This window comes from Dromaius novaehollandiae, chromosome Z (assembly GCF_036370855.1).
Source record: "Dromaius novaehollandiae isolate bDroNov1 chromosome Z, bDroNov1.hap1, whole genome shotgun sequence".
In the NCBI taxonomy this organism is placed as follows: Eukaryota; Metazoa; Chordata; class Aves; order Casuariiformes; family Dromaiidae; genus Dromaius; species Dromaius novaehollandiae.
Genome location: NC_088132.1, coordinates 85390369 through 85673060, shown reverse-complemented (window position 1 = coordinate 85673060; position 282692 = coordinate 85390369). Strand labels below are relative to the sequence as shown.

General features: G+C 51.8%; 6 protein-coding genes across 25 annotated transcripts; 3 read left to right on the top strand and 3 right to left on the bottom strand.

Annotated features, from left to right (window-relative positions):
- Window positions 1-119291: 119291 nt before the first annotated feature.
- On the top strand, window positions 119292-141478 carry LOC135325075 (protein ERGIC-53-like). Its single transcript, XM_064502544.1, has 13 exons — window positions 119292-119592; window positions 120800-120954; window positions 121044-121151; window positions 123957-124018; window positions 124732-124831; window positions 126417-126540; window positions 127305-127363; window positions 128021-128153; window positions 129288-129478; window positions 129586-129656; window positions 135545-135698; window positions 136632-136753; window positions 138524-141478. The coding sequence occupies exons 1-13, from the start codon at window positions 119361-119363 to the stop codon at window positions 138558-138560; spliced, it is 1548 nt and encodes a 515-aa protein (XP_064358614.1). The 5' UTR covers window positions 119292-119360; the 3' UTR covers window positions 138561-141478.
- An 897-nt stretch (window positions 141479-142375) lies between these two features.
- Window positions 142376-162713, top strand: CPLX4 (complexin 4). The gene is made up of 4 exons (XM_064502049.1): window positions 142376-144010; window positions 146535-146704; window positions 149450-149537; window positions 162207-162713. The coding sequence occupies exons 2-4, from the start codon at window positions 146538-146540 to the stop codon at window positions 162432-162434; spliced, it is 483 nt and encodes a 160-aa protein (XP_064358119.1). The 5' UTR covers window positions 142376-144010; window positions 146535-146537; the 3' UTR covers window positions 162435-162713.
- A 7649-nt stretch (window positions 162714-170362) lies between these two features.
- On the top strand, window positions 170363-172457 carry LOC135324831 (retinal homeobox protein Rx2-like). The gene is made up of 3 exons (XM_064501792.1): window positions 170363-170630; window positions 170741-170970; window positions 171695-172457. Exons 1-3 carry the CDS (start codon window positions 170363-170365, stop codon window positions 172145-172147), a joined length of 951 nt encoding a protein of 316 aa, XP_064357862.1. The 3' UTR covers window positions 172148-172457.
- Window positions 172458-179919: 7462 nt separating this feature from the next.
- On the bottom strand, window positions 179920-184674 carry LOC135324623 (gastrin-releasing peptide-like). The gene is made up of 3 exons (XM_064501273.1): window positions 184402-184674; window positions 183511-183761; window positions 179920-180311 (listed from the first exon to the last, which is right to left on the bottom strand). Exons 1-3 carry the CDS (start codon window positions 184556-184558, stop codon window positions 180258-180260), a joined length of 462 nt encoding a protein of 153 aa, XP_064357343.1. The 5' UTR covers window positions 184559-184674; the 3' UTR covers window positions 179920-180257.
- Window positions 184675-196152: 11478 nt separating this feature from the next.
- LOC135324622 (signal peptidase complex catalytic subunit SEC11C) lies at window positions 196153-203657 on the bottom strand. 2 transcript variants are annotated; one of them, XM_064501272.1, is made up of 6 exons: window positions 203472-203657; window positions 201776-201885; window positions 200390-200539; window positions 198160-198279; window positions 196794-196851; window positions 196153-196372 (listed from the first exon to the last, which is right to left on the bottom strand). In XM_064501272.1, the coding sequence occupies exons 2-6, from the start codon at window positions 201856-201858 to the stop codon at window positions 196319-196321; spliced, it is 465 nt and encodes a 154-aa protein (XP_064357342.1). In that variant the 5' UTR covers window positions 201859-201885; window positions 203472-203657; the 3' UTR covers window positions 196153-196318. The 2 variants fall into 2 exon arrangements, with proteins under 2 accessions (XP_064357342.1, XP_064357341.1); XM_064501271.1 differs by having other exon boundaries at window positions 203468-203654.
- A 12918-nt stretch (window positions 203658-216575) lies between these two features.
- LOC135324946 (zinc finger protein 532) lies at window positions 216576-276210 on the bottom strand. 19 transcript variants are annotated; one of them, XM_064502105.1, is made up of 14 exons: window positions 274323-274639; window positions 273779-273887; window positions 268615-271904; window positions 267626-267723; window positions 259282-259408; window positions 255753-258115; window positions 249000-249181; window positions 245823-245999; window positions 238504-238666; window positions 235047-235325; window positions 233352-233402; window positions 221989-222101; window positions 220116-220263; window positions 216576-218820 (listed from the first exon to the last, which is right to left on the bottom strand). In XM_064502105.1, the coding sequence occupies exons 6-14, from the start codon at window positions 258093-258095 to the stop codon at window positions 218326-218328; spliced, it is 3951 nt and encodes a 1316-aa protein (XP_064358175.1). In that variant the 5' UTR covers window positions 258096-258115; window positions 259282-259408; window positions 267626-267723; window positions 268615-271904; window positions 273779-273887; window positions 274323-274639; the 3' UTR covers window positions 216576-218325. The 19 variants fall into 19 exon arrangements, with proteins under 19 accessions (XP_064358175.1, XP_064358179.1, XP_064358173.1 ...); XM_064502109.1 differs by lacking the exon at window positions 268615-271904 and having other exon boundaries at window positions 259253-259408; XM_064502103.1 differs by lacking the exon at window positions 268615-271904.
- Between the last annotated feature and the right edge of the window lie 6482 nt (window positions 276211-282692).

Sequence of the window (282692 nt, the reverse complement as noted above, 5' to 3'; positions counted from 1 at the left end):
CCCCTCCACGACCCTCCTCCCCCCGCTCCCCGACACGCTCCCGAGCTGACACAGGAGACCCCCCCCCCCCCCCCCCGCGCTCCTCCGACCGCGCAGTAAACCGCACCACAGCCCCGGCGCACCCCCTTCCTCCCCCCGCCTCCGTGGCCCCGGGACGCTCCCAGCCGCCGGGACCCCCGGCACATGCGGGACCCGCAGCCTGCAGTGCGCCTCCCCCGGCCCCGCTCACCTCCTCCGCGGGGCGGCCGCCGGGCTGGTCCCGAAGGGCCGTGCTCCGTGGCAGCTCCGCTGCCCAGCTCCTGCCCCAGCGCCAGCTCCCCCCAACTGCAGCCCCAGCCCCCAAATGTGGGCCTGCCCTTGCCATCAGCCCCACCTGGGGCCTGTCCTGCCACCCAGCTCCCCCTGGCATTCATCCCAGCCCCAGGGCCCGCAGCTGTGGGCCTGCAGGAACTGGGCAGGGGGCCTGGCCATCAGCCCCTTCAGGGACAGCTGGGGCTGCCAGGGCAGCAGAGGCACCCCCACTCTCCTGACAGCAGCTTGCTGAGAGCTGAAGGGAGAGCCCTGCCTGGGGTGTAGAGTGCGGAAAGGGGAGTATGCGGAGCACAAGAGAACAAATCGAGAGCTCTGGGTGCAACACAAGTCAAGAAAAAAAAAAAAAACCAACAACGATAGAGCAAACAGAGTGACTCGGGGGGCACCAAAAGGAGGGCCCTGGGGCACACCCAGAAGCACCCAGAAAACTCCAGGACAGGAGAAAAAGCTAAACAGAGACCTCTGCGGCGTGCCGCAAAACACACACGGGGCCACGGGGCGCACCGAAAGGCACGTAGAGGGCTCGGGGGCAACCCAGAATGTGAACTGAGGGGTCCTGAGGGCATCAGAGGGCAAGTGCAGGGCTCTGGGGCAGACCAAAATACAGAGGAAGGGCCTTGGCGCACACCAGAGGGGTCACCAGGCACGCCGCAGGGCTCAACGCGGCTGACAGGATGGCGCCTGCAGGCTGCCCCAGGCACACGAGCGACACTGCGGAGTGCCAAAAGCAAATCCGGGAGCGGTTCGGGGACCTCACGCAGCCCTGGAGGGGCTCTGGCAGCCCTCGCGATGAGGGGAAACACCCCCAAGAGCCCCGAGGGTCCAGGCAACGCAAGGGAAATTCCCCGCAGCTCTGGGAACAGCACCGGGCACCCTGGCAAGCGCAGGCACTCCCAAGTACATGGGACTCGGGGACCAGCTCCCAGCCCCGGACACAATGCATAACCTCCTGCCTCAGGCATCGTGTTCAGGCAAACCGCCCTGGAGCTCGGCACCAGCGTGCCTCCCCTTACCTACGATATCCAAAGAGTCACCGCCGCACCAGCGTCTGTCCGTACGTCTGTCCGTCGGGGAAGGGTCAGCTCCTGCCCCTGCCCTCGACATGGCAGGTGTCCGAGTAGCCTCCCCCCAGTGCTTTTTCCTTCAGGGCTAGGATTCAGCTCGCAGAGCTGAGAGGAAAATGCCTGATCCCGCCTGCCTGCACTTCTGCCCCAACCCAGGCCAGAGCCCCTCAGGTTACTTAGTCCTCATCGCTGCCTCGGGAAGGCCGAAATAACTGCTAACGGTCATTAGCCATACTTACCCTAGTTACCCGTGCCAGAACGCCTCCTCCTGTAGCAGTTCCTGGTGATATCGAGGGGCCGCTGCATTCTGGCTTCCTTGTTTCATCCCGTCCCTTCGGTATTAACCGCAAGCAAACGCTCGTCCGTCTCTTCTCCTCGTCAGCATTTGCTGTCCTTGGTTCCACCTCTGTAAGGAAGCGATAAACTCGCGTTTTACTTCCAGTGAAACGCTTAGGTTTATGCATGATCTTTTTCTCTTTACCCTGTTTTCTTTTTCCCCCTTTTTTTTCTTTTTTTCTTCTTCTTTTCCTTAAGGGAAAGGTCTTAATACGGCACTTTGCACCATACGTTGCAGGGTAAACGGTCTGGAAACGTTACACACAGCAATTAGGGCTAGGTTATTAGGCAGGCGGGCACGTCGCCTAATACCTTCCTAACGCCATCTTCCACGAAACCTTATTTTTATTCCGCTTCAGTGTTATTGTTACTGTTCGCAAACCCTCGTATGCATGCGCTTAACCGACAACTCTCTCGGTCTTTAACTACGTGGAGGAACGACAGCCCTCGATTTGCCTGTCTCCCTTTCAGACCTATTACCTTTTTGAGACTGCTCCTAGCTTCCTCTTACTCTTGCATGCTGGCCTCACAGGCGACGACCAAAATGAACCACCGGATCCCCAGGTCTTGCTGCTTCTCTTCGAGATGTCCCCCTTCGGTGGGCTACCCTGCCAAACAAACCAAAAAGACTGCCGAGGCCGCGAGGGTACCAGATTTTCAGACCGCTTCTCCGAGGCTTTCGGGGTGACTGACGTCACCGCTTCGCTTCACGTTACTCACAGCTACCTTCGTCTATTACTTAGGGCTAAACCTGTTTCTGTTTGCAGAGGGGCTTGTTGCTTCTTTAAACTTGACATATAGTCCATAACCTGCTCTGCATGCTCCCTAGTCCCTTCTGCTTTTGCAACACTTGTGGTAATTCAAGGCGGTAATTAAGAGTCCCCATTGCCCCATAGGCTGGAGCGAGACATTGCTGCTGCTCTGAGGAGGTGCCTAAAAGCCACGCTGTTTTCGCTAGCATCACTGGGGCTTCCCAGAGCCCATCGGTGTTCTCTTTGGCTCTTCCCGAGCCTTTTAGGTTTTTTAGGCTATTCCTTAGCCCTCCATTTTAGGGCAATGTTCTCCTTAAGCACTGCGCACAGCACGATTATCCCAGATCAGCCACATCGTGCACACACAGAGGCTTCTGAGAGGCGGCTCAGAAGAAAAGAGAGAAAAGTCTCTTTGTCATCCGCACATTCACCCGTCAACACTCTTCACCAGGAAGTGCTCTAAGTTCCTGTTTCTCTAAAGCGGGACTGAGTCGAGGCGGAGACGCAGATCGCACCCCATCTTTGTTAGAACGCCTCACTGCTGCGGGCACTGGGTCTGGCAGCAGTTTGAGGAATGTTTGGGGCCTTGCACAGAGTGCAGGGGAAGGTCTGGAGTCAGTGACAACATTGCGGCAGGGCTCGGAGGCGTTTTGGGGCCTGTGGGGGTGTTGGGGCAGGATTTGTGGGTGGTTGAGTGGGTGGTTTAATGGCTCTGGGGGGGCTGGTTGCAGGAAGGGTGGGACTCTGCGGGGCCCTCAGGGCAGGGGTGCCATCCCAGATGCGTAGTGAGCACACAGGGGTGCCCTACGTGGCTCTCAGCTCGGCGGGAGCAGCCACCGGTCTCCCACCCCACCAGACAGGGGACCGGGGCGGGGGGAGGAGGTGGAGGGATCTATGAGCTCGCAGAGAACGCCAGAGGAGGCAGCAGGGAACTCCCCAAGGACCCCGCGTCCCAGACGAGAGGAGGCATCAGGCTGCCGTGCCGCTGCTAGAGACATCCAGACCCCCGCGCAGACACCCCCCCCACACTCCTCCAGGCTGCGTCCGCAGGGGCGAGCGCACGCCCCGGCCCGCGCTGGGGAGGAACCGGGGCCCTACAGGCGACACACGCAAAAGGGAGAGTCAGAGCCGCGCTCCGGCAGACCCGGCGCCGCGCAGACCCGGCGCGGCGCGGCGCGGCGCGGCCCCCGGCCCGACTCCCCCCCCCCGCCCCGCCGCCTCCACGCAGCGACGGCCCCGGCTGGCAGGACACAGCCCGACACCCGCGGCCACCCGAAGACGCACGCTCGCCTCACCTCGCCTCACCGCGGCCCCCACATGCTCGACTCCAGCCCGCCTCTGCCCTCGCCCGCCGCCGTCCAGCCAAAACACCCGCCCTGCTCGCCGCCATCTTGCCCGCCGCCGCACCGCGCGTGCGCCGGCCGCCCAGGGCTCGCGCCGCCGCACCGCGCGTGCGCCGGCCGCCCAGGGCTCGCGCCGCCGCACCGCGCGTGCGCCGGCCGCCCAGGGCTCGCGCCGCCGCACCGCGCGTGCGCCGGCCGCCCAGGGCTCGCGCCGCCGCACCGCGCGTGCGCCGGCCGCCCAGGGCTCGCGCCGCCGCACCGCGCGTGCGGCGGCCGCCCAGGGCTCGCGCCGCCGCACCGCGCGTGCGGCGGCCGCCCAGGGCTCGCGCCGCCGCACCGCGCGTGCGGCGGCCGCCCAGGGCTCGCGCCGCCGCACCGCGCGTGCGGCGGCCCAGGACCGCGCGAGAGGGGCGGGGGGAGCGCAGCGCGAGGGGCGGGGGGAGCGCAGCGCGAGGGGCGGGGGGAGCGCAGCGCGAGGCAGCCCAGACCCGCAATGGCCCCACCCTCGCGTGGTCGCAGCGCCGCGCTGCAGCCGGCCGGCTCCCGCGCGCCAACCGCAGCCCGCCGCGCCACCCCGGCGCTCAGGCCGAGCAGCGAGCGCCCCGAGGCTGCTCTGCCCGCGCCCGAGAGAGCGGCGGGCTTCAGCGAGCGGGCGCTGGGGCTGCCCCGGGGAGAGAGCGCCGCGGAGCAGCTCCGAGACGGCACTGCCCGTCCCCGCGCCCCCAGGAAGCACCGAGAAGGAAAAGCCCTCTCGGGAAAAGCGCTCCCGGTCCGTGAGCACCGGGCAGGGGGCACGAGCGCGGCCCCTGCGCTTACCCGTCCCCGAGAGAGCGCAGAATAGCGGCCAACGCGGCGACCGGCAGCGCGCACGTGTGCGCCGGCTGCCCGCAACGGTCTCCGTACGCAGCGGTGGCCGCCGGCGGCTGCAGTGCTGCCTTGTCGACACGCGAGGGCAGCCGTGAGCGCGCCGGAACGCAATGCGCATGCGCGCCCCCCCTCCCGCGTGCAGTGCCGCCTTTCAGACACGCGAGGGCAGCAAGGAGCAGGGCGCAGCGCTTTCCTGCCCCCCTTGCAAAATACTCGCTAGACAAAAGTGGCTTGGGCTCCTCCCGAACGCTTACCTGGCTTCATTACTACAGCTATTAGGAACCGAAGTGCATAGCCTTCTAGCAAAGGGAACGACCGTCTTTTCAAAACTTCCCGCGACTCCCCAGAATTGTCACTGCCTTGCATCAGCAGCCAGCTTCTTCCAACCCAGCCGCAAGAAACATTTTGCCTTCCCGGCAGAACTTTCTGCTCCCCGGGGGGTCCAAAGGAAACCCGTCACTCACTACTGTCTGTCAAAACGTACCGGAAGCCCTCAAATACAGGACAAGACGCCTTCTCTAAGGAAGCTGACTACTAGGTCTGCTTCACGGCAGCTTCTCCCCAGTATCAGGGTCCACTCAATAAACAAAATAGGACGAGAAATGTCTTAATCTGCTCCAAGTGCTTTCGTATAAGAGAACAACATCAAAACGAGGTATTATTGCATTTAGCCTCCACTACACGTGCTACCCCAGCGCCACGGACTTGCTTTAAAGCATCAGTGACGTACGCGGTCTGGCAGTAATTAATATTCACAGAATGAATACGCACTCGATCGAGTACGGGTGTTCATAAAAAGCTTTGCCAGTGCGTCGCTAGGTAACAAACCTAGACAAGCAGCTATTTGCCCTGATCCTTCGGCTTACATTTCTTCTGCCGGATGTAGTCAAACGTACCTGAACGCAGTGGCCTTGCGAGGCAGTGACACGGTGTCCGTGGGGTGGCTGTTCCAGGGTCTCTCGGGCTGTTCCAGGGTCCTCGGACAGCAACGGTGCTGGTCGACTTTCCCTTGCGCTGCACAGCAGGACAGCTCTGCACCGTGCCCTCCCAGCACCGCTACTCCTCCCAGCAGCTGCCTAACCGGCCCCAATCCTGAGCAAAGCTACGACCCCCAGGAGCCCGCAGCACCCCTCCTACTCTTCCCACCCTCCCCATTTCCAAGAGGGACAGCCACAGCCCCCGGGGACAACCCTGCCTGGTCACGCTGCTGTCCGAAAAGCGGATTCGTTGCCCGCTGTGCACTAAGCCAATAATGACACGCTCAGGAGAGACATTTGCTTATTTATTTCAGTTGTGCAAGCCTGGCTGCTCGGTGTTTTCCCCACAAATCAAGCGCAACTTCCCCCCCCCGCCCCGGCTTTCCAAGTAGCATTTATACAAGTTGCAAGGTTTGCAACTTTCCCTCTTACACCGGTTGGTTAGTGATTTACATACAATTCTAATATTGCTTACACACCATTTTAAAACTACGCATGCTCAGGGGAGGGGTCTTCACCCGGGCACAGGTCTTTCTGACCTATGGGCGTGATTTTCTTGTATTATAATGAGGACAGTTCAGTTCGGGGATACCTCGAATTCCTTTGCTAAATTGGCAACGTCTACATAGAAAACAAAACATTTTGATTTACTATTTCTTTAAGGCTTTAGCACTTCTAGCATGGCCTTGATTAAAGAATTATTTCCTCCCAGGAAATGGGGGGGGGGGGGGGTTCCTCCTCATCTGCCTAGTTTAAACAGCAGGAACACTCTTTCTGAGCTTCCAAGGTTGTCTTGCAACACCATCGGAGATGGAAAACACTTCCTGCCCTGTACCGGGGAAAAACAGGGGCATTCCACTGTCCCCCGTGACCTGTGGGGACTCAGGCGTGAGTGACACACGTCCAGTAAGGAACAGACCCAGCGGGCACTACAGCTCCTGGCCTGCCACGCGGCCACCCGCTGGGAACCCCGCTGGCAGGGACCTGCCGCCGCCGCCCCCCCCGCGGGGCCACCTCGAGAGGCGCAGCATGGTCACCCAGTAGCCCCGCCTGAGAAGACTACACCTCCCAGCATACCGTGCACGCGAAAAGGGCGGCCCGGAAGCCCAGTGCCGGAAGACTACTGCTCCCGGCATGCCATGCCAAGCAACATGGCCGCCCGGAAGCCCAGTGCCGGAAGACTACCGCTCCCAGCATGCCGCGCTCAGAACAAACAGGCCCCACCGGAAGCCCAGTGCCGGAAGACTACTGCTCCCGGCATGCCGCGCCGAAAGCTACGGCTCCCCGCAGTCCCGCACCCCAACGCCCGCCCCCCACCCGCAGCGCTGGGGCACCTTTGACCCTCGGCACATTCCGTTCCTTTCCGTCCCGCCCCCCTTCCCCTTCCCCCCTGTCCCCCCGGAAACGGCCGCAGAGCCCCGAGCGCGGCCCCGCCGGCCCCACCACCGGCCCGGGGCTCCCCCGACACCCCCGCGACCGGCCCCGCCTCAGCTCCGACACTGCCCCCGCCCCTCCACGACCCTCCTCCCCCCGCTCCCCGACACGCTCCCGAGCTGACACAGGAGACCCCCCCCCCCCCCCCCCGCGCTCCTCCGACCGCGCAGTAAACCGCACCACAGCCCCGGCGCACCCCCTTCCTCCCCCCGCCTCCGTGGCCCCGGGACGCTCCCAGCCGCCGGGACCCCCGGCACATGCGGGACCCGCAGCCTGCAGTGCGCCTCCCCCGGCCCCGCTCACCTCCTCCGCGGGGCGGCCGCCGGGCTGGTCCCGAAGGGCCGTGCTCCGTGGCAGCTCCGCTGCCCAGCTCCTGCCCCAGCGCCAGCTCCCCCCAACTGCAGCCCCAGCCCCCAAATGTGGGCCTGCCCTTGCCATCAGCCCCACCTGGGGCCTGTCCTGCCACCCAGCTCCCCCTGGCATTCATCCCAGCCCCAGGGCCCGCAGCTGTGGGCCTGCAGGAACTGGGCAGGGGGCCTGGCCATCAGCCCCTTCAGGGACAGCTGGGGCTGCCAGGGCAGCAGAGGCACCCCCACTCTCCTGACAGCAGCTTGCTGAGAGCTGAAGGGAGAGCCCTGCCTGGGGTGTAGAGTGCGGAAAGGGGAGTATGCGGAGCACAAGAGAACAAATCGAGAGCTCTGGGTGCAACACAAGTCAAGAAAAAAAAAAAAAAACCAACAACGATAGAGCAAACAGAGTGACTCGGGGGGCACCAAAAGGAGGGCCCTGGGGCACACCCAGAAGCACCCAGAAAACTCCAGGACAGGAGAAAAAGCTAAACAGAGACCTCTGCGGCGTGCCGCAAAACACACACGGGGCCACGGGGCGCACCGAAAGGCACGTAGAGGGCTCGGGGGCAACCCAGAATGTGAACTGAGGGGTCCTGAGGGCATCAGAGGGCAAGTGCAGGGCTCTGGGGCAGACCAAAATACAGAGGAAGGGCCTTGGCGCACACCAGAGGGGTCACCAGGCACGCCGCAGGGCTCAACGCGGCTGACAGGATGGCGCCTGCAGGCTGCCCCAGGCACACGAGCGACACTGCGGAGTGCCAAAAGCAAATCCGGGAGCGGTTCGGGGACCTCACGCAGCCCTGGAGGGGCTCTGGCAGCCCTCGCGATGAGGGGAAACACCCCCAAGAGCCCCGAGGGTCCAGGCAACGCAAGGGAAATTCCCCGCAGCTCTGGGAACAGCACCGGGCACCCTGGCAAGCGCAGGCACTCCCAAGTACATGGGACTCGGGGACCAGCTCCCAGCCCCGGACACAATGCATAACCTCCTGCCTCAGGCATCGTGTTCAGGCAAACCGCCCTGGAGCTCGGCACCAGCGTGCCTCCCCTTACCTACGATATCCAAAGAGTCACCGCCGCACCAGCGTCTGTCCGTACGTCTGTCCGTCGGGGAAGGGTCAGCTCCTGCCCCTGCCCTCGACATGGCAGGTGTCCGAGTAGCCTCCCCCCAGTGCTTTTTCCTTCAGGGCTAGGATTCAGCTCGCAGAGCTGAGAGGAAAATGCCTGATCCCGCCTGCCTGCACTTCTGCCCCAACCCAGGCCAGAGCCCCTCAGGTTACTTAGTCCTCATCGCTGCCTCGGGAAGGCCGAAATAACTGCTAACGGTCATTAGCCATACTTACCCTAGTTACCCGTGCCAGAACGCCTCCTCCTGTAGCAGTTCCTGGTGATATCGAGGGGCCGCTGCATTCTGGCTTCCTTGTTTCATCCCGTCCCTTCGGTATTAACCGCAAGCAAACGCTCGTCCGTCTCTTCTCCTCGTCAGCATTTGCTGTCCTTGGTTCCACCTCTGTAAGGAAGCGATAAACTCGCGTTTTACTTCCAGTGAAACGCTTAGGTTTATGCATGATCTTTTTCTCTTTACCCTGTTTTCTTTTTCCCCCTTTTTTTTCTTTTTTTCTTCTTCTTTTCCTTAAGGGAAAGGTCTTAATACGGCACTTTGCACCATACGTTGCAGGGTAAACGGTCTGGAAACGTTACACACAGCAATTAGGGCTAGGTTATTAGGCAGGCGGGCACGTCGCCTAATACCTTCCTAACGCCATCTTCCACGAAACCTTATTTTTATTCCGCTTCAGTGTTATTGTTACTGTTCGCAAACCCTCGTATGCATGCGCTTAACCGACAACTCTCTCGGTCTTTAACTACGTGGAGGAACGACAGCCCTCGATTTGCCTGTCTCCCTTTCAGACCTATTACCTTTTTGAGACTGCTCCTAGCTTCCTCTTACTCTTGCATGCTGGCCTCACAGGCGACGACCAAAACGAACAACTGCATCGCTAGGTCTAGCCCCCTCTCTTCAAGATGTGCCCCTTCGCGGCTTACGTTTCTTGGTCTCTTCAACTTCAGCCGTGGCAATTAATCTAAAAAAGTAAGTATGACATCTATTCCTTTCCGTAGCTGCGTGTACGATAACAAAACAAAAGAGAAACAGCCAAAGCAAAGCTAAGGCAGATACAGGCAACAGCAGCCACAGGGCAGGAACGGGTTACTCAGTCCTCAGCGCTGCCTCGGGGAGGCCAAAATAACTGCTAACGGTCATTAGCCATACTTACCCTAGTTACCCGTGCCAGAACGCCTCCTCCTGTAGCAGTTCCTGGTGATATCGAGGGGCCGCTGCATTCTGGCTTCCTTGTTTCATCCCGTCCCTTCGGTATTAACCGCAAGCAAACGCTCGTCCGTCTCTTCTCCTCGTCAGCATTTGCTGTCCTTGGTTCCACCTCTGTAAGGAAGCGATAAACTCGCGTTTTACTTCCAGTGAAACGCTTAGGTTTATGCATGATCTTTTTCTCTTTACCCTGTTTTCTTTTTCCCCCTTTTTTTTCTTTTTTTCTTCTTCTTTTCCTTAAGGGAAAGGTCTTAATACGGCACTTTGCACCATACGTTGCAGGGTAAACGGTCTGGAAACGTTACACACAGCAATTAGGGCTAGGTTATTAGGCAGGCGGGCACGTCGCCTAATACCTTCCTAACGCCATCTTCCACGAAACCTTATTTTTATTCCGCTTCAGTGTTATTGTTACTGTTCGCAAACCCTCGTATGCATGCGCTTAACCGACAACTCTCTCGGTCTTTAACTACGTGGAGGAACGACAGCCCTCGATTTGCCTGTCTCCCTTTCAAACCTATTACCTTTTTGAGACTGCTCCTAGCTTCCTCTTACTCTTGCATGCTGGCCTCACAGGCGACGACCAAAACGAACAACTGCATCGCTAGGTCTAGCCCCCTCTCTTCAAGATGTGCCCCTTCGCGGCTTACGTTTCTTGGTCTCTTCAACTTCAGCCGTGGCAATTAATCTAAAAAAGTAAGTATGACATCTATTCCTTTCCGTAGCTGCGTGTACGATAACAAAACAAAAGAGAAACAGCCAAAGCAAAGCTAAGGCAGATACAGGCAACAGCAGCCACAGGGCAGGAACGGGTTACTCAGTCCTCAGCGCTGCCTCGGGAAGGCCGAAATAACTGCTAACGGTCATTAGCCATACTTACCCTAGTTACCCGTGCCAGAACGCCTCCTCCTGTAGCAGTTCCTGGTGATATCGAGGGGCCGCTGCATTCTGGCTTCCTTGTTTCATCCCGTCCCTTCGGTATTAACCGCAAGCAAACGCTCGTCCGTCTCTTCTCCTCGTCAGCATTTGCTGTCCTTGGTTCCACCTCTGTAAGGAAGCGATAAACTCGCGTTTTACTTCCAGTGAAACGCTTAGGTTTATGCATGATCTTTTTCTCTTTACCCTGTTTTCTTTTTCCCCCTTTTTTTTCTTTTTTTCTTCTTCTTTTCCTTAAGGGAAAGGTCTTAATACGGCACTTTGCACCATACGTTGCAGGGTAAACGGTCTGGAAACGTTACACACAGCAATTAGGGCTAGGTTATTAGGCAGGCGGGCACGTCGCCTAATACCTTCCTAACGCCATCTTCCACGAAACCTTATTTTTATTCCGCTTCAGTGTTATTGTTACTGTTCGCAAACCCTCGTATGCATGCGCTTAACCGACAACTCTCTCGGTCTTTAACTACGTGGAGGAACGACAGCCCTCGATTTGCCTGTCTCCCTTTCAGACCTATTACCTTTTTGAGACTGCTCCTAGCTTCCTCTTACTCTTGCATGCTGGCCTCACAGGCGACGACCAAAACGAACAACTGCATCGCTAGGTCTAGCCCCCTCTCTTCAAGATGTGCCCCTTCGCGGCTTACGTTTCTTGGTCTCTTCAACTTCAGCCGTGGCAATTAATCTAAAAAAGTAAGTATGACATCTATTCCTTTCCGTAGCTGCGTGTACGATAACAAAACAAAAGAGAAACAGCCAAAGCAAAGCTAAGGCAGATACAGGCAACAGCAGCCACAGGGCAGGAACGGGTTACTCAGTCCTCAGCGCTGCCTCGGGAAGGCCGAAATAACTGCTAACGGTCATTAGCCATACTTACCCTAGTTACCCGTGCCAGAACGCCTCCTCCTGTAGCAGTTCCTGGTGATATCGAGGGGCCGCTGCATTCTGGCTTCCTTGTTTCATCCCGTCCCTTCGGTATTAACCGCAAGCAAACGCTCGTCCGTCTCTTCTCCTCGTCAGCATTTGCTGTCCTTGGTTCCACCTCTGTAAGGAAGCGATAAACTCGCGTTTTACTTCCAGTGAAACGCTTAGGTTTATGCATGATCTTTTTCTCTTTACCCTGTTTTCTTTTTCCCCCTTTTTTTTCTTTTTTTCTTCTTCTTTTCCTTAAGGGAAAGGTCTTAATACGGCACTTTGCACCATACGTTGCAGGGTAAACGGTCTGGAAACGTTACACACAGCAATTAGGGCTAGGTTATTAGGCAGGCGGGCACGTCGCCTAATACCTTCCTAACGCCATCTTCCACGAAACCTTATTTTTATTCCGCTTCAGTGTTATTGTTACTGTTCGCAAACCCTCGTATGCATGCGCTTAACCGACAACTCTCTCGGTCTTTAACTACGTGGAGGAACGACAGCCCTCGATTTGCCTGTCTCCCTTTCAGACCTATTACCTTTTTGAGACTGCTCCTAGCTTCCTCTTACTCTTGCATGCTGGCCTCACAGGCGACGACCAAAATGAACCACCGGATCCCCAGGTCTTGCTGCTTCTCTTCGAGATGTCCCCCTTCGGTGGGCTACCCTGCCAAACAAACCAAAAAGACTGCCGAGGCCGCGAGGGTACCAGATTTTCAGACCGCTTCTCCGAGGCTTTCGGGGTGACTGACGTCACCGCTTCGCTTCACGTTACTCACAGCTACCTTCGTCTATTACTTAGGGCTAAACCTGTTTCTGTTTGCAGAGGGGCTTGTTGCTTCTTTAAACTTGACATATAGTCCATAACCTGCTCTGCATGCTCCCTAGTCCCTTCTGCTTTTGCAACACTTGTGGTAATTCAAGGCGGTAATTAAGAGTCCCCATTGCCCCACAGGCTGGAGCGAGACATTGCTGCTGCTCTGAGGAGGTGCCTAAAAGCCACGCTGTTTTCGCTAGCATCACTGGGGCTTCTCAGAGCCCATCGGTGCTCTCTTTGGCTCTTCCCGAGCCTTTTAGGTTTTTTAGGCTATTCCTTAGCCCTCCATTTTAGGGCAATGTTCTCCTTAAGCACTGCGCACAGCACGATTATCCCAGATCAGCCACATCGTGCACACACAGAGGCTTCTGAGAGGCGGCTCAGAAGAAAAGAGAGAAAAGTCTCTTTGTCATCCGCACATTCACCCGTCAACACTCTTCACCAGGAAGTGCTGTAAGTTCCTGTTTCTCTAAAGCGGGACTGAGTCGAGGCGGAGACGCAGATCGCACCCCATCTTTGTTAGAACGCCTCACTGCTGCGGGCACTGGGTCTGGCAGCAGTTTGAGGAATGTTTGGGGCCTTGCACAGAGTGCAGGGGAAGGTCTGGAGTCAGTGACAACATTGCGGCAGGGCTCGGAGGCGTTTTGGGGCCTGTGGGGGTGTTGGGGCAGGATTTGTGGGTGGTTTAGTGGGTGGCTTAATGGCTCTGGGGGGGCTGGTTGCAGGAAGGGTGGGACTCTGTGGGGCCCTCAGGGCAGGGGTGCCATCCCAGATGCGTAGTGAGCACACAGGGGTGCCCTACGTGGCTCTCAGCTCGGCGGGAGCAGCCACCGGTCTCCCACCCCACCAGACAGGGGAGCGGGGCGGGGGGGGGGGGGGGGAGGAGAGGAGGTGGAGGGATCTATGAGCTCGCAGAGAACGCCAGAGGAGGCAGCAGGGAACTCCCCAAGGACCCCGCGTCCCAGACGAGAGGAGGCATCAGGCTGCCGTGCCGCTGCTAGAGACATCCAGACCCCCGCGCAGACACCCCCCACACACTCCTCCAGGCTGCGTCCGCAGGGGCGAGCGCACGCCCCGGCCCGCGCTGGGGAGGAACCGGGGCCCTACAGGCGACACACGCAAAAGGGAGAGTCAGAGCCGCGCTCCGGCAGACCCGGCGCCGCGCAGACCCGGCGCGGCGCGGCGCGGCGCGGCGCGGCCCCCGGCCCGACTCCCCCCCCCCGCCCCGCCGCCTCCACGCAGCGACGGCCCCGGCTGGCAGGACACAGCCCGACACCCGCGGCCACCCGAAGACGCACGCTCGCCTCACCTCGCCTCACCGCGGCCCCCACATGCTCGACTCCAGCCCGCCTCTGCCCTCGCCCGCCGCCGTCCAGCCAAAACACCCGCCCTGCTCGCCGCCATCTTGCCCGCCGCCGCACCGCGCGTGCGCCGGCCGCCCAGGGCTCGCGCCGCCGCACCGCGCGTGCGCCGGCCGCCCAGGGCTCGCGCCGCCGCACCGCGCGTGCGCCGGCCGCCCAGGGCTCGCGCCGCCGCACCGCGCGTGCGCCGGCCGCCCAGGGCTCGCGCCGCCGCACCGCGCGTGCGCCGGCCGCCCAGGGCTCGCGCCGCCGCACCGCGCGTGCGCCGGCCGCCCAGGGCTCGCGCCGCCGCACCGCGCGTGCGCCGGCCGCCCAGGGCTCGCGCCGCCGCACCGCGCGTGCGCCGGCCGCCCAGGGCTCGCGCCGCCGCACCGCGCGTGCGCCGGCCGCCCAGGGCTCGCGCCGCCGCACCGCGCGTGCGCCGGCCGCCCAGGGCTCGCGCCGCCGCACCGCGCGTGCGCCGGCCGCCCAGGGCTCGCGCCGCCGCACCGCGCGTGCGCCGGCCGCCCAGGGCTCGCGCCGCCGCACCGCGCGTGCGCCGGCCGCCCAGGGCTCGCGCCGCCGCACCGCGCGTGCGCCGGCCGCCCAGGGCTCGCGCCGCCGCACCGCGCGTGCGCCGGCCCAGGACCGCGCGAGAGGGGCGGGGGGAGCGCAGCGCGAGGGGCGGGGGGAGCGCAGCGCGAGGGGCGGGGGGAGCGCAGCGCGAGGGGCGGGGGGGAGCGCAGCGCGAGGGGCGGGGGGAGCGCAGCGCGAGGGGCGGGGGGAGCGCAGCGCGAGGGGCGGGGGGGAGCGCAGCGCGAGGCAGCCCAGACCCGCAATGGCCCCACCCTCGCGTGGTCGCAGCGCCGCGCTGCAGCCGGCCGGCTCCCGCGCGCCAACCGCAGCCCGCCGCGCCACCCCGGCGCTCAGGCCGAGCAGCGAGCGCCCCGAGGCTGCTCTGCCCGCGCCCGAGAGAGCGGCGGGCTTCAGCGAGCGGGCGCTGGGGCTGCCCCGGGGAGAGAGCGCCGCGGAGCAGCTCCGAGACGGCACTGCCCGTCCCCGCGCCCCCAGGAAGCACCGAGAAGGAAAAGCCCTCTCGGGAAAAGCGCTCCCGGTCCGTGAGCACCGGGCAGGGGGCACGAGCGCGGCCCCTGCGCTTACCCGTCCCCGAGAGAGCGCAGAGTAGCGGCCAACGCGGCGACCGGCAGCGCGCACGTGTGCGCCGGCTGCCCGCAACGGTCTCCGTACGCAGCGGTGGCCGCCGGCGGCTGCAGTGCTGCCTTGTCGACACGCGAGGGCAGCCGTGAGCGCGCCGGAACGCAATGCGCATGCGCGCCCCCCCTCCCGCGTGCAGTGCCGCCTTTCAGACACGCGAGGGCAGCAAGGAGCAGGGCGCAGCGCTTTCCTGCCCCCCTTGCAAAATACTCGCTAGACAAAAGTGGCTTGGGCTCCTCCCGAACGCTTACCTGGCTTCATTACTACAGCTATTAGGAACCGAAGTGCATAGCCTTCTAGCAAAGGGAACGACCGTCTTTTCAAAACTTCCCGCGACTCCCCAGAATTGTCACTGCCTTGCATCAGCAGCCAGCTTCTTCCAACCCAGCCGCAAGAAACATTTTGCCTTCCCGGCAGAACTTTCTGCTCCCTGGGGGGTCCAAAGGAAACCCGTCACTCACTACTGTCTGTCAAAACGTACCGGAAGCCCTCAAATACAGGACAAGACGCCTTCTCTAAGGAAGCTGACTACTAGGTCTGCTTCACGGCAGCTTCTCCCCAGTATCAGGGTCCACTCAATAAACAAAATAGGACGAGAAATGTCTTAATCTGCTCCAAGTGCTTTCGTATAAGAGAACAACATCAAAACGAGGTATTATTGCATTTAGCCTCCACTACACGTGCTACCCCAGCGCCACGGACTTGCTTTAAAGCATCAGTGACGTACGCGGTCTGGCAGTAATTAATATTCACAGAATGAATACGCACTCGATCGAGTACGGGTGTTCATAAAAAGCTTTGCCAGTGCGTCGCTAGGTAACAAACCTAGACAAGCAGCTATTTGCCCTGATCCTTCGGCTTACATTTCTTCTGCCGGATGTAGTCAAACGTACCTGAACGCAGTGGCCTTGCGAGGCAGTGACACGGTGTCCGTGGGGTGGCTGTTCCAGGGTCTCTCGGGCTGTTCCAGGGTCCTCGGACAGCAACGGTGCTGGTCGACTTTCCCTTGCGCTGCACAGCAGGACAGCTCTGCACCGTGCCCTCCCAGCACCGCTACTCCTCCCAGCAGCTGCCTAACCGGCCCCAATCCTGAGCAAAGCTACGACCCCCAGGAGCCCGCAGCACCCCTCCTACTCTTCCCGCCCTCCCCATTTCCAAGAGGGACAGCCACAGCCCCCGGGGACAACCCTGCCTGGTCACGCTGCTGTCCGAAAAGCGGATTCGTTGCCCGCTGTGCACTAAGCCAATAATGACACGCTCAGGAGAGACATTTGCTTATTTATTTCAGTTGTGCAAGCCTGGCTGCTCGGTGTTTTCCCCACAAATCAAGCGCAACTTCCCCCCCCCGCCCCGGCTTTCCAAGTAGCATTTATACAAGTTGCAAGGTTTGCAACTTTCCCTCTTACACCGGTTGGTTAGTGATTTACATACAATTCTAATATTGCTTACACACCATTTTAAAACTACGCATGCTCAGGGGAGGGGTCTTCACCCGGGCACAGGTCTTTCTGACCTATGGGCGTGATTTTCTTGTATTATAATGAGGACAGTTCAGTTCGGGGATACCTCGAATTCCTTTGCTAAATTGGCAACGTCTACATAGAAAACAAAACATTTTGATTTACTATTTCTTTAAGGCTTTAGCACTTCTAGCATGGCCTTGATTAAAGAATTATTTCCTCCCAGGAAATGGGGGGGGGGGGGGGGTTCCTCCTCATCTGCCTAGTTTAAACAGCAGGAACACTCTTTCTGAGCTTCCAAGGTTGTCTTGCAACACCATCGGAGATGGAAAACACTTCCTGCCCTGTACCGGGGAAAAACAGGGGCATTCCACTGTCCCCCGTGACCTGTGGGGACTCAGGCGTGAGTGACACACGTCCAGTAAGGAACAGACCCAGCGGGCACTACAGCTCCTGGCCTGCCACGCGGCCACCCGCTGGGAACCCCGCTGGCAGGGACCTGCCGCCGCCGCCCCCCCCGCGGGGCCACCTCGAGAGGCGCAGCATGGTCACCCAGTAGCCCCGCCTGAGAAGACTACACCTCCCAGCATACCGTGCACGCGAAAAGGGCGGCCCGGAAGCCCAGTGCCGGAAGACTACTGCTCCCGGCATGCCATGCCAAGCAACATGGCCGCCCGGAAGCCCAGTGCCGGAAGACTACCGCTCCCAGCATGCCGCGCTCAGAACAAACAGGCCCCACCGGAAGCCCAGTGCCGGAAGACTACTGCTCCCGGCATGCCGCGCCGAAAGCTACGGCTCCCCGCATTCTCGCACCCCAACTCCCGCCCCCCACCCGCAGCGCTGGGGCACCTTTGACCCTCGGCACATTCCGTTCCTTTCCGTCCCGCCCCCCTTCCCCTTCCCCCCTGTCCCCCCGGAAACGGCCGCAGAGCCCCGAGCGCGGCCCCGCCGGCCCCACCACCGGCCCGGGGCTCCCCCGACACCCCCGCGACCGGCCCCGCCTCAGCTCCGACACTGCCCCCGCCCCTCCACGACCCTCCTCCCCCCGCTCCCCGACACGCTCCCGAGCTGACACAGGAGACCCCCCCCCCCCCCCCCCCCCCCCCCCCCCGCGCTCCTCCGACCGCGCAGTAAACCGCACCACAGCCCCGGCGCACCCCCTTCCTCCCCCCGCCTCCGTGGCCCCGGGACGCTCCCAGCCGCCGGGACCCCCGGCACATGCGGGACCCGCAGCCTGCAGTGCGCCTCCCCCGGCCCCGCTCACCTCCTCCGCGGGGCGGCCGCCGGGCTGGTCCCGAAGGGCCGTGCTCCGTGGCAGCTCCGCTGCCCAGCTCCTGCCCCAGCGCCAGCTCCCCCCAACTGCAGCCCCAGCCCCCAAATGTGGGCCTGCCCTTGCCATCAGCCCCACCTGGGGCCTGTCCTGCCACCCAGCTCCCCCTGGCATTCATCCCAGCCCCAGGGCCCGCAGCTGTGGGCCTGCAGGAACTGGGCAGGGGGCCTGGCCATCAGCCCCTTCAGGGACAGCTGGGGCTGCCAGGGCAGCAGAGGCACCCCCACTCTCCTGACAGCAGCTTGCTGAGAGCTGAAGGGAGAGCCCTGCCTGGGGTGTAGAGTGCGGAAAGGGGAGTATGCGGAGCACAAGAGAACAAATCGAGAGCTCTGGGTGCAACACAAGTCAAGAAAAAAAAAAAAAAACCAACAACGATAGAGCAAACAGAGTGACTCGGGGGGCACCAAAAGGAGGGCCCTGGGGCACACCCAGAAGCACCCAGAAAACTCCAGGACAGGAGAAAAAGCTAAACAGAGACCTCTGCGGCGTGCCGCAAAACACACACGGGGCCACGGGGCGCACCGAAAGGCACGTAGAGGGCTCGGGGGCAACCCAGAATGTGAACTGAGGGGTCCTGAGGGCATCAGAGGGCAAGTGCAGGGCTCTGGGGCAGACCAAAATACAGAGGAAGGGCCTTGGCGCACACCAGAGGGGTCACCAGGCACGCCGCAGGGCTCAACGCGGCTGACAGGATGGCGCCTGCAGGCTGCCCCAGGCACACGAGCGACACTGCGGAGTGCCAAAAGCAAATCCGGGAGCGGTTCGGGGACCTCACGCAGCCCTGGAGGGGCTCTGGCAGCCCTCGCGATGAGGGGAAACACCCCCAAGAGCCCCGAGGGTCCAGGCAACGCAAGGGAAATTCCCCGCAGCTCTGGGAACAGCACCGGGCACCCTGGCAAGCGCAGGCACTCCCAAGTACATGGGACTCGGGGACCAGCTCCCAGCCCCGGACACAATGCATAACCTCCTGCCTCAGGCATCGTGTTCAGGCAAACCGCCCTGGAGCTCGGCACCAGCGTGCCTCCCCTTACCTACGATATCCAAAGAGTCACCGCCGCACCAGCGTCTGTCCGTACGTCCGTCCGTCGGGGAAGGGTCAGCTCCTGCCCCTGCCCTCGACATGGCAGGTGTCCGAGTAGCCTCCCCCCAGTGCTTTTTCCTTCAGGGCTAGGATTCAGCTCGCAGAGCTGAGAGGAAAATGCCTGATCCCGCCTGCCTGCACTTCTGCCCCAACCCAGGCCAGAGCCCCTCAGGTTACTTAGTCCTCATCGCTGCCTCGGGAAGGCCGAAATAACTGCTAACGGTCATTAGCCATACTTACCCTAGTTACCCGTGCCAGAACGCCTCCTCCTGTAGCAGTTCCTGGTGATATCGAGGGGCCGCTGCATTCTGGCTTCCTTGTTTCATCCCGTCCCTTCGGTATTAACCGCAAGCAAACGCTCGTCCGTCTCTTCTCCTCGTCAGCATTTGCTGTCCTTGGTTCCACCTCTGTAAGGAAGCGATAAACTCGCGTTTTACTTCCAGTGAAACGCTTAGGTTTATGCATGATCTTTTTCTCTTTACCCTGTTTTCTTTTTCCCCCTTTTTTTTCTTTTTTTCTTCTTCTTTTCCTTAAGGGAAAGGTCTTAATACGGCACTTTGCACCATACGTTGCAGGGTAAACGGTCTGGAAACGTTACACACAGCAATTAGGGCTAGGTTATTAGGCAGGCGGGCACGTCGCCTAATACCTTCCTAACGCCATCTTCCACGAAACCTTATTTTTATTCCGCTTCAGTGTTATTGTTACTGTTCGCAAACCCTCGTATGCATGCGCTTAACCGACAACTCTCTCGGTCTTTAACTACGTGGAGGAACGACAGCCCTCGATTTGCCTGTCTCCCTTTCAAACCTATTACCTTTTTGAGACTGCTCCTAGCTTCCTCTTACTCTTGCATGCTGGCCTCACAGGCGACGACCAAAACGAACAACTGCATCGCTAGGTCTAGCCCCCTCTCTTCAAGATGTGCCCCTTCGCGGCTTACGTTTCTTGGTCTCTTCAACTTCAGCCGTGGCAATTAATCTAAAAAAGTAAGTATGACATCTATTCCTTTCCGTAGCTGCGTGTACGATAACAAAACAAAAGAGAAACAGCCAAAGCAAAGCTAAGGCAGATACAGGCAACAGCAGCCACAGGGCAGGAACGGGTTACTCAGGCCTCAGCGCTGCCTCGGGGAGGCCAAAATAACTGCTAACGGTCATTAGCCATACTTACCCTAGTTACCCGTGCCAGAACGCCTCCTCCTGTAGCAGTTCCTGGTGATATCGAGGGGCCGCTGCATTCTGGCTTCCTTGTTTCATCCCGTCCCTTCGGTATTAACCGCAAGCAAACGCTCGTCCGTCTCTTCTCCTCGTCAGCGTTTGCTGTCCTTGGTTCCATCTCTGTAAGGAAGCGATAAACTCGCGTTTTACTTCCAGTGAAACGCTTAGGTTTATGCATGATCTTTTTCTCTTTACCCTGTTTTCTTTTTCCCCCTTTTTTTTCTTTTTTTCTTCTTCTTTTCCTTAAGGGAAAGGTCTTAATACGGCACTTTGCACCATACGTTGCAGGGTAAACGGTCTGGAAACGTTACACACAGCAATTAGGGCTAGGTTATTAGGCAGGCGGGCACGTCGCCTAATACCTTCCTAACGCCATCTTCCACGAAACCTTATTTTTATTCCGCTTCAGTGTTATTGTTACTGTTCGCAAACCCTCGTATGCATGCGCTTAACCGACAACTCTCTCGGTCTTTAACTACGTGGAGGAACGACAGCCCTCGATTTGCCTGTCTCCCTTTCAGACCTATTACCTTTTTGAGACTGCTCCTAGCTTCCTCTTACTCTTGCATGCTGGCCTCACAGGCGACGACCAAAACGAACAACTGCATCGCTAGGTCTAGCCCCCTCTCTTCAAGATGTGCCCCTTCGCGGCTTACGTTTCTTGGTCTCTTCAACTTCAGCCGTGGCAATTAATCTAAAAAAGTAAGTATGACATCTATTCCTTTCCGTAGCTGCGTGTACGATAACAAAACAAAAGAGAAACAGCCAAAGCAAAGCTAAGGCAGATACAGGCAACAGCAGCCACAGGGCAGGAACGGGTTACTCAGTCCTCAGCGCTGCCTCGGGGAGGCCAAAATAACTGCTAACGGTCATTAGCCATACTTACCCTAGTTACCCGTGCCAGAACGCCTCCTCCTGTAGCAGTTCCTGGTGATATCGAGGGGCCGCTGCATTCTGGCTTCCTTGTTTCATCCCGTCCCTTCGGTATTAACCGCAAGCAAACGCTCGTCCGTCTCTTCTCCTCGTCAGCGTTTGCTGTCCTTGGTTCCATCTCTGTAAGGAAGCGATAAACTCGCGTTTTACTTCCAGTGAAACGCTTAGGTTTATGCATGATCTTTTTCTCTTTACCCTGTTTTCTTTTTCCCCCTTTTTTTTCTTTTTTTCTTCTTCTTTTCCTTAAGGGAAAGGTCTTAATACGGCACTTTGCACCATACGTTGCAGGGTAAACGGTCTGGAAACGTTACACACAGCAATTAGGGCTAGGTTATTAGGCAGGCGGGCACGTCGCCTAATACCTTCCTAACGCCATCTTCCACGAAACCTTATTTTTATTCCGCTTCAGTGTTATTGTTACTGTTCGCAAACCCTCGTATGCATGCGCTTAACCGACAACTCTCTCGGTCTTTAACTACGTGGAGGAACGACAGCCCTCGATTTGCCTGTCTCCCTTTCAGACCTATTACCTTTTTGAGACTGCTCCTAGCTTCCTCTTACTCTTGCATGCTGGCCTCACAGGCGACGACCAAAACGAACAACTGCATCGCTAGGTCTAGCCCCCTCTCTTCAAGATGTGCCCCTTCGCGGCTTACGTTTCTTGGTCTCTTCAACTTCAGCCGTGGCAATTAATCTAAAAAAGTAAGTATGACATCTATTCCTTTCCGTAGCTGCGTGTACGATAACAAAACAAAAGAGAAACAGCCAAAGCAAAGCTAAGGCAGATACAGGCAACAGCAGCCACAGGGCAGGAACGGGTTACTCAGTCCTCAGCGCTGCCTCGGGGAGGCCAAAATAACTGCTAACGGTCATTAGCCATACTTACCCTAGTTACCCGTGCCAGAACGCCTCCTCCTGTAGCAGTTCCTGGTGATATCGAGGGGCCGCTGCATTCTGGCTTCCTTGTTTCATCCCGTCCCTTCGGTATTAACCGCAAGCAAACGCTCGTCCGTCTCTTCTCCTCGTCAGCATTTGCTGTCCTTGGTTCCATCTCTGTAAGGAAGCGATAAACTCGCGTTTTACTTCCAGTGAAACGCTTAGGTTTATGCATGATCTTTTTCTCTTTACCCTGTTTTCTTTTTCCCCCTTTTTTTTCTTTTTTTCTTCTTCTTTTCCTTAAGGGAAAGGTCTTAATACGGCACTTTGCACCATACGTTGCAGGGTAAACGGTCTGGAAACGTTACACACAGCAATTAGGGCTAGGTTATTAGGCAGGCGGGCACGTCGCCTAATACCTTCCTAACGCCATCTTCCACGAAACCTTATTTTTATTCCGCTTCAGTGTTATTGTTACTGTTCGCAAACCCTCGTATGCATGCGCTTAACCGACAACTCTCTCGGTCTTTAACTACGTGGAGGAACGACAGCCCTCGATTTGCCTGTCTCCCTTTCAGACCTATTACCTTTTTGAGACTGCTCCTAGCTTCCTCTTACTCTTGCATGCTGGCCTCACAGGCGACGACCAAAACGAACCACCGGATCCCCAGGTCTTGCTGCTTCTCTTCGAGATGTGCCCCTTCGCGGCTTACGTTTCTTGGTCTCTTCAACTTCAGCCGTGGCAATTAATCTAAAAAAGTAAGTATGACATCTATTCCTTTCCGTAGCTGCGTGTACGATAACAAAACAAAAGAGAAACAGCCAAAGCAAAGCTAAGGCAGATACAGGCAACAGCAGCCACAGGGCAGGAACGGGTTACTCAGGCCTCAGCGCTGCCTCGGGGAGGCCAAAATAACTGCTAACGGTCATTAGCCATACTTACCCTAGTTACCCGTGCCAGAACGCCTCCTCCTGTAGCAGTTCCTGGTGATATCGAGGGGCCGCTGCATTCTGGCTTCCTTGTTTCATCCCGTCCCTTCGGTATTAACCGCAAGCAAACGCTCGTCCGTCTCTTCTCCTCGTCAGCGTTTGCTGTCCTTGGTTCCATCTCTGTAAGGAAGCGATAAACTCGCGTTTTACTTCCAGTGAAACGCTTAGGTTTATGCATGATCTTTTTCTCTTTACCCTGTTTTCTTTTTCCCCCTTTTTTTTCTTTTTTTCTTCTTCTTTTCCTTAAGGGAAAGGTCTTAATACGGCACTTTGCACCATACGTTGCAGGGTAAACGGTCTGGAAACGTTACACACAGCAATTAGGGCTAGGTTATTAGGCAGGCGGGCACGTCGCCTAATACCTTCCTAACGCCATCTTCCACGAAACCTTATTTTTATTCCGCTTCAGTGTTATTGTTACTGTTCGCAAACCCTCGTATGCATGCGCTTAACCGACAACTCTCTCGGTCTTTAACTACGTGGAGGAACGACAGCCCTCGATTTGCCTGTCTCCCTTTCAGACCTATTACCTTTTTGAGACTGCTCCTAGCTTCCTCTTACTCTTGCATGCTGGCCTCACAGGCGACGACCAAAACGAACAACTGCATCGCTAGGTCTAGCCCCCTCTCTTCAAGATGTGCCCCTTCGCGGCTTACGTTTCTTGGTCTCTTCAACTTCAGCCGTGGCAATTAATCTAAAAAAGTAAGTATGACATCTATTCCTTTCCGTAGCTGCGTGTACGATAACAAAACAAAAGAGAAACAGCCAAAGCAAAGCTAAGGCAGATACAGGCAACAGCAGCCACAGGGCAGGAACGGGTTACTCAGGCCTCAGCGCTGCCTCGGGGAGGCCAAAATAACTGCTAACGGTCATTAGCCATACTTACCCTAGTTACCCGTGCCAGAACGCCTCCTCCTGTAGCAGTTCCTGGTGATATCGAGGGGCCGCTGCATTCTGGCTTCCTTGTTTCATCCCGTCCCTTCGGTATTAACCGCAAGCAAACGCTCGTCCGTCTCTTCTCCTCGTCAGCGTTTGCTGTCCTTGGTTCCATCTCTGTAAGGAAGCGATAAACTCGCGTTTTACTTCCAGTGAAACGCTTAGGTTTATGCATGATCTTTTTCTCTTTACCCTGTTTTCTTTTTCCCCCTTTTTTTTCTTTTTTTCTTCTTCTTTTCCTTAAGGGAAAGGTCTTAATACGGCACTTTGCACCATACGTTGCAGGGTAAACGGTCTGGAAACGTTACACACAGCAATTAGGGCTAGGTTATTAGGCAGGCGGGCACGTCGCCTAATACCTTCCTAACGCCATCTTCCACGAAACCTTATTTTTATTCCGCTTCAGTGTTATTGTTACTGTTCGCAAACCCTCGTATGCATGCGCTTAACCGACAACTCTCTCGGTCTTTAACTACGTGGAGGAACGACAGCCCTCGATTTGCCTGTCTCCCTTTCAGACCTATTACCTTTTTGAGACTGCTCCTAGCTTCCTCTTACTCTTGCATGCTGGCCTCACAGGCGACGACCAAAACGAACAACTGCATCGCTAGGTCTAGCCCCCTCTCTTCAAGATGTGCCCCTTCGCGGCTTACGTTTCTTGGTCTCTTCAACTTCAGCCGTGGCAATTAATCTAAAAAAGTAAGTATGACATCTATTCCTTTCCGTAGCTGCGTGTACGATAACAAAACAAAAGAGAAACAGCCAAAGCAAAGCTAAGGCAGATACAGGCAACAGCAGCCACAGGGCAGGAACAGGTTACTCAGGCCTCAGCGCTGCCTCGGGGAGGCCAAAATAACTGCTAACGGTCATTAGCCATACTTACCCTAGTTACCCGTGCCAGAACGCCTCCTCCTGTAGCAGTTCCTGGTGATATCGAGGGGCCGCTGCATTCTGGCTTCCTTGTTTCATCCCGTCCCTTCGGTATTAACCGCAAGCAAACGCTCGTCCGTCTCTTCTCCTCGTCAGCGTTTGCTGTCCTTGGTTCCATCTCTGTAAGGAAGCGATAAACTCGCGTTTTACTTCCAGTGAAACGCTTAGGTTTATGCATGATCTTTTTCTCTTTACCCTGTTTTCTTTTTCCCCCTTTTTTTTCTTTTTTTCTTCTTCTTTTCCTTAAGGGAAAGGTCTTAATACGGCACTTTGCACCATACGTTGCAGGGTAAACGGTCTGGAAACGTTACACACAGCAATTAGGGCTAGGTTATTAGGCAGGCGGGCACGTCGCCTAATACCTTCCTAACGCCATCTTCCACGAAACCTTATTTTTATTCCGCTTCAGTGTTATTGTTACTGTTCGCAAACCCTCGTATGCATGCGCTTAACCGACAACTCTCTCGGTCTTTAACTACGTGGAGGAACGACAGCCCTCGATTTGCCTGTCTCCCTTTCAGACCTATTACCTTTTTGAGACTGCTCCTAGCTTCCTCTTACTCTTGCATGCTGGCCTCACAGGCGACGACCAAAACGAACAACTGCATCGCTAGGTCTAGCCCCCTCTCTTCAAGATGTGCCCCTTCGCGGCTTACGTTTCTTGGTCTCTTCAACTTCAGCCGTGGCAATTAATCTAAAAAAGTAAGTATGACATCTATTCCTTTCCGTAGCTGCGTGTACGATAACAAAACAAAAGAGAAACAGCCAAAGCAAAGCTAAGGCAGATACAGGCAACAGCAGCCACAGGGCAGGAACGGGTTACTCAGTCCTCAGCGCTGCCTCGGGGAGGCCAAAATAACTGCTAACGGTCATTAGCCATACTTACCCTAGTTACCCGTGCCAGAACGCCTCCTCCTGTAGCAGTTCCTGGTGATATCGAGGGGCCGCTGCATTCTGGCTTCCTTGTTTCATCCCGTCCCTTCGGTATTAACCGCAAGCAAACGCTCGTCCGTCTCTTCTCCTCGTCAGCATTTGCTGTCCTTGGTTCCATCTCTGTAAGGAAGCGATAAACTCGCGTTTTACTTCCAGTGAAACGCTTAGGTTTATGCATGATCTTTTTCTCTTTACCCTGTTTTCTTTTTCCCCCTTTTTTTTCTTTTTTTCTTCTTCTTTTCCTTAAGGGAAAGGTCTTAATACGGCACTTTGCACCATACGTTGCAGGGTAAACGGTCTGGAAACGTTACACACAGCAATTAGGGCTAGGTTATTAGGCAGGCGGGCACGTCGCCTAATACCTTCCTAACGCCATCTTCCACGAAACCTTATTTTTATTCCGCTTCAGTGTTATTGTTACTGTTCGCAAACCCTCGTATGCATGCGCTTAACCGACAACTCTCTCGGTCTTTAACTACGTGGAGGAACGACAGCCCTCGATTTGCCTGTCTCCCTTTCAGACCTATTACCTTTTTGAGACTGCTCCTAGCTTCCTCTTACTCTTGCATGCTGGCCTCACAGGCGACGACCAAAACGAACCACCGGATCCCCAGGTCTTGCTGCTTCTCTTCGAGATGTGCCCCTTCGCGGCTTACGTTTCTTGGTCTCTTCAACTTCAGCCGTGGCAATTAATCTAAAAAAGTAAGTATGACATCTATTCCTTTCCGTAGCTGCGTGTACGATAACAAAACAAAAGAGAAACAGCCAAAGCAAAGCTAAGGCAGATACAGGCAACAGCAGCCACAGGGCAGGAACGGGTTACTCAGGCCTCAGCGCTGCCTCGGGGAGGCCAAAATAACTGCTAACGGTCATTAGCCATACTTACCCTAGTTACCCGTGCCAGAACGCCTCCTCCTGTAGCAGTTCCTGGTGATATCGAGGGGCCGCTGCATTCTGGCTTCCTTGTTTCATCCCGTCCCTTCGGTATTAACCGCAAGCAAACGCTCGTCCGTCTCTTCTCCTCGTCAGCGTTTGCTGTCCTTGGTTCCATCTCTGTAAGGAAGCGATAAACTCGCGTTTTACTTCCAGTGAAACGCTTAGGTTTATGCATGATCTTTTTCTCTTTACCCTGTTTTCTTTTTCCCCCTTTTTTTTCTTTTTTTCTTCTTCTTTTCCTTAAGGGAAAGGTCTTAATACGGCACTTTGCACCATACGTTGCAGGGTAAACGGTCTGGAAACGTTACACACAGCAATTAGGGCTAGGTTATTAGGCAGGCGGGCACGTCGCCTAATACCTTCCTAACGCCATCTTCCACGAAACCTTATTTTTATTCCGCTTCAGTGTTATTGTTACTGTTCGCAAACCCTCGTATGCATGCGCTTAACCGACAACTCTCTCGGTCTTTAACTACGTGGAGGAACGACAGCCCTCGATTTGCCTGTCTCCCTTTCAGACCTATTACCTTTTTGAGACTGCTCCTAGCTTCCTCTTACTCTTGCATGCTGGCCTCACAGGCGACGACCAAAACGAACAACTGCATCGCTAGGTCTAGCCCCCTCTCTTCAAGATGTGCCCCTTCGCGGCTTACGTTTCTTGGTCTCTTCAACTTCAGCCGTGGCAATTAATCTAAAAAAGTAAGTATGACATCTATTCCTTTCCGTAGCTGCGTGTACGATAACAAAACAAAAGAGAAACAGCCAAAGCAAAGCTAAGGCAGATACAGGCAACAGCAGCCACAGGGCAGGAACAGGTTACTCAGGCCTCAGCGCTGCCTCGGGGAGGCCAAAATAACTGCTAACGGTCATTAGCCATACTTACCCTAGTTACCCGTGCCAGAACGCCTCCTCCTGTAGCAGTTCCTGGTGATATCGAGGGGCCGCTGCATTCTGGCTTCCTTGTTTCATCCCGTCCCTTCGGTATTAACCGCAAGCAAACGCTCGTCCGTCTCTTCTCCTCGTCAGCGTTTGCTGTCCTTGGTTCCATCTCTGTAAGGAAGCGATAAACTCGCGTTTTACTTCCAGTGAAACGCTTAGGTTTATGCATGATCTTTTTCTCTTTACCCTGTTTTCTTTTTCCCCCTTTTTTTTCTTTTTTTCTTCTTCTTTTCCTTAAGGGAAAGGTCTTAATACGGCACTTTGCACCATACGTTGCAGGGTAAACGGTCTGGAAACGTTACACACAGCAATTAGGGCTAGGTTATTAGGCAGGCGGGCACGTCGCCTAATACCTTCCTAACGCCATCTTCCACGAAACCTTATTTTTATTCCGCTTCAGTGTTATTGTTACTGTTCGCAAACCCTCGTATGCATGCGCTTAACCGACAACTCTCTCGGTCTTTAACTACGTGGAGGAACGACAGCCCTCGATTTGCCTGTCTCCCTTTCAGACCTATTACCTTTTTGAGACTGCTCCTAGCTTCCTCTTACTCTTGCATGCTGGCCTCACAGGCGACGACCAAAATGAACCACCGGATCCCCAGGTCTTGCTGCTTCTCTTCGAGATGTCCCCCTTCGGTGGGCTACCCTGCCAAACAAACCAAAAAGACTGCCGAGGCCGCGAGGGTACCAGATTTTCAGACCGCTTCTCCGAGGCTTTCGGGGTGACTGACGTCACCGCTTCGCTTCACGTTACTCACAGCTACCTTCGTCTATTACTTAGGGCTAAACCTGTTTCTGTTTGCAGAGGGGCTTGTTGCTTCTTTAAACTTGACATATAGTCCATAACCTGCTCTGCATGCTCCCTAGTCCCTTCTGCTTTTGCAACACTTGTGGTAATTCAAGGCGGTAATTAAGAGTCCCCATTGCCCCACAGGCTGGAGCGAGACATTGCTGCTGCTCTGAGGAGGTGCCTAAAAGCCACGCTGTTTTCGCTAGCATCACTGGGGCTTCTCAGAGCCCATCGGTGTTCTCTTTGGCTCTTCCCGAGCCTTTTAGGTTTTTTAGGCTATTCCTTAGCCCTCCATTTTAGGGCAATGTTCTCCTTAAGCACTGCGCACAGCACGATTATCCCAGATCAGCCACATCGTGCACACACAGAGGCTTCTGAGAGGCGGCTCAGAAGAAAAGAGAGAAAAGTCTCTTTGTCATCCGCACATTCACCCGTCAACACTCTTCACCAGGAAGTGCTGTAAGTTCCTGTTTCTCTAAAGCGGGACTGAGTCGAGGCGGAGACGCAGATCGCACCCCATCTTTGTTAGAACGCCTCACTGCTGCGGGCACTGGGTCTGGCAGCAGTTTGAGGAATGTTTGGGGCCTTGCACAGAGTGCAGGGGAAGGTCTGGAGTCAGTGACAACATTGCGGCAGGGCTCGGAGGCGTTTTGGGGCCTGTGGGGGTGTTGGGGCAGGATTTGTGGGTGGTTGAGTGGGTGGTTTAATGGCTCTGGGGGGGCTGGTTGCAGGAAGGGTGGGACTCTGCGGGGCCCTCAGGGCAGGGGTGCCATCCCAGATGCGTAGTGAGCACACAGGGGTGCCCTACGTGGCTCTCAGCTCGGCGGGAGCAGCCACCGGTCTCCCACCCCACCAGACAGGGGAGCGGGGCGGGGGGGGGGAGGAGAGGAGGTGGAGGGATCTATGAGCTCGCAGAGAACGCCAGAGGAGGCAGCAGGGAACTCCCCAAGGACCCCGCGTCCCAGACGAGAGGAGGCATCAGGCTGCCGTGCCGCTGCTAGAGACATCCAGACCCCCGCGCAGACACCCCCCACACACTCCTCCAGGCTGCGTCCGCAGGGGCGAGCGCACGCCCCGGCCCGCGCTGGGGAGGAACCGGGGCCCTACAGGCGACACACGCAAAAGGGAGAGTCAGAGCCGCGCTCCGGCAGACCCGGCGCCGCGCAGACCCGGCGCGGCGCGGCCCCCGGCCCGACTCCCCCCCCCCGCCCCGCCGCCTCCACGCAGCGACGGCCCCGGCTGGCAGGACACAGCCCGACACCCGCGGCCACCCGAAGACGCACGCTCGCCTCACCTCGCCTCACCGCGGCCCCCACATGCTCGACTCCAGCCCGCCTCTGCCCTCGCCCGCCGCCGTCCAGCCAAAACACCCGCCCTGCTCGCCGCCATCTTGCCCGCCGCCGCACCGCGCGTGCGCCGGCCGCCCAGGGCTCGCGCCGCCGCACCGCGCGTGCGCCGGCCGCCCAGGGCTCGCGCCGCCGCACCGCGCGTGCGCCGGCCGCCCAGGGCTCGCGCCGCCGCACCGCGCGTGCGCCGGCCGCCCAGGGCTCGCGCCGCCGCACCGCGCGTGCGCCGGCCGCCCAGGGCTCGCGCCGCCGCACCGCGCGTGCGCCGGCCGCCCAGGGCTCGCGCCGCCGCACCGCGCGTGCGCCGGCCGCCCAGGGCTCGCGCCGCCGCACCGCGCGTGCGCCGGCCGCCCAGGGCTCGCGCCGCCGCACCGCGCGTGCGCCGGCCGCCCAGGGCTCGCGCCGCCGCACCGCGCGTGCGCCGGCCGCCCAGGGCTCGCGCCGCCGCACCGCGCGTGCGCCGGCCGCCCAGGGCTCGCGCCGCCGCACCGCGCGTGCGCCGGCCCAGGACCGCGGGAGAGGGGCGGGGGGAGCGCGAGAGGCGGGGGGAGCGCAGCGCGAGGGGCGGGGGGAGCGCAGCGCGAGGGGCGGGGGGAGCGCAGCGCGAGGCAGGCCAGACCCGCAATGGCCCCACCCTCGCGTGGTCGCAGCGCCGCGCTGCAGCCGGCCGGCTCCCGCGCGCCAACCGCAGCCCGCCGCGCCACCCCGGCGCTCAGGCCGAGCAGCGAGCGCCCCGAGGCTGCTCTGCCCGCGCCCGAGAGAGCGGCGGGCTTCAGCGAGCGGGCGCTGGGGCTGCCCCGGGGAGAGAGCGCCGCGGAGCAGCTCCGAGACGGCACTGCCCGTCCCCGCGCCCCCAGGAAGCACCGAGAAGGAAAAGCCCTCTCGGGAAAAGCGCTCCCGGTCCGTGAGCACCGGGCAGGGGGCACGAGCGCGGCCCCTGCGCTTACCCGTCCCCGAGAGAGCGCAGAGTAGCGGCCAACGCGGCGACCGGCAGCGCGCACGTGTGCGCCGGCTGCCCGCAACGGTCTCCGTACGCAGCGGTGGCCGCCGGCGGCTGCAGTGCTGCCTTGTCGACACGCGAGGGCAGCCGTGAGCGCGCCGGAACGCAATGCGCATGCGCGCCCCCCCTCCCGCGTGCAGTGCCGCCTTTCAGACACGCGAGGGCAGCAAGGAGCAGGGCGCAGCGCTTTCCTGCCCCCCTTGCAAAATACTCGCTAGGCAAAAGTGGCTTGGGCTCCTCCCGAACGCTTACCTGGCTTCATTACTACAGCTATTAGGAACCGAAGTGCATAGCCTTCTAGCAAAGGGAACGACCGTCTTTTCAAAACTTCCCGCGACTCCCCAGAATTGTCACTGCCTTGCATCAGCAGCCAGCTTCTTCCAACCCAGCCGCAAGAAACATTTTGCCTTCCCGGCAGAACTTTCTGCTCCCTGGGGGGTCCAAAGGAAACCCGTCACTCACTACTGTCTGTCAAAACGTACCGGAAGCCCTCAAATACAGGACAAGACGCCTTCTCTAAGGAAGCTGACTACTAGGTCTGCTTCACGGCAGCTTCTCCCCAGTATCAGGGTCCACTCAATAAACAAAATAGGACGAGAAATGTCTTAATCTGCTCCAAGTGCTTTCGTATAAGAGAACAACATCAAAACGAGGTATTATTGCATTTAGCCTCCACTACACGTGCTACCCCAGCGCCACGGACTTGCTTTAAAGCATCAGTGACGTACGCGGTCTGGCAGTAATTAATATTCACAGAATGAATACGCACTCGATCGAGTACGGGTGTTCATAAAAAGCTTTGCCAGTGCGTCGCTAGGTAACAAACCTAGACAAGCAGCTATTTGCCCTGATCCTTCGGCTTACATTTCTTCTGCCGGATGTAGTCAAACGTACCTGAACGCAGTGGCCTTGCGAGGCAGTGACACGGTGTCCGTGGGGTGGCTGTTCCAGGGTCTCTCGGGCTGTTCCAGGGTCCTCGGACAGCAACGGTGCTGGTCGACTTTCCCTTGCGCTGCACAGCAGGACAGCTCTGCACCGTGCCCTCCCAGCACCGCTACTCCTCCCAGCAGCTGCCTAACCGGCCCCAATCCTGAGCAAAGCTACGACCCCCAGGAGCCCGCAGCACCCCTCCTACTCTTCCCGCCCTCCCCATTTCCAAGAGGGACAGCCACAGCCCCCGGGGACAACCCTGCCTGGTCACGCTGCTGTCCGAAAAGCGGATTCGTTGCCCGCTGTGCACTAAGCCAATAATGACACGCTCAGGAGAGACATTTGCTTATTTATTTCAGTTGTGCAAGCCTGGCTGCTCGGTGTTTTCCCCACAAATCAAGCGCAACTTCCCCCCCCCGCCCCGGCTTTCCAAGTAGCATTTATACAAGTTGCAAGGTTTGCAACTTTCCCTCTTACACCGGTTGGTTAGTGATTTACATACAATTCTAATATTGCTTACACACCATTTTAAAACTACGCATGCTCAGGGGAGGGGTCTTCACCCGGGCACAGGTCTTTCTGACCTATGGGCGTGATTTTCTTGTATTATAATGAGGACAGTTCAGTTCGGGGATACCTCGAATTCCTTTGCTAAATTGGCAACGTCTACATAGTAAATCAAAATGTTTTGTTTTCTATTTCTTTAAGGCTTTAGCACTTCTAGCATGGCCTTGATTAAAGAATTATTTCCTCCCAGGAAATGGGGGGGGGGGGGGTTCCTCCTCATCTGCCTAGTTTAAACAGCAGGAACACTCTTTCTGAGCCTCCAAGGTTGTCTTGCAACACCATCGGAGATGGAAAACACTTCCTGCCCTGTACCGGGGAAAAACAGGGGCATTCCACTGTCCCCCGTGACCTGTGGGGACTCAGGCGTGAGTGACACACGTCCAGTAAGGAACAGACCCAGCGGGCACTACAGCTCCTGGCCTGCCACGCGGCCACCCGCTGGGAACCCCGCTGGCAGGGACCTGCCGCCGCCGCCCCCCCCGCGGGGCCACCTCGAGAGGCGCAGCATGGTCACCCAGTAGCCCCGCCTGAGAAGACTACACCTCCCAGCATACCGTGCACGCGAAAAGGGCGGCCCGGAAGCCCAGTGCCGGAAGACTACTGCTCCCGGCATGCCATGCCAAGCAACATGGCCGCCCGGAAGCCCAGTGCCGGAAGACTACCGCTCCCAGCATGCCGCGCTCAGAACAAACAGGCCCCACCGGAAGCCCAGTGCCGGAAGACTACTGCTCCCGGCATGCCGCGCCGAAAGCTACGGCTCCCCGCATTCTCGCACCCCAACTCCCGCCCCCCACCCGCAGCGCTGGGGCACCTTTGACCCTCGGCACATTCCGTTCCTTTCCGTCCCGCCCCCCTTCCCCTTCCCCCCTGTCCCCCCGGAAACGGCCGCAGAGCCCCGAGCGCGGCCCCGCCGGCCCCACCACCGGCCCGGGGCTCCCCCGACACCCCCGCGACCGGCCCCGCCTCAGCTCCGACACTGCCCCCGCCCCTCCACGACCCTCCTCCCCCCGCTCCCCGACACGCTCCCGAGCTGACACAGGAGACCCCCCCCCCCCCCCCCCGCGCTCCTCCGACCGCGCAGTAAACCGCACCACAGCCCCGGCGCACCCCCTTCCTCCCCCCGCCTCCGTGGCCCCGGGACGCTCCCAGCCGCCGGGACCCCCGGCACATGCGGGACCCGCAGCCTGCAGTGCGCCTCCCCCGGCCCCGCTCACCTCCTCCGCGGGGCGGCCGCCGGGCTGGTCCCGAAGGGCCGTGCTCCGTGGCAGCTCCGCTGCCCAGCTCCTGCCCCAGCGCCAGCTCCCCCCAACTGCAGCCCCAGCCCCCAAATGTGGGCCTGCCCTTGCCATCAGCCCCACCTGGGGCCTGTCCTGCCACCCAGCTCCCCCTGGCATTCATCCCAGCCCCAGGGCCCGCAGCTGTGGGCCTGCAGGAACTGGGCAGGGGGCCTGGCCATCAGCCCCTTCAGGGACAGCTGGGGCTGCCAGGGCAGCAGAGGCACCCCCACTCTCCTGACAGCAGCTTGCTGAGAGCTGAAGGGAGAGCCCTGCCTGGGGTGTAGAGTGCGGAAAGGGGAGTATGCGGAGCACAAGAGAACAAATCGAGAGCTCTGGGTGCAACACAAGTCAAGAAAAAAAAAAAAAAACCAACAACGATAGAGCAAACAGAGTGACTCGGGGGGCACCAAAAGGAGGGCCCTGGGGCACACCCAGAAGCACCCAGAAAACTCCAGGACAGGAGAAAAAGCTAAACAGAGACCTCTGCGGCGTGCCGCAAAACACACACGGGGCCACGGGGCGCACCGAAAGGCACGTAGAGGGCTCGGGGGCAACCCAGAATGTGAACTGAGGGGTCCTGAGGGCATCAGAGGGCAAGTGCAGGGCTCTGGGGCAGACCAAAATACAGAGGAAGGGCCTTGGCGCACACCAGAGGGGTCACCAGGCACGCCGCAGGGCTCAACGCGGCTGACAGGATGGCGCCTGCAGGCTGCCCCAGGCACACGAGCGACACTGCGGAGTGCCAAAAGCAAATCCGGGAGCGGTTCGGGGACCTCACGCAGCCCTGGAGGGGCTCTGGCAGCCCTCGCGATGAGGGGAAACACCCCCAAGAGCCCCGAGGGTCCAGGCAACGCAAGGGAAATTCCCCGCAGCTCTGGGAACAGCACCGGGCACCCTGGCAAGCGCAGGCACTCCCAAGTACATGGGACTCGGGGACCAGCTCCCAGCCCCGGACACAATGCATAACCTCCTGCCTCAGGCATCGTGTTCAGGCAAACCGCCCTGGAGCTCGGCACCAGCGTGCCTCCCCTTACCTACGATATCCAAAGAGTCACCGCCGCACCAGCGTCTGTCCGTCCGTCCGTCCGTCGGGGAAGGGTCAGCTCCTGCCCCTGCCCTCGACATGGCAGGTGTCCGAGTAGCCTCCCCCCAGTGCTTTTTCCTTCAGGGCTAGGATTCAGCTCGCAGAGCTGAGAGGAAAATGCCTGATCCCGCCTGCCTGCACTTCTGCCCCAACCCAGGCCAGAGCCCCTCAGGTTACTTAGTCCTCATCGCTGCCTCGGGAAGGCCGAAATAACTGCTAACGGTCATTAGCCATACTTACCCTAGTTACCCGTGCCAGAACGCCTCCTCCTGTAGCAGTTCCTGGTGATATCGAGGGGCCGCTGCATTCTGGCTTCCTTGTTTCATCCCGTCCCTTCGGTATTAACCGCAAGCAAACGCTCGTCCGTCTCTTCTCCTCGTCAGCATTTGCTGTCCTTGGTTCCACCTCTGTAAGGAAGCGATAAACTCGCGTTTTACTTCCAGTGAAACGCTTAGGTTTATGCATGATCTTTTTCTCTTTACCCTGTTTTCTTTTTCCCCCTTTTTTTTCTTTTTTTCTTCTTCTTTTCCTTAAGGGAAAGGTCTTAATACGGCACTTTGCACCATACGTTGCAGGGTAAACGGTCTGGAAACGTTACACACAGCAATTAGGGCTAGGTTATTAGGCAGGCGGGCACGTCGCCTAATACCTTCCTAACGCCATCTTCCACGAAACCTTATTTTTATTCCGCTTCAGTGTTATTGTTACTGTTCGCAAACCCTCGTATGCATGCGCTTAACCGACAACTCTCTCGGTCTTTAACTACGTGGAGGAACGACAGCCCTCGATTTGCCTGTCTCCCTTTCAAACCTATTACCTTTTTGAGACTGCTCCTAGCTTCCTCTTACTCTTGCATGCTGGCCTCACAGGCGACGACCAAAACGAACAACTGCATCGCTAGGTCTAGCCCCCTCTCTTCAAGATGTGCCCCTTCGCGGCTTACGTTTCTTGGTCTCTTCAACTTCAGCCGTGGCAATTAATCTAAAAAAGTAAGTATGACATCTATTCCTTTCCGTAGCTGCGTGTACGATAACAAAACAAAAGAGAAACAGCCAAAGCAAAGCTAAGGCAGATACAGGCAACAGCAGCCACAGGGCAGGAACGGGTTACTCAGGCCTCATCGCTGCCTCGGGGAGGCCAAAATAACTGCTAACGGTCATTAGCCATACTTACCCTAGTTACCCGTGCCAGAACGCCTCCTCCTGTAGCAGTTCCTGGTGATATCGAGGGGCCGCTGCATTCTGGCTTCCTTGTTTCATCCCGTCCCTTCGGTATTAACCGCAAGCAAACGCTCGTCCGTCTCTTCTCCTCGTCAGCGTTTGCTGTCCTTGGTTCCATCTCTGTAAGGAAGCGATAAACTCGCGTTTTACTTCCAGTGAAACGCTTAGGTTTATGCATGATCTTTTTCTCTTTACCCTGTTTTCTTTTTCCCCCTTTTTTTTCTTTTTTTCTTCTTCTTTTCCTTAAGGGAAAGGTCTTAATACGGCACTTTGCACCATACGTTGCAGGGTAAACGGTCTGGAAACGTTACACACAGCAATTAGGGCTAGGTTATTAGGCAGGCGGGCACGTCGCCTAATACCTTCCTAACGCCATCTTCCACGAAACCTTATTTTTATTCCGCTTCAGTGTTATTGTTACTGTTCGCAAACCCTCGTATGCATGCGCTTAACCGACAACTCTCTCGGTCTTTAACTACGTGGAGGAACGACAGCCCTCGATTTGCCTGTCTCCCTTTCAGACCTATTACCTTTTTGAGACTGCTCCTAGCTTCCTCTTACTCTTGCATGCTGGCCTCACAGGCGACGACCAAAACGAACAACTGCATCGCTAGGTCTAGCCCCCTCTCTTCAAGATGTGCCCCTTCGCGGCTTACGTTTCTTGGTCTCTTCAACTTCAGCCGTGGCAATTAATCTAAAAAAGTAAGTATGACATCTATTCCTTTCCGTAGCTGCGTGTACGATAACAAAACAAAAGAGAAACAGCCAAAGCAAAGCTAAGGCAGATACAGGCAACAGCAGCCACAGGGCAGGAACGGGTTACTCAGTCCTCAGCGCTGCCTCGGGGAGGCCAAAATAACTGCTAACGGTCATTAGCCATACTTACCCTAGTTACCCGTGCCAGAACGCCTCCTCCTGTAGCAGTTCCTGGTGATATCGAGGGGCCGCTGCATTCTGGCTTCCTTGTTTCATCCCGTCCCTTCGGTATTAACCGCAAGCAAACGCTCGTCCGTCTCTTCTCCTCGTCAGCGTTTGCTGTCCTTGGTTCCATCTCTGTAAGGAAGCGATAAACTCGCGTTTTACTTCCAGTGAAACGCTTAGGTTTATGCATGATCTTTTTCTCTTTACCCTGTTTTCTTTTTCCCCCTTTTTTTTCTTTTTTTCTTCTTCTTTTCCTTAAGGGAAAGGTCTTAATACGGCACTTTGCACCATACGTTGCAGGGTAAACGGTCTGGAAACGTTACACACAGCAATTAGGGCTAGGTTATTAGGCAGGCGGGCACGTCGCCTAATACCTTCCTAACGCCATCTTCCACGAAACCTTATTTTTATTCCGCTTCAGTGTTATTGTTACTGTTCGCAAACCCTCGTATGCATGCGCTTAACCGACAACTCTCTCGGTCTTTAACTACGTGGAGGAACGACAGCCCTCGATTTGCCTGTCTCCCTTTCAGACCTATTACCTTTTTGAGACTGCTCCTAGCTTCCTCTTACTCTTGCATGCTGGCCTCACAGGCGACGACCAAAATGAACCACCGGATCCCCAGGTCTTGCTGCTTCTCTTCGAGATGTGCCCCTTCGCGGCTTACGTTTCTTGGTCTCTTCAACTTCAGCCGTGGCAATTAATCTAAAAAAGTAAGTATGACATCTATTCCTTTCCGTAGCTGCGTGTACGATAACAAAACAAAAGAGAAACAGCCAAAGCAAAGCTAAGGCAGATACAGGCAACAGCAGCCACAGGGCAGGAACAGGTTACTCAGGCCTCAGCGCTGCCTCGGGGAGGCCAAAATAACTGCTAACGGTCATTAGCCATACTTACCCTAGTTACCCGTGCCAGAACGCCTCCTCCTGTAGCAGTTCCTGGTGATATCGAGGGGCCGCTGCATTCTGGCTTCCTTGTTTCATCCCGTCCCTTCGGTATTAACCGCAAGCAAACGCTCGTCCGTCTCTTCTCCTCGTCAGCGTTTGCTGTCCTTGGTTCCATCTCTGTAAGGAAGCGATAAACTCGCGTTTTACTTCCAGTGAAACGCTTAGGTTTATGCATGATCTTTTTCTCTTTACCCTGTTTTCTTTTTCCCCCTTTTTTTTCTTTTTTTCTTCTTCTTTTCCTTAAGGGAAAGGTCTTAATACGGCACTTTGCACCATACGTTGCAGGGTAAACGGTCTGGAAACGTTACACACAGCAATTAGGGCTAGGTTATTAGGCAGGCGGGCACGTCGCCTAATACCTTCCTAACGCCATCTTCCACGAAACCTTATTTTTATTCCGCTTCAGTGTTATTGTTACTGTTCGCAAACCCTCGTATGCATGCGCTTAACCGACAACTCTCTCGGTCTTTAACTACGTGGAGGAACGACAGCCCTCGATTTGCCTGTCTCCCTTTCAGACCTATTACCTTTTTGAGACTGCTCCTAGCTTCCTCTTACTCTTGCATGCTGGCCTCACAGGCGACGACCAAAACGAACAACTGCATCGCTAGGTCTAGCCCCCTCTCTTCAAGATGTGCCCCTTCGCGGCTTACGTTTCTTGGTCTCTTCAACTTCAGCCGTGGCAATTAATCTAAAAAAGTAAGTATGACATCTATTCCTTTCCGTAGCTGCGTGTACGATAACAAAACAAAAGAGAAACAGCCAAAGCAAAGCTAAGGCAGATACAGGCAACAGCAGCCACAGGGCAGGAACAGGTTACTCAGGCCTCAGCGCTGCCTCGGGGAGGCCAAAATAACTGCTAACGGTCATTAGCCATACTTACCCTAGTTACCCGTGCCAGAACGCCTCCTCCTGTAGCAGTTCCTGGTGATATCGAGGGGCCGCTGCATTCTGGCTTCCTTGTTTCATCCCGTCCCTTCGGTATTAACCGCAAGCAAACGCTCGTCCGTCTCTTCTCCTCGTCAGCGTTTGCTGTCCTTGGTTCCATCTCTGTAAGGAAGCGATAAACTCGCGTTTTACTTCCAGTGAAACGCTTAGGTTTATGCATGATCTTTTTCTCTTTACCCTGTTTTCTTTTTCCCCCTTTTTTTTCTTTTTTTCTTCTTCTTTTCCTTAAGGGAAAGGTCTTAATACGGCACTTTGCACCATACGTTGCAGGGTAAACGGTCTGGAAACGTTACACACAGCAATTAGGGCTAGGTTATTAGGCAGGCGGGCACGTCGCCTAATACCTTCCTAACGCCATCTTCCACGAAACCTTATTTTTATTCCGCTTCAGTGTTATTGTTACTGTTCGCAAACCCTCGTATGCATGCGCTTAACCGACAACTCTCTCGGTCTTTAACTACGTGGAGGAACGACAGCCCTCGATTTGCCTGTCTCCCTTTCAGACCTATTACCTTTTTGAGACTGCTCCTAGCTTCCTCTTACTCTTGCATGCTGGCCTCACAGGCGACGACCAAAATGAACCACCGGATCCCCAGGTCTTGCTGCTTCTCTTCGAGATGTCCCCCTTCGGTGGGCTACCCTGCCAAACAAACCAAAAAGACTGCCGAGGCCGCGAGGGTACCAGATTTTCAGACCGCTTCTCCGAGGCTTTCGGGGTGACTGACGTCACCGCTTCGCTTCACGTTACTCACAGCTACCTTCGTCTATTACTTAGGGCTAAACCTGTTTCTGTTTGCAGAGGGGCTTGTTGCTTCTTTAAACTTGACATATAGTCCATAACCTGCTCTGCATGCTCCCTAGTCCCTTCTGCTTTTGCAACACTTGTGGTAATTCAAGGCGGTAATTAAGAGTCCCCATTGCCCCACAGGCTGGAGCGAGACATTGCTGCTGCTCTGAGGAGGTGCCTAAAAGCCACGCTGTTTTCGCTAGCATCACTGGGGCTTCTCAGAGCCCATCGGTGTTCTCTTTGGCTCTTCCCGAGCCTTTTAGGTTTTTTAGGCTATTCCTTAGCCCTCCATTTTAGGGCAATGTTCTCCTTAAGCACTGCGCACAGCACGATTATCCCAGATCAGCCACATCGTGCACACACAGAGGCTTCTGAGAGGCGGCTCAGAAGAAAAGAGAGAAAAGTCTCTTTGTCATCCGCACATTCACCCGTCAACACTCTTCACCAGGAAGTGCTGTAAGTTCCTGTTTCTCTAAAGCGGGACTGAGTCGAGGCGGAGACGCAGATCGCACCCCATCTTTGTTAGAACGCCTCACTGCTGCGGGCACTGGGTCTGGCAGCAGTTTGAGGAATGTTTGGGGCCTTGCACAGAGTGCAGGGGAAGGTCTGGAGTCAGTGACAACATTGCGGCAGGGCTCGGAGGCGTTTTGGGGCCTGTGGGGGTGTTGGGGCAGGATTTGTGGGTGGTTTAGTGGGTGGTTTAATGGCTCTGGGGGGGCTGGTTGCAGGAAGGGTGGGACTCTGTGGGGCCCTCAGGGCAGGGGTGCCATCCCAGATGCGTAGTGAGCATACAGGGGTGCCCTACGTGGCTCTCAGCTCGGCGGGAGCAGCCACCGGTCTCCCACCCCACCAGACAGGGGAGCGGGGCGGGGGGGGGGGAGGAGAGGAGGTGGAGGGATCTATGAGCTCGCAGAGAACGCCAGAGGAGGCAGCAGGGAACTCCCCAAGGACCCCGCGTCCCAGACGAGAGGAGGCATCAGGCTGCCGTGCCGCTGCTAGAGACATCCAGACCCCCGCGCAGACACCCCCCACACACTCCTCCAGGCTGCGTCCGCAGGGGCGAGCGCACGCCCCGGCCCGCGCTGGGGAGGAACCGGGGCCCTACAGGCGACACACGCAAAAGGGAGAGTCAGAGCCGCGCTCCGGCAGACCCGGCGCCGCGCAGACCCGGCGCGGCCCCCGGCCCGACTCCCCCCCCCCGCCCCGCCGCCTCCACGCAGCGACGGCCCCGGCTGGCAGGACACAGCCCGACACCCGCGGCCACCCGAAGACGCACGCTCGCCTCACCTCGCCTCGCCTCACCGCGGCCCCCACATGCTCGACTCCAGCCCGCCTCTGCCCTCGCCCGCCGCCGTCCAGCCAAAACACCCGCCCTGCTCGCCGCCATCTTGCCCGCCGCCGCACCGCGCGTGCGCCGGCCGCCCAGGGCTCGCGCCGCCGCACCGCGCGTGCGCCGGCCGCCCAGGGCTCGCGCCGCCGCACCGCGCGTGCGCCGGCCGCCCAGGGCTCGCGCCGCCGCACCGCGCGTGCGCCGGCCGCCCAGGGCTCGCGCCGCCGCACCGCGCGTGCGCCGGCCGCCCAGGGCTCGCGCCGCCGCACCGCGCGTGCGCCGGCCGCCCAGGGCTCGCGCCGCCGCACCGCGCGTGCGCCGGCCGCCCAGGGCTCGCGCCGCCGCACCGCGCGTGCGCCGGCCGCCCAGGGCTCGCGCCGCCGCACCGCGCGTGCGCCGGCCGCCCAGGGCTCGCGCCGCCGCACCGCGCGTGCGCCGGCCGCCCAGGGCTCGCGCCGCCGCACCGCGCGTGCGCCGGCCGCCCAGGGCTCGCGCCGCCGCACCGCGCGTGCGCCGGCCGCCCAGGGCTCGCGCCGCCGCACCGCGCGTGCGCCGGCCGCCCAGGGCTCGCGCCGCCGCACCGCGCGTGCGCCGGCCCAGGACCGCGGGAGAGGGGCGGGGGGAGCGCGAGAGGCGGGGGGAGCGCAGCGCGAGGGGCGGGGGGAGCGCAGCGCGAGGGGCGGGGGGAGCGCAGCGCGAGGCAGCCCAGACCCGCAATGGCCCCACCCTCGCGTGGTCGCAGCGCCGCGCTGCAGCCGGCCGGCTCCCGCGCGCCAACCGCAGCCCGCCGCGCCACCCCGGCGCTCAGGCCGAGCAGCGAGCGCCCCGAGGCTGCTCTGCCCGCGCCCGAGAGAGCGGCGGGCTTCAGCGAGCGGGCGCTGGGGCTGCCCCGGGGAGAGAGCGCCGCGGAGCAGCTCCGAGACGGCACTGCCCGTCCCCGCGCCCCCAGGAAGCACCGAGAAGGAAAAGCCCTCTCGGGAAAAGCGCTCCCGGTCCGTGAGCACCGGGCAGGGGGCACGAGCGCGGCCCCTGCGCTTACCCGTCCCCGAGAGAGCGCAGAGTAGCGGCCAACGCGGCGACCGGCAGCGCGCACGTGTGCGCCGGCTGCCCGCAACGGTCTCCGTACGCAGCGGTGGCCGCCGGCGGCTGCAGTGCTGCCTTGTCGACACGCGAGGGCAGCCGTGAGCGCGCCGGAACGCAATGCGCATGCGCGCCCCCCCTCCCGCGTGCAGTGCCGCCTTTCAGACACGCGAGGGCAGCAAGGAGCAGGGCGCAGCGCTTTCCTGCCCCCCTTGCAAAATACTCGCTAGACAAAAGTGGCTTGGGCTCCTCCCGAACGCTTACCTGGCTTCATTACTACAGCTATTAGGAACCGAAGTGCATAGCCTTCTAGCAAAGGGAACGACCGTCTTTTCAAAACTTCCCGCGACTCCCCAGAATTGTCACTGCCTTGCATCAGCAGCCAGCTTCTTCCAACCCAGCCGCAAGAAACATTTTGCCTTCCCGGCAGAACTTTCTGCTCCCCGGGGGGTCCAAAGGAAACCCGTCACTCACTACTGTCTGTCAAAACGTACCGGAAGCCCTCAAATACAGGACAAGACGCCTTCTCTAAGGAAGCTGACTACTAGGTCTGCTTCACGGCAGCTTCTCCCCAGTATCAGGGTCCACTCAATAAACAAAATAGGACGAGAAATGTCTTAATCTGCTCCAAGTGCTTTCGTATAAGAGAACAACATCAAAACGAGGTATTATTGCATTTAGCCTCCACTACACGTGCTACCCCAGCGCCACGGACTTGCTTTAAAGCATCAGTGACGTACGCGGTCTGGCAGTAATTAATATTCACAGAATGAATACGCACTCGATCGAGTACGGGTGTTCATAAAAAGCTTTGCCAGTGCGTCGCTAGGTAACAAACCTAGACAAGCAGCTATTTGCCCTGATCCTTCGGCTTACATTTCTTCTGCCGGATGTAGTCAAACGTACCTGAACGCAGTGGCCTTGCGAGGCAGTGACACGGTGTCCGTGGGGTGGCTGTTCCAGGGTCTCTCGGGCTGTTCCAGGGTCCTCGGACAGCAACGGTGCTGGTCGACTTTCCCTTGCGCTGCACAGCAGGACAGCTCTGCACCGTGCCCTCCCAGCACCGCTACTCCTCCCAGCAGCTGCCTAACCGGCCCCAATCCTGAGCAAAGCTACGACCCCCAGGAGCCCGCAGCACCCCTCCTACTCTTCCCGCCCTCCCCATTTCCAAGAGGGACAGCCACAGCCCCCGGGGACAACCCTGCCTGGTCACGCTGCTGTCCGAAAAGCGGATTCGTTGCCCGCTGTGCACTAAGCCAATAATGACACGCTCAGGAGAGACATTTGCTTATTTATTTCAGTTGTGCAAGCCTGGCTGCTCGGTGTTTTCCCCACAAATCAAGCGCAACTTCCCCCCCCTGCCCCGGCTTTCCAAGTAGCATTTATACAAGTTGCAAGGTTTGCAACTTTCCCTCTTACACCGGTTGGTTAGTGATTTACATACAATTCTAATATTGCTTACACACCATTTTAAAACTACGCATGCTCAGGGGAGGGGTCTTCACCCGGGCACAGGTCTTTCTGACCTATGGGCGTGATTTTCTTGTATTATAATGAGGACAGTTCAGTTCGGGGATACCTCGAATTCCTTTGCTAAATTGGCAACGTCTACATAGTAAATCAAAATGTTTTGTTTTCTATTTCTTTAAGGCTTTAGCACTTCTAGCATGGCCTTGATTAAAGAATTATTTCCTCCCAGGAAATGGGGGGGGGGGGGGGTTCCTCCTCATCTGCCTAGTTTAAACAGCAGGAACACTCTTTCTGAGCTTCCAAGGTTGTCTTGCAACACCATCGGAGATGGAAAACACTTCCTGCCCTGTACCGGGGAAAAACAGGGGCATTCCACTGTCCCCCGTGACCTGTGGGGACTCAGGCGTGAGTGACACACGTCCAGTAAGGAACAGACCCAGCGGGCACTACAGCTCCTGGCCTGCCACGCGGCCACCCGCTGGGAACCCCGCTGGCAGGGACCTGCCGCCGCCGCCCCCCCCGCGGGGCCACCTCGAGAGGCGCAGCATGGTCACCCAGTAGCCCCGCCTGAGAAGACTACACCTCCCAGCATACCGTGCACGCGAAAAGGGCGGCCCGGAAGCCCAGTGCCGGAAGACTACTGCTCCCGGCATGCCATGCCAAGCAACATGGCCGCCCGGAAGCCCAGTGCCGGAAGACTACCGCTCCCAGCATGCCGCGCTCAGAACAAACAGGCCCCACCGGAAGCCCAGTGCCGGAAGACTACTGCTCCCGGCATGCCGCGCCGAAAGCTACGGCTCCCCGCATTCTCGCACCCCAACTCCCGCCCCCCACCCGCAGCGCTGGGGCACCTTTGACCCTCGGCACATTCCGTTCCTTTCCGTCCCGCCCCCCTTCCCCTTCCCCCCTGTCCCCCCGGAAACGGCCGCAGAGCCCCGAGCGCGGCCCCGCCGGCCCCACCACCGGCCCGGGGCTCCCCCGACACCCCCGCGACCGGCCCCGCCTCAGCTCCGACACTGCCCCCGCCCCTCCACGACCCTCCTCCCCCCGCTCCCCGACACGCTCCCGAGCTGACACAGGAGACCCCCCCCCCCCCCCCCCCGCGCTCCTCCGACCGCGCAGTAAACCGCACCACAGCCCCGGCGCACCCCCTTCCTCCCCCCGCCTCCGTGGCCCCGGGACGCTCCCAGCCGCCGGGACCCCCGGCACATGCGGGACCCGCAGCCTGCAGTGCGCCTCCCCCGGCCCCGCTCACCTCCTCCGCGGGGCGGCCGCCGGGCTGGTCCCGAAGGGCCGTGCTCCGTGGCAGCTCCGCTGCCCAGCTCCTGCCCCAGCGCCAGCTCCCCCCAACTGCAGCCCCAGCCCCCAAATGTGGGCCTGCCCTTGCCATCAGCCCCACCTGGGGCCTGTCCTGCCACCCAGCTCCCCCTGGCATTCATCCCAGCCCCAGGGCCCGCAGCTGTGGGCCTGCAGGAACTGGGCAGGGGGCCTGGCCATCAGCCCCTTCAGGGACAGCTGGGGCTGCCAGGGCAGCAGAGGCACCCCCACTCTCCTGACAGCAGCTTGCTGAGAGCTGAAGGGAGAGCCCTGCCTGGGGTGTAGAGTGCGGAAAGGGGAGTATGCGGAGCACAAGAGAACAAATCGAGAGCTCTGGGTGCAACACAAGTCAAGAAAAAAAAAAAAAAACCAACAACGATAGAGCAAACAGAGTGACTCGGGGGGCACCAAAAGGAGGGCCCTGGGGCACACCCAGAAGCACCCAGAAAACTCCAGGACAGGAGAAAAAGCTAAACAGAGACCTCTGCGGCGTGCCGCAAAACACACACGGGGCCACGGGGCGCACCGAAAGGCACGTAGAGGGCTCGGGGGCAACCCAGAATGTGAACTGAGGGGTCCTGAGGGCATCAGAGGGCAAGTGCAGGGCTCTGGGGCAGACCAAAATACAGAGGAAGGGCCTTGGCGCACACCAGAGGGGTCACCAGGCACGCCGCAGGGCTCAACGCGGCTGACAGGATGGCGCCTGCAGGCTGCCCCAGGCACACGAGCGACACTGCGGAGTGCCAAAAGCAAATCCGGGAGCGGTTCGGGGACCTCACGCAGCCCTGGAGGGGCTCTGGCAGCCCTCGCGATGAGGGGAAACACCCCCAAGAGCCCCGAGGGTCCAGGCAACGCAAGGGAAATTCCCCGCAGCTCTGGGAACAGCACCGGGCTCCCTGGCAAGCGCAGGCACTCCCAAGTACATGGGACTCGGGGACCAGCTCCCAGCCCCGGACACAATGCATAACCTCCTGCCTCAGGCATCGTGTTCAGGCAAACCGCCCTGGAGCTCGGCACCAGCGTGCCTCCCCTTACCTACGATATCCAAAGAGTCACCGCCGCACCAGCGTCTGTCCGTACGTCTGTCCGTCGGGGAAGGGTCAGCTCCTGCCCCTGCCCTCGACATGGCAGGTGTCCGAGTAGCCTCCCCCCAGTGCTTTTTCCTTCAGGGCTAGGATTCAGCTCGCAGAGCTGAGAGGAAAATGCCTGATCCCGCCTGCCTGCACTTCTGCCCCAACCCAGGCCAGAGCCCCTCAGGTTACTTAGTCCTCATCGCTGCCTCGGGAAGGCCGAAATAACTGCTAACGGTCATTAGCCATACTTACCCTAGTTACCCGTGCCAGAACGCCTCCTCCTGTAGCAGTTCCTGGTGATATCGAGGGGCCGCTGCATTCTGGCTTCCTTGTTTCATCCCGTCCCTTCGGTATTAACCGCAAGCAAACGCTCGTCCGTCTCTTCTCCTCGTCAGCATTTGCTGTCCTTGGTTCCACCTCTGTAAGGAAGCGATAAACTCGCGTTTTACTTCCAGTGAAACGCTTAGGTTTATGCATGATCTTTTTCTCTTTACCCTGTTTTCTTTTTCCCCCTTTTTTTTCTTTTTTTCTTCTTCTTTTCCTTAAGGGAAAGGTCTTAATACGGCACTTTGCACCATACGTTGCAGGGTAAACGGTCTGGAAACGTTACACACAGCAATTAGGGCTAGGTTATTAGGCAGGCGGGCACGTCGCCTAATACCTTCCTAACGCCATCTTCCACGAAACCTTATTTTTATTCCGCTTCAGTGTTATTGTTACTGTTCGCAAACCCTCGTATGCATGCGCTTAACCGACAACTCTCTCGGTCTTTAACTACGTGGAGGAACGACAGCCCTCGATTTGCCTGTCTCCCTTTCAAACCTATTACCTTTTTGAGACTGCTCCTAGCTTCCTCTTACTCTTGCATGCTGGCCTCACAGGCGACGACCAAAACGAACAACTGCATCGCTAGGTCTAGCCCCCTCTCTTCAAGATGTGCCCCTTCGCGGCTTACGTTTCTTGGTCTCTTCAACTTCAGCCGTGGCAATTAATCTAAAAAAGTAAGTATGACATCTATTCCTTTCCGTAGCTGCGTGTACGATAACAAAACAAAAGAGAAACAGCCAAAGCAAAGCTAAGGCAGATACAGGCAACAGCAGCCACAGGGCAGGAACGGGTTACTCAGGCCTCAGCGCTGCCTCGGGGAGGCCAAAATAACTGCTAACGGTCATTAGCCATACTTACCCTAGTTACCCGTGCCAGAACGCCTCCTCCTGTAGCAGTTCCTGGTGATATCGAGGGGCCGCTGCATTCTGGCTTCCTTGTTTCATCCCGTCCCTTCGGTATTAACCGCAAGCAAACGCTCGTCCGTCTCTTCTCCTCGTCAGCGTTTGCTGTCCTTGGTTCCATCTCTGTAAGGAAGCGATAAACTCGCGTTTTACTTCCAGTGAAACGCTTAGGTTTATGCATGATCTTTTTCTCTTTACCCTGTTTTCTTTTTCCCCCTTTTTTTTCTTTTTTTCTTCTTCTTTTCCTTAAGGGAAAGGTCTTAATACGGCACTTTGCACCATACGTTGCAGGGTAAACGGTCTGGAAACGTTACACACAGCAATTAGGGCTAGGTTATTAGGCAGGCGGGCACGTCGCCTAATACCTTCCTAACGCCATCTTCCACGAAACCTTATTTTTATTCCGCTTCAGTGTTATTGTTACTGTTCGCAAACCCTCGTATGCATGCGCTTAACCGACAACTCTCTCGGTCTTTAACTACGTGGAGGAACGACAGCCCTCGATTTGCCTGTCTCCCTTTCAGACCTATTACCTTTTTGAGACTGCTCCTAGCTTCCTCTTACTCTTGCATGCTGGCCTCACAGGCGACGACCAAAACGAACAACTGCATCGCTAGGTCTAGCCCCCTCTCTTCAAGATGTGCCCCTTCGCGGCTTACGTTTCTTGGTCTCTTCAACTTCAGCCGTGGCAATTAATCTAAAAAAGTAAGTATGACATCTATTCCTTTCCGTAGCTGCGTGTACGATAACAAAACAAAAGAGAAACAGCCAAAGCAAAGCTAAGGCAGATACAGGCAACAGCAGCCACAGGGCAGGAACGGGTTACTCAGTCCTCAGCGCTGCCTCGGGGAGGCCGAAATAACTGCTAACGGTCATTAGCCATACTTACCCTAGTTACCCGTGCCAGAACGCCTCCTCCTGTAGCAGTTCCTGGTGATATCGAGGGGCCGCTGCATTCTGGCTTCCTTGTTTCATCCCGTCCCTTCGGTATTAACCGCAAGCAAACGCTCGTCCGTCTCTTCTCCTCGTCAGCGTTTGCTGTCCTTGGTTCCATCTCTGTAAGGAAGCGATAAACTCGCGTTTTACTTCCAGTGAAACGCTTAGGTTTATGCATGATCTTTTTCTCTTTACCCTGTTTTCTTTTTCCCCCTTTTTTTTCTTTTTTTCTTCTTCTTTTCCTTAAGGGAAAGGTCTTAATACGGCACTTTGCACCATACGTTGCAGGGTAAACGGTCTGGAAACGTTACACACAGCAATTAGGGCTAGGTTATTAGGCAGGCGGGCACGTCGCCTAATACCTTCCTAACGCCATCTTCCACGAAACCTTATTTTTATTCCGCTTCAGTGTTATTGTTACTGTTCGCAAACCCTCGTATGCATGCGCTTAACCGACAACTCTCTCGGTCTTTAACTACGTGGAGGAACGACAGCCCTCGATTTGCCTGTCTCCCTTTCAGACCTATTACCTTTTTGAGACTGCTCCTAGCTTCCTCTTACTCTTGCATGCTGGCCTCACAGGCGACGACCAAAACGAACAACTGCATCGCTAGGTCTAGCCCCCTCTCTTCAAGATGTGCCCCTTCGCGGCTTACGTTTCTTGGTCTCTTCAACTTCAGCCGTGGCAATTAATCTAAAAAAGTAAGTATGACATCTATTCCTTTCCGTAGCTGCGTGTACGATAACAAAACAAAAGAGAAACAGCCAAAGCAAAGCTAAGGCAGATACAGGCAACAGCAGCCACAGGGCAGGAACGGGTTACTCAGTCCTCAGCGCTGCCTCGGGGAGGCCAAAATAACTGCTAACGGTCATTAGCCATACTTACCCTAGTTACCCGTGCCAGAACGCCTCCTCCTGTAGCAGTTCCTGGTGATATCGAGGGGCCGCTGCATTCTGGCTTCCTTGTTTCATCCCGTCCCTTCGGTATTAACCGCAAGCAAACGCTCGTCCGTCTCTTCTCCTCGTCAGCGTTTGCTGTCCTTGGTTCCATCTCTGTAAGGAAGCGATAAACTCGCGTTTTACTTCCAGTGAAACGCTTAGGTTTATGCATGATCTTTTTCTCTTTACCCTGTTTTCTTTTTCCCCCTTTTTTTTCTTTTTTTCTTCTTCTTTTCCTTAAGGGAAAGGTCTTAATACGGCACTTTGCACCATACGTTGCAGGGTAAACGGTCTGGAAACGTTACACACAGCAATTAGGGCTAGGTTATTAGGCAGGCGGGCACGTCGCCTAATACCTTCCTAACGCCATCTTCCACGAAACCTTATTTTTATTCCGCTTCAGTGTTATTGTTACTGTTCGCAAACCCTCGTATGCATGCGCTTAACCGACAACTCTCTCGGTCTTTAACTACGTGGAGGAACGACAGCCCTCGATTTGCCTGTCTCCCTTTCAGACCTATTACCTTTTTGAGACTGCTCCTAGCTTCCTCTTACTCTTGCATGCTGGCCTCACAGGCGACGACCAAAATGAACCACCGGATCCCCAGGTCTTGCTGCTTCTCTTCGAGATGTGCCCCTTCGCGGCTTACGTTTCTTGGTCTCTTCAACTTCAGCCGTGGCAATTAATCTAAAAAAGTAAGTATGACATCTATTCCTTTCCGTAGCTGCGTGTACGATAACAAAACAAAAGAGAAACAGCCAAAGCAAAGCTAAGGCAGATACAGGCAACAGCAGCCACAGGGCAGGAACAGGTTACTCAGGCCTCAGCGCTGCCTCGGGGAGGCCAAAATAACTGCTAACGGTCATTAGCCATACTTACCCTAGTTACCCGTGCCAGAACGCCTCCTCCTGTAGCAGTTCCTGGTGATATCGAGGGGCCGCTGCATTCTGGCTTCCTTGTTTCATCCCGTCCCTTCGGTATTAACCGCAAGCAAACGCTCGTCCGTCTCTTCTCCTCGTCAGCGTTTGCTGTCCTTGGTTCCATCTCTGTAAGGAAGCGATAAACTCGCGTTTTACTTCCAGTGAAACGCTTAGGTTTATGCATGATCTTTTTCTCTTTACCCTGTTTTCTTTTTCCCCCTTTTTTTTCTTTTTTTCTTCTTCTTTTCCTTAAGGGAAAGGTCTTAATACGGCACTTTGCACCATACGTTGCAGGGTAAACGGTCTGGAAACGTTACACACAGCAATTAGGGCTAGGTTATTAGGCAGGCGGGCACGTCGCCTAATACCTTCCTAACGCCATCTTCCACGAAACCTTATTTTTATTCCGCTTCAGTGTTATTGTTACTGTTCGCAAACCCTCGTATGCATGCGCTTAACCGACAACTCTCTCGGTCTTTAACTACGTGGAGGAACGACAGCCCTCGATTTGCCTGTCTCCCTTTCAGACCTATTACCTTTTTGAGACTGCTCCTAGCTTCCTCTTACTCTTGCATGCTGGCCTCACAGGCGACGACCAAAACGAACAACTGCATCGCTAGGTCTAGCCCCCTCTCTTCAAGATGTGCCCCTTCGCGGCTTACGTTTCTTGGTCTCTTCAACTTCAGCCGTGGCAATTAATCTAAAAAAGTAAGTATGACATCTATTCCTTTCCGTAGCTGCGTGTACGATAACAAAACAAAAGAGAAACAGCCAAAGCAAAGCTAAGGCAGATACAGGCAACAGCAGCCACAGGGCAGGAACAGGTTACTCAGGCCTCAGCGCTGCCTCGGGGAGGCCAAAATAACTGCTAACGGTCATTAGCCATACTTACCCTAGTTACCCGTGCCAGAACGCCTCCTCCTGTAGCAGTTCCTGGTGATATCGAGGGGCCGCTGCATTCTGGCTTCCTTGTTTCATCCCGTCCCTTCGGTATTAACCGCAAGCAAACGCTCGTCCGTCTCTTCTCCTCGTCAGCGTTTGCTGTCCTTGGTTCCATCTCTGTAAGGAAGCGATAAACTCGCGTTTTACTTCCAGTGAAACGCTTAGGTTTATGCATGATCTTTTTCTCTTTACCCTGTTTTCTTTTTCCCCCTTTTTTTTCTTTTTTTCTTCTTCTTTTCCTTAAGGGAAAGGTCTTAATACGGCACTTTGCACCATACGTTGCAGGGTAAACGGTCTGGAAACGTTACACACAGCAATTAGGGCTAGGTTATTAGGCAGGCGGGCACGTCGCCTAATACCTTCCTAACGCCATCTTCCACGAAACCTTATTTTTATTCCGCTTCAGTGTTATTGTTACTGTTCGCAAACCCTCGTATGCATGCGCTTAACCGACAACTCTCTCGGTCTTTAACTACGTGGAGGAACGACAGCCCTCGATTTGCCTGTCTCCCTTTCAGACCTATTACCTTTTTGAGACTGCTCCTAGCTTCCTCTTACTCTTGCATGCTGGCCTCACAGGCGACGACCAAAATGAACCACCGGATCCCCAGGTCTTGCTGCTTCTCTTCGAGATGTCCCCCTTCGGTGGGCTACCCTGCCAAACAAACCAAAAAGACTGCCGAGGCCGCAAGGGTACCAGATTTTCAGACCGCTTCTCCGAGGCTTTCGGGGTGACTGACGTCACCGCTTCGCTTCACGTTACTCACAGCTACCTTCGTCTATTACTTAGGGCTAAACCTGTTTCTGTTTGCAGAGGGGCTTGTTGCTTCTTTAAACTTGACATATAGTCCATAACCTGCTCTGCATGCTCCCTAGTCCCTTCTGCTTTTGCAACACTTGTGGTAATTCAAGGCGGTAATTAAGAGTCCCCATTGCCCCACAGGCTGGAGCGAGACATTGCTGCTGCTCTGAGGAGGTGCCTAAAAGCCACGCTGTTTTCGCTAGCATCACTGGGGCTTCTCAGAGCCCATCGGTGTTCTCTTTGGCTCTTCCCGAGCCTTTTAGGTTTTTTAGGCTATTCCTTAGCCCTCCATTTTAGGGCAATGTTCTCCTTAAGCACTGCGCACAGCACGATTATCCCAGATCAGCCACATCGTGCACACACAGAGGCTTCTGAGAGGCGGCTCAGAAGAAAAGAGAGAAAAGTCTCTTTGTCATCCGCACATTCACCCGTCAACACTCTTCACCAGGAAGTGCTGTAAGTTCCTGTTTCTCTAAAGCGGGACTGAGTCGAGGCGGAGACGCAGATCGCACCCCATCTTTGTTAGAACGCCTCACTGCTGCGGGCACTGGGTCTGGCAGCAGTTTGAGGAATGTTTGGGGCCTTGCACAGAGTGCAGGGGAAGGTCTGGAGTCAGTGACAACATTGCGGCAGGGCTCGGAGGCGTTTTGGGGCCTGTGGGGGTGTTGGGGCAGGATTTGTGGGTGGTTTAGTGGGTGGTTTAATGGCTCTGGGGGGGCTGGTTGCAGGAAGGGTGGGACTCTGTGGGGCCCTCAGGGCAGGGGTGCCATCCCAGATGCGTAGTGAGCATACAGGGGTGCCCTACGTGGCTCTCAGCTCGGCGGGAGCAGCCACCGGTCTCCCACCCCACCAGACAGGGGAGCGGGGCGGGGGGGGGGGAGGAGAGGAGGTGGAGGGATCTATGAGCTCGCAGAGAACGCCAGAGGAGGCAGCAGGGAACTCCCCAAGGACCCCGCGTCCCAGACGAGAGGAGGCATCAGGCTGCCGTGCCGCTGCTAGAGACATCCAGACCCCCGCGCAGACACCCCCCACACACTCCTCCAGGCTGCGTCCGCAGGGGCGAGCGCACGCCCCGGCCCGCGCTGGGGAGGAACCGGGGCCCTACAGGCGACACACGCAAAAGGGAGAGTCAGAGCCGCGCTCCGGCAGACCCGGCGCCGCGCAGACCCGGCGCGGCCCCCGGCCCGACTCCCCCCCCCCGCCCCGCCGCCTCCACGCAGCGACGGCCCCGGCTGGCAGGACACAGCCCGACACCCGCGGCCACCCGAAGACGCACGCTCGCCTCACCTCGCCTCGCCTCACCGCGGCCCCCACATGCTCGACTCCAGCCCGCCTCTGCCCTCGCCCGCCGCCGTCCAGCCAAAACACCCGCCCTGCTCGCCGCCATCTTGCCCGCCGCCGCACCGCGCGTGCGCCGGCCGCCCAGGGCTCGCGCCGCCGCACCGCGCGTGCGCCGGCCGCCCAGGGCTCGCGCCGCCGCACCGCGCGTGCGCCGGCCGCCCAGGGCTCGCGCCGCCGCACCGCGCGTGCGCCGGCCGCCCAGGGCTCGCGCCGCCGCACCGCGCGTGCGCCGGCCGCCCAGGGCTCGCGCCGCCGCACCGCGCGTGCGCCGGCCGCCCAGGGCTCGCGCCGCCGCACCGCGCGTGCGCCGGCCGCCCAGGGCTCGCGCCGCCGCACCGCGCGTGCGCCGGCCCAGGACCGCGCGAGAGGGGCGGGGGGAGCGCGAGAGGCGGGGGGAGCGCAGCGCGAGGGGCGGGGGGAGCGCAGCGCGAGGGGCGGGGGGAGCGCAGCGCGAGGCAGCCCAGACCCGCAATGGCCCCACCCTCGCGTGGTCGCAGCGCCGCGCTGCAGCCGGCCGGCTCCCGCGCGCCAACCGCAGCCCGCCGCGCCACCCCGGCGCTCAGGCCGAGCAGCGAGCGCCCCGAGGCTGCTCTGCCCGCGCCCGAGAGAGCGGCGGGCTTCAGCGAGCGGGCGCTGGGGCTGCCCCGGGGAGAGAGCGCCGCGGAGCAGCTCCGAGACGGCACTGCCCGTCCCCGCGCCCCCAGGAAGCACCGAGAAGGAAAAGCCCTCTCGGGAAAAGCGCTCCCGGTCCGTGAGCACCGGGCAGGGGGCACGAGCGCGGCCCCTGCGCTTACCCGTCCCCGAGAGAGCGCAGAGTAGCGGCCAACGCGGCGACCGGCAGCGCGCACGTGTGCGCCGGCTGCCCGCAACGGTCTCCGTACGCAGCGGTGGCCGCCGGCGGCTGCAGTGCTGCCTTGTCGACACGCGAGGGCAGCCGTGAGCGCGCCGGAACGCAATGCGCATGCGCGCCCCCCCTCCCGCGTGCAGTGCCGCCTTTCAGACACGCGAGGGCAGCAAGGAGCAGGGCGCAGCGCTTTCCTGCCCCCCTTGCAAAATACTCGCTAGACAAAAGTGGCTTGGGCTCCTCCCGAACGCTTACCTGGCTTCATTACTACAGCTATTAGGAACCGAAGTGCATAGCCTTCTAGCAAAGGGAACGACCGTCTTTTCAAAACTTCCCGCGACTCCCCAGAATTGTCACTGCCTTGCATCAGCAGCCAGCTTCTTCCAACCCAGCCGCAAGAAACATTTTGCCTTCCCGGCAGAACTTTCTGCTCCCCGGGGGGTCCAAAGGAAACCCGTCACTCACTACTGTCTGTCAAAACGTACCGGAAGCCCTCAAATACAGGACAAGACGCCTTCTCTAAGGAAGCTGACTACTAGGTCTGCTTCACGGCAGCTTCTCCCCAGTATCAGGGTCCACTCAATAAACAAAATAGGACGAGAAATGTCTTAATCTGCTCCAAGTGCTTTCGTATAAGAGAACAACATCAAAACGAGGTATTATTGCATTTAGCCTCCACTACACGTGCTACCCCAGCGCCACGGACTTGCTTTAAAGCATCAGTGACGTACGCGGTCTGGCAGTAATTAATATTCACAGAATGAATACGCACTCGATCGAGTACGGGTGTTCATAAAAAGCTTTGCCAGTGCGTCGCTAGGTAACAAACCTAGACAAGCAGCTATTTGCCCTGATCCTTCGGCTTACATTTCTTCTGCCGGATGTAGTCAAACGTACCTGAACGCAGTGGCCTTGCGAGGCAGTGACACGGTGTCCGTGGGGTGGCTGTTCCAGGGTCTCTCGGGCTGTTCCAGGGTCCTCGGACAGCAACGGTGCTGGTCGACTTTCCCTTGCGCTGCACAGCAGGACAGCTCTGCACCGTGCCCTCCCAGCACCGCTACTCCTCCCAGCAGCTGCCTAACCGGCCCCAATCCTGAGCAAAGCTACGACCCCCAGGAGCCCGCAGCACCCCTCCTACTCTTCCCGCCCTCCCCATTTCCAAGAGGGACAGCCACAGCCCCCGGGGACAACCCTGCCTGGTCACGCTGCTGTCCGAAAAGCGGATTCGTTGCCCGCTGTGCACTAAGCCAATAATGACACGCTCAGGAGAGACATTTGCTTATTTATTTCAGTTGTGCAAGCCTGGCTGCTCGGTGTTTTCCCCACAAATCAAGCGCAACTTCCCCCCCCTGCCCCGGCTTTCCAAGTAGCATTTATACAAGTTGCAAGGTTTGCAACTTTCCCTCTTACACCGGTTGGTTAGTGATTTACATACAATTCTAATATTGCTTACACACCATTTTAAAACTACGCATGCTCAGGGGAGGGGTCTTCACCCGGGCACAGGTCTTTCTGACCTATGGGCGTGATTTTCTTGTATTATAATGAGGACAGTTCAGTTCGGGGATACCTCGAATTCCTTTGCTAAATTGGCAACGTCTACATAGTAAATCAAAATGTTTTGTTTTCTATTTCTTTAAGGCTTTAGCACTTCTAGCATGGCCTTGATTAAAGAATTATTTCCTCCCAGGAAATGGGGGGGGGGGGGGGTTCCTCCTCATCTGCCTAGTTTAAACAGCAGGAACACTCTTTCTGAGCTTCCAAGGTTGTCTTGCAACACCATCGGAGATGGAAAACACTTCCTGCCCTGTACCGGGGAAAAACAGGGGCATTCCACTGTCCCCCGTGACCTGTGGGGACTCAGGCGTGAGTGACACACGTCCAGTAAGGAACAGACCCAGCGGGCACTACAGCTCCTGGCCTGCCACGCGGCCACCCGCTGGGAACCCCGCTGGCAGGGACCTGCCGCCGCCGCCCCCCCCGCGGGGCCACCTCGAGAGGCGCAGCATGGTCACCCAGTAGCCCCGCCTGAGAAGACTACACCTCCCAGCATACCGTGCACGCGAAAAGGGCGGCCCGGAAGCCCAGTGCCGGAAGACTACTGCTCCCGGCATGCCATGCCAAGCAACATGGCCGCCCGGAAGCCCAGTGCCGGAAGACTACCGCTCCCAGCATGCCGCGCTCAGAACAAACAGGCCCCACCGGAAGCCCAGTGCCGGAAGACTACTGCTCCCGGCATGCCGCGCCGAAAGCTACGGCTCCCCGCATTCTCGCACCCCAACTCCCGCCCCCCACCCGCAGCGCTGGGGCACCTTTGACCCTCGGCACATTCCGTTCCTTTCCGTCCCGCCCCCCTTCCCCTTCCCCCCTGTCCCCCCGGAAACGGCCGCAGAGCCCCGAGCGCGGCCCCGCCGGCCCCACCACCGGCCCGGGGCTCCCCCGACACCCCCGCGACCGGCCCCGCCTCAGCTCCGACACTGCCCCCGCCCCTCCACGACCCTCCTCCCCCCGCTCCCCGACACGCTCCCGAGCTGACACAGGAGACCCCCCCCCCCCCCCCCCCCCGCGCTCCTCCGACCGCGCAGTAAACCGCACCACAGCCCCGGCGCACCCCCTTCCTCCCCCCGCCTCCGTGGCCCCGGGACGCTCCCAGCCGCCGGGACCCCCGGCACATGCGGGACCCGCAGCCTGCAGTGCGCCTCCCCCGGCCCCGCTCACCTCCTCCGCGGGGCGGCCGCCGGGCTGGTCCCGAAGGGCCGTGCTCCGTGGCAGCTCCGCTGCCCAGCTCCTGCCCCAGCGCCAGCTCCCCCCAACTGCAGCCCCAGCCCCCAAATGTGGGCCTGCCCTTGCCATCAGCCCCACCTGGGGCCTGTCCTGCCACCCAGCTCCCCCTGGCATTCATCCCAGCCCCAGGGCCCGCAGCTGTGGGCCTGCAGGAACTGGGCAGGGGGCCTGGCCATCAGCCCCTTCAGGGACAGCTGGGGCTGCCAGGGCAGCAGAGGCACCCCCACTCTCCTGACAGCAGCTTGCTGAGAGCTGAAGGGAGAGCCCTGCCTGGGGTGTAGAGTGCGGAAAGGGGAGTATGCGGAGCACAAGAGAACAAATCGAGAGCTCTGGGTGCAACACAAGTCAAGAAAAAAAAAAAAAAACCAACAACGATAGAGCAAACAGAGTGACTCGGGGGGCACCAAAAGGAGGGCCCTGGGGCACACCCAGAAGCACCCAGAAAACTCCAGGACAGGAGAAAAAGCTAAACAGAGACCTCTGCGGCGTGCCGCAAAACACACACGGGGCCACGGGGCGCACCGAAAGGCACGTAGAGGGCTCGGGGGCAACCCAGAATGTGAACTGAGGGGTCCTGAGGGCATCAGAGGGCAAGTGCAGGGCTCTGGGGCAGACCAAAATACAGAGGAAGGGCCTTGGCGCACACCAGAGGGGTCACCAGGCACGCCGCAGGGCTCAACGCGGCTGACAGGATGGCGCCTGCAGGCTGCCCCAGGCACACGAGCGACACTGCGGAGTGCCAAAAGCAAATCCGGGAGCGGTTCGGGGACCTCACGCAGCCCTGGAGGGGCTCTGGCAGCCCTCGCGATGAGGGGAAACACCCCCAAGAGCCCCGAGGGTCCAGGCAACGCAAGGGAAATTCCCCGCAGCTCTGGGAACAGCACCGGGCTCCCTGGCAAGCGCAGGCACTCCCAAGTACATGGGACTCGGGGACCAGCTCCCAGCCCCGGACACAATGCATAACCTCCTGCCTCAGGCATCGTGTTCAGGCAAACCGCCCTGGAGCTCGGCACCAGCGTGCCTCCCCTTACCTACGATATCCAAAGAGTCACCGCCGCACCAGCGTCTGTCCGTACGTCTGTCCGTCGGGGAAGGGTCAGCTCCTGCCCCTGCCCTCGACATGGCAGGTGTCCGAGTAGCCTCCCCCCAGTGCTTTTTCCTTCAGGGCTAGGATTCAGCTCGCAGAGCTGAGAGGAAAATGCCTGATCCCGCCTGCCTGCACTTCTGCCCCAACCCAGGCCAGAGCCCCTCAGGTTACTTAGTCCTCATCGCTGCCTCGGGAAGGCCGAAATAACTGCTAACGGTCATTAGCCATACTTACCCTAGTTACCCGTGCCAGAACGCCTCCTCCTGTAGCAGTTCCTGGTGATATCGAGGGGCCGCTGCATTCTGGCTTCCTTGTTTCATCCCGTCCCTTCGGTATTAACCGCAAGCAAACGCTCGTCCGTCTCTTCTCCTCGTCAGCATTTGCTGTCCTTGGTTCCACCTCTGTAAGGAAGCGATAAACTCGCGTTTTACTTCCAGTGAAACGCTTAGGTTTATGCATGATCTTTTTCTCTTTACCCTGTTTTCTTTTTCCCCCTTTTTTTTCTTTTTTTCTTCTTCTTTTCCTTAAGGGAAAGGTCTTAATACGGCACTTTGCACCATACGTTGCAGGGTAAACGGTCTGGAAACGTTACACACAGCAATTAGGGCTAGGTTATTAGGCAGGCGGGCACGTCGCCTAATACCTTCCTAACGCCATCTTCCACGAAACCTTATTTTTATTCCGCTTCAGTGTTATTGTTACTGTTCGCAAACCCTCGTATGCATGCGCTTAACCGACAACTCTCTCGGTCTTTAACTACGTGGAGGAACGACAGCCCTCGATTTGCCTGTCTCCCTTTCAAACCTATTACCTTTTTGAGACTGCTCCTAGCTTCCTCTTACTCTTGCATGCTGGCCTCACAGGCGACGACCAAAACGAACAACTGCATCGCTAGGTCTAGCCCCCTCTCTTCAAGATGTGCCCCTTCGCGGCTTACGTTTCTTGGTCTCTTCAACTTCAGCCGTGGCAATTAATCTAAAAAAGTAAGTATGACATCTATTCCTTTCCGTAGCTGCGTGTACGATAACAAAACAAAAGAGAAACAGCCAAAGCAAAGCTAAGGCAGATACAGGCAACAGCAGCCACAGGGCAGGAACGGGTTACTCAGGCCTCAGCGCTGCCTCGGGGAGGCCAAAATAACTGCTAACGGTCATTAGCCATACTTACCCTAGTTACCCGTGCCAGAACGCCTCCTCCTGTAGCAGTTCCTGGTGATATCGAGGGGCCGCTGCATTCTGGCTTCCTTGTTTCATCCCGTCCCTTCGGTATTAACCGCAAGCAAACGCTCGTCCGTCTCTTCTCCTCGTCAGCGTTTGCTGTCCTTGGTTCCATCTCTGTAAGGAAGCGATAAACTCGCGTTTTACTTCCAGTGAAACGCTTAGGTTTATGCATGATCTTTTTCTCTTTACCCTGTTTTCTTTTTCCCCCTTTTTTTTCTTTTTTTCTTCTTCTTTTCCTTAAGGGAAAGGTCTTAATACGGCACTTTGCACCATACGTTGCAGGGTAAACGGTCTGGAAACGTTACACACAGCAATTAGGGCTAGGTTATTAGGCAGGCGGGCACGTCGCCTAATACCTTCCTAACGCCATCTTCCACGAAACCTTATTTTTATTCCGCTTCAGTGTTATTGTTACTGTTCGCAAACCCTCGTATGCATGCGCTTAACCGACAACTCTCTCGGTCTTTAACTACGTGGAGGAACGACAGCCCTCGATTTGCCTGTCTCCCTTTCAGACCTATTACCTTTTTGAGACTGCTCCTAGCTTCCTCTTACTCTTGCATGCTGGCCTCACAGGCGACGACCAAAACGAACAACTGCATCGCTAGGTCTAGCCCCCTCTCTTCAAGATGTGCCCCTTCGCGGCTTACGTTTCTTGGTCTCTTCAACTTCAGCCGTGGCAATTAATCTAAAAAAGTAAGTATGACATCTATTCCTTTCCGTAGCTGCGTGTACGATAACAAAACAAAAGAGAAACAGCCAAAGCAAAGCTAAGGCAGATACAGGCAACAGCAGCCACAGGGCAGGAACGGGTTACTCAGTCCTCAGCGCTGCCTCGGGGAGGCCGAAATAACTGCTAACGGTCATTAGCCATACTTACCCTAGTTACCCGTGCCAGAACGCCTCCTCCTGTAGCAGTTCCTGGTGATATCGAGGGGCCGCTGCATTCTGGCTTCCTTGTTTCATCCCGTCCCTTCGGTATTAACCGCAAGCAAACGCTCGTCCGTCTCTTCTCCTCGTCAGCGTTTGCTGTCCTTGGTTCCATCTCTGTAAGGAAGCGATAAACTCGCGTTTTACTTCCAGTGAAACGCTTAGGTTTATGCATGATCTTTTTCTCTTTACCCTGTTTTCTTTTTCCCCCTTTTTTTTCTTTTTTTCTTCTTCTTTTCCTTAAGGGAAAGGTCTTAATACGGCACTTTGCACCATACGTTGCAGGGTAAACGGTCTGGAAACGTTACACACAGCAATTAGGGCTAGGTTATTAGGCAGGCGGGCACGTCGCCTAATACCTTCCTAACGCCATCTTCCACGAAACCTTATTTTTATTCCGCTTCAGTGTTATTGTTACTGTTCGCAAACCCTCGTATGCATGCGCTTAACCGACAACTCTCTCGGTCTTTAACTACGTGGAGGAACGACAGCCCTCGATTTGCCTGTCTCCCTTTCAGACCTATTACCTTTTTGAGACTGCTCCTAGCTTCCTCTTACTCTTGCATGCTGGCCTCACAGGCGACGACCAAAATGAACCACCGGATCCCCAGGTCTTGCTGCTTCTCTTCGAGATGTGCCCCTTCGCGGCTTACGTTTCTTGGTCTCTTCAACTTCAGCCGTGGCAATTAATCTAAAAAAGTAAGTATGACATCTATTCCTTTCCGTAGCTGCGTGTACGATAACAAAACAAAAGAGAAACAGCCAAAGCAAAGCTAAGGCAGATACAGGCAACAGCAGCCACAGGGCAGGAACGGGTTACTCAGGCCTCAGCGCTGCCTCGGGGAGGCCAAAATAACTGCTAACGGTCATTAGCCATACTTACCCTAGTTACCCGTGCCAGAACGCCTCCTCCTGTAGCAGTTCCTGGTGATATCGAGGGGCCGCTGCATTCTGGCTTCCTTGTTTCATCCCGTCCCTTCGGTATTAACCGCAAGCAAACGCTCGTCCGTCTCTTCTCCTCGTCAGCGTTTGCTGTCCTTGGTTCCATCTCTGTAAGGAAGCGATAAACTCGCGTTTTACTTCCAGTGAAACGCTTAGGTTTATGCATGATCTTTTTCTCTTTACCCTGTTTTCTTTTTCCCCCTTTTTTTTCTTTTTTTCTTCTTCTTTTCCTTAAGGGAAAGGTCTTAATACGGCACTTTGCACCATACGTTGCAGGGTAAACGGTCTGGAAACGTTACACACAGCAATTAGGGCTAGGTTATTAGGCAGGCGGGCACGTCGCCTAATACCTTCCTAACGCCATCTTCCACGAAACCTTATTTTTATTCCGCTTCAGTGTTATTGTTACTGTTCGCAAACCCTCGTATGCATGCGCTTAACCGACAACTCTCTCGGTCTTTAACTACGTGGAGGAACGACAGCCCTCGATTTGCCTGTCTCCCTTTCAGACCTATTACCTTTTTGAGACTGCTCCTAGCTTCCTCTTACTCTTGCATGCTGGCCTCACAGGCGACGACCAAAACGAACAACTGCATCGCTAGGTCTAGCCCCCTCTCTTCAAGATGTGCCCCTTCGCGGCTTACGTTTCTTGGTCTCTTCAACTTCAGCCGTGGCAATTAATCTAAAAAAGTAAGTATGACATCTATTCCTTTCCGTAGCTGCGTGTACGATAACAAAACAAAAGAGAAACAGCCAAAGCAAAGCTAAGGCAGATACAGGCAACAGCAGCCACAGGGCAGGAACGGGTTACTCAGGCCTCAGCGCTGCCTCGGGGAGGCCAAAATAACTGCTAACGGTCATTAGCCATACTTACCCTAGTTACCCGTGCCAGAACGCCTCCTCCTGTAGCAGTTCCTGGTGATATCGAGGGGCCGCTGCATTCTGGCTTCCTTGTTTCATCCCGTCCCTTCGGTATTAACCGCAAGCAAACGCTCGTCCGTCTCTTCTCCTCGTCAGCGTTTGCTGTCCTTGGTTCCATCTCTGTAAGGAAGCGATAAACTCGCGTTTTACTTCCAGTGAAACGCTTAGGTTTATGCATGATCTTTTTCTCTTTACCCTGTTTTCTTTTTCCCCCTTTTTTTTCTTTTTTTCTTCTTCTTTTCCTTAAGGGAAAGGTCTTAATACGGCACTTTGCACCATACGTTGCAGGGTAAACGGTCTGGAAACGTTACACACAGCAATTAGGGCTAGGTTATTAGGCAGGCGGGCACGTCGCCTAATACCTTCCTAACGCCATCTTCCACGAAACCTTATTTTTATTCCGCTTCAGTGTTATTGTTACTGTTCGCAAACCCTCGTATGCATGCGCTTAACCGACAACTCTCTCGGTCTTTAACTACGTGGAGGAACGACAGCCCTCGATTTGCCTGTCTCCCTTTCAGACCTATTACCTTTTTGAGACTGCTCCTAGCTTCCTCTTACTCTTGCATGCTGGCCTCACAGGCGACGACCAAAATGAACCACCGGATCCCCAGGTCTTGCTGCTTCTCTTCGAGATGTCCCCCTTCGGTGGGCTACCCTGCCAAACAAACCAAAAAGACTGCCGAGGCCGCGAGGGTACCAGATTTTCAGACCGCTTCTCCGAGGCTTTCGGGGTGACTGACGTCACCGCTTCGCTTCACGTTACTCACAGCTACCTTCGTCTATTACTTAGGGCTAAACCTGTTTCTGTTTGCAGAGGGGCTTGTTGCTTCTTTAAACTTGACATATAGTCCATAACCTGCTCTGCATGCTCCCTAGTCCCTTCTGCTTTTGCAACACTTGTGGTAATTCAAGGCGGTAATTAAGAGTCCCCATTGCCCCACAGGCTGGAGCGAGACATTGCTGCTGCTCTGAGGAGGTGCCTAAAAGCCACGCTGTTTTCGCTAGCATCACTGGGGCTTCTCAGAGCCCATCGGTGTTCTCTTTGGCTCTTCCCGAGCCTTTTAGGTTTTTTAGGCTATTCCTTAGCCCTCCATTTTAGGGCAATGTTCTCCTTAAGCACTGCGCACAGCACGATTATCCCAGATCAGCCACATCGTGCACACACAGAGGCTTCTGAGAGGCGGCTCAGAAGAAAAGAGAGAAAAGTCTCTTTGTCATCCGCACATTCACCCGTCAACACTCTTCACCAGGAAGTGCTGTAAGTTCCTGTTTCTCTAAAGCGGGACTGAGTCGAGGCGGAGACGCAGATCGCACCCCATCTTTGTTAGAACGCCTCACTGCTGCGGGCACTGGGTCTGGCAGCAGTTTGAGGAATGTTTGGGGCCTTGCACAGAGTGCAGGGGAAGGTCTGGAGTCAGTGACAACATTGCGGCAGGGCTCGGAGGCGTTTTGGGGCCTGTGGGGGTGTTGGGGCAGGATTTGTGGGTGGTTGAGTGGGTGGTTTAATGGCTCTGGGGGGGCTGGTTGCAGGAAGGGTGGGACTCTGCGGGGCCCTCAGGGCAGGGGTGCCATCCCAGATGCGTAGTGAGCATACAGGGGTGCCCTACGTGGCTCTCAGCTCGGCGGGAGCAGCCACCGGTCTCCCACCCCACCAGACAGGGGAGCGGGGCGGGGGGGGGGGAGGAGAGGAGGTGGAGGGATCTATGAGCTCGCAGAGAACGCCAGAGGAGGCAGCAGGGAACTCCCCAAGGACCCCGCGTCCCAGACGAGAGGAGGCATCAGGCTGCCGTGCCGCTGCTAGAGACATCCAGACCCCCGCGCAGACACCCCCCACACACTCCTCCAGGCTGCGTCCGCAGGGGCGAGCGCACGCCCCGGCCCGCGCTGGGGAGGAACCGGGGCCCTACAGGCGACACACGCAAAAGGGAGAGTCAGAGCCGCGCTCCGGCAGACCCGGCGCCGCGCAGACCCGGCGCGGCGCGGCCCCCGGCCCGACTCCCCCCCCCCGCCCCGCCGCCTCCACGCAGCGACGGCCCCGGCTGGCAGGACACAGCCCGACACCCGCGGCCACCCGAAGACGCACGCTCGCCTCACCTCGCCTCACCGCGGCCCCCACATGCTCGACTCCAGCCCGCCTCTGCCCTCGCCCGCCGCCGTCCAGCCAAAACACCCGCCCTGCTCGCCGCCATCTTGCCCGCCGCCGCACCGCGCGTGCGCCGGCCGCCCAGGGCTCGCGCCGCCGCACCGCGCGTGCGCCGGCCGCCCAGGGCTCGCGCCGCCGCACCGCGCGTGCGCCGGCCGCCCAGGGCTCGCGCCGCCGCACCGCGCGTGCGCCGGCCGCCCAGGGCTCGCGCCGCCGCACCGCGCGTGCGCCGGCCGCCCAGGGCTCGCGCCGCCGCACCGCGCGTGCGCCGGCCGCCCAGGGCTCGCGCCGCCGCACCGCGCGTGCGCCGGCCGCCCAGGGCTCGCGCCGCCGCACCGCGCGTGCGCCGGCCGCCCAGGGCTCGCGCCGCCGCACCGCGCGTGCGCCGGCCGCCCAGGGCTCGCGCCGCCGCACCGCGCGTGCGCCGGCCCAGGACCGCGGGAGAGGGGCGGGGGGAGCGCGAGGGGCGGGGGGAGCGCAGCGCGAGGGGCGGGGGGAGCGCAGCGCGAGGGGCGGGGGGAGCGCAGCGCGAGGGGCGGGGGGAGCGCAGCGCGAGGGGCGGGGGGAGCGCGAGGGGCGGGGGGAGCGCAGCGCGAGGCAGCCCAGACCCGCAATGGCCCCACCCTCGCGTGGTCGCAGCGCCGCGCTGCAGCCGGCCGGCTCCCGCGCGCCAACCGCAGCCCGCCGCGCCACCCCGGCGCTCAGGCCGAGCAGCGAGCGCCCCGAGGCTGCTCTGCCCGCGCCCGAGAGAGCGGCGGGCTTCAGCGAGCGGGCGCTGGGGCTGCCCCGGGGAGAGAGCGCCGCGGAGCAGCTCCGAGACGGCACTGCCCGTCCCCGCGCCCCCAGGAAGCACCGAGAAGGAAAAGCCCTCTCGGGAAAAGCGCTCCCGGTCCGTGAGCACCGGGCAGGGGGCACGAGCGCGGCCCCTGCGCTTACCCGTCCCCGAGAGAGCGCAGAGTAGCGGCCAACGCGGCGACCGGCAGCGCGCACGTGTGCGCCGGCTGCCCGCAACGGTCTCCGTACGCAGCGGTGGCCGCCGGCGGCTGCAGTGCTGCCTTGTCGACACGCGAGGGCAGCCGTGAGCGCGCCCCCTCCCGCGTGCAGTGCCGCCTTTCAGACACGCGAGGGCAGCAAGGAGCAGGGCGCAGCGCTTTCCTGCCCCCCTTGCAAAATACTCGCTAGACAAAAGTGGCTTGGGCTCCTCCCGAACGCTTACCTGGCTTCATTACTACAGCTATTAGGAACCGAAGTGCATAGCCTTCTAGCAAAGGGAACGACCGTCTTTTCAAAACTTCCCGCGACTCCCCAGAATTGTCACTGCCTTGCATCAGCAGCCAGCTTCTTCCAACCCAGCCGCAAGAAACATTTTGCCTTCCCGGCAGAACTTTCTGCTCCCTGGGGGGTCCAAAGGAAACCCGTCACTCACTACTGTCTGTCAAAACGTACCGGAAGCCCTCAAATACAGGACAAGACGCCTTCTCTAAGGAAGCTGACTACTAGGTCTGCTTCACGGCAGCTTCTCCCCAGTATCAGGGTCCACTCAATAAACAAAATAGGACGAGAAATGTCTTAATCTGCTCCAAGTGCTTTCGTATAAGAGAACAACATCAAAACGAGGTATTATTGCATTTAGCCTCCACTACACGTGCTACCCCAGCGCCACGGACTTGCTTTAAAGCATCAGTGACGTACGCGGTCTGGCAGTAATTAATATTCACAGAATGAATACGCACTCGATCGAGTACGGGTGTTCATAAAAAGCTTTGCCAGTGCGTCGCTAGGTAACAAACCTAGACAAGCAGCTATTTGCCCTGATCCTTCGGCTTACATTTCTTCTGCCGGATGTAGTCAAACGTACCTGCATGCAGTGGCCTTGCGAGGCAGTGACACGGTGTCCGTGGGGTGGCTGTTCCAGGGTCTCTCGGGCTGTTCCAGGGTCCTCGGACAGCAACGATGCTGGTCGACTTTCCCTTGCGCTGCACAGCAGGACAGCTCTGCACCGTGCCCTCCCAGCACCGCTACTCCTCCCAGCAGCTGCCTAACCGGCCCCAATCCTGAGCAAAGCTACGACCCCCAGGAGCCCGCAGCACCCCTCCTACTCTTCCCGCCCTCCCCATTTCCAAGAGGGACAGCCACAGCCCCCGGGGACAACCCTGCCTGGTCACGCTGCTGTCCGAAAAGCGGATTCGTTGCCCGCTGTGCACTAAGCCAATAATGACACGCTCAGGAGAGACATTTGCTTATTTATTTCAGTTGTGCAAGCCTGGCTGCTCGGTGTTTTCCCCACAAATCAAGCGCAACTTCCCCCCCCCGCCCCGGCTTTCCAAGTAGCATTTATACAAGTTGCAAGGTTTGCAACTTTCCCTCTTACACCGGTTGGTTAGTGATTTACATACAATTCTAATATTGCTTACACACCATTTTAAAACTACGCATGCTCAGGGGAGGGGTCTTCACCCGGGCACAGGTCTTTCTGACCTATGGGCGTGATTTTCTTGTATTATAATGAGGACAGTTCAGTTCGGGGATACCTCGAATTCCTTTGCTAAATTGGCAACGTCTACATAGTAAATCAAAATGTTTTGTTTTCTATTTCTTTAAGGCTTTAGCACTTCTAGCATGGCCTTGATTAAAGAATTATTTCCTCCCAGGAAATAGGGGGGGGGGGGGGAGTTCCTCCTCATCTGCCTAGTTTAAACAGCAGGAACACTCTTTCTGAGCTTCCAAGGTTGTCTTGCAACACCATCGGAGATGGAAAACACTTCCTGCCCTGTACCGGGGAAAAACAGGGGCATTCCACTGTCCCCCGTGACCTGTGGGGACTCAGGCGTGAGTGACACACGTCCAGTAAGGAACAGACCCAGCGGGCACTACAGCTCCTGGCCTGCCACGCGGCCACCCGCTGGGAACCCCGCTGGCAGGGACCTGCCGCCGCCGCCCCCCCCGCGGGGCCACCTCGAGAGGCGCAGCATGGTCACCCAGTAGCCCCGCCTGAGAAGACTACACCTCCCAGCATACCGTGCACGCGAAAAGGGCGGCCCGGAAGCCCAGTGCCGGAAGACTACTGCTCCCGGCATGCCATGCCAAGCAACATGGCCGCCCGGAAGCCCAGTGCCGGAAGACTACCGCTCCCAGCATGCCGCGCTCAGAACAAACAGGCCCCACCGGAAGCCCAGTGCCGGAAGACTACTGCTCCCGGCATGCCGCGCCGAAAGCTACGGCTCCCCGCATTCTCGCACCCCAACTCCCGCCCCCCACCCGCAGCGCTGGGGCACCTTTGACCCTCGGCACATTCCGTTCCTTTCCGTCCCGCCCCCCTTCCCCTTCCCCCCTGTCCCCCCGGAAACGGCCGCAGAGCCCCGAGCGCGGCCCCGCCGGCCCCACCACCGGCCCGGGGCTCCCCCGACACCCCCGCCACCGGCCCCGCCTCAGCTCCGACACTGCCCCCGCCCCTCCACGACCCTCCTCCCCCCGCTCCCCGACACGCTCCCGAGCTGACACAGGAGACCCCCCCCCCCCCCCCGCGCTCCTCCGACCGCGCAGTAAACCGCACCACAGCCCCGGCGCACCCCCTTCCTCCCCCCGCCTCCGTGGCCCCGGGACGCTCCCAGCCGCCGGGACCCCCGGCACATGCGGGACCCGCAGCCTGCAGTGCGCCTCCCCCGGCCCCGCTCACCTCCTCCGCGGGGCGGCCGCCGGGCTGGTCCCGAAGGGCCGTGCTCCGTGGCAGCTCCGCTGCCCAGCTCCTGCCCCAGCGCCAGCTCCCCCCAACTGCAGCCCCAGCCCCCAAATGTGGGCCTGCCCTTGCCATCAGCCCCACCTGGGGCCTGTCCTGCCACCCAGCTCCCCCTGGCATTCATCCCAGCCCCAGGGCCCGCAGCTGTGGGCCTGCAGGAACTGGGCAGGGGGCCTGGCCATCAGCCCCTTCAGGGACAGCTGGGGCTGCCAGGGCAGCAGAGGCACCCCCACTCTCCTGACAGCAGCTTGCTGAGAGCTGAAGGGAGAGCCCTGCCTGGGGTGTAGAGTGCGGAAAGGGGAGTATGCGGAGCACAAGAGAACAAATCGAGAGCTCTGGGTGCAACACAAGTCAAGAAAAAAAAAAAAAAAAAAAAAGAACAACGATAGAGCAAACAGAGTGACTCGGGGGGCACCAAAAGGAGGGCCCTGGGGCACACCCAGAAGCACCCAGAAAACTCCAGGACAGGAGAAAAAGCTAAACAGAGACCTCTGCGGCGTGCCGCAAAACACACACGGGGCCACGGGGCGCACCGAAAGGCACGCAGAGGGCTCGGGGGCAACCCAGAATGTGAACTGAGGGGTCCTGAGGGCATCAGAGGGCAAGTGCAGGGCTCTGGGGCAGACCAAAATACAGAGGAAGGGCCTTGGCGCACACCAGAGGGGTCACCAGGCACGCCGCAGGGCTCAACGCGGCTGACAGGATGGCGCCTGCAGGCTGCCCCAGGCACACGAGCGACACTGTGGAGTGCCAAAAGCAAATCCGGGAGCGGTTCGGGGACCTCACGCAGCCCTGGAGGGGCTCTGGCAGCCCTCGCGATGAGGGGAAACACCCCCAAGAGCCCCGAGGGTCCAGGCAACGCAAGGGAAATTCCCCGCAGCTCTGGGAACAGCACCGGGCTCCCTGGCAAGTGCAGGCACTCCCAAGTACATGGGACTCGGGGACCAGCTCCCAGCCCCGGACACAATGCATAACCTCCTGCCTCAGGCATCGTGTTCAGGCAAACCGCCCTGGAGCTCGGCACCAGCGTGCCTCCCCTTACCTACGATATCCAAAGAGTCACCGCCGCACCAGCGTCTGTCCGTACGTCCGTCCGTCGGGGAAGGGTCAGCTCCTGCCCCTGCCCTCGACATGGCAGGTGTCCGAGTAGCCTCCCCCCAGTGCTTTTTCCTTCAGGGCTAGGATTCAGCTCGGAGAGCTGAGAGGAAAATGCCTGATCCCGCCTGCCTGCACTTCTGCCCCAACCCAGGCCAGAGCCCCTCAGGTTACTTAGTCCTCAGCGCTGCCTCGGGAAGGCCGAAATAACTGCTAACGGTCATTAGCCATACTTACCCTAGTTACCCGTGCCAGAACGCCTCCTCCTGTAGCAGTTCCTGGTGATATCGAGGGGCCGCTGCATTCTGGCTTCCTTGTTTCATCCCGTCCCTTCGGTATTAACCGCAAGCAAACGCTCGTCCGTCTCTTCTCCTCGTCAGCGTTTGCTGTCCTTGGTTCCATCTCTGTAAGGAAGCGATAAACTCGCGTTTTACTTCCAGTGAAACGCTTAGGTTTATGCATGATCTTTTTCTCTTTACCCTGTTTTCTTTTTCCCCCTTTTTTTTCTTTTTTTCTTCTTCTTTTCCTTAAGGGAAAGGTCTTAATACGGCACTTTGCACCATACGTTGCAGGGTAAACGGTCTGGAAACGTTACACACAGCAATTAGGGCTAGGTTATTAGGCAGGCGGGCACGTCGCCTAATACCTTCCTAACGCCATCTTCCACGAAACCTTATTTTTATTCCGCTTCAGTGTTATTGTTACTGTTCGCAAACCCTCGTATGCATGCGCTTAACCGACAACTCTCTCGGTCTTTAACTACGTGGAGGAACGACAGCCCTCGATTTGCCTGTCTCCCTTTCAGACCTATTACCTTTTTGAGACTGCTCCTAGCTTCCTCTTACTCTTGCATGCTGGCCTCACAGGCGACGACCAAAACGAACAACTGCATCGCTAGGTCTAGCCCCCTCTCTTCAAGATGTGCCCCTTCGCGGCTTACGTTTCTTGGTCTCTTCAACTTCAGCCGTGGCAATTAATCTAAAAAAGTAAGTATGACATCTATTCCTTTCCGTAGCTGCGTGTACGATAACAAAACAAAAGAGAAACAGCCAAAGCAAAGCTAAGGCAGATACAGGCAACAGCAGCCACAGGGCAGGAACGGGTTACTCAGGCCTCAGCGCTGCCTCGGGGAGGCCAAAATAACTGCTAACGGTCATTAGCCATACTTACCCTAGTTACCCGTGCCAGAACGCCTCCTCCTGTAGCAGTTCCTGGTGATATCGAGGGGCCGCTGCATTCTGGCTTCCTTGTTTCATCCCGTCCCTTCGGTATTAACCGCAAGCAAACGCTCGTCCGTCTCTTCTCCTCGTCAGCATTTGCTGTCCTTGGTTCCATCTCTGTAAGGAAGCGATAAACTCGCGTTTTACTTCCAGTGAAACGCTTAGGTTTATGCATGATCTTTTTCTCTTTACCCTGTTTTCTTTTTCCCCCTTTTTTTTCTTTTTTTCTTCTTCTTTTCCTTAAGGGAAAGGTCTTAATACGGCACTTTGCACCATACGTTGCAGGGTAAACGGTCTGGAAACGTTACACACAGCAATTAGGGCTAGGTTATTAGGCAGGCGGGCACGTCGCCTAATACCTTCCTAACGCCATCTTCCACGAAACCTTATTTTTATTCCGCTTCAGTGTTATTGTTACTGTTCGCAAACCCTCGTATGCATGCGCTTAACCGACAACTCTCTCGGTCTTTAACTACGTGGAGGAACGACAGCCCTCGATTTGCCTGTCTCCCTTTCAGACCTATTACCTTTTTGAGACTGCTCCTAGCTTCCTCTTACTCTTGCATGCTGACCTCACAGGCGACGACCAAAACGAACAACTGCATCGCTAGGTCTAGCCCCCTCTCTTCAAGATGTGCCCCTTCGCGGCTTACGTTTCTTGGTCTCTTCAACTTCAGCCGTGGCAATTAATCTAAAAAAGTAAGTATGACATCTATTCCTTTCCGTAGCTGCGTGTACGATAACAAAACAAAAGAGAAACAGCCAAAGCAAAGCTAAGGCAGATACAGGCAACAGCAGCCACAGGGCAGGAACGGGTTACTCAGGCCTCAGCGCTGCCTCGGGGAGGCCAAAATAACTGCTAACGGTCATTAGCCATACTTACCCTAGTTACCCGTGCCAGAACGCCTCCTCCTGTAGCAGTTCCTGGTGATATCGAGGGGCCGCTGCATTCTGGCTTCCTTGTTTCATCCCGTCCCTTCGGTATTAACCGCAAGCAAACGCTCGTCCGTCTCTTCTCCTCGTCAGCGTTTGCTGTCCTTGGTTCCATCTCTGTAAGGAAGCGATAAACTCGCGTTTTACTTCCAGTGAAACGCTTAGGTTTATGCATGATCTTTTTCTCTTTACCCTGTTTTCTTTTTCCCCCTTTTTTTTCTTTTTTTCTTCTTCTTTTCCTTAAGGGAAAGGTCTTAATACGGCACTTTGCACCATACGTTGCAGGGTAAACGGTCTGGAAACGTTACACACAGCAATTAGGGCTAGGTTATTAGGCAGGCGGGCACGTCGCCTAATACCTTCCTAACGCCATCTTCCACGAAACCTTATTTTTATTCCGCTTCAGTGTTATTGTTACTGTTCGCAAACCCTCGTATGCATGCGCTTAACCGACAACTCTCTCGGTCTTTAACTACGTGGAGGAACGACAGCCCTCGATTTGCCTGTCTCCCTTTCAGACCTATTACCTTTTTGAGACTGCTCCTAGCTTCCTCTTACTCTTGCATGCTGGCCTCACAGGCGACGACCAAAACGAACAACTGCATCGCTAGGTCTAGCCCCCTCTCTTCAAGATGTGCCCCTTCGCGGCTTACGTTTCTTGGTCTCTTCAACTTCAGCCGTGGCAATTAATCTAAAAAAGTAAGTATGACATCTATTCCTTTCCGTAGCTGCGTGTACGATAACAAAACAAAAGAGAAACAGCCAAAGCAAAGCTAAGGCAGATACAGGCAACAGCAGCCACAGGGCAGGAACGGGTTACTCAGGCCTCAGCGCTGCCTCGGGGAGGCCAAAATAACTGCTAACGGTCATTAGCCATACTTACCCTAGTTACCCGTGCCAGAACGCCTCCTCCTGTAGCAGTTCCTGGTGATATCGAGGGGCCGCTGCATTCTGGCTTCCTTGTTTCATCCCGTCCCTTCGGTATTAACCGCAAGCAAACGCTCGTCCGTCTCTTCTCCTCGTCAGCGTTTGCTGTCCTTGGTTCCATCTCTGTAAGGAAGCGATAAACTCGCGTTTTACTTCCAGTGAAACGCTTAGGTTTATGCATGATCTTTTTCTCTTTACCCTGTTTTCTTTTTCCCCCTTTTTTTTCTTTTTTTCTTCTTCTTTTCCTTAAGGGAAAGGTCTTAATACGGCACTTTGCACCATACGTTGCAGGGTAAACGGTCTGGAAACGTTACACACAGCAATTAGGGCTAGGTTATTAGGCAGGCGGGCACGTCGCCTAATACCTTCCTAACGCCATCTTCCACGAAACCTTATTTTTATTCCGCTTCAGTGTTATTGTTACTGTTCGCAAACCCTCGTATGCATGCGCTTAACCGACAACTCTCTCGGTCTTTAACTACGTGGAGGAACGACAGCCCTCGATTTGCCTGTCTCCCTTTCAGACCTATTACCTTTTTGAGACTGCTCCTAGCTTCCTCTTACTCTTGCATGCTGGCCTCACAGGCGACGACCAAAACGAACAACTGCATCGCTAGGTCTAGCCCCCTCTCTTCAAGATGTGCCCCTTCGCGGCTTACGTTTCTTGGTTTCTTCAACTTCAGCCGTGGCAATTAATCTAAAAAAGTAAGTATGACATCTATTCCTTTCCGTAGCTGCGTGTACGATAACAAAACAAAAGAGAAACAGCCAAAGCAAAGCTAAGGCAGATACAGGCAACAGCAGCCACAGGGCAGGAACGGGTTACTCAGTCCTCAGCGCTGCCTCGGGGAGGCCGAAATAACTGCTAACGGTCATTAGCCATACTTACCCTAGTTACCCGTGCCAGAACGCCTCCTCCTGTAGCAGTTCCTGGTGATATCGAGGGGCCGCTGCATTCTGGCTTCCTTGTTTCATCCCGTCCCTTCGGTATTAACCGCAAGCAAACGCTCGTCCGTCTCTTCTCCTCGTCAGCGTTTGCTGTCCTTGGTTCCATCTCTGTAAGGAAGCGATAAACTCGCGTTTTACTTCCAGTGAAACGCTTAGGTTTATGCATGATCTTTTTCTCTTTACCCTGTTTTCTTTTTCCCCCTTTTTTTTCTTTTTTTCTTCTTCTTTTCCTTAAGGGAAAGGTCTTAATACGGCACTTTGCACCATACGTTGCAGGGTAAACGGTCTGGAAACGTTACACACAGCAATTAGGGCTAGGTTATTAGGCAGGCGGGCACGTCGCCTAATACCTTCCTAACGCCATCTTCCACGAAACCTTATTTTTATTCCGCTTCAGTGTTATTGTTACTGTTCGCAAACCCTCGTATGCATGCGCTTAACCGACAACTCTCTCGGTCTTTAACTACGTGGAGGAACGACAGCCCTCGATTTGCCTGTCTCCCTTTCAGACCTATTACCTTTTTGAGACTGCTCCTAGCTTCCTCTTACTCTTGCATGCTGGCCTCACAGGCGACGACCAAAACGAACAACTGCATCGCTAGGTCTAGCCCCCTCTCTTCAAGATGTGCCCCTTCGCGGCTTACGTTTCTTGGTCTCTTCAACTTCAGCCGTGGCAATTAATCTAAAAAAGTAAGTATGACATCTATTCCTTTCCGTAGCTGCGTGTACGATAACAAAACAAAAGAGAAACAGCCAAAGCAAAGCTAAGGCAGATACAGGGAACAGCAGCCACAGGGCAGGAACGGGTTACTCAGGCCTCAGCGCTGCCTCAGGGAGGCCAAAATAACTGCTAACGGTCATTAGCCATACTTACCCTAGTTACCCGTGCCAGAACGCCTCCTCCTGTAGCAGTTCCTGGTGATATCGAGGGGCCGCTGCATTCTGGCTTCCTTGTTTCATCCCGTCCCTTCGGTATTAACCGCAAGCAAACGCTCGTCCGTCTCTTCTCCTCGTCAGCGTTTGCTGTCCTTGGTTCCATCTCTGTAAGGAAGCGATAAACTCGCGTTTTACTTCCAGTGAAACGCTTAGGTTTATGCATGATCTTTTTCTCTTTACCCTGTTTTCTTTTTCCCCCTTTTTTTTCTTTTTTTCTTCTTCTTTTCCTTAAGGGAAAGGTCTTAATACGGCACTTTGCACCATACGTTGCAGGGTAAACGGTCTGGAAACGTTACACACAGCAATTAGGGCTAGGTTATTAGGCAGGCGGGCACGTCGCCTAATACCTTCCTAACGCCATCTTCCACGAAACCTTATTTTTATTCCGCTTCAGTGTTATTGTTACTGTTCGCAAACCCTCGTATGCATGCGCTTAACCGACAACTCTCTCGGTCTTTAACTACGTGGAGGAACGACAGCCCTCGATTTGCCTGTCTCCCTTTCAGACCTATTACCTTTTTGAGACTGCTCCTAGCTTCCTCTTACTCTTGCATGCTGGCCTCACAGGCGACGACCAAAATGAACCACCGGATCCCCAGGTCTTGCTGCTTCTCTTCGAGATGTCCCCCTTCGGTGGGCTACCCTGCCAAACAAACCAAAAAGACTGCCGAGGCCGCGAGGGTACCAGATTTTCAGACCGCTTCTCCGAGGCTTTCGGGGTGACTGACGTCACCGCTTCGCTTCACGTTACTCACAGCTACCTTCGTCTATTACTTAGGGCTAAACCTGTTTCTGTTTGCAGAGGGGCTTGTTGCTTCTTTAAACTTGACATATAGTCCATAACCTGCTCTGCATGCTCCCTAGTCCCTTCTGCTTTTGCAACACTTGTGGTAATTCAAGGCGGTAATTAAGAGTCCCCATTGCCCCACAGGCTGGAGCGAGACATTGCTGCTGCTCTGAGGAGGTGCCTAAAAGCCACGCTGTTTTCGCTAGCATCACTGGGGCTTCTCAGAGCCCATCGGTGTTCTCTTTGGCTCTTCCCGAGCCTTTTAGGTTTTTTAGGCTATTCCTTAGCCCTCCATTTTAGGGCAATGTTCTCCTTAAGCACTGCGCACAGCACGATTATCCCAGATCAGCCACATCGTGCACACACAGAGGCTTCTGAGAGGCGGCTCAGAAGAAAAGAGAGAAAAGTCTCTTTGTCATCCGCACATTCACCCGTCAACACTCTTCACCAGGAAGTGCTGTAAGTTCCTGTTTCTCTAAAGCGGGACTGAGTCGAGGCGGAGACGCAGATCGCACCCCATCTTTGTTAGAACGCCTCACTGCTGCGGGCACTGGGTCTGGCAGCAGTTTGAGGAATGTTTGGGGCCTTGCACAGAGTGCAGGGGAAGGTCTGGAGTCAGTGACAACATTGCGGCAGGGCTCGGAGGCGTTTTGGGGCCTGTGGGGGTGTTGGGGCAGGATTTGTGGGTGGTTTAGTGGGTGGTTTAATGGCTCTGGGGGGGCTGGTTGCAGGAAGGGTGGGACTCTGTGGGGCCCTCAGGGCAGGGGTGCCATCCCAGATGCGTAGTGAGCACACAGGGGTGCCCTACGTGGCTCTCAGCTCGGCGGGAGCAGCCACCGGTCTCCCACCCCACCAGACAGGGGAGCGGGGCGGGGGGGGGGGGGGGGGAGGAGAGGAGGTGGAGGGATCTATGAGCTCGCAGAGAACGCCAGAGGAGGCAGCAGGGAACTCCCCAAGGACCCCGCGTCCCAGACGAGAGGAGGCATCAGGCTGCCGTGCCGCTGCTAGAGACATCCAGACCCCCGCGCAGACACCCCCCCCACACTCCTCCAGGCTGCGTCCGCAGGGGCGAGCGCACGCCCCGGCCCGCGCTGGGGAGGAACCGGGGCCCTACAGGCGACACACGCAAAAGGGAGAGTCAGAGCCGCGCTCCGGCAGACCCGGCGCCGCGCAGACCCGGCGCGGCCCCCGGCCCGACTCCCCCCCCCCGCCCCGCCGCCTCCACGCAGCGACGGCCCCGGCTGGCAGGACACAGCCCGACACCCGCGGCCACCCGAAGGCGCACGCTCGCCTCACCTCGCCTCACCGCGGCCCCCACATGCTCGACTCCAGCCCGCCTCTGCCCTCGCCCGCCGCCGTCCAGCCAAAACACCCGCCCTGCTCGCCGCCATCTTGCCCGCCGCCGCACCGCGCGTGCGCCGGCCGCCCAGGGCTCGCGCCGCCGCACCGCGCGTGCGCCGGCCGCCCAGGGCTCGCGCCGCCGCACCGCGCGTGCGCCGGCCGCCCAGGGCTCGCGCCGCCGCACCGCGCGTGCGCCGGCCGCCCAGGGCTCGCGCCGCCGCACCGCGCGTGCGCCGGCCGCCCAGGGCTCGCGCCGCCGCACCGCGCGTGCGCCGGCCGCCCAGGGCTCGCGCCGCCGCACCGCGCGTGCGCCGGCCGCCCAGGGCTCGCGCCGCCGCACCGCGCGTGCGCCGGCCGCCCAGGGCTCGCGCCGCCGCACCGCGCGTGCGCCGGCCGCCCAGGGCTCGCGCCGCCGCACCGCGCGTGCGCCGGCCGCCCAGGGCTCGCGCCGCCGCACCGCGCGTGCGCCGGCCGCCCAGGGCTCGCGCCGCCGCACCGCGCGTGCGCCGGCCGCCCAGGGCTCGCGCCGCCGCACCGCGCGTGCGCCGGCCGCCCAGGGCTCGCGCCGCCGCACCGCGCGTGCGCCGGCCGCCCAGGGCTCGCGCCGCCGCACCGCGCGTGCGCCGGCCGCCCAGGGCTCGCGCCGCCGCACCGCGCGTGCGCCGGCCGCCCAGGGCTCGCGCCGCCGCACCGCGCGTGCGCCGGCCGCCCAGGGCTCGCGCCGCCGCACCGCGCGTGCGCCGGCCGCCCAGGGCTCGCGCCGCCGCACCGCGCGTGCGGCGGCCGCCCAGGGCTCGCGCCGCCGCACCGCGCGTGCGGCGGCCCAGGACCGCGGGAGAGGGGCGGGGGGAGCGCGAGGGGCGGGGGGAGCGCGAGGGGCGGGGGAGCGCGAGGGGCGGGGGGAGCGCGAGGGGCGGGGGGAGCGCAGCGCGAGGCAGCCCAGACCCGCAATGGCCCCACCCTCGCGTGGTCGCAGCGCCGCGCTGCAGCCGGCCGGCTCCCGCGCGCCAACCGCAGCCCGCCGCGCCACCCCGGCGCTCAGGCCGAGCAGCGAGCGCCCCGAGGCTGCTCTGCCCGCGCCCGAGAGAGCGGCGGGCTTCAGCGAGCGGGCGCTGGGGCTGCCCCGGGGAGAGAGCGCCGCGGAGCAGCTCCGAGACGGCACTGCCCGTCCCCGCGCCCCCAGGAAGCACCGAGAAGGAAAAGCCCTCTCGGGAAAAGCGCTCCCGGTCCGTGAGCACCGGGCAGGGGGCACGAGCGCGGCCCCTGCGCTTACCCGTCCCCGAGAGAGCGCAGAGTAGCGGCCAACGCGGCGACCGGCAGCGCGCACGTGTGCGCCGGCTGCCCGCAACGGTCTCCGTACGCAGCGGTGGCCGCCGGCGGCTGCAGTGCTGCCTTGTCGACACGCGAGGGCAGCCGTGAGCGCGCCGGAACGCAATGCGCATGCGCGCCCCCCCTCCCGCGTGCAGTGCCGCCTTTCAGACACGCGAGGGCAGCAAGGAGCAGGGCGCAGCGCTTTCCTGCCCCCCTTGCAAAATACTCGCTAGACAAAAGTGGCTTGGGCTCCTCCCGAACGCTTACCTGGCTTCATTACTACAGCTATTAGGAACCGAAGTGCATAGCCTTCTAGCAAAGGGAACGACCGTCTTTTCAAAACTTCCCGCGACTCCCCAGAATTGTCACTGCCTTGCATCAGCAGCCAGCTTCTTCCAACCCAGCCGCAAGAAACATTTGGCCTTCCCGGCAGAACTTTCTGCTCCCTGGGGGGTCCAAAGGAAACCCGTCACTCACTACTGTCTGTCAAAACGTACCGGAAGCCCTCAAATACAGGACAAGACGCCTTCTCTAAGGAAGCTGACTACTAGGTCTGCTTCACGGCAGCTTCTCCCCAGTATCAGGGTCCACTCAATAAACAAAATAGGACGAGAAATGTCTTAATCTGCTCCAAGTGCTTTCGTATAAGAGAACAACATCAAAACGAGGTATTATTGCATTTAGCCTCCACTACACGTGCTACCCCAGCGCCACGGACTTGCTTTAAAGCATCAGTGACGTACGCGATCTGGCAGTAATTAATATTCACAGAATGAATACGCACTCGATCGAGTACGGGTGTTCATAAAAAGCTTTGCCAGTGCGTCGCTAGGTAACAAACCTAGACAAGCAGCTATTTGCCCTGATCCTTCGGCTTACATTTCTTCTGCCGGATGTAGTCAAACGTACCTGCATGCAGTGGCCTTGCGAGGCAGTGACACGGTGTCCGTGGGGTGGCTGTTCCAGGGTCTCTCGGGCTGTTCCAGGGTCCTCGGACAGCAACGGTGCTGGTCGACTTTCCCTTGCGCTGCACAGCAGGACAGCTCTGCACCGTGCCCTCCCAGCACCGCCACTCCTCCCAGCAGCTGCCTAACCGGCCCCAATCCTGAGCAAAGCTACGACCCCCAGGAGCCCGCAGCACCCCTCCTACTCTTCCCGCCCTCCCCATTTCCAAGAGGGACAGCCCCAGCCCCCGGGGACAACCCTGCCTGGTCACGCTGCTGTCCAAAAAGCGGATTCGTTGCCCGCTGTGCACTAAGCCAATAATGACACGCTCAGGAGAGACATTTGCTTATTTATTTCAGAGTTGTGCAAGCCTGGCTGCTCGGTGTTTTCCCCACAAATCAAGCGCAACTTCCCCCCCCCGCCCCGGCTTTCCAAGTAGCATTTATACAAGTTGCAAGGTTTGCAACTTTTCCTCTTACACCGGTTGGTTAGTGATTTACATACAATTCTAATATTGCTTACACACCATTTTAAAACTACGCATGCTCAGGGGAGGAGTCTTCACCCGGGCACAGGTCTTTCTGACCTATGGGCGTGATTTTCTTGTATTATAATGAGGACAGTTCAGTTCGGGGATACCTCGAATTCCTTTGCTAAATTGGCAACGTCTACATAGAAAACAAAACATTTTGATTTACTATTTCTTTAAGGCTTTAGCACTTCTAGCATGGCCTTGATTAAAGAATTATTTCCTCCCAGGAAATGGGGGGGGGGGGGGTTCCTCCTCATCTGCCTAGTTTAAACAGCAGGAACACTCTTTCTGAGCTTCCAAGGTTGTCTTGCAACACCATCGGAGATGGAAAACACTTCCTGCCCTGTACCGGGGAAAAACAGGGGCATTCCACTGTCCCCCGTGACCTGTGGGGACTCAGGCGTGAGTGACACACGTCCAGTAAGGAACAGACCCAGCGGGCACTACAGCTCCTGGCCTGCCACGCGGCCACCCGCTGGGAACCCCGCTGGCAGGGACCTGCCGCCGCCGCCCCCCCCGCGGGGCCACCTCGAGAGGCGCAGCATGGTCACCCAGTAGCCCCGCCTGAGAAGACTACACCTCCCAGCATACCGTGCACGCGAAAAGGGCGGCCCGGAAGCCCAGTGCCGGAAGACTACTGCTCCCGGCATGCCATGCCAAGCAACATGGCCGCCCGGAAGCCCAGTGCCGGAAGACTACTGCTCCCGGCATGCCGCGCCGAAAGCTACGGCTCCCCGCATTCCCGCACCCCAACTCCCGCCCCCCACCCGCAGCGCTGGGGCACCTTTGACCCTCGGCACATTCCGTTCCTTTCCGTCCCGCCCCCCTTCCCCTTCCCCCCTGTCCCCCCGGAAACGGCCGCAGAGCCCCGAGCGCGGCCCCGCCGGCCCCACCACCGGCCCGGGGCTCCCCCGACACCCCCGCGACCGGCCCCGCCTCAGCTCCGACACTGCCCCCGCCCCTCCACGACCCTCCTCCCCCCGCTCCCCGACACGCTCCCGAGCTGACACAGGAGACCCCCCCCCACCCCCCGCGCTCCTCCGACCGCGCAGTAAACCGCACCACAGCCCCGGCGCACCCCCTTCCTCCCCCCGCCTCCGTGGCCCCGGGACGCTCCCAGCCGCCGGGACCCCCGGCACATGCGGGACCCGCAGCCTGCAGTGCGCCTCCCCCGGCCCCGCTCACCTCCTCCGCGGGGCGGCCGCCGGGCTGGGCCCGAAGGGCCGTGCTCCGTGGCAGCTCCGCTGCCCAGCTCCTGCCCCAGCGCCAGCTCCCCCCAACTGCAGCCCCAGCCCCCAAATGTGGGCCTGCCCTTGCCATCAGCCCCACCTGGGGCCTGTCCTGCCACCCAGCTCCCCCTGGCATTCATCCCAGCCCCAGGGCCCGCAGCTGTGGGCCTGCAGGAACTGGGCAGGGGGCCTGGCCATCAGACCCTTCAGGGACAGCTGGGGCTGCCAGGGCAGCAGAGGCACCCCCACTCTCCTGACAGCAGCTTGCTGAGAGCTGAAGGGAGAGCCCTGCCTGGGGTGTAGAGTGCGGAAAGGGGAGTATGCGGAGCACAAGAGAACAAATCGAGAGCTCTGGGTGCAACACAAGTCAAGAAAAAAAAAAAAAAAAAAAAAAGAACAACGATAGAGCAAACAGAGTGACTCGGGGGGCACCAAAAGGAGGGCCCTGGGGCACACCCAGAAGCACCCAGAAAACTCCAGGACAGGAGAAAAAGCTAAACAGAGACCTCTGCGGCGTGCCGCAAAACACACACGGGGCCACGGGGCGCACCGAAAGGCACGCAGAGGGCTCGGGGGCAACCCAGAATGTGAACTGAGGGGTCCTGAGGGCATCAGAGGGCAAGTGCAGGGCTCTGGGGCAGACCAAAATACAGAGGAAGGGCCTTGGCGCACACCAGAGGGGTCACCAGGCACGCCGCAGGGCTCAACGCGGCTGACAGGATGGCGCCTGCAGGCTGCCCCAGGCACACGAGCGACACTGCGGAGTGCCAAAAGCAAATCCGGGAGCGGTTCGGGGACCTCACGCAGCCCTGGAGGGGCTCTGGCAGCCCTCGCGATGAGGGGAAACACCCCCAAGAGCCCCGAGGGTCCAGGCAACGCAAGGGAAATTCCCCGCAGCTCTGGGAACAGCACCGGGCTCCCTGGCAAGTGCAGGCACTCCCAAGTACATGGGACTCGGGGACCAGCTCCCAGCCCCGGACACAATGCATAACCTCCTGCCTCAGGCATCGTGTTCAGGCAAACCGCCCTGGAGCTCGGCACCAGCGTGCCTCCCCTTACCTACGATATCCAAAGAGTCACCGCCGCACCAGCGTCTGTCCGTACGTCCGTCCGTCGGGGAAGGGTCAGCTCCTGCCCCTGCCCTCGACATGGCAGGTGTCCGAGTAGCCTCCCCCCAGTGCTTTTTCCTTCAGGGCTAGGATTCAGCTCGGAGAGCTGAGAGGAAAATGCCTGATCCCGCCTGCCTGCACTTCTGCCCCAACCCAGGCCAGAGCCCCTCAGGTTACTTAGTCCTCAGCGCTGCCTCGGGGAGGCCGAAATAACTGCTAACGGTCATTAGCCATACTTACCCTAGTTACCCGTGCCAGAACGCCTCCTCCTGTAGCAGTTCCTGGTGATATCGAGGGGCCGCTGCATTCTGGCTTCCTTGTTTCATCCCGTCCCTTCGGTATTAACCGCAAGCAAACGCTCGTCCGTCTCTTCTCCTCGTCAGCATTTGCTGTCCTTGGTTCCATCTCTGTAAGGAAGCGATAAACTCGCGTTTTACTTCCAGTGAAACGCTTAGGTTTATGCATGATCTTTTTCTCTTTACCCTGTTTTCTTTTTCCCCCTTTTTTTTCTTTTTTTCTTCTTCTTTTCCTTAAGGGAAAGGTCTTAATACGGCACTTTGCACCATACGTTGCAGGGTAAACGGTCTGGAAACGTTACACACAGCAATTAGGGCTAGGTTATTAGGCAGGCGGGCACGTCGCCTAATACCTTCCTAACGCCATCTTCCACGAAACCTTATTTTTATTCCGCTTCAGTGTTATTGTTACTGTTCGCAAACCCTCGTATGCATGCGCTTAACCGACAACTCTCTCGGTCTTTAACTACGTGGAGGAACGACAGCCCTCGATTTGCCTGTCTCCCTTTCAGACCTATTACCTTTTTGAGACTGCTCCTAGCTTCCTCTTACTCTTGCATGCTGGCCTCACAGGCGACGACCAAAATGAACCACCGGATCCCCAGGTCTTGCTGCTTCTCTTCGAGATGTCCCCCTTCGGTGGGCTACCCTGCCAAACAAACCAAAAAGACTGCCGAGGCCGCGAGGGTACCAGATTTTCAGACCGCTTCTCCGAGGCTTTCGGGGTGACTGACGTCACCGCTTCGCTTCACGTTACTCACAGCTACCTTCGTCTATTACTTAGGGCTAAACCTGTTTCTGTTTGCAGAGGGGCTTGTTGCTTCTTTAAACTTGACATATAGTCCATAACCTGCTCTGCATGCTCCCTAGTCCCTTCTGCTTTTGCAACACTTGTGGTAATTCAAGGCGGTAATTAAGAGTCCCCATTGCCCCATAGGCTGGAGCGAGACATTGCTGCTGCTCTGAGGAGGTGCCTAAAAGCCACGCTGTTTTCGCTAGCATCACTGGGGCTTCTCAGAGCCCATCGGTGTTCTCTTTGGCTCTTCCCGAGCCTTTTAGGTTTTTTAGGCTATTCCTTAGCCCTCCATTTTAGGGCAGTGTTCTCCTTAAGCACTGCGCACAGCACGATTATCCCAGATCAGCCACATCATGCACACACAGAGGCTTCTGAGAGGCGGCTCAGAAGAAAAGAGAGAAAAGTCTCTTTGTCATCCGCACATTCACCCGTCAACACTCTTCACCAGGAAGTGCTGTAAGTTCCTGTTTCTCTAAAGCGGGACTGAGTCGAGGCGGAGACGCAGATCGCACCCCATCTTTGTTAGAACGCCTCACTGCTGTGGGCACTGGGTCTGGCAGCAGTTTGAGGAATGTTTGGGGCCTTGCACAGAGTGCAGGGGAAGGTCTGGAGTCAGTGACAACATTGCGGCAGGGCTCGGAGGCGTTTTGGGGCCTGTGGGGGTGTTGGGGCAGGATTTGTGGGTGGTTTAGTGGGTGGTTTAATGGCTCTGGGGGGGCTGGTTGCAGGAAGGGTGGGACTCTGCGGGGCCCTCAGGGCAGGGGTGCCATCCCAGATGCGTAGTGAGCACACAGGGGTGCCCTACGTGGCTCTCAGCTCGGCGGGAGCAGCCACCGGTCTCCCACCCCACCAGACAGGGGAGCGGGGCGGGGGGGGGGAGGAGAGGAGGTGGAGGGATCTATGAGCTCGCAGAGAACGCCAGAGGAGGCAGCAGGGAACTCCCCAAGGACCCCGCGTCCCAGACGAGAGGAGGCATCAGGCTGCCGTGCCGCTGCTAGAGACATCCAGACCCCCGCGCAGACACCCCCCACACACTCCTCCAGGCTGCGTCCGCAGGGGCGAGCGCACGCCCCGGCCCGCGCTGGGGAGGAACCGGGGCCCTACAGGCGACACACGCAAAAGGGAGAGTCAGAGCCGCGCTCCGGCAGACCCGGCGCCGCGCAGACCCGGCGCGGCGCGGCGCGGCCCCCGGCCCGACTCCCCCCCCCCCGCCCCGCCGCCTCCACGCAGCGACGGCCCCGGCTGGCAGGACACAGCCCGACACCCGCGGCCACCCGAAGGCGCACGCTCGCCTCACCTCGCCTCACCGCGGCCCCCACATGCTCGACTCCAGCCCGCCTCTGCCCTCGCCCGCCGCCGTCCAGCGAAAACACCCGCCCTGCTCGCCGCCATCTTGCCCGCCGCCGCACCGCGCGTGCGCCGGCCGCCCAGGGCTCGCGCCGCCGCACCGCGCGTGCGCCGGCCGCCCAGGGCTCGCGCCGCCGCACCGCGCGTGCGCCGGCCGCCCAGGGCTCGCGCCGCCGCACCGCGCGTGCGCCGGCCGCCCAGGGCTCGCGCCGCCGCACCGCGCGTGCGCCGGCCGCCCAGGGCTCGCGCCGCCGCACCGCGCGTGCGCCGGCCGCCCAGGGCTCGCGCCGCCGCACCGCGCGTGCGCCGGCCGCCCAGGGCTCGCGCCGCCGCACCGCGCGTGCGCCGGCCGCCCAGGGCTCGCGCCGCCGCACCGCGCGTGCGCCGGCCCAGGACCGCGCGAGAGGGGCGGGGGGAGCGCGAGGGGCGGGGGGAGCGCGAGGGGCGGGGGAGCGCGAGGGGCGGGGGGAGCGCGAGGGGCGGGGGGAGCGCGAGGGGCGGGGGGAGCGGAGCGCGAGGGGCGGGGGGAGCGGAGCGCGAGGGGCGGGGGGAGCGCGAGGGGCGGGGGGAGCGCGAGGGGCGGGGGGAGCGGAGCGCGAGGGGCGGGGGGAGCGGAGCGCGAGGGGCGGGGGGAGCGCGAGGGGCGGGGGGAGCGCAGCGCGAGGGGCGGGGGGAGCGCAGCGCGAGGGGCGGGGGGAGCGCAGCGCGAGGCAGCCCAGACCCGCAATGGCCCCACCCTCGCGTGGTCGCAGCGCCGCGCTGCAGCCGGCCGGCTCCCGCGCGCCAACCGCAGCCCGCCGCGCCACCCCGGCGCTCAGGCCGAGCAGCGAGCGCCCCGAGGCTGCTCTGCCCGCGCCCGAGAGAGCGGCGGGCTTCAGCGAGCGGGCGCTGGGGCTGCCCCGGGGAGAGAGCGCCGCGGAGCAGCTCCGAGACGGCACTGCCCGTCCCCGCGCCCCCAGGAAGCACCGAGAAGGAAAAGCCCTCTCGGGAAAAGCGCTCCCGGTCCGTGAGCACCGGGCAGGGGGCACGAGCGCGGCCCCTGCGCTTACCCGTCCCCGAGAGAGCGCAGAATAGCGGCCAACGCGGCGACCGGCAGCGCGCACGTGTGCGCCGGCTGCCCGCAACGGTCTCCGTACGCAGCGGTGGCCGCCGGCGGCTGCAGTGCTGCCTTGTCGACACGCGAGGGCAGCCGTGAGCGCGCCGGAACGCAATGCGCATGCGCGCCCCCCCTCCCGCGTGCAGTGCCGCCTTTCAGACACGCGAGGGCAGCAAGGAGCAGGGCGCAGCGCTTTCCTGCCCCCCTCGCAAAATACTCGCTAGACAAAAGTGGCTTGGGCTCCTCCCGAACGCTTACCTGGCTTCATTACTACAGCTATTAGGAACCGAAGTGCATAGCCTTCTAGCAAAGGGAACGACCGTCTTTTCAAAACTTCCCGCGACTCCCCAGAATTGTCACTGCCTTGCATCAGCAGCCAGCTTCTTCCAACCCAGCCGCAAGAAACATTTTGCCTTCCCGGCAGAACTTTCTGCTCCCCGGGGGGTCCAAAGGAAACCCGTCACTCACTACTGTCTGTCAAAACGTACCGGAAGCCCTCAAATACAGGACAAGACGCCTTCTCTAAGGAAGCTGACTACTAGGTCTGCTTCACGGCAGCTTCTCCCCAGTATCAGGGTCCACTCAATAAACAAAATAGGACGAGAAATGTCTTAATCTGCTCCAAGTGCTTTCGTATAAGAGAACAACATCAAAACGAGGTATTATTGCATTTAGCCTCCACTACACGTGCTACCCCAGCGCCACGGACTTGCTTTAAAGCATCAGTGACGTACGCGGTCTGGCAGTAATTAATATTCACAGAATGAATACGCACTCGATCGAGTACGGGTGTTCATAAAAAGCTTTGCCAGTGCGTCGCTAGGTAACAAACCTAGACAAGCAGCTATTTGCCCTGATCCTTCGGCTTACATTTCTTCTGCCGGATGTAGTCAAACGTACCTGCATGCAGTGGCCTTGCGAGGCAGTGACACGGTGTCCGTGGGGTGGCTGTTCCAGGGTCTCTCGGGCTGTTCCAGGGTCCTCGGACAGCAACGGTGCTGGTCGACTTTCCCTTGCGCTGCACAGCAGGACAGCTCCGCACCGTGCCCTCCCAGCACCGCCACTCCTCCCAGCAGCTGCCTAACCGGCCCCAATCCTGAGCAAAGCTACGACCCCCAGGAGCCCGCAGCACCCCTCCTACTCTTCCCGCCCTCCCCATTTCCAAGAGGGACAGCCACAGCCCCCGGGGACAACCCTGCCTGGTCACGCTGCTGTCCGAAAAGCGGATTCGTTGCCCGCTGTGCACTAAGCCAATAATGACACGCTCAGGAGAGACATTTGCTTATTTATTTCAGTTGTGCAAGCCTGGCTGCTCGGTGTTTTCCCCACAAATCAAGCGCAACTTCCCCCCCCCGCCCCGGCTTTCCAAGTAGCATTTATACAAGTTGCAAGGTTTGCAACTTTTCCTCTTACACCGGTTGGTTAGTGATTTACATACAATTCTAATATTGCTTACACACCATTTTAAAACTACGCATGCTCAGGGGAGGGGTCTTCACCCGGGCACAGGTCTTTCTGACCTATGGGCGTGATTTTCTTGTATTATAATGAGGACAGTTCAGTTCGGGGATACCTCGAATTCCTTTGCTAAATCGGCAACGTCTACATAGAAAACAAAACATTTTGATTTACTATTTCTTTAAGGCTTTAGCACTTCTAGCATGGCCTTGATTAAAGAATTATTTCCTCCCAGGAAATGGGGGGGGGGGGGGGGTTCTCCTCATCTGCCTAGTTTAAACAGCAGGAACACTCTTTCTGAGCTTCCAAGGTTGTCTTGCAACACCATCGGAGATGGAAAACACTTCCTGCCCTGTACCGGGGAAAAACAGGGGCATTCCACTGTCCCCCGTGACCTGTGGGGACTCAGGCGTGAGTGACACATGTCCAGTAAGGAACAGACCCAGCGGGCACTACAGCTCCTGGCCTGCCACGCGGCCACCCGCTGGGAACCCCGCTGGCAGGGACCTGCCGCCGCCGCCCCCCCCGCGGGGCCACCTCGAGGGGCGCAGCATGGTCACCCAGTAGCCCCGCCTGAGAAGACTACACCTCCCAGCATACCGTGCACGCGAAAAGGGCGGCCCGGAAGCCCAGTGCCGGAAGACTACTGCTCCCGGCATGCCATGCCAAGCAACATGGCCGCCCGGAAGCCCAGTGCCGGAAGACTACCGCTCCCAGCATGCCGCGCTCAGAACAAACATGCCCGACCGGAAGCCCAGTGCCGGAAGACTACTGCTCCCGGCATGCCGCGGCGATGTCAAACATGGCCGCCCGGAAGCCCAGTACCGGAAGACTACTGCTCCCGGCATGCCATGCCAAGCAACATGGCCGCCCGGAAGCCCAGTGCCGGAAGACTACCTCTCCCAGCATGCCGCGCTCAGAACAAACACGCCCAACCGGAAGCCCAGTGCCGGAAGACTACTGCTCCCGGCATGCCGCGCCAAGAGCTACGGCTCCCTGCATTCCCGCCCCCCAACTCCCGCCCTGCACCCGCTGCGCTGGGCCACCTGCCACGTCGAGGGCGCTACGCACGCGCACGCGGCGGGAGCGATCCCGGCACTCCCCGCGCCTCCCGCTCTTTGCGTAACCCGGGCCCCGAGGGCCGCGCTGCGCGTGCGGTCCGGCCCGGCCGCCCCCTCTCCGGCAACAGAATGCGACGTTGACGTCACCGCGCGTCCGCGTCTCCGGGGCAACCCCATCCCTTCCGCCCATCTCAGGGCGGAGACTGATTGGCTGAACCGGACCAAGAAAGGGGGAGCGAGAAGAGCGCTTCCCATTGGCCCGTGCGGCCCCTCCCGGCGCCGGGCGGGGCGGGGCAGGGCAGGGCGGGGCCGGGGGGAGCGGCGGCCCCTGCCGGGGGAGGCGCTTGGTCCCGGGCCGGGGGGGGGCGCAGCGGCCCCGTCCGCCTCCCGCCGGTGCTGCGACTGCGGCGGGGTCCTTTTGCCTTCGAGTCCGGGGGCAGGGTTGGGGGGGCCCGGGGGCCGACGCGAGCTTTGGGGAAAGGTTTGGGTGTTCGGGGTCCGGGGGGGGGTTGGGGGTGCTGAGGGCGGGAGCCGGGGGTGCTTGGGGGCTGCTCAGGCTGGGTTTTGGCATGGCTTTGAGGTCTGCGGCTTTAGAGGCTGGCGATGCTGTTAGGGCATGGGGCTAGGGGCTTTTGGGGGGTGGTTGGGGGGGCGTCTTCATGGCCATTGAAGGAGGGTTTTGCAGGCAGGGGGTCAGCGTGGTGGTCCTGTCCCAGGGGGGTGCTGGTTCCCATGGGGGACCCTGGAGGAGGAGGAGTCCGCAGTGACTTTGCTGGGGATGAAGAGCGTGTGCCCCGTATTCCTTCTCCCTATCCTCTCTGTCCCTGTTCGCCCCAGACCGGACATCCCAGAAGAGCCCTCACCCTGCTCCAGTCCCCCTCACTCCCCACCCACCAAGCACGCAGGGCTCCCCCCGCACTGGTGTGCACCTGCTCTGTCCAGAGGCCCCGTGCCCAAAACCTGCTTGCGGGGCTACCTGCTCGCCTCCGCACATTTCTGCGTTTGCAAGTGTCTGCATTTGCAGGAACGAGGGCACATGCACCAGCCCAGACTGGAAAGCAGCCTTGGGTTCAATCGCTGTATTTTGCTGTTTCTTGTACATTATCCCCACTCAGACTTTCATATGCACATGCTTAATGTCCAAATCTTTCAGCCCTTAGCAACTTCAGTCACTCATGGAACTTAGTTTTTCCTCTCTGTCAAACCTTTCTTGCTCTCTCCTTTCGTTTGCTACCCCTCCTAGGCCCCTTCTGTATTTGCTTGCTTCCTTAAAACAGCATCACTGAAAACAACAGAACGGGTCAAGCTGCTTCTCTTCGAGTTGTTGGCCCTCGGGGGATTATCCTGCAAACGAATCAAACTACTAAGTCATTGTGCAATTCTCATTTTAGAGCATTTTTCCAAAGCTGGAGGTGTGGTTCCCTGTTAGCTTATATGATAAAAAGTTTATCTTCACTTACACAAAGGAGCAAGGAGTGCAGAGGAGCAATTGCAGGTGAGGGAGCTGGAATAATACCCATCGCAGGGCCGTCATAGGAGAGAGATCAACCATAAAGGCCCCCTCGCACGGAGGAGCCCGGCGGCGCGGTGACAGGCAGGGCAGCCCCAATAAGGCGGTCAGAGAAGTGAAGCCGGCCCCCCGGGCTGTCCCAGGAGACCATCAGCCCCACGGGCCGGGGACACCCCCGCGAGGGGTCCCAGGAGAGGCCTCCGGATCCGCCCACGGACCGAGGGGGTCGCAGCCGAGGGTGCGGGACGCAGGGGACAGCGTTTGGGGAGCCCACAGGACTTGCTGTGGGAGGCTGAGGGCAGAAGCAAAGGAGAGGGGACAGGGGGGATCAGGGCAGTTTGGGGAGGAACAGGCGTGGGAAAATGGAGGGATGAGGGGCTAAAAGGGGCTGGTGGCCTGCAACAGGCTGCGGGTCAGTAAGCTTGTGTGGCCGTGCCCTGCGCTTGGTCGGTCTGTCCTGTCTGCTCGGTAAACTCCATTTCCAGCTGTTTTCCTGGGTGAGGGGTCCTCTATTCGTGTGCGCGTATGTGTGCATGTGTGTGTGCGTGCGTGTGTGTGTCTCTGAGGGCGAGACAGCTGGAGGAGTTGGCTGCTGGAGGGACCAGAAGGTCCAGGCCAACTGCTGGAGAGACCATAAGCTTTGGGGTCAGCTGAGAGACCTATACGTGTGTGCGTCTCTGCAGGAGGCACCTGGGAAGAGCAAGGACCTAGGGGCAGCTACTGGAGGGACTGTGTGTCTAAGTCCAGCTCCTGGGGGGATCCACACTGTGTGTGTGTTTGTGCGTGTGTGCGAGGGGGCCTGTACCTGCAGCTGCCGTGGGGCTGTGGGCCTTGGGGGCAGCTGGGGAGAGCGGGGATCCCGGGGCAGCTGCTGGGCAGGTGGGTGTCCAGGGCCGGCGGCTGGGCGATCCGCACTGCACGTGTGTGCACGTAGGTATCTGTGACTCTCCAGAAGGTTAGCTCTTTGCGCCCCATGCTTTAATCCGGTGTAGGAAGGGCTGTCAGGCTGCTGAAGAGATTAACCACGAAAGAGAAGATCTGTATGAGCTGCGAGGCAGAACCGAGGGGTGATATCCTAGACCACTGAAGTCAGGGACCTCACTGGCATCACCATTTTGTCCACAGACATTTTGCCGAATGCTGTGCTGGTGAAAGCAGGCAACTGGCAACTTAGTGAGATATTTCCAGGCCGAAGGGAGGGGAGCGGAGGCTGTAGAGGAAATCCCAGGTTCTTGTGCTGGCTAAGCCACTTAAAGGTATTCTTGGAGGCATTTGCTGCAGGCTGGAGGTGTCAGTATTGCTTACATCCCAACTCAGTCAGGAACGAAGGCCTGGTCCTTAAGGAGCAAATGTGTGAACACAGTTAAGTTTCTAAACGTGTGGATAAGCGCTTGCTGGTGCCGAATAGTCTTTGCTGTAACGGCCGGTGGTTTTGGTGTTGCCCCCGCCGCGGCCAGTCACCCCGCTGTGCAGGCAGGAGGGAGAGCTGGCCGTGCTTCACTTGGGTGCATCGCTCCGGGACACTAGGGATGCCTTCACGTTTAAGTGCTCGGTACATCTGTCGTGGCTCCAAACGCTGCAAATTAGTTAGATTTTACATCTTGCTATGTTTGGCGTCTCTCAGTGCTTAAAATAACAATATAACGAGGAAAAGTGCAACAGATAAATCGCCCCCTGCCCCAACAGACACCTGTCTAACAGCATCCTAAATGAGAGGTACCTCTATGCAGGCAATTTGTTAAAAATGTGCCACCTTCCATCACTGAAGCATAACCTATGCGTGTAGGGGGGGAAGGTGTCTTATTTACATAGTCTTTTTTTCATACGTATTTACTTTTTTTACTTAACAGTGCATACCTTGTCTGGTACTGTTTCCTCTCTGTTTCTTTAAGGCATTTGATCCTTTAAAGAAGGCTTTTTTATGCCAGTGTGATAAGCCCATGTGACGGCTTAATCATGTAGATTTTCTCCGCTCATTTTCTTTCCTTTATGGGTGTTGCTCTGGCTCCCCGATGAAGTTCTTCAAAAACAATACGCACGGAGTCTTTTTAAAGCAGGAGCCATCACCCTGTAGCTAGCTAGTTTCCTCCAAGGCCGCGGCTGTTGCTCTCCTTTAGGATGACGGCTGTTTGGTGCAGTTCCAGCTCTATCACTTGCTGCCTCTGTTAGCCCCCACGTATTTCACACGTAAGTACATAAACCACAGACCCTTCACACAAAAGCATTGCATTAATCGCTAGCTTTCTTCTCCCGCAGTCACTCAGCCCACCAGTTCTGGACAGGTTAGATTATGTTCTTTTAGCAGTAGGTGCAAATTTTCAACCTGCTTTCACCGTAACCACCTTATTGTTGGGACGCTGGGGCTAGGGAGAGCACTACAGTTCCTGCACATTTATGGCTCTATGCAGAACACAGCTGACCTGCTTACAAAGAGCAGGCATGTCTTTATGTCCTGACTTATCCCTACAAAGAATCTTTTCCTCTTCTTTCATCCCATTTAGTTCCCACAGGCCTTCATTATTAAGATTTCAATTGATTGCTGCTGACGTACACTTGAATCCAAATATTTGTGCTATTCATAGTGAAATGCTCATTCAGCTAAATGCTTTGTTGTGTCAGGACTCTTTTGATCAAACTGAATGCAAGGCTTGACCAGGTATTCTATATAGCCCCAGGTCATATATAGGAATTCAACAATGTGGGGACCACATGCAGTAACAAAATTTCCTCTGAAGTATCGAGCGTAGACAACATCCAGGTTTCCAGTGCACAGAAGGAAAGATTCTGCCAGGGCAGGACTTTATCTGCCTTTAGAAGCCCTTAAGGGCTAAGGCAGAGAGAGGTAGCTAAGCGCATCCTAGTAAGAAGATGCTTGTAATCCCACGAGTGGAGTGCAGGCTCCACACAGACACATTACTCATCATTCTGAATACTCAATTTTGTCTGCTTTCCTAGGGAGGACTGTAGAGAAATTTGGTGTTGTATTTAACTCCCATCACCTGTCTCAGTGATGGGATATCTCAGTTGTAGGATACACGCTGCCTTTCAGCCTCAGTGTCCCCACAGCTCCTGGGTCCCCTTCCCACAGGGAGCAGCCAGCCCTCGACACTCTTGGGCACCCTCATCCAGAAGCTGTGGAGGCTGGGGAACGTGGAGGACAGGGCAGTGGAGACCAGCTGGGCCACGTGCTCCCCTCAGCAGAACCGCCTGTTGTCCCATCAGACAGGCATTTCCCATATTCTCATGGTATGTGGCAGAGATACGTCATTTCTTTTCAGTCTCTTTGCTGTGCCTGAGCAATACATACCCCTAGATCCTTCTGATACTGTACTTCCAGCCATTTTTTTGGCCAGACTAACACACCAAGAGCTTCCGCCTGCTCACCTTTCTGCCCCGTTGTTGCATGTGTCTCTTGATTTTCCTTGCTCTGTTCTTCCAGTATTAGTGCTTCCTAACAGACCCACCCGGCTTCCTCAGCATCCCTTGTACCTGCCACTTTTTCCACTGTAAAAGTCAGCTCTCAACGCTGTGAAGCCTTTCTGCTGTATACAATTCCTTTACAGCTCTTAAAGTCTCGTTAGAGCAAAAGGGGGCAATCATGCACCGCGGTCTCCTCTGTATGGGCTACATTAGCTTAATAAATGCTCTCACTGCCTGGAATATAAGAGCTCCCTTCAGTCTGCATTTATCACTGTGTACTTAATTTTCCAGTTTGCAGCTGACCGCCTATGTTAAGAACCCCTCTTCTAAAATAGATAGCAAAGATGGGCTCCTGAGGTGTGTGTCCTTCCTTAAAGCTGCTTTGAAGTCTCTCCTGCTCAAGGATAGACAAACATTTCCATCAATGGTTAAGACACTTTCAGCCTGTCTCATCCTTCCCCACTGTTTCTTCTGCTTCCTCCTACTCAGCAATGCTGCTACACGCACAGGGGGACCATGCAGGGAACTCGATCAAGAAACTCCAAATTAAACTATCAAACAGGAGCGGGGAATATTTTTAACATCGCTCGGTTCCCTCATTTAATTCATTGCTCGGCTTCACAATCAGTTGAATAGCACGAAGGTGGAAGCTGTCAGGCAGCATGCAGCACGTCCGCGCAGTGAAGCACTGGCCGCACTCTTCCCTCCAAACGTGTGCTGTGGGCCAGCAGCAGCAGACCCAGGCCATCCCTGCCTGCTGCCATCTCTTCTGGCCAGCACAGGGTTTCCCCGAGACCCCTGGGCCCAGCCCGTTGCCTGGGAGCTCTGCCGGCCCCTTACGCTGCGTACGCCCTTCCCTCGCTTTGGACACGGGCTTTCCCCTTGTCCCTGCCCTGTAGGCCAGGACTGTGCTGTTGCTTTTCACTCCCACACTTGCTGAGGAATGAGTGTGTTCAAACTGTCACTGCAGTTTTTTGTTGTGTCTTTTTGGTTGCGATTCCTGCTGCTCGTACCTACTGTTTCCTTTCATCTGCTTAAGCTTCTGCCTGAGCATAAGATCAGGCATCCCTTAAAGGTTACGTCTGTGTGTCTTACGGTGTCTTTAGGCTGTGGCAAGTTAGGCTTGAGATCAGCAGTCATACTGAGCCCCGTTGTTCACAAAGCCACTATCTGTAGCCACTTGGGTTCACCTCTAACTTGCTCTTTTGGTGAACAAGTTTCCTGGCTGCTTTCCGGGTCTGATACCTGCCCTGGACTAGAGGGAGCAGAAGCCAAACTGATCGTGGTATCGTGAAGCAAGGACACTCACCTGGGAGAGAGGACTCCTGGTTGCTGATTTCAGGGACAGTTCTTGGAGCAGAGACCAAATGTAGCTCCAGATCACAGCCTGAGGGTCTTGTCTGCCTTTTCTGACTCTTTTCTGCATAATGCCCTTTTTCAAAAGGGAAGATGGGGGTGTCAAGAGCCATTCCTTCACCCTTCTCCTAGAAAGACGTGGAGCGATGATTTGAAATATGCATATTTTGTAGAGGTGAGGAGAGAACTGAAGCGGCTCTCCCACTTCCCGAGCACATGCTTCAGCCACTAGACGAATCTGGAGCTGGTGGAGAACGCCAGCCCACGTTTGGCAGCACACGTTATGCTGAGAAGGCCTTCTGGGCTGGAGCCCTCGCGTGACTTAGAGAAACACTCAGTGTTTGGACTGGGGCTAGCTCTGCGTAAGCCACCCATGCTGTTCTTTGCTGAGCTACAACAGAAGCAGGACTTTAAGGCACGTTCTTACTGCAAAATAAGACAAAGCCAGAGAGCTAGCTCAGCTGTTGGACCCTGCCACCGATACTGCCTAACTGCTGGTACAGCTGCTAGCACAGTTCTGGCCCCTGCTCGGCAGCAATTTGCGAGCGTACGCGGTACACCGCAGAGGAGAGATGGGCGCTGGGGCTCCCTGGCGCCGGACGGGGCAGTGCGACTGCCTCCGAACGCTTTCCCAGCACTCTTCGCAGCCTTCTGCACGATTTGTGCCCCCAAGCAGCACTTCCACCCTGCTGTCACACGGCCCAGCAGGCGATGCACGCTCCCCAGCCCCACCTGCGCAAGCACGGCTGGCTCAGGCTGCGCCGCGGCCCTCGCTCTCTCTCAGGCGCTCTGAACTGCAGAAGCACACGTGTGTGCGCACACACACACACACACACACACACCCACACACACCCCGCTCTGCCTCAGGGCTCCAGGGGCCTCGCACAGGCCCAGCGGAAATCCCAGGCTAAGAGTCAGGTCCCGGGGATGTGTCCGATCCGTGCCGCTTGGCGTCCGGGCAGAGCGCGGTCCCTGGCCCTGTTTCACTGGAAGTGCCGGTGTCGCCGACGCACCTTCTGAACCAAAAGGCCAAACAAACCCGTCCCAAAGCGCCACAAAGGGTGGGTGGTAGCCGAGGGGATTTTCTGAAGGGCAGCGCAGGGATCAAGCCCGTCAGTTCCCCTTCGCCTCCTCTCAGGCGCACACAGCCATCCCGGCTATGTCCTCGCTCCACGCAAGGCGAGACCTGGGTGTACAGACTCCATGGGAAGAGTAAACCTGAGACGACAGCGCAGACTTTTCTCAGAGGTGCAAGGTGACAGGACGAGAGATGATGGTGACAAGTTAGAACATTACATACTTCATATAATTATATTGTTTAAATAAAATAGGAATGAAAATATAACAATTGTGTAATATATACTGTAATATATTATGTGTTATAATGCATTATATAGTATAGTATAACAAATTATAATATGATAATTAATGATACAATAATTTCCTTATAATTATTTTCCTATACAAGGAAAATTTTTCACCTTGCTGGTGGGTAAATGCTGCAGCAGGGGCCCAGAGAGGCTGTGGGATCTCCATCCTTGGAGACATTCAAAACGTGACGGGCAAGGCCCTAAGCAAGCTGATGCAGTCGTACCTACTTTGAGTAGAGCTCGCCAGAGGTCCTGTCTGTGACTGCACCTCTGGGAGCAGGGCAGCCACACCGGGACCTGTATCATATCCACCTGCCAGGCAGGCTGGAGATTGCTCAAGTCTTCTGACATACATGTTTTTCCAACATATCTCCAATATTTTGTGACCTGTAAATAAAAGGAAGAAGAAGAGAGGGATTTAAAGATCAAGGGCCAGATTTAAAATTCTGCTCTGTCAGTTGCTGGTATCAAAAGAGTTTGTAAGTGTGCATTCACCAGTAACACTGGCCACACTTTGTGCCACTGTACTCTGCAGGCAAACAATCTTCTAACTGATCCTAACTGTGCCTGTATGTGAACCAAAGACCTGCAGCAGGAATTGCTTGTATCTGTAGAAATGTGAATGCAATTACTGTTTTATGTAAGCCTTAAAGCAAAGCAATGGTTAAAGCCGGACTGAAATTTTACACAAAAATCCTTATTAAAAACATTTACCCTAAGATGTGTCCGTTGCGTACTTCCTACGATGCTGTCAGAAGGCTGGCCCCTCTTTCAGAAACTGTTTCTGAAGAATAAAACCCAAAGACTTCCACTTACTTGTTCTTTCCTGGGATGAAACAAGCCAGGAATCCTCATCCTTAGAGAAACGTAGCACTTTAGATCAGTTTACCAGTGTACCAACATTAAACAGTTAATAATAAAATAATGAAGAAGGGCTTAATTCAAAATCTGCTGGAGTTAATGGAGTTCTCAGCAGCCAGGGATCAAGCTTCTCATAACCCGGAACAGCAGAGGAAACGTGAGAGTTGCCACAGTTTTGTCCATAGAAATGACCCCTTTGGGATAGGACTGACACGTGCGGGGAGGGCAAGCGGCACTGCAGCTCCCCAGGCTGCGTATTTCCCATCCGGACCGAGAACGGCCAGACCTGCCTCACCACCGTGTCTGCAGGGAAGGACTCCCACAGGAAGCGAAGCGATGCGAACGGTCTGAGATCCCGCTCCATTTTGTGCACAGGAAAGCATTGCTGGGCAAATACATTCATTTTCCATACTGCCACAGAGGGGAACTTTTCAATATCTCTTCTTCATTTCTTTTGTAATTTTTATGCAATTTTGTTCTGGGTGAGATTGTCCCCACGTCTGGAAAATGCTGAGATCCGTGCCCAGAACGTATAGCACAAGCGTGGCGGAGGGGAAGAGCGAGGCCAAACGCAGGGTTTCCTCTTGACTCTTAAGAACCGAGTGGTTCTTGCAAATGAAAGGCCTTATCCTGTTTGCCATACGTAGCCAAGTCTCCGGCTAGACGTTGCGCGACTGTGGAGGACAGGATGAGACCCTGCGTTAGCGGCAGCGGCCAAGTGATGAGGTCAGTATAGGATAATGGGAAAACCTGAACTCTGCTGCAACCACACGTCATGTTGATAACTGCAACTCCACTGGTTTTTATAAACAAAATTAAACTTAATTTGCTTCACAGTAGCTAAGGTGCCGTTAATTCAAAACCCACAGAATAACTCGCTGGACACAGTTAATAGTCAGTAGACTACATAGGCCAGGCTTTGAAAGCATTTAACATTCACTGAAGTGCTGCTTGTATCCAATTATAACTCACTACTTGCCATCTTAATAATTTAAATCTGTCCACTCTTTACAGAGAAAAAAACGCACTAATCAAAGACATGAATGCACCTTTTGCTTTTGACAGCATTAAATTAAAACTAAATGGTAGATCTTGAATGAGTTACTCCGCAAGAATAAAGGCATTAATGAGGTAATTTCATTATAGAGGCTCATCCAAGCCTATGTGAAAACAAGGGAAGTAAATGGAGAGGAAAGCTGCTGAGGAAATTAGGGTTCCTTCCACACTAATTAATGTTTGGGGGCATTTAGTACAGGCACCAAATTAACTGCTCCAAAGAACTCCATTGAAAAAAACACATTGTTGCCCCGCCGTGTAATTAGAAGACAGTGCAAGCGGAGCACTTAACGAGGACAAAGCCGCCCTTCAGCTCGCCCGGCCCGGCCCGGCCTCAGAAGGCGCCATTGTGCGGCCGGCCCGAGGCAGCCCCGCGCGCCCCACAATGCCGGGCCGCCCCACAATGCCGGGCCGCCCGCCCGCCCCGCCCCGTCCCGTCCCGCCCAGCGCGGCGCAGGTAGCGCGGCCGGGCCGCTGGGACCCGCGGGGGGCCCCGCTTCCCAGCGGGGGGGGCCGGCGCCCCGGCCCGAGCAGGGGTGGCCAGGCCGGGGCCGGGGCCTGCCGCGGCCGGCGGGGCGCTCGCTGCGCGCCGCTGTCTTAAGCGATTACACGATGTCGGGCCACCCCCTCTCATCGAGTTATCTTTACACTGCCTTTGTCTCCTCTAATTGGAGCTGATGAGGTGCTAATTGGTTGCTTTCTTAAAAAAGCACTGCTTAAGCGCTGGCAAACAGAGTGAGACAGCATGAGTGGAGTTAATGAGGGCTGGGGGGATGGACCCCCCCCCCCATCTGTGCGCACACACACACGGGCACTTGCATGGGCTCCTGCCGGTAGAGCACCAGCTCCACGGGCGATGTCTGAAATCAGGTGGCGTTTATGGGAGAAAAGGGGCAGTACCACGAATAGATAGATGCCCTCGGCCCCCTCGGTAGTGTGCGGGAGTGCGCTGCTTCCCGGTGGGGTTACCTGCGAGCCCCCGTGCCGTGCCGTGCCACACCGCTCCATGCCATGACGTGCTACACCATGCCACGCTATGCCGCACTGTGCCGTGCCATGCCATGCCGTACCATGCCACACCACCCCGTGCCATGCCACGCCATGCCATGCCACCCCATGTTGTGCTACACCGTGCCGTGCTGAGCCGTGCCGTGCTGAGCCGTGCCGTGGCGCACGGTGCCACCCCACGCCATGCCATGCCACCCCATGTTGTGCTACACCGTGCCGTGCTGAGCCGTGCCGTGCTGAGCCGTGCCGTGGCGCACGGTGCCACCCCACGCCATGCCATGCCACCCCATGTTGTGCTACACCGTGCCGTGCTGAGCCGTGCCATACTGCACCATGCCGTGGCGCACGGTGCCACCCCACGCCATGCCATGCCACACCGTGCCTGCAGGGCTCCTGCCGTTTGCTGCGGCGCCACGCCCTGCGCACCGGCCCGTGGGGTAACACCGCCTGCCTGCCACCAGTGCTGCCAGCCCAGCCTGCCACTGCGTGGGCCCTGCCGTGGGGGACGGCCCCACCACGGCCTGGGTGGCAGCAGGCGCCTGCTCGGCACGGGCTCGCGTCGAGACCGGGCTCAGGCCGGTGCCGCCAGCCGGGCCGCGGTGCTGTGCAGTGAGACGCGGGTGCCCGTGCTGCCGAGGCCCATCCCGCGCGGTCAGCGCCGGCGGCAGGCTCTGCCTCTGGCAGAGGGGCTGAGGGGAGGCTTCCACCGGCCCCAGAAAAGTGCCATGGGCCAGGGGGAGGGTGTGCTGGACGCCTGCCACGCGGGATGGCTGTGCCAGGGCTGTGGTGGACACCCACCTCACGAGGTGGCCCTGGCTGGGCTGTGGTGGACACCTGCCACGCGGGATGGCCGTGCCAGGGCTGTGCTGGACACCCACCTCACGAGGTGGCCCTGGCAGGGCTGCGGTGGACAGCTGGCACGTGGGGTGGCCCTGGCAGGGCTGCGGTGGACAGCTGGCACGTGGGGTGGCCCTGGCAGGGCTGTGGTGGACACCCACCTCACGAGGTGGCCCTGGCAGGGCTGCGGTGGACAGCTGGCACGTGGGGTGGCCCTGCCAGGGCTGTGGTGGACACCTGCCACGCGGGATGGCCATGCCAGGGCTGCGGTGGACACCTGCCACGTGGGGTGGCCCTGGCAGGGCTGTGGTGGACACCTGCCACGTGGGATGGCCCTGGCAGGGCTGTGGTGGACACCTGCCACGTGGGGTGGCCCTGCCAGGGCTGTGGTGGACACCTGCCACGTGGGGTGGCCCTGGCAGGGCTGCGGTGGACACCTGCCACGCGGGATGGCCCTGGCAGGGCTGCGGTGGACACCTGCCACGTGGGATGGCCCTGGCAGGGCTGCGGTGGACACCTGCCACGCGGGATGGCCCTGGCAGGGCTGCGGTGGACACCTGCCACGCGGGATGGCCCTGGCAGGGCTGCGGTGGACACCTGCCACGCGGGATGGCCCTGGCAGGGCTGTGGTGGACAGCTGGCACGTGGGGTGGCCCTGGCAGGGCTGCGGTGGACACCTGCCACGCGGGATGGCCCTGGCAGGGCTGTGGTGGACAGCTGGCACGTGGGGTGGCCCTGGCAGGGCTGCGGTGGACAGCTGGCACGTGGGGTGGCCCTGGCAGGGCTGCGGTGGACACCTGCCACGCGGGATGGCCCTGGCAGGGCTGTGGTGGACAGCTGGCACGTGGGGTGGCCCTGGCAGGGCTGCGGTGGACACCTGCCACGCGGGATGGCCCTGGCAGGGCTGTGGTGGACAGCTGGCACGTGGGGTGGCCCTGGCAGGGCTGCGGTGGACACCTGCCACGTGGGGTGGCCCTGGCAGGGCTGCGGTGGACACCTGCCACGCGGGATGGCCCTGGCAGGGCTGCGGTGGACACCTGCCACGTGGGGTGGCCCTGGCAGGGCTGCGGTGGACACCTGCCACGCGGGATGGCCCTGGCAGGGCTGTGGTGGACAGCTGGCACGTGGGGTGGCCCTGGCAGGGCTGCGGTGGACAGCTGGCACGTGGGGTGGCCCTGGCAGGGCTGCGGTGGACAGCTGGCACGGCAGCGCAGCAGAGAGGGGTGCCCAGGCGAGGCGACCACGCCACGTGCCCGCTCCATCTTTGCAGATGACGCACCATGAAACCACGGCCTCGCACGTTAGACTTGTGTCTTAGACTAGGCTGAAAAGGTTTCTAGTTCCAAGTAACTGTGTTTCTTTGTTTTTAAATCCAGGTAGAAGCAGGTTAGCGAGAGTCAGCCACGACACCTACGACACATGTACCAGCTGTGACCTGCCGTCCAGGCCGTGCTGCAGAAGACGCTCCGAGGCCGGCTGAGGCTGCTGCCCGCAGCTGGCTGGGTGAGCGCTGCCTGCCCTGCCCTGCCCTGCTCTCCCTGGCACGGGAGCCTTCTGCCCCCCGCTTTACGGCTTGGCGAAGCTCGCCCAAGGGGGCCTTGGAGGCGAGCTGCACCGATGGCCGCCACCGGAGCCGCCTCCCTCGCTGGGACGGGCGCTGCCGCGGCTCGTGGCCCTCGGCCCCCGCCGCCGCTGAGCCAGGCGAAGGGCCGTGTGTGTTCCCTGAAAAGGGTTTCGAGTAACGCCGGGTACTCTGTGTCTTACCCCTGTTTTATAGGTGGGCTGATATTGCCTGCTGCGTTTTTAGACTGGTTCTGAAGTTTCCTGCTCCTGAAAGTGCTCCGAGTCCTCAAGGGAGAACGCAGAAAGCAAAGTCTGCTGCTGGTGTTGCCTGGAGTGGGCAAAAATAGTTCTGCAAGGTTTTTGGAAATGACACTGCAAATGCCGATGCTAAACACAGTCTTCTGCCGTGTCTGAATTTCTTTATTACGTATGGTGCACACAGACATGTAGGCACAGAACGATCTTTTAGTAGCTGCAAGTCTGCATTTTTTACAAGCAAGTTTTAGCTTTGGGGCTCCAGGGAAAGGATGGCCAATAGTGACAAATGTGTCCTCTCTGTCACGGGCTCAGTACCACCAGGCCATGCTCTAATTCCTTTACAACTGCTTTGCTGAACAGTTTCACACTGGAAAAAAGGAGACGACGAAGGAGTTTTAACTATAAAACATACAGTGATCAGCTTAGGAAGACAAAGCATCTTTTATTAGGACAGTTCAGAGTATTTATTTATGTTGAAGAGAAATTAACAATCAAATCCCCCCTTTCCCCATGTTTATTCTTTTTTCTTTTTTGCCTATATGTAACCACAGTTAGAAAAAACAGTTAGTTTGCGACAGCCAGTTACTCGATATGTGTTTATTCCCGGTGATTTGTACCTCTATTCACATTCTAAACAGGATTCCTTTCACTCATGCATAGGCACTTGCTTTTCTTTTGGTTGTCATGAAAACGAGGGATTTTTGGCTAGCTGGCAGTAAGAAACTTCCTAATGAACAAAGTTACAATTAATTCCCCGAAATGTGTTCCTATAGCCACGTATCTATAAAATAAACACCAAAGCAGACACCTGTGCTTTGAACGGTCCCAAAAGAAAAAGCTAGATTGCCTTTAACGCTAATTGACCAAGTATCAGCTTTTTAATGATTCATACACTTAAAATATTGATGTGCTTTTCGAGGCAGGTGTGATTCCACCTGCAGAGGTCTGCGCTCTCGTCGCTGCTGCCTGCTAAGTTGCTGTGTTCCCACCGGCTGCTTGCGGGGGGCTGTCCCTGCCTTTCCTTTGTTTCCCACGGGGTTCATGCCCTCTGGTTTCCCACAAGCCAGCGTGACGTGGGGTGTAAAATCGCATGCTGTGGAGTGCGAGGTCACCGCCGTACATTTCCCATGGCCGGATGTCATCCTTAAACGTGTCCTAGCTTCTGCCCATTTCCTCCCCCAGGCTGCTGCTTGCCCTGCTGCTGCTGGGAAAGGTGCTTCCCAGTCCCCTTCCCCCTTCTAAGGAGCACGGTCAGTTATGCACCCGTTTAAACAGGAGCAACCATCACTTTCTGGAGGGGAAAGTGATCCTGTGCTTAAGGCACAAAGAGGCAAGAGAACCCCCGGGGCCCTTCCCCGGCTCCCAGGGCTCCCTGTCCTCCGGACCGCTGCTCGTCGGCCAGAGCTTGGTGGCACGCACACGGGGTGGACGAGGCCCCGCCGCACCTGAGGAGGGGGGAAAGGGAGGGAGCACTCGGCTGAGCCCGTGAGGTGGCATAGCTCATCCGCTGCTGCTGGTGAGAGGACCAAAGATGCCTAAACCACCTCCTACGCTGGTGGTAGGTTAGGGCCTGGGAGCCATCCCTCTCCCCGCAGGAGACATGCGTAGCTTAGGGGTTGCAAAGTGCAGGGAATAGATGTCACACAGCAAAGGCAAAATCATGTCTGTGTTTAGTGCTGTACCTGTCAGAAGAGAAGCATCTTGCAGTTCCTCTTGGGGCTTGTTCCCAAGCACAGTCTCAGACCACCTCACCTGGGCCAGGGGCTCCTGCCATCAGCGAAGAGTCTCTTTTCTCCGACCTGGGAGGGAGCTCGCCGGCCGTCTCTGAAGGAGCGGTAGTAGATGCCAGCATATTCCCGGTGCAGTGGCACAGCCGCCTGCGGAAAGATGACCGTCAAAGCTGCTTGCCCGCCACTGCTGCCATCGTTACCATTCACAGGGAGAGCAAGCAGCGGAGGAGAGACGGGTGAGTGTCCTCCCTGCCTCCCCCCTCTGTCCTTCGTCCTGCCCTCTGTCCCCCGGAGGCTGAAACTGGCTCTCCTCATGCTGGTCCCTCAGGAAATGTTAGTTCAGCACAACTTCACTTGGACTAATGTTACGTGATTAAGCCCTCTCCAACGGCAGTAAAGCTTGTTTTCAAAGTTCATGTGAAAGGAAAAGGCACAGGGGGGTGACAGATCCCAGTGGCCAAAGGCAAGACCTCAAAGGTACCACAGAAGGCTCAGAAAACACCGCGGGTTGGAAGGAAACGTTCCTAGGGAAGAGCGGGTGGGTTTTCACTCCTGTCCCTTCAACCCCTCTTCTGCGCGGGCTGCCCAAGGCAGAGGAGAGCTGGGCCCGCGTGCTGCGGGCAGGCTGCTCGCTGTGCCGTCGGACACCGCAGTGAGCACCTGGGAGAGCTGCAGGACTGACGGGGACGGTGACGCGGCGAGCTGGACTAACTGGCTTTAGAGGAAGGCATATGAGCGTGGGCTGCCTGAAACCTAAACAGACGAAGAGCAAAAGAAACAGTGTACTGGCAATAAAGCATGCAAAGCAAAAAGCACCTGATTTTCAGGATCCAGCGTCTTTCTGTATGTCAGCTAAGCCCACTGGGGTAGTATCTCCGCGCAGGCTGATGAGTGCTCACTTTTTCACTACCTGCCTTTCCTGGAGGTTAAGTCCAGCACCAGGCAGTGCTGTTAGAGACTCCTCCTTTGCTTGTGACAGCTGGAAACTAATGGACGCACCAGTAATGAGGAATATCCCGTAGCTCAGGGATCTGATTCTCTGGGATGCTTTTCCCTGTGTACGAGTGTGTGCTTCCCCCGATCCTGCACATTTCCCCCTCCTGTTTCAGAGAGCTAGTCTCAGTAAAGCTTAATTCCATGACCACACCATCTTGACCAAAAAAAAAAAAAAAAAAAAGTCTGACCTTCTAGACCGGACTTTTCAACATGCCATTTTCACTTTCTGGGTAGGGATGGGCTCAGACTTCCTTCCTTCTTTCCTGGCACTGTTTTACTTCAAATACAGGTATTGCCTGTGCCCCTACTGACCTGCAAAGCTAAACTGGCATGGCCCTGCGTGCCTGCAGTCGATGGCCGGGATCTGAGCTGGTACAGACAGCGATCCCTTCTTTGGGGCCAAAAGCATCACAGCAGAAGCATGAGAGCCGAAGCTCTTCCCTTGGCTCATACGTTTAACGGAGTTCCTGGGATATGGATTACTTGCTGTTGGTAAAATGACCTGAGTATAAAACAAACACAGAAGAATGTGACTGTATAACTGAAGAAACATAGCATCTCTTTATACTGGGAAAGACAGTAATTAGCACCACTTACAAATGCGCTGAAAAGAGCACAGCAAGAAAGGTAAGGTGCCCTCACTGCCTCTTCCTGAGTTGTGACTGTTGGTTTCAAAGTGTTCAGATTTGAGCTGCAGGAAGTTTTCTGTTCCTTTCGGAATTGTTCTTGTTGTAGTAGGCAATCAAGTTAATGAGCATACGTCTCACAAGTCATCAGGGCTGCAGCATGAAAGCTTTTTCATGGAGTGACTTCTGGGCACACCTAAAGGCACAACCAGGAAAACAAAAATATTTGAAAAACTGGAGAATTCCTTGTTGTCATCCAGAAACAATGTCAGCAATTGTATATCCTAAATGCTTACTGTGCTCCAGTTCTTCTGGAAACTGATCCTGGAGCTGGGTTTCTTTAACATGTGAATGCAACAGGTACATTTTCACCACAGAAAATAGGCAGATTCTGCCTTTGTAGCTAAGATGGTAGAACTGTGCTTCCAGAAAAGCAGAAAGAACATTCCCTGCAAAGAATACAGGATTTTGCTATCTAATCTGCTCCAGCCCTTGTGCTGCCCTCAGCCCCTGAACAGATACATGAAAATGTATCTGCTATTTAATATACGAAAGTAACGCAGCAGCAAGGTGCGAGTAAGATGGATCACAACAAAATGATCAGGGAGCTGGTAGTAACCTCCTTTCGAAATGCTTTAGCAGCAGTGGGTATGCCGTGTGCCTGGGAGCTGCTGCCAGCCGTCCGCTCGGAGAGCAAGGCCGACCCTCGTGGACCGCGTTGAAACGGGAGAGAGGGAGCGGGAGTCTGAGCTGCATCTGCAAAGAGGCTCGGTGGGCAGCAGCGTACAGGTGTGTTAATGGGCTGGGCACAGCTGTACGTTCGGAGGGTGACCGCGACGCGCTCGCAGCGATTTGCCCGTGGGCACATACATGTTAGCGCTGCAGAACTGCCTGCTTAAGAAACAGCAAAATCAGCCGAGCACCTCGACACGCTGATTCTTTTCAACACCTGGCAGCCGCAGGAGGCTCCAGCGACGATGGAGCCGTGTGAGCCATCACGTGTTGCCCTGACCCCCCGATGCCAGTGTGGGGAGCAGGCCGGGTGCTCACTGACTTCTCCTGCCCCTGTGAACTCAGCGGAAGCTCTGCGTCGTGCTGCCCCAAGCTGCAGTGCCGGCATGTCCTCACCGTGACTCGCCTGGGGTTACGGCAGAGTCTCTGCTGCTGCAAAGCGGCGAACTCTGGCATTTAACGGGCCTGTCTCGTACCGGGTCTTGGACGACTTTCCCTTTGAGAGGCCCCAGAAGCCTGAACTCGGCGGGGCTGTTCCTCCATACAGCTGCCACGCTCGTGCCGTAGCACCAAGCTCTGTTGCTGCAGGAGTGAAAGGCCTGAGGCGCTGGCGCTGCAGCAGGGCCAGCCCCGTTCCGTCCTGCGGGGCTGCCGACTTTACTGGGGCGCTGGGACTGGCCGGGCAGGGAAACTCATCCGGGCGGTGTCACGGGAGGCGGCGGCCCAGCTCTGCCAGCCGTGTTCGGCGGGGTGACAGCGGCACCGCTACGCCGAGAGCTGGTGCGCATCTGCAGGTGAGCACACGCGGTGCTCCAGGCCGCGCTGGCACGCGGCACCCGACGCTTTCCCACCGCGCCGGGGCTGCCCTGAGCTGGGCCCCGTGCTGCCGGCTGAGCTCCCGTCGCTCCGGCCGGGCGTTCGGCGCCGCCGGCCTCGTTCAGCGGGCGGTGCAGCCCGGGGCCTGCGGGACCCCGGCGAAGGGTCTGTGCTGGCAGGAGGCGGTGACACCCCGGGGCCTGCGGGCAGGGGGAGGCACAGGGGCAGGTGGCCCGTTAGCAGAGGGCAGGCTGTGCCAAGAGCGGACGGAGGGAGGGAGGGAGGGAGGGGTGGGGGTTGGACACAGCGGCGTCAGGAGCGTCTCTTCATTTCCCCAAGTTTAAAGGAAACTTTAGTGTCTGGGAAATTTGGGTTTTCAGTTTCACATGTTATTACTTGCAGAAGTACTGAAGAGGAATGCTGTGCACATCGAAGCTTTCTGCGTGCGCAGCAGAGACTGCCTATCTCTGCTTTCCAGGGCTTTTGGGATATTAGAAATCAGTCATTTTCTGTGACATCATATGTAAAAATAATTCCGTATCAGAGATATTTTTTTTGTACCTCCCCACAGAAGGGAATTCCTAAGCAAGCTTGAGGGAATTTGCATTTCAAGGCATGGTTCCTGATTTAGTGAGTACTCGTGTAATACACGCAAAATCCCTTGCTTTGTATTAGTTCAATTCGAGGCTTGGTCTTGTTTCCCTGAATGAAAAAGGAGAAAAGCATTGGCATTTAAAGGAGCTGTTCCAAGTAATTCGGCTGATGCTTTAGGGATCTTCCTAACCTTGGCCTGCCCATTGAGGCAGCTGTATTGCATCAGGACAGGAATGCAGTACCCGAAAGCCTGTCCAGCTGCTGGCGGCAGCCTTGTTGTCGGGGCGGCCGGTAAATATAGCGGAGGAAGAGAACAAGAACGAGGAGAGAGATGACACCTGACAAGCAAGAAGAGCTTCTCAAGGAGATAGAAAAAAGGTAGCAGTGAGAAAGCTGGGCAGCTGGAGTTGGGCAGTGCTCCGGATCACATGGGCAGCTTCCCCAGAGGCTGCACTCAAGGAGCCAAAGTTCAAAGCCTGGGATGCTTCCATGGTTTTCACGGTTCACTTCCAGGTCATTTGCTTTAAAAGATTCTGGATTCCGCAGCTTCTAATGTTCAAAGACGTTCTGATGTTTTAAAATCATTTTAGCTCATCCCTGCTTGAGATAAACACGAAGGGGTCAGTTGTTCATTTGAATGAAATTCAACTCCAGCACAGCCATCCAGAGCTGCAGGAGAGGGAGTTAAGCAGTGACAGAGCAAAGTAAGGCTGTTCAGCGTTCAGACTGCTCTGCAAAGCCTGTGAAGAACTGGCTGCACGTTGGCACTCTGCAGCCCCAGACTCCAGTAAAGCACAGAAAGGGGAGGTAAGGCTGAGACAGAGCCTGAGCTGCTGTGCAGCTCTGCTTGCCCTGGGGGGGTCGAAAAGAATTCTTGCATGGTGATATATTCTCACCGGTTTCCAGTACATGTTTCTGAAGGCTAAAATTACCAAAATACAAACCACTACCATTGGCTGTAGTCCAAATTTAGGTTGTAGTTTGATTTTTTCCAAACATGCTAAGCTCTCAGCAGCTCATTTATTCAGGTGCCTATGGATTTGGCCATCTCATTCAGGCATCTTTTTGAAATCTAGCATCCTATATTAAGTGGTTTATAGAAGGACTGATGCCTTTTATTAGTTAATGAGTAGGCATTATGTCTTAGCTTTAGTCCTGCTCTGGAAATCATAATTAGCAAATCGTGTCTCCTAAAAAAAAAAACTAGCTGTGATGGCTTCCCTGAACTACTGGGCAAGAAGGATGTGCCTTGCTGTTATCTCATACTCAGGTCACTCAGTTAGCAAATCAGTGTTTTCTTGTGGGAATCAAAACAAATATGAACACAAAGCTTTCTGCACAGGGAAAAGCACTTGTTTCCATTTCTATGGAACGCCAGCATTAACAGCATTTCCTTAATAAAACTGCTGAAAAGAAAAAGACTGGAATCATTTGGGAAGTCAAGAGTTTGCTGAATACTGATGCGCGCGTGGAAGCTCCAAAGTCTGATCACAACCCCGCTTGAGCATTTTCTGCTACTTAATTTGTGGAGTGTCTTGATTAATTCCAGGGTTAATTTGTTACCCTTGGTGAAATTTTGGCAGGCATATCTGCCAAATCAAACGCTGCACTGAGACTTGCCAGGAGTCAGGTTAAGTTAAATGCCTTCTTTTATCTAACTCTTTAAGTGGTGCTGAGATTTTGAGACTGCATAAATATGCTAATAAGATTTAGAGAAGATAGATACCAAAATTACTTTGCAGCCTGAGCTCTGTTAAGTCAGGAGATTACTTCTGTTTGCTCCTGATCTAGATAAATTCATACCGCAGAACCTCCAAGCGGTTTTTGGCACGGCTGAGAGCTTTGCCGGGGCTTGCTCGGCAGCCACCTGCGATGGAGCGTCGTGCACCGCAGCGCGGTGCGAGGGACGCTCGCCGCCAAGGGCTCTGCCGCAGGATGCTCTCTGCAGCAGAATGGCTTCATCGTGCTGCCCAAACCAGGACGCTTTATTTTAGAAACCTGGACGTTAGTCCAGGCTGGGGGAGCCACAGACATAGCACGGTCCTTGGCTTTTCCAAGCACCACATGAACTCTTTGTCCACATACATGTCTTGTACAGTCACTTTTGATTCTTTACAGCCAGAATAACCAGAAGAAGGATGTCCTTCGGCCCTGTCTAAACCGGCACAGCATTTTCACGTGCAGGCAGGTTATCACCGCCAGCACTGCTCGAGCCCTGTGGCTGTACTGTGGAAACCACTTGAGGATGATGCTGAGTTAGATACTGCCGGGATTTTTTTAGCCTGGGACAGAGAAATGTGAACAATAAAGCAGAGCACGGACTGTGACAGAGAGCAGGAGGGAAGGAGGACCCGGAGAGGCCGTGTGTCCTGCCCGGCCACGTGTCCCGGGCCGGCGCAGCAGCACGCAGAGGGGCCGCGGCATCCTCGGCACACGCTCCCGGTACGCGGCCGTCGGAGCAAATACAGTTTCCCCTAATATTTTGCTTAAATTCTCCTTGCCACAGTTTAAACCTATTATTTATTTAAGGCTATTATCTTTTTTCCTATTACCCGTGGACACAGAAGGTAAATCCCCTCCTGGTTTTTTTTGTTTTGCTTTGTTTTAACAACTACTTTTCTGTCCGAAGGGCTGTGCTGTGCTTCCTTCGTCTCTCCTCTGCTGATGTAACAGCTCGACCTTGTTTTCCAGCTCCCACCTCGTTCCAGCGCTCCCCTTCGGTCGTGGCTTTCTGCGCACATCGGCACGAGTAACGCTCACCGGGGACCCGCAGGGGCAGCCGCTGCCGTGAACTGCCCCAGCGAGCCGGCGTCACCCGCCGCCAGCCTCACGCAGCACAGCCGCCTTCCCGCTGCGCGTGCCGCGGCCTGGGCTGCAGAGAGCATCACCCTGCGCGGTGGGGCAGGGCGGCGACGGGCTGGGGCAGCACCATCCGCTCTTAGGCAAAGGATGCACGTGACAAATGTGGAGAAGACAGCACCAAAAGTTGCCTTAACCTGTATATCCACAACGGCTATGCGTTTCCAAAAGGCATGTCCCAAAGCCTGGCAAACCTGTGTTCCAGACTCAAGTGTGGCCCAACTGTTAAAGTGTGTTTTAAGGCACTAATGCTGTCCGATTGTAGCAGAAGGTTGGGAGTGCTTGTTTTAAAGCAGGCTTTCAAAAACACCCGTGCAGGTCTTCCTCTCCCCGGGCACAGTCATAGCACAAGTGACCCGAGAAAGCGTTTCAGAGCTGACGGGTCACTTCCACTCTCCGTACCCTATAATGTTTCTGTTGTGCTGCTTTATAGCACAATAATCTGATTCCCAAATGTTTCATACATTGCGTATGTGTGTATGTCAGCATATTAACAGAAAATTTTAACTTATTTGCTTATTGAAAAGAGTCATGGAAAATTTATGTATTTTTATAGGAGTAAAATCCATGAGAAAAAGGGAATTTCTAAAATTGGGGGAGTTCACTTTAAGTTAGCTCAAAATCTGAAAATTTCTCTGGAATGAAAATGTTCGTTTTGATTTCAAGGTTAAAAATACTGAATTTCTACAATGTCCCTTTGGTTAATACACGATATTAAAATTCCGTACATATAGATAATATTGATACTAAAATGCAACATATAAACTTTAAATAACCCACTTTGAAATATTAGCGTTAATAAGTTTTTTGCCTTCTAACGAAGTAAGTCAAAATATCATTGCCATCATCCACACTGAAATAAATCACTTTCAAAAGCATTCATTTTTGCAAAACGACATTTTCCCCCGGAAACCGTGGTTGCAGGTGCTCTGGTTACTCCCAACGGAAAGCGTTTTGCGTCTCCCGGCCTGCTGCCGTGCTGGTGCACCACGTCCCGCGGGATCTCCGCGGCCGGCACGGGGGTGCTGCGGCCCGATACGGGCAGCGCCTCGCCGGGGCGCGCGGGCCCCGCGGCCGCCGTAGCGGGGGGGAGGGGGGGGCGCGCGGGAGCGGCGGCGGCTTGCGCAGGCGCCGGGGGCCTCGCGCCGAGCGCGGTGAGAGGCGGGGGCGGGGCCGACGTGGTGCGGCTCGGGCAGAGGCGAGGCGAGGCGAGGCGAGGCCGCCCGGGTCCCTGCTGCGCGCTCGTCCCGACCTCGCCGAGCGGAGCGCTCCCGCCGCCGCCTCGGGCTCCGGGATGGCCGGCGCCGTGAGCGCTTGTGTCCTGCCGCCGGCTCGTTACGTGGCCACGTAATTGCTGTGCCCCTGTCCCCGGTGCCAGGGCGTCTTGCAGCCGGCGACCGTTCCCAGTTCATTAACGGGCTGACCTCAGCGCCGACACCCCTCTGCCGCGGTTGCCGTGGAGACAAAGCTTCCTGTGCGTAATCCAAGCTTATCTGGCTCTTTATCCTACATGTGACCCTTAATTACTTGCTAAATTAGAATGGTTTTCTGAAAATCACAAGAGGAGGTTAATATGTTCTTCCAGAGCTGGTCAAGCTGAGATGACACTAAATTCGCGGGGAATTCAGATTACCTGATCCCTGAAGGCGTCTCCTCCGGGGGAAGATGGCCTTTCCCAGCGGGAGCCGGTGTGCCGGCATAAAGCCCCTGCCACTCACTTTCCTTGCCCGCTTGTCTGCTGCAGCTTAATCCGCTGTGAGCAATGCGCTAAGTAAATATCAGGTTGATTAATTACGGTGCAAGACTCAGTAGCCGTTTGTCCTCTATAATTAATACTGTAATTGAAATTAAGTAATACACTTCATACCCTGATTTCTGGGCTAGGAGGAGGGACGAGGGAGGATCCTCAAGGCCGGGGTCAGGAAAATAAGAAATAAAAATGGGGTCAAAATACTAATTGTATCTTTAAAATTTTGGTACATTTTAAGATACTCTTCAGTCAAAACGTTAAAAAAGTGCCTCTAACAGTGCCTTACGTGCGCGGCACTGTCATGTTTGTGGAGATGAATAGTCTGTGGATGCAGTCGCGCGTCTCGGAGCGCTCAGGGGAACGCCCGGGGTCTCAGGCTGCCCTGAGGACACGTCGGCGTGCGTCTCTGCTGCTCTGGCCTGTGCTCAGCTTGCAGCCAGTCTGTGCTCAGCTTTTCTTGCCCAGAAATCCCACCCGCCCGCAGGCAGGATCCCGACTCACCGTCCGACGGTAGAAGCGAGCCCCTGGGCTCGCCGATGCAGTCTGCTGGGCCCGGCGCTGTGGTCCCTCCTCGTGACGTGGGTCTGGGGGAATGTACCACGCTCGTTTTCTGCCTCAAGTGCCTTGTGGAAATACCCTTTCTTTGCAGGTCTCCAAGGAGCAGCACTCGGACACCGTGTCAGCAGGAGCTAGTGGAATGCCTCGGTTTCGCAAAGGTCGCAGGAACAACACCATTTAATGGCGCTTTTCCGTCTGACACACACATTCCCCCTCTGCTCAGCAGTAGCACGCTTGGGGCCTTGCAGACCCGTTTTCCAAAACAGAAGTCAATGAGAAGAGTTGTGATGCAGCCTGAGAGAAAAACAAACATAAGTCCTGGAACAAGCAGTTGTCTTCTTCAGGCCCTCCAAAAATTCATGCGTCTCGGTATTACGATTAGTGACCAGAATTCCCGGAATGTGCTCGGGAGGTGTCAACATCTGTATCATCACTGATCTACGTAGCCCTTTCACCAGGAGTCTGATGTCTGGTTTAGCAATTACGGGTTTCTCCTAGCTAGTCACAGATTCTTTCCACACAACATGTCATTCACTATGCCTATATTTAAGCACAGATGATGCAAAAGTACAGTCTGTCTCAGCATGCCCCTTTTTATCGTGAAAGGCTAGATAATTTGGGTCTATGTATATATGCTTGCATGGATACATATAAAATGAGGGACTAACCATTAAGATGGGGAGAGAGCGCAGACAGATAAGAAGTGCAGTCCACCTGAGAAATCTAAAGGTTTCTCTTTGGGAAAGACATATTTGTATTCTACAGGATTGGGCTGGAGTCCATGATACCTCAGTTACAGCTACAGCCGCCGCATTGCTGCTCCAAATTCCTCAATTCCACACAAGATGCCTCAGAAGTTAGGAGCAGTTGTCAGCATACTAACAACACATGGCCTCTTCAGTGCCTCTGACGGCTCACAGCTTTGCAGGACGAGGGACAGGTTCACGGGTATACTGTATATCCACAGGATCCCTGATTTCCCTGCTGAGACGTCCAGAAAACATGCTGGCATTTTTCTGAGAACGTTGTCAAAGAAACCTATCCCTTCTATTGCTCGGCAGGACCTGAAACAGTTAAACGTATTTCAATTCATTATGATTATACAGAGCTTATTGTCCTGCCAGTGGATCCCTGCCCAAGGAAGTATTGTATGGAGGTGCATTTCCAGATGTGTGAGATAGATTAGTGGGCACTGTATACTCGCATGGGCTTTGGCTTCTCTGCTGAAACTTCCAGCAAACATGATTGTGTTTTCCCGAGTGAGCATCTGTCCTCTGGTGACTGGACTGGACTGACGATGGCAAATCTTTCCTCAAATGGAAAAGGCTGTCAGTCACTGCTGATCCAAGCAGGTTTTAGGCCAGTGAGCCATTTCTGCTCTCCCTTTGCTGAACCATCCCTTCCCAGTTAGCGTATTTGCTTTCGAATGTAATATTCTGGGCAGAATTCAAGAAAGTTCTTACAAATGAGAAACATTTTTGTTTCCTATAGCAAGCTCATATAGGCAAAACCGCTTGAAGAGGGAGTTCCACTTCTCAACTGCTAATTTGTGTGGTTGGAGAGTCTCTGGATGCGTGCGTCACGGCGGGTTGCGGGGCAGCGTCCTGTGCTTGGAAAGAAAGGTTTTTAAAGGAGCGAATTCCCATTTTCAGATGAGTTCTTAAAAATCCTCCATGCACAATTGTTAATACAGCTTGGGAGCCATGATAAAGTCTTTGGATGCCATCCAGGTTCTTGAAAGCCACCTAGGCACTCACGTGAGTGCACGCATGCAAATAGGCATGCACCCTTTCTGCCTCCCTTAGAGTATTACACTTAACGCATTTTATCGTCACTGAACAAAATCATCATTGCCAGGAATCGGTGAGCCCCACGAGATTTGAGGCAGGTGGGCTTTTCAAGCATTTTTCTGAAAGTTTTCATTTCACAGGAGCACAGAAAGTTTTTTAAGACATATACCCCAGAAATCCACCCCTCTCTTCTTTCAGTCTCTGCATTCAAGGTATGGAGAATTACAGGGCTGGAAAACTGGATGACTGCTGTTCATCCACCTGCCCCCTCCCCTGCAGCCTCCCGTGGCACCAGGAGCAGGGCAGCAAGCGTCCCGGGGCTGCTGCCCTCTTTTCCTACGGGCTTTTGAGAAGGGTCAGTTCAGAAACACGGGCCTGATCTTCAGTTCGCGGCAGTAACCCCATGACTACCATAAGAAAACAGACAAAAAGAAAAAACACGGTGCTGAAGAGGCAGGGAGAAATGGAGGCACTGGGGCCTGGCAGCCCGAGGTAGGTCTGGCCCAGGTTCCCGGGGCGCGAAGGAAAGGAACAACCACCTTCACCTCTCGGTCTGGTGGAAACGTGCGGAGGCACCAGAGAAGTGACGTGTCCTCTCTTCTCCCTTTGTTTAGGGAAGACAGGAGGAAAAGCAGGGAGAATATGCTGCCTCCAAAAAAGTCTTTGCAAGTGCTGAGCTGTCAGGTTGCAGCAAGCTGCAGTCGGCTCCTCTGCCGCTTTGACCCTAGCAGAACCAGGAGGGGAATCAAGGTATCTGAATAAGAGATCACCGCTAAAAATACCAACTTTGTTTTATAATTAAACTGACATCACTACATGGAATTGAAATAATCAAGTCTAAAACAAACCCTAGAGATCCCAAACACTCGATATTTGTGTCCGGCTGCTCTTGAACTACTTCATCTCTGTCCCCAGTTTATTGCAGTGCTTAATTCCTTTCTTTTGACCTCTATCTTGGACCAAGATAAAAAAAGTTGTACAATAATGCCTTATAATCTACGGTATTTTCCATTTGAGGACCCTAACACAAGGTAAACGATGTATATATAGGAATAGTTTCACTCTAGGTTGCGACAGAAAAGCTTTTCATGTCCCTGTGGCGAAACTGAGCAGAACAGTCCAGCACAAGCGAGAATAACCCGGCAAATACAGACTGCTTGAGGGATTTTGGTAGGCAGTCAGCAAGATCCTTCATCTACCTCATCCTGGCACGTAACCCAGCGCTAACAGTACCTCACCTCGCAGAAGCGTCTTAGGGGTGATCACCGCAGCCCCAGCGGGGACCGGACAGGGCTGCATACGGGCACCCCAGCTGCTCCAGCTCTCAGCCCAGCACGCGATTTCAGGCCTGGCTTTGTCAGCACTTCTCTATAAGGGACGTCTTTGCAGCTCGAGCACACCCTCCTTTTGGTCAGCCCCCCAGAGGCATCGTGTCTTCGAGGGCCAGAGGAAGCTTGCCCGGGGGCTAGGGCATTTGCTCAGGACTAACATTTTTCACGGCTAAAATAGATCACGTAAGCTGTGATGCTGAAATATTTCTGTTTTGTAACACATGCAACAACAGTTCGCTGCTGGCTTCAGTTCAAGCCAATAGCAAAAATCCCACTGTTTTTGGTGGGAGCATGGTCTCATCAACTGTAATTCCTTATGTTGTTGCTAAGTATTGTTGTTGGAAAGTTGTAGGAGCTTTCCATCCAAAGTAAGTAGGTTAATCCTGTAATTAATGTTAAGAACTAAGTCTTGCCAGCTGTTAATCGTAAGAACTATTTTCCCCTGAATTTTAAGGAGCCTGCTAGTGATCTAACTGAAGCATTAGGAAGGATATGCCAGCCACAAATTGAAAAAGCCACATACTGTTTAATCCAGGAAGAGAAAATATAAATTGTTGCTATTTAAATGGATAAAATATTTGCAATCCTGATCAGGCGTTAATTTACCGGGGGCAGGAGGAACTAATTGCTTCGTTGCCCCTTTTCCCGGTGGCCTCTCCCAGTGGGGAACGCATGCCACATTTATACTGCTCTTTACATTATAAAGAAGCACTGAGAAACATGAGGAAGAATTATAAGTATGTAGAGTTTTGGTTGGTAGACTAACGATATGAAAGCATATTGCATGCGCAGCTCCTCTGGTGTAAATCCGTTACGTCGTCTCTGATGTAATTCACTGGTATAGCTGAGATCCACCTTTTTCTCACCATATGCTTCCTCCCACCATAGATGAGTCACATGTAAGATTGCGTGGTGGGGGAGCAGAAGCAGCATATTTACACAGGTTTAGGTTGCTTTGATATAATACATGGGCTGGACCAATATTTAGGAATATTGCTTATGAACTAGAAAAAGATCAGGACCTTAACTCAGAGGTGTCCAAGCAAAAGCTCCGCCTAGGGATCTCCACCGGAGATCTGTCACATCTCCAGACCGTTCGGTAGCTGTGCTGCAGGCGCTGCCCGGGAAGCTAGTCCACCTGCCAGGTTCTGAGATGACGCCTATGGCAGGGCGAAGTAAGAGGCAGCCACGAACCCTTCATATCTCTGAAACGACTTGGGAGCGCAGACCCTGTGACTTACAAGGACTCTTTCTCGCAGAAGGCCTCATCTCAGTCGGAGGAGTTTTCTCTGCTGGCTTCCACTGGCTCTGCATCCGACTCCCAGTGCCCTGCTCTGACTGCAGTGATGGTCGAGGCTCCTCACCACTTCGTGGCTCAAGAGGTTGTTCAGCCCCTTGTAAGCTCAGACTTGCTATGAAGAGTGCAATATTTTATGGGAGGTCACCCCTCCACAGACGGCTGGGTGAACATGTCAGTTGGCAGAATAACTAGGCTGCAAATCCGTTACAAAAGATTTTCATCTAACCAATAAATCCCTGTAACTTTCTATAAAGCGGCAAGCTCTGAAATATTGCTGCTAGCTCTCTTAGCATAATAGCTGCAGAGGGCTTGACATACTAGCATCAATCTTTTGGTCTGTCAGCAGACAGCTTTTGATTAAATTCTACTTGATAAGGATTAATCAGTTCTTTAAAGAAGTTTAGGATTTATTTGTTGATTTGTCGCTCAGCAGACGCTGCTGTCTTCTGGGTAAAAAGCGAAGTTTCCAGTCCTTGGGCTGCACTCCATTTGCAGAAGGGGCTTAAAATTAGTATTGTATTTAGGACTATTGAGCTCTGACTCTTTATCTTCAGCTCGTTTAGAGAAAAGCCTAGGAAACAGATCCACTTTCTCCTTCTAGATGCAATAGGGCTAAGAATGGAAGTGAGAGTGTGTACAAGGTAAGTAGTGAAAATTGGATTGTTTGTGATACTCCATATTTTGAACATTTAAAGCTTAAGCTGTGCTGTTCTGGCGTTGCCTTATTGATTGTGTAAACCACAGGGTTTTGTTTCTGTTCTTGGATTGGATGGACACAAATTTTAAATCAGGAGAAAAGCTAAGAAGCCATGAGAATACCGCTCATAGGAAAAGCAGTCTGTGATATGTTTCAGATAAGCAGGATTAGCAATTACTCTTCCCTTCTCGATAACATGGGTTCTGCGTGGAGCATAATTGCTGGGGAAGGGGTATTTTTTTATAAGAAAGAAAAATTTTAAAATACCCCCAAATCCTATTCCTGAAGCACCTCAGTCACTTTGGCTTCTAACTAACAGAACTGCAGAAGTATTTATATGTCTGTAAAAGAGTAGGATTTAGACACCTACACTCCTCAAGCCTCAGAGCTGAAAGTCTCTGCGAGTTTTAAAGGATGTGGATTCCCAAGTAGCTCAAGTACTTTTGGAAATATTAACTTTTATAATAATAACAATAACTTTTATTAGATCCAAAGTTTAAAGTTACTCTTCTGCTGTGAAATTACTATCAAGAAACATTGTACATGTCTGTGCCTGGGAAGATTCAGTCAAGCCTTGTGAAAAGCCTTCCAGTCAAAGCCTTCCAAAAAACTGCAAATATTTTGGGGAATTCTGTTCTGCCTTTGCAGAGCCACGCACATAAAGCTCGTCAAGAACACTGGTCTATCATTTGCAGCCATTACCATAGCCACCGACAGAGAGCGACTGAAATGCCTGCACGTGTTTTCTCCGCAGTCCTCAGCTGTTTACACCTCCACATGGAAAATTCCCTGTCTGAAAGCTGGCAAATGATCAAAGCCTGGCTACTGGAGCGTCCTTGGCTGCTTGGAAGCAAACTGAGGGCTCGTCTAACAGCCGAAACAAACTCTTATTTTGTGTGAGAAAATATAGATAATATTGACAAGTATTTTCCTGACCATGGGTCGGAACGGCAACAAGCAGAAAACTTTGCAAAGAGTGATATTGCTGAGGAACGGTGAGACAGGGAGAGGTGGGATTACCTATCAGGCCATTTGGTGTGAGATTCTGCTTAAACGGAGGCATTCGTGATAGAGGCGTGTATGACCGATAAGAAGAAAGGGGTAATTCTAGGGTGCAGTTGGCTTGACATCTGTTAGGCATCTGCTTAAGATGAACTGACTCTTGACTTAGAAGTGGTCATTTCTCTACACTGATTATTCAAAGAGCCCAGGATGATCATAGCAGATTCGCAGGCCTGTCCTGTAGATGTAATGTCTGAAGTGAGATGAAATTTATCTGCTCTATGTAACCATGGGCAAGCCACTCATTACCTACCGTAGGCTAGGAATACACTCTGAAATTGTACCTGTATTACTGACAAATGCGATGAAGTCATGCCCTCAACCAATATTTGTGCTGGCCCGCCTTTCTATGTATGCACAATTTTAACCTGCAAAAAAATTCTTTTGCTGAGTTTGCAAAGTTTGTGCTGTTGAAGATGGCTGACATGTATTGGTAGAAGAATCCTTTCTGCTGGTATATATTGTGTATAGATTTGTGTATTCTGTAGAAATAGGGGTGGAGGAATGCCTTTACAGGGTCGGTACGATGATAAATGGGTCCATGTTCACAGAACATTACATGAAGTGCAGCGTATACTTGTAAAACTAGCCTGCTGGGAGACATCTCTGGCAGAGATTATATTTTCTATTTATGAAATAAAAGTTATCTCGGTGAGACCACAGTTATTTTGACTACTTATTTTAACCACCGTGGACTTTAATGAAGACTGTGCACTCCACATTTTTGGGGCTTCCCAGAATAGCTATGCTGTTACATACATTAAGGTTCACACCTACCTGGCACCAGCAGGGCTGAGAGTTTAACTAGAAATGCAAACATGTGGCAGCTATTCTGAAGGCCACAAAGGGAAGCAGCGAAGAAAATTGTTCACTCGCTGCCTTTTTAAAAGAAATATATCAAAGTCGGATTTCTGTAGAGTTTCTGCAACTTGGCCCATGTATGTGTACATAAATATGTATGTGCATGTTCGTATGTGTGTGCATGTGTGTGTGTGTGTGTGTACATATAGCTTGATTACTTCATTTTCTTCTTCAGCTGAGGGAAATGAATAGCTGAACTGAGATATTTATTCCAGGAGCCAGTTACACGGTGATTATACAAGCTAAGTGGAGTTTTCCTTATTGACAATATGCCAATTAAGAAATAACCATATGGCGATCTGGGAAATCCTGCTCCCTGACTGAGGACTGCTGCCAGGCAGCCTGCCGTTTTGCATGCTCTGCAGCAGCTGTGAAATAAGCACGAGGCAGTGTGTAAAACAAGGGGCACTATCAGCCAAGTGGCAGGTGAACTGATAGCAAGAATGACATATGTAAGAGTAACTGCACGACAGTTCTGTTTTACTTATTTATAGGCTGAGACAATTTTATATAACATTATAAAGTTATGCGGTACAGTGACTGTTCTCTTAATTCAGAAATTGCTTCTATGCTGGTGCCTCTGTGTGGCAGAATTTCGGACCTGTTTATGCACACGGGTGGGTAAGAGAGGAACTTGGTTCAAGGCTAGTGCTTCTGTTCTATTATTCTCCAAAATTACTGCCAAATGTATGATGCAGACAGGATAGGGCTTCATGCTGTGCTGTTCGGATCTCTGGCACATACTCCATTTTATCCTCTTGAAGTGACTGCAGCCTACTGTATAGCCTAAGCGCTCCAGAATTTTACCTGAAAAATTGCATTTGGATCTTTAGAGACTGGAAAAAAAGCTGAGTTTTCTGTGTCTGCCTAGCTGCCAAGAAAAGACTAATAATTCGCTGAGTATCTCCCACAGATGTACTCTAAAGGACAAAACTTATTGTTAACTTATTTAGAGATATTTTAGAATACAGTTGTATGGAAAACACTGTGCAAAACAAAATATTAAATACTTCTTTCTCCATATTAACAAACCTTAAGTTATCAAGAATACTTAGTTATCTAAGTTCTTTTAAAATTTATCTCAGAAATACTTTGCCTGCATATACCATCTGGTCAACATATTTGCTTAGTCCTTTGTGTAACTGAGAAAGACAGTGTATCCTTCCCACTTCACGGGAAAGGTTTATACTTTCGTTCCCGGTGAGGTAGATGTGCGTTATTTCAAAAAAGAACTTAATCTCTCCTAAGTGACTCCAAGATCCTCCTCCTCCTCTTTACCACGCTGTGAACCCACTCACTGCCTCTCAAACCACTCGCGCTCACGGAGGAGGTGAGCGGACACCGAGGCCTCCCGCGCAGCGCCCGCAACCCCGCCACCCGCCTCCACGGCCCCGCGGGACGGGCTCCCCGCCGCCGCCCTGCCACAGCCCGGCGCCCCCCGCACGGCGGCCTCCGCAGCTCCCGGGCCCCTCCGCCGCGCGGAGCGGCGGGCGGGCAGCGACGGCCCCGCTCGGGCCGCGCCCCCAGCGGCGGGGAGGTGCGTGCGGGCGGGCGGCCCGGCCCGGCGGGCCCGAGGGAGGCGAGGCCCGGCCCGGCCCACCCCGCCCGGCCCTGCCCTTCGCCCGGCCCCCGCGCGCGGCCAATCCGGCGGCGCCCTGTTGGCTGAGCCCGGCGCCCCGCAGCACGGCCCAAGATGGCGGCGCGCGCGCAGCGGGGCGGCCCCGCGGCGGCTACGGCCCTGCTCGCCGCCGCGCTGCTGGCGCTCGGCCGCCCGCCGCTCGCGCTCGGCCAGGCGGCGGCGGCGGCGGAGGAGGAGAGCCCGGCGGCGGCCGCGCCGCACCGCCGCTTCGAGTACAAGTACAGCTTCAAGGGGCCGCACCTGGTGCAGGCGGACGGGACGGTGCCCTTCTGGGCGCACACGGGCAGTAAGTGCCGGCGGGGGCTGCGGCGGCCCCGCGGGGCGCGATCCCGAGGGCGCCGGCTGCGGGGCGGGCGGGCGGGCGGCTGCCGGGGCGGGAGCCCCGTGCCCGGCCCGTTGCGCCGAGGGCGGCCCGGGCGCCGCTCGCTGCCGGCCTGGCGGGGTCGGCGGCGGAGCTCCCTCCCCCCCGGCGGGTGGCGGAGCGCGGGAGCGCCGGGCCCGTGCCGCGCTGGCAGCCGCCGCGGCGCGAAACCCGTGTGGGGAGCGATGATGTGTCACTGCCGGCCGGGGCGGCGCTGGCGCGCGGGAGCCGCGCTGCGTTTCCTCACGCAGAGACTTCGGACGCGCCGCGTCCCGGCAGATGCCCGTTGCTGAGCGGGGTTTGTGCGGCTTAAGTCGTTTGCGGCGGCGGGTAAAGACCCCGCTGTGCTCCCGGGCAGCGTCACCTGCGCTCCGAGGAGTTCTGCTCCACCGGCACCTGGCGAAACACGTTGGTTCTGAGCGCAGAGCTTCGTTGCAGCTTCTCTGCAGTGCTGCTGCCGGGTCTCGGTGTTCTGGCAGAACTTAGTTTAATTTATTTTGGTTAGCTCCTGGGCACAGATAGTAAGTTTTGTCTCTGAGGATTTTTTGACATTATGCTACATTATTTCTACAGAAAGAAACTCTCCCTAGGTTAGCTGTCCCCCCCCCCCCCCAGCAGATGGTCCCCCAAATAAATGTTATTTAATACAAGTGGATGAATGTATCAAAACTTATGCCCCATTATTCTTTTGAACTGCTAAACTGGAAACTAGAGCATTGCATCTCTTTTAAAGAGAAAGAGGAAAAGCAGTGATTTCTGCAAAAATCATGTGGGATGCTTATGGCAGGAAATTGAACCTTTTGGATTTTTTTTGCTTGATTTTTGTTTTTCAATAAGTACGGTACCTTAACAGCAAGACGAATGTTCTATTGAAGCCTTACATTTTAGTCCCATATGGCAGGTAAAGAAGTCCTCTGTAGAACAGCAGTAATTAAGTTGTTAAAAATAAGATATGCTTTTTTTTTTAATTCACAACTGTTTGAATTCTCTATTATAATGTTGTTCTGAAAACAGCCCTCTAGCTGAGGACAGCAGGAGATTTTGTGAGTTTAGAGGGTTAATTAGTTGACTAGTCAAGCAATTGCCATACATGTTATCTTGAATATTCAGCATTGGTTTCTCTCCTTTCTAGATGCCATACCGAGTGCAGATCAGATTCGTATAACAACGTCTTTGAAAAGCCAGAGAGGATCAGTGTGGACAAAGAACAAATCAGTCTTTGAACACTGGGAAATTGAGGTGACGTTTCGAGTTACAGGAAGAGGCCGCATTGGAGCTGATGGACTGGTATTAAGAATTTGATATAACTTAAAAAATAAGCATGCTATAAAAAAGTGAATCTTAACTTATGACTCTTACTTGTTTTCTCTAAATAGGCAATCTGGTTTACAGAAGAGCAAGGCTTGGAAGGTCCTGTTTTTGGGGCAGCTGATAAATGGAATGGTGTTGGAATTTTCTTTGATTCTTTTGACAATGATGGAAAGGTTAGTTGGAAGCAAACGCTTCTTGCAAAGATTGCAAATGCATTTCTTGCCTGTTTCTAGTACTTGCAGCTTTGTGATGAAATACAGTGGGTTTTTTAGCCTTTTTTTCCCCTCTTTCACTTAGAAGAGATAAATTAAAATATGCCATCTTACAGAATCTGACCTGGGCTTCTTTTTCACATAAACTTTTTTGTTTAAATTGGTTCAAGTTTGAAAGTTAATGCTATCACATAAATTAATCTCCACTGTGTATTGATTCATCTGTTCGGTTTGGAGGGGAAATAGCTTTGACACGTGTACAAGCTGAAATTTGAAATGTCCATGCACAGTCTGAAATGTTGTTACATCTGAAGGCTTATGCTTTGGAAGAAGCATATTGCATCAGTCTATGCCACTGCGGAAATACGAGTTTGTGTCTTTCTTCAGGGATGCTCTTTTTCTTGGAACAGATCTGTCTTCAGCAGTTCTGCAACAAAAATCTTGTAGCAGATGGGATGAAAGTTGCTGTTTGTTTTTTCTCCTGAATCTAAAATTCAGTAACTTGGTGATAAATACCCACTTTGGATTTTTAACCTTCCAACCGTCCAAAATGATCCTGGGTAGCTTTAATAATATGTAGTTGGTCTGTTTTGCTTTTTCTGTACTTCTTTGGCTTGCTTTTGGATGTTTCAGCTATATTTTTGTAGGTGTACAAGCCTTCCTTTTACAGTTTGCTTTCAATATACAGCAAACTTCATATATAAAAGTTTTAAAAATGAAGGGGACTTGTTTCTGCTCTTTAAAGGCAAGGCATAGAATTGGAACGTTGCTCAACTTACAAAGAATTATTCCCCCCCCCCCCACACACTTCTTCTGGCTTGTGGCATGAATAGGGACCCTGGCTGAAGATGGAGTCTATTAAAAGTTGCCTATGGAAAACACTGTTTGCCAAAGCTTTGATAGCACTGGGACTCCTCTTGTGACAAGTTCAGTCAGTGTGCTGTGAAACGCTTTTTTGAAAGCGATGATGTGTCACTTCTAGGCAAAACAGAAGTCTATCTCATGCCTGTGTTAGTTCTGACCTGTATTAAAGAGTCTTATGAGCTCCAATATTGAAATGACTGCTTGTTACTTTCTTCAGTCCTAGTACGGAGAAGTTCCTCTTGCTACTGTTTTTGGTGTATTCAGTGGAAGATGTTTGAGGCTGTAACTGGTCCTCAGCATAATGCACAGCATCCATAAGTGGACTTCACCTAGTACTGCCAACTTAAAGCATCCTAATTACGATGTTGGTTTAAAAACTGCAAAGCTTCCCCCCCCCCCCCCAACCCCCCGCTTCCAAAGCTATATGTTGTACTAGAGTTGAATTCATTATTTATGTATTTATTTCTCTGGTGTATTTATTTCTCTGTATTTATTTCTCTGTTGACAGTTTTTATTTAAAACTAAAGTCTTAATATTTTTCATAGTTCTGAACAGCTGAAGTTGCAAGAACCACACTAAATCTCTCAAGGATTTATAGCACATCTTCTTTCTGTAATCGTTTGGAGGCAAAAAAATTGAGAACTCATTCTCTGCTTTGGATTCTGTAGTTGCTTTTAAGATTTTTGTATATGTTTTCACTGTTCAAATCTTTGTTCCAGACGTGATCCACAACCGAAACTGGGCTGCCCATTGACAATCAGTATTGAATACTTCTTGTTAGTAGCTGTCTGCTATGGTCTGAGAGAGATTAGGCTTGTGTTGCATTCATTAATGCTTTGAAATTGAACTGTTGTATGCACCTGGTGCAAAATATATGCAAATATGCTCTGATTTAATTCAATATTACTATTGTTAAACTGAAATAAACAGTAAGAAGGTGACATTTAAAGTATTGCAGTGGCACAGAGCAGGTAATACTGATGTTGAAGCTAACTCTGAAGTCCACGTTTGGGAAGTAGTAGCACTGGTGCATATCTGTATACCAGAGTACTGTTCTCTCGTGTTGTCAAAATCTATATGATGAAGGTACACAGTTTGGTTGTCATGTTTCTTAGAGCATTAAAGAAAAAAAAGTTCACCCCGCACCCCAAACACTGTGAATTGAGAATGACATTGTTTCTTGAATTCTTCGAGTGAGTCTTGTTTCTTTTCTTAAGAGTTTGCCCTCTCTCCAGTGGAACAACATATTCCTCTGGGAGACGATGACTTAAAGTTTTGAAGGGGGAGGGAAGATTACCTCTGAAAACCTGTGTTCCTGTAAAATCTGGGGTTCATTTCCTAAATGCTTGGAGGCAACCAGATGTGAATCTATTTGCTCATGATCATTTTAGCTTGTTCTCACTTTCTAGCAACTTAAACAACCTGGGATGTATTCAACAAAGCTTGTTTAGTTCCTCAGGGTTTTCTAATGACTGAGGTAAGGTCAGCAGAGTGCCAACACACTGTCTGTTCAGCTGTTTTTCCTAGTGATGTGTATCTGAAGTCAGATGTACTAACTCCTCCATTATTTTTAAGGTCTATGTCTTCACTGGATATGAATTTCTCCTAACTATGGTTTTAATATTTATGTATTTGTCAAGTGATGGTAATTAGTAGTATATCCATGACCTTGATTTGTTTTTCACCCTTAGCTATACAAAGAATGTAGCCATCTCTTGCAAAGCGCACAGCCTGACACAGCTATTTCAGTCCTTTTTCTTTCTGTGCATCAAGATGATGTAGGAATAAAACACCTGTAGTGTTTCCGTAGCCCAATGTCTTTATATGCTGTAATCACAGAAAGGCTATCAGTGATTCTGCATATTATCGTCTCACTTTGATTTTTTTTTTTTTTTTTAACAGAAAAACAATCCTGGTGTGGTTGTTGTGGGCAACAATGGAAGACTTCTGTATGACCATCAGAAGTAAGTTTATTTTCAATGTTAGCTTAATGGTGGATATTTGGTTTGGACGGTGAAATGTTATGTGAGACTCTGGGTGTTCTTTGCACAAATAATAAAGTTAGGTAATGTGTTCCATGCATAGGAGTATCAGTATTTAGTAGGTACTGATGAGAAACTGCATTCTGAAAGCACAGATTTTCTTCTTCATGGAAAAATTGTAAAGGTTTCTTTTATATAAAATGTTGTTGCTCATCTGCATTCCTTAAATTTGAGGTTTTATTTTAATTAAAACACTGTCTTGGCAGTGACAGCACAGAAATGAGCAACTGATGGATATTTAAATGGTATGTATTCTTAGGGATGTGTTAACTTAGATAAATGGAGGTATAGATTTTTGGCCTTTTTGCTGCTTATTGGTATCCACATGCTGCTAATAACTACAGAGAATGACTAGCTGAAATCTGATTCCTTGTTAGTGAAATATATTCGTTTAATTTTGGCCTCTAATGGTTTATTGACAACAGCACAATCAACATCTCTTTGGACTTTCTGAGAAGAGATGTGTCTAGCTTACTACTTTTGATCCCAGACCCTTAGAAAAGCTCAGTGCACTTGTGGAATAGCTTCTGCATTTTGAAAAGTTAGCATGGTGCTTCTTACTGATACATTGATGCTTTTTGTCTTAGCTGATAAATCGTAAGTTGTGGGTTTATGCAAGTTGTTGTCTTTTGTAGTGATGGTTCCACACAAGCATTGGCATACTGTCAAAGGGACTTTCGTAACAAGCCCTATCCTGTCCGAGCAAAGATTACATACTACCAAAAATTACTGACTGTAAGTACTCTTGAAATAACATAATAACTCATGTCTCTCAGCTTTTTAAGTGTGTGATCGTTGTAACTCTTTCAAAACCCGAAATAACCCCATATGTTAATTGCAGTATTTTTGAAAATGTTGAGCTCAGTAGTAGAAGTTGGAGCAGAGTGTAGTATGTCCAAATACTGCACAAATTCTTTCAGCTATACTAGTGCATCTGTAGTTTCCTGAGCTGTTATGTCAGGTATTGCTGATCTCTTGGTTTTTGATCTTTTGATGTTGCTTACAGGTCAGTCCTGCTAGTGTACCCATGCATCCTTAGACCCTTCCGTTGCTGTTGACTGGCCTATAGAGGTGTCCTAAAGCCAGCATCTGTTCCTAAGCTTGCAAGTGGTCAGCAGTCCCTGAACTAGAACAGTATTTCTCGTGCTGGTCTGAGAGTTGCTGAGGCTTTGTCAGCTGATTGTAAGAGGTTCCTGAAACGCGGCTAAGAAAATGAAGCTCGTTGGCAGTAGATTTAAATTTGCTATTTGAGGCTTCCTGCCTCCAAGAAATACCAGGGCTTTGAACATTGGAAAACATGGAAAATCCCTAGTGTAGGGGAGTGCCCAAGACTTTTCAAAAACTATTCAGACTGTTGTGAATGCTGTCCAGAAAAGGACAGAAAAATATGTAGTGCTGAGCTGAGACAGCTATAAAATTAAATGTTTCTTTTCTGCCTTCTGATATCTGCTGGAAACATGCTATTTATAGGTATTAGCCCATTAAAACAGACATCTGTCATTTTGTGGTAAAAGTTTCCCTAAAAGTAAACAAGAGGGCATCTAAGAGAAGATGGACTTTGTACTATGTTGTAATGGTCTAGGCTGTTTGTTACTCGTGCATGATAATATAACATTTGAGACTCAGGTTTGTGTGTGGTTTTTTGTTGGTTTTCTTTCTTTTTTTTTCTTTTCTTTTTTTTTTTTTTTTTTTTGGCATATGTGCCTTGTCCTTGATGCTTTATCTAGGAACTCGTGACCCAAACAGTGCTGCTAACCTTAGCAGTTCTGTGACTGCATCTGTGGAGGAAGAGAGACCCTGTCTAAGCTTAGAGTCAAAGTAAGAACATTAAGAGTGACTCTACTAGATTAGACCAAATGTCTGTGTTGGCCAGTGTCTTATACAAATGCGTCCCTGACAGACTGGCCTTCAGTGATCTGCGAGTCAGGGATTTCTTGAACCAAAATTGATAATATTAGAACTTGATCAGTTTTCCACATGTGAATTTGTTTTGCTGCTGCTTATAACTGAGAAGAATATCTTTGTATACATCTCTGAATTTTACGCAGTATGTGCTCTTAAGTGAAGAATAGAAAATGTTGAGTTTTGTTCATGTTAAACTTTGAAACAGGCCTTTTTTTCCTCTTCTTTTTTTTTTCTTAAGGCAAGCTTATGTATTTTATTTTTAAAAAGTGCATTTTTGAAAATAAATAATTCTTGGTTTCTAGCATTAGCTGCTAGGTTGCCTAATAAGTTGTATTTTTGTCCATTGCTCTACATGGACAAAGCAATTAACACAAATGGATTTATGCATTAAAATTACATGCATTTTTCTTTCCAGGTGTTAATTAACAATGGCTTTACTCCAGATAAAGAAGACTATGAATTTTGTGCAAAAGTGGAAGATATGGTGTTGCCACCACAAGGATATTTTGGAATATCTGCAGCCACAGGGGGACTTGCAGGTAACATAGCTCCTCATTGAATTTTTCGGGCGCTGCATTAGGTTAGCTACAAAACAAATAAGAAGATATGTACATCTAAAGTTTTTAGTAAAATACTCTTTAGCAACTGATGTTTAAAATTTCAGTGGACCTTGTCAGTGATAAGATGTTTGATGTGGAATAATGTCGCTGGGTTAAGAGCAAAAACCTGGCCACCCTGACAGTAAATGTTTGGCATGGATAAAATGAATTAGTGATCTCTTTCTAGGACTTGACAAACAACTGTCCACACTGCAGAGACATCATTGTGATGCTGTTACATGTGTTATGTTTTGCGTGTGAGCCTTAAACTGATTTCAATCAGTTCTGCCCCAAAGCTCTTAAGTAACTCTGGAGATCAATTTTCTAGGTGGAGAGAAAATGTTCAGAATTGGGCCAAACTGTGTTGAGATTTGCAAGGCTTGCAAAAGAGTTTTTTTACTGCTAGTGTTGCTCCATTATAGTGATTTTGGTCCATAATAGAGTAACTAATCCTCGCCCCTTTCCAGAATACATGCTCAGGCCTTTTCCTGGCCAGAGCAGAAATACTTTGTATCTCCTGACAGAGACGTTGTGCAGTCTCATTCCCTACTGCATAAACTTTTGAGAGGACTTTGGGAACATGCTATTGGCTGAAGATCCTTTGCAAGTACAGGCTTAACTTGGGAATCTGAAGGGAATGAATGAAAGTAACGTTTTTAACATGTAGCAGTATCAATTAACAAGTTATTCATTTTTTAATACAGATGACCATGATGTCCTGTCTTTCCTGACCTTCCAGCTGACTGAACCTGGCAAGGAAGTAGTAAGTATCTTTACATGTAATCAGTAAAAGATGTTGTGTTTTTTTTTTTTTTTTTTTTTTTTTTTTTTTTTTACATGTAGCACCATATTATGGCATTTCTTCTGAAATCATACTTAGCTGTGCTTTTCTTGGGGGGGGTAAGGGGAAGCATGTAGCTGTGCTGTCATCTATTCTGGAAAAATTAGACGAATACTGTAGTGTTTCAGTGATATTTTAGTTATATTTTCAAGATTAGAATTCTTGAAGCAACGCTGCATCAACAAAACAAATTCTGCTGTTAAATTAAAACAAAATATGCAAAGAAAACAAACTAAAAGTATACTTTTATATAGTATACTTTGGACAGTTAATCTGTTTTGCTTTTAGCTTCCCATTCCTCTAGAACAATTATGTACTGCTAAACAGCATCTCTCCTTGTAAAACTTCATTTCTTTATGATCACAGAAAGTGATGCATCAGGAAAAAGCTATGGGTCTCCATGGAAACTTCTGATTCCACAATTCAGCTTAATATTAATGTGCTCCACTAATCTGATATTTCTCTTCAAATCTGAAATCTAGACATTCTTGCTGGAGAATAAATCATATAGGAGTCTTTGAGAGCTTTAATGATTGGTAGTAGTAAAAATCTCTTTTTCCTTTTGATAATGCTTTAAAGCCTACACCAGATGCAGAAATTCCTCAAAAAGATAAAGAGAAGTATCAAGAAGAGTTTGAACACTTTCAGCAAGAATTGGATAAAAAGAAAGAGGAATTTCAAAAGGAACATCCTGATGTGCAAGGACAGCCAGGCAAGTTATTTGAGCAGTTTTTCAATTGTCAAGGAAAACCTGTGTTTTCCAGGGTACTCCAAACTAGGGCTTGGTACTGTGAAATGCTGATCTTGCTAAGCTCCTGTTGATGTCATTTACCTTATTTTAAAATCTTTGGTCTTTTGCAAAGTGCTTTCTGAAATACAATGTTCCTTTGGTCGTGTCTGGATTGAGAACAAAACAAATGAAACAATGAGAATGATGAGGATCTGTATGGGACAGTAGGAGGGAGAGGTCATGTAGCCCCTTTGTAAAGTGGTGATTAAGGGAGCGTGGCTTTTTTGGTTATTTGAAGAAGTATTTGAAAGCTAATCTTACTGGTCTGCTGTTTCTGTGTTGTTGTGGTTTTCTTTGTTTGGTTGGGTTTTTTTGGTGGATTGAATTAGCCATATTTAAATGCACACATACGTGGAACATACTTTAGGCATCTAGACCTGAAATTTCAGGTTGTCAGAATTAATTTTTGTAGTTAAGGTGGTAAGTTATGACTGTTCTTTCCTGCATTAAATTTCTTGTCTCGCTTTAGAGGTTCTGCACCGTTCTCACTTCATCTGTGTTGGAAATACTGTCCTGCTGAGATATTGTCCAGCCTTGCTTTGTTAATAAATAGTTGTCTTTTTGCCACAAAGCCTTTTGGGCTTTTCTTTCTCATGTTGTTGAAGCTGGGAAAGAACTCACTCAAAATGTGCAAGGTCATCTCTTTATCTCAAGCTACTTTTTAAAAAAGTTTCTGTCACTTAATACCTACAGATCTGTTCTGAGAGACACTTGATGTTAATAGGATACTAGCTTGTACAAAGGTGGCTGTCTCCTAATAATAACAGCATCCCACCTGCATTTTGTGTTGCATTTTATCTGAATATTAGAAGAGGAACTCTGTAAGGTGGAGTCTGGGTTTGAATGTGTGTGGTTTTCTCTGCTCAGTCACTCTAATCCCATTTTTGTATCCTTAGCCTTGACAATGGTGATAAATAGCCACTGCAGAAGTAGTGTATTAACTTACTGGAAAAATTATATCTATATGGAAACTTTAAGGTACAAGAAAAATCATAAAATGCAACATATAAGGAATGCATATATATAAGGATTACCTGTTCTTTTTTTTCTTGTCAGCGGATGATCTTTTTGAAACTGTGAGTGATCGTGAACTGAGGCAAATCTTTGAAGGACAGAATCGGATTCATCTTGAAATCAAACAGCTTAATAGACAATTGAATATGATTCTGGATGAGCAGAGGAGATATGTCTCTGCAGTGACAGATGAGTTTGCCAGAAGAGCTGGTGTTCCAGATCAACAAGGACAGGTGAATTCCAAAAATATACCATGGTTGAGAGCTCAACCTAATTTCAAAAGCATTATCAGTTGCTTTTCCCAAGATATGTTGATCTTTACTACTTCCCCCCTGCCCAGATTTCTCAGCAAGAGATTGATAGAGTTGTGAAAACTCAAGAAGAGGTCCTTAGACAAGTGAATGACATGAGGTAAACACTTTCTAAATATTAAGGCCTTATTTTGCATTTTGTATTATTTTCTACCTTTTTAATCCCATTTATTATTTCACTAGGAGAGTTTTGACAAACTTGAAATGTCTGTGTGTCAGTTCCTTAGTGGCAACAAGTTCAGTATTTAAAAAAAAAAAAAAAGTGTGTGTGTGTGCACGTGTGTGTGTGTCCATGTATACACATATACAATATGCCTCATTTAGCATGAGGTTCAACCTCAACAATCAAGTACGGGGTCTCTAGGAACAGTCAGTTTCTGCAGAACTGCTGGTGTGATAACATGTTACCTCACAGAAACTTCTTCCTCTGGTTTTGGAGCATTGTTAACAATGTGAACATAAATGCTGTCAACTTGTAGCCAGCGAACTTTTTTTTTTTTTTTAAAAAAAAAAGCATTGTAGTATCTTGTCCATGTACCCTATCAATTCTTTTGATATAATAACACAAAAACACTCGCATAAAGACGTTTACTGTAAATAAGGCCACACAAACCTGTTAAGGCTTGTAGGTAATTCTGAGAAGTAGTTCTGCCCAAATAAAAGTGTCTGCACAGGTGGTAGAGTTATTGAGACTTACTGATTGAGATGTGTGTGTGCGTGCATGCGCATGTGTATTTAAGTATCCTTTTTCTTTTTTAAAGAGCAAGTTCTCTTCTTTCCTCCATCTAGACACATAAATAAAGTACTGGGTTTTTTTGGCTTTTTTCCTGTTTTTGCTACATCTGCCTGAAGTACACATGTTTATTATGTTCCACGGTGGTCTGTCAGTTATTGATTTGTATACCACAGAAACTATCTGCGGTTGTTCTGTGTTAATAGCCAAGTCTCTTTGAATTCCCAGATCTGCACAAGTGTTGGAGAGGTCTTATTTCTTATTTCCATTGTAGATCAAATTTTGTGTGTAATTAAAATAACAACAGAAAACCTGCCCCACAGTTCTCCAATAGGAGTAGGGATAGGCCTTAAGAGCACATTGTCTGTTAAAGGCATTTGAAACAAGAGCCAGATCTGGAAAATGCTTCATGTCCTCTCTCTCTCTCCAAAAAAAAAAAAAAAAAAAAAAAAAAAAAAAAAAGTGCAGTTTCCATTTTCACTGGGAATTCTTGCATGGGATACTTGAAAAGTATTTTCAAGTACTTCTGAGAGTTTGGGAGTGGGGGGAGGCTGAAATCATTAGAAAAACCTGACTGAACTGCCAGGCTCAAAGGGTTGTGATCAGCAGCAGAGAATCCAGTTGGAGGCCAGTCACTAGTGGTGTCCCCCAGGAGCCACTCCTGTTTAGCATCTTCATTAATTACCTAGATGGTGGGATCGAGTGCACCCTCAGCAGGTTCACAGACTATGAAGAGCTGGGAGGAGAGGTTGATGCACCAGAGGCTCGTGTTGCCGTTCAGAGAGAGGACCTCGACAGGCTGGAGAAATGGGCACAGAGGAACCTCATGAAGTTCAACAAGTGCAAAGTCCTGCGCACAGGGAGGAGTAACCCCCTGAACCAGTACGGGCTGGGAGCCGACCAGCTGGACAGCAGCTTCGCAGGAAAGGACCTGGGGGTCCTGGTGGACAAGAGGTCGGACGTGGGTCAGCAATGTTCCTTTGCAGCAAAGGCGGCCAACAGTATCCGGGCTGCATTAGGAAAAGGCTGAGGCCAGCAGGTTGAGGGAGGTGACTTTTTCCCCCCCCTCTGCTCAGCCCTGGTGAAGCCACACCTGGATTGCTGTGTCCAGTTCTGGTCTCCCAGTACAAGAAAGTCGTGGACATACTGGAGCGAGTCCAGCAAAGGGCCGCAAAGATGCTTAAGGGACCGGCACATTTGTCATAGGCTGAGGGAGCTGGGTTTGTTTAGCCTGGAGAGGAGAAGGCCCGGGGGGATCTTCGCAATGGGTGTAACTACCTGAAGGTGGGGGGGAGAGGGTAAAGGAGACTGAGCCAGACTCTCATCAGTGACGTCCAGTGACAGAGTGGTAGGCAACAGGCACAAATTGCAATATAGAAAATTCCACTTAGCCATAAGAAAACTTTTTTATTGTGGGAGTGGTTGAACACTGGAATAGGTTGCCCAGAGAGGTTGTGAGTCTCCATCCTTGGACGTACTCAAAAACCTGACTATGACTGAAAATTCCTCGCCTTGTTATAAGAGAAATTTTCTTATGGCACTTTTACAATAAAAATATTACACAGAAAAGAGCACTTTAGTAATAAATTACTTTCATTTACGTTGTCTCGTGAAGGCAGGCTGCTTCCCCTCTCCCCCCCCCTCCCATGTGCCATTGTATTGTGTAGACCCTTTTATTAATCTTGTCCTGATTTCTTGTAGGGTAGATTAAAAACAGTAAAGTGTTTTAAAACTGTACTGTGGTGGAAGTACCTGTCCTTTACATAAGTGCTGCATGCTCTCATTTTACTGTTTAGGAATAATTTTTGTTGTTCTAAGAGTGAATATTTTATGGTCTAAATTTATTTGTGAAGGATGTGTCTGTCACTGATGCATCAATATTTTTTGCTCCAGGTTGCAGACCTGGTTCCTTGCCTAGAGGAATTCAGTTGTGTGACAGTCTTATGTAACTAGTTGGAATCTAATTGTGCTAGATTAAGACCGTCATATTCTTTTGTCAGAGGACATTTTTGCCAGTTAACTCTCAGGAAACTTCTGTATCTGTAGGGACACTTGTAAGTCTCTAAGCGCTTGATAGTTTTGATTTTTAAGATGCAGTTATTTCAGAATGATTGTTTCAAAGATACGCTGTACATTTTCAAACTAAGTTACTACTTGATGTACAGATCTTAACCTTGTAGGTTATATGCTGGTAAAATGTATGAACCTCAGAAAATTTCTGTCTTTGAAAGGAAAGTTTGTATACTGCATTGAGAATGTTTTACAATTATTCTTTTTAGCTGAAATTTCTTTAAGTTGGTTTAACCCTTTATTTACAGTAGTTCAAACATTCATTATCTTTGGTTTAAGAAAAAAAAATTCCTATAACTTCATGTAGTAGTATATAAGCAATTGTGGGGTTTTTTTTTTTTTCCAGCATTAGTTCAAAGGCAGCCTCTTGTGATTCATTTAAGTAGGTCAGGTTTTTGTAGAATGAAGATTAGAGTGCTTCCATTTTTTGCACTTGTTCTTCCAGGAAAGCTCTTACGTTAATATTCTTGACAAATCTTTATACCTAGCAAGCAAATTAGATTTTCTTGTTAACATTGGCAGTCTGCCCTTTTAGTGACTACTTATTAGGTATGAGTTTGCGTAACATCATCTTAATATTTTTCTTAGATTAAAGAAACGTTTTATTTATAGATAGAAATGAACAGCCCACTGTTGCCTTGCTGGTCATCCCGGAGGAAAAGGACTTACTAAGTAATTTTCTTGTCAAGATTTGTGGATTTCTTAATCATCTGATTACAGAAGAATGTCGCATGTTTATACAGTAGAAACTAACTGCATGGTATTGTTTATGTAAGAGTAACATAAATTAAATTTGATATAGAGCGTGTCTATTTAGGGAAATTATTTTGTTTTTAACAACAAAAGTGGATGAGTCTGGGGGAAGGTAGGTGTGCAGATTTCGGTTCATTACATAGCAGGTGATATTAGAAGTAGGGAGAAGTACAAATTCGGAATCATGTAATTGTACTCTAGCGCTGAAAATTGTGGGGAAAATAAATGTGATGGTTGTGGAGGGGCGTACTTACTGTCAGCGTTTTATTAGACAATGGTCCTGATGGCGGCTGGGTACAGATTGCACGGGTTATTTAAAACAAAACAAAACCCAAACTTTCCTAGAGTGAAAACTTTCTTCTAAAATAGGTTATGACAACCCTAATTCAAAGCACAGGTAAATATTACACAATTGACTTCAAATATTCTATACAATGACAATAATACATAAATAAGTTCCTGGATGAAGTATATGCTAATTTAGCTCAGCGTAGTTGGTTTTTTGCCTTCATTCTGCATGTATAAACACTACTGATGCAAAGCCAGAACTGTAGAATGAGAGGAGGCAGGAGAGCTGCTTTGACAGGTTTGGTTCGCAGTGGCCTGCAGAAGCAGACGTGGTTTTTTGGTAATTCTGCAACATTAAAAACGAACTTAATGAGCTAAATACTGAAAGTTTTGCAGAAATTCATGGCTGTCTGGCCTACAGTGCACTACATTATCTGTAATCACTGGAAATGTAACTGTGGAAAGTGGTTGATCTTCTAGTTCCTGCTGTGAATGGGGTTGAGCTTTCATAAACATGAAAGGAAAAGGGGAGTTCCTGGATCTTTTTGTTCCGCAAGTGAGGAGAGCTTTCTTTGTTATACTGGAAATGTGCCGAGTAGTGGAAGTGCAGTATGTTAAATTGATTTGTGTGTCTGTGTGGGATTTTCATGAGAAAAATGAGTCATCTTCAGCTTGAAGAAAAGTTTATTGTTAATCCAACCTTTAGCAGGGACTGTAATTACCAAGTTTGCTGAAGTGGTGTATCTGCAACCTGACGGAATTGTGAAGTGTAAGTTAATTCAGTGGGTAGCTCTGCTTTGGTATGAAGCTGCTTCAGGTAGCTGAAACATGCTGCGTTGCTGTCCCATTGGAGAGACAGCTGCTGTGAACTAATCTAACAACATATCTATGCCTTGCCATCTTTACTTTTAGAGAGCTGACATAGTGCCTTCTAATATATATATAGCACCTTCACTGTTTTTTTTCTTTCTTCCTGTTTTTTTTTTCCTAAATGGAATTGAGTTGATATTTAATGGCACAAAGAGCAAGTGATGCAGAGCTTAAAGGTGGATGCACCTTCATGAAGATTATTTGTTAACGTTTAAGTTTTGATGCTTAACTTGCAGTTTTCACAGTGAATCAGTTAAAAATTAAATAATACAATTTTATATAACACTAATAAATATGATTATGTATTGCTGTTCCAGTGACGCAAAAAGTTGTGTTCAAGCCAGGTTACCTTTAAGTGAAAGCTAAATTGCTGATCAGCAAGGCCTTTACCTTGAAGGTATGAGAGTAAGCTCTCATCAGAACAAAACGTAAAGTTTTAAGTAAATTAAAAAGAAATCCAAAGACATACATTTTGATTGTTTATTCTGTTAATAACAAAGAGATTAACATTCACATGATAAATATTTTAGCTGTAGCGTAATCCTCTTTGCAACTGAAAAGAGTCATCACGGGAGCAAAAAATTATATAAACATATTGATTAGAGATTAAATGTTTTCCCCCATTGATTAGTTTAGCTTGAGCAAAACTAGTTATGGAGCCTCAAGTTTTTATGGATTTAATTTGATTTGTTGTAGCAGCAAAATGAATACATGTGAAGACAGTATTAAGTATTATGACAATGCAAAAGGGAAATGAGTTTCTCATATAAATGGTAATCATGACACAAGGATGTATCTAAATCTTTTCTTATCCCTAAAGCCTCTTCTTTATTTCTTACATGACTGATTTTTTTTTTTTTTTTTTTTTTTGGAACAGCTTTTAGCTTTCTTGAAAGATTTCATTATACTGTGTTTATCCTAAAGCCTTGGCCATAGCCTCAGATTCAGACCACTTGTTTTAGACTCCATCAAACAGTCAGGCAGAGCAATTTTCTAGTAACAGGATATTTGCCAGATCTTGCTTTCAGCATGACTTTGGGACATGGTGCACTGTACAAATTGAAACTCTGTGGGGAATTAAATTAAAAAAAAAAAACACCTTGGTTAAGGAACTGTTTCTTCATAGGTATTCTTAGAAGATAAGAAATGTGTCCTACCTTTTGGGAAAACTACATACTTCAGATGAATTTTAATGGGCTAAAATGTGTCCAGCATTAAATGCTGTTTATGAAAAATTGTTTTGTGCTGAAAGATGTGTTGCTGTCTTGTTTCAGAAGTTCCATGGCTGACACGCTGAGGTTGGTCAGCGGAGCTCAACATCCTGGCTCTGCTGCAGGAGTCTACGAAACAACTCAGCACTTCAATGACATCAAAGAACACCTTCACGTAGTAAAGAGGGACATTGAGCATTTAGTACAACGAAATATGGTAATTTATGTGCTGTTAGTGTGAAGTGTGACTGTAGTACTTCTTTATTTAGCTGTTAGTAAAAGACTGAGATGAGCCAGTGTGCAATTTACTGAGCTATTAATCCTTCATTAAGCTGCTTCACTAAAACTGTTCTGCCTTGACCTGACATCATGATCTGTCTTGATGAGAAGTTTGGGCGAAGAGCGTGATTTTTAGTCTAATATCCTGTGGAAATGAGGCCAAGCAGTTAGGCTTTCTAGGTGCTCTTTTGTGCTTGTCATGCTACCTAGCAGTTCTTGAACCTGTTGGCCAGTTGTTATCAAAAGTTGCAGAAATGTAGGGTTTTCTATTACAATTTAAATTCCTATGCACTTTGTTTTTTAAAAAAAAAAAAACAAAAAAAAACAGAGAGAGCAGTTGGACAGCACAAACCTGCTTAATGAATGAAAAGCTGCAGCATGAGTTAACTTACATTAGGCACTGAAAAATCTTTACAGAGGAGACTCTCTAAGCGTCTGCACAGAAGGGAGAGCTTTGAGGGGGGGGAACCCAGCTTCTGCTGAGGGTCTCTTGAGTATGAAAGATAGATGTTCACACATTCAGTAGCACTTTAGCCTAGTGTAAGTAGCAGTTAAACTGAAATTGTTTATGATGATCACATACAAGCTTTTTAATTTCTGGGATAATTTACCAAAGATTTATTCTTTCCTCTATAGCCCCTGGATATGGCTTATCTGAGAAACATAAAGGTGAAAGGGGGGAAGTGAGGCAGGGAGTTATATCATGACTTTCTCACAAAGTAGTTGTCACTTTTTTCCTCTGCATTTTCTGCTTGTGTTCTAATTCTAGATGATGTTGAAAAGATCTTGTTTTGTTTCTTAAATAGAAATCTTTTGATGACATCTATCTTGTTTGCTCTTTTCTAAAATACTGTTTTTCTTGTTTTTCTAGCCATCTAATGAGAAATCAAAGTGTCCAGACTTGCCACCGTTTCCATCGTGTTTATCTACAATGCACTTCTTCGTATTTGTAGCAGTGCAAACAGTGTTATTCGTTGGCTATATCATGTATAGGTAAGTGTGTTTTTCTTTGAAGACAATGGGAGAAATGAAGACAATGGGAGAAATGATTTTGGAAGTTCTGGCTTGATATGCAGTTGAAATGCTATGGTTATGTTAAAGTTTTTTTAAAACAAACAATCATTCAAGTTGGAAGTGACCTTGGGTGGTCTGTATTCCAACCTTCTGCTCCAAATAGGGTCAACACCAAATTCAGACCAAGTTGTTTAAGACTTACATTAGTCAGGTCCTGAAAACCTGTAAGGATGGAGAATCCACTGCGTCCCCAGACCCCTCTTGTAATGTTTAATTATCATAATGAAGGTTTTTTTATTTTATTTTCCTGTATATCCAGTGGGAATCTGTTTCACTGGATATACACTGTTTTGCTTTGACTGTTGTGTCTCATTCTCATAACATGCATCTCTGTAAAAAGCCTCTCTCTGTCTCCTCAATAACATCCTTGTGGGTATTGGAAAGCTGCTGTTAGTTGTGGGGGGAGGGAGGTGCAAAAGCCTTTTCTTGTGCAGTCTGAACAGCCCCAGATCCCTCATCCTCTCCTCTTGAGGCGTGTGCTTTAGTCCTTTACCATCCTTGTGGTCCTCTGCTGGACTTGGTGAAGTTTGTTAACAGGTTAACAAAGTCTGATGTAATCTGGGATTTGAGTTCTTTCTGCTATATGTAGTTACAAACTGTTTATCTCATCTGACAAGACAAATGCAAATTCCTCAGTGAACTTTTCATATGATACATATCCTGTGGTTCTCAGCTGCATTCTAGGTTCAAACCCCGTGGAGGTATGTTGATGGAATATTTTGAGGAAATTATATGAAGTTTCTTGATGTCAGGCTTGCCTAAAAACTGTGTTGTGTAGGGGAGGGATGAAGGTTTATTGCTAGTGTCTGGAGGTTTTTAAACAAAACCTAATTGGGCTGAATGTTGGCTGTGTTCTCCTCCTCCTCCTCGTAATGTCATTATGTTCAAATTAAAACTGGTGGTGGTGGTGAGGAACTCTCAAGGATAAGTATCTGCTTGTTCAGTGGTCTTCCTTTTCCCCTGCCCTCCAACAGAATAAGGAGTAGGGCCCAAAACAGCTACAGAAGGCAAAAAGGTTTATTCTGCAAAGAAAACACGGTTGCCTCTGTGGCAGGATAAGTAGTATTAACTTGAGAGGACAGTTGCTGATAGCACTGACTGTTACTGTGTCTCTGCTTCTCCACAAGGTGAGAGAGTGCATTTTCTATGTATTTGTCAACTGGAAAGGTGGCTTCCAAGATAAATGAGGATCCGGTCCCCTTCAGTTCTTTGTTGCCCTTGTGATTCTAGCATTTTTGTGTGGTTGAGCCATGGTACTTGTATCAATTAAGAAAATGAATATATTCTTTGTCAAAGAGAAAAGGAAATCCTATATCCAAGCAATTTCTTTGACTGCTTAGTTGCATGTTTCCTTTTCTGTCATGATCTTTAGGCAAATCAGATGCTGAGAAGCTTTAGAAAACAAGAAAAAAATTATATACTCTTTCAGTTTCTGGCATCTACCCAGAATGTTTTGTTTCCATGTGTCTGATGCAAAGTTGGAACTGTAGTCATGCTTTCAATGCTTTTGTGATGGAGAATATAATACAGTATTTTTGTGATGTGATGTGTATTTGGTTTCCCTAAATCTCTGTGGAAGAGGAGCAGATTCTTTTATCTCAAAATAAAATAAATATTTCTTTACTTAAACCAGTCAGCTAGTTTTCTACTTTAAGTACTTCATGAATTTTCTTCTGCTTTTTCTTTCAGGAGTCAACAAGAAGCAGCAGCCAAAAAGTTCTTTTGATGACTTATTCCTTTTGTGTGTACATATCAGCAGTATGTATGCACAGAAAATTATACAATTCTGTAAATGAGGGAAAATTTAGTGTTTGATATACTTCAATACTGTAAATTATTGCATTTTGTTAAACAAAATGAGTTATTGTTTAAACCGTTAATATTAAAGTTAAAAAAACAGACCGGAGAGCAGTCGAGCAAATACTAGGTAGGGGAAGGCTGTGAACCTTATCTAGGTCTATGTTTTCAGCTAAGTTTCTGATAAATACTGGAAGATAAACATGGTATTCCTCTGGGTTTGTTAAAATTCAAGAAGACTGAATTGAAACACAAAGATTTGGTGGTTGTCGATAATAAAAATTGCAAACTGATGATGTGTGCAGAAAGCCTTCCCCTAAGTATCCTGACTTTTTTTTTTTTTTTTTTAAACGAACAACAAACACTTCTCTATTTTGGGGGGGGGGGGAATGTTGTTATGAATGTTTCATTTCTTTGCCATTTGGATTTAATGGTTTTAGAATGTTTTAGTAAATTCTAACTCTTCATGAAATGTAGATTTACAAACATTTTTTAGTATGCGGACACAGACAGGCTTTTAACAGTCCGACTGTTGGTATCTGGTATAGAAGGCAAACAATGCAGAATAAACAAACAAAGGCTTACCTCCCTATTCTGGGTTTTGTTTTTAGGCAGTGAGAGAAAACACTGATGAAGTAGTCTCTTTAGGTATATCGTGGGATTGATTTCTTTGTAGTTTCAAGACTGTATGTAATTTTGTTTAGAGATTTGTAGAAACTTTTCAGCAAAGACATTGGTTTACACTTTTTCAGATCTGATTTTGTTAAGGACATATTTAGTCTGGGAATGTGCTTTACTTCTATAAAGCTCTCTTGTGTCTTTCTTGAATCAAATATGGATGCTTTGATTTAAAATCTTGAAGCAGCAAGTATTCTAAACTACAGATATTGAGTGTTACCCATTTCTTTACAAGCTGTTGCTTCAGACATGCTTGTTAATCCAGTACCTATTGCAGAACCAGTATTGTGCATCAACTCCTGGTTTAATATCAAGGGAATAAGACTGAACACGTGTTTTTGATATTACTTACCGCGTGAAATTTGCTTCAGGAAAGAAACAAAGCAGATAGCCCAAATTGGGAATGTGAAAGGGATTCATTTTGCCTTGTTTACATATCTGTGGTAACTTTGTCCTTGAGTTGCTTATGTGTAGAGTTGGGATAGAATTTTTAAATTCTATATAATGCACAAACACATCAGAATATTTCACTTTTAATTAAGAGTCTCTTTATCTGAAAACCTGCAAAAACTATCTAGAATCTAACATACCACTTCTGCTCCTTCGGAGTGCAATACATGTTGCCAGATTCACTGTAATGAAGAACACTTTAGTATTGTGCCTGACAATTTGGAGAAATGATAAATCTATGCAATACATTTTATTACTTAAATTACAGAATGTCCAGAAAGTGAGTGTCTGTGCTATACCAATAAAATGATACTACCTACACACCTATCTATATAGCTACAGTAGGTAGTACACTGTAAGTGGTATAGCTTAATAAATTCATTTCTGAATTTTAGAAGATTTTGTTTGCTATACTAATTGGGGAAGCTACTGCCTCAACCTAATCTTGCTGAATAAATAGGGTAAGTCAATAAAAGAACCTTTCAGAGAACCACAGTAACATGGGAATTTATTCATTCAGTTCTTCTCACACCAGCAAATATTTACAGGTGCCTTGAATCTAAGCTATTGCAACCCTGACTCTATTCACTAAACTTAATATATTGTCTTAAATTGTTCTGAAAATGTAGTGTTGTTCCTTTCAATCCCTAGCCTTCCTGCATCAGTGCAACACCTAAACAGAACTCCCTCTCTCGCAGCAGGCTTTGCAGGAGCTTCTGTATGGAAAGGCTGGCGACTGTATTCTGAAAAGCAGGTCCGTGTATCTGGCATAATGAGGAACAGCTCTTAAGTGCAAGTTGGAGGAAGCGTGTATTTCTCTTTACTGTGAATTTCTCCAACTACAGCTTGGTTTTAAAAAGCTGAAGCAGACCGTGCTATTGTGTCTTGTGTTAGGAAGAAGAGAAGGCTGGGGGTGGTGTCTAGGGACAAACTTGCACCTACGGTTTCATTTTCAGTATGGCGCTCAGCTACTGTGTTTATGCTGCTAATAGATCTGACCTGTCTCCCATGTGTAACTGGGAAACTTTTGCATTAGGGAGCAGAAGGTCTAAAGCGTAACATCTGAAAAGTGATGCTTCGATTCATGTCTAGTTTAGGCCATATTCATCTCTCCTTGGAACTTCCATAATTGCCTTGCCGTTCACTGGAGCAAATGAAAACTCCTGATTATCTAGCCCAAACTTTGTCCTATCTGTTCTTAAAGTGATTGCAACAAATTCGGACTTTAAGACTATTTATCAGTGGAAGTAGCCTCTGGTTATGGCTACTAGAAGTTTCTTTCAATGCTGTTTCATTTTGTCAACATGTTTCATTTTGTCAAGTAAAATTTCAGGACTAGAAGAAGACAACTTGGAATCCACTCTGACGATATGGAGGAGAACAAGTCTAGTAGTATTGAACTGTGGATGATAAGTAGCAAATATTATTGGGCAGTGACAAGAGAAACCCATTGTACTGGTCAGAGTATGTTAAGTAAATCATCATGCCTGAATCCCTTAAGCAAAATCCACAATCATGTTTGTAAATTGCTGGCTTCCTGTTTAAGGAAAATTTGGCTCGTACCGATGCATCATTTACTGAAACAACCAGGACTGTCTGTCTACTGTGCTAAAAATTCAAACGGCTGACATTTCCATATGTTTGTTTCTGGCTAATGTAACTTGACAGTTGGAGTTCAAAGATAACCTTATTTGAATAAAGATACATATTTTCGGTAAACTTCTTTTCTCTTCATTTGATACATGTCAGTGAAGTCCTTGTGCTGTTACGTTGCCACGGCAGTGTGTTTCAAGCACTCTTTACCCTTCGTTGTTGTTCAGAGAGTCTGAAAGCTTTCGAGATCTGGGTTCAGTCCTGCCTGATACTGGGGAGTTAGGGGCATTCAGAGACCGAGGCTCCGCCTGTGTTATGAGACAGATGGCTGCCCTTGGCTCTAAAGCTGTGCTGAATCCGGTGTCAGCTCCTCCTGGGCGAAGGGCCTGTGCTCCCTTTATGCAGGAGAGCTGAAGTTTAAAAGAGTAGCTCTAGCCGAAGAGTAACGGATTCACTCAAAAACTTTGTTAAAAGAGGATCAGACTTGCCTTGAGTATCAGACATTTCTAAGGCCATGTTTAAAATGTGAACTTCGAAGTCTCTTAATTGCAAATTGAATTGCTTCTCGACTGCTTTGACTATAAAAAGTACTTTTTCTTTTTTTTTTTTTTTTTTTTAAGCTGAAGATTGCCTACATGTCTGTAGTTCTTTCTCCAGTTTCCCCACACAGCCCTGATCTGGCTGCTCAGGTCCTGTTTGTTGGAATAGGATGTGTTTACCCCGAACAATGCAGCCTGTGTCTCCTTGTTTGCTATTGTGTTGTCCAGTAAACTGTTTGCGTTTACAAGAAGAGCAAAGAATCCCCTCGTTGGCCATCATTTGCCCCAGCCAGGAGCAAATCCCCTGAGAGGTGGAGGACCTGTTTAATTGCATCCCTTCAGTCTGAGAAAGCCCTGAAACGTCTGTCTGTCTCTGCATGAGTGGCGTAGTGATCAGGTTGTCATATAGAAGGTAACATCCTCTTCTAGAAGAATGGAAAGGGGAGAGTCTTGGTCCTTTTGAAGAATACTTAAAGCTACTTCTGAGGTATATGGTTGGAGTTACCTCTGCTGTGACCCTGTTTTGGGAACATAGCTTGTAGAGAAGGCTGGGTGTTTGAATGCTTTACTGTCTATAGCATTTTTATACTAGTTCTTCTGTGAGTGTTTTTAGATTGCTCCCTGTGGTTTGTCTGTTTTGTGGCCCTGAATTGCATGCTGAGCTTAGGGATGCCTGTGCTCTTCGGCTGTAGAACTCAGGGGCTTTTTTCCTTTCATATTGCCCAGTTCCATTAGATAAAAACAAACATGAATTGAGCCTTTAATTTCTGTTTCATTTAAGTTAGAGGGAGAGGATGTTGATTTAAAGCAGAGGAAGTGGTATCACCGCCACTTAATAAGCACCTTCTTGTGTATTCTCATTAGCCTATGATCCCTATAATCAACAAAAAGCAGTAAGTGGTTTGTAACTTTAATAGAGGCAGCAGTTAAAGTACTCACAGAAACTGGAATTATTCTGGAGGTATCTGTCCTTGTTGGCATCCAAGGTAGGTGCTTAAAACTAGATACTTTAGATACTCTTAGCAATTGGCTCCTTATCAGTCTGAGCCTTTGTTTGCAGTTTGTATGCACAGATTTGTGATAAGTATCTAAACCTACAGTGAGCAATTCACTTGCTGGCTGCATAGTGTCTTCCAGAGTTTCAAAAGTAGCCTCTGAATTTGCGTTTCTTGGCAGTTTCCAGTGATAGGGAAAGGGATAGTGATAGGGCCTATAACTTTAAAAGCACTTTTGGTTGTCTCTGTTTCCAAGTCTAACACTGGAAAGCCTTTTGCTGTTGGGTGACCTGTCTCATGCCTGGAGGGAAGGGTCTTTCCGGTTCTCAGCAGTCACTTCCCAAGCCTTGTGCCGGTTTTCAGCCTTCTCACCTTCTTGGTCTCTTGCTCTGTGAAAATATCTATTGTGGCTTTCCCCTCCTTTCTCGTTCAGGCAGAAGGTGGTGTCAGCAGCATTTACATAGTGATAGAAGTCTACGGTCAAGACTTGCATCCAAAGTTAGGGAAGGTTCTCCTCAGCAAAGAGCAATGGTTCAAAGACTAACAGGCACTTTCCATATGCTTCAAGAGAAGACCGTGAGACCTGGTACTGGGAAAATTAGCTCTGCCTGTCTTACTTGCAGTCTGCAGTACAGTCACAGTACACTGCCCAGTCAGGATTTTCCATAAAGATGAACCAACCAGTGCGAGAGGCTCGAGATGCAGGTGGCACTAAGTAGTGATGCTGTTGAGGGACAGCATTAGATGATTTAATCAGGTGACTCTCAAAGCAGAGACAAAATACAGTCAAAAATTAATATTTATCTGATTTTCAGTTTCTCTTATAGCACGTCTTTCTGTTATACTTATTGCGGCAGAGCTGATGTGCATCTTAGGATCAGTGCATAAGCAGTGCCAAAATATTACTTCAGCCTATCCGTTCAATGGCCTCTGCAAGCTGCTGAAAACCTTTTTATGATCTATACGTGACTCATGCACTTTCTTGGCCCCTTCTGTGCTAGGTACTTGAGTAAGATACAGCTTTGCTGGAGCTGAAGCAGATCGAGAAGATGATCCTGCAGCCTCTGCTGATGCCCACATTGCCAGTTTCTTTTGCTAGCTCTGTGTAAACGGTGGATGAGAAGGTAGGCAAGACTGAAGTTTATACCCAGAGTTGTGATGCCCCCTTTCTCTAGCCACCGTCTGTCTCTAGAGATGCCCAAACTGACCAAACGCCTTCTCCTCTCACTTAGGATTTTATATGTCCTGCTCTCGAGATCCACCGTGCTCTGAGCAGCTTGGGGCCTGTCACCTTTGTCAGGCTGTAGTTTGGGCAATAGACTTTTTTTTATGGGCTGGGTCTTGGTGGAATTTTCAGCTCTAATGATCTGCTAGAAATAACACTTTGCTTTTTCCATTTAAAATGCAGCTGTGTAAGGGAAGGGGCTCATGTGGTCTTGTTCTTGATCATGGGGTTGTCACTGCTGCTCAGTAGTCCGAGCACTCTTCAAAAGACGGGCCTCCTTCTGCAAGAGATGCTACATTAAGCCAGTTTGCTAGTACTTGACAACTCCTGCAAAGCGAGCAAGGTCTCAGTTCCAGCAGAAGGCAAAGGGGTTATAGGGCAGAGCTGCCACTGCTTGCCCACGCTGTCTGCAGCCCAGCAGGTTGCTAAACGGTACCCTTGCCCCGTTTTCCCGGGGTGGGACAGTGCCGAGCAGGTGGTCGCAGCCGCAGAAGGCCCTGCGTGGCGTGGGTCGCCTCGGGTTCCGCTGGAGCGAGCACGCCGGCACGGCGCCGGCGACCTGCCACAGCCCCACAGCAAACGCGCACAGCGGTTAGCTCGTGAACAGCCTCCTCTGAAACTCGGGAGGGTGGGAAATAAGGGACACGGTCAGCCGCTCTGCCCCTTCGGTGCCTCGGAGAGGCAGCAAACTGCACCAGGGAAGTCTTTGACTGACTGCTGCCAGGTCAGCTTTGAAGCAAATCCCTTTCCGAGTCAGGAGCTGTGATGCCTTGTCAGTGCACGTGTATAAGCTAAATGCTTTATCTGTAGTTTACAAACTGCCAGGAGATCGCAAGTTTTATTTGTTTTGTGCATGCAGCTTCCGCGTAAGGCATCCTCACGTTTAGCGTGCTCTGCTCAGGTTGGGATGGGCCGTCTGACCTGTACGATCCCCGCTCTGTCAGTGTGTTGGACGACCAGATTTTCAGGAACCACGTCAAAGCTGGTCAGATGTAAAAACTTGATCCTTCCCCCAAGTTCTTGCTACTTACACATAATTATGATAATGCACAGTGATTATGAAATCAATTTTGATTTTTTTTTTTAAAAAATGCTTTCTAGGTATTTGTAGTCTATCAAAGTAATCTTGTCATGATTTGAAGATCTTGCTTCTGAGTGATATTGGTTCTACTTCAAAAGGAAATTTGAAGTTTCTTGTTTAATCTTGTAATCCAGGATTACAGAACATCCTGCACTTTTTTTTTAAGTAACAGGTCTGCTTTAATTAGAAAGGTTCTAATACCGATTAAGGCATTAGCCAAAGTGGAATCCTCCCATCTCTCAATGAAATTATGAGAGTGCTGGGAGAACTATTTAGATAGTCAAGATTACAGAATATTTCATTAAGCCATGCACAGTCAGCCTTAATCGGATAGATACTCAATACCCAAAATCATGAATTTCTGAGACCTAGCAGATGATTTTCCTTTCCCCAAACAGTCTATGATCTGTGTAGCAGATCCTGCAAATCTTTACCTGAACAGACCTGAATTGATGAGATTAATAATGTGAATAAAGTGTGAAAGGAGGACCTATGCAAACAAGTCACAGGCAAAAGACAGCAAGGTTAGATTATAGCTCAGTCAGATTTTACTGACAGTTAAGATTAAAAATGCCGGTTATTCCGTGCAGTGCCAGTCAAGGTGGTGATCTAGGTGGAGAGAGCCCGAGGAAAAGTAAAGTAAAACACAAAAATGAGAAGTGGGAAGATGTGACTTGCTCCCCTTTAAAAGAAAAAAAATGCCCCAGTTATCTGTAAGAGAAGTCAACTATATAAAAAGCAGATAAAGAAAAACCATTTGATATACTGTCTGTCCAATGTGGTAGAATATTAATGGATAAAAAAGATTTTTTTTTGTTTTTCTTAGTGAAGAATCCCAGTTTTCAAATCTTGGCCTATGTACATTGCAAAGGATTTTCTGCTCAGTAACTCAAATTTTACAATTTTACTGTGGCCATTTAATCAACCAGGTCTTTAATTCAGATGCATTATGTTCCAGGAAATGCTTAGGACTCTAAAATTAGGAATTTCCACATTAAAGACTTCAAAATGCTATTGCACACTATAATTGAATTTTTGCATACAATTAGCTTAAGGTATTAATATAAAAAGTAGGTAGCTGCATCTAATGATTTTTTGGGGGAGTAATCTGAACCATCTGCCTCTAGATATTAAGGAGTTCACTGCTTTAATCCAGATTATGGCTGACAAACTGGTTTTGGCATTCACGTTTCACTAGCATTGTACCCTTGAAGAGCTGCTGTGGCTGTGGTAACTCTCTTGCTTATAATTGTTGGTTTTGAAAACATTTTTGGTTCAGCTTGGCGTTGTCGTAGTTGTTTGCTTGTAGCTCTATTTTTCTTTTTCCCCCCGCTTTGTGAAGAAGATGGCCTTCCTAATGAAAAGTATGTTGAGCAACCAGGTGAAGAATTTGGGACTTGGAGGTGGAGGGGAAGAAAACAAAGAAGAAAGCACACCTTCTGACCCAGCGGCAGCCGCAGGAATGACCCGAGAGGAGTATGAGGAATATCAAAAGCAAGTGGTTGAGGAGAAGTGAGTACCTGTTCCTTATTATCAGTATTGGGCTGATTCCTGGTGGCTTTGTTCAGATAAGAATAAACCAGAAAGAGCCGAACATCCCGTTCTCTTTCCCCTTTTTAAAGTGTAAGAGTGTAAGACCGTAAGAGTGGTCTTTGCTAAAGAGACTTTCCAAAATAAACGCTCACGACTGGAGATAACAAAATGTTATGTTTTTCCCCTTATCCTCCGACACTGTTACACACCTTGATATACTGGATTCATTCTTAATTGGGTTTGCCACACCTATCAAATTTTTTTCCACTGATACAAAGCTGGCTGTAAAGTAGTAGTTAATGCTAAAACGTGTATGATTTTTTTTCTCCTAGAACTCCTTGCTGAGTATACTTTAAATATCTATTTTTTTCTTTTGTCCACATTTATCATGGCAGACACAGAGGAGTAATGAGAGAGTTCTATGTTAAAACAGGTGACCTTTATCTAAAGAAAACTTTTCTTAAGATAGTTAATATTTTTGTAGTTACAGTCTCAGTTTTTTTCCTGAAATCTACTAAATAAAGCAGAACTTTTCAACTGTCTGATTAAACCTCAAGGATTTTATTTTGTCTGTAATCATGATCTTTAACCATTCCCTGTGTTTAAATATCAGAACAGAGATAAAATAAAGGGTTTTTAACATGTTGGAATTTAAATCATGCATAATTATAAAGAAAGCAATTGGTTTTTAAATCTCAGATGCATCTGTTCCTCTAATGATCAATTACATAATGGTTGTGTAAATCCTTCATTTAAGATGATTATAGGTGAAAGGTTAATGACTGGTGGTATTTATGAGGTACCCAGGTCTGTATTTAGCAGTAGTCATTTCTATCATAAAAACCTTGAATAGGTATCATTTGTTTTGGAAAAAAATACAGAATGTTGTGTTACGAATTTTTTCAAGGGATATTTAGAAGAGAGGTAATCACCCGCCTGCAGAAAGGTGCTCTGTTGAGAGTGAGAAGCAAAGCAGTGTTTCTGGGGTAGGGAAAATGCTTGGGAAAAAAAAGAAAGAATTCTTTCTGCAGTGCTTTAAAGTATTGCACATGTCTGGTACGTGTTGAAATGCGTTTGGGAATCAGTATCAGTGCAGCCGTACTTCTGAAAGCACAGCTGGGAACTATGATAAGAGTAACTGAAGCGTTTTCAAAGAGGGAAAAAATGGCTGAGGATGGTGCACACTGGTGTGGTTACGTAAGCGTGGGCAGAAATCCTGGTTACAGGCAGAACATCTGTTTCAGGGCTGTCTGGATTTTACCCACTCTTCAGCTGTGCAGAGTGGAGATCAGAGCGGCAAAGCCCCTTGCTGCAGAGCTTAGCCTTTGACACGTGACTGTCCCGGCCCTGCGATTCTTCCTTGTTTGTTTTTGGTGGCTAAACCCACAAAAATGCCCTGATTGGGGTTTCTCAGGAAAATGCGTAGCGCACAGGAACAAGCAGATGAGATGGAGCTCTGGAGTCCGCCGCCAGCATCGCAAGAGCTTAAGCCGGAGGGGACCGCCAGTTCGTGCCGTGCATCACAGGCTCTCGACTGTCGTAAAACTCCCTTAAATCTCTTTCCTGTTCCCACGAAACTTCGTGTTCCAGGCAAGGATTAAATCCTACAGAACAGCAAGGCGAAGGAGCAGGCAGGACGCCAGCGCCCGGGCAAGGGCAGGGCATCGGCTGAGCGAGATTTGCTGAGTCTGACCGTGGTGCCAGGACGAGTGAGAAGCTCGATCTACTTGAGAAAATCCTCTCCTGTCCCCGGTCTCGCAGGATGCCTAAAGGGATGTGCAGCACCACTGGGAGCACCAGCCTGTGTGGTCATAGCCCAGTGCCAGCCAGCGCTGCTTCCTGCTCCTCCGGAGGCGACGGAGAGGAGGGTGGAGAACGAGGGGCAAAATGTGCAGAAGGGGCGAAAAATCTCTTTCCAGTCTTGCCATCAATGACAGTTGGAAAGAAGCTGGCCTCCACAGTGTTTAAGATGGCTTCCAGTTGATATGAACCTTTTATAATTAAAAATAAAATACAATAAAATAAAAAAGAGAGGGATGAAATACCCAGAGATTAATTTATGAAAGCAGAGGGAAAATAATATTTCATCTTGCAGATAGTTTTGATATGACAAAATACATATATAGGAACAAAACCAGTTTTGCCTGAGACTTTCCATGAAAATTCTTTGGAACCAAAGCAGGTAAAAGGTGGATGTTCATCTAATGTTCCCAAACGGTCTGCAGATACACAACTTGCAAATAAATAAATAGGTAATCTAGAAATCCAGACCCAGGAAGACCATTCTGACATTACGTGGTGTTTTTGTATGTTGTGGAGCATGTCGTGTTTCTAGAATGGGCACACTGACAGATAGCCTGTCTTCCGTGAGTGCCCCGGCGGAATAAGCAAGGAGCAGGCTTCGCTTTTCTGTGCCGTTTGCTGGAATTGTTCGTTGTTAGCATGAGCAGTAAGAGCTAGTGCGGGTACAGCGTCTAGGCAAGCGGTGCTCGCTTATTTTTTATTCTTCGCATGACTTAGGGGAACTGCTCTAAGATGAAGCCTGTGATTCAGCAAGTCTCGCACCTGTAGTATCACCTAATAGTAACTCCTTTTGTGCCTTTAGACAAGTTATATAACTTTGGGAATAACCGCTGCATGTAGTGCTCTGCAGCTGAGCGATTGGTTCCATGTATAAGACAGTCTTTTGTTAGACTCTGAAAAAGCTTTTTTTCTGATTTCCAGGATGGAAAGAGATGCAGCATTTGCACAAAAAAAGGCAGAGAGAGCCTGTCTGAGGGTTCATCTGAGGGAGAAGTACAGGCTCCCTAAGGTAAGCCAACAGCTCCTGGTCTCATCTAGTTCAGTGAACGATCCTGAAACAGCTTCGTTCAGAGCTGCTGACACAGGTCTGAAATCAGCACGCGGCCTTCGTCCGTGGGATTCCCGCTGCGGCTCAGAAGAGGCGGAGGAGACCAGAGCCATGGTCTGCTGGAAAGAGTCTTGTAATCCTTCTCTCTACTGTCAGGTCTGAGGTGGGAGGCTAGGCAGGGTGAATCCCCGGTCTGATCCGGTCTGGCAATTAGTATACATGTTCTTAACTCGGCAATCTACAATGGTTAAATAAAACAACTAAAAGCAAATAAAAAACCTGAAAAGTCTTCCATGAGCTGTGGAGCACAAATTTTCCTAAACTTTTGAATGCTTATTTTTACTATCTTCTAAGATGTGCAAGCAAACCGTCCGTTCGTTCTTCTTTAGTGCTGCTGAACATGGTTTGTCAAATAATCCCAGGAAAACCAAATACAGACAACGGAAGCTTTCAGTAACAGGGAAATCTGGAGGTTTGTTAAAAGTAGGCAGTAGCTGCAATAGCTTCTGGATCATGGTAGAAAGCATAGTTAGCATTTAGGTTGATGATACTTTCCTGACATCCAGATGCAGATACAGGCAATTCTCTGCTGTATTCCAAGTGCTTTCCTGTGTCAGAATGAGGGCTGGCTCCCCCGTTCGTGCTGCTTCTGTTATTCTCTCTGTTCCATGTTTTGAAGGATTAAACTATCAAACTCTTGTTTATCAAATGCTTAGCACTAAGCCAGTGCTAAACGGAAACAGATCTTACCTATTTAAAAAGAGAAAATATGAAACTTGTATGTTCTGGAGGTGATTTCCTGACACGAGGGGGTGACTTTTTTTTTTTTAATAATGAAGATAAGCATTTAGTGTGGGACTGGATCCCCTTCCAGCCTCTCGGTGCGGGTCTCTCACAGAGGGCAGCCGCTTGCTGCTTCTGACTGGACAGCTCAGTTTAGGTGAGATGAATCCCACCCGTAATCCCTAAGGCGGTGGTTCTTCCTGCGCTTTAGCTGGAATTAGCAGAACTGCCTGAGCTTTGATGCTGTGGTCAAAAACTTGAGCTCAAACCTGAAGTTAGTGCGGCTGTGGAGGGCCCTGAATTTCTGGACGGAGCCCCTGGCCGTTGCTGGCTGGATGCCCGCAGCTGGAGGAGTTAGAGAAGGATGTGCAAGACGCTGCTGCTGAGCGACACAGGGACGGGAGAGGTCTGTGATCTTGACCTTACTGAGAGGACGGTGAATAGCAGGGGATTTCGGTGATCCTGCAGCTTGTGGCCTCGTTTGCGGGCACTGCAGAGCGCTACCCCACGACAGCAACGCCCGGGAAGGCGCTGGAGACGGAGGCTGCAGAAGGGAGGGCTGCCTTTGCTTCAGCCCGTGCTGCCTCAGCGTGTGTTGTACGTACTTCCCAAGACTGTGTAACACGGTTCAGCCCTGCTCAGAGAGCGGGGTGTTTCTTTCAGGGCATTCACTGAATTGCTGACGAGTGTATGTGCGAAACGTTGACTCGCTCCCTGTTCCGAACTCCCAGCTGCCGCTGCTTTAGCCTGACATGCAGCGTTACCCTGCACCATTTGCACCACGATCCCGGTTCTCCGGTGGCTGTTGCTGACTTGGTAAATTTACTGGGAAAGGGGGACAGCTTAGGACCTCCCCCCCCCACATGCACCCCGGCATGGGCAGGTGGAGCGTGTGTTTCGGGAGCCTGCGGTATCGCTGGGAGCCTTCCCCTCTGCTAAAGCCCGGGCTGCCTCCGTCCCTGGGCTGAGTCTGTACAGGGACAGTGAGGAGACTTATTTCTGGAAAGACTTTGAAGACTCAGGTTTGTGTAGGCTCCTTGTTCACAGATTGTTAAAATGTCATGTGAGTTATCGCAAGAACTACTAAACTTTGGACAGTGGTGATTTATATGCTATTAAACTGCCATTAGCCCGGTCGCCCCTTCATTGCTTATTAAAGATTCCTGAAGAGATTTATTCTTCCAGCTTGGTTAAGGTGTCCTTTGGGTACAGTTATGTCATGTGGCTTGCTGAAATTTTGTCATCTGAGCAAATGACTCCCAGAAATAATGGGCATTATCTAGGGCGTTTTTCCCTTTGGAGACAGTGTTACGACCATGCCGTTGGCGCTCTCCCCGTATTCTCCATTTCTCGCCTCCTGCAATCAGCTGAGCTCAGAGCATGCTGGTTCCACGTGAAGATGTGGACTGCTGTTTGTTTTGACAGCCTCTTGCACATCACCCAGATTACAAATAGGATGAACTGAAATACGTTTAATTAAACACCCCAGTCCCTGCTCTGTGGTACAGAACTACAAAGGCGTTTAGGTGCTGGCCTCCAAGGGGTGTCAAGGAGATTAAGGGCCTACACACCTCTGTGGCTGTGAGCCCAGCTAGAATGCAGTCAGATTGTTATATCAGTATAACTATAATATTCTAGCAGTATATGGCTTACGTTTTCCTGCCTTTTCTATTCTGGGTTGAGGAATTTAATTGGGATGAATTGGGATGATAGCCCTCATCAAGATTGAGAGGTCTCCATGCAGCTTTGTAGTCTCTGTATTAATTAAGCAGCAGTAATGAAATTAACAATCAACAGGGAGTTCAACGTATTCAAAATATCCTCAACTAACAAATTATTAATGCCCCAGTGTATTTCATTCATAATTGCTCAGGGTTACCATCACAGAGATTACGTAACAGCAGGGAGTGAAGAGTCAGCCTGAGACCTTATGGGCAGCTGTCTTATTAAGACCCAACTTAAAGAAAAGTTGAGGAACAAGTCTTTCCAGGAGCTGTCAAATCTGGTTATTTTAACTTTGCCAAAGTGCAAGGATTGTGAAGGGCTTGTCCAAGTCTGAAATATCTATAGCATCTTCTTGCATCTATAAGAGGAATGTGTTATACTGAAGTGAGGAAGAAAAAATGAAGGGTTGCATGGTTACACGGTAGCTTAAATTAGGAAAACACCAGCCTTTAGATGACAGGGCCTATGCCCTTCACTGGGCATCAATTACCTGAAGAGCAGATAAAACTAGAAGATTTGCCTTTCCCCTGAATACTGGTTCTACTTGTAAGAATTAGGTTCTGCTATAAAGGCCAGTCCATGGCCCATAATTACCAGTAGGAGTCATTGAATACAGGGAAAAGAGCTTTGCAAACATTTCCTTTTAATGTATGCTGTACAGCTGGGTTTAAGAGGAACGTCTTTTTCTTGGATTTTTTGTGAAGTTGTTCATAGTATTTTTAATTAAAATTTTATAACAATTTGCTGTTTAACAGAAGTTTGAAGTTTATCCAAAGATATTCTTTTCTGGAATAAAGTTTCCTATAGTGACTAAAAAGGAAAAAAAAATATTTTAAATTGGTGATGGTTTTGATGTGAAATTTTGATGTGGCAAAATACCACACTGATGTTTTTCTACAGAAACATTTTTTTTTTGTGGGGGAAAATTTCTGTCAAACCTAACTAGCAGTATTAGACCTCTTTGCAGAGATTATTTTTTTTCTTGGTTTTTTTTTTTTTTTTGAGCCATGTGAAGAATTTAACCTGGCCAAAGTTATTAAAGATACTGCAGATATTTAGTATCCTTCCTTATCTTTGACCTCGAAAGAATTTGAAAAAAATGAGTGCAAGGGTTAGTCTAGATTTCGTAGCAGATTGGTTTCTGTGGCTTTTTGTTTGCTGTCCAAAGTTACCCTATTAAAAATCGGTTCTGGGAGTCTCTCTTTTAGTGGAACTCAGGTCAAAGGATTCAGCTCAAAAGGATTTCCTTCATGTTAAGATGATCTACCCTGTTTTCTTCTACCTAATTTGCATTTTATATGAACCAAAAAATATTCTTCTGGTTGAGATGGGGATTCGAGACTAGGACCAAGAGCCCAAAGCAGAAGTCCTAGTGTAAGTTACTGTTGGTGAAAGCTTCGTAGCATTCCCGTTATCTCCAAGGACTGACCGTAGACCTCACAGCCACCTCTACACACGTCATCTCTGCTACCTTCTCCCACAGCAATGAATCTTTTCAAATTCATTCTCCAGTTATCGCTTGTCATACTCCTCAAAATAAATGCATGGATTAATAGGGAGCTCCTTCAGTCACTTCTGTCTACATCCAGATCCGCAGGGGCGCTTGTTTTGATCGTCCACGAGCAGTGGGCTTAATGGATCCGCTTACTCCCTTTCCTGTCAGGGCTTGTGGTGGTGCTTCGGGCCTGATGTTAGTACAACCCCTCCAGCTTGACAGGCGAAACCAGATGGGAAGAGTTCCTTTAGCAGGATGCATTTTAAAAAAGTTTGCCATTTACCAGTGAGGGGTTTTTTGGACATTTTCTCTAGAGCTACATCTAAACCGACAGATGAGTCAATGCCAGGGCACACTCCCTAGTGCTGGCGTGCCATCGCCTATGTTGTTAAACTAGTTGACAGTCCCCAACGCAATTCTGGTTTGAGCACACCATTCTATCACAATTTGGGAGCAAAGGCATATATGACTGAGAAATTTTAAAACATACCCTTGAAACCGAGCAATAGAATTGTGTATTTATACATTTGCTTTGTGGCAAGCACAACTAAATACAAAAACACTTGCCACCATCTCTGCTCAACTGTTTGAAGAAGCAGCTAATCCTGTGTACCATTTCCAAGTACACGAAGGATAAGAAGGTGATCAGGAGCAGTCAGCACGGATTCGCCAAGGGGAAATCATGCTTAGCCAACCTGATTGCCGCCCATGATGGAATGACAGGCTGGGTGGATGAGGGGAGAGCAGTGGATGTTGTCTACTTTGACTTCAGGGAGGCTTTTACACTGTCCCCTGTAGCATCCTCATAGACCAGCTGATGAGGTGTAGGCCGGATGAGCGGCCAGCGAGGCGGATTGAGACCTGGCTGGATGGCAGAGCTCAGAGGGCTGTGACCAGCGGCGCAGAGTCCAGTCAGAGGCCCGTAGCTAGCGGTGTCCCCAGGGGTCAATACTGGGTCCAGTGGTGTTCAACTTACTCCTCCGTGACCCGGGTGAAGGGACAGAGCGCTCCCTCCGCAAGTCCCAAACCGGGAGGAGCGGCTGGTACCCCCGAGGGCTGCGCTGCCCTTCAGAGGGGCCGGGACAGGCTGGAGAGATGGGCAGGGAGGAACCTCATGGAGTCCAAGGGAGGCAGGAGCAGGGTGCTGCCCCGGGGAGGACTGACCCCGCGCGCCAGTACGGCTGGGGCTGCCCTGCCGGAGAGCAGCTCTGCAGAGAAGGGCCTGGGGTCCTGGTGCACAACTGGTTGACCATGAGCCAGCGATGGGCCCTTGTGGCCAAGAAGGCCAGTGGTGTCCTGGGTCACGGTAGGAAGCGTGTCGCCAGCAGGTTGAGGGAGGTGATCCTGCTCCTCTTTCTCATGCCGCACCTGAAGTACTGTGTCCAGTGCTGGGCCTCCTCGTATAAGACAGATACGAAGCTACTGGAGCGAGTCCAGCCAGCGCTGCCAAGATGCTGAAAGTACTGGAACGGCTCTCACGTGAGGAAAGGCTGCGAGCGCTGCGGCTGCTCAGCCTGGAGAAGAGAAGACCGAGGGGGGATCTTATCAGTGTGTCTAAGTGTCTGAAGGGAGGGTGTCAAGAGGATGGGGACAGACTCTGCTCAGCGGTGCCCAGTGACAGGATGAGAGGCGATGGTGCTGCAACTGGAACACAGGATGTTCTGTCTGAACACGAGGAAAAACTTCTTGACTGTCAGGGTGACTGAGCACTGGAGCAGGGTGCCCAGAGAGACTGTGGAGTCTCCTTCCTTGGAGATACTCAAAAGCCGTCCGGACAGGGTCCTGGGCACCGTGCTCTAGGTGACCCTGCCTGAGCAGCGGGGTCGGACCAGATGATCTCCAGAGGTCCCTTGCAACCTCAACGCGCTGTGATTCTGTGATCCTCTTCTGGCTGTTGAACTGTCCACTGAAACATCAGAAATGGCAGAAGTAAAGAACCCAGCAGACATGCAATTAAAAATTAGAAAACAAAGCCGCCTAAACTCAGAAAGTGATTGTATTATGTAAATACAGGTTATAAATGATATGTCTTTTCTATGGAGCAGTAGTTAGATGCTGACTCTGAACCTGAGCCATCAAAGGCCCTCTAGTGCCAATTTCATAAAATTACAGCACTGTTATGTGAAAAACACCTTCATTTGCTTGAATCTAAAAGCAAATCACGATTTGGTTGAAAAGGGAATCAACCTTGTGACTTAAGATAAAATTATAGCATCTGCATTTAAAAAGTTTGGCAGACCTCATTCGTAATCAGGCATTAAAAATGCATTTTTCTCTAACTTTGAAATATGTGGGTTTTTTGATAAAGAAAACTTTGCAAACTCTCTTTCCAACAAGGAGAAGTGTGTGTATATATAAAAAGTATTGTAGTATGTTTTGAGACAGGAACTATGGAAAAAAGAAGCAAGGGGAAAATATGGAGAAAACCTCGTTTAAGCTACCTCAACTAGTCCTTCCCCCTGGTGTATATGTTGAACGAAGCTTTTGTAAGCAGATCTGAAGTGAACACAGTTTTATATAACATCTCATTTCAGATCAACAACCCTCCTTAAGGTCATTTGTCTTTTAAAATAATCTGAAGATGCACAGTTTTAATCGTCCAAAAAGGAGGACTGTTGCTACACCTATAGCTTCTCATTGAAATGGAGTTTCTCCTTTAAATGGAAGGATTATCACCCCCGTGAGTCTTTTGCAGAAGGTTACCATGGCCACACACTTACTCGTATTTAAACTTTGAAGTCCTTGTCTCTACCTGGAGGTGTTGGAGTTGTGGCTGCCTGCCCCCCTACAGAAATAACTTTGCCTGCACTAGGTGGTCTCATGCTTCCAGGAGGTATCAGACCTGCGTCCCTCCTACAAGCTGAACAGACCATCTGCAGTGACTCCTTCTTGTCTGGAATGAACCGAAGTTGCTGAGCCTGTCCAGATTAGCGGTGCAGTCCCAAGTGAAGCGGATAAACCGGGTGTCTAGTCTGTGCACAGCACAGCCTGCATGATCACAGGGCTTGATGGGAGCGCAGGATCAGCTCTGTGCATGCGTAAAGGTGGCTTTCGTTCCTGCAGTTGAGATGTTAAGTAGTTGTAGACGCTCACTCACATCTACAGCCTGGCATCATAAAGTCTGGTCAAGTACAGTCCATCTTCAGATTTCCTCTGGAGAGAGTGTCCAGCTGGAAGAGAAAGGGATACGCCTGGAGGAGCATGGACGTATGTTGGTTCTGTGCATGACCGGTGTCCTTTATAGGGATATAAGGAAAGCGGGCAGGTTGTTCGGCGTGCTCTTCAGCCATCAGCTGCAATATGCCGTTTGTTCTGGGTGGCGGGTGCTCAACATAGGGACAAGCGAAGAAAGAGGTAAACATATCCTGAGGGCACATTTAATTACAGAAAGATTAGTTATGCAAAAAAAATTAAGTACAAGATTTTAAGTGGTTGATTGGATTATAGGCCTAAATCTCTAAACAGTAGCATTTTACTTAGCAGATGAGTGGAGAGATACCATTAGATCTTTCACTAGGCTCTGTTTCCCTTTTGGAGGCATATGTTGAGCCAGCTACTGTACAGCATTTCCCTGCAGCATTACCACACCCTGTGAGGCCCTGGCTTTAAGTCTGAAAGGGGCAAGTTTTAGAGGCTTAAGGACAGTTAGATGCCCAGCCCCCACCTAAAAGTCAGGGGGAGCATGGTGTGTCTCTGATTTTGAAAGTCTCCCATCAGTAGCGCTTATTCTGACCCTGAGAGGGCATGAAGATCTCTGCAGTCGTCCTTGAGCGACCTCCCACAAATGCACTGCTACCTCGTAGTACCCTAGAAGATGCCGCAGTGATCGGCTCCGTCTCCAGCAGGATTTTGGCTTTGGTATACGCAAATGGCTGTTTGAGACCAAACTGCCAGTGCCAACAGTGGGCGATCCCAGGTCTGACAGGGACTCTAAGCTAGCAGAGCTGTTAAGCATATGCTTAGCTGTGCTCATCTGCAGCAGAAGCAAGTGCATTTTGCAGGACATGCTCTTTTGCATTTGTGTGTCTACCTATAGAGAACTTCTTGTCTGAAAGTCTGCTTTCTCTGCTTTCTTTATGAAAATGTATGTTATATCAGGAAAAAATGAAATTATTACACGCACACTGTGTGGCCCTGAAAAAAAAATGCAGCTCTCTATGATGCAACATTACGGCAGCAAAATGCTCTCAAACATGTGAGAATGTAGTCCAGCTGCATTAATTATTTTGAAAAATGAAGCTAATTTCAGGTGGGACAGAAACCCTGCATGTGACCAGTATCAACCCCTATCACACGTGGTGAATGGAAGCGTGAAATGCAAGACTAAGTAGGGCCCCCTTTTCAGTGCAAAAGCTAAAGCTCCGTGCTATCTGGGCCAGATTTATAAGAGAAAGCAGTCACTTAATGAACCTTAATCCTATTAACAGAATTGTCAACTTGGGTTTGTCACGAGAAAGATGTTCTTATCCATGAGACATTTGGTTTATGGACAACTTTTGCCTCCCCAGAGTGTTCAGTGCATCATCTCCATACAAAGCACAGTGCGTTATTACTGTCTGTTTTGCACATTAATTTTCACTTGACGCTGCAAGCTGCTTTCATCGATCTGGCCAGCTCGTGTCCTCCTGAGTTGTCCTTCCACAAACAGGCCGCAGGGCAGTGTCACTTCGGGGGGGGTCTGATACCCAAGAGAAGGTGGAAGCAGACGGTCTCTCGTAAGTTATCGAGGTAGCTGCCCTCGGGCCGGACGCGGTCCTCGCCAGAACTGCCGCTGGCAGGCCAAGGCATGGCTGGGGTCTGATTCTGTGCGGAACCGGTGCGTTACAGGCGGCAGGTCGGGGATCGGGTCTGCACGCACTGACTGCAGGGTCGCTGCACAGGTAAGAGTTGTGGCGGGAAGCCAAGCCTGAGGCCAGCGCTACGTTGCTTGGTGGTGCCGGGAGACTGTTTGGCCTCAGCGCAGACTGGTCTGTGCGCTTCCGTTTCCTTTGCCTGTGACCGGGCTTCGTAACAACGGGCCGCTGTACTACGCCTGTAACGCGACGGATCTGGCTGACTCCGACTGCCTCGGCTGCACGGTCGGGCTAGGGAACAGCCCTGGGCGCCAGCACCCGGCCACCCCCGCCGCTCGGAGCCGTCCCTGGCCCGGTTTCGGCCTGGGCGCTCTCCCGGGCGGCTCCCGGGGCCGCGACCGCGGCTCGGACCGGCGTTCCCGGCAGGCGCTGGACGGGACCACCCCGTTTTGCAGGGCAGGAGCGCTCAGTCGCGTAGCGGGGGGGGGTCCAGGCCAGCCGGCCCCAGGCCGCAGACCGGTGCCGGGCATGTTTAGTTTACGAGCAGGAGACGCTGCTGCCGTGTTCTCCGCGGTCATCGAAGGGTTGGACCCTGGGACGTGGACCTGGACGTGACAGTCATCCGGGGAAGCGGCGTGGTGCGGCGCAGGTCTGTCGGGGCCGGCGAGGCCTTCCGCAGGGCTCTCGCACCCCTCGCCGGCCGCCCGGCCGCAAGCGCCGCCTGTTTCGGGTGCTCTGCGGCCCGCGATGGGTGTGCAGTGATGCCGGGCGGCTCGCCGTCACTCTCGGAACCATCTTCAGGCTCGGGCAAACAGCACTTGCTGCTCTCCTCAAAGACAGCGCATGCCACGTGCCCCAGGGAGTCGCCTGAGACCTCGGGGGAGACGCCGGCGGGCTGGGTTGTTGCAGCTGCAACGAAACAGAAAGCAAGCCATCTCTTATTCGGGTCGGCAGGCTCCCCGCTGGAGGCAGTCCCGTCCGCTGGGTAGCTGGGCTGCTGGGATTCACCCGCCACCCGCACGGCTGCCTCTCCCCGCGGACGTGGCTCCCGTCCCCTTGTCGCCACCCGCTTCCCGCCCAGCCCCGGCCCGGCCCCACCGCCGCGCGCACCGCGGGGAGCCGCAGACCCACCGCACGCTGCTGCCCAGAGCTGCCCCACGCCACGCGTCCCCGGCGTGGCATTCCCGCTCCCGGCCTTCGGAAGCGAGTGCTCGGAGCTGGGTACAGCTACGTGCCTGGTGCTGCGTTTCCATTTAAACATCAGAGTAACAGAGCCAGAACGGATAAATCTCAGAAGAAAGAGGAGAAGCCGTATACGTGTTAGGTGCTTCTTGCTTTGCTCTTGAGAGATCCTCCCCCGCGGAAGCTCGTCCTAGGTCCGCTCAAGGCCGGGCCGAACGCCGGCTGGGTGGAAGTGGGTGGCATTTCAGTGGCGCCAGCAGAACCGCGCTGGCCTGGACCACGTCTGAGCGTCCTGCTCTCCGCTCGGGGATCGCTCTGAGCCCCCAGGCTGCTGTGCAGCCTAGCTCGGACCTCGGCAGGGCCGGGGCCCCTGGAGCGGCACCCTTCCCAGCACCGCCTCTGCTGTTCCAGGAGTGCCTTCTGCGGGCGTCCTGTGCCGTTGCTCCTGTAGAGCAGCCTGCAGTGGTGAGGTCTTAAATTGCTGCTGCTTCTAGAGGGTGGTAAATGTGCGACTGGCTGCTCGATGGGACTGCTCCAGTACTTAATGCAGCGGCTTTTATTGTCATCTTCTACTGCTGCTTGGGAAAATCTCAGAACAGTTGACTCCTCTGACAGCCAGCGCTTGGCGATTGAAAGCTTAACCCATTGCTCCTGCTGCACAGCTAATGCAGAACACTCCTGCCGATCGGGATGCTGTTTCTAGCTCCCACAAGTCTGAGGGTGACAGCTGACGGGGTTAAGAGGTGGCCTCACGCCTCGTAGCCACGCAGTAGTAAGGGCCATGATGCGCCTCTCCATATTTTTCCTAAGAGATAAGGGGGGAAATCAGGTTAAAGAGAAGTGTGGTTATCACAAACGTAGTACTGTACAAACACGTATGACAGCAGACAGTGGCTATGCAGGCGAGCAGAGCAGTCTGTCTGTCCTTGCTAAGGCCTGAAACTACACAGCCATTGCGCGTATACACGCTTTCATTCATTCCTGCATTCATTCATTCGTGCAAACCCGGGACCCCTCTCACTCCCCAAAACACCTCCTGCTGACAGCACTGCTGCTTATTCATGGCAGGCCTTTGCTGCTGTCATGCTTCATTTTGGAGATGTAATGAGGCATTAATGCTTATCTTTGATGTGTGAACTGTGTCAAAATATGCCGTTCTTATGAGCACTGGATCCATCAGAATCCACCGCAAAATGTGAACAAAATCACCATTGTTTGAAAAATCGACGCAGCCCCGCTGACAGAGCGTTTCAGCGGGCCGGCAGGAAGCAAGCGTGTATAGCACTTACTGCCTCTCAGCCTCTTTAATTGCTGAACCAGGTCCTTCTCTTGTCTCCTTTTGCTTTCTCAGACTCAGGCTCAAGCTCCATCCCCTTTTGTTGTCTAAGTCCTCCTATTACCCCACTTACCAGCACTGCAACAGTGCTCTGATTATGTGCCAGGCAGCCCCTGCTTTTCATCGTGCCCCAGAGATGCCAACCGAAGACCTAGATATGGTTTGGACTGGGGCTTAGGGAAGGTAGAGGCTTTTTTCCCCCCATTAATTCTTTCCTGGGTTTCTTTGCACTGTGTGAGTTCTGTTTTGTGAGAGGTTCTAGGCAGAAGATGCTTCGCTTAAGTCCCGAGCTGGTCCGCAGGCGCCTTTCAGTGCTCCCTCAAACCCTGGAAAGCCTTGCAGACGGGAGCTGTGTCGGAAGCCCTTCCGTATGTCTAGCTCCTACAAGGGTAGCTCTCCGAGCTGAAATGCTTGTTGTTTTAATGTGGAATTTGGTATAGTTTGAGCACTCTCTTTTTGTCCTGCTTTTGAATAAGAAGTATATGAGAGGTAAAAGCAATACTAAGACCTTCCATGATGAAATTCAAGAAGAGGGGCAGGAGAAAGGGTTCAAAACTAGTGTGACTAGAATGAAACCGGAGTATCAAAGAAGATGCTGGTGATGTTCGTAAGGGTTTGTGTTGTTCGCGATGGCCCTCGCTGTGCTCGGCTTGTTCAGATCTCTCTGCACACACGCGTGTACAGCACCGGCGGGGCTGATCGGCAGGAGGGTCTGCTCGGGATTGCAGCCCTGTCGTTACTCATATATTGCAGTAGATATTTGTACCCGGACCAGCGGGACTCACCTGCTCATCCAGCCTCTAACACAGAAGGTGGCAAGCAACCACCAGGCTGGTGCTGATATCCAGAAATATTGCCCCAAAATGGTGAGGGGAAGGGCAGCCGGGCAGCGTCTCTGAAGCTATCGCCTCGTGGGCCAAATTGCAGGGCAGACAGGCAGACCTGCCTAGACAGGGTATTGCAGCATGTCCTTCGTAGATCAGGGCCAAAAAGCTGAATTAAAGTAACTTGTAGTGTAAAATAACAGCAAAGATTTCCAAAAAGGCAGGTGATACTGAGGGCTTCGGTTTTAACCCTGCCGAAATCTTACCACTTGGATGGGGCTCATTGAGACCCCAAATTCTTAAGTCACATCTCAAAACTGTGCTTGAACAATCTGTGCATTTGATTCAATTCCCACTAAAGCCCCCTCCATCTCCCCCCCCCCCCCCAAAAGAAAAAACCCCTCAGTGGTAGTTGCCTTGGATCCTGGACTAGCAGAGACAGAAAATACCGTCATGTATTGCTTCTATTTTCTGTGTCTGTTTTTGTGTCAGAGTGAACTGGATGAGAACCAAATACAGATGGCTGGAGACGATGTGGGTTTGCCAGAGGACCTCCAGAAAATGGTGGCAGAAGACCAGGTGGAGGAAGAGGACAAGGACTCCATCCTGGGACAGCTGCAGAGCATTCAGAATATGGACATGGACGCGATCAAAGAGAAGGCCCAAGCGACCTTCACAGAAATGAAGCAGGCTGCTGAGCAGAAATGCTCCGTGATGTAGGGGCGAGGCCGCCTCTGAGCGAGTTCAGCCTTGTCTCACGGCGGCTGGAGGCTGAGGGCCAGCAGCGAACGCCGCTTAGCTCTGCAGCAGAAAATGTGAATATGAGAGAGAGAGACAGAGAGAGAGAGAGAGAGACTTTGCAACCTCCAGGGGGTCAAAATTTAGGTCCCGTGGCTGCTTAGCGCTGTTAGAACAGATCACCATTTTTTTTTAACAAAATGTTTTTCCCCATGGAACGAAATGGCTTAATAAGCAACTATTTGGGAAAAAAATGTGCCTTTTTCCTTTTCTTTTCAAAAAGTCCTCAGAACTGCTACTAAATGTATTTTTTAACCAAAATTGTGCTTCTGATGCATAACATATGTTATCCCTCATTTCATACTGCTTTCAGAAAATACATATATATATACATATAGGTAATAAAAACCTGTTCCAAACACTTTGAAACAAAACTAGTAGTCAAACGTTGGCATTTTGTGCACGATGCTCTTAGCATAAGGCAAACGCTGGCGCACACAGCGCTGCAGCTTGGGCCAAAGCGTTGCCGCGCGCGGAGCGGAGCAGGGCCCTGGGGGGCAGCGAGGCTGGGCGGCTCTCCGCGGCCCACGCGCGGTGCGTGACGGGGACCCCCGGCACTGCTCCAGCCTCGCAGCCCCTCGGGCCCCGCCTGCCGCTCACGTCTACAGCAGTAGCAGCGGCCCTCTGCGTTGCTGCTGTTTGTGCCAAATTCTGGGGCTTGTGGTACCCGCAGATAACTGGTGGAGGCGAAAACGAGCCCCCCCCCATTTATGCCATGGGTTAAAAGCACTGGAAGTGCCCCCACACAGCCAGGCGTGCCGGCCCGGACGGCCCAGGCCCTGGTAGGGCTCCCGGCCCCGGAGAGGAGCCACGGCTTTCGCCGGTGGTAAAGCTGACCTGGCCGTGGGAGCAGCCGGGTCCAGCGGTTTCAGGTCAGGGCCCAAGCAAAATTTTCTTCGCTGCTGTGAGGTTTTCCCCGGGGAGGCTCGGGGGGTGCTGCCATGCGGGGGGGGCCAGGCGGGGGGGCGGCTAGCGGGGCAGAGCCCCCCATCCCGCACGGCCGAGCGGCAGCCCTGCCCGCGGGGCTCGGGTTGCCTGCGGCAGAGGGGCTCGGGAAGGCGCCGGGCACCGGGGCCGTGAACGACACGGGCACGCGGGCAGCGGCAGCACCTCCCCACCGGGCCGCGGAGCTCTCGCGCTCGCTCTCTCTCTCTTCTGCTCTCTCACCGTCTCCCCCAACCAAGTGAAAATGTTCATGTAAAATGAATAAATGCACTAAGTACAGTTTGTCCTTCCTGCTCTTTTTTCTTTTTTTCTTTTCTTCCATCTCTCTCTTTCTCTCCTTTCTCTCTTCCATCCTTTTTCTTTTTTCTCTTTTCCCTTTCTTCTTTCTTCTTTCTTTCTTTTTCCTTTTCTTTTCCTTTTTCCTTTTCCTTTTCCTTTCTTCTTTATTCTTTCTCTTTTTCTTTTTTCTGTTTTCCTTTTCCTTTTTCCTTTTCCTTTTTCCTTTCTTCTTTCTTCTTTCTTCTTTCTTCTTTCTCTTTTTCTTTTTTCTCTTTTCCTTTTCCTTTTTTTCTTTTTCTTTTTTCTTTTTCCTTTTTCTTCTCTTTGCCTTTTCCTTTTCTTTTTTCTGTCTTCTTTCTCTTTCTACCTTTCCCTCCTCTTCTTCCTCACTTTCTTTCACTCATCTTTCTCCTTTCTTCTTTCTTTTCCTTTCTCTCTTGCAGTCTCCCTCTCCCAGATGCTGGCTTGCAGCAGCGGAGGTGACCTCCTCAGTGCGGTCTGCAGCAGCGCTCTGCTCCGCGCTGTCCCCCGTGCCCGGACGGGGCCCTGTGCCCCAGCCCGGGGATGCTGGTGGCCCGGAGGCTCCGGGGCTGCCCTGGCGGTACCTCCTCGGGCCGGCCTCGAGAGCCGGGGGCAGACGGTTCCTCGTACCGGCTCCCCGCAGGGGCCGGTTGCTGGTGGCTGGCGGACGCTGCGGTTCGCTGGGCGCAGGTAGAGCCGGTGCGGCGGGAGCCGGCACCCCCGGTGCGCAGGGAGGGAGGGAGGGAGGGGGCTGCCCCACGGGCACGGCCGCGCTGCCCGCCTCTGCTGCGCTGCTCCACAGCAAAACACATCCTCCCACGGGGCGCCGCAGCACCAAAGGGTAGAAGGAGCCTCCACAAGCTGCAGAAAATCTCGGATCTTTTTCTCTTGTTGCAGTTTTTAATACAAGCAGGATGCTATTCTCTTCAACACCCCCCGGCACGGTCGCAAGGCTGCCGTACAGGGGACACGCGGGCGCGAGGGACCACCCTGGGAAAGCGCCGCTGGCAACGGCTACTCAAACACTAACTGCAGAGAAGCGTTAGAAAGCTGTTTTCGAGTATTTCCCTCGTGGTCCCCAGGAAAGCAGGCTCTTTCCTCTTGCTTGCTAAGGACCGTAAGCCTTGCCGCGTTACCCGCCCTGCTTTCCCAGAGGAGGTCCCGGCCTGCTCGGCGAGGGCACCGCTAAGCGCTGGCATCGGGCGGTACCAGCTTTCCCGGGGCGGCTCATCGCTTTCCCGGGGCGGCTCGGGCAGCAGGATCAGCACGTTAACGCTAACGCTGCCCGAGCCACCGAGAGCCCGAGCGGCGTCGGGTGCCGTGGGCACCGCTCCCACCTCCCGCCCGGAGTTCAGCTGCTGCTGGGAAGGACGGGCGGCCGTTCCAGCACGGCTTTGCACACCGCCACGGAGGCAGCCGCCAGCCCAGCTCCGTCGGCCTCCAGCCTGTGCGGATAAACCCGCTTCCCTCCGTGTTCGTACAAATCCGGTCGGTGCCTCCGCACCGCTGCACTGCTCCGCAGCCTGAGTTATCCCGTCCACAAACTACCGCAGCAAACAAGTCGGAGACTTCCGACCTTTGAGTTAAAATGTGCCCAGGACATCCCGAAAATCTTATTGAAGGCATCTGGTGGGTCGAGGGAGCTAATTAAATTCGTCAGCACATATAGGATCAGCGTTTTCACGGTTTAAAGGGTCAAAGGAGAAAGTACGATCGGAGCCACCAAACAAGCGATTAATGGGATTCCAAAAACCTGCCGGGGCTGCTGGGGGCCGTGGCGGGGGGCCGTGGCGGGGGGCCGTGGCGGGGCCCCGGTGCCGGGAGCTGCGCCAGCACCACGGGCTGAGCCCGTCCGCCCCGGGAGGGAGCAGCCCGGCGCGGGCACCACGTCCAGGCGCAGAAGGGCTGGTGCCCTCGGAGGGGGGACAGAGCGGGGCGGGGGCTGCGCGAGGCGCCGGCTCCCACCCTGGGCTCGGGGGAGCGGGGGGCAGCGGGGGCCCATGCACAGGGTGGCGGGGGGCCATGGGGCAGTGGGGGGCAGCAGGGGCCCATGCATGGGGTGGCAGGGGGCTGTGGGGTGGGGGGGGCAGCGGGGGCCCGTGCACAGGGTGGCGGGGGGCCATGGGGCAGTGGGGGCCCGTGCACAGGGTGGCGGGGGGCCATGGGGCAGTGGGGGGCAGCAGGGGCCCATGCCTGTGGCGGGGGCCAGGGCCCGGGCAGAGGCCACCGGTGTGGCCCGCGGCAGCCCCCGGGGGGGCAGGTGCAGCCCCCGGGGGGGCAGGTGCAGCCTCTGCAGCCCAGCCTGGCCGGGATGAAGCGCTCCCAAAACCAGGAAGGAGGCCGGGCACCGGCTCCCCCCGCCACTGCTCAGCCCTGGGTACCCGGGTACGGGCCACGCTGCAGCCCGGGGCAGAGCGGGCAGGGGCGCAGCACCCCGACGCTCCTCCAGCGCCCGGTAATAACAACGGAAGGGCTGTCTGCAAAGCCGTCACTGAGCACCCTTTCTCCCGGCGCTCCTGGCCTTAAGAGGCAGCCACTGCCCACACATGTGCGTGTGCACGTGTGTGCATGCGTGTGTGCTCGTGTATGTGCATGTGTGTGCATGCGTGTGTGCTTGCGTGTGTGCATGTGTGTGCATGCATGTGTGTGCATGCATGTGTGCATCTGTACATGTGTGTGTCTGCATGCCTCTGTGTGTGTGTCTGTGGGGGTGTGTGTGTGCGCGTGTGTGTGTGTGTGCGTGTGCGTGTGCATGCGTGTGCGCGCCCTGCACAGGAGAGGAGCAGATTAGAGGCGCCGGGTCACATGGGAGCTGCCGCTGGAGGGACCTACCTGGGATTTGGGTTCTTACAGCTAATAGGATCGCCAGGGCTCAGGGCCGTCATCCCATCAAGATAAACGTCGCTGGTGCCCAATTTTAAGCAATCCGAATTCAATTAGGCTAATTGGAAAACAAGTAAAGGCGGATTGTGTTAATATAGCCTTACAGCGCGGCCCTCCGGCCTGCCCCCGCGGGAGGGCTGAAGCGGGGAGCCCGGGCGGCCAGGCCCCCCCGCAGCCGGGGCCAGGCCCCCGCCGCAGGCGACGCACCGCAGCGCAGCGCAGCGCAACGCGCCGGCCCCCTGGGACCCCCCGCACGCGCAGAGCACCGGGGCTGCAGCGCGGGGGCCGGGGGCGACGCTCCGGGGCCGGGGAAGGGGCGTGTGGGCGGGAGGGGCAGGAGGTGCCCCCGAGGGCGCGTGGGGCAGCAGCCCCCTCACGTCACCTTACGCTTTCGGAAACACAAACGGCAGCTCCTGGGGAGAAGGGGGAAAAAAGCAAAGCCAGCGCACGCAGCTTTTAACTCTATTGGATGATAAATACCGAGCACGGAAACTGCAGCGGGGCGCAGGATCCCGTCGGGTTCCCCCCCCCGCCCCCCATTTCGACCCGCTGCCCGACCTCCAAGTCCTGCTGCTGCTCCGCCAGCAGCTCCCTGCCGCGCTGCCCCGCTGCCCTGGCTTCGCGCTCCCACCGCGGTGGCTCTGGCTTCGCGCCCGCGCCGCGAGGCGGGACGCACTTGAGCTCGACGTACAGAGAGGAGAGGAAGGAGTAATCCGCGGCACTTTACGGTGGGGATTGCACTGTGCCACACACTATCCCACACGTACGACTCAACAGCAGCAGCAGGCGCAACACCGTTCCCACCGCCGCTGCGTTGCCGCTGCGCAGGAGGCAGCTACCGCGACAGCAGGGCTCCAGCGCTCTTCCACCTCGAGAATTTTTGTTAGCTTCCAAAAAAATTGCAGAAATAACTACTGTTATTGTACAATGCAAAAAACCCAGCAGCTGTAACAAATGTGCGTGGGGGGGGCGTCTCCTGGAAAGGCCAGTAATTTATCCCAACTATTTGATTCCCCTAACGGATATTCGCACATCTGACCCTGAGTGCCCCTTGCATTTCTGAAGAGAAACAGCCTGTGCGAAGCTGCAGCGCACCACGGTAGCAACTCCCGAGTCTTCGCACTGGCGTGAGACGTCCCGGGGACCCCGCGGCAGCAGGGCATTTAGCCAACGGCCGGTGTATTAGACCCAGAGGGGACTGTTCAACCTCCTACCTGCCTGCCTGCTGCCGCCTTAGACGCTGCGCTAGTCCCCAGCGGTCAGAGGACCGTTAGATCCGGAGCTGGGAGAGCCAGAGGCCACCTCGGCTCCGCTCCAGATGTTCCACAGCTGGTGACCTGGGAAGTCCCGTCGGCTTCTTCAGCAACTGCAGGCCCTGCAAGCAGGACACGGCAGCGGCCGGTACGGCTACACGTGGCAAAAGCGAGCGTAATCCCCTGCACCTGGGAGGGGAGACGCCTTCGCCATTAAGGAGGAGTAACTGCCGTAGGCCGCGTGGGACGTGCACCTGCTTTGGGGGCGGCAGCGTTCTGCGGGGCTTTCGCACCGCGATTCACAGCAAAGACTTGGCAAAGACCTTCCCCCCGTACACGCTGGTTTGACAGTGCCCGGAGAGCAGCGCCCGTGCCAGGAGCCAGAGCTCTTCACGCGCTGACCGCCACGCCGGGGGCTGGCCAGAGCGATTTTGCTGCTTCATCTCATCTTCTCGTCTTTTTTTTGCTACATTAAGCAAAAAGGATTCCTAAGTGTGCCCAGGGTTTCTGGAGGGACAGGCGTGTTTTGTGCTGGTTGTGAGTGCCATAAAAACCCAGCTCCAAATTAGAAGAAATTAGGGACATTGCACAGTTCATTCATCCTCACTAATAGAGTTCTTGGGAAATACACATGTAGATTAAAGGCACACAATGGCCCCTGGCTGATTGCTTTGAGCACCCTCCAATGCCCCTACAATGGTATTGACTTGCTTTTTATCTGGTGCACAAAAGCCACCCCAACCTTTTCTTGTGTCTTCTGTCGGCCTCTTCCCCCATCCCGGGGGACGCGGGGCCCTTGCCGCTACCCCCACTCGCCAAGCGGCCCCCAGCGAGGGCAAATCTCACCCGCGGCTTTGGGCAGGGCCCAGCGCTCGGGAAAGGACTTCGCTTGGGGACACCGGGCCGAAAACCCGGCAGCGTGTGGGCGCGGGCGGAGGGCAGCGCTGCGGGTCTCCGCTCCGCGGTGGTTCCTCGGGGCAGCGGCACACGAGGCGCCCCGAGGCTGGGGAAAGGGAAGGCGCAGGGCTGCTGAGGCGCCCCGAGGCTGGGGAAAGGGAAGGCGCAGGGCTGCTGAGGCGCCCCGAGGCTGGGGAAAGGGAAGGCGCAGGGCTGCTGAGGCGCCCCGAGGCTGGGGAAAGGGAAGGCGCAGGGCTGCTGAGGCGCCCCGAGGCTGGGGAAAGGGAAGGCGCAGGGCTGCTGAGGCCGGCCGTGCCTTCCAGCAGACGACGCGCTGCCTTCCCGGGCCCCAGGCGGAAGCAGCCCCGAGGCCGGCGCGGGCGGGCGCCTCTGCGGGTGAGGCTGCGCCCGTCCGTCTGACCAGCCGGGACGAAAGGCGGTTGGTACCTCGGAGGCAGAGGCAGATGTCAGCAGAAGTGATACAGGGATAAAGAGAAGGAGGGAGAGAGGCAGGAACAATACCGGCCCAGGTAGGAGGCAGCTGCAGGTAGCAGACACGGCGCTGCTCCCCGGTTAGCACCGCGCTGAGCCCAGGGCCTCCCCCAGCGCCAGCGCAAGGCAGGGCACGGGCTTCAGCGCTGCCTCCGCTCTGCGGGGCTTCTGCACGTTTCCCTGAAGCCAAGCCCCGCTCTCCAGCCCCCCGGACCCTCCCTAGCCGGGGGGGACGCGGAAGGGGACGCAGAGCCAGCTGGTGTCCTGGGGCTGCTCCAGTGGCACCCGCAGCTCGGGGTCCCCAGGGTTTCCCCAGGCTTGGAGGGCTGCAGGGCCAAGCGCCGCTCCTTCAAGCGCCCCCCGAGTCCCCCCCCCCCCCCCCCCCCGACGCTACCCACGTTTCCACCTGGAGCCTGGCTCTAAGGGAGCCGGGTCCCGGCGCGGACGTCCCGTCAGGGCACCAGCGCCCCAGCGTCACCTCGGCGCTTTGTGGCACTTGCCCGGGGGACACTGCTGTGCCCCCCCCCCCCCGCGGCACCTTCCGCGAGGCCACGCACGAAACCGGCGGGCGCTAAAGCCGCCCGGGCCGGCGGAGGCCGGAGCTGCCCCGGAGGGAAACCCGCGGAGGCCCGGGGCCGCGGCGGCACAGCGCGGGGTCCGGGCCGGCACCCGCCGCCCCCGGCCTCGGCGGAGCCCCTCGCCCCCCCCCCCCGCCGCCTCCGACGGCGCTCGGCGGCCCGGCCCCGGCGGCGGGGGCAGGGCAGGGCAGGGCGGGGGCGGGGGCGGGCCGCGCGGGGGGGCTGCGGCCGGCGGGGCCCGCGGGTGCTGCCGGCCCGCCCGCCGCGGCGGAGCGGAGCGGCGCGGCGCGGAGCGGCGCGGCGGGAGCGGCGGGAGCGGCGGGGAGCGGGGCCTCGCCTCCCCGCGCGCCCCCCGGCGCTGCCCCCCCGCCCCGAGGGGCCGGTCCGGCGGCGGCCGCGGCGCCGTGCCAGAGCCGCCCGCGCCGCCCCGGGGCCGGGCGGGACGGCGGGGCCGGGTCGGGCCGCGCCGCGCCGGGTCGGGTCGGGCCGCGGCGGCCGCCCCATGCACCCGCCCGGCGCCCCGCGCGCCATGGCCGAGGGCGCCTTCTCGCTGTCGGCCGCGGCGGCGCGGAGCCCCGGGGGCAACCCGTCGAGGCTGCACAGCATCGAGGCCATCCTGGGCTTCCCCAAGGAGGACGGGCTGCTCGGGCCCTTCCCGCCCGACGGCGGCGGCGCCGGGGGCGCGGACAAGCGGGGCCCGCGGCTCTGCCTGCCCAAGATGCCCGGGGAGCCGCCGGCCGCGCCGCCGGGCCGCGCCGAGCGCTTCCAAGGTGAGCGGGCCGCGCCGCGACGGGCCGGGCCGGGCCGGGCCGGGGACGCCTCTCCGCTGCGGGCGGCCCCGCGGGCGCGTCGCCGCCGGTGACCGCCTGTCCCCCCGCAGAGCCCTGCTGCCCCGGCGGCGCCAGCCCCGAGCTGCCCGCCGGCAGCGGCGGCGACGGGAAGCCGTCGGACGAGGAGCAGCCCAAGAAGAAGCACCGGCGCAACCGCACCACCTTCACCACGTACCAGCTGCACGAGCTGGAGCGCGCCTTCGAGAAGTCCCACTACCCCGACGTGTACAGCCGCGAGGAGCTCGCCATGAAGGTCAACCTGCCCGAAGTGCGCGTGCAGGTAACGCCGCCCCGCCGCCCCCGCGCCCCGGCCCGCCACGGTCCGGCCCGCCACGGCAGAAACCGGCCCGGCAGAAACCGGCCCGGCCGGCGCCGCGCTCCCGCCGCCGGCAGCCCCCGTCCCGTCCCGTCCCGTCCCGTCCCGTCCCATCCCGGCCCGGCCGGTCCCGGCCCGGCGCCGCGCTCCCGGGGCGGCCACCCCCGGCGCCGATGCCCCACGGCCCCGGCCCGCCTGCCCCGGGGGCCCCCGCCGCCGTCCCCGCTCGCCCGGCCGGTGCCTGCCGGAGCGGCTCCGAGGGGCAGCGCCGTGGGGCTGCCGGCGTCTCCAGCCCGCGCCGCCCCGGGACCGTTCGCGTTCGGCCGCCGCGGGGTCGGGGCTGCGGAGCGGGTCGTGTCCGCGGCGGGTCCCGGCGCGGCCGGGGAGCCGGAGCCGCGGGGCAGCGGGCGGCCGGCACGGGAGCGGCGCGGCCGGGCTGCTTCGCTCGGCCCCGGCCCCGGCAGCGGCTCCAGCCCCGGCAGCGGCTCCGGCCCCGGCCCCGGCCCCCGCCCCGCGGCAGGCGCTGCGCCCCGGAGGCCGCGCATCCACCCCCGGCGGCGGGGCCGCCCGGCCCTGCCTGCGCCCGTGGCCCTTCCCGGTGCCCCCCGCCCCGCGGGCCCCGTCCCGTCCCGTCCCGTCGCGGCTGTGGCGGCCGTGGCGGCGGCCCCGGTGACGGGCGCGCCGGCAGGTGTGGTTCCAGAACAGACGGGCCAAGTGGCGGCGGCAGGAGAAGCTGGAGGTGACCGCCGTGAAGCTGCAGGACTCGCCCGTCCTCTCCTTCAGCCGCCCGCAGCAGCCGGCGCCCGTGGGGGCCCTGGGCAGCAACCTGCCGCTGGAGACGTGGCTGGGCCCGCCGGCGCCCGGCGGTGCGACGCTGCCGGCGCTGCCCGGCTTCGCGGGCTCCCCGCAGAGCCTGCCCGGCAGCTACACGCCGCCGCCCTTCCTGAACTCTCCGGCGGTGGCCCACGGCCTGCAGCCCCTGGGGGCCATGGGGCCGCCGCCGCCCTACCAGTGCGGAGCCGCCTTTGTGGACAAGTTCCCGCTGGACGAGGCGGACCCGCGCAACACCAGCATCGCCGCCCTGCGCCTCAAGGCCAAGGAGCACATCCAGTCCATCGGCAAACCCTGGCAGACGATCTGACCGCCGCCCCGGGAGGGACCGCCGGGAAGGGCCGTCGCCGGGGGAGCGGGGGCCGCGGCCGGCGGACGAGGGAGGCTGCTCGGCGGCGGCTCTCCCCGTGCTCTGCATCCCGTGCGCTTCTAAACCCCCGCCCGCCCGCCGGGCCCGACTCTAGCTTAGGAGCGATCCCTTCCGCTGCCCCCGCGGGACCGGACGCGTCGGCTGCGGGAAAAGCTGCGGCGGGGCGAGGAGCTGCGCGGGGCGGCTGCCGACGGAGGCCTGCGTCGCCTGGCGTGGTTTTTCCTGGTGTCGTACCATTAAATGGCACAGCCTGCACGGAGGCCACGCCGCGTGTTTTTTCCGCCTGAGCAGGACGCTGAGCTGGGTCCTTCCGCCGGGTCTTGCTGGCGGGGGCGGGGGGGGGGGGCCCGGGCGCAGGCCCTGCAGCCGCGGGACCCTGCCCAGCCTCGCCGAGCCGCGTCCCGGCCACCCCCGGGCCGGGGGGGTCCCGCGGGGCCCGGCCGCCCGCTGCCGCGCTCCCCCCGCCTGCCCGGCCCCCTTCACCCGCCGGAGCTGCCCACGTTAGACCCGCGGCACCTGCGTTTCCCATGCTCTGCGTGACCGGCCGTAACGGGGCCGAGGAGCCGTAAGGCCCCCCCGCCTCGGCCGGGCGCTGTGGAGGTTGCGGCAATTACTGCTGCTCATTAGGGGGGCGAGGGGACGCGCAGCCCCCGCGTTGTGTCCGGGGCCGGCGCAGCGCGGCACGGGGCCCTCGCCTTGCACCGCTCCCCGCTCGCCGCGGCCAGACAAAGGCCGGCTTCTAATTGTGTTTCCACAATCTGTGCGTATCTGTAAGGGTTTGGCGGGGGCGAGCGTGTCAGCTTTATTCAGCCTCGCTTCAGGGAGCTGTTTAACCTCAGGCAGCAGTTTCTAAACAGCGCCGACGAACAAGCAGCAACCCCAGACCCCCGCGATGCTCTGCAGGGCTCTGCCGGCGCGTTTTGCCCCCGTCGCCTCCGGCTCGTGCCCTGCTGCCAAGGCGCTGGGAGGGCTCCCCGGTACTGGGAGGACTCACCTGGTACTGGGAGGACTCACCTGGTACTGGGAGAGCTCCCCTGGTACTGGAAGGGCTCCCCTGGCACTGGGAGGGCTCCCCGGCACTGGGAGGGCTCCCCAGCACTGGGAGAGCTCCCCTGGCGCTGGGAGGGCTCCCCGGCGCTGGGAGGGCTCCCCTGGTACTGGGAGGGCTGCCCTGGTACTGGGAGGGCTGCCCTGGTACTGGGAGGGCTCCCCCAGCACTGGGAGGGCTCCCCGGCAATGGGAGGGCTCCCCTGGTACTGGGAGGGCTCCCCTGGCACTGGGAGGGCTCCCCGGCACTGGGAGGGCTCCCCTGGCACTGGGAGGGCTCCCCGGCACTGGGAGGGCTCCCCCGGCACTGGGAGGGCTCCCCTGGCACTGGGAGGGCTCCCCGGCTCTCCGAGGAGCACCGCGACCAGCACTGGGGCTCCCTCACCGCAGACTAGGGCCAGCAGCAGATCACAACAACAGGACAGCAGAAATAGCAATGGAGATACCTGCTCACATCTATTAATCTGATCCAAAACCTGTAAGCAAAAAAAAAGCTTATGGTGGTGGTTCTTTTACCGACGTATTAAGCAGGTCCCTTGTACTGCGTTGTAGACACGACCCCTTAAATGGGTTCTCCACACACAAAGCTAGACTGTGTGCAGTCATGTCCTCCAGGGAAAGCACTAAAAAAAAAAGTTTTAACCAGCTAAACGGGGGTAAGTGGACACAGAGAGGGAAATATTTCTCAGATGAGTGCAGTGACAGAAGCTGGCATATGCAGACTGGCATCTTTTTTGTACCTTCTCCGGCTTTCTGTGTTCCTCCACTTTCTTTCAAATTGTCCCATTTCATTTTAAAAGCCCATTTGTTCCGTTTGTTGTAAATATCTCCTCCTCCTTAATTGGGTGCTGAGTCTAATAATCCTGCCTCAGCTTGTTAACTGTACAATAGCAGTCAGAGTTAATGACCCATTAGTGATTAATTCCTTAACCAGCATCTAATTGCTCACTGTAAAACCTTTTCTTAAAACTGGATTAAATCATCTAGATCCTTAACCACTTCTTTACTCTAACTTTGCTAAGGCTATTAGCCTGGCCTCTCCTGTGCGAGCTATTTCTTCTTTTGCTTAGACTGTATTAGCAAGATAGTATTTTTAGTGCCTACGTTTGAATCCTTGCAACATTTGAAGTTCTGAAGGAAGAATTATACCAATAAAAGGCTGCAAGTGAAAAGATTAAGAAATCAGCTCCTTTACAATGTCACTATTTTCCTTTCCTCTAAAAAATGTCTGGACGTAAGGCCTTGCAAGCTGGCTACTCCTCGAGCAGCATGCTTACAGACCGGGCGTCCTCGTGCTGATCGTGGGCTACCACCTTTTGGGAGAGGTGGGCTCGTAGCACAGGACTCACCAGCAACGCCGCGCTGCTCGGGGAGCTTGCAGGCTTTGGCTGGCGAAGCTGTAAATACTTAGGAGAGTTTTCCAAGGAGTAACGGGGTCTTTGCTCAGCGTCCTGAATATGGGACGGTAGGTTGGGCCGCGCCGCCCCAGGAGACCCCCGGGAGGGATCGCTGCTTGGAGATGGAGCCCCCCCCCCCGAGGGGCACAGCTCCCCGCGCTGGGGTACCCACCTCCCCATCTGCACAGGGGAGGTGACAGCCAGCGAGCAGGGGCACACGCTGCCGGGAATGGGAGGCAAGACGATTTCTGTCTCCTGCCTGTCAGACTGGGCTCGCCCACGGTCAGACCGGCCTTGGGGAGGGAAGCCAGCGTTAGACTCAGAGGAACTCCTTCCCCTTTCCTTCTCTGCTGTATTTTGTTGGACGAACAGGCTGGACTAGGGCCCAGCTGTGCTTGGGAAGCCTCCTGATGCATGTCCAGGTAGACCCAACATGGCCAGTCTGAGCGTCATTTTTTTTAATCAGAGAGAAGACGAGTGGTTATATATTTACTTATATTATGCAGACCACTAAATTGTCCACTTGGGCTTCAGTGTTCTGGGAAAGCAAAATCAAACCATCATCTCTGCATCTGCTCCATCTGCAGCAACGTCCGCGCTGGCTAATGATATTAATCCTGGGTGATTTGTCATTAAGACGTGAAATGTGGAGAGCTCTTTGGTGGTCCCTCTTTCAGGAGGAGTCTTTCCAGCAGGCCTGGCCGTCTCTGCTCCGTCAGAAACCTCAGGCTCAATGTACAGACGAGCTCTGTAAAGTCTTGTACAGGTCGATGGCCTGTGCTGCCGGGGGTGTGTGTGTGTGTGTGTGTGTGTGTGTGTGTGTGTGTGTGTGTGTGTGTGTGTGTGTGTGTGTGTGACAATACCGCTTCCTTCCTCTGCTGAGGACATGCTGACCCTGCAGGCAGGACAGCAAGACGAAGGATCCTCTTTCCAGCTGCCTCAGCTACATCTGTCCGGGATTTTGAGTAAGAACATTTTACTGATGTACCTGCATGGTTACTGATGTCCTGAATGATTACGACTGCAAACATCAAGTCTGTGGTCAAAGTTCCCAGCCGTCTGGGCCTTCTTCGCTCCAGTCCTCACACTCTTCCTCAGTTTGCAATGACGTCCAGCTGCAGCAGGCACTAATCCAGGGCTTTGCCTCCGGCTGCAGCGGTCTTTGGGCTGGGCACACAGGGTGTCTCCCCCACGCACGCGGTGTCTTCCTGGGACCCTGGTGCCACGCGAGATAAACCTGGAACGTTATCAGCTTCCTTCCAGAGTTCGCTGACCACTGAGTACCCATTTAAAACATCCCGTTGTAGGAGAAAAATGATGGAATAAAAGAAACAAAAGAGAGAAAAGAGGACAGAAAACAAGGAAGGAGATGCTGGCTAGACCAGGACTCCATCACCCTGATAACACTCCCATTTCTTCTGCTGGCGTGAATATCGTATCTCTTCTCTGTTAGCATCTCTGCGCACTGCCAATGCACGCTGTGAAAATTTGGTGACATTAAGCACTCATCCCTCTGTCACATGACGTATCTGCCCATTAAGAATGGTGAAATTACCTCTGAAATACTTGGTTTTGTATAGAAAAGGGACAAGGACAGCTAGACAAGACCAAGTCTCAAGGACTGCCCTCAGCGTCTGTAGTCAAGAGGGAGTTTAACGACCGGCAGTCGGAGTTTGGACGGCGGTAGGGCGAGGTGAGAACTGCAGACCTCGGCCGTTGCTGCAGGAGGGAGGGGTTGGGTGAGCAGAGAGCTGCTGGCCAGCTCGGGGTGTGTGTGTGTGTGTGTGTGTGTGTGTGTGTGTGCGTGTGCGTGTGTCTGTGTCTGTGTCTGTGTCTGTGTCTGTGTCTGTGTGTCTGCTGCCTCTGTGGCACAGGGGAGTGCCATGTCACAGGCAGGGAAACCGAGGCACGGGGACACACGACGCACCCAAGCTCAGCCAGGGACGGCATGGCTGAGTCACCTAAGCTGCGGCATCCTGTGTCATTTGTGACCCCGCAGGGCAGTCCGAGTCACCCGCGCAGGCCCGGCACACGTGACGCTGGCTCTGCAAGGCGTCTTGCCGCTCCGGTGCCACGGCCGGCGGCCAGGCCGCGGGTGCTCGCGGTGCCTCTGCGCAGCAGCCCGCCCGGGGGCTGCACGAATAGCTCCCAAGTCTGCAGGCAGTGCCGCGGCTCTGGGCCAGCTTCCTTCTGCCTTCTCTCTTGGCTGGGCCCCAGATGCACCGCTTCACGGCAGTGCCTTCGGCCCAGAGCCGGCTGCCGAGCGCCTCCGTGCAGTGTCCCCCGGCTGTGCTCCAGCCCTCCCTCCTCTTCCTCCACGCTGCCGGGGCCCAGAAGGGCAGACCCGCCCAAACGTGCGCTGGCCCGGGAGCCCGGAGGCTGCGCGGCACCGGGGAAGGAGGCCCTGCCCTCCCTCTGCCCGGGAGCAGGCCGCCCGGCTCCCCTAGGGGTGCCCCCCCCCCCCCCCCGTCATCGCGCTGACCGGCGTGTCTCCTGGCAGGGCCCTCGGTACCCCCGTCCCCGCTAGTGCCGCACTGCGCCACACCGGGCAACCGCAGAGCCCAAACCGCGCCCGGGCAGTGCTGCGCGGGCCTCACGCGTGGCCCCCCTCCAGGCGGGCAGGGGCCTGGCGGGGTGTGTGTGTGTGCGTGTGTGTGTGTGTGTGTGCGTGTGTGTGTGTGCGCGCGTGTCTGTGTGTGTGTGTGCGCGCGCGTGTCTGTGTGTGTGTGTGTGTGTGTGTGTGCATGTGCGTGTGTGCATGTGTGCGTGTGTGTGCATGTGTGTGTGTGCGTGTGCGTGTGTGTGTGTGTGCGTGTGTGCATGTGTGCATGTGTGTGTGTGCATATGTGTGTGTGCATGTGTGCGTGTGTGTGTGTGTGTGTGCGTGTGTGCGTGTGTGTGTGTGTGTGTGTGTGTGTGTGTGTGTGACATGCCGCACGGGCAGGGGGTTCCGGGGCGTGTGCGTGTGTGTGTGTGTGTGTGTGTGTGCGTGTGTGTGTGTGTGTGTGCGTGCGTGTGGGGTGTATGTGTGTGACACGCCGCACGGCAGGTTCCGGGGCGCCAACCGGGCTCCCGTCCGCGGGCAGGCGGCGCAGCGGGCGGGGCAGCAGCACGGCGCGGCGAGGAGGGGCAGCAGGAGGCGCAGCAGCGCGCCGCCCCGAGGAAGCCCCTGGCGCCGCAGTCAGGCGCATCGCTGCCCCCGGGCCGCTGCCTTGGCCGAGGGCGCCGCCTGCCGGCGCCGGGCAGCGCTGCGGGTCCGGGGGCGCGGAGCCGCGCCGCGGGTGCCTGCCTGCCCGCCCCGCGGGGTCTGGGCTGGATCCGCAGGGCCTGGGCTCGATCCGCAGGGCCTGGCCCCTCCCGGTGCAGCCGCTGCACTTTTTTTTCCTTCTCCCAATACTGGAAGAACCTGAGGCTCGTGTAGGATGAGCCCTGTTTCTGACAGGTCATTTGCACGAGCTCATTTACTAGTGCTCTCTGCAAAAGCATGCGTTGGACTAATTCAGCGTTTCCTCTGTTTTTAGCAAAAACATCTCCTCTCGGAGTCCGCAGTGGGCTCTGGAGTCTCTCCCTGCATTTCTGATTCGTGTGGCCGGCGGGGGCCCTGCAGGGACGAGCACCCCAGCACTGCTGCCGCACACACGGACAGGCCTTGCCGCACGCCTGGTCCCTGTGGGGCCTAACGCTGAAGCTGCAGGCCGTGTCCCCGTGGGAGCTGGAGCGCGTGTGTGCCCGGCTGAAAAGCAGCCGCGGGAGGTGCGGTTAGCTCTCATGGTCAGTACCGCAGGAGCTGTGTTGCCCACACAGAAACCAGAGGTCACGCTAACCCCGCTGTGAGCAGGGCCTAACCCCGCTGTGAGCAGGGCCTAACCCCAGCCCTCCCGGCTCCTCGGTCAGGCGCTTCAGCCGTGCCCTTGCTGCGCCAACGGAGGGCATCCCGGCGGGGAAGCCGCCTGTGCTGCCCGGTGCTCAGTGGACAAAGTGCCTGAAATTCGGAACCGCAAGTTCCCGCCTGGAGACTGGTGGGCCCCGGAGTTCAGAGCCCGAGGCGAGGTGCTCCAGCCGGCAGAGCGAGCCTGGGCGCGCCTAAGGGCCGTCGCTTGCAGCGGCAGCAGAGCTTAGGGGCATGGTGCAGTGTGTCTGGGCTTGCTCGCAGCTGTCTGCGTCTGGACTGCGCCGCGTGGAAGCTCGTCCACGTCTGAGGGTGTCAGGGATGCTTCCCCTGCTCCCCCCGTGGGGTCCCCCCCCGGGACGCAGCACCGCCGAGCGTCCCCAGGCAGCCCCCGGCCCGCTGCGCTGGAGAGCCGGGCCGCTGTGCGCACCCCTAGCTGCAGGGCCTGGCGGGCACAAAGCGGAGAAAACCTCCACGCTGGCCGCAACGGTGACGAAAGGCGAGGTGCTCCAAGCTGCCACTGGCCTGCACGTGCCAAACATACCGCTTGTGCGGGAGCTGCCCCTGCTCGCTGGCCGGAGCCTTGGGGGGGGGGGGTCCATCCATGTCCTGTACGCCGTAGCTTCGCTGCTCTCTACCCCGTTAGTCCTTCACGCCGGGCGCACAGTGGCTGCTCTCCAGGGCGCGGGGGATGTCCTCATTCGGCTAAGCCCGTGCCCCGGCGTTTAACGAACAGCAGAGGCTGGTGCTCCCTTGCTGTTGCGGCTGGTGAAGAACTCCAGAGCTGCGGCATCACTGCTCCGGGAAGCACCACGCTTTCCTCCTTCTTCCTCGGCTCCGGCCTGTCGCTCCCGTCACCGTGAGCCACCAAACTGCCCGCTCCGCCTTGCCTGTGCAGCAGCAGCCGGCAGAGCTGCGAGTCCCCGGCTCCGGCAGGCTGCCGCCCCGCGGCACAGGAAGGGCCCCGCTTCCCCGCGCCGCCCCCTCACCCGCCCTGCCGCTCCTGCCCCCGGGCTGGGCCGTCGCGCACCTCGGCCCCGCGGCCGTGCCGCCGGCTCGTCCTCCGGGGCAGCCCCGCCGGCTTGGGCCTGCTGCCGCCCCTCGGGCCTGGGCGCGGGGGCACGCTGGGCCCCTCCCCGCCACGTCACCGCCGCGGAGCGCACGGAGGAGGACTCGCGTCAGCAGCTCTGCCCGCTCCCCGCGCGGGCGGCGGGGCACCGCGCTCGGCCCGCGGGGGCCCTGGGAGGACTGTGGCACCCTCGGCCCCCGGAGAGAACCAGAGCGGGCAGCAACGCACGAGGGAGCGGGCCTCGCCTGCCGCTGGCGACGGCACAGCCCCCTTCCCCCTCGTTAACTCAGCCAAAAGCAGAGACTCAGCCTTCGTATTCGTATTGTTTATTGTGAATGCTGAAAAATCATGTAGCTCCAAACTAAGAGATGAACTGATTAGACAGGTAAGTCGTACAATTACTTGGAAGACCCTTCCTTGACAATTACGTATACCGAAGCAGTTCGAGCGAGAAAATGCAACTTTGGAAATGACACCGAGAGTTTAGTCAATGCTGAGACATACAAGAATATGTGTATTTAGATATTTTACACAAAGGAAATCTTGTTTACAGAACAGAAACCTTGTTGGTTATCGGATACAACCAAGTGCTTGTGAAACATAGTCTCTTACGGAAATTATTCCTTTCCTTGGAGGCTGAGAGACCTTTCAACTTGGAGTGCTTTCTTTCGTGTTCACAACTTGAAGCAGATACTCCATCATCTAATAAAAAGAGATAAATACTGTTTATAGACCAGTCCTGACAAAAGTCACTCACTAAGTTAATAAGCCTAATATATAACTGCTCTGTGTGTTCACATGACAAACACATTCCTAATAATCTTCCCATAATAGACCCCATTTGTTTTGGTTAGCTTAATAACTGACTGCCAAAGTATGAGGAAAGTCATTCTCCCAAGTAATTCTGCCTGCCGTCTCATTTATATAATGTCTCATTAGTGTTAAAAAGTGAAGGCACACAAACAATTTGAAGTTTATTTTCAACTTATTTTTACACTCAGGCCAACTTGCAAAAAGCAAGGTTTTTCCTTCTGATTTTTAACTGCTTTAGTAGCAACTTATTCACCGCATGAAGAGCGGGCAAGGTCTTAATCTGCTTGGTATTAAAGGAAAACAGAAGCGAGCAGCTCAGGCGCATCACACGACGTCGCAGAACTGTTCTGCCCATCTCTGTCTGGCTTTTTTGACTCTTTGTATGTTACAGCACTTTCCCGATTCTGGGTCAGTTTTTCAGAAGGAAAATTTTCCTTTCATTCTCGAGGGCTGCACAGCACGCTGTGAGCATTAGGGGCGAATAATGCCCTGAACGAATCCAAACTAACAAGCCAGACCCTGAATCTGGTTCCCTGCAGTACAAATCTGTATTTCCTTCTGCAGCCTCTAGCTTTGGGGGTAGCAACTTCTGATGCTGAATTTAGAATTTACGTTTTAAATTAAATCAACTAAATTTGCCACAGTCCATGAAATAAAGCCCTCACGAGCACATTTATTTCCAGCACAGCCTATGATGTTCCACAGACGGGAGGATGCACCGCGCACCCCGGGAAGCGGCCCGCCCGCGGCTCGCAGCTCCGCGAGGACACGGTCCACGGGAACCACAGCCCCTCGGTCGTGGAACGGCCCGGGGACGGTGACTGCCTCAGCTGACAGCAGAGTTCACCTTCTCCCGTTTCCATTTCAGTGCCTCAGCCCAACAGCCACGTCTGCAGCGAATACTAACCCCCTGTGAACGCGGTGCCTTAGTCCGCCCACACAGAGTGCCTCGTTCAAACTCCAGTGCAACGCGGCTAGGCGTGAATTTAACGCCAAGTACAAACCTTCTTACCCTATCCACTGCATCCTCATCCTCATCAGCTAACTCTGCCTGTGCACCTTCTGCCTAGGCAGGCACCTACGCTGGTCACTCCCGCCCACGGGCACCTTGGCAGCTGGTTAGGCAGCACCTGCATTTAATGTGCTGCTGTACCACAAAGCCTGGGCAACACAGAACCCATCGCATCCACAAAAAGCTGGAGAACCAAAATCCAGAGGTTGCTTACACCCTTTTATCACTGGGTACTGGTACCACCGAATTTCATAGGTACCAGAATCCCAGCTCTATAAATAAACAATGCCTCCTTCATTAACAGTAATAACTTGTGATTGAAATGCTTAGGAAACTATTAAGGCTCTCTAAAAAGTAAAGCACATTCTTTTTGACCTGCAGGTCCTCTGCATCTGGAAGGCAGATCTCAAAAAGATGCATGGTTTGATTTTGAAATGCCTGGTTTTTATTTAACTGAAGCCAATGGAAAACCAATTTGTTGTATCTTAAGTAGCCTGCATGTAATCATGCATTTGTGTCCAGCCATCGGAAAGCACAAGTTTCATGATTATCTTTTACTTTGGGGTGGAGACAAGCTAATTGTTGCATGCCAGAGATCACAGGTTCTTCCACAAAATGGGGCTTGGCAGGTTGTCATATATCTTAATTACATGAAAAACGTGAATTTTTTACCACTCACTGGAGATTCCTGGAAATTTAAGGCAATAATCTCATTAATCCATGTATATGTTCAATGTCCAGCTACAAAAATGTGGATTAATTAGTTTAGGATAAAAGTATATACATGCAGACATGACTCAACTTACTGAATGAACATATAGTCCTAGCAAGTACAATTTATTACCAGGCACTTTTAGAAGTCAAAATATTTCTCCTTTTATGTAGCATAATGGGATTTGTCCATATAACTTGCTTACATAGCTGCCCGCCGCAGCACTGAAGATGAGATAAATGGTTTACTTTTAGATCCTGTTAGTCACAGCTATTTTAAGTGTCACTGTCATAAAGCCGTAGCCAGAAAGAAACGTATGGCCACCATTCCTGTCACTGGTGTGTGAGACTCGGATCATGCCTGTATTTAGTGGGTAAATCCGCATCCATACCCAAGTCAACGGCAACGCAGTCACCGACCTCACCGCACCAGGTTTTCGGGACAGAGCCCAGGGTGAAATTCGCTGGGGAACAGTGACTACATCACGTCACAGCAGATGTGAAGGAAGAAACCTAATGCCTTTAAGGGAGAATATTCATCTTTCCCCACCATTTCCGTGTCACCCCAAAGACTCCCGTAGCTCTATCACCGCTACTGTACCCGGTGCAACATACACAAAGACGTTGTCTAGTAAATGCGGCAAGTTACACGGCAATTCATTTACACCCCGATCGTTTTGTGCAAAACCTCACTGCCAGGTATATCTTACAGGATTTTCCAAAATAACGGGGGTTCATCTGTTCCAAAGTCTTGCTCGCTTGTGAGCAATAAGCCCATTAACTCAAGGGGAGAAGCAGCGGGTCCCGGGCACCTATAACACCCGTCAGTGGCCGCAGTGCCATTTGGCAAGGTCAGAATAACCCCAGCGGCGGTGGGCACCATCGGCGGGGAAACCGGGGCCGGGGGAGACGGGGGCAGAGCTGGGGGCAGAAGCAGCCGCGCAGCCCGACCCGCAGCGCCGGGTCCCGCCGCCGGAGGGGCCACGCGGGAGGGCAGGCGACGCGGTGGGGCCTCACCCAGGGCGCCCTTCGCCCCCCACCGCCCTCTGCACCCCGTCCGTGCCCGGTGGCTCTGAGCCGCTGCGGACGTGGTCCCGGTGTGCTGGTGCGAGCACGAGGCGCCAGGGGAGAGAAGACGCAGCTGCCAGGAGAGGTGCGGGGCACGGGCGCTGCGAGCTGCGTCCCGCCGGCCGGGCCATCGCCGGGAGCGAGCGACAATTTGTAACCGCGAGCCAGGTCTAACTTGTACCGAATGACTTGGACATCTTTCTGCTAACTTTCTGGACAGCCCGTAAGCTAGAGGAAGCGGACCCGTCGCTGTGAAACAGACGTTACGCATACAGGATCTCTGCACTACCAACTTACGTCCTTCCAGCTGCCGCCGTCGTCCGCCTCCCAGGCGCTGCGGGCGTACCAGGGGAGCCCCCCTTTTACGACGTGAGCGCTTTTATTTTCATTTCCTTCCAGCAGCCTTAGCAAATACTTGGACATCTCCTCCCACTGCAGATAGTCGTCCAGCTGCTTCGTATTTTCAGGTAACGCTGAAAGCGGGAGCTTGTTTTCTCCTTCATCAACGTAAGGAAAATCTCCAGTGCTCTTTTTCCCCATTAAATGTCCTGTAAGAACAGTGGCGGCAGCACCAAGTTAAGAAAGATGCGAGTGTGGTGGTGCAAAGATCAGCGGGAAGGGACGGGAAAGGGACGGGAAAGGGACGGGAAAGGGACGGGAAAGGGACGGGGTCAGGTGATGCCAAAGCTGAAACACCCCTGGGCTGGAGATTGTCACCGTGTTGCACACGCGTAATTTCCTCTGTGTCTCAGGCTACACCGGCAGAGAAAGTGCTGCTGCGAGCAGGGCAGAGGGACCCGAGCCCTTTGCCTGGAGCCGGGGGCACTGGGGGGGTGTGCTGGAGCCGGGGGAGCCGGGGGGCAGTGGGGCTTTCCCCGCCCGCACCCGGGCTCGCCAGCAAAAGCCCGTGCGCCAGCGCCTCCCCCGCAGCCGGGCGTCCCGCGCCGCGCTGCCGTCGGGGCGACACCGCGGGGGGCCCCGGGCCGGGGCGGGGGGGGGCTGGGGGAGGGCAGCGCCCGGGAGCCTCCCCAGCCCGGGCTGCCGCGAAGGTGCCGGGACCGGCCGGGCGCTGGCGGCAGCGCCGTCGGGGCGGGGCTGGCCCCGCTGCCGGCTCGGGCGGGTGCGGGTGCGGGTGCGGGTCCCGGAGCGGGAGGGGGTGCCGGGAGCGGGGCGGGGGCCGGGCCTCACCCACGGCCCAGTGGCTGCCGCGGGGGTAGATCTTGGTGAGCGCGGCCGAGCCGCCGGGCTGCAGCGGCGCCGCGCCGCCCCGAGCCGCCAGCAGCGCCAGCAGCGCCAGCAGCGCCACCAGCGGCCGGGCGCGGGGCCGCCGCGGGTCGCCGCCCATGCTGGGAGCCGCCGCCGTCCGCTGCGCCCGCTCCGGCCGCCGCCGCTCCGGGCCACGCGGTGCCGCCGCCGCCGCCGCCGCCTTTATACCGAGCCGCGACGGGCGCCCGCGCGGCCTGACGCCTCCCCGCGGGGCCGCCCCCCCCCCGCCTCCCTCCCTTCCTCCCCCGCGGGGGCGGCGCGCACCGCCGTGCCCCCCCCCCCCCCCGCTGCCCCCCGCCCCCGGCTGCGGGGAGCCGCGCTGCCGCCGCCCCCTCCGCGCTGCGCCGCGGGGCGGGACCCCCGGCCGAGGGGGGGTCGGTCGCCGCCTGCGCCCCGCTGCGCCCCCCCGGCCCGCCGCCCCCCGCCCCGGGGCTGTGCGCGCCCCCCGCTCCGCTGCCCGGCGCCGCCCGGTCCGGCCGTGCTGGGGGGGGGGGGGGGGGGCCGCGCTGCACCGCCCCGTCGCAGTGCTGCTGAACATCGCCGCCAAAACGAGCCCGTCTTCCGCGCCGCAAGCACGCCGACGGCCGCAGAAGGTGTCTGCGGCTCTGCACGGCCGGAGCAGCAGGCTGGCAGCATTGCGCGGAAGCGGGGGGGAAGCCGCCCCTTGCAGCAGGACTCCCTGCTCTTTGAGCTGGCGCAAACAGCAGCGTCGTCCCGCGCTCGCTGACAGAGCCGCCGTCGTGCAGCGAGTTCAGTCCCGGCAGCGGTGGGCCTGCCGCCGCGGGCGCTTGCTGGCGCGACCCCCGGGTTCTGGGCCCTGCCTCGCCGGCACCGGCGCCCTGCGGCACCCCGGGGCCCGGCCCTGCCCGGCTCCCGGAGACGAGACGTGGCCGGAGCGGGGGGCAGCCTGGGCGCGTGGGCCCCACGGAGCCGGGGGCCGCAGCGGCCGCGAAGGCGTGAAGCACGGAGCGGTGCCGGGGCGGGAGGGAGCAGGCGCAGAGGCAGGCGGCGGCGAGTGCCGGGGCGCCCGTGTCCCCGCGTCCCCCGCGGGCTCTGCGGGCTGGCGGAGCGGGTCGGCAGCGGGGCCGTCAGGGCTCCGCCAAGGCCTTGGGCCTAACGGGGCCGCTCTGCCCGCAGCTCCTGCCCCACGGAAACGCGGGGGGCCGCGGCGGCGTCCTGACGGCAGCTCCCGCCCCGGCGGTTACAGCCGAGCGGCCCCCGGTCCCTCTGCCGGAGAAACGGTGCCAGCAGACACCCTTCCCTGGTGCCCAGGGTCGGCTCCCCGCGCTGGGGGCTCGGCCGCCACGGCCAGCCTCGTTCCGCCCTGTCCTGGGTTACTTTAACTTGAGACGGCTCCTCGTGCGCTTCCCCTGCTGTACCTCGCACTGCGGCTTAACAAAAATTTAATTCACTTTGCCCTTTAGGCGTTAAAGTTACAGTGAGAAATACTGAGTTACCGAGCCGGTCGCCTTTGGGTTTGAATTCTCTCCTTAATTAGCATTGGCTTTTCAAAGGGAGGGACGTTTTTGTTTGGGAAAAGCAGGTATTTTCTGTGTCGGGCGCACCGGGAACTGTAGACCCTGCTGAATTTTTCACGGGCAGCACCGGTGTCCGCTTCCACGGCTCGTGTGACCCGCGGGGCCCGGGCGGGCGCGGGGCCCTTTCCACCGCGGCCGCTCCCCGAGGGCACAGCCAAGCCCCCCGCGCCCGCCCCCTCCGCCGGGGGGGACACGCACTCGGGCCGCAAACGGGAGTTAACGGTTCGGCAAAGGCAGAGCGAATCCCCGAGCCGCCGGGGCCGGCTGGGAGCCCTGGGGACCCCCCGGTCCAGCTCCTGCTGCAGCAGGGTCACCAGAGCAGCCTGCCCAGGACCACGTCCAGGCGGGGCTGAATATCTCCAAGGATGGAGATGCCACCACCTCTCTGGGCAACCCGCTCTAATGCTTGATCATCCTCACAGGGAAGTGTTTTCTTGTGTTCAGGTGGAATTTCCCGTGTTTCAGTCTGCGCCCGTTGCCCCTCGTCCCTGGGGGCCACGAGCGGGAGAGGAGGCGGCTGCGAGGCCTCGTGCGGCTCCTCCCACGCTGCCCTCCTGCGCCGGGCGCCCCGGGTGGGACCGCCGGGCGCCCCGGGTGGGACCGGCGGGCAGCCGACACCGGGCCTGTGCGCGTCAGGGCACCGCGTGCTGGGCAGCAGGACCAGCGAGCACCGCACCGCACCGCATCGCACTGCATCACGCCACACCGCACCGCTTCGCACCGCGCCGCATCATTGCATTGCATCACACCGCACCGCATCACGCCACACCTCATCATTGCATTGCGCCACACCGCACCGCATCACACCACATCACACCACACCGCATCATTGCATTGCACCGCACCGCACCGCATCACACCACACCGCATCACATCGCATCGCACCACACCTCATCATTGCATTGCACCGCACCGCACCGCATCGCACTGCATCACGCCACACCACACCACTTCGCACCACACCGCATCATTGCATTGCACCACACTGCACCGCACTGCATCACACCACACCGCACCGCTTTGCACCACATCGCATCATTGCATTGCATCACACCGCACCGCATCACGCCACACCGCATCACATTGCATTGCATCACACCGCACCGCACCACGCCACACCTCATCATTGCATTGCACCGCACCGCACCGCACCACGCCACACCGCATCATTGCATTGCACCACACCCACCGCACCACGCCACACCGCATCATCGCATCGCACCACGCCGCACTGCACCGCATCATGGCATCGCACCGCACCGCAGCACGTTGCAGTGCACCTCGCCGTACCGCGCAGCACCGCCCCGCCCGAGGCCAGGCCCGTCCCTCCTTGGCCTCCCCAACGCTGCCTCGGCCCCAGCCCCCACGACGGCACAGCTGTGCCCGACCACAGTTCCCTTGCTTACCCTTCCGCAAGGATTAGAAACAATGGATTTGTTCTAATTCTTATATCAACCTTTTCAGAAGCAAAAAACTGGCTCTCTACAGAAACAATGTGCTGGGACCCCGCGGCAGGAAAGGCTCCGTGTACAGCAAACACGTGTGGTCGGCTGCAGCTGCGCCGGCTGCTCGGGACCCCCCTTCTCCCCAAGGGAGGGATCCGCTGACCTAAGTTTGCGTTTGAACGTCAAGAAACCGCTCCTCGTTCTAGCTTGTGCTCCGCGGCAGGAAAGCTTTGACGGGTTCTAAACGCTGTTATTGCAGTCACGCTGCTTAATTTGCTTTCTTTGCATCTTAGGCAAACGTGGCTGCTCTCTCAGCCAGGCAGGTTTTATGGAAACAAAAGACACCGAGGAGGAGGGCAGCGGTCCCGCCGCGGGGGCAGCGGTAAGGTGGGCGGCCCCGGCGCGAGGCTGCGGGTGCGAGGAGGCCCCGGCCCCGGGCGCCCGTTGCAAACGCCGACGGTGTGATGGGCTCCGGGGCGGCCGCGCTCCGCAAACACCGGCACGGCCGCGCAGGCCGGCTCCCCGGAGCCGCAGCGTTGCGCGGGAGGAGCTGCGTGCCCGTGCGCGGCCGCCCCACGCAAACCGCCGAGCCGAGCCCCCCGCGCCGCCGGCTGCGCTGCGGGAAGCCCCAGCGCGGCTCAGGCTCCGCCAAGGTGATGGCTCACGGCGCGCGAGGGCTCGGGGTGCCAGGGCGCGTCTGCCGCTGGAGCCAGGGCCGGGGCCCGCGGGGCCGGACACCCCCACGCACGCGCTGAGCCCCCAGGGAGGCGGTGAAACAGCCCGGTGCTGCTGCCGCTGCCGCTGCCGCGCTCACGGACCGGGGCGCTGTGCTGCGTTGTGCCGTGCCGTGCCGTGCCAGGCCATGCTGCGCCATGCCGGGCCATGCTGCGCCATGCCAGGCCATGCTGTACTGCACCATGCTGTGCTGTGCTGCGTCGTGCCATGCTCTGCTGTGCCATGCTGTACTGCACCGTGCTGTGCCCTGCTGTACCATGCCATGCCATGCCATGCCGCACTGTGCTGCACCGTGCCATGCTGCACCGTGCCGTACTGTACTGAGCTGTGCTGTGCTGCTCCATGCCATGCCGTGCCGTACCGTGCAACGCTGTGCTGCACCGTGCTGTGCCCTGCTGCACCGTGCCATGCCATGCTGTGCTGCACCGTGCCATGCTGTACTGTACTGAGCTGTGCTGTGCTGCTCCATGCCATGCTGTGCCGTGTCATGCCATGCCATACTGTACCGAGCCATGCCATGCTATGCCATACTGTACCAAGCTGTGCTGCACCATGCCATGCCGTGCCGTGCCATGCCGTGCCGTGCCGTGCCACACTGCAGCGCGCCGTGCTGCGCTGAGCAGCCGTAGCAGCCCGGTCGTCCCGGCTCTGCCGCTCTGCGGGGGGGAGGGACTCCTCCGGCGGGGATGCAGGGCCGGGAGCCGAGCGCGGTGGGGAGCCGCTGCCCCGGGGGGGGGGTGGCTCCTGGGACGCCTCTGCCGGGCGCTGCTGCGGGACACGGGCCCCGTCCCCTTTCGTTTGGGGGTTTGGGGAAGGGGGGTGCAGCACCCCCCCCCCCCCAGCAGCCAGGCCAGACGCAGGCACCCTGCTTGCGTTTCACTGTTGTTTGTCACGCGTCGGCCCCTGCCCGGAGTCGGGAGGTTTCGGGACACGCGGGCAGCACGTGCAGGCGGCCCACGACGCCCGCGGCCAGGAGCGCTGGGGAGCCGTGCCGTGCACGCCTGCACCTCCGTGCCGGCCCCGAAGGCGCCAGCGGGATGCGTGGGGCTGCCGACGGCACCGGGGGCCCAGCGGGGCCCTGCCCGGCCGCGGGGCGATGGGCTCGGGGGGTGGGTGCTGGGACCGCTGGCAGGACGGGGCTCGGTCCCCGTGGCGCTGCTGGGACGCGCTTGCCGCGCTGCCTGCAGCTGCTCCGTGCAGCGGCCCAGGAGGTGACTCATCTGCTAGGCTGCTAATTTGCAACTAAATCTACGGAAAAGACGCATTGAGGGAATACAGAACCGCAGGTTTTGTTTCCCACGCGCCACCTTCCTTCCCGTGCAGCTGCTGACGCTGAAGCCATCAGCACCACGCGGCCCAGAAGCGGGAGCGGAGGAGCCCCCGGCCCCGCGGGCGCCCGCGCGGGATGCTGCTCCCAGGCCGCCTTGCTCCCGAGCTGCAAAGCCCGGCTTTGCATTCGGCACGCGGCAGCGAGGTGGTCGCGGAGCTGGGACCCGCAGCCCTGAGGCAATGGTGAAGGAACAAGGCTGCGTCGGCCGCTGCTCTGCGCCTACAAAGCCTGAACCCACGCTGAGGTCTGGGCTCAAGCAGCTCCGAAACTCAGACAAAGTCCCGTCTTTGGCTACGTCTACAGCAGCTCTGTACGTATTTACATAAAGATAAAGAATACGCATATCTGTATATATAGAAATCCTGCCGATACCACATTCACGCACAGATGACAGAAAGGCAAATTTGCAGAGAAGCCGTGGATCCAGGCGCGAACGGCGCGGTGGAAGGGGCGGTTTGTGCTCACTGCAGCCAAGCTGTGCAGCGGAGGGACGCGCTGAAGTTTTTATCAATCATGTAGGCGGCTTACGCCTTGTTTGCTTTGGGCCGTAAGATCTGCAAAAAACATTGATAAAATCCATGCATGCAGGGGAAAACGTCCTTTTCATCGCCGTTGCTCACTATCTTGGTTAAACACGGAGCGGGGCGGCTGGCACGGCCGAGCCGGAGCGGCGGGGGGGCGGGCGGCGGGGGCCTGCCGCGCGAAGGGAGGGCGGTGGGGGCTGCGGCCGCAAGCAGCGGGGGGGCCACGGTGCCTCCGGCGACCTGCCGCCACCAACACGGGCGCTGCGGGAGCCCACCGCTGCGGCGAGCAGGTCACCAGCTCCGCCGGGTCCATCCCGACCTGCTACCAGCAACGTGGAGCCCAGCGGAGCCCACCACCGCCAGCGAGCAGGTCACCAGACCCAGGTCCATCCCGACCTGCTACCAGCAACGTGGAGCCCAGCGGAGCCCACCACCTCCAGCGAGCAGCTCACCAGCTCCGCCGGGTCCTTCCCGACCTGCTACCAGCAACGTGGAGGCCAGCGGAGCCCACCACCGCCAGCGAGCAGGTCACCAGCTCCGCCGGGTCCATCCCGACCTGCTACCAGCAACGTGGAGCCCAGCAGAGCCCACCACTGCCAGCGAGCAGGTCACCAGCTCCGCCGGGTCCATCCCGACCTGCTACCAGCAACGTGGAGCCCAGCAGAGCCCACCACCTCCAGCGAGCAGGTCACCAGACCCAGGTCCGTCCCGACCTGCTACCAGCAACGTGGAGGCCAGCAGAGCCCACCACCTCCAGCGAGCAGGTCACCAGCTCCGCCGGGTCCGTCCCGACCCATCCCGAGCACGGGGGAACCGGCAGCCTGGCAGCAGGGTGGCAGGTCAAGCAGCTGCATTTGCAGGAAAGGCAGAACACTGATGCCTCAAAACAACGGAGGGTCTCGCCAGTCGCTGGTTTTTAATCAGCCACCCACCGCATAACCTGCTCCTGCCGAAGCGGGCGCGTGGCCGGGCCGGGGCCGTCCCTCCCTTCCGCAGGCTGTGCCCGCGGGCTGCGTGGAGCGGGGGCTTGTGCCCTTGCCGCGGATCACGGACGTGCCCCTGTGCAACGCTTCGCCCTGCGGCAAAGGCACGCTGCTCCGTGCCGGGCTGCGGGGGCACCCGCCCGGCTCCGGGGGCTCCGGGGGGTCGGGGTCCCCGGGGGCGGCAGAACGGCACAACCCCGCTGCGGACGCGCCGCGCAGGGAAGCCCGGGCCGCGCGGCGGACGCAGGAACCGGGCCGCGGGGAGCAGCGAGCGACCCACGGGACCCCGGCGGAGCGGGGGGCCGAAAGCACCCGCGACCCTCGAGCGTGCGGAGTGGGCCAGGCCGCGGCAAACCTGGCCAGTGCTTCCTTCCACGGAGAGCACGGGGCCTTCCTTTTTTAACTCCCGACTCGTGCCTTTTGCACCAGAACAACAGAATTAGCTGAGCCCTGAAAACGGCACAAAGTCCTCGCTGACGGATGAGGCCTTACGGTCATTTCAGCGCGGACACGGAGCCAGGGCGGACGCTTGTGCCTTTCCTGCCTTCTAGGCAGCTCCCCGCGACGGCCTCGGGTTTCCACGTCACCGAGACGGAGATTTGGAAAAATGTGGGATTAACAGCAAAAGCTGGCAAAAAGCTGCATCATCTTTTCTCTGATACATTAAGAAAGAGGCGAGTGCTACAACCATTTCTCCCTGGGTGATAACATTAATATTCAAAGTATTTAAAAAGCTAGACTGCTCACGTTTTGCTGAACTGCAAAGCGTACCTCCCGTGAAAAGCCCGTGCAGCACATCTGCATTTCTGCTTTTCTTTTTTTCTACGGAGAGAGGTGCGATGAACCGATGGCAGTAGGTTAAGATCGCTTCCTCTCCGCTGAGGAAAAGACTTTGCCTACCACAGTTCAAAGGTGTCACGATTAGGGAAGGGAAGGATTTAACCTCGGGACGGTCTTGGACGTGGAGGCCATCCGACCCCCGGCCGTTTTGCTGCACGCCTGTTTGCCGCCACGAGCGAGCGTTCCAGCGGCCGGGGCGGCCGCGCTGCTCCCTGCCCACGGCTTGGCTGCCGGGCCGCCGGCCTGGCTCCGCGCCCGCGGAGGGGGGATCCCGCGCCCGGCTGCCCCGGCCCCGGGGGCTCGGCCGGCAGGGCAGGAGCGCTGCCCCAAGCCTCAGCGCTGGCTTCGCGGTGCTCGCGGGGGCTCCTCGCCCGGGGGGACGCGCTGCCGTGCCCTTGGGCTCCCCGAGCCCGTGGCAGACCCGGCGCTGGCGTCCCAGGGACGCGAGGAGGGGAGCCAGCACCGCCAGGGACACGCGACAGCACAAAAACACCTGCTCTTGAAGCGCACAGGTGACAAACGTGAAGCTACATGCTACAGCGGGGCACATCTAACACATCGCTGTTCCCAAAGGCGAAACCTGCCTCCCTGCTTTGCCTCGGCCACGCTCCCGGCTCCCGGGTGCTCCGCTGGGCCCCCAGCTCCCAGACCCTGGCTGGGTTCGCAGCCTGCGTTGCCTCCGGCAGCACGAATCTGGCAGACACAACCGCGGGGTTTGCAGCGGGACCGTGCGACCTCCGCTGGGACATCGGTCTAGCCGGATCACGTGAAGCCACCTTCAAACTTGTTCTCAGCGAGACGAGCAGGAAAAGCGCGTAACATTCGGTTACAAAACATTTCAAAGAGGAAACAGCATTACCTCCACGGCTACAATAACATTTAACAGACATGAAATCATCCAAGCGTTGCACAGTGCAATTTACTCAGGGCAGAAAGAAACCATCCTCCTGATGGGCATTTCACTGCCAAAGCTCATTTATCTGTGTCACCGCCTTGAGAACTAAGCGATTCCATACCCTCCTCTAGCAGAAGGGAAGGGTTTATACCAGAAATTTAGATCCTGGGCAAAATCTTCCCTCCTCCACTTCTGCTGCGAGGTACAAACGAAGCAGCACTACCTAACCAGACCACAGGAACCGGGAATGGTTTGCTTACAGTAGCTCAGACGATTACGGGAACCCAAGTCAAGAGCAGAGTCAAGAGCAGCCCAAGCCCTTGGGCCACCACTGATCTCTCACCACCCATCGGCAGCCAACAAAACAAAGCGGTGAGGAGAGAGCAAACTGATGTGATTTATTCAAGAAAAGGTAAGCCTGCCAGTGACCAACAGAAATACTAGCAGGACAAGAAAGAAACTTTAACACGATTACGTGATTCCCAGACCCGAAAGACATCATTTCCCCCACGTAAGGATAGCCGTGCCTCGTCACGCTGCACGCTTGGTCGAACGGCACTGACCTCCCACGAGCAGCGGCAGCGGGCTCGTACAGACCGTGATGAGGCGAGGGGAGGGGATGCCTCCACGCAGCAGTGCCCAGCACCCAGCGAAGCACTGCCCGGGGCTTCCCGAGACAGAGGTTACGCCTTTGTATGTGTTTTATACAACTGTAGGTCATTTTTTGTGGTACCCTACTTCCTTCTAATGCAGAAAATGACAAATGGGCAACCATGGTGTCCTCTGGCTCCCTAGCTTTCAGCTAATAATGTTTTCATCTACAGACATAACCGTAGAGGGAGACTCCACACAATTCTCCGTGCACCACCTCTCTAACGCATGATGTTTAACCGGGATCCCACAAGGCCCCGTCTCATTTTATGGCATCCTCCAAACCCACGGAAGAGCCCGTCTGACCTTGATTTCTCACAGCCATCATCAACAAACTGACAAAGCAAGGAGCCAGAAATACGTCGGCATTAGACAGCGCTTCTCTCCTGCACCCATGATCTTCAAAAGGGGGAAAAGCCACTTGGAGAAGTTCTTCTCCTCTCAGTCTTGTCTTGGCACAAACGGGTTGATCTCAGCATCAGCAGAGACTCCAGATGCCAGAAGATAGTCTGAGTCTGCATTTCGGTACCCTTAGTACCAGAGCTACTCCTTTGCTAAAACATGCAGAAGAGCTGAGGGAAGAGCAAAAACAGTGACTCAAAAATATCTAAATTCAGTAGATGATCAAAAGAGTAACGCATTTATGGGAATAACCCTCTCGACAGGGGGGAAAGAAGCCAGGGGAATCCATCATGGCTTAGGCCTGTGCCACATTGAAGAATACCCAAAAACCTCAAACTTGGATTTCAACAAATGCATTTACAGCAGTCCCAGCTAGTGGAATCACTTCTAAAGCTTGACAGGAAACTACGTAGGCAGGAACTTTGCATATTTATATAAAAAGATCTAGCATTATGGCATCTAGTCCTACCACCTGAGAAAAGCTACTGTGTATCACAGCAGAAAACGTACATTACTTATATGCTTGAACAAGCCATTGTATGTGGCTGACCAAAGCTGCTGCTGGATGCAGCCAGCAAATCTCTATGCGCCCGGCTAAAACCAGGAGGACGAAGAGGGCCCGCGCTGTCGTCAGCATCTCACCAAACGAGCAGATCTGGCAACATTGGCGGCTGTATGCCCTTCTAGTCTGCAAGTCAACTCTACAAATTAAGTTTTTAAGCTCTTCTTGACAAATCAGGACACAGCATATCACACCCAAGAACTAAAACCCCTTTTTCTGAGCGTCAACCCACCTATTTAGATGTTATCGTTCTTGCTCATCACCAATCCATGTTTCCTCAACACAAGAAAAGATTTCCATAATCACGTGTTGAATCTGTCATCTGGGTTACGTCCAAAACCCCCCTCGAAATTAGAGCTGATGGTGACTGCATGAGGGGTAGAGGGAGGGTGCGCACGGGGAGGGCAGAGAGATAAATTCCAATTTCAGCAGTAAAAAAAAAAAAAAAAAAAACTTTACTACTCATACACTGCCTCCAAAAATTACATTATTTTTTCCTTTACTGTGATGGTACCCTTCCAGGAAGGCTGCATTAAGAATATCTAAATTATTATGACATGCCATTTATTATACTCAATTTTATTTCTAAACAATTTGACACAAAATAAGTCATTTTTGTAATACAGTTTGTTGTGAAAACTGCTTACTAAGAGACAAAAGTAGTAATATTACTTGGAAAAATTCAGCAGTTGTCTGCCTTTCAGCACTGGTAGTTTCAACAGAAGAGGTGCCATTATTGTAAAATATTATGTTTTTTTGTAGAGGTGAGGAGAAAGCAAAGAAACAAAACTCCACAGGAAAAAAGCCTCATGCTGTTCCTTATCAAAGCTACAAACCCAAAGCAAACGAGGAAAACAACTTCTGCCTTGCTGAAGCTGCAATGTTGACACTGGAAGCCAAGAAAAGTCTAGAATTTCACATAAGACAGCTATCAGGCTAGGTTTTAAAGTGAAAAATCAATTTTGTGTTTAACACTCTTCAGGTGTCACATGCCAGGAGAGAACAATGCATTCTCAGGACTGGAATATGAACGATGTTTTTCCTTATTGGTAGCATACTGTGGTGCTTTTCATTTGGTAATTTCCAAGTGTTAGTAAATCCCCACAAAATCTTTTGAGTAGCTTTGTGCTGTAGCTGGGAACACGAGGGCAGACGGGTTGATGGCCTGAATTCCAGCAACACGGACAGCCCACAGCCCTGAGACCGGGCTGCAAGGTTTTTGTGCCTACGCCACAAGGGAGCAAGTTTCAGATGCACAGAGAAAATTCAAAGGCTCCAATTCTCAGCTCTGAACCAGCATAAAGGTCTCTTTCCTGCCTATTTTTCTCAGAGCATATTGAAACAACTTTCTTCAGGCATAACCATGACTAAACTCCTACAACTCACCGCCTGTTCCAACGCATGATGTTGTGTCCTTGGGGTAGTGAGAAGATCAGGGAGCTCACAGGGGTTAAAAATAATCAAGCAAAATAACTGAACAAACAGCAGGGAGCAAGCTGGTTCAGTTGCAGTACTGCTAAAACAAATAACCCCCCCCAAACCCCTCCAAATCCCCCAAAAGACAAAACAACTCCCCCCAAACGACCCACCACCAAAGAAACCTCTGCAAACTACAGTCTCAGGGCATTGCCTTCAACGCGCCCAGGAGTGCCATGCGTTACCTCAGCACACGGCAGTCAGTGCCCTCCATCTGCAAACAGCCACCTGAAAGCACTGACTACTTACGCTGGTAAATAGGCAACTACATAATTAACCAACAGCCAAAAGCTTTACTCATTAACTGTACAGTTTATTTAGACAAGACAAAAGTTTGCACAGTTTTGTAACTGTATACAGAAATTAAAATATCTGAAATATATTAGTTTTTTCCAGTATATTTAACTTCATTCTTGGAAAAGTGGCGCTCGCTCTGCTTTTTTTTTTCTCCTCTAAATTTAGGATTCACGTTTCAGTAGTACATATGCTCCCATTACTGCCAGAAGAGCATACTGCAAAAGAAAATAAGGACGGATTTTAAATTCTTCTCATGGAAACTCTGAAATTATACAGTATTTCAAAATGTGCCCCCTCCAACGTTACACCTTCTAGATGAGTCCATAATTATAAAATTACAGGAATATTTTAATGTGATCATATTTATTATAAATTGGAATCACAAATTTATACTCTTAGCTCATGATATTCCTATAAATAAAATGCTTTCAAATGTTTAAAAATAATAAACTGTATGGGATAATAGACAAGCTTTTTATTTTGGAAGCCCAAAAAACAGTTAATTTTACATCAGGCAACCAAACTATGGAAGCAAATTTATTAACACATGTATCCTTCATATATACAAGATTCTTATTAGCTTTACTTGTTATTTTATAGTTTTATATTTCAGTATTGAAATGTTTGTATACATACCTTAAATTTTGGATAGTCATTCATTATTATAGTTACCATACCAACATAAGGCAAAAATCTGTAATTGACAAAACAGATCGACATAAAATTAACCCTCAAAAATCACATGACAATGCTTCAGTTCTACTCAAATTTCATTATTTTAGATAGTTGATTTCAGAGAAATAAACATTCAGAGAGACTGCAAGGCCTTTAAAGAGCACGTGTGCTTGACACCGCAAGCTAGGGAGCAAGATCTGAGATTCCCCTCTCCTCCCATCAAGTAAACACTTCGCCTTGCTGCACATTATTTATAGCATTAGAAATACATAAGCGCCACAGGAGTGGCAAGTAATTATCACCATAACGAGGGGTCGAGGCAAAAGCCTAACATACTGCAACACAGGGCGATCTGGGAATTAGTCTTTCAGTGTCTCCTGCTGTGGAGCTATAAAAGCCATATAATTCAACGTGGTAAGGGTTTCAAGCTAGTACGAAACATAACTTAGTTGGCATTTAAGCTAACCTACCACAATTAAAGGTTTGGAGGGGTACTTGTTCTATTTCTTTTTATTTGACTTGAATGCAGGGACAGAATCTAGAAAACAAGCAAATAAATATTCTCCAAAAAGAAGTATTTGGTACTTTCACCCTAGAGTTGGTCTATGACAACTTACACCGCTCTTAAAGTTGGCAAGAAAAACCACAAGTATATCACTTGGTACAAGAAGTCCTGCTTTCCATGAGGATTGGCCTGTGACATTAATCTTAGCCTAACAGACCCAGCAGAATTTGCATCAAGTTTCTGATGGCATCGCTAAGTCTCTCAAAGCCCAAAACACACTTTGCAAAGGCCTCTGAGCAGAATTGTTCCAGATAAGAACAGTGTAAAGCAATCACATCATTTATACTTGCTACTAATGTGTATTTGAAAGAGGAAATAAGAAGTTCAATTTTAATCTAAGAAAAATACATATAACTGAATTAGTTTGAGAAAATCTTTAAGACTGACTTTTCATCCCAACTAGGGGATGAGGGCAACTAGGATGGGGCAAAAAGCTCAAACCTTGTGTGAAATTCTTGTGGGATGTAAAAAATCATTTCCTAGTAATTTCTGGTACAAGGATGATCTGGTTAAATTTTGTATTTACTGGTGAACTATTTACGTTGAAATTTACCATGTTTTAAAAAATTAAGCCCCACTATCCAAATTAGTGAGAGGACTACAAACAGCAACATTTCCAGGTAAAATATTTTTGAATTTCCTAAAGAAAATGGTAATTAAATGATTATCAAACAAGATCTAGTTTGTACTACTACTGAAATTGATTTAAGTTTGAAATTTTCTATATTTCTTACAACAAACATAGACATGTTCACTACTTACCCTCTTGCTCTTCCAACAACGTCTTTCTTCTCTAACCAGTTCTGACCCTCTTTGTACAAGCCTCTATCATCGACTTCATTATTATCACCTTTAGTCAGAAATTTGATGTCCCCATTTTCTCTAGAAGGCAATGAGGCGATAAACTAACTACCACTTAATTTAAAAATCTCAATTAACATGTACAAAGCACAATGAGGATGAAAAGTACTACAAGATTAGATAACAATACTTCCAGTCCCGCTTGTCCTGCTTATTTAGCAAACACCATTAAAGCATTAACATTACAGGCTTTACTGACAGAGTCAACAGATCTTAACAAGAGGTGTTTTTTTAAACACGCTCCCAGATTGTCATTTGATGTAAGCAATTATACTCTGAGCACCAGAGGAGTATTTTCCATCCAGAGCAGGCACGAAACTGTCAACAAAGCAGTATGTACAGACGAGGAAAAAACCCCTCAGCCCTGTATTTTCAACAGAACAGAAATGAAATGCTGAGAAAAACAAACTAACAAACAAAAATTGATTACCAAGCATCCAAATGACTGGAAAGAGTTTTGGGTTTGGATTTTTTTTAATACAAATTGTTGAATAAGATCCAGTGATGTCATCACACATTAGAGAATCAATTTAGCTGAATTTCAGCAACAAACTTCAGCAAATACAAGGTATATCCTAAATCTTCCTTTAGGAATGGAATTATATATAACAATCTATTGTTTTAAGTAATTTTCTTCTAACTTTAACATACTTGCTTAACTCATAATAGATTTTTGTTGTTGTTGTTGTCAAATTAAAGCATGATGGGAGTCCTCCTTTTGATGCAGAGAAATCCTGAAGACTTAAGTGAGCTGCAAATCTGCATCAAATTCAGCATTTTGTCAGCAAGACTGCACTACAATTTCAGGTCATTTATTGTTTATCCGTTAAGCAACATAGCGAGTTCTTGGCAAAACCTCAGCTATGGTTGATATCTATTAACGTGATAAATAAAAAAAGACTGGTCTTTAAAAAACATCATGTGGGCAAAACATTTTTGTGGGTTTTTCACTGGACTGTATGGAGAACCCCAAGGGACTGAAGCGGTTCAGTAGGTGGAACTCTTCCTCCCACACGGAAAAGTGCTCATGGCGCTCCGGAGAACCAGGCTGCTCCCTCGCAGACACAAAACTGAAGTCCTGGCCTCTCCCAGCCATTAAAAAGGCTCGAAATTCTTTTTGTAGGAATAGAGGGTTTAAATCCTGACCATGCCCAAATCATAGCTTTTCCTTACTGTTTCAATGGAAAATGTATTTTACACTTCATTCTGAACATTATGTAATTTAACCATCGCTGTTACACAAAATGATTTTGCTCCACAAGCTGCTAATTGCAATTAAAGATATCAAGAAACAAGGATTTTTTCTGAAGATTGATTAGGTATTTAAATGAAAAAAAAAAAAAAAAACAACAGGCAGTACTTGGACGTACATATTTGTTTTGAAAAAGTGTTGAAGGACAGACACCACTTGCAAGATAAACACCTTCAGTTTATTGCTAGAACTTCCTGAGGAACAAATATATCAGTGCTTGCCACATCCAAGTTACATTTTCACTGCGCAGGAGTGGAAAAAGAATCGCCTCTCTTTTGTTTGGGAAGGAACTGTTTATCATACCAGGTATATGCAAAAAAAGTAAAAACAACCTGCCTGTTACTTTTGAGTATAAATTATTGTTGGTATTGTGACTAATGCACACAAAAAGAGTAAGACTTTGAGTCAAATCTCTGTTTTACGAAAACTGCCATTAGCAAAGGTCACACACTTCCCAGGTTTCATCTACAGTTCTAACTCTGAATCTGCATGTCCTTCTAGAGATTTGTTTTTAGATGTAGCTATTTCTCATAACCAAACTCCCACTTCTACAACAGTCACCATGGAAGTGGACTCTGCTCCCCTACACATTCCCACTGACTGCAAAAACGATGCGTATAGCTTGTGTTACTAGACTCCTCTTTGGTGCAGGTTCACCCACTTTGAACCTGAGCAGCTCCGCTGAGGGACAGGAGTCAGTGCCTCAAGAAGCGTGCCACAGGATTGGGGCCAGATATGGATTAAGCCTAGAGACAAATTTTATCTTACTGCATATCCTCACTTGCCTTTCTCATAAGATAGTACCAAATTAAAAGGTAAGTGAAAGTCACAGTAAAGGAAACTATATTTAGGAGCAAAGAAAACATCAAGTTGCATTACTTTTCATGAATTTTGATTACTCTGTGAACTATTGGAATGTCTCTGCCTTCAACTTTAAAAACAACTATTTCACCAGCTCTGATTGGGTCGTCATGGAAATTTGTTAAGAACAACAGGTCTCCCCGGTGAAAAGCTGGTTCCATGCTGCCACTGCAAACAAACAGAAAGGGAAAGATTATTGGCATTATGGTAAATGAAAGAAGAACCACAAAAGCAACGAGCATTTACTCCTCACAGATAAACTCCAGATTTTAATTGAAATCTGTACTTCACCCATTCAATAGCAGTACACAGACCTTTGATACACAATCCAAACGTTGGTAAGTCCCAGGCTGAGATAGCCTGGGGAAGACTTACCCTACTGCTTCAACAAAAGAAAAAAAAATTAGCTGTATAGAAAAGTATTGGTATCGTTGCTATGACGGAAGGAACAAAATGAGCCGTTCTGGTTAAGATAACTAATTCATTAGTGAAAAGCCAAAAGACGTTTCACTGAACAGGGAGTACTTCTCTATACAGAAAGGATTTGACTTACACAAACAGGGCTGATGCTTACGTCAGTGATTACTGCCCATGATCTGAAAATTCATGCATTTTTTCAAAGCTAGCCATAATATCTTTTGGTAGCAACCTCTAAGATAGGACTCCAGATCCCATTACTAATTACAGGAACAAACAATTCCCATTAAAACATTGTTATTCCTACATTCTCTATATACAACCGATCCATACACATTGAATCTCAGTATGGCTGAATCTTCCACATATGTTTGTGCTTAACTTTGTGTATTTGATTAGCAGTCAGGGGCCTGTAGGACTGGGCCTTTATATACCAGAAGTAAGATATCATTGAGAAAGAAGCAATGGGCATGTATAATTAACTCATAAAGTGAGTTTTACCATAATACAATTCTAAAATAAATACAGATACGCAAACAAGAAATTAACAAATAAGCCTGAAAGCGTTCAGCGCCTTCAGCAAGTGCATTATGCTTATTTAAAGCTTCTTCTCCAGAGACAACAGAAGTTTCACAGGATAACATGCATTTCTGTTAAAGTAGAACTGATTTTTCGGAATCCCAATCCCCACACAGACAGCAGTACGCAATCTTGGGTAGCTGATATCTATACAAGAAGGGAACAGACATAGACTTTCAAAGGTTTCACGTACCTACTGCCTCTATTGACTTCAATGAAAACTAGGTTGTAGCTATGAAAGTGGCCTTTGCTAGATGCCCCAAAACAGAGCTAAAAGAAAATAAGTGTTTGAGCACTACTTTAAGTATATGATATTCTAAACTCCAAGTCTATCCAAGGGGGAAGGGGAGGAGACAAAAGATAAACCACTACTTGGACTGTAACAAAAAAGCCTCTACATTGACTTACCTGAGCACCACAACGATAGGGCTTTCGCTTCCAGTAACGACAATCAGCCCTTTCCATATCATAAGGGCTGAAGACACTATCATAGCAAAATTTAAGACTTGGTAATACAGCTATAAGACACAAACAAGAAAAGTGTTTTAAAAGTTACTGTGCTGTATGCACAACACAGAATTTCAGTCTTCATGCACTGTGCAACCCCGAAGCACAACCCAGCTTATTTACTTATATTCCAGCAGAAGCTTCACAGATACAGCAATACAGCTGTGAACACCATGCTGCAGGATGAAGTTTTAATCCTTAAGCGTACCTCCATCTTGGCTTATGACACCTATAGAGTATTATATTTGCTGGTGCTAGAAGCCAGTGAACTTGCCACTAGCAAAGACTTGTAAAACGTGTAAAGCTTTATGGCAAATGATTAAATCTATTTTTGATTACACATCCCTGAGTCCTACTTGAGATAAGTGTTCAAAACACACATAAAAAATAATGTAGACTACTACTAAAACCAGGATCAGCAAGAGCCTTCGTAGTTTGAACAGTTTTCTTTGTTTAGAGAGAAGAGTTGGGGGGAAAGAGGGAGGACGAGAGAGTGCCATTCCCTCTTACTTTCAGACAGGAACTTCTTATGTGCAAAATCTTTTATCAATTTCATCAACTCACTTTCTGCACCAAAATTTGACTGCTTTACCGAACCTTACAACAATGGGTACATTTTCTTCCTACCACCTCCTTTTCCTTTTCTTGGCAATATAAAGAGCTACCCCGGTGCAAAACAGCCCTGCCCACCTGTTTACCGTGGGAGTCATCTACCTAAACAATGGAACTGGAAATTCTAAGACCATCATCCTAGTTTAAGGATCTATTTACTGGGGTTTTCAGGGATGTAATTCACATAACTTATCAGTGGACAAGTTTTTAAATTTGGCCTCAAAATCTCCTCTCTAGCTGGTTTTTTTTTTTTTTTTTTTTTTTGAAACATTATTGTGGATTATTATGGATATTAAGAAGCAACTAAGGAACTTTCACAGCTTGGATATCAGTGAGTTTGTCACTAGTCTCATATTCTTCCTTCCAACTACTTACCAACTAACCGTTTAGTAAAGATGAGAATAAGACACCTATTTTGAACTACAGGTATTCAGAAACACCGGCCTGCTTCCACACAGTATACTTCTAAAATAAAACTAATTACTGACAAATATGCAAAAAATGCAGTTTCTTGAGACAGAGCTGGGAATGCCTCGGCAGGAAGCTGCAGTTCCCCAGCTCTGGGTGAGCGCTACCGTCCCCGCTTTCGCAACAAGCGCGGCTGAGCGTCGGACCTGCCCGGAGCAGGACACGCAGCAGGACCAGACGAAGCAGCAGCTGCTCGGAGCGGCCCAGCACACGCGCTGCAGACCGCACGTCCTGGGGGGGGGGGGTGCCCGGGGGGGTGCCCCTCAGGTGACGCGGGGCCACACACCCCCAAAAGCAGAACCCCGGTCTCCGGGGCCTCTTGCAGAGTGACGCAAAAGCTAGCACGACAACGCCTGTCTCGCACAGTCTTGTGCTAAGCGCAGCCGCCTCGAGAGGAGGCACTAAGCTGAAAATGGGGTGGCCACGCACCGCCTCCCAGCAGCGCCCCGGCAGGCCGCGCAGACCCGCGGGCAGCCCAGCCCAGCCCAGCCCCGGCCCCGGCCCGGCCGCTACCTGCCGTTTGTTCATGCGCCGCAGGTCCCCGAAGAGATCCATGGCGGGGGCGGCAGCCGCTGGCGCCCCGGCGCGCGGGGAACACCCCGGCTAGCGCGGCGACCCGACCCGCAACGGCGACCCGCCACTGCCCCAGCGGGGTTGGTGGCACCGGCGGCGGCGCCGCTCCCCGGGAGTTGTAGTCCCCTGCTCGCGCCGCGCCGCTCACACTGCAGGGGGAGCCGCAGTCAAGGGACTACAACTCCCAGCACGCACCGCGACGGGGGCCTTCATGGCGAGGCCCCTTGCCGCCTGCCCCTGGAGATGTCCGGCCCATTTGCTGTGCGACGGGGCTTTCAGCCCGCGCTGAGGCCCCACGAGACCACGGAAAGAGTCAGACCCGTCTGCGGAGCAGCGAAGTGGCGGCAGCGGCCTCCCACACCGTACCGCTCAGAGCAGGCAGCTACGGAGGCAGCCCCCCTCGCAGCTCCCGCGCCGTGTGCGCAGCTCATTGGCGGGCCCAAGCGGGGGCGGGAAAGGGAGAGAGCGAGACGGGCGGGGCGGGGCTCGCGCCTGCTGCCGTTGGGGCGGGGCGGCCGCGCTGAGGGCTAGTGCCGTGACATGGAAATGGCGATTTTCACTCTCAGCCTTTGAATTCTGTCTTTGGACACCGTTACCACCTTGCACACACTCAGACCGCTGTCTCTGTTGTCTCGGTGACTGCCAGGATAGTTTTTTGGCATGATTTGTTTTAATCCAAGATGAGGCAATCACGAGTTTCTCCACTGATGTTGCACCTTTTTGAGCAGACGTGGAAAGAACTTCAGATCCTGTAGAATCAGTAGCTGGCCAGAACTATCAGAAAAGCATTAGAAATCCTTCTGTAGGGCAGATAATTTTCTCTTTACCCCATTCAGCTTTTAAAGACATTTCACTATATCCTGATCCATCAGACTAAGGAGTTCTTTATAAGCGGGCATCTCACCGTTGTCCTTAAGAGCTCCGTGGAACCCTCGGTAGAGCTTTCCTCTGATTGCTCTTTATTCTGTTTTTTCCCCATAAAATGGCATTCTTACTTGCTTCGCAACAGCTCAGTGACTCAAGCTGACCCTGCAGCCCATTTCATAGTGGTCAGGTGACAGTAAAACTTCCCCAGTTTCAGGCTACCCTGCGCACATAAACAGAGACGGGAAGAGCTGAGAGGTTCTGGAAGAACTTTGTCCACCCAAGCCCCGTGCCCCAGGGCACATTTGTTCTTATGGGTCCGTAGCTGGCACTACATCTGGCTGCTTCGTCTGCTCAGCCTGAATCACCCAGTTGTCCTTTAAAACTAGGAACGTCAGCCTAAGTCCAGAATAAGACAGTGTCCCTGGATGTCCCTGGAGCCACAACAAGATAGGTTACACAGTTCGTCAGTATGCCCCTCTGCAGACATAGGACTCGTAAGTAATTACTAAGACAGACATGGAGAAGGAAAATACACAAGAGCAAACACAAAGGTAGCTATAGAGTTTCTGAATTTTGGTTGTGTAAGATCTAAATGAAAAAGATGCAGAACGAAGGTATTTATTCTTTAGAAGAGAGGGATCTGCTCGCTGAAATGTTTGATAGATTCTTGCCTAACAAAAAGTTTCCTGTGATTCCCCTGGAATAGGTTTTCGTACCGTACTACTTAGCTTGATTAAAAAGAAGTAGAGTGTTACTCCTTTGTGTATGAAATCTATCTCACAGTTTAAAAGAAAAGTGACAAAGGTTAAAAACGAGGCCTGGGGAAACATGATCGGGAAGTGCAATCAGCAGAAGGGCGACCGGTGAATCACAGTGTCTCGCTGGTGACTGCTGTCCCGAGGTTGCAGCCACCTATGGTTTTTCATACGGCTTCTGTGATGATGCACTGAGTCCTTTTGCCGATTTCACAGAGGTTTCCATATAAGACAGATAAAGAAAAGGAAAGAGAAAAGTACTAGTTCATGAAGCTTGAGGAGAAGTCCAAATACCTGTCGGTTACCTTCTGACCATGACACAGAGGTGAGAGTTACCGCTGTGAGAGGGCAGTCGTTCAGGTCTTCGGTTTTTCGTTGGCTCCTCCCAGAGCAGCCCGTTGATGAGTCTCTTAAAAAGCTCGTAGTTCCTCATATATTCTCCATTTTCAAATGAGTCTCTTCATGATGAGCAAACTCGCAATTATTGCTTCTAAATTGTTAAATGTGTACCATGATGATGATTTAGAGTCTGTGTCTATTTATGATCCCGTGAACCTTTTCAGAGCTAGCTAAATCCTCCTTATGGGAGCAGCCATCAGGCTGACTGCTGCCGTAAATGTATTTCCCACATGTCTGATATTTATACAACTGGGAAATGATGATCACAAACCACTAATTAAAATATACAACACTCACATTGTCTAATAACATTTCCCTACCAGAAAATTGTTCCTTTCAAGCAAAAAAGGGCCAAATGATATTCTTTTATATTATAAACTTTTACAGAATATTTAATTTTTTTTATATATTTACACCAGAAATATTTGTACTTGGAGTATATTGAATAACCTAATTGAATATACCACTGATTTATACTGGGGTAGCAGAACTGAGTTTAGCCCAGTAAGTCATGGGCAATTATAAACAAACTGATGATTAGTTCTTTGCTAAATTTCTGTTGGAATGAAATTTTTCTTCTTGTGGTTTTACAGGCACTTTTCACTTTAGCTATACAAAGAATTCATGATACTAATGCAGAAAATCATATTTGCTTCCATAAAACCCCCCAAATATCAGCTTTTGTTCCAATGTACCACACCCAAATTCCTAATAAAGTAGAATGATTTTTAAAGCATATTTTTATTTAATTATACATTTACATTTAATGTTAAATATTTGACACGCTCCTGTTATCCAAGTCTTTTAAGCAGTTTGTGAGAAATAAGTAATTTTATCCTGGTTGTGCTTTTCCAGGTGGTTTGGGTTCGTTAGCGATGCATTTTGCAGTATGCTCTTTCAGGCTGGTTTTCCTGGTTCAACAAACGACCGGTGCAGTGCTGTGGTGCGTGATTGTAACGTGGCTCTCCAGCAGCGACCAAGTCTACAAGCCCCAGATATTGTTACTACAATACGAGAAATGGACAGGACAGGAGAAGAACAGGGAGTATGCCTGATAAGCCTTGGGGCTAGCAGACACTTGGCCGCGTTCTCTTGTGGCTGCTGAGGCCCAGGATACATCAGGAGACTTTTGAGGCTGCTGCAGGATTTCACTGATGCAAAACTGCTAGAAAGACTTCAGACACTATTTCGCACCTATATCTGCCTACACACTTAGCTTGGTGCAGTCTCACTGTAGTTAAGGAGCCACAAAGTGAATGGCTGAATTTGCATATAATGTATAAGACTAAAGTTGCAATGTTGCAACATACAGGATGAAGCAGCAGTCAAAACCGACATGGTTATGATAGGAGAATGGTTGCTGACTGTTACTGTTTGTAGGTCGTTCCTTAATTCACGGGAAAGGCAGGCAATGAGATGATGTTCTCTGTAAAAGACACAGAAAATTATTCCCACCCATTGTGAATTAGTATTACATGAACTCTTGAGTTTGAATACAAGCCGTTTAGCAAGGTCTTCACACTATCTTAGAGAAAGTAAATGACAGACTGGGCAGTGTTAGAACAGTTCCTTGCAGTCATTCCTGGTGGAGAGGATAGAAAAGGAAGTTCAGATGGTAAAAACAAATTTGGTAAGAAGTTGAGGGAAAAGGCAGAGCAAAGTTAGGGAGAATTTAAAAATGCAAGAAGGCAGCTTTGCAATGAGACCCAGCAGGAGTGAGGCTGCTTAGTTTTTGCTTTCAGAGATGCTACATTACATTCCTTTTTCTGAGGTACAAAACCACACTTAATTCTGAGGTCACGGTATACTTCGGTAGTGTCTTTGCCTGCTAAGTTCTTGTTGATTAGAGGTCTAGAGCTCAGAAGGTGCTTTTAGTTACCTGTTGTTCTTGGTGAATCCTGGTCCAGTGCTTTTCTTCCTCTTCCAGAAATGCTAGGAATCACCCACACTTCTGTTGGCAGCTTTGTTATTTTACCGTCTGGATGATTTAGGTTTTTAAAGGTTACATGTATTTTGAGATCTTCCATTCTCTGGATGTTTGACTTTAATATTTGTACAGTAGGTCTTTTGGAGCTCTGCAGCGAGCCAATTATGCTATTTTTTTAGTACACAGAAAAATATAGCTCTTGCCATTCTGGCTGTTTTGCAAAGTCTTTGCAAACATCCAGGCATTAGTGCTACCTCTACATACAATATTTGAATTACAGCTCTTTGTTTCTGAAGAGACTCACCATGTGCAAATAGCTAGCACCTTGCATCTCAGCTGAAAAAATGTAGGTTAATAGGGAAAGCCAGAAAATTCCATTTGCGGCCACTCAGAGTGAAACACAGAAAAAATGCAATAACAGGCTTCCCCAGTGAGCACTCTTTTTTTCCAAATACATTTGGAACTATTCTGCTTCCTGCTCCTGTGCTCAACAGCCTGTTAAAGTCGCCAGTAATGTACACAGTGCCATCCAAAAGCAGCAGGGTACCACTCATGCCAATACGACCCACTCTCATGTCTTCTTCTGATCCTTGGAGCACTAAGTTGCCTGTAGGAGTAGTTGCACCTGAGTGCCGTAACGGGAAAGCAGCCGCCTTTGCTCTGAAAAGAAGTTTCTGCTTTAGCTCCCGAGCAATAGCATTTAAAGGGATGGGATGCATGTCAGAGGATGGGTAGATTTCAGCAGAAAGGGACTGAAGTGTGAAACTCAGTTTGGGCAAGCGCTGAACACATCCGCTGTGAACCCGTTGCTGGACCTTGGGCAGCAGCGCTGGCCTGTGAGCACGCTGTAGACAATACTGCCTTTCGCTCTCTTGGGCAGCCTCGGTTGGATTTTCTTTATCCACGTCCAAGAGCAGGATCACAGTCTTAATCCTTTCTCTCATTTCTGGAGTCAGAGGAACTATGCAAGACTGGATCTCCCTGTCTTCTTACCTTTCCACTCCACAGTCTCACCCAACGCTATTATACGCTTCAGCCAAGCTGCAGGGGACTCCAAACTAGACCCAGCATTAGCATTTAAGCATGTGTGTTTGTAAAATGTTTCTACTTCTCTTCAGTTTAAAAAAAAACAACAAAAAACCCCCGTCTCTAGACATTACATTATGCTCTGAGGCACAAAGCTGGGTTGAGGCTAGGCATGGGCTAACCACATTACTGGGAATGTAACTCCAGCTCATGCCTCCTTCCCCATGAAACCACATTCCTGAGGAAGGCAGGGATGCCGATGGCTCCTCTGCAGCAGCAGGCAGGGACCACCTGCCTCCCTGTTGTGTACTTTACTGTGTGGCTTCATTATCTTCTAACACTTCGGTCTCATTCATTTTCACCCATATATTTGCTGACATGCTGAAAGGTTGTTTTCTGTGTGTGTGAAAAACAGTACGGTGGAATATGACTCAAGGACACGCCTTGGCTTTCAAAAGTGATTTTGAAGTCATTTCGGATGCCCCAGACTGCACACCAAGTAGTCTCAGGCAGTGCTGCGTGCCTTGCCCTGGAAATCCCATTAAAGGGTCCTTAAATTGGACACCCAACAGGCAAGGCGCTCAAAATGACCTGTCACTGTTGGAAATGCAGGCCTTAATGTTTGGGGTTATTAATGGGCCTTTCTGATTTAAGCCTCACTCATCTGAAAGGCTTTTCTTTCAGTCACTGAAAATCTAAGCACTGACGTTTCCCTGGAGCTTAATGTAGGTCGTGATTTATCTATTATTTTCAGTGCGTGCTTCCAGGGGGCTCCTTATATTGCTGTTGTGTCTCGTTTTGGTTTTGTATTGCATTCAGATTTACCTGGCTTTTAGCTCAATAATATTTCCATTCTTTGCTTTCAGGATGTTAAGTGCTGGCTGGACAGCAACGCTTTTTTTAATTTAAAACATCTCATCAAGGATTCCTTTGTAACTAACTAGTCTTTGAGAACTTACTGCTGTGTCCTGTCCTGTCCTGTCCTGTCCTCTCCTGTCCTCTCCTCTCCTCTCCTCAAGCACCAAGTCGGTGCAAGTTAGGCTCTTCTCTGTGGCTCACACTTCTGTTCAGGAAGGAGCAGAATGCCAACACTTGGTAACTCTGGGAGGATTCATAACCGTTTCAACTGCTGCTGTTTCTGTGACGTGGAGGGACTCCTGAACATGCCTCTCCCCTTGAATCTGCTGTTCCTCGAGCTCAGCTCCTTGCTGGGGTCAGCTTGGAGCCTGCGGGGTGCTTTTCTGGACCACGAGCTCGTCAGGTCGGCTGTCTCCCTGGTCAGCAGTTGTATGAAATGGCTGATGGCACTTCCACGGTGTGGGCAGTGGCCTCAGCGCGGTCTCGGTTGGCTAGAGGGGCCCATCGCAGAAACTGCTGCTTGAGCCGGTGCTGTTTTGCGTTGGGTGGGCGCGCCGGAGCTGTGCTGGACACCAGTGCGCACGCTGACGCTCGCCCTGCTGCACGCATCTCCCAGGAGAGGCTCCCGCTGCAGGGGGGACGGCGGCGGCACCTTCCCGGGGGCGCAGAGCCCCGGAGGGGGCTGCCTGCACCCGCTCTGCCCCGGCCCTTTATCTCCTCTGACCAGCCGCAAAACCACTAGTCATTCACCCAGACCGTGCTGACAGCGGTGCGCATGTGTAGTTCCTTGGGAAGCAATTTCCAGAGGGGTTTCTGCCGTGCGCCACGGGATTTCACCCCGGCACGGCTGCTGCCTCGCTGTGGCTGGTGGGTGCTGCCGGCCAGAGGGGCTCCGGGCAGCCGCCCCCCGCCTGAGCAGTTCTGCACAGTTGGGTTTGCCACCGTCCCCAGAAGAGTTTCTGCGTCTCTTGGCAGTGCCGGGGGACGGAGGTTTCTTTGGCGCGTACATGGCTTTTGTCTCGGGTAACTTTCCCCATGAAGCTTATTATCCACCTCGGTCGCCGGCGAAGCTCTATTCATAGGCACAGCTTTCGGGCAGTGCCACTGTGCACGGCTGTAGTTCCGAATGGATGAGTCAACGTTTGTAGTCTGCTCTGCAACCCACTATCTGGAGAGCTAATGTGATTACAGCTGAGTGGATTTTTTTCAGGGAACAGTTTATTTGTGAAAATAATTTGGGGCTTTTTTGGGAAGGGGGTAAAGAGAGGGAAGGATAAATTTGAATTTTGCAAATAATGTCTTCTTTTCCTTTCTATTCCCCCAAGAACTAGGAAAAAAAAAAAACCAAAATAAGAAGTGATTTGAACAGCGTGTTTAGACTTTTTTAAGTGAAAAAAAACTGTTAATTTTTAAAACTGCCCAAGAGTAAATGAGGGAGAAGTAGAAAGGTTTTAAAAATGCTCAGAAAAGGAAATATTTCATCCTTATTGAACAATAATCTCTCGGTGACCCTAAAATGTGCTTTGTGTGTTGGGTTTCATTTTTTTGCGGGGCAGGGAGGAGAACATTACGATGGCTTATGGGAATTTTTTTCTTTTTCCTGTGAAAACTGAAAAAACTTTTCCATAAAATCAGCTTTGCTTGGGGCCTGGCTTTAAAAGCATCTGAAAGTCTCTCTCTGCGTTCCTCTTGGATCCAGAGAGCATGAATTCCTCCTGAATAGCGTTCCCCAGCTCCAGGCTCCTTCACAGCGGTTGTTTTGTGGCGGTTCCTTGCCCCTGAGGGCAACCAGTTGTGCACCAGGACCCCAGGCCCTTCTCTGCAGAGCTGCTCTCCGGCAGGGCAGCCCCAGCCGTTCTGGCGCGCGGGGTCAGTCCTCCCCGGGGCAGCACCCTGCTCCTGCCTCCCTTGGACTCCATGAGGTTCCTCCCTGCCCATCTCTCCAGCCTGTCCCGGCCCCTCTGAAGGGCAGCGCAGCCCTCGGGGGTACCAGCCGCTCCTCCCGGTTTGGGACTTGCGGAGGGAGCGCTCTGTCCCTTCACCCGGGTCACGGAGGAGTAAGTTGAACACCACTGGACCCAGTATTGACCCCTGGGGACACCGCTAGCTACGGGCCTCTGACTGGACTCTGCGCCGCTGGTCACAGCCCTCTGAGCTCTGCCATCCAGCCAGGTCTCAATCCGCCTCGCTGGCCGCTCATCTAGCCCGCGCTTGCTGAGCTTGCCTACGAGGGCATGATGGGAGACAGCGTCAAAAGCCTTAGAAACATCCTCAAAAGCCTTTGCTCGCTTCCCGTTGGCTTGTGCCGCTGGCCTGATGTTGCTTTGCGAGCCACAGCTGGACGGTGCTGCAAAGCGCAGAGCCCACCCGTAAGTGCTCTTGGCACCTCTGTGCCTTCACAGTGCCTGTTCTGTCCTAAACAGGTTTGATTTTTTTTTCCTAGTTTATCCACAACTCTGAATTTCTTGGCACCCTAATCTTGTTCCTGAACCATTTATGGCTTTTCTGTGATCTTTTATACCCTTAAGTTTCTGATCTGTCCTCTCTTCCTGTAACTGTTTTACCTGGAAGCATCAGCAGTGTTACACCAGCAGCCAAGCTGGCTGATAATCATACTCATTTTCTTTGCTATTTGCTTAACCTGTGCTGAATAACTGAGGCTAGACACTATCTAAGAAAACGAAAAAGAAATTATCTATGTGATGGCACTTGGCGGCCTCAGTCATGGCACCGTGTGAGAACATCTGGTCCCTGCTGAGTTTATCGGAGACAAATGTGGCCCCTCGCCATAAGGTCTGCTGTTTGATGCTCCTGCCTGGGCTTTTATGGGCCTTTGGGAAGTGCCCGGCGGTGCGCGAGAGCAGCACATCGTGCATGGGGCAGAGCTCAGCGCGGTGAGTAATTCTGAAGCTGCTCGATGAGGAGACATTTCTCCGCCTGCGAAGGGCCTTGTTCGCGTCGCTAACGGCGGCGGTATGTAAATGCAACGATCAAGCGGTATTTTGAGAAAGTAGCTCCCCCGGTTAGGGCCTGATTGCATCCGTCAGGAATTGCTCTGCATTTTAACTGAAAGAGTGCCAGTCACTTAAGACAGGAAAGATTGCCGTGCTGGACCTTGACTATCAATCTGGAAGGAGGGCTGCGGCAGCGCGAGCTGGTGCCGCCACATCAGCGCCGTCTGATTAGGCTCCGTGACTGCAAAGTGGCCGGGTCTGCGACCATAAAGCAAACAAACTGGATAAAGGCTTCTGCCAAATCACATTACGGGACACATCTGTGGGGGGGGTACAGAGTTCAGCTTATGTTGCTAACAGTCGCATTAGTGCTCCAGATAAATTTTCTCCTTCAAAGCAGAAACCAGGGAATCAGGGAAGAAAGCCGCAGTGCCTCCGGGTCGTGTGCCAGGGAATCTGGGTCATTTCCCCGCCTTGCGGGGCCGGGGGCGGGGGGGAGGGGGGGTGTTGAGCCCCCGGAGCCACGGCTGAGCTGCGGGCGTGGAGGGGACGACCTGCCCTGCGCCCATGTCCCCCCGGGTCACCGGGCTGGCGGAGGGGGTCCCTTTTCCAGCTCCAGGAGAAACGACAGTAGAGTAGCCAGTTTCTGTGCATTCACTCGCAGAGGAGAAAATACGGTTTCTTTCCGAAGAGCAGAGGAGCCGCAGGCTCTCGCGCTCCTTCTGCCGCCCGGCTGCGGATGGCGGGGGGGGGCACGGCGGAGGTGGGTCGCACACCCCTGTGTTTGCCGTGGGCTGTGCTCGTTCCGCTTTTCCCTCCTCGCCTGTCCTTTGGGGAGCCCGGGCAGGTAACCTTTCGGTAATAATCCGAAATTCAAATACAAAGGATTCACTCCTGAAGTGTCCTAATATTTGAGGAAGGTTTTAAGATAAAGCAGGTTTTGCCGTGTCCCGTTATTGGCCTCGCAGCTGCGTGCGCGTGCTGGGTGTACTGGGAAAGGCAATATTAGCAGACTGGAAAGGTCAGCGTTACATAAAAAATCCTTTCCAAACTAAACAGACCTGGCGTGCTGAATTCCCGGCGGAGGCGCAGGGGTTGGGAGCGGGGAACGTCTGGGCCGTTGGCGGTCGGGCCGTGCGTGGGTAAGTGCCGCTGGCAAGCGCCCAGGGCACTTTGCAGCACGGCGGCCGGCGCTGCCCCGTGCGTGCCGCTCGCGCTTCCCCGGCAAAGAGCTTTGCTTCCCGCCGCGTCCCACTTGCAGCCGCTCGTTGCCGGCCGGCCGCGCGTGTCGGGAGCGCCTCGGCAGGGCCCCGTGCGCCGCGCTGCGCTATCGTAGCTTCACGCTGGGAGCTTCTGCGCTCCTTCCCCGCTGGCGAGGGAGCCAGGCGCCCCGGGCAGCGCGCGGTCGCGGCTTTCCCGGCGTTTCCCGCACGTGTGCCGGCGCTCGCTGTCCTGCTTCTGCGCCGTCCCCGGGTCTCCGCGCGTGCCCAACGCTGCGCAGCCCGCGCGGGGCCCGGCCCTGGCCGTCGGCAGTCAGTGTCAGCTCCTCGGGGGAAGCCGGGGTAGAAAAGCAGCGTGTTGGCGTCACTGTAATGTAGTCTAAGTTTCACAACATTAACTAAAAGCAAAGAAGGCAAATGTCAGGTCTCAAGCAAAAACATGCTTAAAAATTTTCTTTACAGCTGACAAGAGGGAATTCCCCTGGGCGTGCAAACTGAGAGCGTCTCCTCCTCGCTGGCTTCCAGCGGTGCAGCGCCGAGTGCCGGCACCTCCTGCTCCCCGAAGCCGCCGTCCCGCTAGGCAAGAAATCCCCTGAGCTTCCAGTGGCGGTGGCTGAGGCGGGCTGGGGGCAGGAGCCCACGGCACGCGCCAGGCCGGCTCCGGGCCTCGTGCTCTGCGGACACGGGGCAGCCGCGGGGCTGGCGGCGGAGGGGCCCGAGCAGCCCCGGGGCGGCGGTGCTGCTCGCGGTGAGCGGGAGGAGAGGCGCCGGCGAGCACTGTCCCGCGCGTGCCCAGCGCTGCCGCTGCACCGCTGCTTCGTGGCGCCGGCCTTGAGCCACGCGGCGCGGCGCTGGGGTGGGCAGGCGCCTCGGGCGGGAGCCCAGACGTAGGATTTCCCGACTGTCCCTGGTAACATCAAAATGGACACACTGCACAAGCAGAGGGACCCTTGACCTAGCTGGGAAGGTCAAACCAGAAAAGCCAGCAGTAGGACAGCAACCATAAAAGACAGAAAATAACACCTAGATAATCCAATTAGCAAGACTTTCAGTAACAAAGCATTGACTTTGTATGGCAAACTGTCTTGTCCTGGCAGGAAAATAAGTCTGCGGTAACCAGAATTACATTTCTCGGACAGAATTAGTAGGGAAACAAACCTTTGCTCGGGGCTGGTCTAGGTTTTGTGTCCTACAGCGGTTTCCCGTCACCAGGCAGCTCGGTGCTGTGGCACAGCCCCGACTTTTCCTCCGTGGCTGGGCTGCTCGCTGGGGCGGGGGAGCCCACGGCCACGGCAGCGCCCTGAAGCTCCGGCAGCAGAGCTGGGTTTCCTGGTTAGCCCAATGCCCGGGACAAGGCGTTCAGCAGCTCTGTGTTTCAAATTCATAGTGCGAAATAGGAAATGCTCCCTAATTCCAAAAGGAGTGTATAGGGGGATAAACTCTAAAGTTTCATTACAGGTTGAAGATGCAATAACTTTTGGGTAAGTTTTACAGGCAGGCAACAACCTCAACGCTTTGGTTCCCGCTCAGTCATCGATCCCTCCTGAAATCCAGACCTTGCCTGTGTCCACCCAGGGATCCTGCGGCAGGCAGGGAAGAGATGTGCCTTCCTATCGCTCCCGTCCCTCCTGCCATTCCCAAGGTTTGGGAGCCTCTCCAGAGAACTCACGGCTTAGGGCTTAGGGCTTCCCTTGAGGGAAACACCCTGAATTCGCCACTGACAGGCACCAGATCAGAGTTGGCTTAATTCAAACAGCAGCCGTGATGTTTATTGTGCCGTTCATGCCTCAGCAGTAGCTTTGGGAGCCGGTCTGGGCTGTTGGGAAGGTTTTAGTTACTCCCCTTTCAGCCAAGCAGTAAAACAAACAGGGCGAAAAGGAGGAGAGGTGACACCCTCGTTTCCTCTCTTCTCATTCCCTTCTTTCAGCACAGTTCACCAGCAGCTGCCCCTGGCACCAAGACCGCTGCAGTCGTATGGGCTGCTTGATACCGGTTTGTGGTGTGAAAAACACGCAGAAAACACCTCACACCTTCCCTTCTTTGTGCCATCTTTGCTGGCTGTGGCACTATGCTGTTACTTGCTTTTTACAAATCTATTGGAAATTCTGCCATGATTTCTGAGAGTCACCCAGGTAAAGTGCGACGCTTGCTTTGCACAAGGCCAAGCAAAATCCCAAAGAACAAAAAGGTCAGTCGTTACCCGGGAATCACTGGTGCAGTAATGCTTGAGGTCGGTCTAGGCAAAGAGGTGCAACTTACCCTGGAAAGAAAGAAAGGTGACCTAACAGGCCTTCTCACTGCCGGCACCTGGGAACCCTGAATGACTTAGAAGACGTGGAGGGAAACCCGCAGACTGCAGAGGACAAGGCAAGTAATGCTAGGCAAGAAACACTACGATACAAATTGCCCCACCGGATCTCTTAGTTTAGGTCCGGTTGGACCTAAAAAGCAGCAGCAAAGGTCCGTGAGAGCGCTCCTGCCACCAGCGCAGCTGCACGGATTTGCCTCTGCCAGGAGGAGACCTCTGGCCGGAGCAGTGGCTATCTGCCAGGAAGCAGAAGCTGTAGCTCGTGCTGCGCCCGGCACATATAAACGCTGATACAGAAGCGCCAAGACAGCGCGGGGCAGTTCCAAACCCACCCTCCATTAACCTTGCAAGAGGTTGCCAGCAGGGGAGTTAGGTCAATCTTCCAATTAAAAGAAACTCAAAACCTGAGCAGCGCCTAGGGCCAAGCGGCCGGCCCGCCCGCACGTGCCCAGGCGAAACGGCGTCCCACGTGGAGGCCGAGTGCCAGTCGTGGGAGCGGGGCAGCCTGGGACCTTCCTGACGCGGCGCCTGCCTGACCGAGGCGGGGACAGCGACCACCGAAGGACCCCCGCGGCCACCCAGGGACCTTCAGAAGACTGAATCGCTGCTGGCCTGGCGGCTGCTTTCGGTGTTTCGCCTCTCGAGACTACAAACGGCGACTCGGTTACCGGTTCACGCTATCCTCGGCAGGGGCAAGACCATGAAAAGGGAAAATAAACAGAAAGGATTAATAATGGCTGTGAAAATTTAACTTTTATTACCTGTTCACTGTATACAAAACACCATTCTGCATAGTGATACTCATTTGTTGTACAGTTGACAGTGCACAGCAACAAACAAGTGTCAGAGGTATACACTCAGTGACGGCAGTGATGGCCGGGGTACATCGCGCACGGGGGAACCTGCAACGCCAGCGAGAGGGGTGAGCACGGAGAAGTACCTTATAACCACTCAATATTCGAGTAATATAACGGGGTAACAAGCATTTACCAACGAACCAAATTAAGAATGAGGATGAAGAGCAAAAGCAGAACTAATGTGTCCGATACACGATTCCCAGAATGATTAAGAACGTTTACAGAGGAAGCTGAGAAGGACCCATACTTTTTTCCAACATTTCAGTCTTTAAAATTGTTAAAATTTAATGATAAATAACAGAATCTCACAAATCTTTAGGGGCAAAATGCTCCACATTTATTTACATATGAAATGTGTTTAATACAGTTATAATGGACATAGTGTATAATAACATCTGACAGCAGCAAGACTTTTAAGGAACCGAACAATTACTACTGTATTTCATGCAGCTATCTATATATACACCATTTGTTTTAAAAAAAAGTACAAAATTTGTTTAGGGCTACATACAAGGTATAAAATGCAAAAACAAACCCAAAATATAACTCTCACAGAGAACGCTATATGAAAGGGACGGTAGGGTACCATTTCTGCTCTTCACGAAAGCGTGACGCGTGACAGACGCGCCTCCGAAAGGGCCGAGCTAGCTCCGGGCGCCCTGTGCTGAAGGGAGAGGCCCGGCCCCGCGCGCAGGCTGGTGTTAGCTGCTGGGCAGCTGGGTTTGGGTAACGCTGAGCACCAGAACGTTTGGCATTTGCATACCGAGCTGGGAGGTATCCACCCCTGCTGCAAAAGGGTTCACTGTTTTCTTTCAAGAACCAGAAAAAGAAAGGAAAGTACATAATGCTGTTTACTTGCTTCTATATAATGTGTAATAAATTACATGACAAAAAACATCATAATTATAAACCTAGTCCTCTAGTTACATCTTACTTGTTTAATCCAGAGCAGCCCAGCCCTTTTGTAACAATTTTAGCTTTGATCACAAGCACCTGATGGCAAGGCCTAAAAAATTACTCCGTGATACGCAGTTGTGCAATTCCGCTCTTCAGGAGCACTTTACCGTGCTAAGGGGTCCCCACCCGGCCCGCTGCTGCTGCCCAAAACCAGCACGGCCCTCTACACCTGCAGGGGTAACTTTTTAGAGAAAGTTTAAAAGCTTCCTTCGACATGTGGAAGCAAAGGTCTGGGGGATTTTCAAACTGCCCCGTAGGCTTGCCTGTCCCCCGCGCTGCCGCCTGATGCGCTCGCCGCACCTACCCTTCCCTCCCGGAGCAGCTGCCAGAACCACGGACCTGCCCCGGCATCAAGAACTCTGCTTTAAAGAAACTTACTACAAAAAACAGAAACAAAACAAAAAACAGATCTTCCACTAGATACCAATACAAACACGTAACAAAGAGTATAAAAGTTATTAGTTTAAATATATACAAACTCTTTTCAACTCAAATACTGCTTTAATGGTTTGAGGGTATAGACAATGAGGTGAAGAGGACACATTTATGCAGAATATATTGCAACAGCCTGAACAGTACTGTTAACACTATTATACTGTGAACTTTCTGTAATAAAAATGTCATTAATATTCCAATGTGGAGAGAGATTTCTGCGTCCCAAATAATCTGATCACTTTTCAGCTGAACTCATTCTTTTTGACTTAATGAAGGCCATGCCATGTGTTCTCATGTGAGTATTTAAGGCCGCTTCAGTTTCAAAAGTCTTCGCGCACACTTTGCATCTTCTGTCCGATACCGTATTGTCAGATGATTCATCCTCATGATTGGGTTTATTCTCCTGCTGATTATCCTCCCCAGACCCATTCTGTTTCGATACCGGCTGAGGCTCCTTCAGCTTATGTACAATGAAGAGATGTCTGGAGAGAGACACGTGAGATGTGTAGCAGAGTCCACATTCCCTGCACTGGTACGAAGAGCCGTCGGACTTATGCTGAGGAATATGTTCATGGAACTGGAGAAGATTCTCTGTTGTAAAGCCGCACACAGCACACTTGTGAACTTTAAAAACATTTATCTTTAGCTTCTTCAATGGCTGAGTGATTGCACCTCGTGGAGGCCGGAACTCCAGCACAGGTTCTTCCAATTTGCGCTTTGGACTAGGAACCTAAAGAAGACAAAGAGTATTTCAGGTAACCATACGCACAGAGTGCATTTCTTAACCGTTTGTGACTTGCAAACGTCAAAAACCTTCCCAGGGCAGATGCCAGTAAAACTTTGATAAAGACAGTATTTGAAACCATACATGCAACTACATAGTGTGGATATTAGAAAAATACGGGTTTTTACTATAAATTATGTATAAAATCTATTTTGCCAGCTCTGATCGAGTTACAGTATCTAATGCACTGGATGAACATGAACAACCATTTGCAAGGATAACTGCATCCAACTACACAGCGAGGCTGCAATTGCGTACATAATGCAGAATATCAGTTCTGTCAGAATATCAGAACTCTTCAGCACTGCCTTCAGAAACTACATTTTAATTATACTTTTGTTTCATGCATAAAGTTTCACATGGCAGATCATCTCCTGATTATTAGCAGCTAGACTAACATATTGCCAACGAATGAATCAACATGTACAACCTTTATTACTAATTAAATGGATTGCTTTTTATTCTCCTTGTTCCTGCTCTGACATGAATATTTCTCAAGAATCCCTGCATCCCCTTCAGCTTACCTACGCCCTAGGATGTTTCGAAAGGACAATGTATATAGCAGCCATATTTTTAACATTTAAACAAGCAGACAATATGTTGCACTGAAAAACACTCATGTAAAAGGCAACAAACAGTACATTTTTAAAAACATCTTTGCTTGTGCCTCTACTGTCAGCTTTGGATATGGTATCACAGGTGAAAATTTTCACCGTATAAAACACTGGAAAAATGCTGTTAACAGTCTTCCCAAGTAAGAAAGTTTTGGACCGTGCTGTCTTCTTACAGCACACCGCTAACACACTTCCTCCTAACGCTCATCCTCGGATTGAAACCAGCTTCCCTGTACGACTTGTGTCCAGTAAACTCGATGCTGAAGCGCATGTCCTGGGCCTTTGGACGAAGCTCCCAGCGCTCGTATGTAACCTGTAGCTGCCTGCAGCTATGAGAGGACTTAGTTGCAGGGTTTTGAAAGGTGGTCTTAAAAAAAAAATCACCGACAGAAAAATTACATACTCCATCATTCAGTGACTAAAATCAAACAATGTCTTTCCAAAACCACGCTTCAGCTCAAGCTTGACAGAACTTCTTGTGGGAACCTCTGGGATTTTGGGGGGCTGCAGTTCACAGAAGATGAGACTTCTGTAGGATCAAAATATCTGTATCGTTTTAAAAATCCTGAAAGAACACCCACAAAAAAATTCACTTTCTGTGACTAAAAGAATTTTCTAAGTGATTACCTTTGTATCTTCTTTTACTTCCCTTTCTTCCATATTGGTTGATTCAGTCATTTCTTTTACATCAGGGTCTTTAATGCCATGCATTAGCTGAATATGTTTTTCCAACATCAACCGTTTGGTAAAAGTACGTCTTGAATCTGGGCAGTGCCTGCGTAAACACAAAGCAGACTGATTCAACTGTCGTCCTTAAAGAAAAGGAACAGTATTCTGAGGAATCTAAGTAGGAGCTGTAAGAAAGTCCAGATGAGTACAATCCGTTAAAGACAGCACCAATCTTTTTCCAATCAATTGCACAGATAAGTATTAGAACAAAATGAGCATAATTACAAAATAAATTTAAAATGTTTGAGCAACTTAGATTTACAAAAAATGAGAAGTTCTTCTGAGGTAACATCCAAAATTTTACACTGTGTGGGTCAGAATAAAAGCTGGGAGCACCCGAGCTTCTTTTTTGCACATCACCAAATTGTACGTTTCTATCAAACACTTTCCAGAGTTCTCCTTAATCTGAGTTTCAGTGGAAAAACAATCATCATCCATGTAGGATGACTGCTAGCTTCAAACGTCACCTAATTCTGCATTCATGTCTAAACTCTTTATCTGCTTGGAACTAGTCATCGCTCCGCAGCTCCCTTTCCAGCCTCAGACTAACCAGCAGAACAAATCTGTCTTCTTCCCAATCTGATTTGTTCTCCCACACAGAAGCAGCTGCAGCAGTCCTGAACCCCTCACACGATTTTGGAGAGGATGTGATATCTCCTGAGCTCTAACAGCGCTGTAACATACTGGGTACTAAGTGTCTGGAAGAGGGATGGCCAAAAATAACTTCAAAAAAACCAAAAAAAGCAGGGAAGAAGTTAAACTGCAGTGCTCTCTTTCAGATTCTCTCTCCTGAGGTTTTAAGTTAAACAAAACAGTAAGCATTAAAAAAGACAAAAAGTCAGTATCTTTCTCTGAAACAAACTGTACGAAACAGTGAAGGAAAACAGAGCGCTACAATGTGCTTTCTACTAAGAGGGATGCAAAAACCCCACAGGCTCTTGCTGCCCATCACGTGCCGGTGGAAGAGCGTCCAGGCTGGCCAGCTCGGGCAGGGCCGAGCGCCGCTCAAGGCTACAAGAGCAGCGAACGGATGCGCAGGCTGCGCAAAGCAGAGGCGATGCTGGGAGAGGGGAGGCTGTGCCGCACCGCGGTCGAACGCTCTGCACGGCAGTGCTTCGAGTTTCCGCACCGCCGGGCCTTTGCCTCCCACAGCGAGCAGACACGTACTGAGGCGGGGGGGACTGTCAGGACCGCAACCACAGGGAACGGCTGCAGCTTGCAGCTCCGTTTCCGTAACTTCAGACAGGTCTGCAATATGCACGTGCACACACGACTAAGAACAAAGAGATACCACGGGAAGTTTATATTCTCTGTCTCATCTGAGTGACAGATTATGCATCACCTCTCCAGCCACTTAGGTTTGATTAAGCATTTTTAGACAACACCAATTTTTTTGTGTTAATACTGGCTTCTGTAGATTAGGAGAGAAGCCTGTGTACCTGAGAGAAACCTAAAAAACAACTGTAAAACTATAAGCCATGGAAACTCTCAGTTCAGTTAAATTTCTCATTTGCTTGTGAAAGCACCTGAAAGACAGCAAACTTTATTTTCTGTACATGCATTCTGAGTAGCTTGCTAAGTCTTATGCATGCAGAACAACCCAAATATTTTGGCCCATCTGTGTATCTGTAAATAACATATAAGTAAAATTTGAATGAATGACACACTTGCTTTTATATAATCAAGAAGAGAAATTCCAAGAAGAACATTTTCTGTCGGCTTCTTCTCTGTCTCTATGTACCTTTAAAAAATAAATAAAAGTAGAACTTACGAGCACGTATAAACCTTCCTGATGCCTTTGTGTTTGATACGATTGTGACGACACAAACTATGGGATGAACTGAAAGATTTGTCACATTGTCGACAGGGATGTTTCTTCATTTGCTTTAGAGAGGGGGGAAAAAAGAAGAAAAATATATTAATTAAAAAAGGTAAGTGAAAGCAGTGCATCTGTTCAACCCTTTAGCACCAGCAAAGAAACGTCACCTACCAGCATCTGGGATCGTATGTTCAAATGCGTCCATCCTGCCTAGGCAACGCTGGCCGTCGGGGGCCCCAGACCGCGCGGCAGCAGCGTGAGCAGCAGGAGCTGCGCGCACCGTCCACGGGCGCTAAGGCAGCGCCCCGAGGCGTGGAGGAAGCGAAGCCTCCCCACCACGGACGCGGCGAAGACCAGCGCCTCACTTTTGGATCAGGAGAGGCCCTTAGAGGGAGAGCTGCTCTCGCCGCAAAGCAGCCGCCGCTTTCCCACTCCCCAACCAGCCCCGCACGTGCTGACCGCGAGGTCCCCGTCACCGCAGCAGGAGGGGTGACAGGCACCCCGTGCTGACCGCGAGGTCCCCGTCACCGCAGCAGGAGGAGGGGTGACGAGCACCCCGTGCTGACCGCGAGGTCCCCGTCACCGCAGCAGGAGGGGTGACGAGCACCCCGTGCTGACCGCGAGGTCCCCGTCACCGCAGCAGGAGGGGTGACGAGCACCCCGTGCTGACCGCGAGGTCCCCGTCACCGCAGCAGGAGGGGTGACAGGCACCCCGTGCTGACCGCGAGGTCCCCGTCACCGCAGCAGGAGGGGTGACAGGCACCCCGTGCTGACCGCGAGGTCCCCGTCACTGCAGCAGGAGGGGTGACGAGCACCCCGTGCTGACCGCGAGGTCCCCGTCACCGCAGGAGGAGGGGTGACAGGCACCCCGTGCTGACCGCGAGGTCCCCGTCACCGCACCGCAGGAGGAGGGGTGACGAGCACCCCGTGCTGACCGCGAGGTCCCCGTCACCGCACCGCAGCAGGAGGGGTGACGAGCACCCCGTGCTGACCGCGAGGTCCCCGTCACCGCAGCAGGAGGGGTGACAGGCACCCCGTGCTGACCGCGAGGTCCCCGTCACCGCAGCAGGAGGAGGGGTGACGAGCACCCCGTGCTGACCGCGAGGTCCCCGTCACCGCAGCAGGAGGGGTGACGAGCACCCCGTGCTGACCGCGAGGTCCCCGTCACCGCAGCAGGAGGGGTGACGAGCACCCCGTGCTGACTGCGAGGTCCCCGTCACCGCAGCAGGAGGGGTGACAGGCACCCCGTGCTGACCGCGAGGTCCCCGTCACCGCAGCAGGAGGAGGGGTGACGAGCACCCCGGGCTGACCGCGAGGTCCCCGTCACCGCAGCAGGAGGGGTGACGAGCACCCCGTGCTGACCGCGAGGTCCCCGTCACCGCAGCAGGAGGAGGGGTGACGAGCGCCCCGGGCTGACCGCGAGGTCCCCGTCACCGCAGCAGGAGGGGTGACGAGCACCCCGTGCTGACCGCGAGGTCCCCGTCACCGCAGCAGGAGGGGTGACGAGCACCCCGTGCTGACCGCGAGGTCCCCGTCACCGCAGCAGGAGGAGGGGTGACGAGCACCCCGGGCTGACCGCGAGGTCCCCGTCACCGCAGCAGCAGGAGGGGTGACAGGCACCCCGTGCTGACCGCGAGGTCCCCGTCACCGCAGCAGCAGGAGGGGTGACAGGCACCCCGTGCTGACCGCGAGGTCCCCGTCACCGCAGGAGGAGGGGTGACGAGCACCCCGTGCTGACCGCGAGGTCCCCGTCACCGCAGCAGGAGGGGTGACGGGCACCCCGTGCTGACCGCGAGGTCCCCGTCACCGCAGGAGGAGGGGTGACGAGCACCCCGTGCTGACCGCGAGGTCCCCGTCACCGCAGGAGGAGGGGTGACGAGCACCCCGTGCTGACCGCGAGGTCCCCGTCACCGCACCGCAGCAGGAGGGGTGACGAGCACCCCGTGCTGACCGCGAGGTCCCCGTCACCGCAGCAGGAGGAGGGGTGACGAGCACCCCGTGCTGACCGCGAGGTCCCCGTCACCGCAGCAGGAGGGGTGACAGGCACCCCGTGCTGACCGCGAGGTCCCCGTCACCGCACCGCAGCAGGAGGGGTGACAAGCACCCCGTGCTGACCGCGAGGTCCCCGTCACCGCACCGCAGCAGGAGGGGTGACGAGCACCCCGTGCTGACCGCGAGGTCCCCGTCACCGCACCGCAGCAGGAGGGGTGACAGGCACCCCGTGCTGACCGCGAGGTCCCCGTCACCGCACCGCAGCAGGAGGGGTGACGAGCACCCCGTGCTGACCGCGAGGTCCCCGTCACCGCACCGCAGCAGGAGGGGTGACAGGCACCCCGTGCTGACCGCGAGGTCCCCGTCACCGCACCGCAGCAGGAGGGGTGACGAGCACCCCGTGCTGACCGCGAGGTCCCTGTCACCGCACCGCAGCAGGAGGGGTGACGAGCACCCCGTGCTGACCGCGAGGTCCCCGTCACCGCACCGCAGCAGGAGGGGTGACAGGCACCCCGTGCTGACCGCGAGGTCCCCGTCACCGCACCGCAGCAGGAGGGGTGACGAGCACCCCGTGCTGACCGCGAGGTCCCCGTCACCGCAGCAGGAGGGGTGACGAGCACCCCGTGCTGACCGCGAGGTCCCCGTCACCGCAGGAGGAGGGGTGACAGGCACCCCGTGCTGACCGCGAGGTCCCCGTCACCGCACCGCAGGAGGAGGGGTGACGAGCACCCCGTGCTGACCGCGAGGTCCCCGTCACCGCACCGCAGCAGGAGGGGTGACGAGCACCCCGTGCTGACCGCGAGGTCCCCGTCACCGCAGCAGGAGGGGTGACAGGCACCCCGTGCTGACCGCGAGGTCCCCGTCACCGCACCGCAGGAGGAGGGGTGACGAGCACCCCGTGCTGACCGCGAGGTCCCCGTCACCGCACCGCAGCAGGAGGGGTGACGAGCACCCCGTGCTGACCGCGAGGTCCCCGTCACCGCAGCAGGAGGGGTGACAGGCACCCCGTGCTGACCGCGAGGTCCCCGTCACCGCACCGCAGCAGGAGGGGTGACGAGCACCCCGTGCTGACCGCGAGGTCCCCGTCACCGCACCGCAGCAGGAGGGGTGACAGGCACCCCGTGCTGACCGCGAGGTCCCCGTCACCGCACCGCAGCAGGAGGGGTGACGAGCACCCCGTGCTGACCGCGAGGTCCCCGTCACCGCACCGCAGCAGGAGGGGTGACAGGCACCCCGTGCTGACCGCGAGGTCCCCGTCACCGCAGCAGGAGGGGTGACGAGCACCCCGTGCTGACCGCGAGGTCCCCGTCACCGCAGGAGGAGGGGTGACAGGCACCCCGTGCTGACCGCGAGGTCCCCGTCACCGCACCGCAGGAGGAGGGGTGACGAGCACCCCGTGCTGACCGCGAGGTCCCCGTCACCGCACCGCAGCAGGAGGGGTGACGAGCACCCCGTGCTGACCGCGAGGTCCCCGTCACCGCAGCAGGAGGGGTGACAGGCACCCCGTGCTGACCGCGAGGTCCCCGTCACCGCACCGCAGGAGGAGGGGTGACGAGCACCCCGTGCTGACCGCGAGGTCCCCGTCACCGCACCGCAGCAGGAGGGGTGACGAGCACCCCGTGCTGACCGCGAGGTCCCCGTCACCGCAGCAGGAGGGGTGACAGGCACCCCGTGCTGACCGCGAGGTCCCCGTCACCGCACCGCAGCAGGAGGGGTGACGAGCACCCCGTGCTGACCGCGAGGTCCCCGTCACCGCACCGCAGCAGGAGGGGTGACAGGCACCCCGTGCTGACCGCGAGGTCCCCGTCACCGCAGCAGGAGGGGTGACAGGCACCCCGTGCTGACCGCGAGGTCCCCGTCACCGCACCGCAGCAGGAGGGGTGACGAGCACCCCGTGCTGACCGCGAGGTCCCCGTCACCGCACCGCAGCAGGAGGGGTGACGGGCACCTGCTACGCAGGGACCAAAGCAGAGCACTGACGGGGCTCAGAAAAGTTGGGGAAACGAGAGAGATGGTCTTTTGCCAGCTTGTGGGATATCTGTTTGGGGGACTCTACTGGTTTTATATTACAGTTGACTAAGCGGAAGGAGAAAGAAAAGAAGGAATGAAAAAGATGAGCGGTCTCTGTGGCACTTCAGCAGGAACGGGCCACAGGCGCTCTACAGCCTGAAGAGGCAACACCGCTCCGCAGCTGCGGCCTATGGAAGTGACATGGTCCTGTCCTTTAAACTACGAGCACGTCATCAGTCCTAGATCAGCTTCCCGGGTCTGAAAAAGAAGAAACGGGTTTTATCGGAAACTCCTGCAAGAAATGCAGATCACTCGGGCCCGGGCTGCAGGGCCGCGTCTGGGGGAGGCTGAGGCGTGCCACTGGGGCTGGCGGGCAGGAACAGCACAGGCTGTACCACCCGTCAAGGGTCTACGAGGAAAATCACACTTCGCGGATCTCTTTTCGCCGTTCTAGCAGAGATGGTATTTTTCCTTCATACTGTCAATTACCTTCTCTTTCCTACGTTCATTGGAAAATCAGAAAAACAAATCATATAATTTGGTTCCACTATTCCAACTGAGGTCACTGAGTGAAAGACTCAGATCAACATGTAAAACTGGGCCCATCTTGACTCTTCTAGAGAATCCATCCTACATCTGTCCCTATGCTGTTGCTCCAAAGCACAAATAGCTAAGGTTTTCCTCAGAGAATAACATTTAAGGTTTGGCTCATTTATTCCTGGCTTCTGCAGAAGTGACCCGTTCCTAACAATGGAGATGTACAATAATCCACACGGACATTTTGATACGGCATGAGTCATTCTCTGTGCCCAATCTAAATTAATAATAATAATAATAAAATAAAAATAAAATAAATCCTCAATTCTAAATACTAATAAGCTCAAGCCCTACAGGAATGTTTAAGGAGCTGAAAAACATTTTTCTTATATTTGTTGTCTGAATGCTGCATTTTATGCTGATGTTCATACTGTCCATAATGGCTACATCGCTCATGAATAGCTGCAGCACCTCTGAGGCAGCGGAGATCTGTAGGGATGATCTCATTTCTGAAAACCATCATTTACTTCAAAGCCTGGAGTGAATGGCGGAAGGTTTGCACAAGCAAAAAGTGATGGCTGGAATGACTAAAAGATTAAATGTAAAAGCAGTTTTGGTGAGACCTCTTATTACCAAGAGCAAAATCACATGGGAAGAAAGGCAGCTGTGAAAGCTCTTTTATGCAAATGTGAAGCATCCCAGTTATTAAGAAACAAGATATGGCAAACTATTGGAAATAAGTGGGGATAGTCTTTACCACAATGCTTTTAGAGGCACAGTACTACTCAACCTACATGTCCCTTTTACATTTATAGGCCAATTACATAAAGAAGGAAAATCAACATATTTATTCCTTAAATTGTTAAAGGTGAAAACCTGATACTATGTACACAGAGCACACGCTCATTAATGTTAATGCATTAATCAGTACATTTTGCAGTATGGTTTTGCACTATGCTTATGACCACAATTCTTTGGGAAGAATTTATAAAAGATTAAATTAATATCTAAAGGCATATTATGGCTTCTATCAAGAATTGCACAAATGAAGGAAAAAATGGCTTATGCTTAACATACTTGATGAGAAAGTACAGCATCTTTTAGAGAGTCTCTGTTTAACAGCGGTTCCTCTTTCCTAACAAGGAGCCAGACTGAGGCGCAGAGGACACAGCACTGGGATAACAGAGCGTGCAACGCTGCAGGCTTTCCCAAGCTAGCTCTGAAGCTGGAAGCAACGTACCTGTGCCGCCGCCACCCCGTGCCAGAGCGGCATGGCTTGTTAACGTGGTAATGATCACCACGTGGCCTTGCACTACGCTGCACAACCGCACCAGCTCACCCAAAGCGGCTCAGGTATCTCTGCCGAGGCCACTGCACAGCGCAGATGCATCCTCAACCGCTTAATCAGAAAAGCAAGGGGACCACTGTGCTCGGCAGGACACAGCCCCTCTGAGAACACGAGGACCACCACCTGGGGACACCATCCATGGTGCCACACTTGTCCTAACTTCGCTGGAATGACTCTGGGTAACGACCCAAGACCTGGGGGACACTGGACACTTCAGTTTCTGCAATGGCAGCCAAAAACAAAAGAATAAAAAATAGCTAAAAACCAGCAAAAATATTAGTATATGAAATTAAATAAAATAGTGAATAGACATACTACCATCTTAGCTTGTATAGAGAACAAGGATGCACTTCATCCTTCCACTGATGCACTTTACCTCCAAGAAACTCTCTATAAAAATAGGTGTAAGAGAAATAAAGGTTTCAGGAATGGACAGTGAGAATGACCAGTGTCACGAAAGTAAGCGGATTATGAAGGTAAACCAGAAAGATGGGCTTTCTAGGAATGAGTAAGACGGAATATCATAAATAACAGTTCTTGTGTTTTAATATGAAAAGACTGCTCCCCTCAAATAAGTCGGACAAAACCCAAGGTTGGGGAATAACCGTGGGACAGAGGAAGCAGAATCTGGGGAACCAAGAAGTAGTCTGAATGGGGAAAGTGTACAGTGGAACAAATACTTCTGTTTACTCATAAATGTCTAACATGCAATATTGCTAGCAGGCAGACATTTCTTTGATTTTTTTTATTAAGAAAACCTACATGTTATATGTGTGAAGATACCAGTATTATTATTTATAATGAAACCCACTCATAAAAGGGCTTAGGGCGCTAAACAACATGAGCAACTTTTCCCAGTGTGAAAGCATCTCACTCTCAAAATTACTGTGCAGAGATGAGCACAGATAAACAAAGAAGCCCAACAATATAGCAATTAGCCATACATTTAGTATTTGTTTCCGTGTTTTAATCAGGGAAACATGAAATAAATTAGATTTCAGGGGGACGGCAAGCACCAGAGTTAGTGGTGCTGTAGCAAATGCCCAAATTCTTACGTGCATGATGGTAGAGACTTAAACACTGGTTGGTATTTGAGCACAAAACAGGTCTTGAGGATAATCAGGCTGCTCCTGTTCACAGTGTCGTGCTCCAAGACAGTTAATTTAAATGTGCCTTGCCACTTACTACGTCACCAGCATAAAGAGAGCAAAACGGGCTAAATATTGTATCAATAGGTCAGACTTGCGATCAGTCACGCTGCTGCACTTTGAAGAAGCTGCAAGCAACAGATACACCTTGCTGACAACCGGCAAAAAGTGAATTACAAGTCACTGAGCAAGGTACTAAAGAAGGGTTCCCTGCTTCCACGAGGAAGCGAGGCTGGGAACTTCCATTCTCCCTGACTCCCAACATGAAAAGAGGATATTCAGAGAAGCAGAAACGCAGAAAATGCGGAATGCAAAGGGAGGAGATGCCTTTCTACGTGAAGCACAACTAAGCTGGTCTGTGTATCTCACTGACAAGATTCCAGTGAAGCCAAGAGCTCAGCAGAATTCAAATTAAGATGCAACATTTTATGTCTAGCAGAAAATCACAGTTATACTACTAAGTATTTAACATTTGGGAGTGTTATAAATTTGCATGCTATAGGCTGGCATGTTAAAATGTTACTAGGGGAGTTAGATGTTGAGCACAAATCTGTTAAACTTCTTTGAAGAATTCCTTGAGACATAAGGAAATCTGTAACTGATGAGCTTTAGGATGCAGCTTTCCCTGTAGGTGAGCTGTTCTGTAATGAGGTGCAGCAGGACCTCTTGTACAGCATCTTGTCTTAGCTACAGGAAGAGGATGTTAAAGCTAGTATGAATCAGGGAAACAATTCCTACTTAGAAAACATCTCTCTTTTCATAGAAACACACTTATGCACAAGTCCTAAGAAATGAAATGTTTTTCTACACAGCTGAGTGCAGATACACATGAACCAGTTTCAAGCCAGGAGCTGTAAAGCCTTGTTAGTACCAGCCTTTGTGTGTGCTAATAGCATTTTTTCTGGAAAACAGGGCTTTTAAGACCAGGCAGAGTGTGACACCAAGGTGGCTACAAGTTCTCCTACCCTACGGCTGGCTCAGGAAGAGGATACAGCAAGTGTGAATCTCTCTGCACCTGCCTGGGTCCTAAGGCATTTCCCAGTAAGGTCTGGAAACTCAAGACTCTGTCCAAAGGGGATATATACGGCAATACCTCTCCTAGGTCTCAGTAATCCAGCCTGTGATCAGCTAAAAAGGGTTACAGCTCCAGACTTCTACTGTGAACCCGCAAGAGCAGCAATTAATAGTTTGAAACCAGTATCTTCGAATCCCTTACATGACCATGGGCTCTGTGAACAGCTCACAAATTGCTTAATTAAAGTTTTCAACCGACATTCCACATACGTCATTTTGACGCACTTAACCATCACCGAGCATGCTGAAGAGAAACAGCCTTCCAATCCTTCCCATACTTTATTAGACCCATATCACATATCTTGTTATCTTATGCTCATTTCTAGTATCTCTACAATAAAAGGTAACCTTGAAAGTTTAATTATTGAATACAGTTGTTAAAAAAAAGCTAACAATTACTGAAAATTTGAAGAGGTCTGGAAGAAATGTAGCGACTGGTCTTTTATCACCAGTCTCTGCAAGACATAGAGTTGGTTCGCTATTCATTTTATTGTATATATGTCTCCCACTTTATCTGAAGAACTATTTTAATAGGGATGAAAGAAAGTAAGTACAAAAATGTAAGCACTGAAACAGGCCGTTAGGCCAGTATCTGAGCACAATAATTATCTAATGTTCCATAATAAGGGCTGTTCTTGAGGCAACATTGCACAGTCCTTATTAAACATCAGATATTGAAAGATTAATATTTAAAGCTATCATTTAAAAGCACTATCGATAGGGTACTAACCTTACTCTACACGCCTGCTGCCACTTTGGTGTAGACTTGATTAGACGGGACGCGATTCCCTCGTTCCTTCTAAAGCGACAGTATCACGGGGAAGCTGTTTTGCTTTGAAGAATTGCATCAGTGTAAAATGTAAGTGTATCTGCTCTTACAGCTCTGTCTGTTTGCCAGTAAAAGCAGCGGTGTGTTAACATCCGAACTAACAGACAAAACAGGAGGGATCAGCATTTTACACGCTGCTGAGGAGACCGGTTTTGACGAAAATTAACCTATGGCTGCTTGAGCGTTACGGCATCAGAAGTGTGCGCTCCCTTCCCAGGCGCGCTACAGGGACGGCCTCGCGTCTTACCGAGTTTCTTTACAGGCACGACACAGCAGAGGCGTCAGGAATACGCCTGTAAGGCTCGAAATGCAAACAACCAACAGTTCCTGAGGAACTTCAGTGGACCCGAGTGCAGAAAGGGGCTTTTAAAGCCACATGGGATCACCTGATCTCAGCTGTTTGTCTGCTGTTCATGCCCTCGAGCCACAAAACGAGAACCAGGTAAAAGGAAACGCAGCTCTGTGAGTCACGGTCGCTGCTGGGTTTTGCGTGTTCCCTTCCAAGGGGACGGGACGGGAACGTGGCTGCGGGTCTGAACAACGGGCAGTTCTCTCCAGCAGGAAGGCAGTATTTCACAGACGCTGCCGAACCAACTGAGTGGGAGTTAGGGAAGGCAAGAAGGAACATGGGAACGGTCTCCTTTCAGGCAGGCTAGGAAGCTGTTTGCTTGTAGTTGTCATAAGAAAATTAGAGATGACACTCAGTAGTCTGGTATTTTCAGCTTTTCGAAAAAATGTTTAGAAACAGAATAAAATCATTTGCACAACTGAGAGTTGCAGAGATAAGCACTGTAATTTGAAGGGACACAGGAACCTCTGAAAACATACCGTCATTTATTGTATCATTTTAGCATCCTGAAAATGACAGATTTTCACTCAGGATGATTCTTTTCCACTTAGACAAAACGAGCCTGTTTTCCCTCCCAGCTCTGCTCTTCTTCCTCAGGGCAGCACAGAGCTTCGGTCTGTTCAGCTCCCTGCTTCCCAGCGGAGCAGAGCACCGGAGCATCCCTGCCGGCACCAGCCAAGGGCAGGGCCGCAAAGCGGACCGCTGCTGCGTGTCAGCACCTGCCCGGGGCTCCCGGCAGTCGGTCTCGCCAGCGGCTAAGCCGGGTCCAGCTGAGCGTCCCCAGAGACAGGGTCCAGCCAGGGCGGACTGGCCACCCTCCAGCCTCCCCTTGACCTGCATCCTGCCTGTGACACCACCTCCCCGAACGCTGCCTGTAGCACCACCTCCCCGGCATCTTCTCCTGCCACGCAGCCTCCAACCACTCCGGACGTTTGGGTCCATGCGACCTTGAGCTTCTCTGGTGCCTGATCCTGGCTCACCCTGGTAACTGCCTCCTGCCTCCAGCCCTGGTTCTAGGTGGGCACAACATTTTTAACACCGGAGGAGCTCCAGTGTAGACAAGGCAACAGGAAGCAAAAAACCAAAACAGAGTAAGGGAACCGAAATCTAAGTCTGCTGTTCAGTCCTTCCTTTCTCCTACTGTGTTCTCTTCGCTTGGTAGTAAGTATTTTGGCCTCGCTCCTGTAAATACTCATGCACTTGAGTGGCCTCACATACACAAATCACTAAGTATTTGCTAGGAACAGCAACAGAGGGCCTGATTCAAACTGAATCAACCCAAAGAGTCTCACTGACCGCACTGAACTTCGGATCCAAATCCAGTGTGATGTTACAGGTAAGTATAAAGTCTGAACTGAAGATGGATAGCTCATCCTAAATGACAAAATTGCTGGCTTTTCTGCTTTACTCTAGCTTGCAGTACCAGAATGTACAAATGTGGACTCCTCACACTCCATCACTGTAAAACACAGGTACCACTGAATATGCTCTTGTTGTAAAACAAACTGAATTGTTTCTGTAAAATTCAGTTAGCAGCATCTTTAAACAGACTTATAACCATAGAAGACTTACTGTACAAAGTTCTCTGTTAAGCAATGCTCTTCTTGGTACCATCTCAAAAAGTATATGTTCATTGTATCAGGCTGTAAAAACTTGTCCACGATGAACATCATCTACTTGGGCATCTATCTTCAGATATTATGTTGGAAGTAAAGGAAAGTGTAAGGAAAGGCTCCTCCTGGAGATTTAGAGGAGGATTCTAAATTAAGTACTTCAAATCGTGCTCTGGAGGAGCCTGTTCCTCACCTTTCTCCAGAAGAACAGTCCAGGGAGGCAAGTCTTCTAATTTAGGAACCTACAGCTAAATGCCTAATGAAAATGGTACAAACACACCTCAAAATCTGATATATACTCCACTTTTCCACGCTTTACTTTCTTCATCCTAACTAATTTCCAATACCTAATACCTTTGTATGGCAAGCTTTCTATTCCTCTGCCCTGCTTCTGAAAATTATTTTTGCTTCTTACCTGCATGAGAGAGGTAATAACTGTGCAATCTTTTTTCAGTTCTGAGGAGTTCTGTTTGAAAAACAAAACCAAATAATAAACTCATGCACTGTATTGCTAAAATTGGCTTTTCCTGTCTTTTAAGGCACAATGCTATCTTGATTCTCTGTTTTCCAGCTTCTTTATAGAAAAACTCTTGTTGCTGTTTTTCACTTTGCTGCCTATGCTATTCTTCTCCAAGAGCAGCAGACTCATGCTGAAATTACAAACTCATCTTAAAAAGCACAGAAAGTTTGCTCTGTTACATAATTAATGTTGTACTTTTAAAAGCACATATGTTTTGTTAAATGTGTGGTATTTTGAAGTGTTTTCTAATTATCTTTAGAAAACTGTTCATATTCATTGGAAGAGAATAAATTTGGTGAAAAGTTTTGACAAAAATCTGTTCACAGTTCCTGTCTGCAATCATCAGGAATTTGTTAAAGATTTTACACAGAACCAAAAAGATTACTCATGCAGTTTCTGGCATTCATTTATCTATTCTTACATTTTAACACCAGGTGTCACAGAAAAATGAACGGTTTTTATGTTCACAAAGAACTTGTGGAGCTGCTAATGGCCACTGCTCAAAGCTTGTAGAAATTCGGGAAACAATACGAACGTTTAACGTTTTGCTAATAACACTGCACACAAGTTTTATGCTTTGTTCGTTTTTAAAGAGCTACAGTTGTTTCAGACATACTAAAATTCTCTAGGTGCCTCCTCACTAAAAGACCAAATTTTACCAGTGACCACTTAAAAAAAGAGAGCATTCACAAGGATCAGAGGCCGTTATCATCATACGCCTTATCTCTATCAATCTACTGTCACCTGTCTGGAGAGGGGAGGAGGCTGGATACCTATCAGGGTAATTTTCTAAATGATGAAAAAGGGAAGAAGACTGAATGAGGTTATATCTTCCATTATTCTTTTCCTTTCGAAGCCAAATTTAACAAGTCAACGTTGCAGCTCTCTTCCCTGCAAGCAGTAACAGAAAAATTGTTCAGTTCCACTACTGCTCACCTGTAGTCTTTTTAAAAAATTTCACGTACTTGGAAAAGCTAGGAGTTGCAGGAAGGCCATCAAGCTGTCTCTGCTGACCTGAGAATACAGCATTCCCACGTTTTACTTGCAATTCATTTTAAGAAAGTTATCTCACATCTAGCTCATTTAAATAAAACTTCAGCTAAGCTGACTTGTTGACAGAACCTGCAAGTGCAAGAATTGCAGCAATGAACCGACTTTAGCATGAGTCCCTATTTTAAAATGAAATTCTGTTTGGCACTCACTGGGCCAGTAAAACAAGATTTGATTCCCTGGATCAAATAGTTAAAGAATTTTCAAGAGACAAAGAATTAAGGAAGGCACAAAGGAAGAAAAAGAACCTGGATCAGATTAGATGACTCAGAACAAATGCTGGAACATCTTTTCCTCTGGAAGAAGTTTTTGTACTGGATGAACAAGCCTACAATTAACTGAGAATGTGTGCATTTTCTCACTACGTAGAAAATGACAAAAACTAAGCAGCATAAAAGAGAAAGAAGAAATAGATATGAGAAAAGAGAAGAATAACGATAGAATTTGCAGGAACATCTGCAAATACACAAGTAAACTGGAAAAAATACTGCATATTTCATGTTTAATTCACTTTTCTGTAATTTAATATTACTCATTTACCTTTCCATGTTCTTTCCTCATGTGGGAGATGTAAACGTCCCTCTGAGTGAAGAGCCTATCACACTCCCAGCACGTCCACCCAGGATTGGTAACTTTTTTAGGCTCCGCTTTCTTTATGGGAGAAGGAGATTTCTTCTCTAACTTTTCTGTTCCGTTGACAGATTTTGCGTCCTCCTTGTTGTGACTGGCGGAGTTCTGGGTTGTAGGTTTAGTACTGAGAGGCAAATTTATCCCCAGGTTTGGTGGCCCCTCAACACTTTTCAAAGTTCCATGCATAGACTACAATAAAAAAAAAAGTAAAAATATTAGCACAGATGTATCCCGTTGTACTGACAAAATGCAGACCTGCACTTCAAAATGCAAATTCAGACCTCTGAACCCAAAGCCTTCATTTACTTCACTGTCATACTACAATTCAGGATCACATTCTTGATTTAAAGAAATGATTAAATAAAAGCAAGCTGTAACATCAACAGAAACTAGCAACAACAGTAACAGACAGCAGACATAGCTAAAGAGTAGCTTTCTTCAGTGGTTTGATATTTTTACAAAAAATGAGGCCGTTTATGTGAAGTTTAAATGGCTGTTTAATAGGGAGGAAGAAAAAAGGCTAAAGACGTCCTTTACGTTAAGTTTAATTTTTCACTTTTCTTGCCTAATTTAGTTAGTTGAGCATCCTCATTTCAAACTATGCTCTCAGAGATTTCCAGAAAGTAGATTTTTTTTTTTACTGACAAACTTTGACTTGGCACATTGGGAAGTAAGACAAGAAAAGGCAACTCTGAAAATAGGAGGCAACTATCTTTGTTAGGATATATCAGTATTTTATGTCAAGCCTGGGTTATTGCACGCAGGGTACTGTATGTATCTTAGCATTATATGTCAACCCTACCTTATTGCCCAGAGGGTATTAATGAGCACTGCTAACCCAGTCCTCAGGATCCAAGGTCGGCAGGGCGGACGGGGTCCCTGAGACGGGACAGCTACGAGGTGGCTAACAGGCTGTTCTCAACCACCCTTCAGCTGTTAGCTACCGATCCGTCCTCACTGCTTTACTTCCAGAATTTAAGGTTAGGTAAACAACCGGGGCAAGGGAGGAGCTCTTCCGCCTCCTTCCCCGCCGGTGTCTGAAAGCAGCATCACGCAGCGCGGAGCCCGCCGAGGAGACGGCTGACCCAGGCGGAGCTGGACCTCAGCTGTGTCTCCGGGATTCACACAGGAACGCAGGCACGGCCGCAGTCAGTCAGTAGGGTTCTGGGCCAACACAGGCGACCGAAGCCCAAACACTCTGTTGGACACAGCTTCGCGACCAGGAGGTCTCCTCCACATCCGCAAGACCTGCCCATCGCAACGGCAGCGATCTCACGGTCCCCTGTCCTGCCCTTCAGTACAGTTCTCCTGCACTGCGAGTTCGGGCATCTCGAACTTAACTATTCTTCCTACAAGTGACCTCAGACACCAAAAACATTCAATACGTTCTTGATTCAGAGAATATAAGAATTCTGTAAAGGCCTTTAAACGTAATCCTTGAGATTTGGTTTCTTATTGCAACAAAAACCATTGAAATGTAGTCTATGACCAGTAGAACTGGGAGTGTGACATCCGCAGTCCAGACTTCACCACTTGCTCTAACTAGCTGTTAGCAGCCCTCTTGTAGCTGGCCATTAGAGGAAAATGAGGCATGTATTGTGCCAGAAAGACACCCTCCCATGTGCAGGAATTATTCCAGGTTATTTCTGTAGCTTTAAATAACCTCCTCCTGAGTGTCTCTCGTCCCTTTCTGTTCTATTTTCACCCAGGTCTTTGCCCTCTTGCTTTACGTCCAGCCGCATCAACCAACCACTCTTCCTGCAGCTGGGCTGAGCTCTGCCCTTACCAGCAGTCCCCGGCCTCCTTTTCCGCTCTTACCTAGTCCCTGTTACTGCTGTTTGCTTCCCTCCTGCCCAGGCCAATTTACAGTTTGTCCCTACTCCCATACCTACATCCTAAATGTAAAGACACCAGCACTTCTGAAGAGAAGCAGTATTACCGAGTACGCATGCTGATTCTCTGATTTTGTCCCCACAAATGTCCGAATCGTTTGCAGTGAAACATGCTAGAAAGAACACTGGGCAAAAATACAAATACTGCCATGGAAAACTACAGCCAACACAGTTAAAATGGACCCAAGTTGCAAGTAACAGAATGATTTTATACTGGAAAAGGCTGACAAAGCCTAACCGGTGTAAGCAGAGCTCCCAGCTCTACCTACAGTCAGATCTCGCTCCTGAAAACATTCTTCTGGTCTTAAAGATATAAGTATCTACATATATAACAATAATGTTACAGTAACATCTGAATCAAAAAAACTAATTACACGAATAAGGCATACATTGCAATATATGGAATTTGCCTAATCAGTTAAAAAAGAAGCAATTACAAGTAGATCAAAGGAAACTGAAAACAGGTCTTTGCATTGCTGTATGAGAGGACCAATTAAGGTATCTAGCATAAATTTAAGAAGATTCTTAAAGTAAACAGGAACTAGTTCAAAAACAAAGAAAACCTCTGGCGCTTGTACTTCTGAACACCTCTGGTCTGCCCTCCCCTACTTCCTCTCGTCTTTAAAATCTGCCGTTTTTCCAGGACTTCTGACCTTGTTTTCAATGTAACCTCAAAAATGACTGAGGTTGCACGCGCCACAGTTGAGGCTAAAATGCAAAATGCTGGTTTTAGCAACAAGAAAAGGTGTCTGGTTTTCTGGTGTGTTGTATATTTTACTGAGACTTTTATGTCACCGCAAGAGAATCCAACTCAGTTAAGTGCTACCGTTCTGCATTATCGTACTTTGCAAGGGTGTAAGTAACTTCAACTGTTACCCAGTGTCTTTTGATCAAGCTAATAACACATAAGAAATTTCAGCACTGCTAACAGATTTGATGTTTTTAAAACTACATAACAGAGTACATTTAAAAATGTAGAGCTAATAAATTATAGCCGGGGACTGATAATTCTTAAAAACATAATTGGCAAGGATGACAGAAAATGTTCTGCAGTAAATCCATTCATTCAGTTACAAGGATATTCATGAGATAACCCATTTTTTTTCAAAGTGTGCATGTGTTCATGTGCGTGCATACACACACACACACGTTCAAGAAGCATACTTGTTCTGAAAATCAAAGGCTTGATTTTTGTAATGTACTCAGCATCATCAGCTCCTAACAACTGGAATAATGATACCAAGAATACTGTAACTAAGGCTCAGTACTTACTAGGATTGGACTAACTCACCTCACTACACTCAACGTTATTTTTGATAAAATGACATATTGAATGCAATGCACTGAGATATGACTACTGTGTCAAAATCAATATTCATATAGAAAAATGTCTGTGCCTTTTTACAGTACTTTCTGAAAGCGCATGATACATGACAAATGGTATCTGAGAATGAAAGGAGAAAATGCCTACAAACCTTTATATGATCCATCATAAGCTGCTTCTGTGCATATAGAAGGGAACAGTCTGGACACTTGAAAACAGACACCTTCTGGTTTTCAATGTGCTGATCAAAGTGGCGATAGAGTAAAGGTTGTAGAGTAAACACAGTGTCACACATAGAGCATTTATATATTATTCTAAAAACAGAAGTACAATAAATAATGTCAGTTGTGTTGATGACCTATTTGAAAGAATCAGGTTAACTTTTTTCTCAGCAGAGGTAAGATCTGACATGTTTTAGCAACCATTCCAGATTGTCTAAAAAACAGTTAAAATGAAACTAAATCAGAACATCCTCAAATTTCAAAATAAAGGAACAATCAAAAAGTAGAACAAAATCATTAAACAGTGCATGCAAGAAGCCAAAACCCACCAGTATACACCAATTACATGCACAAAGCCAACAACTGCTTCAGTTGCCGTGAAAGTGGAACATCCTAAGTTCTTGAACTCACATTATACTTAAAGGACAAACTGTTTCAGGTGGCAAGGGCAGCATTTTGAAGGAGTTACTGATTCGATCATAATCAGTAAAATACTTCAAGATGAATTTATTTTCAGCAATACACATGACTTTGAATTTCCTGGATCCAAGGCTAGACTCTCTGTCTTCGCCACCTGAAGCTGGAACTGCACCGGATGATAGTTCCTTATTTTGCAATTACAGTCCTTTCAGAATCAGTCTATTTCTATCAAAGCAATGTAGAGACACCACCAAAACCACAACCTCCTCTCTCCGACCTTATACAGCTTTTGATATCAGCTGCCTAAATCTCCCATTCTGATGGACAATATTCTAATAAGAATTGTAATAAAACTTATTTATGTTTTAGTAGCTGAGTAACTGGTGAAGAAGTGCATTAATCTAATTTTAAAAGTGCTTCAGAAACAACTATACTAATTAGCAAAGAACTAGGTAAGTGCTGGACACTAACAGCACAGTCCCTGCAAATGAAAATGATAGCCAAACTTCTGTATCATAAAACCGTAAGAAAGTTATTAAACAATCTGAAAATAGTTGTATCTTTAGCAGATCTTTGTCAAGTGTCTGACCGACAGATAAAAAACAGACTGAAACCAGAAATTTAGTTTTCTCATCCAAAAGCCGTAACAGCTACTACGTAACATCAGTATAATCAAGTAACTACTTCATTTTATAATGAAAAGTTAGTTTTATAATGAAAAGTTAGTTTAAATTGTTCTAGGTAGTAATTCACTTGGTATTTTGCTTGTTGATTTTGCTTATTTGTATGTTTGATTCTGTTAGGAAGCACTTCACTGCCAATTAAAAGCAAGTATCAAGATCAGCCACTCAAACTGTAACGCTTCCATGTATTTGTTTATAAACAGCAAATGACTGATTTTATTCTTTCACAAACATCACAATTTTTTTTTCATAATTTGGAAAATGAAAGAAAGGAAATAAGAGAGGAAAGAAAAGCAACACAGAACGTTGCCAGAGATGCTCGGAGGAGAGAAGTCCAGCCCGGTAGCCACCAGTTCAGGCAGCAGCTCAGATAAAGTGCGAGAGACCCAAGCAGAGGAGCGGGGTGCTGCTACGGGGGCTTCCTCCGCGGCAGCGTTCTGCCTGATCTCGTCCGTTAGGCGGGTCTCTGTCCTGAAGAACGCCTCGGTAGTAAAAGAACCCCAAACCCTGCTTGTTACAATACTGAATATTCTCGTTATTCACCTGAATACTCCAAATCCTTTCTACGTGCCTCTAAGCAGTTGTCTTCCGAGGCGTACTGTTGGAAAGAGCGCTGAAGACCACTGTGCGCTGGGCTTCGAGGTACCAAGGGCAATAGGGACATTGCCTCAATTTCCACGCCATGCAGCGTTCTCAAACATTTCAGATAATGAAAACCAGCACACTTCTTCGTATTAACTGTCAGAAATACTATTTTTGCGGTGTATGAAGCGCTCCTGCTATTCTGGTTGCGTTTATCCTCCCTCTGCTTCCGACCCGCGCGAGGGGAAGTCTCTCGTTCACGCAGCCGCCCCTCACAACTCGCGCCGCTCCGCACCGCGCTCTGCGGCGAGCCCCGCGCGGGACGTCACGCTGCACGGCCGCAGCAACACCCGCCGCGGCCGGCGGCCCCAGGGAGCCCGGGGCTCCTACACGGGCGAGCTGCCGTCCTCTCCCCCCGTTACTGCGCACAACAGCCTCTTACACGTTGCTCAGAGCAGGTATTTCAGTTCATCAACATTACTACTGATCATTACTGATTATTACCACTCCTGCAGAATCCAAGCTTCTTGGGTAACTCCTCTACGAAAGGTGTGAATGCGCCTGCCAGAAATGCAATGTGTTTCTGGACTTTAATTGGTGCGGAAAAAAAGTGACTGAAATGTAGTTTCACCTCACACATCTCATGTTGGTAAAACGCCCCTATGTCTCGCCAATAGCTGTGACTGAGACTGCAAGCGAGCCTAGGGAGGGGGAGGTAGGGGTGAGCCTAGGGAGGGGGAGGTAGGGGGGAGCCTAGGGAGGGGGAGGTAGGGGGGAGCCTAGGGAGGGGGAGGTAGGGGGGAGCCTAGGGAGGGGGAGGTAGGGAGCACCCCCGGCAGAGCAGCCGACACGCGCACGGGCAGAAACGGAGCGTGAGCCTTCCCCAGGCCCCGCGCGACCGCGGGCACGCTCGACGGGACGCGCCGGCTAAGCTCCAAGGCATAGAAAGGGCCAAAATATTCACTTTGCAGCGGGTCGTTTCCCTTGGCCACAGAGCAACTGAGCGGCTACGCACACCCCGCCAACACCTCGGTCCCGCCTCGGCAAAGCAGCTAGCGGTCCTTCAAAGCAGTGCAGCCGATCTCCAATGTCCCAAACTCATGAAAAACTGGAAGACTTTATTTCCGCAGAGAGCTGCTATTAACTGCAAATATTCCCAAATTCTGCAGTACCAAATATTTTTATTTTGCGGCTTAACTCCTGTCTCAGAGTACGGTCTTACATCTCCACGACCAACTTTGTCCAAAAGTCAGGAAGTGTCAAACCTGATTAACACTAACGAGCAAGCCGTGGCACAAGACCAGCTATCAAGCCCTGTCCCGGGCAGGGGGATTTTCGCCCTCCTGGCTCACCACTCCCCCGCCACCGTAACAGCCAGCACCCCGGACGCCTGGCACCTTTCGCTAGGGACTAGACCACCTGGCTGGGCTCTGACCACAGGTGAGTAACGTCACGTCCTTCCAGGTCAGCAAGCTGTAAACACAGACGGGCTGAATCCCAAATAATTCTTTGATTCTTTGATATATTTGATTATTTGTATTTTTATTAGAATCGTATCTGGAAAATAAATTAGACACATGAGAAATTAGAAAAGCTGTTTTATCATCTGTGGTTGAACTAGACCGTGATCTCAGTGAGAACTATTTCAGGTCTGTAGTATATACATTTATTGTCACAGGCTTACATAATTTATCAAATAAACTATGGCATATTATTTGCCTTGGCTTCTTCTCATCGCACCTAAAGTAAATCAGTCCCTAAATGATCACGTTGATCCTTGAGTAATGCAGCGCTCATTACTGGCAGCAGCTGCTACTGACAGGAGAAGGTGAATTTGCTACAAAAAAAATCTGACATTATTCAGAATTTATTGCAAATAAAAATTTTATCTTTTTAAGAAAAAACAAGTCCTGTATATTCCTATGTAAGCTACGAAGTCATTGCTCTGCTTTCACAGAAGCACAAGAACTGTCTGGTAGAGCCCCAGGTTTCAGAGCCAGCTCTCTGGGAAGAAACTGTATTAATTTAAATCTATACCAACATACCTAATAGTATGTGTTGCGGCTGTAACTACTTCATCCCAAAGTACTGCTTTCAACCACTTCCAAAAGCATGATTTTCAATGCTGAACACATGCACCTGAGTGTGCTGGTTAGCTTTGTAACTGTGGCAGTTAGTTTTTAATGTGTAACAGCTTAAAACCCTGTCCAAAGTTTAAAGGCAGTCATGCTCGCGCAGGACATCACTTCGGGCAGCCCCAGTGCAACAGGCCACCTGAGCAGGACGGTCCCCCTGCAAGCGCAGAACCAGGGTGATGAGCTGCTACCAGCTCCTTGCTCCCCTCCCACAGCACGCACCGAAACAGCCACTGCACATTCACTTTGTCACTTCTCAAAACTATGGTTCATATACACTTACATATTATCTTAGAATAAATACACACATACTGCAGAGGGAGATACTTCCACACAACATTAAAAATGTTAAGCAGTTTAAAGGCTTCTCCACTAGAGCATGGTATTTCTCCTCCCTATAATTTATTTCTCTAAAGAAATGGTACATGTGGGATAATATACTGTGCACCAACAGTACAGCATAATCTGACTTCATAAACAAGAATTTCTCCAATATCCAAAAAGAAATAAGCCATGAAAAATATCTTAAAGTTGTTCCTAAGAACTTAGACTATTTACTGAAAAAAAAATCATATTTAAGCTCTGGTTTCCCATTAAAACATTTCATGTATGCTACAGGAGCGAGCTGAAAACGTTGAAAGAGAAGATAGTCATCCATTTCCATATATTAAAACAACCTAATTTCATCCCATAGAGATTCACTGCTCATAACTTCAATTTTTGTAAGGCTAATTATTTCCTATATCTATTTCAACAAACAACCATCTGTAATATAATTATAAATCCTACTATTCCAGTAAATGCCAGGGGCACGCAGCCATTTACCAGCGAGCCTAATTCTTGTAAACAAAGATTGTACGAACAAGTAACCAGACCCTGGGGACTGGGCTGGCCCCAGCCCATTTGTAAGACAGAACTAATAAATCTTCCCCAGCTACCTCGATCTGCTCATCACACCGACACCTGATGCCCTGAGTCACGCTGTGACTTCCAGAAGAACATCTGGGCTGCCAGGCTGCTGGTTACCCGGTTCCATAGTCATGTAGGAGCTGAAAAGCATCTGCTTATGGGGGTAAGCTTTAAAATTCATGTTTAAAAATGTGGGCTTCAGCCTTCCTTTTATACATCAAATGTGTATAAATCTCGAAGGCTTCACATTTTCAGCCATAAAAGGCTACTGTACACTTCTAGGATTTGCTTTAAAGTTTTTACTTCAGAAAAACAGCCATTCAGCTGAACTTATATAGTCATATCTATATATCTGTCAGTGTTAAATATTTGCTTTTTTCCAATTATGAAGTTGTTAAACTTTTAAAACGTATGCCAGCCATATGCAACGTGAAAGACAGGTAATACGATGCAGAAAAATCAGTAGTGGCAGATTCTTCAAATGTGAAAATAGTTCTTTAAATACAAATACAGATTTGAGATATGTCACAAACACTTGATGTCACTCCATCAATATGCTTTAGAGATAACCTCAGAAACCAACAAACATAAATAACAAAATCATTTCCTTTTTAAGCTGCTACTTAGCATTTTTGCTACTGAACACATTTAGTTAATTCTGAGGAAAACCTCAGGTCCTGACAGCTTGAATAAACGTCATTAAATGGTGAAAGAGCAGTCAGTGCATGCCGCTTGAGTGCCGGCAGTGACGCTGCACTGCCCACAGGTGCTTGTGAAAGGGAGGCAAGTAACTCCAAATAATGTCCAGACTGGGAAAAACATACCAGTCAATCTGCGTGAATTTAAGAGAGCACCTTGGTTAAAATGCTAAATTTGAAGAAAACCATCATGTCTTAAGATGAGCACTTAACTGCAAATTCTGTCTATAATTTACTAGGATACAATAATATTTCTTAAGATCTTTAGTCTTTTTATAAACAGATTTCCAGAAGTTCATAAAATAGTCTAATTATAAGCACATCTGTTTTAATCTTTTGTTTTTTATCTGATGAAAATTGTGGAAACCTGAAACAATTTTTACATTAAATGTTGGTATTTCTGAGCCTGCTATTGAAGATACCATCCTAAATTAAAAGAAAGTACCATTGAAAATGTTAATTTAGTATCAGAAACAGTAAGTTTGTTGCTATTTTGCTTTGATGTAGGTTTAAACATCCTGAAGAATGAAACTCCTGTTCATGTCAGAAGAAACAGTGTTAAGCCAGCTCTCTGTGAAATCTCATCTTAGGACACACGGTTAGCTTGTGTCTCTCGCCTGCCTCTCACTTTCTTGCGTCTCCCTGTTGGTAAAACATACTAGTGTGTTCTGCGCGCCTTGGAGAAACAAAACGAGGCTAAATATTTGAGTATTTACTCTCAGCACCGCATTTGTACCCAGCAGAGGAGAAATAAGACAGAAGAAAAAAGGCCTGGATTAGAAGGCAATGCACTGTATCTGATGAGATTTGAAGCCCAATTTTCAGATGTATTTGTACCTGCAGCTCCCACTGACTTCAACTGAGAATTTAGGCATTCAGCATTTTTTAAAATTTAGACCCTGAAGCTGAATTCCTAATTGCCATATGATTCTTTTACCTTCTTTGGTAAGCCATTTACTGCGTTTATGCCTAATGTCCTAATCGTAGAACGGAAACAGTTCTGCGTTAACCCAGGCCGGAAAAGGTTTGACGGCAGGCACCTCACTCAGTAACACACTAAAATTGTCTCCTCGAGTCACGAGAGTCTTGGGGAAGCAGAAACCTGGTCACCGGTCCCAAAACTTGTGGCTATCATTGAAGAAAGAAACGGACAGAGGGAGAAGAACAGGTCCTGCAGGAAAAAACACTGTCAAGGAAGCAGCTACCTAATCGCTCGGTATCGCGGAGAGCTCTACCCTGGCAGCATCGCCTGCGCTCAGCCCAGGGAAAACAACCGGTACTTCTAAAACAACCTGCCACCAGAAAACACCCCAACTGCGGTGAATTCAAGGTACCGAAAGAATCACGTTTTTGGTATTCACCTAAATAACTCTGTAAGCATGTAACAGAGGAAATCATTCTTTCCTGCCTTTTCAAGCAGATGTTACAAGAACCTCTACCCAAGTGCTGAGCAGTCCTAGCAGGTCCTTTTGGAACCCCTCTACCTTAACTCGCAGCAAAATGCAGGTGAGATAATTAGATTAAAAATAAGAATGAGCAACACAGACCAGTAGCTTGCCCGAAATGTTTTTGTAATTACTGTACTACTGTCTTGCAGTGCTGTGTTTGAAGAACTGTTACCACTGTGCTCATGGAAAGCTAGCCTTTGCCAAATAAACTGCCAGCTAAAAGCTCATGAATATACAACATGTACTTCCACACATTACCAACAGGATGACAGTACGCACAGCATGTGACTTTCGAGATTATAAATACAGGAGAGAAGGCAATTTCACAAGTTATTAAAAGGCAGCAAGTGCAGTAAAAGATGAATTTTGCTTACTTTGGTTCGCCTATCTTGATACCCGGGTGTTGTGTATAGGCATGGGAATGTGTGCTGGGAGCAGATTTAAATGCCATGGGACAGATAGGACACTTGTAAAAGACTTCACAGTGAGAACCTTGAATGTGAGACTTGAGAGCCGCCACATCAGAGTACACGACATTGCAATGTACGCAGCTGCAAAAAGAGTGGAAAAGAGTCAGTTCAGCCTCGCAAAACACGGTATTAAAAGAAACGGAATCAACACTGATTTTCAAGCAAGTAGAAGAGGTAAACCTATATATACAAATGGATAAAACTACACTATTCTGTCCATTTAAAAGTATAGACAACACAGTAAGAATCAATCACAGATTTGTATATCAAAAAGGAGAAGAGAAATTACCCAAAGATGATTTGAAAATTGAAGAGTACGTTTCTGTGGCATTACAACAGATTAAAGGGTCAACAGAGGAATATTGTATTGATTATAAAAAGAATGCTTAAATTCTCCGCAGATTTGTAAAGAGATTTTACAAAATGCACTTTTATCACATGCAATGGATTGCGTAAAGTACACCATAGTAATTTAGAAACAAACACCAAAATGGAAAACCAGTAAGCAAAACATTCCTACCATTTCCCTTGCTTAGATTTTATGAAAACATATCAATAATGATTTTATGCACAAGTGATCAAATCAATGCTTGGATTTAAAAAAAAACAGCAAATTTTAATTCAGGACTACTAAACTGGAGCTCTACAATCACATCAATGTATCATATTGGATTTCTGAAAATATTTTTCAAAAACATACTTCTGCAATGTTGAAAATTTGTGACCTTTCCGCATCTATTCTAAAATAAAACAATTAAAAATTGAATTAATATTACAATGTAGTAATTTCTATACACAACGGTCCCTTTTATGCCACCCATCTCCAGTGCCACATGCCACCGCAAAAGTTCAAAAATACACTGCAATAAGCAATTACAAGATAATCTGTCAAATGAAAAAAATTCTTATTGAGCAGTATTTTTCAGTAAGGGATTTACAGTTTAAAAGGCTTCTACCCTTCAAAAATTTTAATTTTGGCTTATGTCACAGTAGCATTCTTGTTGACATATAAACATCAAGTAATTTTTGATATTCTGTTTTAATGCCTCGATAATGGCAATAAAGCATGAAACCCAATTATATACTGCATACGCGAATCCTGTTTTCCTTTGTACAATGTATCACCTCTGATGCTTGTGAAATGTCATCCTCTTTTTTAAGCACTTAATTTACATTCTTAATACCATTATTTTATATGTACACACACACACACACACACACACTCTCACTCAACTACCTTGTATCCACTTACCCATACATTCTTTAAGGTAAATGGTTCTTGTCTTTTTCGGATCTGTTAAAACTTTCTCTGCTTATACAGGGATGAACATTTCTTCACAGTGGTACACAGCACGATCCTCTCATTACAGTGAATCTTTACCACTTCTACGCCTAAGGTATGACCCCAGGAGAGCTGGGTTCTATCATCTGTCTCTCCCTTCCCCCAGAGCCCAAATCCCATCTGGGTTTTATTCTCTAGTGATATTAAATAATAAATGATCCTCAGCATCCACCGTTGTACATTAACAGAGCTCTTTCTGCCCAAGCCTTCCTTCTTGGACTGTTACAACAGCGTTCTTGCTCCCAACTTGCGAGGATGCAGCTAAACTTAGGGTTGAATTTTTCAGCTGATTAAGTTCAAATAACTAGCTGGAACCACTGAACGCAAACTGGTCTCACACAGGTCCTTTGGAAAGACAAGAAGGGTCAAGCCTTTCCTCAAAAGTATGCTCCACAGTGATAAGAAAATGAGGAGGAGTCCAGGAAGTAAGAAAACATTTTTTCCGCATATTGCTTTTCCTTGCCTGTGCATTTTTGGTTTAGTTTCACCCTATAAAGAAATTTTGACTTAGTGTGACATGAGATTTTTTTAAATAAATCTTCAAATTTCAGTAACACTCTCATGATTCACAGTGCAAGGTTTACGAGTCTTTTGGTGTTACTGGTACAGGCCGCGAGTCCCTGAAGAAGGCTGTGTCCAAACCCAAGAGATGACACAGACCAGAGGGAAGGCGTGCTGGAACGGAGGCAACGAACACAGAAGAAATTTAGGGCAGGAAAGATTATTGCTTGAGAAAAGAATAAACAGAAGAATCCAAAGAAGCACTGAAAGAGCTCAGAGTTGAATCCATGGCCTGATACAACCTGAAAACAGATTGCCAGAGCAGCTGGCTTGCTGCAGTAAAGATGCTTTCTTCCCCTAGCAGCAGATTTCACATCCATCCTAGTAAATGAACTGCAGCACCTCGAGGGGAAAGAAGTTGCCTACTGGTAGGATTTTCCATCACCCTGCTCCAGTCAGGAAGATGAAATGGAAGTGCTGGAGGAGCGCTGAGCGAAGCCCAGCTGCACCGGTTGCTCTTCTGGACTGCCGCTGCGCTGCCGTTCAGTGCCAGTAAAATTCTAAGATAAAACAATCTTTGGAGCCTTTCAAAACTTAAAATTTCCATGAAATGCCTCCTCTCCCCATTTTCTCATGAAGTGGCCATCCAGGGAAATGCAAGAATAAAAGAGGAACTGATGAGTAACAATGAAGAACCAAAACAGCAGGATGTCTGAATGAGAAAGGATAATGGGCAAGTGGTGTACGGCCGAGGAATCTTGACTTCCAGCAACAAAAAGAGAGCAAAAAGATTTGCTTTAGTGATGCTAATAGAAGGTACGATATACCCATCAGTATCTTGATGGTAAGTCCTAGCAATACGTACTGAAAATGACTGTTCTACCAGAGAGAGAACAGTCTAAAATTCAATGGACAAAAAAGTTTTAAGAACCTAAAGTTAGGACAATACAGCTGAATTCTCTAGCTTAGAAACTGCTAAGCCCTGAATCTGACATTTTATGGCTGAGTGAGATTAGCTAATATTCTGATTCAGTAACTCACAAGAGCAGATGCCCAAAACAAAGCTGAATTCTAATGCAGTATTTATTCCAAAATTTGTAGTACTAATAGCACTGTTGCCATGGCGACTTTAAACCAATGAAGCTGTATTCTACAAACAATGCTTATGAAAATGGGAAATTACTTTGGAAAGCATAAATTATATATAAATTGACAACGAAAGTAATCATTATACTGACCGAAAACCAACTCTTCGTGTATAATGCAGGCAGTTCTTAGTGACATGAGTCTGGAAGTGGACAGATCTGCAGATTGCTCCACATTCAGGACACGTGTATGGAGATTTATGCTGATGAATTCTCTGGTGTGATGCAAAACTGCACTGGTTAGGAAGCAGCATCTGGCAGATATTGCATGTCTTCTAAACGATAAACCAAAATAGATGAAACAAAAGGTTTGGTTCAGCTACATATAATTTCTTGTGTCAAGCACTGTAATATATTAAATAAAAGGTTAAATGTTATGACTGTGACGTGAACCAAAAGAAGTAGACAAATTCTAAAGGCAGGCTCTACCGACAAATCTTGTAGGACAGAGGTGGTGTATCAGACACACCGGCATTCTCGGCCCAGGTCTGATACAACAAAGCTCTTTCATGAACGCTGGCTGTGAAAGATGCCATATGGTTAATATAAATTCTATTTAGGGCCCCCCATAAGATTACCTTAATAGTCTAAAACTCCTATGTATAACCTGCAAATCAAACCATATGGTTTTAACTCAGTGCACCACAAGGAAAAAAAAAACCCCAAATCCACCAAGTATACTATATTTACTTTCTTTGATCCTTGCCCCTGATGAATTCTTATGATAATATCCATAAAACCAGAGAACTAGAATATTATCAGGCAGAAAGTGCATAGATAATATATTTCTCAGGCAAGAATACATCAAAACATTGTACATTTAAATAAAAACTATAGATACGTCAAACAATTAGAAAATTTTTCTTCAAAAGGGCTTGTTATTTCCTAAACTATTCTTTTCTAGTATTTTGTTACACAAAAATAATAAAAAAATCTTCTACAACATGTTGATCATTTGCCAAATCAGACACACGGAAATTCTTAGGGTGCTTTGTGCCATTCTTGGGATGAAATGCAAATGATGCAACCCAGCTGCAAACACAGGCTTCAGTTCAGCTCACAGTTGCTTTCCATCACTGGAGGGCACAAACAGACAAAGAGTACCTGTAAAACTGTTCCAGAAAACGTTTCATTTATGGTAATGCATCTCTAAGATCTCTAAGCAGAGAGTTGACATCCTGTATGGAGCTATGCTTCTGTTTAACTTTGATCATGGGAGCTGCTTCATTAATGGAAACAGTCAGTCTAAAAGTCAAGCACACATACAAGTCTTTGCAGAACAGGTCTTTAACCCAACTTCGTTTCATACTTACATTCCACTGCAGGGTTTTTTATTATTATTTATATATGGGAAACGGATTACAAAGAAAAAAGTAATATTAAAAGAGTGATCTAGGGCAGGAAGTGTAAGCCCCAAATCAATGCCTAAAATACAAATCAAACCAGCAAATCCTATAGGTCCTAAACAGTTAATCAAGATCATATAGAATTTTGGTGTCTTTCAGCTTTTTTCTTTTAATAAACTTAGAGGAGTTCATTTCCAGTGAGAAATTAGAATGTCACTGGCTGAAAATAATTTAAGACTTTTTAAATCATTATTGCTTTTGGTTTGGACTTACGAATCTCTTCAGTGACTTACAAACATTTAAAAACAAAACTAAGGCTCCATGACATGGGCATTTCTAAACATGAGATTTGTATATATTTAGAAACGTTATCCTTAAGAGTCTTGCACATGTAGTGAGATGTACATTTTGCCAGAATACAAAACAAAACAAAATCTCCAGAGCTGTATTATAAATCATTTACTGACCTATGTAGAAAGCAAACCTGAAATAAACACGTTAAAACCGTTTCTTTCTTAAAGATGGGTACTTCATGAAGAGCTGCCTCCTGCTTCCAATTTAGGCTACTCCTTTAAATCTCTTTTGAAAAGCAGTAAGATTCAAAGCATGTAATACCAGAATCAAAACTACTGTTGTCAAAGAAATAGTAATGTCACAAATACATTTCACAGGAGTCTGACTTACCAGTCACGTCTACATGTCTACAAAAACGAATCTGTTCCCATTTAATCAATAGGAGGCAGATATTGACTCCATAGGCACAGAGAAAAAAACTTTACTAGTCACCGTAAAAAAGGATTTTTTTCCCAAATAGAACACTGTTTAATAAAGACCTAAAATGAATTCCTAAACAGCTTAGCAATTTGACAATATTGCTGATATTCCAAGAACTAGTGTATTTTTCTATTAGGATCTGTACACTTTTTTCCTCCCTGAAAATATCTTCATCTAAATGCTTTTTTGAGGCTGTATGCAAATATTCTCAAAAAGACCTGAATAATTTCAAGCAGAAATGAAACACGAAACATCCTGAGGTCACACATACTGAAGCAAGAAGTGTATTTTTATAGAGTTCCCTTTTAATGTTTCCTCTGTGATCACGATGGCCTGACGTGTTTGAACGCAGCCCCCTCCAAACATACTCCTCAAACGTCCTCACAACAGCAAGACGGTAAAACACAAAACAGTAAAATAGAGAAGTTAAGCAAAGAAAATCTATCATCACTCAAATTCAGATTCAGTATTAGCACTACAGCCAGCTTAAAAGATGAGCAGATAGCACGAATGTACCCACTGCCCTTGTGGAAGGCTTTCTTGGAGGGTGATGATCCGTGGGGATTTTGACCTACCGCCCTGATGGGAACCTTTGCGCCACAGTCCAAGCCTGGGAGACATATAAATACTCACTCGGAAATGCCAAATATTTATCCTTAACTGATGAAACAACTACGGCCTGAACCACTGATTCATGACTCTCAACACTAAACAGACCTGGCTTGGGGTGTTAACTCTGTGTTCAGCACAGGCTTAAGGGCAAAACCCTGACTAACCATAACTCCATTGAAAACGTGCTTACCACATTTATTTGGCTTCAGTACCATTGCCATAATTTATCTTTTGCCACCTAGGAATTAATAAGCAGTAATACAGTACTGGAAAATCTGGAGTGTTTGATTACATAAGAAAATGACAAAACAAAACTTCTTATTCTAATAACAGAAATGTACTTTTTTTTTCATAGTCCTCCCAAAGTATCTTTGTCTCCAGCACTACAAAAGAAACCTGGATGTTATGCCACAGAAAGGCCCAACACCGCTGCAACCCCAACTAAGCTTAACTCAGCTTCGGAAGTTGCAGCAAGCAGGCTGCAAGGTCCACCTGCAATGGCAATAGTTCAGACTGACACAAAGCGAAATAACGCTGTTTGTTAAGGCCACAGGTTTGCTACTTTGACAAGTACAGTACAATGTTTATTTGTAACTGATTACAGTAGAACATGAACAATCTACTGTGAAATCCTAAAATTCAGCACTTTTGCTTACCATTCTGGGCTTAACGTGGCATTAACTTCCAGTTCTCTCATTCCAATCCATACCAAAACAAAACATGGTGAGTTTATGAAAATCATCACCTTCCTGCATTTAAAGTATAAGTGCCAGGAAAAAGAGAGTTAGAAGAAAAAAAATAGTGGAGATGGAAAACAAAGGTATACAAGAACTACGAGTAGGAAGGGAAATGAGCTATGTAGGTTCCATGAGAGCCACATACTTATATCTGTAAATAAGACTAACATTAACTATCCCAGGTTCACTGCTTTTTTTCCCCCAAGAAGGAGGTGAGGGTTCAGCCAATGAAACCTATCAGTGAGCGGTCCCACTCCTTTTAATAAGACTATTAGCACAAGTAAAATTATTTTGCAGTATTTGAGGATTCGTTATCATTATTTTTATGGTAGACATTACAGAAAGATTACAATTTTGTAGGGAACACCTTTCGAATGTTAGGGCTGTTTTACTGTTTATTTTCTAGGAAACATTCTACCTTTACAACAAGAGCTTAAAAAGAAGAAGAAAGTAACAGCTACTTATTGCTCAGACTCAATGAAATCACAAAACTGTATGAAAACATTTCAAGAACAATTTGGTGGCCACTAGGAAGAACAGTAATCTGCAAATAATACCTACTATATTTTCTATTATTTGTCTGCAAAATCAAAAAAATTATCTTTTTCTTCCTTTCTCCCCAAATAAAGCTGCCAATTTTATCCAACTTTCCTGTCTCCTTGCCCCCAGAATAATGACAGTTTTACAACAAAAAGCCAGTGTGAAGCACTAAGACAGACACGCGAAGTCAAAGAAAGCATTTCTCTCTCAAGCTAAGAGGTAACGTATCAGGAAAAAATATTAAAATGTTTATTAATAAAGTGCCTATCCAGAGTCTTTCTTCAGCAAACACTATTCTCGTAGCAATGCTTATGGTGACTGATGTTGGGACAAAATGACGGCTTGGCAGGAAAGCAGGACGTACTGCTCCCACTGAAGCAGCTGCTCAGCCGAACTGCTTCCGCGAGGGGCATTTCGGTGCAGCTACAACACTACAGCAGGTAACACCACACAAAACCCAGCAGCAGAGACGTGAAAACTGATTCTTGACATATGAAAAGGACGAAGAAAAAAATTTAATTCATTTTTTAAAGGATATTGCAACAAAGGAGCTTCAGAACTTTTAAACTGTATTTATTAACATTGTTCTTTTAAAATGAAACAACATGAAAGTTGCTTCTTTTCCTCCAGCGCTTTGCAGCAACCTGGTGGTTTTGGTTTTTTTTAAATTTGGAAATCTATGGCCTAATAAGCAGCTGTTAAGACTCTGTGGACACCTCAACTCTTAAAAGACGGTAAGCACCCAACAAGAGATACAGACACATTGGTCACTAGTAGGTAACGCAGACTTTTTTCTGCACCCTCATAAACTTCCCTCCCTTAAACAGCAGGATCTGTGCATCCCCGCGCAGCTTTCTGCCTACTTGCTGCTACCTTTCGACTTTCTAGGAAGCTCCCACTGCCTTTCCCACTGCGAGTCACCAGGGGAAAGAGCCTCTGAAAGGACACGCACACAGCGCGAGACCAGCAGCAACAGCACAAAAGCACCGCGGAGCAGCAGGAGGGAAGGGCGAGAGCTGCTTCTACACACCTGGGTAGTTTACCTGGCCACACTGGGGGGTCACCAACAATTTCTCCCCGCCGAAAGCTACTACAGCACTTTTTATCTTTGTGCTTCTCTGTTCGATCTTGTCCATGCCTCATCCTCCCAGCCTATTCTCACTGCCTTTATCTGTCTCGTCCACTCGCTCTGTCCTGTAAACGCTCTGCTTAGGGACTGCCTTCTTAATTACTTGTTTTTATAGTACCAAGCACGCAGGGTTTTCACATGGACAACTGGATCTTATCGTAAGACAAATGAAAATTACAGACCTATTGTGAAAACCCCCCCACCCTTAACACACGCCAGGATAGGAGTTAGCTTAAAACCCAGCCACCGAGTACTAAGCAACGCGGGTGCTGGTTCAGCACGGATCCACGGTCAGTCATCAGAAACTGTTCAAAACTGCAACTGCAGCGCGATCTACGGATGGAATATGTTGTACTAGCTTCTTTCTGACACAAAGCTTAAAACCCTGCCATTACGTAGGCGTATCTATGGAACTTTACAAGCGGCAACTCGCTCGCATGGCATCCCACCGCGCATCCAGGCTACTCCAGCCTAGCTCTGCTAGCCCGTGAGGGAAGCAGGACCGAGGCAGAGGCACACGATGCACAGAGCCAGGACTATTTCCACACTCAAAGGTCTTTACGCACATTACTACTGAGGTGGCGGGCACAACGTGCCTGCTCCGAGGCTCCACAGTAAGTCTAAAGTTTAGTAAAGAGATCCTGACGGGAAACTCTCTGCACTTTGCTACCAATGGGTTTCCTCCTAAACTGCAGGAAACCCTTATCCTGCTCACTGCTGTGACACTTCCAGGGATATTCCTGGGCCATTCCTCTCCTGACCGGCCTGAGCATGTTGGCAGGCTTTCAGCTTCCCGCAGAGCAAGAAGCTGCAACACCCGGCTCAACCGCATGCTTTGAAATACACTAGAATCCCTTTTAATTGGCACGCCCCAGTGGAAATCCAAGTATGCCTCTTAATCCATGATCCTAACTCTCACAGGATTATAAAATACATTGCACACTGATTAATACTCATTTTTATTGAAAGACGTGCTTCTTTCAGTTTAGGCAACATACAAATGATTTTAAAATTCTTTATTAAAGTAAGTTTAACTCATAAGCAATCGTAAGTGCAAAAGAAAGCCAAAACAAATAAACAAATGGTCACACAGCAAGAAATGCATGCTAGTGAACGCCACTTCTCACCTCTATTTAAGAGAGACCTGAAGAAAACAGCATGCATATCCTTTCAATAGGTTCAGTGTGCCATTTATTCATTGCCTGGAGTCCCTGTAGCTACAAGAAAAATGCCTAGCTCATTTATAGTGCTACATAAAAATAATAAAAATTGAAGTCAAATCAAGAATGAATCACTTAAAACTATCATTCATTTTAAATAGGTGTGCTGTTAATGAGGGTGCCAATTAAGTGGATTCCACTGTATATTTAAATTCCAAAGCATACAGCAAATCATTAAAAAGTCTTAGTAAAGACCATTATTAATTTCAATATTATAAAGCTCAGCTGTAAGAGCTGATGTTCAATCTTAATTAAAAATATGCATCAATGTAAATTTTAGACTTTAGGGCCTACAAAAATTCTAAGAAAACTCTAATTTAAAAAATATTGACATTCACTACGTAAGTGCTTGCAAGACTTTTTGTGGTTTTAGTTTATATTTTTAATCACGGAGGTTCAGACAATTAACATCTATATGAAAGTAGGAACATCCAAAGTCCCCTAGGCTTATAGATGAAACACTGGAATGTAAACATATGATACTCTACTTGTCCACTTGTGTCTGCAGCCTGCTGGAAATGTGTAGCAAGAGATGTCTCATCTTGGAAAACTTCATTACACTCCAAGCACTTTAGACTATGTCTACAAAGTTTTGAAGAATCTTCGTCTAGGGGCATAGCTGGAATGATAGGTGTACTTGCTGGGGCGGATATTACCGTCCCAGTTATGCCAGACTGGATCTTTGTTACAGTATGTGTGCCAACTCCCACGGGGCTCTGAAGCATAGAGGATGCAGCAGTATTGCTTGAAGGAGACGCTATCATTTGATCTGCTGGGACTGGTTTTAAAATCAAGTGGGAACACTGCATTACAACGCCTTTCTCCTTGTGTCCACGAGCATGGGAAAGAAGACTGCACTTATTGTAGAAAACTAAATTCTTTGTACAGTGGTTACACGTCACTTCAATCCGTACACTCCTCCTGTCATAATGCTGGGTCAGGCTCTTCTCGAGAGCAAACGAGTCACCGCACTCCAGACACTTGTAACCTCGTGTTGGCAACGTTATGCCAGCATTGGCGGGGGGACTGAGGTTTGGGATGTAAACTGGGACAGGATTGACACTACTCAGCACCTTATTGAATGCCTCCACTACAGAACTCTGTAGAGACGATACCACCTGGACTCGAGAGACTTTTTTAGAAGGCTGAGTGGCTGCTGCAGAAATTATTGCCTGCTTTATTTGTTGCTGAGGTTTCGTTAGCACTTGTCGAAGTTCAGAGGTGGTCTGAGCACCTTGAGGCAGAAGATTAAGGTTGGCAAGATGGACTGTCTTTGGCACAAGTTTCGCACTGGCAAGGCTTGATGCTGGCACCACAACAGTCTGCTGCTGTATAGCATTGGCAGCTTTTATGATGGCGCTACTGGCACTCTGCACGGAAGCAGCAGATATTACAGTGGCTTTCACTGTAGTATTGTTAGCAAGCTTCAAATTAATAACTTGTGATCCTGCTGTTTTCACTGCTGAAACTGGGAGAAAGGCAGTAGCCACAGGTTTGATAGTGACCTGTTTTGGTGCAAGTTCTGCAGATGCAACTGCATTGGTGACAACTGCGGACTGGAGAGGAGCTCTAGGCGGGGAGGAGAGAACAGCAGCAGAGGTCGGTGAGGACAGGAGAGATGTCATGGAAGTCACCATGGAAGCAGTCTGCTCTAGCTTCTTACCAGAGTCCAGATCAACTTCTGGCAACACTCTGGTAACAGTTCTCTTGATCTCCCCAGAAGAAGTCTTGATGGTTTTTATACGAACTTTAGGAATTGCTGGTGTTGACCCTGCAGGAGAAGATGGAGACCCTTTGCTGCTGTTTTCACTTGATACACTCCTGGGACTATCAGGTTGTTTGATAGATGGTTTTTTAGCACCATCAATGAGACTCTGAGATTCAGGTGATTTTTCAATAGCCCGGGGACTTTCATTCATGTCTTTTGGTAATGGAGAAGACTCTCCGGAATTAGACTGTAAATCCTTACTGGTATCTGTAGCTGCCTTTTTAGCACTCAGTGCTGCAATTGCAGCAATGCATGAAGAGAGCTTTGCTGATGACTTTGCTTTGGACTGTGAAATGCTAGCAAGATTCGTTTCACTTTTTTCAGCACTCAGTTTTCCATCAAGTACCCTGTTTTCAAGTAGCTTCTCAGAATTGTCTTTCAGCAATTTGTCCTCTACCTTTCGAGGTTTAAAAGGCTCGTAGACACTTAAATTCACAGAGTTTGTCTCTGTCTCTCGTTTACCAACCTTATTTTTATCTATATTACTTGAAATTGGGATTCCAGATTTAATCAAGTTCTCTCCGCCAAGTGTCTTTAGTTTCTCATATTCCTGCTGAGACACAGATCCTGTGAGGACATTTGCTCTGAAACTTCCACGCATCTCTTCTTTATCCGGAGGGTCATCTACCTCAATTTTTTCATCATCATCAAATTCTTCAGCACTTGAGATTGGGCTAAACTGGTTGAAAGCTGAGTCTTTCAGGGCAGTCTCAGAAGCTGATCCGTTGTCTTTAAGACACTTCCCTTCATCTTTACTGTAGCTATCAAGAGCTGATGATGTTAGAAAACCATTATGCAAGCCATTGCCTGTGGCATGGTGGCCATCCTTGTCCACTCCTTCAGAAGAATCAATAGTACGTACATTTTTCACAATGACACTCACACCAACATCAGATGATGATGGCGCATGAGAATCTTCATCTGCATGAGCATTTTGTTTTATGTGGCTTTCATGATCATCATGTCCAGACTCAATAGCTGCTTTCGGATCTACCATGTCTGGTATGTCAAAGGCTGCAAGAAGGTCATCAAAGTCTGGGGTCTTCATATCCCCCATGGTCATGTATTTGATTGTAAGCAAATCTGTAAAATAAGCAGAAAGTCAGCATCTCAGTATTTAAAGCTCTAACACCATACTTTTATACAACATAAACTTATACAACATAAACTTAGGCAAAAAGGTGTTAATGCACTCTTCAATTCTGAAGTAACATTTTCAGAAACATACATTACAGAATAGCAGTGCAAGTGTACATTCAAATTACTACAGCAAGAGCTACAGTATCCACCAGCTTTCAGAGGTTGTATCTGCACTATTCCTGACAGATGTCTCACCTGCTTTTGAAGACCTCCCATAATAACCTCCAATGTAATTTATTCCAGTCCTTCACACTTTTCATCAACTGTGTGCTTCTTGTTGCATAAGCTGAACCTTTCCTGATGCTATCTGAATGAACTACATGTTGTTCTCACCTGTCCTCTTTGCAACAGCACTTTAAGCCAAGACCATTATCTCCCTTTAGTCTTCTCTTTTTTAGGTTAAACAACACCAAGCCCTTAGGTTTTTCCTCACAGATAACATTTTCCACATCTCATTCTTTTCGCCTTCCACTGGCCTCTGCCATTTGCTCTTCACCCCCCAATTCCAAACCCAAACAGGTAACTCAAACTTAAACCTTACCAATGCTGTATGAAAAGGAAAACTAACTGTGATCATACTTTTAGTTCATAAACCCCACTATGATATTTGCCTTTTCCACAGACGCTTCAATAACATGCAGAGGTGTGCTGGTGAACCCAGGTGAATCACTTGCTGAGATCTAAAACAAAATCAGTTAGAGACAGCCCAGACAGGCAGTTTTCAATTCTCTTTCATAAACATGTACAGGTATGATTTGTACTGTTGTGACAGAGCTGATTTTAACATATTTTGACTGTTCAGAATTTTTAAGGCCTAAGTCAGTGAACAATGTGAACAGGTATTTAACCAATTAAATTTTATTGTTAGAAAGTGCCCATTTAGGGAACGTGCTGTCTGCCTTCCTGCTTTTGTATCAGTACTGAAGGACTGAAAAACATTCCTATTATATAGCTCAATGTTTTGTCTCCAGTATCACTTAACATAGGACAGGCCATCAGAGAACCGGTGTGAGCATCTGTGACAGTGCTCTCCAAGCCCCCAAAATTAGTTCAAGTAATTGAGAAGCTACTACAACATACCCCATGGCAAAAGGTCTGCTGGAACCTACTTGTCAATGGAAATACATCCTATGCCTTCAGCAGCTCACTTCCTCCTTCTCTTAGCACATCATTTTGAGCTCTGGAGAGAAATTACTTGCTGACTGTTCAACTGAGCTGTAGCAACGCCAAGAAAACCTAATCAAAATGCATATAGGTATGTTTAAATATGTATTTTTATGCAAATTATCATCAACATGGACAGCATTAGCTGTTCCACAGAAAGATGCAGTATACTACAACAGCATAATCCCTTCACTTGACAAAAAATCTGAAAAACTTACGTATGCATCAACATTAGCTACCTGGAAGCAATTATGGATCCTAACAAATTTCAGACAACTGAGGAAAAATTCTCAAGGACGGGACAGGGATGTAGGAATACACAATGACATTTCATATAACAACTTCTATGGCACAGGTTTGAAAATTGTTCACATGATCCACTTAATGGTTGTGTTGCTTCATTTAACATATTATCTCATTCTCATTGTACCTGCTAACATTCAGAAATACTTAAGACACAACAAGTCCTGCAGAGCTGAACTCACAAGGTTAGTCTTGGAAAATATGAATATGCCATTGCAACTGATGAATTTCCTCTCTTTAATTAACTCCTAATTCCTTTACTCAACGGACAACATGTAGTAAATGCTCATTATCAAGACTTCATTACTTTTGTAAAGCATGTGGTGTGCTATAGAATATAAATCAATTAAATTCATACTTATCAGACACAAGATTGTTTTGGAATGCTGATAATTCTGGTTTTATTGTGTATTTGGTTAATTATAAACTTTAAAAATTCATTTATTCAAAATAAAACTTCCAGCCCTCAAGCATTTAAAACTGGTGATCAGGATGAAACACACATAAAGATTTAAGGAAAGTGACTAGGCAGGTAACCAATACAGCTCCCTTCTTTTTAGTATGATTCCAATCCAACACACCCTGTTCAGCACCTAACATGGCAGCGGCCACCGATGATTAGCACACTTAGCCACAATGCTGGAGACCTGGCTTTTCTTCTACCCTCTGCCTGAAGGACTGCAGGTTCCTGAGGGCCATAATTACAAAGGCAGTTATCTAATAAACACGGCATGTCACTGGAACAAAGACAGGCCATCAATACGGCTGTGGTTCAGACACGCTGAGATTATTAATTCACTTCTGGACCCATGTTAACAGTAAGACAGAAATACTATAGGAAGTTCAAAGGACATAAAAACCAAGAGTATTGTGAACACAATAAACCTACCACGAGCAAGAATCAAGACCTCACAAGATAGGCAGAAATGGCCAGGATCAACAGGTATGCATAGCCGAAGATTTTCTCATTTCTCTCTTGACCATGCCTGCCAATTCAGTTAACATAAAACGAATGTTCCGGACAGGATTTTTCTGCATAAGGTTATATGCCTATACCCTCATATAAAACTCACTTTGATAATGATAAAAGGTTCATTTTTTGATTAAAACTTTAACTTTTTAGCTTTGCATTCACCCATCACAGAATTTAAAAATCTCCAGCTAGCAAAAATGGAGGACGCTGTATTTGTAAGTTCACAACAACACTGTGAAAAAGAACCTTCCAATATTGCTGGTATGTCCCAAGATCTTCAGATAAACTATGCTTCAAAAATGCACACTATTAATTACTCATATAGGTTATTGCTAAGATATAGAGAATAACTCATCAGGCCAGTAAAGTTCTGAAGAAGTGTTTTGTTTCGGTAGCAAGCTCATTTCTATAAAGGTCCGAACTCACCACTCTTTCCCAGCCGAGCTTACAGGATACGGGCAGGGAAAGAACAGTAAGCACAAGTTTACGATGATTTATTTTTTGATGACTCTGGTTGGCAAGAATGGCTGTTGCTGATTCTCAGTTCACCCAGACGAGTGGCATTTAATACTGCAGGCAACAAAGAATGCCAATGGCAGGCAACAAGCTACCTGATGGTTCATTTCATTTACTGCCTCCTGAAAGATCCCAGTGGGTAGTTTTAAGAAACTATTTGTTTGATCCAAGAGCTCTTTTACCACAAATATCCATCTCCTTTCTCCACACAGCATGTATGAGGCCAGGAGGGTTAAAATGGGATCCTATGAAGCCGTGACTTCAGGATGCTCTTGTGTCCCATTTCAAATCTCCCTCTCACATACATTACCACTGACCAGTAAAACAGATGCGCTAACATTTAGATAAAACTCAGGAATTTGGTAAGAGTGAACAGATACTTATCCAGGCAATATCCAAGTAAAGAGAAACAAAACAAAAAAAACAGGAAGACTGCGCGTCTTCCCAGTTCAGCTATCAGGCTAATTTACGCTGTTCAAATAGCAGCAATAGCTAGAAGTTTCCATCTCGCTACATTAAAACTACTGGGTTTTTCTTTCACTTGAAACTACTCTCTTTACCATTTCAGGAAAAAAATTAACAGACTGAATTCTAAAATGAGGATAAATCAAAATCACATGGAAACAATCTAAACCAGTATGCAGCTACTCATTTACCACAAATTTCTTATGTAAAGCATAAAATACCAGTGCACGGTGATACAGTCTGGCCATCAGTTCAGTTAGGTGTTTTTCTTCAAATGGTCAATGATTTAGAAAATGTTTGTATTAGAAAAGATAAACCTCACTTAACTTTATGCATCTATCACATGGCTATCTGCATCTACATTCAGCACAAGCTCTCCTTACAGAAGTGTGAAAGAAACAGGCATTCATGTGGCCCGTTTCACAAATCTACTTCAGGAGATGGTAAATTACACAGTACAACTGCCTATCTCTCCTCCTTTCTTACAAAATCAGGTCTTGTAAAAAGCATCTAGCTGGGATGAAGATGGTTATCTATAGCCTTGGCAACGTAACTTGGAATTTTGTATCACTTAGAAATGCTAAAAGCCCACTTGATATAAAGAAAGAAAAAAGGACAAGTGTTCTGTCAAAAAAATGTTTCTGAAGCTGCCATGATGATAAGCCCTGTTTCATTTGGTTTACTAAAGCCCAGATGATGAAACCCACCTTTTTCACATGTTTGACTGAAATGCTGCATTTGAACTTATTATTGGTAAAGCTGGAAGTATTTTCCCATGAATGTGATTAATCACTGAATGATTGTGAATGTTACCCACTGAATGGTGTACTTTCAAAAGGCCCAGACATCAGATTATTGCTTAACAGATAAATAATTTCAAAAGTTCACCTGGCATCCTGCTCCCTTAGCTCCCTTCAGAATGAGATGCAACTGCGTGAATCTGAGCTCCTACCGTTCCAGCTTTGATGCAGTAAGACATTTACAGTCTCAGTTCAAAAAGCTTTTACAAAGTGAACAGCAGAACGGAGAGGAAAAGTACATGGGAAAAGACAAAAAGCAAGTCTACACTGGCATAAATTTTTATCTATTTACATTTTTACATTTAGTCATGATTTCTTTCACAAAGCTCCAACAGAACATACAGGTTTGATACAGAAGTTATTGAGTGACATTATTTGGCTCAAGTTTTGCAGAAAGTCAGACAGCTAAACATAAAGGTCCCTTCTGGCCCTCAAAGCTATTAAGCTATTCCCTCTGAGACAAAATGAGACAGATCAACATTTCTGAGATGCAAAGATCTTTATATAAATTCATGGATTAAAAACGGTAATAATCACTTGCCTTATACCAGCAAGGGTATTAACAGAAAGTAAAAAGAAAGAAACTGAAACTCTTTACAGAATATCTTCTCTTAACTGCCTATAAAGCATGATGGGGGAAAAATACCTTCTACACTGATGTAACAGAAGAGCAGGTTACCTAAACGTACGGTCATACTGCTCCGTTACTGGGACACAAACTAGTTCATTTAAAACTGGCTCAGATATCTCTGTATCACAGTGTAATCTGCAACTGCAGTTCAGACCCACCCAGGGCGGCATGGCGGTACACTGGCTACACTGGTCTTGACCAGAATGACCCGCGGGGAACAACCCGCAGGAGAGCACGGCCGCACGAAGACGGGCCCGCTCCCAGGGAACCTGTCCTCAGCACCGCTCCGGAGAGGCACGGTCCTGCCGCCGGGGTCCTCCCGCGTCTCAGCCTGGTAAAGACACTACAGTAAGAGCTCTGCCCTGGCACAGTGACGAGCTCCTAAAAGGGTAATATTTAGAAGGTAAGAAAAGTCATTTTGCTGGTTTGAAAAAGGGGAAGAAAGGGTTGCAAGAAACATACCGAGCTACAGTGAACAGCAGAGATCAAAACATCACTGGCTTTGGAGACACAGTCTAGCAAAACAGCCAGGGACGCAGGACTATCTAGAACTAACAGCCTCATTTTTATCCCTCATTTCCACGTGGATGCACACCTCGCCATACATAGAATGTGAAATAGCAAAATACACTGAATGCACCACAAGGAAAATAATCTTAAAGATAAATGTCTAAAATGTCCCTTTTCTTCCCCAGCTACGTTTTATTTACAACACAGATAATCAGAACCCCTGGTAACATAACCCACACACCAGCACAATCCAGTGTTAAAGTAAGCTGCTACCTAGATTAGGGAAAATACAGTGGATATTTCAGTAACAGCTCACTTTGAATTACAACTTCAATACTATACTTTTAACTTACTGAGCAGAGACTGCTGAGTTACAAGGTATTAGTTAACATCCTTGGGAATTTAAATTTTTACAAACAGTAAGAAGAATCACATACATAATACAAAAGTTACACAGGAAATTCTTTTTAAAATTAAATGGAAAAGATTCTAGAGACCAATACATATCAAATCCATACAAAGCCGCAGAAACAAAACCGGAATTGACAGGATTTTTCACCATTCAATACGCTAATTGCACTTCGACTTTAAATCTGCCAACAGGAGTCTTTCTACAGCCGTTACACACGTTCTGGAGCAGCTATAACAGACTCCTCGGCTAACCCTTCCTCCAATTACATATATTGGTGTTTAACACTTATCAACAGCAATGAATTAAGTAAAGGCCACTTATATAGTACTTTATCTAAATGTTCAGGACCGAAACTCTGCATAATAGAGAAGATACATTTGTCCCCTACCTAGTAACTCAACTAATGCTAATTCAGAAGTAGAAAAAATTCTTAAAAGAATCCAGAAATCTGCAGCTTTGAGGTAAGATCCTAAATTTCTCCACAGAGTGCGCACTGCATAAAGTTGCCGCTGTCTTTCAGGCTGCACGGAGCAGCGCCCGCGCCCCAGCGCAGCGTGGGGATGGAAGGGTTTCTCTCACGGGGGGCAGCCGGGAGGAGTATTACTGCCCGTACGAAGAATCTCTCCCATTCTCCAGACTTCTAAAACAATCCCAGTTCAACAACAGGGGACAAAGAAGTGGCCAGCCTTGTCGAACAAGCAAATGAAGTTGCAGCTGGACTTTTTTTTCAACCCTTCTTCTCTTTCCTAGACCATCACTTCCAGATTCGGTGTATAAACTCTGTTTGCACCACATCTGCCACGACTCCTCCCTTCCTTCTCCAGACACCATCCCATGACCCTTTCCCTTAAAGATAAAACTCCACCTTTCATCCAAGATCAAAATCAACCGGAGCCTCGGCGGCCGGACACGGTGCTAGCCATCCCTCCCGCGGGCCAACACGAAGCCTGCGAACACTTCGGAAAAGGAAATGAGGCGACTTCCTGGTCCACCAGGAAACCGGGAATTTCCAGAAGCTGCAACTTGGGAACCGCTGTTGGAACGGCTGCGAGCAAAGCGCCTTGTTTCCAAAGAGACACACACAGCTGTGAAAAACCTGCTATCAGAGGACTGCCATTAAAATTACCCATTTTATTGGTAACGGCTTTTAAGTGCACTTAACAAGGGAAGATTATCTTCAGATGTATTCTGAGATAGTTTGCAACGTGTGTAACCAGGGATACATTCCTCGGAATAAACAAACAAACAAACAAAATTTATGAAACAAACAGCAAAAATTCCACAAACATCTTTTTCTGAAATGTGATTTTTTTATTTTTAGTTAAGAAACTAAAGACTGCTGCTATTTCTACCTAAAAGAAACCAAACTCACCTCAGAATGGGGGATTGCTAACTAGAAGCATGTATTAAGAAGCACACTGTCTAGATTAGACCCTAAATTAAACATCTCTAATTTGGGGGGTGCTGATATGGAGAGTCCGTTCTTAGATTTATTGAATCCACCTGTCCAAAATATTATTTCATTTTCAGATGACACAGTTTCACTTTACAGGACACCTCTTACTTCCTGGGGACTAGCTCCATCTCCTTTTTCTCTGCCTGCTGTCTACTAATGTATACTGGAAAAATGTCCTGGAAACAGCTATCATTTTTCTCTTAAGATTTACATCTTTCAGGCTCCTTGAAATACTTAAGAAAAGTTGGGAAAAAATAGTTTCTTTAAATACTCAGATGTTATTTTGCTTACTAATTACTCAATGACAGCAGAGGAAAAAAAAAAAACAGAAGAAAAGAAAAATTCCTGGATATAACTAATAGGAATTACATAGCTAGAGAACCGAGCAAAGTGAAGAACACCACTTCGGGGTTCTCCTCTTTGATGGTGGGTGGCAAGGCGTCTGGTAGGTCTGCCAGCGAGTCTCACAAACTCAACATAGTGGATTCTGAAACATCTATGGATATAATTAACGATTTCTATTCATCTCTTTGGAGATAAAGTTCATCCCTACATGCATACCAGTACATTACTGAAACGTAAGGTCTGAATTATATTCTGGAAGAGAAATTAAGATTGCTCTGTTTTTCTGTTCAAAGCATGTGATCATGACTTTCTACATTTTTCTCTCTGTGGAAACGTGTATCCTGAAATGAGCGCTTCCTACAAACAGCATGGAGAGGACAACCCAGGTTTCAGGCAAAGGAAGATACTGCTTTATTGTTCCACTGCCTTATTTTCCAGTTGCCCTTTTTACTCCAGTTCATCTGATAATGCATTCCAGTGGATCATCCACTTGGATAATTAGGTCAAAACAGGAACCGGTCCCAGAGAACTCTCCAGTGACGCTGGAAGAAGCAAGCGGGACAAGAATTTTCTGCTATACCCATGAAAAATAGTTAATAGTTTAAATCTTTTGGGCCTTCCTGCCCTGGCTATTAGATGGAAAGCCTAAGGATGTATTCAAAAGTTTTAAAAGGCTGGCCTTCAGAAAGATGGGGGAAAGTCTGCCAAACGGAGTATATCTGGGAGCTTCCACTCTATTATCAGAGATTCCAGAGACCATTTTGAAATGCTACCTCCTTACATCAACTGTTTGCTTCGGTGGGAGGAAGGCTCAAATATGTACTGACATTAAGTAGCAACTGAAGAAACATCAGGACTTAGAAGCAAATAGCTGCTTCTGAACAATTAATGAAGACTGTTTTGTTTTAGTAAAGGACATTTTTGTCCCCCCTCCTCAGGCCCCGTACCTGTACTGGTTCCAGGTGGAAGGACTCTAGCCATGAAAAAAAACCCCAAACAAATCGACCCTTTCAAAGACTCTATTAAGAGGAAAGAAAAAACCCACAGGAGAAAACATTTTTTCCTATCTTTTCAAGCATGATTCATCCTGTAGCCTGAGCTTTAGGACTGCTGCAGATGGGGCACATTATTCTCCACAAGAAAGACCAAGCTGCTTATAAATTGCTGCTGAAATTAAAAGGCACTTTTTGACTCAAAGCAATTGTAAAGCACTCAGACTCTTTTTGGGAAGCCCAACAGCTGACTGAAGACAAGGGGACAGAACGGTCTGGCAGCTCCCAGACAGGTTATAGCTCCAAACTGGTAGCGCCAAAGTCTGACTCTGTCTGTCAGGTACAAGACCAGCTTCAAGTTCTCCACATCCAGTACTGACAGATAATCCTCCTTCCTTTCCAGTATCTTGCCAATTAACATTCGCTATGTCTAAAGGTTTCTAACAACCTTTTCTTGATCCCAAGCATGGCCTTGCAAGGCTCAATTTTTCCTCTTTTATTTCACCATTTGCCTTTACAGAACTGACCCCCCTACCCTCCTATAAACTCACACTCCTGCCCATCCAGATCTTTATTCCTCAATCACAAGTCTGGTGACACTATGCAATCACTTTAACTGTCTTTACTGGCCCCCTCTCTTCTGCTGTATTAAGTTCAACTTCCTAACCTTCACCTCCAAATCCTACTTCCCTATAACTACTATATGTAGCTCCATGTCCTTGTTCAAATAACTACTCAAAGCAAGCTTCTCTCAGTAGCAAGTCTGTTTATTATTTAAGGAAACAGGAAAAAAAAATCAACACATTAATTTGCACCTACCAATGCAATTCGCATTGCTGTGACTACAGACCTTTATCTTCCCTAAACCCTTCCTAAGGTTTCTTACCTCAAATTGTATTACATGCTGTTGTAGACTTCATTTTTTAAGCACAGAGATAGTTTCTTTCTGTATGTTCTCTAACGGAGATTAGTATCCTTTTGGTACTGTAAAAACAACAGCATTGAGACAACATTTTTCAATTTCTGGCATGGCTATATATAACAATACTATAGTTAGACTGGTATAAATTCACAGATAGACATTCTATTCCAGAATAAAATTCTGATACCCTGGTATAATTATTCTGCTTCCAAACACAGGTAATTACACCTAAATTACCGCAAGGAGTAATACCAGCATAGTAGGGTTTTTTAATTTCTGTATTGTTATGCCAAGAAATTTCATCATGTAGAGAAGACTTAAGTATCTCAATCAGAATCACAGTAATATACCCTAACATTAGGCAAATATTAGCCTAAAACACAGCTTATAAGCAGTTTATTAGCTATTCAACATATATGAGTAATGATGTCTGATTAACACTTCCCATTATTTACTTTAAAAGCTAAGTATCTCGAGAAAGGCAAAAGCAATATGCTAGTTCAACCACCAAAACTTCTCCAGGATATGAGAACCACATCTCAAATTATGACTCAGTGTGGTTTGAAATACTCGGCAGGCCGGGAGGATATGCGAGAGGCCGCTTTAACCACAATCAGCAATGCCTATCGCACTCAAATGAAATACAGGCTCCTTCTGGCTTATCAAAGGTACCACAATCTGTTACTGCTGAAAAAATCAGAAACATTCCCACTTCCAGCAATACAGCTTTCATAACGGGCAGTATTTTGATTTCTTAGGATAAAGGTCTTATTTACCATCCATAGTATCAATAAAGTCCTGCCAATCCTTAGATTTTTACACATCTTTGTGAGGTACTCGGGTGTTCTACGGTTTAAATTTATGGCAAACAATCTGATATTTCAACACTGTAAGCAGTGTTTAACTTAGAAAAAACAAAACAAAAAAAGAGAATTAAATTTGTCTCTACATACAAATTTCAATGAGCAATGGAAATCTGAATTTGTGTCTCTGGTTTTCAAAGAGAACATTCCATCAATTTTCTTCCCTCCTCACTGTCCCCCAGGAAAAAAAAAAAAAAACTTAGGAAGGAAAGTATTAAACAATCTTTCAAATATCTTTTTTTTAGCTTTTTTCTTTTACAGCAAATGATGATAAAAACATTCAATGCAATAATCCTACTGCTGACAGTTTTGGAATAACATCAAGAGCTGTTCTTTACTGGCCCCCCAAACTTTTCAACAGCCATTCTGCCGAGTTTGTCAGACAACAGCTGAAGCTGACAAGGGCCCCTGGAGATCAGGTAGTCCAACACCCCTGCAGAGAGCAGGCTCAAAGAGAGCAGCTTGTTCGGGACACTGTAGAGTTGAGTTTCTAGCATTTCCAGAGATGGAAATAAAATTCAGTTAAGCGTTTTGGTTTTCAGTATAAGTTATTTCCACTGGCTTACACAAATGCAGATGTTACCATACAGTACCAAAAACCTGTCTACAGAAGTAGACGGCACAAACCAGTACATCACAACAGTTTTCTTCTTCTGAGACTAAAGTCATCTGTATGCAGGTGGGTGCCAAATGAAACAGCTTTAGAAAATTTCCACATTCTCCTCTCTTTTTAACCACAGAAACAATGAACAACTGGAGATACCTGCCTGGTCTCAAGCAAAGCTCAAAGCTGGCCATGAAAGTCATGCACAGCAATACACTAGGGGAACCTGAAGTACCAGCATAAGCTAGTGCGGGTTTCTTGTATTTGTTTCTCAAAAACTTTGGCCACAATTTGTTAAATAAATAAATAAATAAATAATCAGAAGGACTTTATATTCAGTAATTTCTCTAAAGGAAATCTTAAAATGTGAAGAGTGAAAAGAAAATGTTTCCATTACAATACCAGTTCACATTTGATTTGGGTGTATTTCTAAACAAGCTGTAGAGTTAAGATGCTATAAACAAATCTGGACGCCTTAGGGAGGAAAATCCCTAAAACATCAATTTTTCTCAACTGTTAATCTAAAATAGTATTGCTAGTTATTATAAACAAAAGACGGTATGAATTTTAAATAATTGCTAAAATATTTACGAAATGATAAAACCTGATCGAACAAACTCATTCCCTCCATTCTTTCTGCTTTCAGTCATCTAGTTGTAGGACACTACAGAACCCTGTTGACTGGCTGCAAGACTTGTTCGTTCTCAGCACTCGTTAATTTAAAACGAGTAATAAAAACACCAAAGTCACTGCATCACCAAGTGTCTTCTGTTGCTTTGAACAAAAGTGCAGTTTGGTTGTATGTATTTACAGCCTTTTAAACCTTTCAGTACTGAGGTGAATTTTGTAAAAATTCTGGAAGTTCAAAATCACATACAATGAAAGCAGTTGTAGCGACTTTATGTTTGGAGCGGCAGAAGATGAAGTCACGGAAACATCATGAAGATGAAGTCACGGAAACATCTCAAAGATACTGAATTGCATGTGCACAGTGTGCGTGGAGTACTGCTATAATCTGGCACAGAGGCTGACCCGGAGTGCAAGGGTATGCACGTAACCTTCTTCCCGGTAAACAAAATAATTTGGGAGTCCCCAGAGGCTGCAAGAACGATACCTATTTCCACACACAGAATGCAGATGACGTTGCAGACTGATGTCTGCAAATTTACTTTTCCCAGTTTGCTGTAATTCCTACAGGCAAAACTTTTTCCAATCAGTCTGCTCGTGGATTCAAGTTTTGAGCCTTAGAAATACAACAATCTTGGCAGAGAATTCTCTTTAACGTGTCTTTAATGCGAGGTATGGCAAAGTGCTATTTGTGTTTATTGCTTAGCTGAGTTCTGCAATCATGGATTACCAAGCCGCATCAAGCCAGCAAGTAAGATATTTATCTCTGAAAGAAGTTGTTTTACAACTGTAAGCAAGTTACTACAGTTTTCAAAAAAAAAAAAAAAAAATCCATTCCTGTAACATTATAAGAGAGCGGGTAGCTGCCACTGTTCTTTTTCTCCTACTATATCCTGCATCTGGTTATGGATCCTACATATCTTACCTGTTAAAAGACTGGCCTTTTTCCCTTGCAATGGGTATTATTAAGTAAGGACAGTTAGTGAGAGTTTTTGTTTGTTTTCTTAAGCAAATTTCCACCAGGAATTTTCCACCACAGCAATAAAATCACTTGTAACGTATGGCTGCTCAGAAGGCTCATTTTGTCATCTAACTCCTTCTCAAATTTTGAATTTTTTGGGTCGGGGAGGGGCAGGGCAAAATGGGCATCTCAAGCACAGTTCCTTGGGGAGAACAGCACAGAGGGCAAAGAGAAAGAAGGGGCATCTTTCCAAGTCTGCCCATCTCCCCTTCTCCTACCACCGCTGAACTACCTCCAGTCCATTTTAAAGAGCACCAGATGCCACTGGTTCAAAGCTCACTATCAGCAGCCTCTGGCTGGCAGAGAGAAAGGGGCTGTTTTGGCGCTGAGGTAGGGGATCTCCTTCTCCACACCATATGGAGCTTAACAGACCTTCTCCATCTGCAGCTGGCCAATGGAGAACTGCCTACATTTGCCAAGAGATCCAGCTGAAGTTTTGGGCCTAGCAGTTTCCTAAATTTCTCTTAAAATGAAGATGAATTCACGAAGCAGGTAAAGGCCCAAACCACTCTTTTTGCATGCTAGTTAAGAATGGATTATAAAAATGGCTTTCCTCCTGTTGTATGTATACATGTATGTAAAATTGCCTGGGACAGTAACAGGGGGATGACTTGGATGTACAGCAATAATGAGGAGAAGGTCGAAATTCCCAGTTTAATGCAAATTTGAATCGCATTCTAAAGGACACTTTCTTCCTGTCTCTTTCCTCTACTCAGGTTAATATACTCTTTTTCAAAAGTGAATGGCAATTCTTGCTTGAAAACAGCCTGAAGCAGCTGCAGAAAACCTCAGTGAGAGCACTCCGAGGCAGGCAGGGCCTGCTGTGCAGCTCCAGGAACAAACGGGCCCTAAAACATTAGGGTCAACACTTTTTTCACATTCGCTCCCAGGAATCAGTATGCATATTTATATTTTATCATACAGTCATACTTCTAAGAAAAATTAACCTACTTATTTCACTCGAAAACAACTTGGAACTTGATAAATCATTACCCTTATTTTCAAGATCAAATACCCGAGACAAGCCTCAATGCAAGATGAGATCATGGTCACTGATACAGAGGACCGACCCTCCAACATTCAGCAGCATCTTCCGTTGGAAAGCTGGCCTATGTGCAAAATCAAAATCTGGTAAAGAGAGTTTATGAATATAATTAATCTAAAAAAAAACCTCACCAAGAATACTGCAGACTCCAGCATCTATTCAGGTTTCTCACCTTACCGCCTAAAAAATCCCTGCAAATGCAAAACCTGCTGTGCTAAAAATAAAAAATTCATAGTACGGATCTTGTTCCAAAATCCAAATCAAACAGATATATTGAATTTTGTGACAATTCAAGTACTTACAATTTTAAAGCAGCTTACTATTCTGGTAGAGGAAAAAAAAATTCTGAAAGGTGCTCTCATGTAACATAAGATTTTTTTAGCTGACACTTGGAAAAGAGCATGCATCATCAGCATCAATAGATACTATTCCTATCATGCACCATGAATTCATGTTTGCAAGCATAATTCTCCTGCAGATGCCTATAGTCAAATATAGAACCTCTGCATTCAAATTATGAAAAATATGATCAGAAATAAGCATAGTGATCTGTTAGACATTTTGCTCCACCACGCGTGCTATTTACTGCCCTATAAAATCTGAGAAACAATACATTCTATCTACATTAAAAACTACACAAACACATTTTCAGGCTAAACATCAGCATGCTACTTTCACTCAGCTACAATTCATTTCTAAATACCTTATGTAATCTACTGCAGACAGAAATAAAAAGGCTCTCTTTTATTTGTCACTCTTTGATGCAGACACCCTACCTATCATCAGCTACCATACAACTTACCAAATATCCACAATCTCTCAAGGCTTTTAATGCTGTCTACCCCATTTTCCTGACCGCAGAGGAAAAGACCCTCAGTGCACACTAGACTGAAACATTTTCAATGCTTTTCCTCCATATTTTATCTTGATTGTAGATTACCAAACCAGCTAAGAGCCAGGACTGGTCAGATTGTTTAAAATCGTCCTGGATAAGACTCTAGAGCTGCTGATTTCTTGTTATAGGAAGTAACAGTTCTAGCAAAAGAATCCCCAAGGCGAAATGTTTAGTGTTCCAATGTGTAAGCCCTAACAGCCTTTGTTCTTCCCTTTGCTGTACTCATTACTGCTTCCTTCTCTCTCCCCCTCTCCCTCTCTCTGAATCCTCCAGCTTTCAGTACAAGATGCAAATGCCAGCTCAAATCTGAGTACACATTTATTTTTTAGACGAAGAAAAAAAAAATCCTATCCATTATCCATTGCTGCGAAGCTTTGAGTTAAAAAAGTAGTCATCCCTCAGGAGCTGATGCACTGCCCATCCGGCTTCCTATTCTTATTTCATTACTGCACAATATTATAATTCATGCCACTAATAATCCACTGGAGCTCCATCAAACCTCTAAAATACATCTTTCCACTTGGCTGCAGAGTCCTCCCTGGGTTAAAACAGTTTAAGAAACACTTTCCACACTATTTATTTCATATGTTTTTCTACGCAGGCTATATTAAGTACGTGTTTAACATTAAAGACCTTAATTCAGAAATAAGCATCAGGTTACTTAGACATGGCCAAACAATCAACCTTTAAACAATTAGACAGCAAATCCTGAGCGCGCAATGCTGTAATGCAGCACAGAACCGTTCGCTGCCATGTGGTCCACAATTTATGATTGTCACTCAGAGGCCTATTCTTTATGACTACATTGTGATAACAGCGTATAACTCGATATGTGATATTTAAATAAAGACACTGTATTTAGCCAAGACAGCAATAAGTCTTTACAAATAGTAGCTTTAATCCTATTAAACCTGGAGGAGGTTAACAGTATCTCTTTGCTAACATTTAAACCATTGTTTCCCGGCTAACGTGCCAAGGGTGCAATCGGGAGCCGGATTCACTTCTCACATGCATGTACCTTCATGCCACTGTTATATTCATACCCAAAACATCACGTCTCACCTTGTGAACCTTGACCTTTGAAAGATATTTTAGCCAACGCTCAGTTACTGTCACAGACGCATTACCTCTGCAAATAGGAAAGGGTTAAAGGCAGCCCCAATCAATAGGCCTACAAGGAAAAAAAAAGGAAAAAAGAAGAGTATGCCTTACAGCATCTTTGCAATGCTTTTATGCACAATTCCACAACAATATTGTTTCCTTTTGGCCTCTCAGAAACGCACAGCACCCCCCCTTACCGTCTCCTAAGGAAGAAAACCACAAGACAGCACCCTGCAAATAAAACAGCATGCAAAGCAGCATTCCCCAGTCACAAGCATAACTACAATTACAAATCATTCAATCAATTTTATTTAGTTTAGTTTAAAACAGACTGCATAGCCAGTGTCCCACCCTTGCAAAGCAAAAATATTTTAATAAGGGTCATAAATCTCAGCTCTTGCCCATTCCTTAAGCATAAAAAGGCACGAAAAGCCAAAGTAATCTCAGTTACTGCAAATATGTACATTTACATACAGAATCCTTCAGGACTACGTTAGCCACATACCAGTGCTGTGTGTCTAAAGTGTGCATTCACATACTGTTTTGGGCTGGTATCTGTCTGCAAGCTCCTCTGCTTTTGGCTGCCATGGAGGGAGGAAGCTATCCCCGTGCAGCCGCTCAGTGGCTGCATTGTGCTCACAGCCGAGCTGCCTCAAACCGGTTCCAGCCGGCTCTGGTCACCCTACATAAAAAGCTATGGCAACCCTCGCTGAGTTGCCAACAAGTCCCTGAAAGCCGCCGGGGCCGCTCCTCGCCGCTGCTGGGGCCGTGGGGCGCCCGTCCCTGCCGCTGTCCCTGTCCCTGTCCCTGTCCCCACCGGCGCCCCAGGGCGCCGGGCTCCGTCCCGCCGCGCTCGCACTCCCTTCTCCTCCCCCACTTACCTCCCACAACCTGGCTGGGAGCTGGGAGCTGGGAGCTGGGAGCTGGGAGTGTGTGCCTGCGTGTCTGGAGCTAACAAAGAGACCGCAATAAAAATCCTCACAGGATCCCCCGTGCCGCGCGGCGGACTCGGCCGCGGCGCGGGCTGCCACGCAAGGACGCCTCGCGCTCCGCTCCCCGCTCCCCGCGGGACGAGGGCGGCTGCGGAGCAACGTCACGCCGGCCCCCTCGTGCCCACCGCCGTGGGGCCGCGCGCCCTCCCCGCTCCCCGCCCGCGCCCTTCTCCCCTCCGCGCAGCAGGGACGGCAAGGATGATCCCCACGCCTCCCTCCCCGCGAGAAAGCCATTTCCGCAGCAGCGAGATGCCTGCAAAATAGTTCCTTCACCCCCTCCGAGCAGCACCGAGCTGCCTGCCGAACCCCCTTCTCCCCGCTTTGGCTACCCGGCCATCCCGCCGGCGCGCGAGGGAGCAGAGCGGCACCCCCGCCGCCCGCCGCGCCCATCCCGCCCCGCAAAATGGCTCCTGGCCCAGGCGCCCGCTCGGCCCCGCGGCCTGTCCCGGGCGGCTCCTCGGCCGGGTCGCGGCCCACCGGGGCAGCCCGAGCCCCGGGCCGTGCTGCGGGACCCTTCCCGTCCCCCCTCGCCAGGCAGGGCCTCGGGACGGCATGCCGCCCGCTCGGCTCGGGCAGCTCACCCCGCGCCAAGCCCCGCGTGTGGGCGCCGGGCAACCGGGGCGGCCTGTCCGCGCCGTGCCGCCGGCCACCCCGGAGCCCCGCGCCCGGGCAACCGTGCCCGCGGGGCAGGGCCCGCTGCCCCCCGCCGGGGCCGAGACCGAGACCGAGACCCGCCACCTCCTCGCACCCGGGCCTCCACCCCGCGCCACCCTCCGCCACCCCGGCCCCAGCGCCCTCCCGCACCCGGGCCGCCGCGCCCCGCGGGCCCCGCCGCCCCCCGCGGGAAGGGGCCGCGGCCGGCAGGGCCCGGGCGGCGAGGAGGGGCCGGCGCGGCCGCCGGGGGAGGCGGCGGCGGGGCGGCCGGGGGAGGCGGCGGGCTGCGGCGGGGCCTGGCGGCGGGGGCGGGCGCGGGGCCGACCCCCGCGGCATGCAAGCGGCGCGCCCCCATGCAAACACACCTGCTGCGGCGGGCGGGCGGCGGGCGGCGCCCGCGGCGCCCCGGGGCCGTCAGGCGGGCATGGCTAGGCTGTGCCGCCGGCCCGGCCCGGCCGCGCCGGGAGGCCCGGCCGCGCGGTGGTGAACATGGTGGCGGGGAGCGCGCGCGAGGCTCTCGCCGGGGCCGCGGAGAGGCGGGGGTGGCGGCGCCGGCGGCTCGCACCGGCGGGAGACGCTCCCGCGCGATGCCGTGCGGAGCGAGCGGCGCCCCGGAGCGCGCCGGGGGCGGGGAGGCGGCGCGGCCGCCGCGCCGGGCCGGGCCGGGCCGGGCCGGGCGGCACCGGGAGGTCGCGGCCTCCGCGGGTGCCGGGGCCGCAGCTGCGCCACGCGGCGGGAGCGCCCCCGCCTCCCCCCCCCCCCCCCCAGGGCAGGCCGACACGGCTGCGCTTCACCGCGGCCTTAACAGCGCCGGCACCGCCACCGGCCAGCGCCGCCGCTCCCCGCCCGCCCGCGGCCGCAGCGCCCAGGCGGCCGGTGGCAGAGGGCCGCGGTCCTGCCCCCCCACCCCGGGTCTTGCCCCCCCCCCCCAGGGTGATGGATCCCCCACACCGGTCCTGTTCTGCGGGGGTCCTGCCCCCCCCCGGTGATGCCCCCCCCGGGTCTTGCCCCCCCCCCCCCAGGGTGATGGATCCCCCACACCGGTCCTGTTCTGCGGGGGTCCTGACCCCCCCCGTGATGCCCCCCCCCCGGGTCTTGCCCCCCCCCCAGGGTGATGGATCCTCCCCCGGTCCTGTTCTGCGGGGGTCCTGCCCCCCCCGGTGATACCCCCCCCCGGGTCTTGCCCCCCCCCCCCAGGGTGATGGATCCCCCACACCGGTCTTGTTCTGCGGGGGTCCTGCCCCCCCCCGGTGATACCCCCCCCCCGGGTCTTGCCCCCCCCCCAGGGTGATGGATCCCCCCCCGGTCCTGTTCTGCGGGGGTCCTGCCCCCGCCCCCCGTGATGCCCCCCCCGGGGTCCTGTTCCCCTGGTGTCCGTCCCCCCCCCCCCCGGGTGATGCCCCCGGGGTCTGCCCCCCCCCGGGTGATGCCCCCCCCCCCCGGTGCTGCCGTGTGCAGGAGCAGGTTGCGCCCGTCCCCTGTGCCGCAGTGTCACCAGCTGAGCAATGGGGCCAGCAGGTCCCTCTAGCTTCTGGTGTCCTGCCGCTGCCGGGGGAGGATGCTGGGACAAGGCGGACAGACATGTGCCCCTAACTGCCGGAGAGGGAGGGGGCCTCTCCCTAGGGCATGTTTGGTTGCCTGGTATCTCCTCGGCGCTGTTCCGGCTTTAAATAAAGAACAGGTGAAATTACATGCTTTTAAATCAGACGTTTTAAATCAAAGCCTTAAATGCTTCATAAAAGTATTCCTGCACAACACGGCATCCCTAAACGTTTAAGGTACCAGGCCATATTTTCTCTGTTAATGCAGATTTGCATTTTGGTTAGTGCAGACACAGGGAACAGCTTCTCTCTGTAGCTCGTAAGGGTCAATCTCCGGCTGTGATCTCTTCTGGCAAGCTCACCCCAAGCTGCCTTCAGCAACGGCCTTCTGTTTATTACAGAGCAACCTGACATTAATTCTGTCCTTTTGAATTCCAGTATGGCATTTCCCCCCTTTCTGCAACGGGGCAGCGTGTTTTACAGCTGTGCAGCACCAGTTTTAGAATCAAAGTTTTGCATGTGGATCACTTTGTAGTGGCACGGTCGTGTGGCCATTGGCGAGCCCGATCAGTTTATAGAATTTGAATATAATAGATTGATTTGATAAGTTATATTGAAAATAAACAGATTTGAGTTCTGCACTAGTTTTAATTTCAAGAAAGGCCCCCAAGTTTCATTTGTACAAGCCTGCAAGTGTGCAAGGAGCTTGCCTACCCTGCGAGTGACTTGCAGAATCAGGCCATAAAATTTTAACACAATATTGTCTTCCCGATTAACTAGTAGACTTTGGTTTGATTAAAAAAAAGTGAAAACCACAGTCTCTTTTCTTATCCTCGATTTCTGTGGTCTGCTTGCATAATGGTATAAGGAAAATGGCAGCTGCTAGAAGTATTAGTGTCTAAAATCCTATGTTAATTGATTTCACAGTTTATACATGGCATAAAGGTCTCCGTGCATGCCGTCTTTCAGACTGATTTACTGTTTTCCTTCGAACCAGGTGTCCTTGACATGTCTATGGAAAGAAAAGGCTGTCACTGCAAATTTTTAACTGTAAAATAATAAAATTAAGAGAACGTACAGTATCATTTACTTGGTGCCAGGGTGACAGCCCTGCCCTCGAGTCTTTTTTTGTTCGAACACAAAATAACAGGCAGTCGCAATGCAAGTGTCCCTGAAGAGCTTCGCTTCTGCTCTGGAAGGACGCTGTAGGCTTTTCAGCGCGTTGACCTTGTCTCCTAGGTCTGAGATTTGGTCCCCATGTCACCTCAAGGGCCTCATGACGCGGCTGCAGGGGCGACGGTAGTTGAGTGAGTGCAGCTTTCCCGCCGAGGTGGCACCGGCCCCCCGTGGTGTCTCCTGCCTCGGCAGCTGCTCGGGACGGGGCCGTGGCTTAGGCGCTCGGCTAGAGGAGTTCTGGTCCCCGCAGCGGCTGCGTTCCCTCCCTGGCTGTTGCCCACCTGCAAGCATCCCCCCTCCGCCCCGTAGCACGTCGCAGCCAGCTGCAAACGCGATGCCGTGGTCCCCGCGGGCGGGCGGGCGGGCGCGGGCGGAGGACGCCCTGGGGTGGGTGGGTGGTGGGAGACTGGAGGGGCCGCAGGAGCAATTCTCCTTTCTCAGGATTGCTCTGTTTCCTCCACCGGCCTCTTTGCAGGGGCTGGGAACCGGCTCTGGCCCAGCCGTCCGAGCTGTGGGAGCCTCTGCAGCGAGGGACGAAACCGCCGACGTGGTGCTGCTCTGGAGCGTAACCGGAGTGAGACGGGGGACGCTTTGTCACCTGCCCTGGCGGAGCAAAAACCTCCGCTATTCGGTCACATACCATGTATCCCGGTCTCCCAGGAACTGCCAGTTCTTAACCCCACCTTTCCTTTTTCCCGAGAAAAGACAAATACAGCCTGCTGTTCTCAGGAAGGAGTGCTCCGATTCGAGACGTTCTCCCTTTGATGTAGCGGTAAATGCTGTATTTGTGCACAAGGATAACTTTTTAATGATTTACTTTGTAAAGGGCTTTAAGAGTCTCGAAATCCAGATCTCTGAAACCTGGTGTATTCTCCCTACTTTCTGTATTGGAATCAGTTTTAGTTGTATCAAATATAAATAGCTAAAAACATAGCTTTTACAAATCAAAAATATGTTGGAGCCAAAGATGATTTTGCGGATGGATTTACACAATTAAAAAAGAAGCCAGTTTACATTTATTTTTTTCTTTCGGAATAAGCGATATCCTTTTCATGCTCTCCCATTTTCGTTTGTTCTTTTACTCAACAAAATAACATTTCCCTCCTGGCTAGTGAAACATCCTTAGTTTAAGCAAGAAGGAAGGGTAAAATATATATTCCATATTTGCAATCCTAAATTTCTTTTCTGACCCATAACTCTACAACTTCTGGCAAATACTTAATAGTACCTGTCAAATTCAGTTGGTTTTCTAGGTTTTCACCTGAAAATTTCTTGTATCGTGTTATCCACAAGAGCACAGTGGAAGCCTGCGGTTCTTTTTCTGTAATACTTACATTTTTCCTTTAATCACCATTAAGAATGCAAGGATACTTTTCTTTAACGCTACACTTTAAAAGTCAGTATTTTAGAAAAATACTTAAAACTAAACTTCATTTTTTTCAGATGCCCACATTACTGTTCTCTAGGTATTTTCTTGGCAAAACTAGTTTCCTTTCTTGCTCGTTAAAATAATTGTCCTGCTGTACTTTGAGCTAAGAGCTCCGAGATTGCTTGTGGAAAAAGCGCTAGACTTACTAAACGGAAGTGATCCGAGATGAGATGAGATGAAAGGACCTCGGTAGGGAGAAGTCGATAACTGGACCCAAATTTGCATCTACATCAACCAATTTTATATTGTAAATGTCCTCTTTTAAGATAGCTTCTAGCACAGGAGCGCCCAAAACCTAAAGAGTTGTCGCGCAAGACGTTTACCGGAGGGCTGCAGCGTTTTGGCCCCCGGCCGCCTCGGAGGCCGCAGCGCTCTGCCGTGCCGCCCGCACGGGACCCCCGCGAGGACACAGGCGTTCAGTGTCACCCCGCTCTCCCTCTCGATGCCCGCGTCTGGTCTGTAGTCCTCTAATCTCCCCCACAGCCACCAGCTAGCCCCGGGGGCTGCGGTAGGGCCTGCCTCAGGCCCGAGCTCTGGGGCTGGGCCGTGCCTGCGCCGCGGGACCACCGCCCCGGCCGCCCGGCAGCAGCTGCGGGCGCAGCGCCCTTCGGAGCCGTCCTCCCGCACTGCGCCGGCCGGAGCGAGCCCAGGGTTCGGGGGAGGCACGTTTGCCCCCCGCAACGCTCACACCTGCATTTCCGACCTCCGGGGACGTGCCAGACTGGAAGGACTCTGCTTTTGTGCTTGCAGCGCCGTGTCGGCGGGCGCGCGGAGGGGAAGGACCCGCCACCCCGCCGTTCGAGCGGGGCACGCGTTTGGGTCCACGCCGCTGGATGCTTCACACCAGTAACGTAACAGCCGTTAGTCGCCCGGACACCGCGCGTGACTGGCTGGCTGCGGCCCAAGGGATAGGGCGCTGCTCCGCGGAGGATGGAGCCATGGCCTCAGAAGCGACGGGGAGCGCGTCATCGCCTGTGGCCAACACCCCCCCGGGGGTACAGGCGTGAGCCGTGCGCTCTCCGAGTCCGCCCGCCGCCTGTCCCCTCGGGTGTCTGCGCAGACACGCGTGCCGCAGGAGGTCAGACGCCCCGTTAGGGCTCTGCGGCATTTCCCTTACGCCTCCGCTCCCCGCTCCTGCTGCACGTGAGACCCGTTACGGGCCACACGCGCTGCGGAGAACACAGGGCTCCTGCCCGGGATCCACCTTCCGTTTTCAGGAGGAGGCTGAGCAACGTTTTCAAGGATGCCGCGTAGATTTAGGACCTTGGCCCTGTTGGACCTCCACTAAGGTGCTAGATCCAGAAAGTGGTTTAGACACCTTGTATATAGATATGAATGAGGTCCCACTCTCAGCCGTTGCTTAGCGCTGACCCCTCACATCTCCAACATGACAGTTTTTTGCATTCATGGACCTCCGAGCTGTACATGTGATTTCAACCAGGGGGAAGTCAGAAACAGCAGCTCTGCTGCCAGTGCCCAGGTGAGACTTTGTAGGCGCCCCGTGTCCCCGCGTCCGCATCGCAGCCTGCCCGGGCAACAACTGCCCCGGCTGCGGTGCAACAGCTGCCACGAGGAGCTGGGGACACCCTGGCAGAGGCAGGTGCGGCTGAACTGGGGAGGAGCTGGGGAGGAGCGGGAAGCTCGGCGAGGATGCCTTTCGCAGGAGCTCATCGTGCAAGGAGCTGCTTTCCGAGGCTGCAGCACGTTATCCGCTTTGCAGCCGTTAGAATAATGTGCGCAGCTGCTAAGCTGCAACAGAATTTGACACAGAAAAGTACATCAGCCAAATCTGTTTAAACAGAACAAATACAAAATACAGTGAGATTGGTCTTCCAACAAATAAATAAATAAACAGAAGATGGATTACTTGGTTTTTAGCTTTCGTTTTTTAAGAAAAATTATTCCAATATATGCCAATTCTACAGGACTTTTAAAGTACGATTTGGTGATCCTTGTCAAGAACATTCTGCAGAAACAGTGGAGTTCGGGGCCCATTTGAATTATCTCAGAAAAAGAGCGTGGAATCGTTGTCAGTAACCACAAAAACGCGGTGACAGAAGACACGTGCAGAATGGGTACGGGCGTATTCGGTCTCCTAAGCCTTGAAGCGTAAGCTATGGGCTTGTTAGAGAGGTTAGACTGGTGGGTAGTCGAATGGCTTTTATCCCGCTCATTAGAGATTAACAAATATCATACTTGGTACATGTACGAATAGCTGCTTAATTTAGGAAGCAAGATGATATTTAACCTGCAAATTGTGCAACTACCTGCTGATTTTGTGGCAATACATATGCTACGACATGAAAAGTAGCGCCGTTTTTCTTTTAGAGACCATAAACCCCTGGATCCGTTGCTGATGTCTTCCAGCCCAGCAGATTTGTCCGGGCTCTGGTCACACTACGAGAACTGCCGCGTGAGACCATTCGTGGTTTCCTCCCGGTTGCTGAAAAGCCATCGGCTGTTTTCGGGAGCAGCAGCTGTTCGTCACTCCGGACTCAGGGTGGAAAGGCACGAAGGCAGGCACGTATAACCCGTACCTATGTACGCGTTGGAAAATGATGCTGAACGGGAATTATGGTCAGAAGGTGAGAAATGTATTGAAAGCCCTTCGTAACTACGTTGTTTATTAACCGCATGTGTACATTAACTATGTTGTACGTTAGCTACAGTCGTCTTGGCCTTCCTCCCACATTGCGACTGGTTTTGCAGACCATCTGTCTTTCGGAGAAACGGGAGGAGGAGGAGGAGGAAAGGGAGAAAGCACAGCAAGTAGGTACAAACTAAAAGAAACGGACACGGTCCCTGGGCAGGGGGAGGAGGTGAGGATATAGATATTCGCGCACTCCGCACAGGTCAGACCACCTTCAAGCCACACCATAACCGCTACGTAACCCGCGCTTGTACCCTCCAGCAAACCCCGCCTGTAGCTGTGGGACAAAACGTTCACAACAGGCAATATCTCCCCAAAGTTTAAAGAAAACGTTGGACAAAGGCTCATGAGCATGTAGAAGCCAATAATTCTTATCACTCGTTTGCAGAAAAACATCGCTAACTGCAAAGTGGAAATTTGCAGTGCCAAGAAT

What these genes read in the sequence shown, in the direction of transcription:
- LOC135325075 (XM_064502544.1), top strand. Translation starts at nt 119,361, where the DNA reads ATGGCGGCGCGCGCGCAGCGGGGCGGCCCCGCGGCGGCTACGGCCCTG. An exon ending in ACTACCAAAAATTACTGACT is followed by an intron (nt 124,832 to 126,416) that starts GTAAGTACTCTT and finishes TTTTCTTTCCAG; the next exon opens with GTGTTAATTAACAATGGCTT. An exon ending in GTTGGCTATATCATGTATAG is followed by an intron (nt 136,754 to 138,523) that starts GTAAGTGTGTTT and finishes TTTTTCTTTCAG; the next exon opens with GAGTCAACAAGAAGCAGCAG.
- CPLX4 (XM_064502049.1), top strand. Translation starts at nt 146,538, where the DNA reads ATGGCCTTCCTAATGAAAAGTATGTTGAGCAACCAGGTGAAGAATTTG. An exon ending in AAGCAAGTGGTTGAGGAGAA is followed by an intron (nt 146,705 to 149,449) that starts GTGAGTACCTGT and finishes TCTGATTTCCAG; the next exon opens with GATGGAAAGAGATGCAGCAT. An exon ending in AGAAGTACAGGCTCCCTAAG is followed by an intron (nt 149,538 to 162,206) that starts GTAAGCCAACAG and finishes TTTTTGTGTCAG; the next exon opens with AGTGAACTGGATGAGAACCA.
- LOC135324831 (XM_064501792.1), top strand. Translation starts at nt 170,363, where the DNA reads ATGCACCCGCCCGGCGCCCCGCGCGCCATGGCCGAGGGCGCCTTCTCG. An exon ending in CCGCGCCGAGCGCTTCCAAG is followed by an intron (nt 170,631 to 170,740) that starts GTGAGCGGGCCG and finishes GTCCCCCCGCAG; the next exon opens with AGCCCTGCTGCCCCGGCGGC. An exon ending in TGCCCGAAGTGCGCGTGCAG is followed by an intron (nt 170,971 to 171,694) that starts GTAACGCCGCCC and finishes GCGCGCCGGCAG; the next exon opens with GTGTGGTTCCAGAACAGACG.
- LOC135324623 (XM_064501273.1), bottom strand. Translation starts at nt 184,558, where the DNA reads ATGGGCGGCGACCCGCGGCGGCCCCGCGCCCGGCCGCTGGTGGCGCTG. An exon ending in CGGCAGCCACTGGGCCGTGG is followed by an intron (nt 183,762 to 184,401) that starts GTGAGGCCCGGC and finishes CTGTTCTTACAG; the next exon opens with GACATTTAATGGGGAAAAAG. An exon ending in ACGGCGGCAGCTGGAAGGAC is followed by an intron (nt 180,312 to 183,510) that starts GTAAGTTGGTAG and finishes TCTTTTTATTAG; the next exon opens with ATGATGGAGTATCTGCTTCA.
- LOC135324622 (XM_064501271.1), bottom strand. Translation starts at nt 203,509, where the DNA reads ATGGATCTCTTCGGGGACCTGCGGCGCATGAACAAACGGCAG. An exon ending in GGCGCATGAACAAACGGCAG is followed by an intron (nt 201,886 to 203,467) that starts GTAGCGGCCGGG and finishes TGTGTCTTATAG; the next exon opens with CTGTATTACCAAGTCTTAAA. An exon ending in GTAATCAAAATTCATGAAAA is followed by an intron (nt 198,280 to 200,389) that starts GTAATGCAACTT and finishes ATTGCCTTCTAG; the next exon opens with AGAAAATGGGGACATCAAAT.
- LOC135324946 (XM_064502113.1), bottom strand. Translation starts at nt 258,095, where the DNA reads ATGACCATGGGGGATATGAAGACCCCAGACTTTGATGACCTTCTTGCA. An exon ending in CTGCAGACACAAGTGGACAA is followed by an intron (nt 249,182 to 255,752) that starts GTAGAGTATCAT and finishes TTTATCGTTTAG; the next exon opens with AAGACATGCAATATCTGCCA. An exon ending in TTATTACCTCTCTCATGCAG is followed by an intron (nt 222,102 to 233,351) that starts GTAAGAAGCAAA and finishes CCCTCTCTAAAG; the next exon opens with CAAATGAAGAAACATCCCTG.